The sequence below is a fragment of the Vanessa cardui genome, chromosome 4, assembly GCF_905220365.1.
Source record: "Vanessa cardui chromosome 4, ilVanCard2.1, whole genome shotgun sequence".
In the NCBI taxonomy this organism is placed as follows: domain Eukaryota; kingdom Metazoa; phylum Arthropoda; class Insecta; order Lepidoptera; family Nymphalidae; genus Vanessa; species Vanessa cardui.
Window position 1 is genome coordinate 3,652,778 of NC_061126.1, and position 288,358 is coordinate 3,941,135.

A 288,358-nucleotide genomic window follows, 5' to 3' on the forward strand; every position below is an offset into this window, starting at 1 on the left:
TTCTTGGTAGATAGATTTATTTGAATTTCACTAATCTCTACGTCTAGTCAGGTTAAACGTATCTATTTGAAATTCAGAAGAAATTACATTGGAAATGTTAAAAATAAGATCAGTTTAAAGTTATTGCTAGGATTTAAAAAGCACTGAACTTAATGGATTCAACGATTATATTATAAAAATATTTATGGCAGTGAGATATTTAGTGACTAACTGGTACACTGGACTATGTTACCTACGAAAGTAATATATAATCTAAGTATTATAATGAATATATGTATATTATCGCCGTTTATATTACATCAACATCATTGTAGTTATTTGATTTACTTGTCAATTTGTACTAAATGAGCCGAGATGGCCCAGTGGTTAGAACGCGTGCTTCTTAACCGATGATTGCGAGATCAAACCCAGGCAAGCATAATTCATCTCGTGCTTGGTGAAGAAATACACCGTTGAAAACCTGCGAAATTGTGTCTAATTTCATAGGAAGTCTGTCACATTTGTATTCCATAAACTCGTATTGAAATAGCGTGGTGAAAAAGCCTTCTCCTCGAGGAGAGAATCCTCTTTTAGCCTTTGCCCAGCAGTGGGAAATTTACAGGCTTTTGTTGTTGTTGTACTAAATGACACAATTCTTACTTTAATAGCGTATAACACTTCCCTCTTGTAATTTTTATTATTATTTTCATATAAAGGCGTCGAAACGTAAAAAGTTATTCAACGGAATTACTGATAACGTTGTCGCTGGAAGTAAAATATCATATAATGTACATTACATTTATCTTGACGAATTTTTTGAAAGTAATTTACAGTTGAGAATGTTGTACAAAATTAAATTGTTAATTTAATATTTGAATGAAATATGATGCCGTGTTCGTATATTTTATTCATACGAAAAGACTCTTAACATAACAGCTTCAATATAATTTATTCGAAAAATCTTAATGTTGACGAACGGATTTATTCCGTTTCAAAAATAAATTCATTTTATCACAAACCTGGGGATGTTTCTCTGAATCATCTCGCGGGTACCGTCTTACCTTTTTCGTCTTAGAAACTGGTTTGGTATACCATTAAGATTTTATATTACCTTTGTTATATTTAACGAGATCAAGATTTCGTTCGGTGAAAAAAAAATACAAGAACAAAGATGTTCTTTTACTATAAACGTCACATTTTTTTGACTTATTTTATATATTTTCAACATTGAAATTGTACAAATACAAACTAAAATACGTAGTAGTTTTTTTCGATGATACCGTCTAAGAATTTTCAGAATTCACATCAAATATCGTGAAAAGACATCTTTGCTAGGTACCGTCTCATCAAGAAAAGTGTATTTGTCAAAACCACAAAGCGCAAAGCATATCTTTTCGTTGGTTGCGAAAATATCTTTTTTTTTTTACGAAAAGAAAATTCCGAAAAAGGTCTGCATTCAATTTATATAAACCAAGTCATTATATTAACCATTCCATCAAATCGTTGATTAATAACGGTCAAACTGATCACTCAGTTCCCGACAACCGTGAAATGACTTATTAACAAAACCAAAGAGAAAAGCGATGAAATTAAAAGAATCCCATTCACTCACTGTAATCCCACACATCGAACGAGACACTAATTAATTTTTCCAGTCCTCCCATTCACCGTTCAAATTGCAAGTGACAATTATTGAAAACACAAAGCCATTAATCCAAATGAAAACTGGATATTGATTCAAAGGCAACGAATTTGGCATCGTTAATTCTTATTGAGCAGAATTTGACCGCGTCTTGCTTCATTACTGAAATAAAGCTTTATGATTATCTCCCGTATATTTATACTCTTCATTCGAGTTTCGGGAATTAACATTATCTATGCGAAGGTATAAGGTTATAATCCTATTTCGCCGTTCACTAGGTTTTAACTTTTTCCTGGAAAAGTACTTATCATGTATTTTTTATATGATATCCAGATAGTTCAAGCGAACGAAAACGGTAATTGGGAAGAACAAAAAAGGAGTAATTCTAAGTTTTTCGTTGGTTTTCTTAATAAAAATTTTATTTCAAAAAAAAAAAAAACATTGAAAGCTTTACATTTTATTTAATACTGTAAAGTGACAAAGTGAAGATACTTTTATGATCCTACTTGGAATATTTATCATGTGTAAAGAGAAATGGCTAGAATTGCTGTCATATTAAAACACCATATTTAGGCTATCTTGATATTAATTAGTCATAATTTTTTATATAAGCATAAAATAATTCTTTATCTTGATCGGTGGATGGATTGTGTGAAAGACGATATGATTAGAAAGAATGTTGCTTGTGAGATGACGTAGACTGACAACAAGGATCGCTGAGGTAAAGGCATAGGCTGTTTTTTTTTTGGTATTTAACAGGGAACTGGTAAGATAATCGATCAGCTTGTTGGTGGGGTTGAGGCAAGAGTTATTTATAATTCTATGGTAAGAAATAGGGCAATTTCACTCATTAAAAACTGTTTCTATCTCACATAGTTTGTTACACCAACCCATCTAACAATTTAATAAAGCGAGTTTCTTGGCGTTATAACAAACTATAGTGCTTGAGGATGACAACAATATATTTATTAGCCGATTGCAAAAAAACGAAATGTAAATTGTTACTTTATTTTACTAATACCTTAATTGAACTGACTTACTTTACTGACTTCAATTTAGCACTGGTTGGACAGATTTTAAAATTCAGCAATTATAAATTTTATTACACGTATAGTTTAATTTTGTTTACTTTATTTGTATATAATATAATAGAAGAATATTATAACGCGCCCTCGCTATAAAGACGACCACCGAGCTCTCAGCTAATTGCGGAATAAAATTAAACCGGCACGTAACAGACTTCATTACGTCATCCGATAGCCCGGACGATGTTAATGCGATGCAGCCAGCAAACTTGAATAGATGGTGCAATTAATGTGAGTACCCCACACCTAGAATGTTACGCAAATGGCACTCAAATACATTGGAAATTGGATATGCTCTTGTTGCTAGCAATCGCTGTTGCCAGCAAGCAATCCCTTGACGTTAGACGACAATTCGACATCGATAACTATCTTCCAGTACTAGTCTCGAGATGTGTTACAGAATGTCAATATATTATTGTACAGTCAGAGTAAGAAAACATCCGTCAGTTTTCAAATAATTTCTTTATCGAGTCTTAAGCTCTTAGTACCTTTTGAATCTAAACATAAAATTATTTCGATGCAATATGACATTCTCAATTGGTAAAGCAGAATATCGCTCATATTGAGCACACGAAAGTAGATCTTAAGGTGACGAAACTTTTCTTATCCCGACTATACTTGTAGTTTTTCATGGAATTGAATTGAATTTTAATATTTTGCCACACACTCAATTTAACTTTGAGTACAATCAATGTCAAATACTTATTTTTTAAACATAGAATGTATAAATGTGTCTCGAACGATTTTTGCCTTCGTCTAGCCGAGAGTACTCAGTGAAATTATATTAAGTGCGTTAAATTGGCTTAGTTCATGACCTTTGACCTTTGCTTATGAATTCTTCAAACATATTTGTATTTATTTCTTTCCAAATATCTGTTAAAACAGAACTTGAAGATTTAATCTATATAATATTTCAATTACTATTTACTTGATTTTTCATTTCGGCAGACTTTGATTTCAACCTAATTATACTTATAAACATCGGTTGATAGCAATTAGATGACAATTTACGACCAAATTAGTTGAAAAAGTCTTTACATATATAACAACTCACTTGATTTAATGTGAGCTACTCATTTCGGTGTAAGACAGCTTGGCGAGACTTTTATTATTTTGTATTTTTAATGGGATCACTTTTTCATACAGCGCCAAAAAAAGAATATCTTATTACCCAAGTGTTAACATACGCTGGTTTGCTTTTGAAATATTTAACATTATACATTACTGTATTGAATTGCATTGTTAGAATACACGATTGCACTAATATCAGTAAATTTGCGATCTGACAAATATCATACAATCTATTGTTTCAGTAAATTGTAGACATCAAGTCCCAAATCCGCATATAACTACATACATTTATATAAACTTGCAATTCAGCAGTCTGGTCGATCCGGTTTGCGGTCGGTACTGCCGTAAGCAGAAACTGATTGAAGGCGACATGCTGACGGCGGCCAGTTTGCGTAGAGCAACACATGTTTGCGCCGGACGGGTCAAGGTCATGCGTCACCATGTTTTCCTTCTCTAGCCTCCAATACACTTAGGACAAAAGCTATGATAAAGGATGGGATGTGACTTCAACGTGATTGAATTATGAGTTCTATTCATATGTGAATAATATTTATAATTGAAGATTGTATAAAATGGTATAGTGTTAGTTGAATAGTGAAATCAATAAATAATAAAATATTAATGAGTAATGACTTTAATATTTCTTAATTTTTTTAATTTTCGAAGCAAATGTCGTATGGATGATGAACTGAATTTTAAGCTAGTTTCAAGAAACGGATTGGCTGAAATCTCACACATAATTTCGTTGCTGGCAACGATAAAATATAGACTGTCACATATTTCCATTTTAAATTATTATATAATGATTAAAGTTAAAGTGGCATCAATATTTTTTATTTATTTATTTTTTATTTTGCTATTAATTAATAATGATTAATTAAATTAACAAAATCACTAACTATATAAAGGAACTATATAAAAAAATATGTATAACACTTACACTAAAATGAATATATTACACTATATTCCTCACATTTCCTCAACAAATAAGGAGCATAGAATAATATTTTTCCTGCTTATTCACACTCTTGCTCGTACAATCACGGACTGCTTTGTTAAGTATGAATACACATTATTTACCTTCCGCTTGTTAAATGAACCTTTCTGTGCAAAACCTATGCGCTGTAATAAAATAAACGTTGGATAATAAATTTAAGATAAAATTTGAATCATGGATTCTGATCGTTGAATTAACATAAAAATAACTTCGAGAAAAGGTTGATGACCCGATGCCTAAAGACTGAAATTAGAACATTTTTTATTTTCATTTCTCATTATTTAACATTTACATACGTAGTATAATTTCTCATATATTATAAGAGCAACTGAAATTTTTGACTTAAATTTTTTGCTTTTATTTAATCAAATCATCTAAAACGGCACAAAGTAGCAGATTTTCATTCGACCGTGATTTTTTTCCTTTGCAGGCAAGCAGGATGACTTATAAAGAAAAACAGAGGTTAATAACTTGCGTTGAAGCAAAGTTGCTTTCAATATATATTATGTATTAAATCACAGACACAATGAAATCAATAACAATTTTTGAGAATAATTAAATGTCATTGAAAAATTTGTGTGAATTAAAAGTAAGTTTTAATAATATTATACGAAACCGTATACAATAGAAAATAAAATGAAAGGCAAAGGTCGCTTTTTTCCTTATGTGATAAATTTACGACAGATCGATATTTATTTTGTAGATACTATATGGATATGTATGTATTTAGTTTTATATAAGTATGTTTTATATAATAACCGCCTTCATGATTTGATTGCTGTTTGATTGGCAGAGAATTCCTTCAGGCATTAAGTCCGCCTTTTATACCATTGACTTTGTGGTGATCAATAAAGTTTAAAAAAAAATGCCACTAGGTAAGCCACATAAAAAAACTTCGTTTTATAAATTAAGAGCATAAAAATTCAGAAGTCTATCTGTACGATAGTTGATACATTATTTATAAACAACAATATTTGATTTACATTCAAATATTTAAACACTGAGCTATCCGCTAGCTATATTATTTCCATAGAACTGTATCTGTGAATCATTAATTTAAATTAAATTCACTATTGTAGTTGTAAGTTATAAATTTAAATTTATAAATTTTTTAGTTAAAATTAAACAGTAAGGTTAAATAATAATAACATTCAAAAATCGATGTCTTGATACTTGGTGGTAGGGCTTTGTGCAAGCCCGTCTGGGTAGGTACCACCCACTCATCAGTTACTCTACCGCCAAATAGCAGTACTCAGTATTGTTGTGTTCCGGTTTGAAGGGTGAGTGAGCCAGTGTAACTACAGGCACAAGGGACATAGCATCTTAGTTCCAAAGGTTGGTGGCACATTGACGATGTAAGGAATAGTTAATATTTCTTACAGCGTCATTGTCTATGGGTGATGGTGACCACTTACCATCAGGTGGCCCATATGCTCGCCCGCCAACCTATAACATAAAAAAAAAAATCTAAAGCCACTATAAAGTGTCTAAATAATTTCTGAAATAATATGTTTTTGGTTTTCTGTCGTATCGTAAGAAGTTAAAGCCTAGCCGCACTGTAAACCACACGTTCTTTTGTTTTTGTATTCCGGTAACACTTGTAATAATAAATATATATATGCACTATAGTAATATTAAAAATACCTGATATAAATAGTCTGCGATTTGATATTATTTTGACTTGTTGCAGATTTAAATCACATAAATAAAAGACGGTGTGATTTCGCAGTGAAAAATTAGCCTTTCTACGAAACTTAATTTGTCAAAATAGAGTGACGTTTTGAATTTATTCTAGAAATTCCTTTGAACAGCCATCACTCAGGCACTCAATTAAAATGTAATATGAGAATATGATTTTCATTAAAAAAACATTACTTAAATAACCCACAAAACTATGAATAGAATTATAATTGCTAGTGAAGTAACATCTGATAGAAGTCTTATAAGCAAGAGTCTTATAAGCAAGTCTTATAAGAATATTATAAGCTAGAAACGTGATTATGATATATGTAGATAGAACTAAGGTGTTGCATGTATTACTAAAGTCAATATTAACAAAAGGATATCATGAGACCGAAGAAAAAATGCCCTTTGTAAAGTGTAAGACTTTAAATCGTACCCTGGTGGTCAAATTATCATTGAACACTGATCTAGAGATGAATAATTAAAAAGCTACATTGTAAATGCGTTATAAATCAATAGGGATTAGCTGATTTTTAGCCACGATCTTTTTTACGAGTTGCCAGTTAAGGTGCCATCATCACTCATAGATATTAAAGCTATAAGAATTTTAAATCATTTCTTATATTTAAATAATAGGACCTCTGTATTAATGATAATACTGTACCAAGTATTACTGTTACACTGATAGAACATTCATTATGATGAGAACCTACATAGACGTGTTTGCATAAATTTCTAACACCGAATAAGCTTCGGTTAGTTTATATTTAAAAAATAAACCAACGGATTGTGTTATTTTTCGCTTATTTTTTTGAATGAATGCATTATTCACATAAAACTGTCAAATCGATGTTCCAATAATGTCTATTTTCAAGGATAGTGCGTAATTGAATGCAAAAGTGTTAAAGGAAATTGCATTCCGTTGCCGGGCTATACAGAAAGAAAATTACATTGCGGTATTGCATATAACCTACCGTAGTGAACAAATACTTCCTTGGTATTAAAAAAAATAGGTTTTTATGTTTCTGCCAATGAAAATCTTTATTTGGATTCTATTTAATTCTATTTAGAAAATAAATGTTTCGTAAAATGTCAAGTGGGAAGTTTTTATATTGTATAGTAGATGGACCGGCTAATCCAAAATACCTGATGATAATTACGTAGTTATCACCATCCACAGACATGTGCGTTTTAAAAATTTCTCTCCTTCAATTTTTGCCAAATTTCTACCAACCTTAGTATAATAACCTCAATATATTTTATCCGGAACACAACAATACTAATAGTAGCTCCTTGGCGGTGATATACGGTTTGCAACGCCCGTCTGTCAAATACTTTTATAAAGTAAAATATCTATCTAAATATCTATCCTATCACCAAGTAAAAGTCTAATCGTTCGGAATAAATGTTGTACCACGATATTATTTGCGTCATTAAAAACTTAAGCAATGCGATATCCAAAAATTAGCTCAAACCTTGCTGAGCCAAATTTGTAAGGTGACAAGAATCGTATTTTTGAGCGTATTTACTTTGATTCAAATATTATATCAATATTGAAAGAAGGTGCAATTACTTTCGAGGTAGACTTAGTCTAACAAAGTTCTCTTTTAATTAATGCTGCTTAAAATTGGATAAATAATAAATAAAAAATAATAAATAATAAAGGATAAATGTCTAAATCCTACCAATTAATATGCCCTTTAAATTCGTTCGCATCGACTCGTAATCACGCAGTCGAATCATGGTGTCACGTCTCTCCCTCATTGATCAACTGTGGATTATGTACTCTGCTTCGGGTCTGACTACAGAACTGGAAACTATCTTCAGAGTTAATTATTATTGTCTTTACGAAAATTACCATCTTAAACTCAGTAATATATCTGTGCAGTCCGTTTGCTAGAACATGTGAGTCTTAAGCCGATGATTGTGGATCTAAGCAATCAAGGATTACTTGGATCCGCAATCATTTATCAGTTGTCTTTTTAATAATCCATTTCATGCTGAAGAAAATGTGGTGAGAAATCATGCGTGGATCAGATAAAATTTTGCGGACTCTTGGGCTTAACAGGACATTTATCGTCTGTAACGAGCTAATGACTTACTACCTTTAGATTCGTTTTTCCTAATGGTATTTTTATAAGCCAAGAAAAGATTTTATTTTTTTTTCTCAAATTGTGATAAGCCAGATAAGTTAATTCATTAATATTTTAGGTCACATTGTTAGATATAATAAAAAATATAAAACTCGTAGACTCCGATAGAAATAAATAAATACGTCTTTGAAGCTCGAGTAAGAAGTTTCTATATGTGTTGTATTTTGTAAATATATTTTTTTGTTTATAAAAAATAGCGATTGTTTGTTACCGCTCACTTTCATACTATGTTCTCTCCATTCAGTGAACCACGTGCAAGTAACGACAACAGTTTGCCGACTCTGACCGCCGCATTGTAATTAATTTGATGGTCAAACCTAGGAGTTTCATGTCCTACCCTGAGCTTTACAAGCCTATTTTATCGTTTTGATTTCCCAACCTTTGTTAGGACGTCTCGACTGTGAAGAGGAAAATTTTCTAAATCATTCCTTCTTGACGTAGCGAAAGTAACAGAACGAACTTTTCCAATTAAATAGAACACTAAATTGTGTTTCTCGTTTCACCAAAATATTGCTATGTGTATTTCGACTCGTATTATATTTTTCGCAATATCATATATTTGACGACATATCAAACTAACGAGTGGCGAATGTAATTAGCAAGTGAGTAGCTTTTGTGATGAAATATGTAGAAGCTGAACGTAATTGCTTTTTAATTCCCTTTGTACTCGAATCTATAATAATAATTGATATTATAAATTATCACGAATTGGTAATATCACCTATAATTTACGTTTATATCTAATAAGACAAATTTTCAAATGTCAAAATTCTGTTCTGGAAACAAATTTATTTTATTCACACATTTTCCATGCATTTAAATAAACAAATAAACTAAATGATCAATATTCCAAGTCTACCATCTCAGTCACTTAGGCCATATCTTCATAAAATAGAACAGATTTACAAAGAACCCTGTTTTGTATATAGTGATTTTTTGAACAATTAAAGTGTAATGCGTTTCTTTAGAACAATTAAATTTTGTATATGTGTGTTCAAAGCTATCACACTCATTCAACACACACATATATACATAACAAACTACCTCGGGACGCTTGGTGCCGCGCTTCGACTGTTTCACCGACAATTTGCTGGCATTCAGTTACGAATCTACAATTCAACGCATATGCAACTCTATTTACGTCACGGCTGGGCAATAGTTTGCGTCAATGGATTTGGGCGTTTTTTAAAAAGGATTACTGGACGCGTAAATAGAAATACTAGTCAATAGCTTGGGATTTTAGAGTTTTATGTTGAAAAGATACATTTAGATTTATTGTTTCGATAATGTTTACGCTTAAACGATCGTGATGCATTAAAATTTACCTATCACAGTAACTATCTACGACTCATCGACCATATTTGAAGAGTGATAACGCAAGATATTGATCTCTGTTACGCTTTCTTGACATTCATGATGTAAGGCAAAGATATGTGGGGACGTCCATCATCAAAGAATTAGTTATTTAACTGTTTTTCATTATACTATTTTTTCTCTTATTCCTTTCAAATGAAACTCTTATTAAGGGAAAATAAATTCTGAGCACATTTCGTAATCTCAGTATATTGTCTGTATGTTTGAATGTAATTTATGAAGTCATTGTCACATCCAATAACATGAATTTTACTTTTCATAATTATATCAAGTTTTAGTACTTAATAAAACATAGGTAAAGAAACTTATCAAACATTATTTTGAAAATAAGAAATATCAAATAGTCAAGGTTTACTTAAAATTGAGTGTAAAGGTAGTTAAGATTGTATCGCGAAAATCAGCAAAAAAAAAACAAAGTAATGGCTCTATTTTTATGTATATTATGTTTTATTACATTTTTATGTCTGTAGAGGTACTACATGTATTCAAGTATTGCATTTGTATACATACATTTTTAGTGTTCCATATGTCTAAATGGTGCTTGCCTGGGTTTGAACCCGCAATCATCGGTTAAGACGCACGTGTTCTAACCACTGGGCCATCTCAGCTCTTACATGTATAGATTAAATTAATTCTTCAAATTTACCATGTAAACAAATGTTCAGTGAGAAAATTAAATGAAAACATTGAGTTTTAAATGTAACTGATGACTTTATTGTTGTTGAGACAAACAAATATACACGATGTGTGTAATATTTTTAAAATAATTAGTGACGTATCTTTATTAAATGGAACAAATTACATATAAATGTACAATTTAATGAAGTCTTGAAGGTTTCACTCGCACTGATATTTATTTTCGTGGGTTCCGTATTTATTTGAAAAGGACGATGAACCGATATAATACGACAGCGACAGTTTACATAATACTACGTGACGTAAAATACACCGTACAAATAAATCTGAAACCATATGTTTTTCTAGGAAAATTTGTTAAATACGTTGGTTCAATGTTGTTCGTTTGAAATATCAAATAATGTTTAGACATAATATGAAATAAAAACGGTTTGATTTTTTTGTAAACAGTTCAATGAAACGATTAAAAAACTTTTAATAGCAATTTAAGATAATTTTATAAGTTATGAATTGTCAATGCTAATTTCTTTGCTGTACTTTATGTGTATAATCAGTACATAGTATAAACAAGTTCGCTGTTTTCTGTCAGTCTGTCCCTATGTATACTTTGATCTTTAAAATTAGGTAAAGGCTTTTGATGCGGGTATTTTTGATACGTAAAATGATTAAATGAAAAGATTTATTTATAAAACGTGCACAATATAGTAGAGAAACACTGATCATTTTATAAGAATGTGATGTCGTTAATAAGTACATTCTTATGCAAGCGACATTGCAAATACTGGCTTAACCCTATGCGATAATATAATATGTCTATCTCTTACAATCTATATTTTTTTTCCATTTTACAGACCAAGATGGTCGTTCACAGCATGTAATTAAAATGAATATTTTCGAAGATATACAGATTTAAAATACAGGGACAACGGTTTTTATTGTCTAATTACAAACAACTGCAAACTTTGTTTATAAAGACATTTTGTAGTGTATTTAGTTCAGCATAGCTGAACCCGTGCGAAGTCGGGGCGGGTCGCTATTAAAATATACACCATCTTTTTATAAAGTTTCAAGCATTACCAGGCTTATCTTAAGATGAAGACCTTCATTATCCTCTAATAATTAGCATTAATTATAATTAAGAATGTAATCACCTAAGCTTATAAAAAATCCGAGTCTACATTCCACAGAGTCTTAAAGATATAATTAATCGAATAATCTGAATTCTAAACTAAGTCTCGTAAATGGAGGAGTAAATCCTCCCAGTAATTAAATGAGCCCGCATGACGTCACTCAGACGAGTCAGCTTTAAACGATCTGAAGGGAGAAGTTAAAATCAAAAGCGTATTTTTAATTAAATTTATTTATATGCACAATGCGTTTTGAAATTCATGTTGAATTTAGTAAAATTTTTATATTAATTACTGAAGTTATCTCAATATCAGGAATGTGGAGTTCATATGGTGTTATGGCTTTGTGCAAGCCCGGAGTAGGTACCACCTGAACATAAACAACAACAACAGCCTGTAAATTCCCACTGCTGGGCTAAAGGCCTCCTCTCCCTTTGAGGAGAAGGTTTGGAACATATTCCACCACGCTGTTCCAATGCGGGTTGGTGGAATACACATGTGGCAGAATTTCTATGAAATATGTCACATGCAGGTTTCCTCACGATGTTTTCCTTCACTGCTGAGCACGAGATGAATTATAAAGACAAATTAAGCACATGAATCAGCGGTGCTTGCCTGGGTTTGAACCCGCAACCATCGGTTAAGATGCACGCGTTCTAACCATCTCGACTCAATAAGAAGGAATATAATATGATGCCTTAATCATAGATCCCTCCACACACCAGCAACATTAACTATCTATGGGCTTACCTTCGGATGATCCATTTGTACATTGGGAAGCTGAAAAATTAACTGTCCATGTCTACGCGTTACAGACATTTCTAAACTTGTATATTATATTATAAATGTTACTTTTAATATACTATCTACAGTAACGGCTTAAATAACGACTTTTAAGTGGCTTTAGCTGTTGAGATAAGTAGAAAAGGCCTATAATGGATCAGAAGTACTGAGGCTTTAATTGCAATATTTCAAGATCGAATCTCAATTTATTAATAGTATTATATTGTTTTAATTAACAAAAGAAAATTTTAAAATAGTTTTTTTGTAACTAGTTTTAATTTATTGAAATTATTGTTTGTATTAATATTATACTACTTTTACGTTTAATATTATACTATGTTATTTTGTTGTAAAACTTAATTTTCTTGTAATAATTTATTTTAAACTTGCAGTAAACCCATATATTTTGAGCTATTATATTCAAGCCTATGACAGTGTTGTAACTATAATGGATGTTTTTAAAATGTGTATGCATTTTTGATAAATTAAAATTTAAATATTTAAAAACTCGCTTTAAATTGTTCTTAAAATCTCTCAAGATGAGTTATAAAGTATCGCAAAGGCCGTTTCAACTTAATAAAACATTTTCACTCGTTCTGTGTAAGGGTAGATATAATGTAATTTATAACCAAATTTACAATTCAAGTAAATAATACCCGACAAAGAGCAGTGAATAGAATCATCCAATTTCGAGATTCGTTATAGTTAACAATAAAACCCGTCTAAGCTGTAAAATTTATTGCTTCCCCCAAATTCTCCTTGAAATAGCTTATATTGCATATCGCGTTCATCATGTTTATCGCCCTGATACATTTTATTTTATGTCCTCTACTATGGCGGCTGTCGAGATCTTGATTACACACATATGCGAACGAAATGCATAGCATTTGAAGCTTTTTGCAAACTAAATACGATGCAAGTGTTGTTCTAAATATAAAACTTGAAACTCACGTTGAAAGAGGTTTTAATGCTAAAATATTTTTTGTATACTTAAGTTTTTACTGTCAATTATTTTAACTTTATTCGAATTTCAAACATAAATTTTGTTCTTATGGACTGAGGACTTCTTCATCTTCGAATAGAAGATTTGGTGGATCGGTGCAAATTTTTATCCGAGACATTCAGGTTCACTCGCAATGTTTTCCTTCAAAACCGAGTACGAGATGAATAAAAATTAATATAAACATAAAGTACGTGGCGCCTGAAAATATCAGATAAGATGCATATTGATTTAACCACTGATATTATTCATTTTTATATATAAAGATTTTTCCTAAAAAACTTACTTAGTGGTTAGTGATGGAGTCGTGTAACTCTAAGTGGCTCAGTGTAATGCTTTAGGAAAATGGACGGATTAGGCAGTTTAGCCAAAACTACAAGAGATTCAACGGAGGTCTGTAAATGTCTAAAGAAAAGTTAGCGACCATTAAACATATAATATTACTCACATATAGTAAAAGCGATAGCTTTTACTATATGTGATTAATATTTTTCTTAACAGTAAAAATCGTTACTAATAAGTAACGATTTTTACTGTTAAAGAAGGGGACAAAATAACAACAACTGTAGTTGAGTTTTGCAATGACATAGAGTATTCATCCTTAAATTAATAATGGTAGTAGTAACAAAGCCTACAAATTTCGCAGCGCTGGGCTAAGGCCTACCCTTCCTTCGAGGTGAAGGTTCGAGCATATTCCACCACGCTGCTACAATGCTGGTTGGTGGATTGACATACGACAATATTTCGTTAAAATTAGACACATGCAGTTTTCCTCACAAAGTGTCACCGCTGAGCTAGAGATGAATAAACACAAATTAAGCACATGAAAATTCAATAGTTTGCCTGGGTTTAAACCCCCAATCATCGGTTAAGATGATCTCGGATCCAAAATAAATAGTACTATATAATATTAGATGATTTATGTCAAAATAAATATTACCCTTTATACTTTGTGACCGATATTTTTAGAAACGTATCGGGATATTAAAATAAACGTGTGTAAAAATACACGCGACGCGTTGTATAAGCATTCGTATTAATACAGGCGAATAAATCGGGGCGAATGTTTATATCTCATTGGTTACAAAATGGAATAGCAAAATTATTTTTTTAACCGTACGAGGTAGGGAAGGTCAGCAATATAATTATCGTTAATACGGATAAATTAGGTAATGTGTAATCAGACAATATTTATAGTGATTCTTGTTAATCTATCATCTTGTCTTTATTTTAATCTCTGTAATTTCCCAAATAATATTATAAAAGCAAAATTCAGTGTGTATATATATTTGTATGCCTATCACTATCTTCTGTACATGTATTTACGGGGCATTGAAAAATATTCGTGGTACCTAAAAGCATGTGCAAATTCAAGGGCGGTAACTCTAAACTTTGTAAACATATTTCGATTCTCTAGACAAATAATAATAAAGTAAAAAGGTAAAGTAATAGTCTGTAAATTTCCCACTGCTGGGATAAGGCCTCTTTTTCCATTAAGGCGAGGGAATTTCAACAAGCTGTTCCGATGCGCGTTGGTGGAATACACCTGTGGCAGAATTTCGATGATTTCCTCACGATGTTTTCACCGCCGAGCACGAGATGAATTATAAAGACAAATTTAGCACATATATATAGTGGTGCTTGCCTGGGTTTGAACCCGCAATCATCGGTTAAGATGTACGTGTTCTAACCACTCATTCAGGCCATATCATGTCAGACATGTCACCAGTAGAGGCAATATGGCTAGTTTCTATAATGAAGGCTTGCCATACAAAAATGCAGATTACGTATTTAGCAGGTATATAACATTTGTGTATCACAAATGAAACAAATACTTTCTTTGGAATAAGAAATGAATATTTACATTTCACGCTTCAGCTTTTTGACGGTTGCTTTGGCTCTTAACATGGTTACCCTGGTATGAGACGGGGCCAGACATAAAATAACACAATTGGCATAATTTATTTTATCAAAAATCTAAAATGTGCACGAATTAATTTTTCTTTTGATCATTAAAAATATTAATTTACAAGTCTTCTGAAGAAAAGATATTGTTCATTATTTTATTTTGAATTAAAAATTAAAGTAGAATATCACTCTTTCAAAGGAATTGGTTTTGGTTACCAAGTGGCCATACAAAAACGTTCAAAGAAATCGTTTATTCAGATAGTAAACATTGCTGACGTAGATACTATGCCTTAGGGTAATTTGCTTATTTTACCTTTAGTGTCGGAGAGTATTCGGTCCGACAGAACAATAGAACGTATAAAAAAATCTTTTGTGTATAATATTATCCTTACCTTACGATGAAAATACCTTAATCAGTATTTGTTACCATTGGTGTTTTCAGGTGTTATCAAGCAATTGAATGGATGATCATCAGATTAAAGGTAATTTACTGAATTTGGATAATCAGCGTCTTAGAAAATGGAAGTTAGTGGTTAAAGGAGAGGAGGAGGAAAAATGCAATAAAACACCAGTAGGTGTGGGTATTTGCCAACACAATAATTTCATTAAAATTTTGGTTACTTACTCTACACTTAACTTACTTACTCTTATAGGCTAACGCCTTTGCCCGTCAGCAGTAACTAACATAAAAAGTAACTAAAACATAACTCTGGATATAGACATACATTTTTCTACATTTTGTGTTATTTCGAAAAAAAAAACTTTATAAACAAAAATAGATTTTGAAATTTCGTTTTATTATGTATTATGTACATAATAGAGATGTAACAAGAACGCTAAAGAAATAAATCGTGCTTGTTACAAGAATACAGAGCTGACCGAGCATAATATCACTTGGTACCATGTAAAAGCATAAAAGTTTTATTTGAAAATGTATCCAGTCGTTATCGTTTGAAACCTTAATTAAACGTGTATCAAATAATATACAGCTAAAGGCATAATATTTGATTAGTTATCTGTTTCATTAAATATTCGCAGTTCACCTGCAGGTAAAACAACACGTAAGGGTAGCGGTTGATTTATTTTGGCAATAAGTGTCGTGTTAAGCTACGCCATTATCGGCGTGGGCCGACAGGCAATCTCCAAGAGCGATTCGAGTTAAAAGCGATGGCGTAATACATTATTGTAATAATCTTTTGTAATTTTTTAAAACTGTTTTAATTTGTATACTTATTAACTTGATATATCTTATCTGTTAATATATTTATAAATGTTATTTTTATCTTTGAATATATGTCATTAAATAAATAGCTTACAACCTCGCTGGTCGAAGAAGAAGCCCCAGCAAGCATTAAAGCCACAGCACAGTACTACGATATTTTTAGTGTATTTAGTTATAATTATTTAGAACTAGATCATTTTAATTTTATTTTCAAAATCTATGGACTGAAGAGATTTGGAATACGTTTACATTAATTTAGTAAAATGTTTGAGTAGTAAGTATTTTTCAACTTTTATGTAGGTCAGATTGGTTGGGTTGTTTCAGTTGATCAATTATTTTATCCTAAAACAGCAAAAATTTGCATGACAATATTTTGTTCGAACGTATTAAAACAGTGTAGTTTCATTGTTTCAGTTTATTTATCACTCTTTAACTAGGAAATGTATCTTAATTCAAAAGAGATTATTTTGACGACAGTACTTGTGTTAACTGCGTTACTGTCGACAGCGCCTTCCGACCTACGTAATTTGCATGCATATCGCTATTAACATTGTGATTATCAATGAAGTAGTTGATGGGAGCTCATGAATCAAATTACAATATCAATAAAAAAATAGAATGTTTTTATAGCCATGTTATTTTCACCATTGCTCAAACGTATTGCTTTAAAATAAATCATCTTTTACATCGTCAATGCATCACTAAGAAACTGAGGTGCTATGTTTTTTGTGACAGTAGTTGCATTGGGTTGACCTTCCAATAATAGGTCGACCTAAAAACATTACTAAGTATTAGTAACGGCGGCACCACTAGCACCCAGACCCAAGACAACATAGAAAACTAATGATAATCTACATCGACTTGGCCGGGATTCGAACCCGGGACATCGGAGTGGCGTACCATTGAAAACCGGTGTACACACTACACTACCACGGAGGTCGTCATATTATTCAATGCGTCAACAAAACGCTCATCCTAATAATTACACCGTTGCCTAGCGGAAAGACGGGAGAAACAATGTTTATAGCGTTTATTAAACAAGCGACCGTGATTGACGTCGCTTAATAAACGGCAAAAATTGTCTTGCTTCTAGTTGTTTTTGTTTACGACTTACCGCAGCGACGTGTCCGCATCCAGGCTATTTACTTGGCTCGCTACGACGAACTTCGTTCTATTTAAATGTTTATGTGGCGAAAACATTTAAATTTATCAGCATTTTCGACTGTTTCATTAAACTTTATCTCATTGTTACATACAAGTTATTCAAACTGTATACGAACTGTAATTTTTTTTTTAATTTGTTTCCATACAAGCGTAGTTAAAGATTTAAAGGTCAGATATGCATGTAGTTAGATATGAAATGAGTTTCTTTTTTTTCGTTCTCAAAGAATTTCGTATAATAATTTATTGTCTGTAATACTTTAATGCGTCATTCTCAATCCATTATAGGTTTGAGAATTGCTAAGTTAAGTAATAAATATGATAACGATTAATTTATGTTGAGTCTGAGATAAATTACGAATTTTTATTGCATATAAATTTTACATTACTATGGATAAGTTTTTAATGACGTACTATAGTCAAAATGAGATTCATTTTATGTAACAAATGTTCTATAATTACTTTATTATTTTATGTTATAATTTTTCGTTTCAATGAAATAACTAGAATGTTTTGTAAATTATAGATGAAAGGTTTGTGAAAAACATAAAACCTAAAGAATAGAAAATATTTAATTTTCTATATAAACAGCTGTTCCATAATAGTCTTACTGAGAAAATCATACTTCATCAACTAAATAAATTTTATGAAATTCAAAAGTATAGACAAAGAATATACTTAAAACTTAAATTGAACGAACGAAATTACGATCCTTGATACCCTAACGTTTTCGTATTCCATTTCCCATCCAATCATTTTCGGCATATTTTTAACATGTGCTAATTTATATGAATGCTCACGTTCTCGAAAAATGGAATGTGTGCTTAGGGGGGAATTTAGGTGCTCAGAACAAAAATAAAACCACAAGTACTCCCAGTTTTGTACGAGGACAAAAGCGGATGGAACTACGTCATTATTATTTTTTTCTTATTTTTTATATAATTCTAAAATATCTAGAGAATACGTATATAAAATGATGAATGTACTTTTACTGCGGCCGTATTAAAATTGAAGGTTTTATGATGTTGAGACGTAGACTTGTAAATAGACCGCCTGCTGACACGTTGTGACTGATGAATAAAATTCAAAGCAACGAGACAATAGCTTATAGTCACGCTATTTAAAATTTAATACAAATTATAATATACAAACGATTGTAGACAAAGAAATAGTACTCATTAATATCGGGTCACTAAATTCAACAAACGAAACATTTCGTTTTGTTAGCGTACAATATAATTGCCTACGAAATGTACTACTTAATAAATCTCTGTCTTCTCTCTTTTACTGTTCGTTACACGTAACTCTCAAACGATTGGTTATAGGTGTACAATTACAAAACTCCAACTCAAAAAATATTTAAATTAATATGGAAGCGTCGAGATGGCCCAGTGGTTAGAACGCGTGCATCTTAACCGATGATTGCGGGTTCAAACCCAGGCAAGCACCGCTGATTCATGTGCTTTATTTCTCTTTATAATTCATCTCGTGCTCAGCGGTGAAGGAAAACATCTTGAGGAAACCTGCATGTGACAAATTTCATAGAAATTCTGCCACATGAGTATTCCACCAACCCGCATTGGAACAGCGTGGTGGAATATGTTCCAAACCTTCTCCTCAAAAAAAAGGAGAGGTGGCCTTTAGCCCAGCAGTGGGAATTTACAGGCTGTTGTTGTTGTTGTTGTTGTAATATGGAAGCATTACACTTTCTTATTGCTAGTCAAACAAAACAATTGCACCGGTTTGAAAAAGAAAACACCCTGACCTGAGAAGAACCGCTAAAAGAAACATAGCAGGTCTTTTTTTGTCAAATTTAAAATTCTTCATATATCGGATATAATAAGTGATTACCGCTACCAATAGATGTTGGTATTGGAAGATACCGTTACGTAGAATTAGCCAATGCTAATGTTACTAATGTTATACGACCTAACTTGAGTTTCTGTTTATGTGATTGCAATTATTGACATATGTGTAATATTACGTTACCAAAATTCTGCTAAGCATCGACTGCTACTCCAATTAGAACAAATATAATTAATGTCAACTCAGATTCAGCACTGGACTTAATACAAACAAAACATAACGATTATAACATATCATCAGAGTTTTGTTGTGATTTAACTGTTGAGTAATACGTGTTTTGCTTTATTTCATTGTGATTTTATTTTGGTATAAAAATGAAGCTGAAACGAAGAATCAAGTATACTCAGCGCACTACATTCTTCAATTTCAAAAGTATTTTTCAGTTATAATTGGTCGACCTATAAACTATACCTGGCGTATATGAATCTGTCAAAAAGTTTGTATTGAATTCACTCCAATAATTTTATCCAGATATATTTTTAATTATAATTGCGGTATTACTGATGTCATTTACCGAGGCTCTCGATGGCTTTCCCGTCCTAGCGTGCTTTTATAACGAGCTGGAATTAATTAAATCGTCCTGCCTCGTCGATTGTGTGAAGGAAATATTGAGTAAATATTTAATTTTCACAAATGAAATGGAATTTATTTTTATGGAACAATGAAATATTGTGTTTATTTTTTTTTTTAAAGAAAATTATATTTCATGTATAAATTATATTATGGCAATTTTGAAATTATGTTTGTGAAGGTTCTCTGCGTATGTATTAATATTCCAATTACTTTTAACCAAAGCTATGTGTGTTTTTCATTTAAATAACAGCTTATCTATATTCTATTGCTGGATTAGCAATTCCTTCTAAATGCGACGATTGGAGCATAATCCAAAACATTTTCCCAATCTGTGTTGGATATATGTAGATACATACATGCTATCGAATATCATCCGACATATGGACTTTTTTTATGTTTCACCGCCGAGCACGAAATTAAGTATAAACACAAATGATGTACAGCTCATATTAGTTTTGTAAGATAAACGATTATGCACTAAGAAAGAATAAACTAAAGAATTAACTAACACGACTGTATTTTTGAATGTCGAAAAAGGATAACTTTTATGTTTCTTGCCGGTTCTTCTCGGTACATTCATTGTACATTCCGACGCAGTTGTAGCTTCACTTAATATAGTTGTTAAATGATGATTCAAAAGTGCTTGTAAAAGCCTACTTGCCTTTATGCTCCAAGCATTAGGTATTAAATGTTTTCTGTGAAAAACATATTTTTTAATAAAATTTCATTATTGGTCCCTATTCGTAGTGGGTTCCAATCCCATGTGAGTAGCCATCCAATCATTCTATATTCTAAAGCAGCAGTACTCGGTACTATCAGTTTCCAGTTATAATACACTTATAAAAACAATATTATATACATATTATGTCGTAAATATATCATAATAAAGTATAGTAACACTGATTGTTCGTTAACACGAAAAATAATTCAAAAACTCAGGTAAGTGAATCATGTACATAAAAGTTTAGTTCTGTATTTAAAATTATTTCGAGTTAAAATCTCTCAACTCAATATTACACACGGGGCGGGCTGTCTCGACTTTTTCCAGCTAACTAAATAATTTAAACGGCAAACTTTTGAACTCGATTTGCACTCACGCTTCCAGAATATTCCATATTAAAAAGTACCTATATGTTTTTACGTCATTAACATTACTACGAAAACTCATACAAAACATAAATTAAATGAGGTACCTTCGAGTTGGTTGTGAAAGCCAATCATCATTTTATCGTTAAGCATTATTCCATTGTATTGTGGCCTATTTATGATATTGGTAGCCAACTACCAATACATCATAATACATCCAAATGTAAATTGGCCAACTGATGGTCAGTGGTCACCAACTCTCATAGACATTGGCGCTGGAAGAAATATAAGCCCTTCGTCGTTGCCAATATTTTACTAAAGAAACGAATAAAAACCGGCTAACGAACATTTATTTATATTGACTCTTATCGTTTTATTCGTATGAACGTCGCGAGCTATGATTATTTATATGTATGTCTATAAATTATCGAAGATACCAGCCACCAATACCAAATACCAGTAGAAGAAACAGTGACCATCACTTGACTGCTACGTAAACGCACACTAGTAAAAAAGTATGACGTTTGGCGTGTGTTAATAGCTGTCACGCACACCAACACAGTAAAGTTGTCTCATTTATATTCAACAACAACAGCCTGTAAATTTTCCTCTGCTGGGCTAAGCCCTCCTCTCCTGTTGAGGAAAAGGTTTCGAGCATATTCCACCACTCCATTCCAACGCGAGTAGATGGATACATATGTGGCTGATCCTGGTGTTTTCCTTCAACACCGAGCACGAGACGAATTACAAACACAAATTAAGCAAATGAAAATTCAGTGGTGCTTGCTTAGGTTGAAACCCGCAATCTTCGGTAAATCACGCGTTGTAACCACTGAGGCATCTCGACTTTGAGGTGGAATGTAATATAATTTAATACTTTGTATAAAATTTATGTGATGAAAAATAAATAAGCGTAGGTGTTATGGAGTCCAATTTTGGAGTCAGAAGCGATCTCATTTGTGAAATATTCAGTGAGATTCTATCGAAAGGAAATGGAATAAATTTCATACGTGCATTCTGCTCCGAAGGATTTTTAGACATTGATTTACAGTACCAATTTCATGGTATAAAAGTATGTTTGTTATATTTATAACTAGTTTCTACTCGAGATTTTGCTATTGCTTTGACGAAGGGCTTGATGTAATTTATTCTATGCCCTAGTCTGTAGCCCTGTGTATCTGTAAACAAAATTTCGTCACGATCCGCGTTATAAAGAAACAAAAACAATAACCTCATTTTTAATATTCGATAAAATGTTTCAAATATATTTTTGATAATATGTAACAAAACTCCAACATAGATAATGAGTATAAAATTATAATAATGAAGCTAATTTATAGGAGGAAATTCGACAAATTATAATTGAGATGGATCAAATATCAACTATGTTTCTCTGTCTTAATTAATACGTGAACGGTACGCTTTTTAATATAAAAAAAGTGAACGAGGCTTCTGTTTCTTAAGGTTGGTATCCATAGAGAAAATTTTGATATTGTAATTAAACTATGGATGAGAAGCTAAGCTTGGGTCACATACAATAGTACTATTAATTTTAATGTTGGTACACTTAAATAAATAAACAATAAATATTGAACAATTTCACACACATTACTCTGATCCCAATGTAAGCAGTTTAAGCACTTGTGTTATGGAAAATCAGAAGTAACGATGGTACCAAAAAACAATAAACTTTTTCCTCCATCGACTCGAATCGAACCCGAGACCTCGGAGTGGCGTACCACCATGAAAACCGGCGTACACACAACTTTACCATGGAGGTCGTCGAAGTTTTTAAATATAATATTAAAATATGACACAACATCACATACATACATTACTCTGATCCCAATGTAAGTACCTAAAGCACTGGTGTTATGGAAAATCAGAAGTAACGACGGTACCACAAACACCCAGACCCAAGACAACATAGAAAAATAATGATAACATTGACTCGGCCGGGAATCGAACCCGGGACCTCGGAGTGGCGTACCCATGAAAACCGGTGTACTCATCACTCGACCACGGAGGTCGTCGTTTAGGTTATAGTATTCGTGTTTTTGTTCATAGCTTACGTAGCTACATCACAACGACTTTGCTTGTCTCGTGTTTCATGTTTGGTTCATGTATGCGAAGCCACTTGTGCTATCCACTGATCTAGTATAATAACGTTTTTCTACTCTACTAGTTTATATATGGCAAATAGCGTATTTTTGTTTATTATCAGTAGAACTAAGAAAGGACTCAGTAATGTTCTCATAAAATAATGATAAAGTAAATTGCCTACATACTTTTATGAGTATAAAACAAAGTCAAGTAAAAAAATAGTAGAGAGCTGAGATGGCCCAGTGGTTAGAACGCGTGCATCTTAACTGATGATTGCGGGTTCAAACCCAGGCAAGCACCACTATATATATATATAATTCATCTCGTGCTCGGTGGTGAAGGAAAACATCGTGATCCAAACCCTCTCCTTAATGGAAGAGGAGGCCTTATCCTAGCAGTGGGAAATTTACAGGCTGTTACTTTACTTTACTTTTACTTTTACAATATAGTAACGAAACACTGGTAATTTTAGAGGTTTCTAAAATGATATCATAAATAAACACATTTTTTTGCAAATCCAGGTCTTAAAAAAGTCAGTCAAACATTGTGTAGTATATTTTGTATCAGCATTGCACACGTGCGAACCCGGGCGGATCGCTAGTAAAAAAATAAAATTATGCTATTAATTTACGATAACACCCAAAATTGGGTAAACATAACATCACACGGCTATTCAAACTTTGGCAGTATTATTTATGAATTTTATTTAATACTTTTGGAATATAAATTATACGGAAACAGTCAATAAATATTAGATAATGCATTTTTGTAACGAGTTTCCCCAAAATTTACAAAACGAGTTCAGTGTTCACCGACTTCATTAAGAAACTTTTACGACATCCGCAACCCTACTTAGTTGGTGTAACGCAATTACAACATGCCCTTATTGGAAAATGTCCAAAGATAAACGTCTGGACCAGTGATACTCAAACTTTTTTGTTTTAATTTTATTTTTATTTAAATTTATTTATTTGAAATTTGCAATCCATACTACTATTATATAGCCTAGAGTATGAGGCTATATTTTAGGAAACAAAGGTGTAAGATCTCTTGTATCTTGAAATATCAGGTGTAAAGTTATTCATGTACAATCGTCAACGTTAGTTAATTTGTAAATATATTAATATTCTACCCGAGCAGATACGCTGGTAATAGCGAACTACCATACAACGAAAAAAAATATTGAGTTAAATTGACACGCAAAAAAAAATTATTCAACTTTTTATTACCACCACAGTCTTTAAACGATTGCTGTCTGGTGGTAGAATATGTGATATGGAGTACGTGACCAGACTGGTTTACAGAGCTATACTATCAAGTAAATTTATAATCGGACCTTTGCATTATGTTTCCGATATTACATTTTTTTAGATTAATAAATAATATCAGGTGTGCATTAAAGTTATTCATTATTAGTAGTAGTTATTCATTAAACGCCTTATAAATTTCTAAACTCTTCACTTCGCATACAAATACAATACAATTTAAAATTGCAAATGCAAATTCAGTCTGGATCTAATACCTCTGTCGATAACAGCCGGTGTGCCGAGATTGCCATCTATTACTTCAAACAGTCACGTTACGTGACTTAGTAGACTGTCCATGAATTCTTATGTGGCTCGTGTAGCGATACAGATTCCATTTGTGTCCTCAATAATGTTGATACATGGAAGGCTTGACCGAAATGAATTGAGATGATTATGATTACGAACTAACAAACTGTCGACTGTACGTTTTTATCATTTGAAACTTAGTATATGTCTATTTTATGTATACTCTCAATTCCTAAATTACCCAAAGTATGACCTACAATATATAATCATTATCATCATCATATCAGCCGTAAGACGTCCACTGAATATAGGCCTCCCCCTCGAATGTTAAGAAGCGGCTTGAATCCAGCGATACCCTGCGAACTTGACTAGATCGTCCGTCCATCTCGCGAGGGGACGCTCAACTCGCTTGCCCGTACGTGGTCTCCACTCGAGAACTTTTTTCTCCATCGGCCATCAGTCCTTAGAGCAATGTGCAATGTAATATAATTCATGTGTTATATAATCATATAACACATGAATACTGAGAACCTCAAAATTATTAACGCCCGCTTCCACCAATGGATCTTAATTTCATATCGCAATTATTTGATGCTATAGTAATGAAGCTATGTAATCATAATTATAGCTAATTATATATGATACGTTGCATTGTAAAGCTTGCTCCACATTTACGCCATGAACGCCCTTTCAACAACGCAAACATGAATGTTTACGTATTTCACACGTATTCACACGCTGTTTTCTATTCGAAGAATTATTGTTCTCGAGAAAGGGTTGCGAGAAACAAACGTAGTATCAATAAAACGCACCTTTACTTATTCCCTGTAAAATTAAACCAGTGTATATTTTTATTAATACATAATGTTAGCTAATACGTGCACTATCAATGCTAAGGATCACATGATACGACTGGATATATGGAGCGACATATTAGTCACGCTGACTTCGTACAAAACTTGTCGCGTTTCACACTGTGATGCATGCAAGATCCTGCTTAACATATTATCTGAATGAAGCAGTTATGTGGTGAGTAGGTACAAGATACCTCAAGATAATAACGAAGCTTAAAATATGTTTGAGAATATCACAATGAATGTGCGTCTGGCCAAATTAAGTTGTAAAAAAAAATGGAAGTAGTAATTTTTTTGTTTTTATTTTCACAAAAAAATTACACTGTATGAGCAGCAAGGTTTGACTGTCACTGGTGTCGGACGAGTTCCAATTAGCTGCAGTCGGATTTCTATCGTATGTCCAACCACAGAAGGGCGGAGATTGCTTTTCTAATTGCCAAGCACGCTCGGAGGTAATCGAGCAAGTGCTATGTAATTTGTCTCGATGATAACCAGCCTGTCAGTTACAGCCTTGAACTGATAAATTCACCAACTTATTCCGCTCGTCCAGCTAAAGAGCCTTTTAGTTTCATTATTGCTAATAGGTAATCCTTCACCGTCGAAAATCTTCAAAATATTGCAAAAAATGCGATAAAAAAATATTTGTTGAAAACTTGTTTGCTGAATCCCATACTAGTAAATAGATATAATTGCGGTTCCTAATAGCAATTTTAAGGTGATCGAACCATCCATACTTACTTGGAATACAAAATTCCACTACCACAAGGGAGACAAATGCCGCATAGTCATTATCATTACATTGTATAAAGCTAAGACGCATACCGCTGTCTGTCCCTATGTATGCTTAGATCTTTAAAACTATACAACGAAATTTGAAACGGTTTCAATTCAAGAGGAAGGTTCATATGTAAGATATAGTAGAGAACCTAGATACATGCTGTCAGTTATCACATGTGTAAGATACATGCACAATATAGTAGAGAATGACTGATAATTTCAGAGGTTTCAAATGTGATGTCATAAATAAACACTTTATCTTTAAAAATTAAGCATAAAAATAGATAGTTATTATCTGTTAGCCCTAAAAGGTAGAGTTTAATGTGTACAATACTGCAGTATATTGTGAGCGCAAAAAAAAGTGTTTATTTACAACATTTCAATAGAAACCTCTAAAATTATCAGTGTTTCTCTATTATATTATGACTATATCAAACATAAAAACATTCCTCTACAATTACTCACTTTTATTAAGTAAACCATGTCAAAATTCGTAGCGTAATTTTAAAGATCTAAGCACACACGAACAGACAGACAGCGGGTGTAACTTTATTTTATATTATGCTGTGAAGATCCTTTTTGTAATGAAGGAAGAGAAAGGCACCAAAAAAATATCCTTGAGGGAGTCCCACAAGAACTCGGCCCCCCGGGGAGACCAGTTTCCATTTACCTGAGTTAAATATTGGGATAACGTTAAAATGTTACATAAGGTCTGGAAACACTCCATTAAAAATAAAATATAGTAACAAGGTATAAGAAAAGACTACTTTATCAAAGATCCTTCACAAGTAAGTTTTCTTAGTAGCTAATGATTTGAATGAACTTATATATAGCTAATAGCATCAAATTAAAAAAAAATCCGTAAGCTTTGACCAATCAATCAGTAAATGAATGAAATGAAATGGGGATGGCAACAAAAAAAATTCAAAACCAGTTGCAATCTATCTTTTCCGCTTTGAAGTAATTAGCTTATTAACAGATAGATAAATTGGAGATGTTGTTTTTGATTATTACATTTAACACAAATATGTACATATATCCATTTATGTATATGTATGTGTATAGATGATAAAAAAGCGTGGAGTTAATACCTGTTAACTTCCAAGCAGAATATATTAATTTAAATAATTGTATTTGTATTTTTTAAATGTTAAAAAAGGATAACTACTGAGTTTCTTGTTGGGTCTTCTCGGTAGAATCTACTTTCCGAACCGGTAGTAGCTTCACTTAATTGTAAAATGATGATTCAAGAGATTGTAAAACTTGAGTTATGTTTAATTTGATTTGATTTATAAAACACTTTATTTAGAAGCAAACTATTGCATTTTTACATCAGTATTCAATTTATAACAAATATAAACATTTTATGATCTCGTTATATATACTTATTTATACTTTTATAATTAAGGAAAGAAACTTTCTATGTATTCTATGTAACATAATCAAACAATATTTTGTTTATCGATAATGAGAAATTTTATAATGCTTCTTAGTCGCTTGCCTTTCTGACATAAGCTCAGTAAGAATATATTTAACTGGTTGTATACATTTATCTGTATGATTGGTGAATAGTACTTGCCTTATTCATTCTTATCGATTCTTCAATAACTTTTTAATTAAATATCAAAAACTTTATCAAATATAAAGTATTTATCAAACATTTATTGCTCTCACAGAGCATTGATTGGGATATTATTTGTACCAAAATATACTTGGGATTTAATTCTCGCTTTGAGAGAATAGAGCTTACCCTTTCAACCCTCTTACGTACTGGTTTTAATTTGTTTTAACCTAACAAATTTATTTATACTCCATTCCATTGAAAACTCCAAAACTCTCTCTATTTAGACAATTTTATTTCTTGTTATATTTTGTCAAATTAATCGTCTATATTAAGTTCTCACTTAATTAAACTCTCAAAAATAATACACATTTAATGAACAGTATAATCTGTTTTGTTAATATTTGAATCAAACATTATACCTATACATGTATTATTATTGGATTTGAAAATATTTATAACCATTTAGTCCAAATTGAACTATAAACGTGAAACAAGAATTGTGATCCAAGAGCTGGCAGCTACGTCGGCCAACATTTGAGGTTTGCCATACATGGGCTTAATGTTGCCAGTGTTTTTGGCATTAGATCTTAATTTATAGCGTCGATAAAACATTAGTTTTGGTTAATACTATTCAAAATCGGATTGAAATATTCTTAGTAACCTTTCGTACAATTGAGTCGTCATATAAAATGGCTCAAAATGTTGATGCTGATGGAAGAAATATAATCAAATATATGTGCAGTTATATTAATTAGGGATTACTAATATTCCTATTTATATAAGATTTTAAATTAACATGGTTATTTTTAATATTAAAGTTGTTAATTGCGGGACATATACCATGTTTTTTTATTGTTGTCCGGTTTAAACACTTGTCATTTTGTGATAAGAGTAGTGGTAACCGGTGTTTACACAGCAAACGTACGAGAAGGTAGTCCGATATGGACACTTCTAACATTATCAACACCGCAAACTTAAGTCTCGTGAACAAGACATTCGTAGATAATGCCGAACAAAAATAAAAAACATGGTATATATCCCGAAATTAATAACTTTAATAATTCCTTTTTATACCTGCTTTCAAGCTTGACACTTGTCAGTGGGCCAGGATAGATCCTGGAACTTTTTATATCGCTAGACGACTCGTAAACTATCTCGCTGTTGACGCCTCATGTATCTATATTAAATTTATGTTTGCTTCTGAACGTGTAATTGGTCCTGTTATTATAAGCTTCTAATATATTTCTTTTTAATTTATTCAAAATTAAATTTATATTATTGTGAAGATAAATATTAGTTTTATAAACAAATTGTGAAATAAAATTGAATTTTCTTATTTAGTTAATATATTCCTAAGCGACTGTTTAGCTTATATATTATATGTAGATAGTAGATCACGTTTATGTTTTTATTTCTTAAGTATTTCCTCATATTAGTATGCTGTATGGCTAAATTCTATGAAAATAACAACAACATACTAAACCAGTACTATCAACATCAGTTGCTCTAACTTTACTAACTACACATGCTACAGATTGTGGAACTAATTAGAAACGATAAATGAAGAAAATAATATCCTTTTACATCTCAAATTATACTTGAAAATATAGTATCTGTTTCATTATGTTTACTACTGTTTAAATCAAATATATTTTTCTCACGTGCATTAAAAAAAATCAATTATTACCTATGTTATTTATTAGAGATTGAAAACTAAGATAAATACGTAATGGTATTTTTTTCCTACTTATATTGAAGTTTCAGAAACTGGTTGGGTAAAGTTATCAAAGTTTCGTAAGCGAAATTAAATTGTGCAAAATTATTTGTAAACAGAAAAATCATTTACATGAAAAAAAGCACAAATCCGACTTACATGTCGAACAATTTTCCTCATAAAACTTTTGTAACTGAGGAATCATTGAAACACCTCGCCTGTATACTAGTTACGTAATGTGAAATTAAAATGAAATTTTTGAATCTTGGTGGAATTCCTGCATCAAAATAATTTTAATCCAACAGTGATAATGCGAATCTACGAATGAGAAACTGGGTACTTAAACAAAACAAAAAAAGAAATCAAAATATACTTTATTCAAGTAGGCTTCAACATCATCTTTGAATCTTCATTTAACAAACTATATCAAGTGAAACTACTACCGGTTCGGAATGCAGATTCTACCGAGAAGAACCAGCAAGAAATTCAGTAGTTACTCCATTCAAGATTGAAAATAAAATCAACAATAAAATTGTTACATATGACATTTAAAGTAAAAAATCTAAGATAAGATATTAACTCCTTGATTCCGAAACGCTCATCAATATCAAATAACCTAATTTGGCCTTAATCTGAATGGTCGTTGGTCGTCAGGCCAATGACGTAATATAGGCAGCCAACGAGTGTTCCTACTAAACTAGTAATAGTTTATCTGGCTGTGGCTAACATTTCAAAAATTGAAAGTAAAAGCTCAGTGTCAAATAATATCATTACATTTAATTAAATCAATCAAACCAAAACAATAGTTTATTTATGGTACAATATAATAAAATAACAATAAAACATAAAACTAACCGAAATGTACAATCTCTATAAACGGATTACGAAATGAACAATAAATGTTTTTTATTTTTTTTAATATTGTTTTTTGTTTCAAAGATTATATCGCAAACGTCACTTAAAATTAAATAAATGTATAAATAATAGTATAGTATGATACAATAGTATTGTCTATTTATGAGATATTTAAGGTCAAACAGAAAATAGTTAACAGATCATATAATATAGATAATGAACTAAGAAATCAATAATATAATTAGGTTCGAGTTTTGTTTTGGAGTATTTGGATTATGCTACAAAATTTTCATAGAAGAACAAGTAGGTCGGACTGTTTTTACCTCCAATGCAATTTGCCGGATTCACGTGTGACATAATTTCGTCGAAACTGGACACATGCCGGTTTCGTCACAAAGTCTTTCGTCATCGCCGAGCTTGCGATATATTATAAACACATATAAAGCACTTGAAAATTCAGTAGTGCTTGATTAGGTTTGAACCCGCAATCATCATTTAAGATGTATGCGGTTTAACTACTGGGCCATCTCGCGCTCTCTTTTTAATACCACTTCAGAATCAAATTACGAAATTTTCTCACTCACATACATGTGTTCCCAAAATCACGGAACGAAGAAAATAATTATAAAATTGGTTTTGTTCCAATATCTCAATTCAAATAAACTTTGCTACTGTTTTGATATCAGATAGCTTCCCAATGTTAATTCTATTTGTTTTCATAGGAATACTGTCGTTTAACTTCCGTCTTTGAACGAGTTTTATCAGATCACCCGAACCAGATGAGGGTATATTCTCTACGATCTTGTAAATAGCCCTTAAAAATTTTATTAGCTTAGTTAACGAGTTCTGGGGTATGAATAGCTGTATTTGTATTTTGTTACATAATTTTAACAAACTGAATAGGATTATTGTATTGAAAATGTTTCTAAAAAAATACGTTTTAAGATACGTATAAAGATGAGTCCTACTCATGTGTTATATTAAACGTTTTTTTTAATAATATGAATAGGCTGAGAGGGTGTCCCCACCTTATGATGAATGATCACTGTTGTCTATAGATATTGGCACTGTAAGATATAATAATGCTTCCTTACATTGCCACGCGCCTCAACTAAAAATGTTCTATAGGCATATTCTCCTTACGTTTGCGTTCGTGATTATGTTAGTTACAATTACTCTTAAGTTAGAAAAAAATAAACATCTCGTATACGTTGTGTTCTGTGTTTGATTTAAATATAAGATATATTTCTATATAGAATTAGTAAAAATTGCTTCTTTTATTAGATCTAGAAGGTTTTAAAATGTAACAGTAACAACTAGTAAGTTGTGTGTGTGTGTTGTCTAGAGGTCACCACATATACAATGTGTATTCGTGTAACATTATACCGAAACCCAGAAATTAAATCTTAAATGTAGAATTACTAATACACTTTTGCTGTTTAGGTAGTAGAGGAGCAGATATACCGACATAATTATATATGATTCTACCATCAATTAAATTAACAGATTTAACATTTAGTACGATGTTGATCTTGGCGTGACATTATGTGTCGTATATGTACATATTTTCTGTTAATTCCAAAAAAACAGCAGGAGCTAAAGGAGCAGTGTAATTTGGTTATATGTATCATGGGGGGTCGGCAAGATTTTTTCAAGTTTCAAGGGTCATCATTTTCGACATACATATTCACGAAATAATTCAACAAATCTACAGCTGGATTTGTATATTGATTTGTTACAATATTTTATAAGTCCCGACACCATCCGTCATATTCGTCTTTTTCTGACAACCAACATTTCTTATTTTTCTAACATGATTCTCACTGGCCCGAAACAAATCTCTAACCTAAGTGATTTCAATCAAAGCATTTAACTATCTCAAGCTGCGACATATATTATAAAATACTGTTTTTAATTTTACTATCATTGCTTTTTTAAGTATAGTATGAGTTATGTGTAGAAACATTTGCTTCTAAAATAAGCTAGACACTTTAAATATCATCAAAACATTATCACAACAAAATATGAAGGACAAGAGTCGCCATTTTGCGAAACCTTTTAAAAGCGTTCATGAGTTTAACGTTAACAATATTAATTAAGCAAATGCCTTCACGTATACGTTCACTTTGAATACACTTGTGTACTCATTACTCATTAATATTATTCGCCGTTTTTATGAATTCATTCAAAGTATTACGAGCGTGAAATTAAATAAACTTACGAACATTTACGATAAAGACGAGATATACACATAAATTTCATTCTATTCAAATATTTATCGAAGTAATACAGGGATTATATTCGTGGATACATTTTAAATACTTCATTACGCGTTGAATATAATTAACCAGTAAAAGTTCCGAGTTTATTCGAAGCCTCCTATTGTTTTAGAAACATTCAGAGGTACATTATTAACAATTTCGAAATAACTTGAATCTATTGTAACAACTTTTCAGTAGTTAATTAACGCAAACCGCAACGCCCTGTGTTGTCTAGGTTAGAACGCGGGGCCCAAACCATAGCAGGTAGCGGATTTATAAGTTAGTACTTCAACAAGGGTACATATACCTTTAACCGTGTTTCGCGATAGGCGTTTCAGCGTTTTAATACTTTTCACATAGGATCCCTATCTTTACCTTATGTCATAAGCCTATGGTACTGAAGTCGTAATAAGCGGTGGGGCCGATTTCGATGCATTTTTGTATGCTTGAGTCCCTGGATGGTTTCTATTCGGACAAAAATTTCACATTGACAAACATAGCTATATTTATATTTTTTTTATTAAATTTAGGAACGACATCATTAAATTTCGAAATGACTGATCATACAACTTACTTGGCTTTACTTTGATAGGATGAAGTGCAAAAGAATTCTTTTCCTCGTGAAACGTAGGTGAGCATTAAGGCATTTTTCTCTAAATTCATCTCATAAGGTGTTAAGTAAAGTATGGCACCTTCCCACCTATACATGCCTCTGGGACTATCGGTTAGGGATCTCAGTAACGCTGGAATCCCTCCTCCGCCCAGGAATTGCTCGCATAGGTAACCCACTGTCATGGTGTCATGATAGCAAGCAAAAGTGATGTCATGGCGTCCGCTGAAGAGTCGGAAAGGGTTTGTAGGCGTCATTAGATGTACGAAATCTGCAAACTATTAAAAAGACGTATATTACAGCGCTTTTTAAATTTTATTGTTGTTGGTTTTCTAACAAAATTTTTACAATTAGATGCCTCAGAGATCGCTGTGCTACTATATCTTACACTACAATGAAGCAATGAGCATCCGCCTGGGAGGACACTACAGCTCACAAACAACTCGCCAAGCAAAGGGGATACGAATAAGCAATTTTAATACAACAAACAATTTGATATTTATTGCCTTCGTTTTAAGATCTATTATTCTTTAACACTAATCCCTTATAGATAACAAGAAAAGCAGTAATATGTCGTGATCAAGATAGCCTGATTGTGGCAAACTTGAGAATTATGTTTGCGTAACATGAGAAGTATTATTTAGCTTCCCTTCCTTGGTTTGTTTCGGATAAACTTCCCGTGGACTCTTAAATGCTTTGAATCTTGCCCGTGTCCGATTACAAAGATATTGTTCGAGTTAGAACAATTAACGCGCACGAAAAGATTTTAGATAGTTAAATTATGACATTTATTTTTTCAAAAAAAGAACTCAACATTTAGTGTAAATGTAAATTGTAAATTGGTTAATATTTCTTACAGTGCTTATTGTCTATGGGCCGTGGTTACCATTTACCATTGTCCATTTGTACGTCCACTAACCTATATCATAAAAAAGGTATATTTGAATATTACAGGTATATTATTTGCAAATGTTGTAATAAATTATGGAGTATATAATTTTCAGGTTTATCATCGATGAAGTTATACGTGGTATTGTTCTAAATGGTAGTCTTTTCAATTGTAGATACTTTTGTATAGTGATAATAATTATTGATTTATAAAATGTTGGCTATGTCTGGCAATCTCAAGGTTAGATATAGGATATACTACGCAAGCCTCGGAATAAGCACATGTTTATTGAACAAAGAATATATTACCTCGATCTCACGTTCTAATAAAGGAAAATCTTTTTTAAGTATAATTTTCATATCATTTTGAAACATCGGGTTTCAAGGACATCTGCAATGCAAATATAATGTTTTGTATTATGGGTATCTATCCGACTTATTTCATTTTCGAAAAGTGATTACAGGATTAGTCAAAAAAGTACATTTCCCGTTCAAAGTCCAGCGAATGAAATCGTAAATACAGCTTGAAATTTGAAAAAGGTTCGCGCTGCGATGTCAATTTATGCAAGCTGAGCAGTGGTCCTCCCTGCAGTTCAGTGAACTCTTTCCACTATTTGAACTTATATCATACGATGGAAATCGAGTCTCTAATCTAAGAATAATGATTATAAGTGAACTTTTAAATATTATGTTGCTGATCCTACCAGTAGACGTTTGTTCTGAAAGAGAAACTTTGCTATATAATATTACTAATTGTCGCTTGCAGCTCGCGTTTTAGGGGATTGGTTATCATGTGATATTCAAAAAAGTAGCATATGTTCTTTGGACTTTAAGTTTGCTTCGTACCAAATTTCATCAAATACGGTTCATTGGTTTGGTTGTAAAAGAGCGATAATCAGACAGACAGAGTTAATTTCATATTTATAATATTAAGTATAGATAATAAATTTAAACGTCAACAGCTCAATGTGTTATGCATAGCTATATGAAAAGTCGTGGGATCGATGCCGCCGTCATCCCCACTAGGAATATTTGTAACCTGATAACGTTGCCATCGTTCATTTTTTTAATTATATTATGTATTTGCTTATTTTATTTAGACAAAAGTTTATGTTCCATATTTATTGATTGGTATTTGGCAAGTTCTTCTAAAAATCACTGATCCTTCACATTTGCTAGGCGACGCGTGACGTCAACACTTTTTAATTGACTCGGTACTGACGTATAAACTTATAAGGGAAACTTCGTAACTTGTGCGAGAGTATGATTACAGTTCGAAGCATTAGTCTATTGACGGCACTCAGCTTTGAAAGTTATTTCTGTTACCAATATAGATGGGATGGGACCATTTTCAATCATCCCTTTGTCCCGATTGTGAATACGAACGACTGTTATTGTCAGTTTCTGTGAAAGCCTTCACTCAATTTTCCATACAAGAAAACTCCATCCATGCCACAAGTTTACTCAATTTTATATATCGATACACAAACTTAATTACATACATCAAATTTTTTTTAGACTACCGGCGTTGGGGATTATTAATGATCATTGTTATAAACCCGCTGAGTAATTTTATTGAACTAAGCCAAAAATTTACTTAACAGTAAAAAAATAATATTTGATAGTGTTTAGGCTAATGAATTAAATAATCGATTACTGATTGTTTGATATTATTATTTTTAAAAGTAACAGCCTGTACATTTCCCACTACTGAAATAAGGCCTCCTCTTCCATTAAGGAGAGGGTTAGGAACATATTCCACCACGCTGTTCCAATGCGGGTTGATGGAATTAACACGTCGCAGACTTGCGATGATGACATTAGACACATGCAGGTTTCCTTCACCGCCGAGCACGAGATGAATTATAAACACAAATTAAGCACATACATATATATAGTGGTGCTCTTCTGGGTTTGAACCCGTAATCATCGGTTCTAAGCACTGGGCCATCTCAGCTCTATTTATAATAATTAGTCCGTAAAGAAGGTCTTTTTCCAATCTTATAACAACACGCTGGTTAGTATTTTGATACAAGCAAGGTTTCTTCACCCTCGGGCTTGAGATAAATTGTAATTATAAACTAAATACATGTAAGACCAGTGACGTTAGCCTGAGTTTGAACCTGCAATCATCGGTTAATATCTGCATTAGAGATAACCACTGGGAAATATTTACTATCCGAATAACTTTACGTAAAATATAAAATAGTTTCGGTGATTTTATTAGCTTTATTAAATAAGACTACACTATTGTATGACCAATAATATGTTTCTATAAATAGGTGACTACACATCGCCCATCTCGATACAAAGGAAAAGGTTTCTAATTCAAATCAACATATACGGGGTCCGATAGGATGGGATTTTGAAGGTACAATTCCAATAAAGTTAGTGACTGTATAAGAATAGGTATCGAACTGGGCTGCCTTTCTAGTGGAATTTGGGTAAATTTCTATTATGTGACAGGACAAAATTTGTAATAGATCCTTTGAATAACCGTAAAACAAATTGACGGCGAGTCGGTACGAAATCTCGATATAATACTCGATGTTAGGGATTTGTGCATGCCTCTCCGGTTAACAATACTTAGAATTACTGTACAAAATCACAAACCCAAGAGGCATGACGACTTAGTTCCCAGTGTTGATTTGGTTTAACTAAGGTTACGGCGATGGAAACTCCTTCAGGTAGGCATTGCCTCGTCCGCCTACCTATTTGGAAATAATAACTGTGATTCAGTTTTATGTGATTTTTTTTTCAAAGTGACTGTATATATATCCGTATATCATGCAGTAACTATTAGGCATATTTATGCCTATTAGAACTTCCTCTTTTTATAAACAAGGCATTATAAAAAAAAATAATTTAGAGACATACGTATACATATAATAAAATTGGATTGTCTGTTTGTAATATTAAAATAGCCCTTTTTAACTCAATGCATATGTATGTACTTATACACAGTACATATACCAAAATAACATTTTTTACAACTTTTGTCTGTCCGTCAGTTTGTTCCGGCTAATCTAATGGCTGGTTTTGACGGGACTTTCACTGGCAGATAATTGATAAAATAAGGAGTAACTTAGGCTATTTTTTGTTAAACCCAAACGCGTACGTAAGTTCGCGGGCACAGCTAGTTATTAAATATCAAGTAAATAAATTTCAAGGCTTTGCAATCGTTATGACATAATTTTGTGGAACACGTGCCGATATTTATTCATCACCTAGAACACAAACTGAGTAGTTCTTACATGTATTTCAATCGCCTTTAATCCGGTTGATTTATCCATTCGACCATCGCGCTTTTATGAGTAATGGGGCCTTTAATAATGTACAAAAAAAAATCAAAGTGTTTTTTTTATACATTATTAAAGTCCTATTCTATATCAAATTCTTACAGACATCTGCTTCATTTCCTCTGTAGTATTGTAATGTAACACATTTATCAACACATAAACTAAACAAATGACTCTAAAAGAACAATTACAGACATATTGGCGATAGATTCTCACTTAAATGGTTACACGTCCGTTAATATTCTTAAAATGTAAAGTTCGGATTTGGCTATCGGTGAAACTAAAAACACATTTATTCACGTACATGCGCAATCAACGAAGGTACGCTCAATAAATTCGAGTCTTACTTATAGCGATGTATCGAGGCTTCTAGAATCCTAACTTTGGTAACGGCCTACAAATTGCCTGTAGTTTACTGTTATTTACGTGATGTGGTTGCAGAGTTCAAATGTATGATGAATATAGTTAAACTGATAAGATGGTATTCGTCAAAACATGTAGTTCGTTTTAATGACGGATTTTATCAAATATACAGTTTGAGTTGAAGTTTATTGAAATAAATAAGTCATTATTTTTTTGTACGTTAGCTACCCCAAGTTAAGCGAAAATTTACTTCTGTATAGTAAAGAATAACAGCGGTCATACCTCACATCTTCAATGTACTAGCATCCTTGGGAACTAAGATATTAATTAATAATAGGCTGCAGTATTACTGGCTCACAATCTATGTATTGATGCCTGACGTACTAGACTCGCAAAAAACTTACCAAGGAACTATCTGATGAATAACATATCTATGTTAGTTTTTTTAAAACATATTTTGTGGTTTGTTTATAATTAATTAGTGCTTTAGTTGCAAATATGGAAACCATCTAAGAAATGTTTTGTTATTGCGTTATACGCTACAATAAATTAATATACCTACAATAAGTGTTCATCTTATCCGCACTATTTGTACCTATTACAAGAAAAGAACGCGTAGGGTGACGTTAGTCTGATGTCCATATTATTTTTTGTTTATGTATACAAGATACAGGACATTCACATATGTACAAAACACTCACGTCACAGATATACTAAGAACATAATAAGGTGATACCTCAAACACAAATTTCAATATGTCAAAAACTATAAGAAGTACGTCTAAGTAGGTTTTACAATAAATTTATATTTGCTATAATAATCTGAACAATACAAAGTTCTAAATTATATAAAAATCGACTTTAAATATACACGATAACATTCATAAAAGACGGAAATCTGAAGTAAGAAGTATTTTAAAAAAGTTTCCTATTTGTTAACCTCCTTCATTCTTTGTAATCGGTTAAAAAGAAGGTAGTTAATAATGTAAAACGATTATCTGCCGCTGCGTTGTTGTTAATAAAAGTATACGAGCCTTAAAATGTTTTTAATTAAAACGATTAATTATTGTCATAAAGTTTTATATCTTCACTTACAAATAATGGACTCTCGGGGGTATTTACCGACGATTTAACGAGAGCGGTGGTTTCATCTTTTAAATAGGTTATATTTCACACAATTGCTCAATTTGAAGATTGTTGAGACAGTATCTATTGAGAGAAAAACATATCCATTTGTAAACGTGCCTTAAATATTTAAAAGGACTGAAAAACTGGGGCTACATGGTGAAATCTAAGCTTCATTATGCACGAGATGCCACATGTAAATATTATACAACTTTAGCTTTTTTTTTGTATTTGCACATTTTTACGATAATACAGAGTACATTGACATATAAGAGGCCTTTAATTTTTCACAATTTGATGTTTAAAATACAATGATAATTCTGATTTCTATCATAGCTCACACAATATTAGTGTATGTAAGTTATTGTTAGCAAAATCACCATGGAGCTAAGATAATTTGACATAATATATAATTATATAATAATAATTTCGTTGCAAGCCTACGATAGACCCAGACCCAACGGCTGGCCATGATTGACGTTTACCTGTGCACTTTGTGTGTTCCAAATAATAATTTCGTGCATAAACTCAATAGAAACTTCACCATAATAAAAAAAATTGATTACAGTTTTTTTTAAAAAAAATACGTTTTCGTCTTGCATTTTTTAGTTTGGACCGTTAATTATAAGTTGATATACGACCACGTTTCAATTTTTTTATAAATCACAACAAAAATGAGATTTAAATTGTTCCTTTTTTAGGTACTCTTTGAAGTTGCATTTTTGACTTACATTGAAAAAACGTGATAACTCAAAAATGGTTCACTTATTCATACTGCGTATGGGGTTTAAAATTTTCACCAACAGTCACCTTTATCTTATATATAACGGGAATATGTCGAATAAAGGTAATATAAAAGATATACACATAAACATAGTCATAGATAGAAGTACTGGAAAAATAAATTTAAAAACTTTCAAAACAAAAAATGCTTTATAACATGTCGATATATTTAAATACCAAGTATACACTTCGTGGCTTGTCAGAACGATATACAGCGCGGGGAAGGGGCTTCAGCCCGGGGGCCTACGCAGTAGAGATTTTTCCTCGAAATTGCTCGCAAGTTTCGATTCGTTGACACTATATTTGAATTTCGCATATCCTTGTATTTTTATACATACGTTTGATGAAACAGTTTACTTTGTTCGAATTTCGAAATTCGAATAAATTTACTGGAAAAATAATATAGCCACTCCTTTGTTTGTCCAGGACTTCAACCCATAAATTCTGCGTTGTAATCTTACAAAAATACTTTAATACTACGTCACTCGTCATCTCCTTAAATTAAATGAACGCTATTCTAAATACACAAGTGATTTAAAAGCGTTATTACGTTTTCTATGAACCTTGGAAGCGAAAAAATGCATAGCGCATTAAACACTGTATTGCGTGACCCGACGCTGGTTCTATTTATTAAACTTGTAATAACATTTTGTCGAGTTTGAAAACAAAATGATACTAATGATACTTTTTATTTGAAGTCTTAATACTGAATCGGATATTGTATTATTAATCGGTTTTTAAATAATAAAATTATAATATGTTTATAATTATATAGGCTTTGTGCAAGCCCGCCACCGCTTGACAGCAGTACTTAAGCAGTTACTTGTTATGTTCCAGTTTAGAGTGAGTGAGTTAGTGTAATTACAGGCTCGAGGTACATCCTACTTCCTACGGTTGGTGGCATTGCGATGAAAAAAATGGTAAGAATTTCTCACAGCGTCTATGTGTGACACACAAGCAATTGTGTGAAATGATCGAAAACTGAGCCCTATCTATGTAAAAAATATATACATAGAGGTTTTACTTTTGAAGGTTATTCATCTACCAACATAATATGATTGAATAGCTTGTTACAAGTTCTCCAATTTTTTTTTTATTTAAAATATAAAAAATTGTGTTTTGTATTGATATGGTCTGATAATATAAAATCAAATCGTTGCTTTTTAAATAAGATAACAAGTTTCTTGTTGTCGTTGTTTGGGCACGTCGTTGTTAAACTATCTTTTTTCGATAGTTTACACTACTCCGTCCGGCCCTTTGAGAAATAAACACAAAAATACATAAAAGCTTTCATATTTTGAACAATACTAGAATATTTGATTTCATATATTATATTTAATACTTATAATTTGAAATATAAATTCAAAGCGTGAAAATAATTATTTATTGTTTTTTTTTTACGTAACAGAATGTGATTATCGACAATCATCGAAGACAATCAACAGTAAGTAACTAAAAACCAAATTTTCATTGACCACGCGTAAGTCACGCGAGGTATCGTTTAAGATTTTTTTCACCGTCGCTTAGTTTCCCAAGAAAGGCATTTTCACGGAAGGTACCTATTTTATGGAATTCTTTTGACATGGCATCCGACCATTAAATCAGATGATTGCTACGTATTCAGCTAGCGGTAGCGACGACGTCCACCAATGACGAATTTAAGTGTACAAGATTACAGTCCTAAATCTAATAGAATTAAGAACCATAATCGTATAAAATTGATCGCGATCGTACGTGCGTATTCGTAGTTACTTTTGTTTTACGTGTGAAAGCAATGATTAAAGGCATTTGATTTATGGAGCAAAACAGTGTAAGGCTACGGAACGGTTGTAGAAACGTGTAAGTTTTAAACAGTTGTGTTTAATATTATTTACACATATTTTTTTGTATACAAACATCGAACTCAAATTAAAAACCTCAAGGATAGTTTTTGAATGTTTGTTTTATAAATGTATTTGCCTTAATCAATCGATTAATTTAAAGTTCATGTGATACAATATTAAAAGTTGTTTTAGGTAGATACTATTCACATATTTTCTACCGCCAAACAGTAATACTTTATTGGTAGTGGCCTGGTGATCCATTAGAACATTGATTACCACGATAGATGTCGCATTTGTTCATTCGCAAACATATTTAATATAGGTACTCTATGAGTAAAAAAAACAGCTATATTGAAATATAAAATGAATGCTACGATACTATGAAAAGCTGTTTTATCGCTGAGAGAGTGATCTGTTCGAGACAACGTGATCTGTGATCTGTTCGGTAAAGGACATGAGATTAATAAAACAGTAAAGAGGTGTACGAGTGACATTTCGTTAAAGCTATAAAATATATTTAATTTATAGGGAATAATTTTAAATTTACAACAATATCCTGTAAATTTCCCACTGGGCTAAGGCCTCCTCTTCCTTTTGAGAAGAAGGTCCGGAACATATTCCACCACGCTGTTTCATACGGGTTGGTGGAATGTACATGTGGCAGAATTTATATGAAATTTGGCACATGCAGGTTTCCTCACGATGTTTTCCTTTACCGCCGTGAACAAGACGAATTATAAACACAAATTAAGTACATCAATATTCAGTGGTGCTTGCCTGAGTTTGTACCCGCAATCATCGGTTAAGATGCACGCGGTCTAACCACTGGGTCATCTCGGCTCTTTTAAATTTAAATTCGAATTTAATTAATCGAAGGTAATTCGTAGTCGGACTCTTATCGCGAAAGCTTTAGGTACACACGTAGCTGTCTTCCATACTGATGTTTAATCAACTCTCTGATTGTAAATACGAAATAAATTTACCAAATATTTACGTCGTTTATTCGAATTCGTATATCAGTGAAAATGAACACGTGTTTTAACCGCATCACAATGAGCTACCGGCTGTAAAATAAATTAACAGGCTCGCATACTTGGGACGATCATAATGAGCTTGTATAATAATTATTGTCTCAAAGAAAAAATATTAACTTCAATCGTAAATACATTGGTTTAAATAAAATAGTGGAAATAATCTTATCTTGTTGAATGTAGCTCATTTGCTGACACACGAGTTTAATGGAGACGTACGAATGAAGCAAGTTTATTTTACTCTCTCACGTCTTACGTTTCTTTTACTAATATTAAATGAATTATAAACACACATTACAATAATAAGAACAAAGCCCATGGCCTAGTGGTTAAAACGCGTGCATCTTAACCAATGATTGTAGAAGTTCTGCCTTATGTGTATACGGCCAACCTACATTAGAACAGCGGTCCCAACCAACCAACCTTCTTCTCAAAGGAGAGGAGGCCTTAGCCCAGCCCAGTGGGAAATTTACAGGCTGTTAACAGACATAAACCAAAAAAATCAGCAATTATTGTCCGGGCTTGAACCAGTCAATTTTGGTTAGCATTTACTTGTTAATAACTGAGCCCACTCCGCTCCCGATACACCAATATTAACATATTTCTTTCCATGTGAAGGTCCACTCATATGAAATATTGGTGTTAAAAATGTGTGTTCATATATCAGGAAATTAGTCATAAGATTTATTCAAAAATTCTATCATTCATCAAAAATAATAAGAATTTGTTTTATTTCTCGTAATCTGTACTTACATAATATCGTATCTGTTGTAATATACGAAGATTCGAAATCATCAATCAGAATGAACATTAAACATTGTTCTAGGATTACATGACAAATTTGGGCTCAGTCAATTTGTTAACTCGGTCTATTTCTAACTAAACTTGAAGGTTTTCTAAAATTTCCAATGAATCTCGAACGGGTCGCCGGCTCGAAGCATAAAACAAAATCCATGATTGAATTTAATCTCATACAAGCTGAGCCTAGTGCATTTGCGTAAAACAAATCTTCTGAAAAAGGCAACATTTTTTTACCCTCTTTCCTTCCTTAATGTAGGATTACCATCTCCGGTTTATTTCGACGAAGATAATTCAAGTTACGTTGTATATATTATATGTATTCATTATGTTTTTATTTGAGTTTTATGATATGAAGAAGCTTCTAGAATACTTTATTACTTTGTTTCATGCTCAGTGGCGAAGGAAAATACTTTTAAGAAGTTTGTATGTGTTGGATAAAATTCTGTAATTATATGTATGCATATCTATCATCTTAATCAATGAAGAAGTGGCACCTTATCCAGCAAATGGATTGTGGTGGAATACGCTAAATTAAGTGGAGTGTAGGCAGCAGTACTGTTTTTATAGACAGTTGACGAAATAACGATACTGCAAGAGTAATCTCACTTATTTATTACTCGAGGGGAACATGTTGTCTTACGCTTTGTAGGGTCAGAAATCCAGTTTAATTACACGCACAAGGAACATAAAATCTTAGTTTCCAATATAGGTGGCACATTATAATTTAAATACGAGCATATTTTTTATATAATTAGACGGATGAGTAAATGCCATCTGATAAGTGGTCACCAAAGTCCATAGATAATACTGTAAAAAGTATGAATTTATTACAACGGCAATGCACCACCAACCAATGAAACTGAACTGGCTTAAAACGCGGCATGCAGTTACACTGACTCACTCACCCTTCAAACACAGGAACACGACAATAATGACTACTACTAATTCATTAGAATATGTGATTAGTGGGTGGTACCTTCCCGACTAGCACGAAACCCTATCACCAAGTAAGGATATATACCGCGACAATATTCAGTTTTTCTGAGTCGCTTCACTAATAGTCACAAATATTGTATACTTTTAAAAGTACTTCCAGTCGAGCGTAATTGATTATTAACTAAGAATTAAATTCTTGAAGTGTTCATTCAATATTATTCGTTCTTTCTCTTTATAATTTTACTTCCAGCTAATTCTTTCATTTGAAATCGCTAAGTCGAGTTTCACAAAGCGATAACTAGTGTAATAAATCCTGAATTTCAGCTGAGCTATTCGATTGATAAATTGAGCGGATTGAGCTAATTCCCTAACTTTTGGACTAAGTTAAATCATTTCATTGTCAGGCGAACAATACTATTAAGGTGTTTGTATGAAATTGCTTAAAATTATTTTAGGAGTTATTAATTTGTTTTGTAATTGTATTTGAATACAATATTCAATTATTAATTTTAAAATTGTGGTAGAGTATTGTATTGTAATTCTAAAACTCTAAAACCCGATTTATAATATTTATTATTATATTTCTTTATCAAATATTTGAATAAATTTGAATTGATTTCAACCGATACCAAAAATATTTCCATTTAATTTCTAAATTGTTATATGATTTATAGATATTTCTATATTTAACATGGCATTTATGTAAAAATATCGAACGTAGAAATAAAGAAAATATAAAAAATAATAAATGTGGATAAACCGTTATTGAAAGATTTTTTGCGGATATACTAAAGAGTGAAATAAATAATAATAATAAATATATCTGACAAACAGTATTTCCATTCAGTAATAGGATTAGACAAATCAGTACAAAAAGTATGTGTGCTAGAAAGAGGGAGAAATAAAACCTATTTACTTATTTTTCATAATGATACTTAAGAGAAACTAAGAATACACCTTCATTTACACTTTTAGAGTTATTTGGACGATTGTGCCCATGTATTCCCTACATAAAACATAATAAGGAATATTCTACAATACGACCGAAGATGGAAGAAGACAGTCGAAGTGGAGAGATTGTACGAATTTATCCCAAACCATTTTTATCTCCAGTAGGAAAATAAAAAACAACCTTAAGTCTCACTTAATGTGGAGCACTCGAGGAAATGTGAAATCCGTCCTGTTTAGCGAGATGGCCCACTAACGAAATGAGTTCACAAACGTTCGCCTTGAATGAAATGTCCGCCTCCCAATCGGCCCGTATAATTTTTGCAGAATTAGCCTGTTTGCGGACACCTGAAATGGCTGACTTTACGACTGTTCACAGATTTATTTTTTATTTATTTCGATATTCGTGAATGTCTAGTAATTTGTTCGTGTAATAACTTACTCGAATAAATTACTAGAAATTTATGGATTTAATTTAATGTATTTATCATATTGTTTGTTTTTTTCTTTTTTTTGTGTATTTTGTATAAATTATATCGTAGCGTTATTTAAACCAAAACAGATATATTAACTATCGCCAAACGTTACGGCCAAAAACGGTCAGGTCAAAGTATAACGGTATAATTTATTTTGCTCTATTCCTTTTAAAATGATATGTAACACCCCTGATTTCACGATTTTTTTTTAAATAAATCTTTATTTTACCAGGAAGACAAATAATCCAAGAAAATTACAAAAATATACTCCAAGCTTGACCTATCAATCAAATTGTTTATTGGTTTAAAAATATATATAATTACTAACTTACTTTACCCTAGCGCCAACTAGCGATTCAAAACAAAGCCAATTGAGAAACTCAAACAGACAAAAAAAAACATCGCAATTGGTTCAGGCATATACGAGCACTGTTTAAAAATAATTAGATTATAAAAAGTTCACTGCAAGCTTCAGCAAAGGATCATATTATTTTTCTACATGCATGTATATAAAATTAAGTCGTTGATCTTTTAAGTAATTCCAGATAAAATGTAAAGATAGATTTTCTCTTCTACCTATTTATCTACCTTGACATAAGTCACATTCTTCCACAATTAATGTTTTGTATTCATAGGATACTTGACAAACTTTATTTCTTAAACGCCCCAATGCTATTGATTTCTTTACCCTTACCACGTTTCCTACATTTACGCTTTACTTAAACCAATAAAGTTAGTTTATAGGTATCACAGTTTCCTAGATTTCGTGTCAAGACAACAACATTTGACGTTAATATAATTTTCCGTCCATAAATTCAATTTTTTATTTAGACATTCCTTAAGACAATTGCTAACAGTACGAATAAAATAGGTCGTCATACGTTTAGAACCAATAAACACGCAAAAATGAATGCTCTTCTAAGTCCTATAAAATGATATCAACCGATATTGAGAGCATGAATCTAAAGCGAAATGGGCTTTTCAGCCTAACTTATAATATTAACATAGTATTTATTCTTTATCACAAGCTATTGATTCGAATTATTCAGGGCCTTGCGTGTTTTACCACAGTCATGGCTTGCTCTGAATATTTAAGCTTAGACGTAGCTGTAATAATACTTCTAGTCGAATAGTTCATGTAATTACTACGCGATTGTTATTACTATGCTCCCATTCAAAGATTACATAAAATGATTCTGTATACTACATATTATTATATGCAGCCATATATAGCAATACTTATGCTGTTGTGTTACGGTTTTGAAGGGTGTGTGAGCCACTGTAACTAGGACAAGGAACATAATGTCTTAGTTCCCAAGGTTGATGGCGCATTGGCGATGTAAGGAATGGTCAATGTTTTTAAGAGCACCGCCCATCAAGGCCATCTACCTATCGATATCATAAAAAAGCAAATATAAAAAACCTACTAAGCTGTGTCTATTATAATTATTGTATACGTTGGAGTATCGTGAACATTTTCTTCTGAAGTTGTTAAGTAAACTTTGAACGATAGATATTGAAGTTCTAAAAGTCATTAGTTATAACTTACGTCGCTAATGAACAGCCAAGCATCACTTTCTCTACCTCCTGGCATGACGTGCCTGTTTATTTTGCAACACAGCAATATAAAGTAATAGTGCTTAGCGAGGGAATACGCTAGCTGGCTTGGAAAACGCACGCCATACGATCATTTAAATATTCATTAATATTTTCCTAATTCGTATTTTCGTTCACAAATCATTGCATAATGTGGTCTGTCTTTATTAAAATTATTTGCGATCCAGCGCCATACTTTAAAATAAATAAAACCACAATCAGTTTGTCCCCTCGATGGGTTTAATCTTTTCATGTACCATTGCGAACAATAATAGGCTTTGCTGTAATGGATTAAGGGCTACGAATTCCAACACTGGGTCGGCTTAATCAAATTATTCAAATAAAGCAGATTTCCTCGCCTCGCAGGCGCCCGTCGAGTATTCGACAAATACTTGTGTTTACTCGAGACGACTTGTTAGAGATTGCAGTCCGTTACGTTTGCTTAAAAGATATAGGTACCTTTGTAAAACGTAGTTTTTGAATCGTAATAGTGGACGTGACTGATTCCTGTGTTTTGGACTAACATATAGTCCGCTCTGGTATGTTTAAATTATCATATATTTACTATTTTCATTTAGAATATCATATAAAAATGACAACATGACAAGCTTTCTTATTTATCTAATAATTTTAAGTAAATATAATGATTAGCGTGGAATAAAATAGTTCATTGTTGCGCAAGAAAATAATTTAAAATTGTATCTTAAATGGTTTATTTCTCTATAAATGAATTACATCAATCTTTTTTTCGAAATGTCAAAGGGAAAACTATGAATCTGTTGTAATTGAAATGTATTTGGTCGTTTGGTCGCGATAGATTTCAGACGATTTCCCTTGGGTTAACAGAAATTCGTTGCTCAGAATGAATTGAAGTTTACTGTTACGTTAACTGTACGAAGAGGAACATAATATTCTTTAGTTTCGTAGCTGTAAACATTAATAACTTCCTGTAATGAGCTGTGGTGATTCAGTCAGAATCTATGATTTTTTATGATTTAAATAAATAATAATAAATATAAACATTGGACAACATCACATACGTTACTCTCACCCCAATGTAAGTAGCTAAAGCACCTGTTTTATGGATAATCAGAAGTAACAACGGTAACACAAACACCCAGATCCAAGACAAAAAAGAAAACTTATGAGATTATCCCACATCGACTCGGCCCGGAATCGAACCCGGGACCTCAGAGTGGCGTACCTATGAAAAATGGAGCACACACTATTAATTTAGTGTGTGCCCCGTAGTATTTATAATTATTATCTCACGCTTTGGATGGAAACTAGTAACTTTTGTGTTCACCAAGCTGCATTGGGGTACCGTGACGGAATAGGTCCCATAAAATCAGTAGGTTAGATCGGAGAGAACGTTAACAGACTGTTACTATACCTTACTCTATTTAAGAAATTTTATATTTATGTGCAAATTTAGAAGTATAAACACAAATTAAGCACATATATATAGTGGAGCTTGACTGGGTTTGAACCCCAAAACCATCGATTAAGATGCACGAGTTCTAACCACTCGGCCATCTCAGAAGGCCATATTAATGTGATTTATAACTAATACACATATTCTTAATGTGATTTATAAATAATTTTGATGGATCGTGACAGCGATATAGAACACATCTTGAAAATTTATGCATGTCAATTGCATGTTTCTACTTATGTCCTTATTTCCTTATAAGCTAATTTATTCGCGTTATAACAACATTAACTTGCTATCGCTCAACTACTAAGTACCGAAAATGTTAAGCGTTTGTAGTCTAATTGAAAATATATATTTTAAATGGTAATCGAATATTAATGCACACGTCGATGCAAAAGCGTTGAAATGCACTTTACTGACGTTTCATGACTCTCGAATATTACACCGACTTTAAATTCTCACATTTATACTATACGAAATATTTTAAAAAAAGATTCAAATTAAGATAATGAAAAATAAATAATTATTTATATGTATCGATATCGATATCGATTTCATAATAGCTACGCTTGCAATACTTTTATTTTCATTGTTAAAAAAGTTTGAATTTATTTATCAGGCCAGTAGTTTTAATTTTTAAATTCGAAAAAAAAAATAGATTCGTTTGAATTTTGAATGTTGTTTTTTTTATAATTAAAACTAAACACGATCCCTCTAAAGCTTGGTCTAGATAACTTTATTGTATATACATTTGGATTTAATTAGATTAGAAATAACCCCAACTACAGTAACGACGTTAACCGTTTGAATACTCAAGCTAAGTTGCTTTCTGAAAATGTAATGAGGCAAGACTATTATCAGTATGGCTCATTTGATTTTACGCTTCCCAATCCAGGCGACCTTATTTGGTTACGCGCCAAGCGATTTTGAGCTTTATTGGCCCGTAATTATGACTATTTAACCGGCCATTGTCAGTGAGTCAACTGAGGTAATCTATTTAGTCGTCTGAGTGCAAAATCTTTCAGCAAGAACGGTGTTTATTGAATGTTAAATGGGTTCAATGAAATTAAAATAGGTTATAACGCTATACGCGCCTCGGGGTTATTAGTACCGCTTAATTAAATATTAACATTGTTCTGTATACTTATTACAAAACAATAGTTATTATTAAAACAATTCATTATGATTAGATTCAGACGATCTCAGAAAATTAAATTTTATATGTATTTCGTATCAACTCTGACTAGTATGGTACCATTAAATTTTTATATACGTAATTTGTGTTTAAATCCAACTCATGCTTGGCGGTGAAAGAAAACATCGTGAGGAAATCTGCATGTGTCTAATTTCAATGAAAATCTGCCAGTTGTGAATCCACCAACCCGCATTGAAGCGTGGTGGAATATGATCCAAACCTCCTCAAAGGGAGAGGAGCCTTAGCCAAGCAGTGTTTAGTTTTGTTGACTACGATTCATATTCTGTTCAAATTGAATAATCTTGATTTCGTGTATAAATCTGATATCCGACTTAACTCGATAGTATTTAGACGCTATTCATAATAAATTAATGAAATCGAAGATCAGCTTTATCGTTACATTATTGTCTTCTATTGAATATTTAATAAGTTTTCTTAATTTATACCAAATTCTTCTTGTCTAAAGGTATAATAGCTTGCATTTCAAAAAAAGTCAAAATCAAATAATACTTTATTCAAGTAAGCTATTACAAGCACTTGGTGGCAGGGCCTTGTGGAAGCCCGACTGGGTAGGTACCACCCACTCATCAGTTATTTTACCGCCATATAACAGTACTCAGTACTTTTATGTTCCGGTTTGAAGGCATTCTAGTTCCCAAGGTTGGTAGCACATTGACGACGTAAGGAAAAGTTAATATTTCTTACAGCGTCATTGTCTATGGGTAACGATGACCACATACAATCTGGTGGCCACATACCGTATACTATGAAAAAATGAATTACTACAGTCAGGAGATCTTCATCTAGAATAATAAAAAATATAATTAAACATCACCATCGCAATATACACGTTTATTCACCGCGATTCCTTTGAGACGTGTTTGGGAATTGTTTTAGTGACTCTACATCGATCCCCTTTTTTTTAACAACTTTTTTATATTAAATGAAGCTAGTAGTAGATTCTACCGAGAAGAAACGGCAAGAAAATCAGTAGTTAGTCTTTTTAACATTGAAAAAAAAAACAGTCATATTCATGTCGGTAGATATCAACCACACATTTAATAACGAACTACGTCAAAAACATATATGAGAATTTATTTATATACGATTTTGAACCTTCAAATTCAGCGATCTATTTTTGTACACCACCTGTCTAAAGAACCGCTAACTCACATATAACTTCCTTAATTAATATCGACGGCAGTAATTAAAAGTTAATTATATAATAATAAATACGATACACTCGTATGTAACACGTGTACTGTTAGGTATTGATATTATGACTAAAGATTTTTTATCTGAAGTATGCCATTATACTTAATAATCTACATACATCTAATATACACTACATTTATGATATCTTAATTTAAAACACTATTTTTCTAACCTTATTGGAATATCTCAGCTCCCACTGAGATTGTCCAAAACAATGGGAGCTGAGATGGCCCAGTGGTTCGAACGCGTGCATCTTAATCGATGGTTTTGGGGTTCAAACCCAGTCAAGCTCCACTATATATATATATATATATATAGTGGAGCTTGCACTATATATATATATATATATATATATATATATATATATATATATATATATATATATATAGTGGAGGTTTTGGGGTTCAAACCCAGTCAAGCTCCACTATATATATGCTAATGGGCTTGGACATATTTCACATTTCTACGCTGTTCCAATGCGGGTTGGTGGAATGCACATGTGGTAGAATTTCAATGAAATTAGACACATGCATCCTCACGATTTTTTCGTTCACCGCCGAGCACGAGATGAATTGTAAACACAAATAACTACAAGAGCATATTTTTTTTATATATTTTTTGTATATCTTAAGACTTACAAGGGGTTGTCTCGTATATGATGTAAAGTACGAAGAAACTTAATAAACATACATACGCCGACATTGTTATAGATGCATATTCACAGAAACAGATTGATATTTTTTATGTTTATCTCTGCAATATACTAAATTGAAACATAACGTTACAAACAAAATGTGACTCGGACAAAACATACAAAAATAAAAGGAGAAATCTTTCTGCGTCCAAAAAGTTAAATAAAACTTGCCCTTGAAACAGTCTCATTGAAGTTTATAGAAATCAAAATAATATAATCATCACATAACGTATTGTGAAAAGGGCCTAAATAAACATCAGTCGGTATTATGCTAATAAGGTAACAGAAACCCACCGGAACTGTGTTTAATCAAGTTACACTTATACGCTATGACGGATAACATTCTAAATTGATATTAAGAATATTTAACTCTGTCGACCTTACTTGTTAACGACCAATTCTATATTTTAAGGGTGATTATATATGCACATAGTATGTAGATTTCAGTAACATTTTATCACCAAGGATTTTATTTAAAGTATCCTTACTGTCTCTAACACTAATATACACTCTTATTAGATATCGGGAGTTCAATTGGATTAGCCACACGCTACACTAGGATCCTGAATATATCCCCAGATTAACTCTGGATTAGAACTCCCAAGGTAAGCGAAAACGTGGCTAGTTCATGAAAGCCTTGAGAAGATAAATTCTGACAATGTCACATTGAAAGTGAAAAAGAAACTTGGAATGTAATTGAACTGGAATCTCTCTTAGAATAATTATGTAAGTTGGTAATAAAGTCTTTGCTTTAATAGCTGCCCGAGTATTATATATACATATAAATAGCAGCTTAAGGAGATACGGCAATGAAAATCTGAAGCCATAGCCAATGGGTTGGCGTGGTCTAAGTGCTTACCGACAAAATTATTATGCAATTTTGTATTACACTTGATCGATTTCTATTGGACGAAACCAGATGGCGAAAAACGCGTGCATTTTAAACGATAATTGCGGTTCAAACCTAGGCAAGCTGTTATTATTAATAACTATTATTAATATGGATTTATACAATTAACCAAACGAAAATAATAACTTGGCATTACGCTACCAAATTAATAATTAATTCATTATATTATTTCTCAAAGTATTACTACCTACTGTTATTACTTTGTTCAGCTTATGCAACGTGTATCAAGTCCATTCTCTGGATTATATTGTAAGTACTTGTAAAGAATCGTAAAAACTTTGATTTTATACATGAAGCTCGTTAGTCAGCTCGAGAGCCACGAGAGACTCTTTCAAAGAGATCTTAAAATTAATAAACAAAAATGTAAGTGCAGTTGAAATCAGAGTTTGATATATGACGGATTAAATGCATCGCGGAAGATGTACGTATACGAATTTTATAATTTTTTGATTTCATAATTCGAATCAAAGCAAAGAAATTATACTCTCAGTTTCTCATACTCATAGTTCATTGGGGAGGCATTCAATAGTCATGTTTATAGAGTTGAAATTCACAGATAATAAATAAGCAATTCAGTAGTTAAATAAGTAGCTTTTTGTACCAAGCACAAAGAAGGTGGATTATGTCGTTCAAAGTGTATTTAAGAAGAATAATATTCAATAATGAGGAACAACCTTTTAAGTCTTCACCGATTCTGATCGGTAAGAAATATTTAAAAGATTACTTGCGCTAAACAAACTTACACAGTCCAATATACTTTCAACAATACGTACGTTATGTAATACGTACAAAGACGTTTATAAATAAAAAGAAACAATAAAATATTATGAACGAAAAATATTTTTATAAAACAACATTGCGGAAAATTTGCTCGAACTGCTGAAGAAACTGCGGAAATGCGAGTTATCGAAAGATTTCGCTTTTGGCAAGTGGCTAGGAAAGTTTTTAACGATGCATCCTCATAAATAAAAGTGCATTTCCTTATTCCTATGGCCCACTACCTCGAATTTGGGTAACGACTTTCAGTCGCTCGAGAAAAAAAATCTACTTAAATTAATAACACATTTATATTTGAATAGCCACGCCTATGTTTTTAAGTAAAAAGTAAGATATTACCCTTTAAATTATTATGAGAGTAATCTTGTTAAATATTCGATATGAGTTTATGCTTAATACTTTCATTTCAACTTACATACTACTTTACTATTTATTTTCAAGGTTACAAAGAGACCGTACGAAACACGTTGTTATTCTTTTTTAAAAATGAAAGAATTCTCGTGTTTTTTGATAGTATAGGCTTTTCTTGGCAGACATCGGCTTCAAATATAACAATAACTATAAATACGTTATATAATCGTAAATCGACTTTTAAGTAGTTTAATATTTTTTATTTAATTTTCCCTAGGAGGACTCTCAAAATATGTTGAATATGCAATTGTTTTTATTACTTTTTAGTGCATTTTAAAAATAGTTTTTGTTTGAAGTCGGTTTTTCTTTTTGTTATTTTTTTTTTAAATGTTATGTACAGAAAGAAGTAAAACCGTCATGAAAGATTTGTTGATTGAGTTCTCCACATTATAATATCTTATATCAATTTATAAGGCAATTAATTAATCACTTTTTTATATGAATTTTGCTGTATATAACTAAGTACACAATAGTTACAAAGTTATCCAAGTTTTTGTATATACAATAATTATGAAGAATATTAATAAATACGGTGCCTTAGGTTGAAACCAACTAGGTATATTTTGACATGACGCTATGTTATGTCTTCATACCCCCTCTTCGCTGCCTTTCTCTACTCCCTAATGTGTATATTGCGTTCTCACTATATACTTCGTTTCTTTATGTATTTACTGCAGAGTTCACTCGTAGAAAAAATATATTTATTTTAGTACAGAATTTTGTATTTACATAATTTCTTTTACTATGTGACCATACTTTATTACCAGCTATCAAACGATTTAATGGACGTCTATTATCTCATTCATAAATTATTCCACCGACATTTCATACGACGAGGAAGAAAATATATAATAATAGTTATTAGAGATTCTTATCACAGTTATACAAATTATATATACTATTTTTACTTTTAGCCATCTCTGACAGTATATTGTTCAATTTAATTCAGACTCTATAACATTTCATTTTAACGTAAGAGGCACCATATAACGCGTGTGTTAAAAAATATATGACGTTTCACCTCGACATTATAATTACAACGTTTTCTGTGTATCTGCGAATATTTGTTAAGAGTCATACGTCAGTTTTATTACTCCAACTTGCGCGTTTTCATGGGGTGAGCCGTTCCGACGAAAACATGTTTATCATTTGGATTTAATTCGAAATTCGAAATAGGAAAAGAAATAAATGCTCCTTGGTAATCTACACTACACTTTCTCAGCCAAACCAGGGAACCGAAATCGATAATTTTTTATATTTAGCAAGCTTGAAGTCTAAGGAAGGATATCATTTTCTTTATGTCTAGCAACAGATGACCAACCTGTAAAATACAAGCGAATTTGAAGGCAACAATTATAAAATGAAATTAATCGATTAATATAAATCTGCAATTTTTTTTATTCATAGTGAAATTAGACACACGCCGATTTCCTCACGATGTTTTCTTTCTTTACTTCACCGCCGAGCACGTATTATGTGTATAAAGTAGATATAATTTTAAATTATATAAATTTCATAACATTAATATATTTTTTAGTAATTACTTAACTACATTTATTTTTCCTAGAAAGCTATTTCATTTTAAAAATAGCTTTCAAGATAGAAAATGCTAATTGCAAAATGTTTAATATTATAATTTAAATTAAAACTCTTATATTCATCAAAAAGAATTATTGAAACAATCCATACCCTCTAGGGACAGAGCGACCTAATGAAACTCGGTAAATATAAAAACTGCTGCCTATTCCTTTTTCATTTACGGTTACTTGACTGTATATATTTTTTTAGTCCAACAAGTCCAGCTAATTAAAGAAAAAAGCGAAAACAATATAAAGGCTTACCAACCATGACGGTCGAACCCGCTTGGAACGTGCTCCGAGTCTCAAAGCTCCTGAGTAAATAATAAAGGAACTCGAGCCAGTAAGACCCAACTTACGTGCCATTTGTAGCTCCTATCGCACTGGTAATAGGGGACGAAATTCATTAGCACTGTAATTTTGTGTGGGCTGTATGCCTGAAATATTAATTGCCTGAGAGGTTATGGAATGAAGCACCATTGGGCATGATTGCAAATTAGCTTTAACGTGCGATTTCATATTTGTATGGTCTCGGCGTACACAATGAGCTGAAAGATATATCAATTCTCAAAACTCGAGCAACAATAGAACTACCTACAAAAATAGTTCACGGTTACGCGATTAATTATTAAAAGAGAGGTCAAGTGGGTATCAAGTATGAAGGGTTTTTGAATTCATGCCAATTATCTGAAACAATATGGTCTATGTCGTCAGATTGTGAAGACTTTGAATGTATACGGCGGTATCGTAACTTGGTTAATGTTATATTAGTGGAAATGGTTATCGTTACAGTCATTATTTATTGGGAATTCAGAAGGTTGAACCTGGTATTCAGATACAGTACATAGATATAATATAAGCCGTGATGGCCCAGTGGTTAGAACGCGTGCATCTTAACCGATGATTACGGGTTCAAACCCAGGCAAGCACCACTATATATATGTTCTTAATTTGGGTTTATAATTCATCCCGTGCTCGACGGTGAAGAAAAACATAGTGAGGAAACCTGCATGTATCTAATTTCATTGAAATTCTGCCACACTGCCACATATGCATTCCACCAACCCGCATTGAAACAGCGTGCTGGAATATGTTCTAAACCCTCTCCTTAATGGAAGAGGAGGTCACAAGCCCAGCAATGGTAAATGTACAGGCTGTTACTTTACCTTTTTACTTCTTACATCGATATTGTTACTCTAATATGAGAAAGCGATTCTTTACAAAATCAAAATCAAAATATTAATATCAAAATATAATATTATTCAGGTAGGCTTTTACAAGCACTTTTGAATTGTCATTCAACAATTATATTAAGTGAAGCTACCACCGGTTCAAAAAGTAGATTCTACCGAGAAGAACCGGTAAAAAACTTAGTAGTTACTCTTTTTAAGCATTTAAAAACACACTCGTGTTAATTAATACAATTATATATGTAGGTGATATATCCTGATTGAGAGTCAAATTGTGTCCAAATACCACGAGCCACATGTAGTTCTATAATTTATTTATGTATTGTTGCGCTAACTTATAAGAATTCATATTTAGAAATTCTTGGCTTCAAACCTCGTGTTAAGACATTCAAAAAATATTTTAAGAAAATATTCAATAGATGCATTTAGTGTAGAACTTGATGTTACGTTAAGTAGGTTGTCCTGCCCCAGCCATATTTTAACATCTATCACAATAGTAGAGTATAGCAAGACACATCTTAGATTTGAAATCTGAAATTTGCCGATGCGACATCGGCAAATTTCGTAAAACCGCTCACATCCGAATTAAGTACGCTATCCCAAATTATCAACATTTATTTCTTATGTGAATATGATCTTTAAACAAATGTAATAACGTGTAACATCATATAACCTGATATATTCGTCAATTTAACACGTCGATTTACATGTACTTGCTTTCTCGGGTCGAACTGACGCGAGAATTTATAGCGGCGGATAGCGTAGAATCGCGCGGTAGGGAGCTATTCCTATTGGTTGTGTAAATCGGCAGTAATCGGTTTTCTTGAATTTGCCGATGCGACATCTAAGTTGTGTCGTACTATACATTTTTTATAAAACATACGCTATTATATCTTCTGCGGCTATTATGTCCAAAATAGATCAGAACATCACATATAATTACTATATAATAGCTGACTGAATCTATAAACAAGTGTACTGCAATTCGGACTATTACCTACACTGGACAAAACAAACCACAGGCGAATATACGCAGCCGACCATAAAACTCGCCGTAATAAATATTATTTATGAAAATAGTATTACTAAAAATCTTCTGTCATAAATATAATGAAAATCCTCTCAAGCGTTTATTATATTACGCGTCTGATGAAATTTGTTTGAAGTCGATTTAATCTATTTTTCTCAATATACAAGCAGACGAAAGGAAAAGTCAATCTGACGAACTTATATCACATACCTAAATATTTACGTAATTACATTGTAATAAAATGTTGTTCTTATTACTATCTAATGTCCTGTTAGACAGATTCTGGACCTTTTGAAAAAAAATAAAGACCAATAATATCCGAAGTCAAAATGATGGGACATTCTCTACAACAATATACAGGTCAATTCACTAGATCAAAAACAACAACAACATCCTCTAAATTTTCCACTGCTGGGCCAAGGCCTCCTCTCCCTTACACACATGTGGCAGAATTTCTATGAAATTAAACACATACAGGTATTCTCACGATGTTTTCCTTCACCGCCGAGAACTAGTTGAATTTTTACACATAAATTAAAAAAATGAATATTCATTGGTGCTTTCCTGGGTTCGAACCCGCAGTCATGGATTAAAATGCACGCGTTCTAACCACTGGACCATCTCGGCTCTGATAGAACAAATCAAATATTAATATATTCAAAAATAAATATAACACAATTCACTGTGACCCTTCGAACCTCATTACTCGCATTGATTTTTTATTTCAGTCCGTAATAATCCTCTGACTTCCAAACATATGAAAGATTATTCCAGACTTATTGAAAGTAAATCTCGAGACTTGCTTAAGATATTTCGTCTTGAATTTTTTTAACGAATACTTATATTGGAGTAGCAGACTCATCGATGTCGTTGTCAATATTATAAAATTGATTACTTAGGACTTCAAATATATTTTACTTTAAGAATAAAACAAAAGTTGTATCAATGTTAACCTTAGCAATACAATTGCAAAGAAGTACGATGATAGGGTTGTCCAATTCAACAAGAGAGCTTCAAAGGGTAAAAGGCAAAGAAGTCTGGAGATAGCTCCCCTCTGTTAGGCGTCGGACATCCGAGGTCGATTGACGCGCCCTATCCGATTACAAGGGGTGCCAAGTAATGGCTGATAAGAAGCGACAGGGACCTCAGACTAGACGGGGTTGAAGCTATAGCATTTAAATATTTCTACCAACAAAAAGAAGTTCATAAAATTTAAACACAATATTTGAAAAATAATTGTGATATGTTTTATGAAAACAGATTTCAAAACCATTCAAACGTGGAACGAAAAAACATCCATAGAAAATTTTAAACAAGTTTCGGGCACTATTTTCAGAAGCCTTTTGTAAGTGAAATATTCGACATTGTGTTTTCTGGTCTGAGAATGTAAAGATAAAACCTAAACAAATATTGATATAAGACTAGATAAACATTTATAAGATACAAAGAATAAACTATTTTTAGATTTTAACAATGTTATTGAAAGCATCCACGAAATCGCGAACGCTACATTGTTCGTTCGCCGCTTGAAGCCAAAATTTAGCAATTTTGAATATCTTCATCAAAATTCACCATTTTAACATAACAATTTACAACTTCAACAGCCGCAGCTCGAGTTAAACTTAGTAACAAATGCAAAACAACGAATACGTAACTAATTAAATAAGGATGACTTAAGCGTTGACTACACTTGATAGAGGAAAAATATATTTCAATAACATGATACAAGTAACTAGGTAAGAATAATACCTTGGATATTTGCTATTTATTACTAAATTAAAAAAAAAAAAAAACAAATCCTGGGACATTCGGTTTCTTCGAATTTTAAAAATCTCGATTATTCCCCTGTTACAGGAATATAAGACGCTTTGAAGAGTGTACAATTTCGTAAGCTTTTTACACACATACAAAGGCTGACGTACTATAAATAAAAATATCAATTAGATACTCTTGAGACGTCTAGACACTTCAGGAATGTTTATGAAACGAAAATAGTGTCTTAAAAAATATGAAAGACTTTGAATCTAGAAATTCAACCGTGTTCAACGATCTGCCTTTTTTAAACGTCCTAAAAGTTGAGATAAATATCTTAACTATTATATTATTACAACATTAGTCTTGGACTTAAATAATCTTCGTCCTCGTGACTGTTAAATCATTTCATTAAATATGATAAACATGGAAAACGAAATTATAATTATATGCAATCTTTCTTAGAAATATAACCTCGTTTTGCTGTCTCTACTGGTCAGGAAATATCTAGTTAACTCTTCCCCAGAGAATTAGAACTTTTTTCTTAATTCAATGTGGTTATGATTTGTATATTACCTTTTTTTTTTAATTTTGACTTGTGCATACGAAAAGCTCTAATTCAATTAATCTTATGCCAAAAAAACCGCAAATGTACTTTCATCTTAACATCAACATTTTAATAAAGAAAAAAAGAATGTTTTTATTTTTTAAATATAATAATAAACTCGTAATTTTATTAATTTACACACAAAATGTTATCATAATTATTTAAACAATTACATTATGAATGAAATAGTGTTGACATATCAGACAATAACGTAAAACATATGGAGATATGATTAGTTAAGTGAGCAAAAATATATAAATCTTATGTAATAGATCGTCCAGATTCCCATTTTTTTCAAATCGATTCAGATTTCGAATCGATTCTTTTATAATTTTAATAACGCTGGCAGAATATTTTCGAAAAAGTGGTACAAATAGGTATAAAATATATAACAATAGAAAACTATTGTCTTCGAAGCAGTACGTAGCTATAACACAATGAGATTGTTAATCTCCTCTCCTTTCAGATAAAATAGTTTGTTGAAAATAGAACCTTTTATACGAACTAAAGATGATCAAGTACTACCGATAATAGGTGAAACTAATGGCTTAACGTGCTCTTTTAGGCACGATATAGGGCACGTCTATATAAATTTATGATAAGGATTAGTGGCTTAAAATAGCTTCACCAAGTATTAGATTTTATACGGAACATTACACACATTATTAGATACTGAATAAAAAATTACATTCTAGCAATTTTATGTATCGTTAATTGAATTTTATTAAAAGGGATTTTAGATATTATATAAAAACTAGTTGTTGCTTGCGTCTTGCGAATGAAACAAACGTATAGCAATGTACACGCTTCGCCGTTCGCACCGCGCGAATATTCGCGTCCGCGAATTTCTCGTGGCCAGGCGGATAGACGGACAGACAGAGTTACTTTCTCGTTTGTAGTATTAGTATAGATTGTTAAAACATAAATTAGTTAAGTTGTTAAGTCTTGTCGCAACATTTATTTTTGTAGGTGGAAATTAAATTTATAATATATTTATAAACTGTCATTGCCAACAAAACATTAATAAAGATGCCAGTATCCTTTAATAAACAAGGTATTGTTAAACCTGTTTTAGTCGCTGGACTGACAGTTATAAGTTCATTGTACACTAAAACCTATTTGCTCGGCTCTTTGAGAAGTTGTCTATTATAAGGCCGAGCTCGAGGCTCTACGAGGTATTCTACCTACAGCATGTGATGTAGTATTCTATTAGTTTGGTTTAGTTACGTCAAATTCTCATGATATTGCAAATTATCAACATGCAACAGCTGATAGCCGCGTACTGAAGAAAATAAATTATCTATAAAAAATAATGCAGTTACTTTAAGGAATGATTGAATAAGATTACACGACATTAAATATTGAATATTTAAATGCACAGCACCACATGTGTATATGTACCTAAATTTAATAATCTTAATATAATTTCATTTAAACATAAATAGGTATTCAATGAAACATATAAATAATTGAATTAAATATATACTTTGGATAGGTCATTAAACTTTTTGGTACGTTCATCTTTTTAAGTATTTATACCGATAAAATTTTCTTGTAAAAACTTTTAATAATTTTTCTAGGTATATTTCTGTTTCATTATTAAAATGTAATTTATTTATTTTATCATTATTAAATTCATAATATATACATTATACATACTTAATAATTATTTCATTTGATTTCCCGATAAAACTTAACATTACGCTCAACTTCGTTCGACCTTGAAATTTAACTTTCAAAGAAAACGAATTAAAATAAATAACATTTTAATACAGTCGAATATATAAAACTTTACGTATAATGATATTTAATGTATTCATAATTCTAACAGAATAGGCGATGGGCCTGCGCCCTCTCATTAAAAACGTTTCTTTACTTCGGACCTTCTCATTATAGAAAAGGTCCTTTATAGCAGACAAAAGGTTGCTTGCTATAAAACATTTACAAGAGTGTACTATATTATTCTGAGTTTTAACTTTCTATAAATAAAACTCACTATTTTAATTTCTTTTTTTTTGTATGTGTTATTATAAAAACAATTTTCGAAAATCGAATTCTTCCAAATATATACTCATTGTAAATACTTCGAAATTTTATTATGCCTTTTAAGCTTAAATAAATATATTTTTATTCGAAATAAAAAATAAAATAAAAGACAATTTAATGTAAACATGATCAAAGAATTACGATTTCTAGAGAAAGAAATGGTTTAATCTATCTATGTAGATGAATGCATGAAATTTGAAATTATCTCAAAGATAAAAACAGTTTAAGAAAAGGGTACAAGGCAAGCATTTATTATAAAAGACGAGACGTTATCGTACTGTAAATGATGCCGATTTCCAAATCTTATGACATCCGATGTTGTCATAAAATCCTTGAATGCTACTGTTCCGTTAGTATCAAGCATATTACAATGGTAGATCGGGAACGATAAATATTCATAGCTATGAAAATATATGTAAAAGATGATTTGATTTCAATGTTCCATTTACATTGAATTTGCTTATTGATTTTAACAATCTACATACTTCTATAGTAACATTATAAATATGAAAGTAAATCAGTCTGTCTGCCTGTCTGTATAAATCAACGAACCGATTTTGATGAAATTTGGTATGCAAAAAAACTTCGACTCCAAGAAACGACATAGGTTACGTTTTTGCCTAACACATGACAATTAAGCCTTGAAACGCAAGAGAAGCTGCGGCTGTTAACTATATGTAATCTTTATGTTCTATTGAATTTTCTATAAAATAATTAGACGAAATTTGATTTGACTCTTTGTCTGTGTTTGACCTGTACGATTGAGAAGTAAATACTATTCTCATTTCACCCTTACGCAGTCGGAACAGCCACCTAGTAACATTATTAATTACTAGGGTCATTTGATGTCAAATTAACCAATGGTTGTAATCGATCTCATACGATTCCGAACAAATTTGTAGGGAAGTATTCTTTGGTTCAACGTCTATTCAACAATGAAACAAACTCATTTCCTATAAAAGTACCGCTATATGATATACTAATGTTGTATTTATCTTAAATCTTACTTACTGGGTGTAAAAACAGGAATTGTAAAGAGTTCCTACTCTCACTTTAGTAAGTACTATGAAAGTATTAAAAATATATATATATATTTTAAGGGAAAAGTTAGAGATAGTAAAAAAACTGCAGGTTTTAATAAAATATGTTAGTTTTGTAGAAACTTCAGTGGAAGGGCTGTATGCTGTATGGTAGCTAATCCTGACCTAACAGCATACATGTTTTACATTTTCAGTGAATTAATTACAAATGCAAAAAATTAAATTGTTACTCTTTTACACTTAAACTGATAAGTGTTTAGTAAGTCGAAAAATGTGTAATATGTACTAATATTTTTTTATAATTATATTATAAAGAGGTAAAATTAATTTGTTAATAATAGTTGTTGTAAATAAATCCGAACAAATACTACTGTAACTAGGGATTCAATCCCAAAAAAAAAATAGTCTGTTAAAACCTTAATGCTGTAAAGCTCAAATTTATATGATATAACTGTCACCAGTAATAACTTTTAATAACATTGTCTGTTGTGTTATTGCTATTGTGTTTCGGTACGATTATATTATATTGAATCGATGGAAGACAATGTGGAGGTCATAGGTCAATAGGTCAATTCACATACTTTTATTTACATTATGTTACAATTCTATTACTATTAATACACGTGACTTTTTTATTGGTACGAGCATACGTTGGATAGACATATTATCACACAGGATATGCACTTCTTAACCTGAGCACAGTTGAAGGAAGTGGGTAATACACAATAAAGGCAATACAATAATAAGTAGTTGATAAAACGATCCGTTATACATATTATATAGATTTAATAGTAAACCACAGCTACAGTATTATTTAACAATAAATGAGGGTCGCGTCCCCCACGCATATACACTTTCGATTTGATTTATTCATACAAGATAAATGTGTTTATTTATTCCTTGACATTTATGACTTAACACAAAAATTGTATTAGGAATTTGTAAATAATTTAAGAACGTTTTTATTTGATTATCATATATGTCACCAAATATACAGGGTTATTGATAATTTGACGTATATCCGTCAGGAGGTGATAGGGGTGACTATTTGCAATAATTTTATATGAATAATCCAAAAGTGAGTTTTCCCCAAAAATGTCTTAAAAACTGAAAAAAATCTAAATATTGAAATAATTTCGTTTTCCGTCTCGCATTTTTAAATTTAGACCGATAATTATTGTTCAAATATTAAAAAAATATCCAGTGTTTAATCATTTTTAAAAAACAAAAGTAAAAACGTGATTTTATTTTATACTTTTTTTAAATACGTTTTTGAAACGGGATAAATCAAAATCGGCTCACTTTTGGATTATGCATATGGGGGTTAAAATTATTGCAAATAGTTACCTCTATCACCTGCTAACGGCTATACGTCAAATTACCAATAACCTTGTAAATAGTTCGCGATGTTAGCACTGCATCACGTCACTGAAAGACGCCGATAAAATTAAATAGATATGGTTATTTCTTTCGGTACTCAGAACTTACGAGTTTTTTTCTTTCATTAAACGCCTTTTTCTTGCAACTTAATTTTATTTTTTTGTTATATTTCCCAAGAGTAGTTTACTAAAAATAATCAAATTATATTTTTAAATCTATCAAAGCATATGTATGTAATCCATAAAGTCATTATTACATTGTCTACATTTGTAATTTGAAATTATATTTATTTTTACTTTCGTAGATAATGTTGAAATATCGAGCTCCACCGAACAAAAATAAAAAACATGGTAAATATCCCGAAATTTAATTAACAATTAAGCGAAGCTTCCTCCGGTTCGGAAAGTAGATTCTACCGAGAAGAACCGGCAAGAAACTCAGTATTTACTCTTTTTCAACATTTAAAAAATACAAAGTCACGTTAGTTAATACAATTATTAAAATTAATTAATATATTTACTATATTACATTAAACAATAAAATAATTCTGGGATGCAAAATTTATTTTGTGATAGTAAAAATCGACAGCCGATTGGATGGACCGTATTTAAGTCGAAAGTTTAAACGTTTTTAAGTAAAAGTTAGGAAGTTTGGTCGTCGAATAAAATCTTTGCACACTCAATTTACCACAAACGTTTGTTGAAACTTAAAACTGACCGCGATCGAACCCAAGAACAGACAGAATATGGAAGTGACAACATCTATAAATGCGATAATATTTTTTATGTAGGAATAGTCAAAACAAGTATTAGATATATTCGTTTAATTTACTTAGACAGTTTTAAGTGTAACAAGACAGAGCGCCACACAGCGGCAAAAATAGGAACTAATTTAATGGTTGCGTACCATTCTTAAGAATTTTTAATAAGAAACGCTACACATAAGAAAGTAATCAATAGGCCACGTGAGCTCTCTCGTAAGTGGTCATCAAAGCTCAGTAATACATTGTATTGATCAGTGTACTTATATATAAATGGATGGTACAAACGCTGACAGGCTTTCATGATACTGATAAAAACATCGTTGTATTGAGATTACGAACTATTGTCAGGTATCAATGTAGAAGACTGTAAATACTTCATTCCAAAACCATCGGGGTACCTCAAGTACTTCATCTAGCTCCTTTATTATTCAAGGTTTATATAAGTGACATTAATTTATAACATAATGTTATTTGTGCCTTATTTATTTTCCTTTCACTTAGAAAAACTAATGTTAGAAAATGAACAGAATATGAATTCCTACAAGATACTTTGTGTTGTATTTAATACAAAGTATCTTAAAGAAATTCATCATAGTATTCATTCATCACTGTATCACTATACTATACTTATTAAGTATATATCAAGAAGTATACTATATTGGAACATAGAATATAAATTAACTAACGTATTAGACTAATACAGTCTGAAACTAAGCAAGTTGCAATCAATGACGTAATCCCCATAGTGAGATACGAGTGGCCGATAGAAACTTATAATCCGGGCGACGTGAGAGGAGAATTGATAGCAACTTCCAAGCGATTTGGTTAATCACTGCGCGGCAATCAAACATGAGGGTTACGGGACTTCCCTTAACTAAAACGTATAAAATCTAATTAAACTAACTAACATAACTTTAAACTTGGCAAATTAAATGTCAGTCTACTTTCTTATTATTATCTTTGTTCGGTGTGATCTGTACAAATATTATAAATGCGAAAGCAATAATGTCTGTTACGTTTAATGCTGAGGCCTCTAAATCGATTTAGATAGAATTCCGTATGAAAGTAGTTTGAATCCTTTGTATACTCTTCAAAGGGGGTAAAATGGCGGTTAATGTGCTATAAGCAAAGATACAATATAAAGTAAAGTAAAAAGTAACAGCCTGTAAATTTCCCACTGCTGGGATAAGACCTTCTCTTCCATTAAGGAGAGGGTTTGAAAGATATTCCACCACGCCGTTCCAATGCGGGTTGGTGCAATGCACATGTGGCAGAATTTCGATGAAATTAGACACATGCAGGATTCCTCAAAATGTTTTCCTTTATAAATACAATACAAAAGAATTATAAATACAAATTAAGCACATATATATAGTAGTGCTTGCCTGGGTTTGAACCCGCAATCATCAGTTAAAATGCACGCGTTCTAACTTTCTGGGCCATCTCAGCTCTAGAAGATACAATATGTGTAAAATCACAGTTTCAGCTAAATAGAAATATTCTCAAATAATATTTGCAATTGTTGTATAGACAGGGAGCTTAATAATTGAGATACAATTTATACAGAAGCATTAATTCTACAGAATAATGGATAATTACATTCTAAGCCCTCTTCTAAGGAAGAGAATATATAAATAGCAATATACCTCATATTGCTTAGCAGTCGATAGGATTCCACAGTATCGTAAATGGCATTTCATATGGTATAAAATAATATGACGGAATTGATTCCAGTTCTCTCGATTTTTTGAAATTCGTCGATTAAATCTTCAATAACTTAGGTAATGAATTTGATGACGAAAATTTTTCATACATGTTTTTAACATTTTTTTAAGTTAAAATTTTATAAGCAAATAAACTTTTCTGTGTATTTCGGATTACAAATGTTGTAATATAAATTGGTTCTCCTTGAATTAGATTACGTTTAGTTTTCGTTTACACGAAATTCCAATACGAATTAAATTGTGATTGTCACAACGAATACTGAACGTAATCCAATTATTTCAACAATAGTTTTGATATTTTGGACTAAATAAAAAACTAGAAACAAAAACTGTTTTGACCCTTTGTTTCGATCTATTTTTATTTTTTAACATATCACTGAATTTATTAAAGAATTACCTAAACTACTCCAATACAGAAAAAAGCTGAAAGCTACAAACGCTGTTCAAATTTCTGGACATTTGTGTCGATTGACGAGGTGGAGATCGGAGCTATTTGTTATCATTGGACTGTAATAGAAAAGCATCATCATCATCATCATCATCAACCCGTACCCGTCCACTGTTGGACATAGGCCTCTTCAAGTGCACGCCACTGTGGTAGTGCACGCCACTGTATAGAAAAGCAATAGAGTGTGTAAACCTATGTCTTTATACAGTTGTGCTCTATTACATCTCCAGTTTTGTTGAGTAGTCTAGCCGACATGGCTGAAATTAGCCGCTGAGGACTTTTATTTTAAATGGACGTATATATGTATCTAACAAATATTTCTTAATTACAAAAAGTCATATGTAAAGTCAAACAACAAATGCAATCAATTTTTATGTTCTCCTTTAAAGTAAACAATTTCCAACCAACGACCTTTTGCACTAACAGAAGCGATATTCGGTTAGAAGCAGTGAGGTAATTAAACGTACCGAGTGTGTATAAACCTTATATGTAGTAAAACGTAATCGTTAAAGAAACTCTCTCAGGGATTAAACGGAGACTAATAAAACTGTTTTAAAGCGTATAAAGCAATATACATAAACAAGTGACCTCTATTCTATTGTAATGTTTAATTACGAAAACAAATGACGTACGGAGATGATTTAATCGATGACGTCATTATCGCCATGACTATGAGATGCAACGGTACTGTCTGATCCTTGTCTTCCATGCGATTCATGTGTAAATACCTAAGGGCTCGTTTATACAGTTATGTATTCGCACCGCGTTGCAACCGCATGAACTATGTGTTTACACCTCGAACAATTAGCGACCGCAAAATACGTAGGTTGGGGAACTTTGAGCGAAATTTATCTCACTTTAGTATTTAGGGAATAAAAGTGGTTTCAACTATATCGACAGCGTCGTACTTGGGTACCATCCACTTATCATATTATGTGTACCTTCAAACAGCAATACTTGATAATGTCGCATTCCAGGTTGAAAGGTTAGTTAGTTAGTGTAACTACACGCACAAGGAACATAATATTTTAGTTCTCAAGATTGAATTTAGAATTGAAAATTAAATAGTAAATATTTCAAACAGCGCTTTGCTTTTAATGTTTATGACAGTAGTAATCATTTACCATCAGATAGTAAATAGTTACCGCTTGACTTATTTTAATCATAATTACAGTTCGCCTAGTTACTTCATATGAAAAAAAAACAACGTATTCTGATCGAAAATCGTTTCGGTCCGTACGAAGCCTTACGTCTTCGTAAGCCATGGTCTTTATGCGCACTCTCGCAGGGAGTTCCGACTAATCAAAACAGTTCCCTAACACGTATCAAAGGCTTCATTTTGAATACACAAATGAGAACTTCTGTTTATGGTTTTTAGTGTTCCCTTCAGGAACAAAGATCTTCATCCTGATACTTTGTGAACTATAATTTGTCTGTCGGCTTTATAATAGCTTAAGAACACCTTTGTATATTAAGATTGTGTACAGACTTTTTGAAATGTATTCAGGCTTAGGGATCTGATATTTTACATGATGGTTCGATTTGATGACAAGGTATTTTTCCTAACCCAATTATAGAATTGTCGAGTCGAATTATAGATATATCGAGTCAACCCCGGCCCTATGGACGAAGGAACTCTTCAACTGTAAATTTTGAATAAATTTTAATCTTGCATATTATTTTCAAGTGGATACTTGGACCCCTGGGAAATAGCCCTGGTAATATGGTTTGTAATTTTTTTCTTACTGACTACATGGCTCTCTTCGGTAGAGAACCCAAGGCCCATCTCGCGCTGTGCACCGCTCGTGGCTCAGAAGAGCTGTCCTCTGGGAGTGAAGGTGACTTCGACCCCGCACTCCTAACTAATACGCACGAGGCTTTTTTTAGATAATTTGAATAAAAGCTTGTAATGCTGTACTCTCCGTATCCCTCATCATAATGGAATTAAAAAAGGAAAAGGAAATGAAACCTTAATGAGGATTTATATTTCAATTAGTACTGAGAATATGTATTACTATATAGAGAGTAGTAATATTGAGAGCTCAATTCCTCTCTATTAGACGAAAGAAGATAATAACGGAAAGATTATAAATTTTATTGATAAAACAATTTTTCTTAACTAATATCACGATAATCTTAATATTCGCGTTTATCATTATGTTCTACATATCCCAGAGAGAAGGTCCAATAAAATCAATCCGATACAAACAATTAATAGGTGGACGGAAACTTCCAAGCAATTTGGTTAATCTCTATAAGGTAACCGGCGAAAGGTTGCGTGTGAGATCGCTTTATATGCAATAAATCTTAATCTTTAAACAAGCTTATTAGGGGATCGATGTTGAGTCACTAAAACAAATCCCAAACGCGTGCCTAAGAAATCGTGATGAATATACGTGTATATTTATCACGATGGTGATGTTCAATTATCTATTTAAATTTTTTTATAAATAAATAAATATGAGATAAAATCGAATACATTACTCTTATCCCAATGTAAGTAGCCAAAGCACTTGTGTTATGGGAAATCAGAAGTAACGACGGTACCACAAACACCCAGATCATCAAGACAACATAGAAAACTAATGATAATCGACATAAACTCGGCCAGGAATCGAACCCGGGACCTCGGAATGGGGTACCCATGAAAACCGGTGTACACGCCACTCGACCACGGAAGTCGTCGTTTTATTATTCTAAATGAAGATCTCCTGAATATAATAGTTCAAGTGATCTCCGCAAAACTTTATTATGTCATATAACTCTATTTAGTAACGAACGACTCAAGAGTAAATGTCGTATAATATTTTAAATATCTTTTAAATTGATGTGTCTCACATTGATTAGATTTTTTGGTGGCTACAGACTAATTGTCACTTTTTTAAGTTGAATTGCACTTCCAGTGGTGAAAATGGGTGGCGTACCAAAAGATTAGTCCACCGTGTTCATCAAATGGCAAATTGTATAATAATTTATCGATAAAAAGATTTTAGTATTATTCACAAGAAATAAATATATTACTACGAATCAAAAATCAATTATTATGCACTCAAAATAAGAAATCTTTGAAAAACCCCATGTACTTATCACTATTTAAAAAAGTAAACTTTTTAATTCATTGAAGAAATTTAGTTTTCATTCAACCAGATAGTCAGGCCGACCATGAAGGTTGAACTGTCTCAAAACTATTTTACTCTTACATAATTTACGATTCATACAAAATTTTATGAGACTCATAAAAATTTTACTAATAAAACTTTATAATTCGTAATTCATTAGCCACATTGCGTTATTTTAATCAACACGAAATCGTGTGTCAACGTGTATTCAAAACGTAATTGCTATTACAATAACAAAATGAAGCTCGGCTTTTAACTAATTGTTGTTTAACTGCCCTCATGACAATAATGCTCCACGCTATTTTAATTATGTACCCCCAGTTTGTCACGGGGCTTATAAGACAATCCTCCCGTGTAGAACGAAATTTATATCATCCATTGGAATAATGACACTATTAATAACAACGTAAATGAACAAAATGACAAACGTGTAAATTATGTATAAATACTTTTTCGAAATTAATAAAATTACGTGGGACGAAATTATTAGAGTCAGGTTTGGTTCGAAGCGTATCATTCATTCAATAGCACATCTCTACTTTAGTATGACGTCACTAACGCAATCTTATCGAACTTCACAAACTTTCGTGCCTCTATAAGCCTAAAGCCATTAGACTGAGTCCGGTACGAATTGCCTTCGTGGCCAAAATCAATCAAGAAAGCATTATTACTTATCCAAATACGAAGATAATTGCATCCACAATTGCTTCAAAGAAATTATTAAACAAGGAAATAATAAAAAAGGACATTAAATTTATTTTCAAATCGTACTTCTTTGAACATAATTAGAGTTGTGAAGTTAATTTAAATGCTTTGAAGGTGGAATCAAGTATACCGTTTCCATAATGTTTCATAACTGTTAACTTATACAATCAATAAATCATATTATTGTACGAAATATCGTTAAAGTAGTTGACAAAATGATCTGATGAGATTACATACTTTATATTGAATGCAATAGGAATTCGAGATATTATCATGAACTAGCTCAAGCACCTCTAACTGCTGATTCATACGCATCTATGCAGTCTAAACAATATCGAACATTCAATGACGCCATTTGTATACGTCATCAACGAAACGAAAAGTTAGTCTTCTAATAAAAAATCGATAAACGACGTGACGTAAGTAGAAATTATGTAATAAGTTTATACCAATACGAGCGGAGACGGCCCAGTGGAGAGACATGAGCATCTTAATCGACGACTGCGCGTTCAAACCTAGGCAAGCACCACTGAATTTTCATGTTCTTAATTTGAATTTATAATTTATTTGAAGCTTAGCGTTGAAGGAAATCATCGCGAGAAAGATAGGACGTCTTAACCCAGCACTGAAATGTGTACGGGTTTTTAATATATAAGTACAGTATTTAATTGCTATGATATATGTACGTGCTAAAATCTGATGCCGTATAATATTATCCCATCAAAAACATAAATGTAAAATGAGAGCCAATTACAATATTAATATATAAGCCTTGGTTGTTAACTCTAACGACAAAAGAAATGAGACCTAAATGGGTGCCAAGTACAATGGCCAGTCCTGAATGTATTTATAACTACATAAAACATCATTTATTTCCATAACTTAGGATAATATATTGTAGTCTAAGGGCTGACTTGGATAGTTCTCATATACGAATTATATTATATCCTTCGCAAGTTGTAATCATTTAACTTGTCGGTTCTCATTTTATTATTTCCAAAATTTGGGTTGCCGGTAGAAACTAGCCATCGAAAATAATAATTCGTATATAAGGACTAGCCAAGTCAACCCTTAGACTCTTGCAAATCTCAATAACTGAGCCAAATTTGACACGTTTAAGTCAAATCGTTTTGGAGTTATGAGGGGGTCAAAAGTGGTTACAAATGGTTCGTGTAAAATTACATACGGTGCTGCTCGCCAGTTCTCTTACTAGTCCTTGGCTTGATACGCTACCGCGTGTCTAGATTAACAGCTTCAGCTCAGTAATAATAAATTGTAATCTTTCTTTTGTTTTATTTAATTTTATTACAGTGTGTACGTATAATTATATAAATGTTTGTATAAATGTGGTATTTCTGATTCTGAGAGGTAGTTGGTATGCTTAATATTATGAAGATTTAATTAACGGTTAGCTACTTAAGCCGTATGTTAAGTATGTACATATTATTAGACAAAGAATAAAAAGCAACAGAGACTTCGTATCCGAATATAAACTATCTATTTATATCGAATAAAAACTATTTTGAAATAAATAATAGTATTTTAATACATTCATATTCATTAGTTTACGCAGCTTTGGTATATCCCGTATACGGATTTAATTTTATTAAAATTACTCAATAAAACTTTGGGTGAGTTTGATGAAATATTACTAGGGTAACTTCGGAGGGTAACGCGTAATGTATTCGTTTGCTTTGATGGGCTGTGACTGAATATTATGTTGTAATCCAATCCTTAATAGGAAGATTAAATAAACAATGAAACATATATATATTTTTCTTAATCGCAGAAAGACAGACTATAAATAGTCCATCATCTAAAATTCATATCAATTTTTGAAATGGTGCTAAGGACTCTTTAAATTTTATGAAAATAATCACTTATTTTAGATTATAAATGCAATAAAATAAAGAACTATATCAAACTAATTTTGCTAATAAATAAGACTATTTGGCCGGACCAGTCATTACTGGCAGACATCGTTCTCTTTTTCCAGGTTCTTCATTACTCGTAGAGGTTATTAACCTCATCGTCTTTGTCAGTTTTTTATTTTCATTGTTTAGTTGCTAATAGTTCCTGGGTGTTAGTTAAGAAGCTAATTATATTGCAGTAATTTGACTTATTCGAAATTCAAACTTGTGAGCTAAAATTTAGATTCGATATTCATATTTTTTTGTTTTTTTTTTTTACTACTTTCTTGATTGCATGTCACGTTGAATGAATGTTACAAATAATGGCGGAGTTCCTGCGCTATAGTCGTAACTACCCAACAACAGCAAGTCACGCGGGGCAATTTTGTAAAATACTAGCTATGCGTCTCCGCGCTGTTGCGTCAATATAATGTTTATACATTTACCACGAAATAAATCAATATTGATCAAACCCAATCTAAGTTGTAATCCGTAATGGACATTTTCTTCCTCCCGTGTCATGTGAATTAGTGCTTTACGTTAAATCTGTTTCCATTATCGTAGAGAAGGTACATATTTTTTATTAAAATTGTTACTTTTTAAAGCATTAATAAATGTATCCCTTGAAATTAATACGTGGATCTTGACTGAAAGATCTGGGTTCAATACTAGGTAATGAATTGGTAATCAAAGCCTTATATAGAAATGTTTGTATTGTATTATAATAGTCTACTTGATATGTATATATCAACTTACCTTTAAAAGAGCAGCATGTTGGCATAAGCACCAAACCTTTGCTCCAAGAGTGGCCCAGCGCTGGGATGTATACAGGATGTTACGTAACGTTGTTAGCAACGAGAACAGTGTCCCGAAAGTAACATTGCGTGTTCTCTACGACTAGATTTTATGATGATAAGCTTAACTAAAAGTTTGCTTTCGCGTAATGCTTCTTAACTTCGACCATTTGTAATAATTAACATTGGTTCCAACATTCTGCCTACTCACTGCTTAACTGAGTAAGAGTTTTAGATAAATTGGTATGTCTTAAATACATTATTTAAGTTTAGACTACATTAATCCGATCCTTATTAATAGATTTATGATTTGACAATTAAAGTTTTAATTTATTTATAAGTATTTATCGAATAAATATTGGTAGAATAGGGTTGAAGATTAAGTATGAATCAACTTTTGTGAGGTTTGCGTCAATAATTAATTATAATAGTTCACCAAGCAATGTTTTTTTAATTAAGCATAGCTAATACTTTCTTGACGCTTTAGTAGTTATTTTTACATTCGGCACCAAGGGTAACTTTTTGCTTGTAACTTATTTTTTTTAATTGAGTACAAAATGTTTTTGAAGAAATATATAAAAAAAGTTCACGCCAACGTTTTTGGTATCAACTAAAAATGTAATTTACAGAATTATTCTATAGGAAAATACACAAAACGAAATGAAGAATGTTATCTTTATGTGACATCGACAGAAATAATTATAATAATATTTAAGTGATACATAGATCTCAAAAGTAATCGTAAAAATATCATAGCCGAGGCACTTGTTCAATTGCTAGTAAGTAAGTTAAAAAAATCAACCGCCCCGTAGGTCTTTTATATGATATGCGTAGCAGTAGGTACAGTATATTTGTCATAAATCTGGATACATCTAAAACCATAACCAATCTGTTCGTACCTTTACAAAATGTTTCTAGTAACATTTCTTTCATATATATCTGGACGCTAGATAACTTAAATAATAAGAAAAGTTTAAAACACAATCTCGAAGGAAAATTATATGGAGACTTACAATCTCTACATCTTCGAATTACTAAGAACGTGCAAAAATCTTCCCAAACAAAACACGATTCATGTAGCATGTAAATAAGTCTTTATGAATTAGGGAAGACATCTTTCATCTCTTTTCAGTACGATTAGATATTCATAAGGCGCCGTCGCCCCACCCGTGTCTGTTTACCCCCCAAACGGATTTGTGTTTTCCTTGGAAGTAAACAAAAAGTTTTAGAAGTAATATGAATCTATAATATACATTCTAATATTTTCGACGCTACAGTTTTCTCTCGTCTTTAACTCAAATGACATGGCTTCGTGGAACATGAACAAGAGACAATATAAAAAAAATCATATGTAACTCATTAAAAGATTTAAATTAAGAAAAAAAAGACACGGTAGGTGCCAGTATGTAGAGGAAGAAAACAATATAAATTAACAATAGATGTTTGTATTAACATAATAATAATGCCACACATCTAATACATTGATAACGTATACAAGTAATATAAATAGAATATCTGCGGATATTTACTGTTTTTTTTAATCATTATAAAACACTTTAAGTAACGAGAAGGCTATTCCTATATGTAAGAAATAATAAAGAAAAATAAATCCTTTATATGAAAATTCTATACGATCTTCTTTTATCTCCTTATGCTCTTAAAATTATTTCTTGATCAATATATCAAAATTTATAATACAACAATGTTCCATATTCCAATACTTGTTTTCTTTTACTTCAAAATTATAATAACCAACAATATTATATTATTGTCTTCACTCCCCTTATGCTTAGTACCATACCATATCATAAGATATAATTAAAAAAAAAAAATTATTGTATGTACCTTTTTTCTATGGTATAGATGGAAAACGAGCAGGAGACTTAACTGATGGAAACTGAACACCCTTGGAGTGTGTCCATTGTATGAAAGTTGCCGATCTGACAAATACTTACGCTCTTTTCTTGATGATTCAAGTTATCTCATTGCTTTTTTCACAGAGTGGTTGTGCGAGGCGTTAAATCCCTTAAAAATGAGCTGACCACATCAGCTCATTTTCGTCAACCTAAGTGGTGCGGATGAAACATCGAATTTGACGCGAAGTCCGGAGGTAAAATTCGTCAGCCAGAATTAATCCAAACAATTCCTCGATAGAACATTTTCAATTAAAATTGCGGTGGAAGGTGCAGAGTGATTCAAAATGTCAACGTAAAACCAAAGGATCAAGCTGGTCGCAAATGGCTTGATCGTCAATAATTCGAGCTAGTCTACGTTGAACACGGTCAAATAGAAGGTGGTACTAATGTGAAAGCTGTTTTCGATGACAGGCTGACTTGAGGTAACGTCTTGTGTTGCTGAGTACACAAATCTTTTTCGATGCCAATTTGCCTTTACCTGATTTGCCTAATAGCAAAACCAAATCTTCTAACATCAACGACAAGTATTCTGACACTATCTGTTTTCAAATCATGGAGATCTCAGAAATGGTGATCTTCTGTGGTGGCTTTCTGTCGGTTAACGCGTCAAACTTGCGTCTTTTTGGAATTGGATTTAAAAAAGCGGTTTAGCCGTCACTAGTTTTGTTTAACAAAGTCTCGAACTACTCGATTTCAGACGTAATTTTGTTACGATTTTTGTCAACGTATTCCGAAGAAAAGTTTCCGATACTCGATGTAGCCCATAAGGAAGGCCTTTTCTATACCAAATTGGCTACCAATACCTTCCCCTCGGTCCCAACTGCGTCGATTAATTTATATATGAGGTAACCAAGAAGATCACTAGCTGAGAAAATCCGACGAAAGCCTTATGGCGGTTGCTAATCATTTGGTGCTCTTCTAGGTACCGCAGAGGGTGGCAGTTTATAATGGATGATAATGGAACTCCTGTCTACCGTACAATAAACGAGGCTCCTTACTTTAATTTTTAATTGAATTTATTCAACTTAAATTTCTCATTTCAAATAATAAAGAACATTCACGTCTGTTTTCTTAGTACTCTTAATTAATTGTCAAAAAGTTAAGACTCTGAAAATGAACTTGAAATTACAGCTATAATATTTTATATATAAAATTATTAAGAACTTTCTCAGAAAATAATAAACGTTCTTTGATTGATCTTGCAAAGTTATTATTTTGCCATAATTTTACCATAAGTATATAATTTTCTTAAATGTGAAATCATAAAAATATCAAATATTTATGAGAGTATAATAATTTGAGTACATAAAATATTTAAAAAGAATCTCTAATCTAAATCTTAAGGTAAAACATTTTTGGCAAAGTTATATATATGTATATTACTAGCTATTAATTTATTTGACCTGAATAATATTGTTTCCACTGGTGATAAGATTTGAAGTTTATTTTAACACGTGCTCCGATACTCGCTAGATACATACATATATGCTTCCTCACGATAAATTATAAATTCCAATTATGCATAATGAAAACTCGGTGGGATTGAGCCTGAAGCCCTCAGTTAAAATTGACTCTTCCCCTGCCCGTGTATCACATATAATTCATGCTTATTGTTTAACTCAAGTTTAAGTACTGATTCATCTATTTGGCCAGAGAACCTGTCAACATTTTCAAGCCACACCTGAGCTCAAATCGTGACACATGTGTCCTTTTATATGAAATTTACACAGACGGAAGAGTTTTAAATTTGATACATTTAGTTTGTTTAGAGGAATGATGACCATTTTTTATCATATGCATAAATTATTAAAACAAGTTTTACAGAAACTAACACTCACACAAAATAAACATAAAATTAGAAATATAGAAAATATTTTAAATTCATAGATTAATCTAACAATGCCAACAGTTAAAAAAAATTAACGCTATTTTTGATAAATGGTTTTTATTTCTAGCAGTAACAAGGTATGATCTTGCTGGGCCTAATATTTCTATTTTTCGAATCAACCTATTTTATATTTATGTTAGCAATTAATGACGATCGAATATCGCCAATCGAAAGTAATACAGTGCAACCTTAATAAACGTACCTGAATATAACGAATTTCTTGATTTAACAAATTCTTCATAATCCCCTTGAATTGTCCATATGTTGATATGTCCATTTTTTGCAAACAATATCTTTAAAACGAATTTTCAACTATCAAGTAAAAGTATAAATACCTCTAATTAACGAATATTATCAATCCAAAACCTTTATATAAAGTTCCCACCAAGATATGAACTTACTTTTACGGATTTTACTGTACTTAATTATGATATAACATGAATGCAAGAAAAAATGATGTATTAATCACCTAATTGTTTTTAAATAGAAAATACATACAGTAATATGATACGTAATGTTGAGGTGTATAAAACTATTTTTTTACCTCTTTATAACAAATTTTGGACCAACCTAACGCCAACATAACAAACCTCAATTCAACGAATTACTTGATAAAACGAATATTTACTTGTTCCGTTCCGATTTGTTATATCGATGTTGCACTGTATTAAGAATGTCACATGTCATTTAATAATTTATGACTTTTGATTATCCACATATATAATGCTATATAATGCTAATATCGCACAACTATTTTCATACAAAGACGTCAAAATTTTCCACCGACAGGATTATTTCATATAAGTTACTGTGACTCCATACAAGTGTAGACCATTTAATATCAGCAAATTCTTCACGACTCCTAGCTACATTAAGTTTTGTTTACAAAATGTTAATGAACCTTGTTATGATTCATAGACGGAGTGTAATTTCAAAAGTTTTTATGAACGTTTCAAATCAAGCCTTAAAAAAACACGATTCTTTTTTTTTTAACTTTTTTATTTCTTTATAATGTTTATTATAGATGTAATTTATTCTGTGCACATTGCACAATCAAGTATCATAATACATACAACGAATATTTATACTATTGTTATTTGTATACAATAATAAACTTTTCACGTAATAACTTGTTTTAGTTATCGAGATCTGTCACATAACCTACTGAGAATAAATATTTCAATGAAACATTACCCTCGGAATTTATACACAAAGATGACTCATCAAAATCTATCGGACAACATGTAAATGATTATATACAATTATAATTATTTCGACTTTAAATAAATATAATATTTTAGTATTAATTTAATGACAGCATCTGTCTTGAAAGCACTTCGAAACCTCAAACTAGAAATGAGGATGTTTTTTAAAACGTGTTAGGACGGGGACTTGTGCTCTGAAGTTAAAGTTACAAAGAATAGGTTTTCGTTTTTTTTTTAGTCCAGATTGAAGGAAATAATTATATCAGTCAGAACGTTTTTACAATATTTGATTCGATATTGTACGCTGTAACGAAGTCAGATGAAAAATAATGTATTAAATACGTGCTATTACTTTACATCCGGCCTTTTGACACCATCATGTTTTATTTTACATAGTTTTATTTGACTTCTCTCACTATATGTATCTTAATTGGTTATTGTTTAGGTCTTTTAACAATACCTTATCAGCTAATGTAAAAACGCTCCCCTAAACAAAGGATAGATCACGATTATATATGAATTTACAGATTGCTTTAAACAAAATATTATAATATTTATTTAAACTGTAAAATTTATATTTTTTTCCTATATTATTACTAAAAAATTAACCTAGTTAATATCTAATAATATGTTTAATTACACAGACTATACACAGGTCAATATTTCGAACGAAAATACAGTTCTAATTAATAGAAAGTTCTAAATTCAAAAGTTTGGTCAGGATTATAATTGGCCAAATAAAATAAACGAAAACTCAAAAATTATTTTATTAAATTGTTCCATTCAGAATGAAAATAAAAAATATATTTATTTATATTAAAAGAAATGTAAGTCCTGATTTTAAGTTTGTAGTTTTATAAAGTTCATTGTATATAGTTTTTATAAATATACAAATACTACAAAAATTCTGCTCGAAATAAATAAAAATTTAAGTTAGCTTAAAAATATAATTGGACCTGTATAAAGTCTTTTTTTATACATAGTATTTACAACATTATTTTAATCCACAGAATAACAGCTAAAATATAAGATACTTACAATTTTACACTTCTTATTTCAGAGTAAAGCTAGATAGAATGATTCGTATATCTTTACTCATTATATATACAGTCCTTGTATGTCCTAAACATTTGTTTTAATATAGTATTGTCAGCTGTTTTTATCATTCCTGTTTTAAATCTTTTGCATCTCACATATTTATTTCATCTTTTATCGGTTATCGTCACTTCGCATTTCTCAATTTAAATGAAAACTAGAAATATTTTAAAAAGAAAAACCAGATTAAAGCAATATTTTTAATTACTTAAACAACCTATCTACATTAGAATCGTAAGCTGAGACATATAAACATTAGAAAAAAACATAGCTGTCTCATACTTTATTATTTAAAATAAATACGTTAATCTTAAAATACATATATACAGCTCTATAAGAAACAAGCGTCGTCTACTTGCTCAGGGATTAATTAAATTTTATATAGTATATAACACAACCCACACTATAAAATAGCACAACTATTCTGCTGCTTATATTGATATTTATTTTTAAAATGATCACGCAAGAATTACCACAAGATACAACTATAAGAATATCATTGACATTACGACTAATGCCTTCAGTGTCATTCTGTAAGAACTTACTTCGTATTTCAGTCGTGAAATATCACGATTCATGATACGCAATTTTGATGCGTGTGTCTTATGAATTAAGTGTTATAATATTTATGACCAATAGCGCTTATTACTTTTTGCGTTCACGGTCTTATATTGCGTAAATTTCGAGTTAGTTCTTACAAAATAACTCTACTCGTCTATAGAATTAAACTTTTGTTTTATTTTAACCAGATTATGATTTTGCGTGGTCATATTACCAAAGTGTTAAAAAGTTAAAGATTTTTTTAAATATAAAATCATGGTAATCGTCTATTTATCACAAGCATCATTATAAACAGCGAAATAGATCGGAATTCTATTTACACGGATACGTATGTTTGTATGTGTCAAGATAATGCTAGGAAAATACTCGTTGCCAGTACGACGCAATGGGTTGAAGTCGGTGCAAAAGCTTGACCTCCTCGCTGCATCGCCGCTGGGTACTCACCTGACAAAGGGAAAATCGAATTTGCTTCTTTGGCAAAAATTAAAACTGTTCTCAACAATAGCATTGCCGATTGAACATCGAATTAATTCGTATTCGTTTCTATATTTAACCAATCACGAATAAGATAAATTTGCTAATTATACTGTGTGTTTTCATTATGAGTTTATGACATATATTAATGACAAGGGGCGATATTACGATGTTTTATAAAAATATGACGAGTATTGAAAGTATTTATTTATATAATATCATTCAATTGCTATTAAGTGGCTTTACTTGACAATATATTTTTGAATATATGGTTTCTGTGAATTTAATTTGATTAACTTATACACAATTTTGGAATCAAACTGTAATAGCCTTAAACAAAAAACAAAATAGCACGGCCCATATACTGTTAAAATAAAAAAAAACCTCCTTATTGCAAAATCTCAAAATAAAACGAAAAAAATAGATAATTATTATAGAAGTCTTTTGTTTTTTTTTTTTTTTATATAATTACAATTAAACGAAACTGAGTAAAATAGCAATTCGTGATAGGATAACAAAAACTATTTATTCGAATTTAACAGAAATTGACTTAATTAGGGTTTTTGTCAAGTATTTTAAATTTTCACGCTTGATGGTGATAAAAGTTTTTCGACTAAATTTATGTTTTTTTTTTACGTTTCTATAACATTGACATCAATTTTGAAAGTAAGAAATTTATCTTAATCATATTATATTTACAACTAACAAAAGTATAATAATAAAAAGTTACTGTAATGAGGTGAAATTTATTTTTCGATCGTTAAGCACTCTGATGCTTCGTATCATAGTTGTTCAATATAAATCAATTGTTAAAAGGATCATCAATTGAAATAAAAATTTTGCAAACAAAACTGTACTATATATGTACAAATGTCAAAATAACCTTCTAGAAAGTCTGTTCCTTTAATATCTTTGAAAGGATCACAATATAATGTTTATAGAATTTTAGCTCAATTAATTTTGAATGTTCAATGAGTATTGCGAAGAAAAATAAATTATAGAACAGTTGTTTATAAAAATCAATCAGTTGCTGTTTGATCAACTTATCTCACAATTTATTTCTCTGATTCATGGATGTCGTTGTTTTAATGGTAACAGCAGGATGGATTTTATTCCTCCCCGGGATTTAAAATTTCTTCTCCGTTATCTTTGGGAGGTCGTTTATCAAGGAAATTGGGTTCCACCTAATAGATAGCATTGTCATGAGCTTTAGATATTATAATATTTTTCACAAATGATTAGTCTTGTGAATTATATTATTGAATTCTGCTGAGTATGATTGTAAGAAAGAGATACAGATATTATTGCTATCTCTTTTACTCACATTTATAGTTTTTGGGAATTATTATTTGTTATATTTGCTTATGCATGTAAATAATATATCAATACAATATCATATTTAATAATAAATAAATGATAGTTAAAAAAAATAGGCAAAGTTAAAATATGAACATTATTTAAATGAAAAAAATACTACCCATAAAGAAATAGCGATATATTCAAATATTATCTTAAACTATTTTTTTACTAGCAACACTTCTACAAACGTTATATAAGACGCCAACTACTTGCATTTGATTCTAGATTCGAAATTATTCATGAAGATCGAAATTAAATAATATTTTGTCTTAATTGTATTCAGTAATAAGAGATTGAACTCACCATTCAGTACGTGTACCACGACGCTCTTCGACTGAGCGTTGCTCGGATTACACTGATAGTTCCCTGAGTCTGATGGCCTCGCTTGCTGGATTAGCAGGAACGAGGTAGTCGTTTCACCTTTCTCTGTCACTACAGAGACACCACCCCTTGGCGAATCATAGCTTATTATCTGGGTAAGAAATACAAGAGATTTACAATTGATCTCCTTCCAACTTGTTTCGACATATTATTGTTTGCAAGTGTTTGCATAACCAAACCTATGCTTTCTTTATCTTAAGAGTCAGTATCATTTGAAAGGGGAAACTCGGTTCGATTGAATATTCGCGTCATTGTCTAAGTGTGATGGTGACCAGTTACCATCAGGTGGCCCATATGCTCGTCCGCCAACCTATTCCATAAAAAAAAAGAATTTTTATGACATAGGCTGTAGTTGTTTTGCTTCAAGCTTAAATTGAGCTGACCCGGGGCTTGAAGCAAAGATATTGAGATCAACTACTTCATAAACTAGCTACAAGACAAAAATGTTATCAGTGTAATGAAAAAGTCACATACATTTAAAATTATTTATTACGCTTCGAATATTAAAAACTAAGATAAGTACAATATGGACCAAGTTTTCATAATATAATGTATACTATATAAAATTTATTTCGAAAGATCATGATATCTTTGTAAAAACGTTTATAAAGATAGCGACTAATATTATTATATAAAAAAGATAACTGTGGCTATAAATAAGTTTTATCTATTTCATTATTTTTATGGTTCAATTTAGATAGTAATGTTATTAAACTAATAGCATTTTCTTAATCATTGGTGCAGTGATGAATACAGCTGCTTTCTCAACTAAACTATATTTAAACTATTCAGGTTTATTTTATGTTTGGTATATTTGTATAGCCTTTTGAATAGATAATCCAATGTTCGTATTTAGAAAACAATTTGAGCTTCAGATTATGAAATAAAGGCAGATGACGATGAACATTGTAGTGATGCAACAACAGCAAATACAAAATGAAAAGTGAATACAAATTCTCGCTAGTGTGAAACGACACGTCAATAATAAATAAAATTAAAATGCCAGCGCTCGTGACGTGTTACCGTAACGGTAAGCGGGAACGCGCTACCGTGAATTTACATTCGCTTTTGTATTCGCATTTGTTGCTTCACTTTTAGGCTCCGCACGCGCCATCTACCTTTTGTTTATAAGCTGAGTGTCGAGCTTTCGTATCAAAGAAATTGCGTCATTGAAAGAGAAAAACACTGATATCTTATATAACTATTTTTAATCTTAATGTGTGTGTTGTTTTAGGGTAAGTATTAACAAGGAATTTACTACTTCTATACTTGGATTTAAAATTTAATTGAGTTTATTATCTCAACCGTACCGATCAATCTCATTCGTGTCTTCTCCATCCTACGTGACATTGGCGAAATAATCTGCGCCCTGTGCGCACTACTAAAAGCCATTAAACTATGAATTGAATTAGCTCATATATCTATCTATATCTGATCCCTTCGCTGCTAATAATATTAATATCTTCGATTAATATATTTTAGTCGAGTAGCTCGAAAACGCTTGAACACGAATGAGCTCATTCTCGCCTTGGCTCGTCACCTGCCGTGTGTCGACATTCTACATCCAAGTTTATTCATTGTGCGCTATCAGGCTACTCTCAATCGGCCTTCGTCTATTATATTTATCACACATTGATGAAGCTATATATGGAACGCTATATTTAAACACAACTTGTAAAATCAATATGCATTAAAAAAAGGTTGACTGTATTTTTTAACTTTAGATTCGAATGATGTTCTTATTTTTAAAAAAAAAAAAATTATATTCGAATTTAGAATGTTTCGTGGTATAAAATATAAATACATAATTAGACTATAACTTACCGCATCGTTATGGTTCCAGAATATGTAGGCGGGCGGTTCGGGAGAGTAGAGCACCACGCATGTTAAGTTGATAGTGCTGCCCCGATCAATATACAGGTCTGGACCGCCTATTATTTCCGTTGTTGGTTCTGAAATTTTAAGACAGGTCAGATACATGTAAAATTATGACTTATCTATTAAAAAATAATCTTACAATATTTATATGATTTTTATTTTCATTTGTAGAGTTTTTTCTTTTCGAATGATACACAGATATTGACAGATAATATTAATTGGAAAAATAAATCTTTTTCCATACCAAATAGAGTAGGTTTTGGCTTGCATTAAAAGTATATCTAGTATCCACCTTAAAAATACACTAAAAAATTATCATTCCGCATTAAATATACATACAAACAGTACAACATCCCCTGCTAATAATTCTCGACTACCCAGTTACTTCTATATTCCGCAAGATAATGAAAATATAAAAAGCTGTGCCGTTGTAAGAAATTAATTTCAACGGAGACGTTTTTTACAATACTCTCGGGCGGTCGCCTCCGCGGACTTTTATTACTTAATAATAAACGCCTAGCGATAAACATCGTTAATGTCAGCAATGTTTTACATCAAGATATTAATTTATAAATTTGAATAGCGTTGAAGTTTTTAAATGGTCACGTTTTTAATTCTTAATTCAAAATTAAACTAGCCTCAATTGTTTTTAGCTTAGTATTTTTATCGAATAACAAATGTTAAAAATCGTTTCTCATTAAAAATAGATAAGCTTTATCTTTTTTATTTTTCTTTTATAATTTTACTGGTCAAATCTATCCTGGCATCTCATGGGTAAAATTTTGCTCGTAGTTCATTCACCCCTAAAAATACTTAAATCACGAGGTATTATATTATTATCTAAGTACTACTTTCTGCCCACAGCTTTACTATTATTATCCGAGGTGGTTTGTGATTGTGCTACACCAGACTGCATCTATCTTTGTGCCAAGTTTCATTCGGATCTGTTCAGTCGTTCTGGCTTGATTGAACAAACCCCCGCATTCGTATAATAATAATAAAAATAAAACGTAATGTAATGTATCAGGAAGATAAAACGGAAAACACTTCTTTTAAGTAATTAAAAATTCTGGATGGCGACAACTTTAATACCTGGGTACAATTATATAACTTGTACAAAAATCTATTTCATCACACATACAGACCGGTATTTTAATACAGTGATAACAATTTACAGAGTAAGGAATCAGATATAAAAGCAAATAACGAAAAAGGCTATTGATGAAGATGCTAAGAGTTTGTTCATTCCACGATTGCAACGTTAGGGATATTAGATGTGCCATGAATTTCAAATGCGTTACCCGTAAGACATTAATTGTTATGTCCCTTGTGCCTGTAATTACGCTAGCTTACTCAATGCTCCTCTAATTACCTCGACATCGAAACACAATAACGAATAGCTCAGTGAATCGGCTCAGTGAATATACGTAGCCGAGATTCATAATGAGTTTATGAAGAATACATATTATTATTGTGAAAATGAGTTAGCTTCTTTTATATGTGTGTATGTGTCTGCCTCGGTGAGTGTGTGAAATAACTAGGCTTTTATTATGGAATCCATTGTTTCAAAATGAAAAATATTATATATTAACTAGCCAATACCCTATATGTATTGCAACATATTAATATTATTTGTGAACAAATATCCAACAGACCTTACACGCTACCATTGTACTTTAATGTTGCTGAAGGCTATTAACCGTTATTTAAGTATCAAAGTCAATTGTTATAAAGTTTGACTGCCTTTGACCATATCATAATTTATAGAATTAAATCTGATTTACATTTAATAGGCTTATTAAATATTAATATAATAGTTAAATTATATTCTTTTGTAAGTCCATTCGTACCTCAGACAAATTACAAAATCGTGAGATGGCTCATTATATAGCTCTTAGCAGAAACTTATGGGTTTTTATTGAAACAACCACAATTGAATTGAATATACATATACAAGTTGTATTTATAATTCATCCCAAGCTGATATATATGGGACAAAATCTATCACAAGTATGCCCGCTGTAAGCAAGCGTGACTGTCACAGTTGCAAGCTTCCTTAACGGAGGAGCTGGTCTTTGCAGAGCATGGTATTACTAGAGTTTCTAACATAACAAAATTAGTAAAAAGATTCGATATTCGTTTAGCAAAACTGAAATAAATTTGTGATAATATCAATTGTTTTATGAAAAAAAAAACAATCTGTCAACAAAGTGTCAAATTAAATTTGATTCTTTAAGCGTGTCAATAAAAAAATGAAGTTTGGAAACGATGTTTTTCTTTGAACCGTGCGTGTCTTTAATATGCCGCACATAATTAAACTTGTTCAAACGTAAACATTTTAGTACCCACTAACTCGAGGAGGCTCGTGACGGGGCTTACTTTGGAATAACTTTTTAACGAAATTCAGCTTTGAATGTTGGTTTATGATACTTCAGTTTTCTTCTGTGAAAAGTTGCGAAACAGTTAATTACATTATGAGGTATTTTATTTCTATCGTTATTTTTTGATGGACCTTTATATTATTCCGATCAGGCTTATCGGCTTGAATCATGCTGCTATTCAACATTTTCATTCGTTTTTTACCGCTTTATGAGAAATTGTTATACGCCGAGATGGTCCAGTGGTTAGAACGCGTACATCTTAACCAATGCTTGGGCTTGATTTCCATGTGCTTCATTTGTTTATGATATATGTTTATTCGGCGGTGAAGGAAAACATCCGAAGTAAATCTTTACACGTCTAATTTCAACGAAATACTGCCCAATATATTATATTATGCTCCTAGCTTTTTCCCCAAATACCTTAGTTAATCATGTTGGTTATTTTGTACCACGATTTGATTTTAAATCCTCAGATATCCATTAGAGATTTTTCCCGTCCAGTATCATTTTGTAAATCATCAATATTTTAAACGACAAACCAGATAAAACTCACATGGTATTCAATATGGATGTAAATTTTATCCATATATTTTTTATCACAACATTTTCCTTTTAAAAAATAATATGTCCATTCTAAAGGCTTGCTTTTCGTTCCTACAGTTTCCAATAGATCGTCCCACATAAAATAATTTAATTCAGATAAAATTTACAGAAAAAGTTGCATAACGAAAATGACTGTCCAATTAAAATTTACATTTTGCAAAACGCTGCAATTTTAAAATGCCACCACGAATAAATCTTTAACGCTGGGTCATAATTTATGTTCCACTATCATACTTTTGATGCAGATTTAAAAATATATACCTATTATAAGAAATTGTTGCTTTTGAATATCTTGTCGTAATTTTGATCATGAGCCTGTTCAAAAGCTAAATGATAGAATGGAAAAAATGAGATATTTTCGCGTAACTTTTTTTCATAATTTACCTTGAAAATTGAATCGCAATTTTTTGTGACGTTTGAAAAATTTAATTGCCTCAAGCAGAGTTGACCTAAAATGAAGAGCTTCATAATTGGACTTCCAAGTTATCTTGAAAATTAAAACGTTTATATTTAGAATTATATACTTTTTAAAATATCATTTATTAAAAGTACTGTGAAAATATGTGTAGTGCTATATCTTAAGGAAGTAAGCTGTATCGTAAATCCACTTGATAGGACATTGAGCATATCCTTCTGGGTAGATTTGGTTTGGCTCATCGTATATTCGATCACCGAGCGGCAATACTCAGTACTGTTATGAATCCACTTGAAGAATTAGGGAACCAGTTAAACTACAAACACAACAGACATAATATCAAGACTGTAAAACGGGCGCATTGGCCACGTAGAGAATACTGAAACTTTTGACGGTGCCAATGCCAAACGTTTTGTAAGCGTCGATGACCATTTACCATAAATTGACCTATCTGTTCGTCAATCCTCACATGTCAAATTTACGTAATTTACTTCTTAAAGGATAAATACTAATTTAAAGTTACAAGCTTTGATGAAATATAAAGTATTATCAACGCAGTTTGAATTGATGTTATTAACATTGTTTTAATTTAAACCAATCAACTAAACATAGCATATTCTAATGCTGGAAGAAGAACATGTCAATTTACTAATGGCTCTGCAAGTGCTGTGCGTTATAACACTATCCAGTACAAACAGATTATGATTAACATATATTAAAAAAATCTATTCAACATAACTACTTATATACTATAATTTTTAGTAAAATTAAAGTTAATAGTCTGAGATAACAACTGCGCCAGCATTTAAAACGCAATTGTGCCCAAGAATCTACAATAAATATCACAGATATTTTTAGGTTTGAGCCAAACGATAGCAAATCATGGACTTTATTATTCTTCTTATCAACGGAATTGGCTACAATGTTCTCATTTAATGTTTAAAAACAAAAGTATAATATTAGAAACTAGAATTGTATTATATTAAGGTCTGTAAAAAGTAACAGAATGTGGGATACTCCTGCTGCTGGGCTAATGGTTCTATTCGATTTGAGGAGACGGTTTAGCCAATAACACTGCTGCTCGTGGAATTTCATTAACATTATACACATGCAGGTTTCCTCACGATAGTTTCCTTCACTGAGTGGTTATAAACATAAAACCTACCGAATATTCAGGCGTTGTCTGATATCATAGTCGGTTCACGATCACAGATTTAGGCTCAGCCTAAATCTGTGATCGTCGGGTAAGAAACTCGCCTTCTAACCAATCAACGCTTTTTAATATCTAAAATAAGATTTGTAATCAATAATATAAAGCTAACTCACCAACGACATTTAGGTGTATAAAATGGCTCATATGTGGGGTCGTTGATATTTGACACTCGTAGATACCAGAATCCCTGTGTTGTGGGTATTTTATCTGAAACAAAAACAAATGTTTCAACATAAAAATATTCTATTTTGTATTAAATTGCATAAAACAAATGAATATATTGTTATTATTATGAGATATAGATTCTATTTCAGTTGATAAGGATACATTTCACGAGGTTTTCTCATCTTCTTTATAATTGAGTGTATCACCATGTACGTTTACATAAAGAGATAATGACAGAAAATAACACACACGTATGTGACAAGTATTATTTCGTCTGTGAAATTATTCTCAATAATGATAATTTAAAATTGAGAAATTCTTTATAAAATAAATAATAATAACATCATTTATATCATGTATGTACGAAATTTTATCAAATACATTGTTGACAACACGAAAGTTACTCATTTGTATGAGGGCACGCACCGACTTTTTTTACTCATTAATTTGTAAGAAAATATTAAAAAATATTTGTAATCGTTTTTGTAATATTAAAAAATAATAATTCACTTCACTATAATTCACTGGTATCTCTTACAGATCATGTAAAATACTAATGTTTTAAATAAAGTGGTGTTAAAAGACCGATCTTTTTCATGTCTGCAAAGCATTAACTTTATGGAACTGTTGATGTGAAAAAATAAAGTTTTGCTATTTTAAAGTTATAAAAACAACAATAATAATAAAAGGCATTTTACTATTGTAATTCATCATAATCAGCATTATTTTTCCTCTCTTTTATTATTTGAGCAATGCAGCATGCAAGCTATATGAAAAATGGATTTGGAAGACTTTTACGACCGACAGCTTGCCTGACTACTCATTTGAAATTCTTAAGATATACCCTGACTGTCTAATTTAATATTATATCTACAATTAAAGGTAGAAATAATGTATTAAAAAAAGATAATTTAGCTTTAAAGTTGGAATTTAAAAAATAATAAAAATAAATTGTGCACATAATATTTATTTTTTGTTGTAATCGAGCAAAAGAAAAACTTACACCTAATATCTATTTTAGGATCTTATCAAATGTTATCATTATTTACAAAAAAAAATGCGAGATATGACGAATCTAGCGCTTAGAGCGCTTCTAAAATTTTGGATATACATTCATTGGTAATTTCTACAGACTTTAAAGTGCTTCATGTTTGTGCTTTATTTATACAAAGATTGAATACAGAATTTATTCTATTCCATACTCAACTTTTATAATACACTGTAAATATAACTTATGATAAAATGCTAATTTATGATAAAATGATTCGAACCAGCTACATACATAGATACATTGGAACGTTCAAATTTTAATATAGAAGCAACACGCTTGGTTATTGATTGTCAAAAATCTAGCAGACAGGCTCACATACCGATGTCTCTATTTTTAGACACACTTAGCCTCGATAATTAGGTCACAGAGTTGTCGGGGATTAAGGTTAAGCCAACGAACATAAACTTTCTGTCTTCACAAAAATGTAATACAACGTCTATTTTATTACTTGAAAAATATCTCACTGTTAAGAAACTCTAAACAAATTAGGCTTTTAAAAATTAAAGTTATATTTTTATTCGTTTGTTTGTTCTGAGCACTAAAATGAAACTTAATAATTTCCATGAAAGAAAAACCGTTTTGATTCAAAATTTTATTTTCACAGCACACAAAGAACATTATTTATATGTTAAGCTTTTGTATTGCGGAAAATTTAAAAGCAGTTTTAAAATTTCAAATGAAATGGTAAAGAAGAATAATCGTATCATATATTTTTGAAAGTTAAATGTTGTTCAAATAATATAAAAATATAAACAATAAAGAATAAAATATTGCTATATTTTTATATTTATGCGTAAAAAATATTGTTTGCTGCAAGATTATTTTTGGATAGTACTTGATAAATTATTAGCAGTTTCGTTTGACTGAAGATTAATTCTCGAAACCTTTAAAATTAAGAGAAATTTCATTCCTATATACGAACTAAAATTTTGTAAATATTAGCTTTGAAATATTATTTGTGCATATCAATTCCATATTTGTAAAAATATACGTTAGTTCTACACAAAAAAGTTTTTAACTTTGACGTGAAACGGAAATAAGTAATCGCAGTTAGTTACCATAAACATAGAAAACATAAAATTTAAGCCCCAAACAGTTTCAGCTCAATTAGAGTGAGTATTAAATTTAACTGTAATATTTCAATCACATTAGTTATATAGACCTAAGATGACAAATAATTCATTTAATATTTAACCTTAAAGCCCAATGAATTAAAGTTGACAATCCCAGGCATATTTTTATAGATATACCTTTTGATAAACCTACCTGTAAAGTCCAATCTTCGGAATGAGGCAGGTGTATCGCGCGAAACCTCTGATCGCTCGTGTAAGTATAGCGTCCTACCGTTAGAAGGTGGATATCCCGATGTCTCACCCAAGACACCTGCATGTTGAGCTGTTACAAATAATAAAACATTAAAAACATTAAATTGTTCAAACATTAATATAAAATGTTACCAAGAAGTAATATAACTTGGTAGGATTATATCACGAACGTTTTCAATTTTCTTTTCTACTTTATTTCACATTTAGAAAGAAACGCTTAAAATTGTTTTATTTCTTTTGAGACTTATACACTTCTTTTGTGTTTTTCTTTTAAAATATTAATATGACAACGTTCTAAGTTGAAGCAATAACAATTTTATAAGCTTGATATATAATATGATATCGCTATTATTAATTAAACTTTACAGGCTGTAAATGTCAATTGCTGACTGAAGGGCCCGTATTCCTTTAGAAGCAGTTATCTTTTTAGAACTTGTTCTACTTAGCTCTAGTATTGATTATGGTATTATTTATATAAATAAATTTCTTACGATACTCTATATATATATCAACTATGATTCTTCTTATATAAGGAAAGATTAAGAACCTATCTAACATTTTAAAACAAAATGAATGTTATAAATAAATAAGTAACCGAGTCGATGTAGATTATCATTAGTTTTCTACATTGTCTTGGGTCTGGGTGTTTGTGGTACCGTCGTTACTTCTGATTTTCCATAACACAAGTGCTTCAGCTACTTACATTGGGATCAGAGTATTGTATGTGATGTTGTCTCATATTTATTTATTTATATAATAAATACGACAACATCACATACATTACTCTGATCCAAATGTAGAAGTAACAACGCTACCACAAATACCCAAAACAACATAGAAAACTATTGCACTTTTTCTACATCAACTCGGTCGAGAATTAAACTCGGGACCTCGGAGTGACGTATGAGAACCAGTGTACACACTACTCTCTCAGGGAAGTCATCAAAATTGATAAAATTCACTTCACTTTGTGGTGAAGCTTTCTATAAGCCCGTCTGTTATAACGAATAAGATATGGTATGTATGGTAGAAATAGGTTACTGCTGTAAAATGTGATTTCTTCATTTTTTTAATAATTTCCAATGATATGATCAGCGTCGCTAACCAAGTCTTAAATTGACCGTCAGAAGACCCAATTAAAACATTAAAAATTCATCATAATGGGTCGAGTTGTAATGACACTGGGTGGCTATTATCTAGTTATTATATTCTACCACCAAATATCAAGAAATATTTTTAGTGTTAATACCTTTAGTGACCACTTACTATCAGCCATTGCAAAGCTGTTGTTTAAAACAAACTGTTGGAAAAACACTTTAGCTGAAACACTCTAAATTAATCTTCAAAGAACTCAATCGAAGACGAGCATTAATCAGAATTTAATTTTGAACTTTATCGCTTTTGAAATACTCTAGAAGATTATCCCAGAACGTAAAATTTCATCAAGATTTACGTAGGTTGGAATACATTTATGCCGTTTTGAGTTTAAAACACGCTCCTAAGCGTCGGGGATTAACAATGGATTATTTATAACAATGAACGCATTTATTTTAATTAGAACAGTTGATTAAAGGCTTTAATTATCATTGGAAATCTAAAATATTGAATGTGACTTTTTAGTATCAAAGCAGAGCGGTTTCCCACTAAGAAAACGTTTCGAATAAAGATTTTGTGGTTAAAATATTATTGACCTAAGTATAAATAATAACTATAAAACACTTATTTGCATTTTTAATACATATTAATAATAAATATGAGACAACATCACATACATTATTCTGATCCCAATGTAAGTAGCTATAGCTCTTGTGTTTTGGAAAATTAGAAGTAACGACTCTACCACAAACACCCAGACCCAAGACAACATAGAAAACTAATGATAATCTACATTGATTCGGCTGGGAATCGAACTCGGGACCTTGGAGTGGCGTACCCGTGAAAACCGGTGTACACACCACTCGACCACGGAGGTTGCATTAATTTGCCAATAATCGTGGAAACAACGCTAATGAGCGGAAATGAAAAGAGACCGGGCCATATTGAAAAAAAAAAAAAGAAAGCTTATTTCTCCATTGAATAAATATTGCTAGTTCCATTCATTCGTATAAATATTCTTAGCAGAGCAATTAATTATTATATAATCTATGTCAATACGGCAATTTGAATGAAAGATATGTTGTTGGAAATTTCAAGACATCCATGATAAAAGACAATAAAACCCAAATGTTATTTGTATGTATCAAAAAAAATCGTCTTATGTGGCTGCAAGAGAGGCTGCGTGAGACTCCTGGTATGCACTAAATGATACCACAAACATTTACCAGGTGGCCTAGAAGCCGTCGCTGCTTAATTAAATTAGCTTTCGAAGTAGGTTACGGCCCCTTCGAACGTGTTGGCTGGGTATTGAATAAAAATCTGAACTTATGCCACCGTTAGGGAAACCTGTCGGAACATTAAATGACGCTTCAAATCGTGCAGTGTGCAATTGCACGGCACTGCTAGACGCGCCATCGCACCCTGATCTCTTCAATTACATAACCATAGCGAATCGTATTGCCCGTAGCTTATCTTGTATATTAAGATATTATAATAGAAAGCTAACAATAGCAATCAGATTGTCATAATGCGATTACCCTATTATATAATTATTGCTAATTAAAGTCAATAATGCTTTCAATTTATTCATTACGTTTTAAGATAATTATTTAAGTTACGTAATTAGTGAAAGCTGCGAGTTTCGAAATTTGATAATTTATTCTAATGTATTGTTAACGAATATACTTTCCTTCTGCTTTTGCTAATGAGCTGAAAGGATCAGAATATTAAAAACGAGATATTGCTCGTATTTTTATTATACTTATTTAATTTTATATAACTCAGTTCAATTTTTGTTACTATTTAATGAATATACAACTCCTTAGTCTGTATTAAATACACCAAATGGTTTCAGAGTCATTCTTAAAATCAGAATCTTCTATATCATTAAGAAGTATTCATTTTGCGAATATTAAGCTCCATATTACACATTCATTCTTGAATCGCGAAGTCGCTGATTGTATAATAATTTCATTATGATAACATAATAAGGGTGAGCTTCCATCATTGTGAATGGTTTTAAAACTCTCGTGTGGACGTCAGCTATCTCGTTAGCCTGACTTGTTATTTATATGGAAGATGCGGCATCATGCCCTAATGAGACTTTTATTTATAAAATTGCTTCTACAATAGGGACTTTAAACTTGCATTGTGCTATTGTTACGTTTCATTTTAAACGAGGATTTTGTGGTACGCCGCTATGTAAATTGGACGTTGGTTTCGGAATAAGAGGGACTCGTTAGTGTGAACGTGTGCACTTGGCTTTTCCATTTTAATAATGGTATGCGATACGTATTTTTAACTTGATTCATAATACAACCAGTTGGAATGTTTTCATAGCAATTTTAAATAGTTCTTGCAAGTTCCGAGCAACGAAGATTGGTTTTGTAGTTGACTACAAAATGCAATGTAAACTTCTTTTGTAAGAGCGTGGGTGTGTTTAATTTTGAATAAGACAATTTCATTGGTGATTGAACATTTCTTAATATTAAAATTATTGTGATCTTCATATTTTTTAAATGTTGCAATTGGCTATATATATAAAAAAAATTTTAATCTATTAAGAATCAAAGTATTTGAATATGGAACATTTACATAAAATTTTAAAAGCGATCATGCGTTTTTTTTTTATGTAGACTTCAGAAATATTTGATTAGATTAGATCTTTATTTATTTTTTTCTTTGCAAAGTGTAAAAGATACGAAAGAGTTAATTTTCAAACGTTGTCATATATATTTTAAATATAATTATTTCACAAATATCCAATATGAAGTCGAAAATATGTTTATATAAATACCATTTAACTAAAAGAACAGTTTTCATTTTAAAAGTACATAAAATAAAGCGAGAATAACTTTTATAGATGTACAAACAAAAAAGTAAGATAGAGATTCTATCTCCAAGCAACTACAAATACAGTCTTGACATACAAAGCTGACTCCCTCAGAAGATCTAAAATGAAATCTAAGTTTACGCGAGACTATTCTTTGAATCGTGAACTTCCTTAGAACGCAAACTGCAATCCTATTAGCGACATGGTAAAGAAACAGTACTTACAGTTTTATTTCCCAAGTTTTTCACCCGACAGTTCAAGTAAGCGGTCTTGCCAAGTAATGCGGTGACATTCTTTGAAGCCGCTAAATCGAAGTATGGTCCTGTGCGAGGGGTCGGTCTTGGTGTGTCTACCACGACCCCCGATCTAATCACGTTATCTGCAGCTGGTGGTGACGTCGCTGACGTGTTCGTCGGCGACCCTTTGCCGAGCTCCCTTTGTGCTGACGATACTGAGGACAAGAATAGTTACATTTAATGACGTACACTAAATTGTTCGTAAAATACACCTATCACACCAGACAAAGACATGGTTCATATGCAATTATTACTATTTAATAGTTGTACAATAATATTATAGTTGAAATGAATATTTTAACGATCACTAAGCCTGAAAATTACGTGGCCTTGTTTTACTCTTGATTTAATAATTGATTGTAAACAATGTACTGTTGATAACATTATGAATTCAAATATATAAATGAATCTACATCACTTTATAAAAAAAATAAATGATGGTTCTTTTATTATGATACACGATTTATCATTAATCTATGTATATTTAAAAAAAAATGAAATTTATTTAACAGTGATCAATGAACATTTAAGTCTATATCGACTCCTATAAATTATAACACAAATATATTCTCATGGAAAACATTGGGTTAAATATTATATTGACAATATCTTAACACTTTAAAAAACTAGACAAGACTTTAAAGTGTGTTACTCCATACGCGAAACGGAAGTGAAAACGATAGTAGATCAAGTTCGAATATGACGTCAAAAGTTTTTATTTTTGCTGTCATAGCTCCAAAAAAAGTCTCGCTTCTAAAAAGTTCTTAACGATCAGTCTCTTGAAAACAGTTTGACAAAGTTTCACATAAATAGAACAAAAAATAATAATCTTGAGCAATTACTTATCCAGTCGTTTTTTTTAAAATAAAGTATCAATTTACTTTCTGATATATTACATAATAACTTTCAGTTTTTGGCCCGAGAAATAAAAATGATTCTTCAATTTTTTTTAATTAGTTGAATACATAAAATTGTAATTACTATGAAACCTTTAAGACGAAAATGCTATACTAATAATAGTTGCTGTTGAATAAAGAAAATTCTTAAGCAATAAAAGTACTCTTTTATACGAATATCTGAACTCGAATAATTGCGAGGGCTGGGTACTGTAAAAAATAATGAGCTTAACAACAATACAATATGAATTCCACTACAGTTCTATGAAAATGTCAACAGTCGTTTGATATAGAGGAATAAGCTACAGCTAGAATACAATAATTTATTTTTTCTCTGCCTTTATTCCTTTTGAATCTTCCAGTATAGATTAATTAACTATTCTTTTTAATATTATTTTTCTATAGAGGATACTTAGTTTTTAATTGAAATGTACATATAATATAGTAATATTCATCATATCTTTCCTAAAAAATAAGAAGATATTTTTATTGGGTAAGCCAATCTACAAAACTTGTAACAGAAGATGCGGTATTCATTACTAAATATTTTATTTAGGTAGTTGGGCTTCAGTAATTTCGTTTCCTTACATGTAGACGATTTAATAGACAAAACTATATATTATTTAATGTAAAAATTGTTTGTGCGATGGTTTACAAAAATTTAGCGTGGAAAGCAGCACCCTCTTTTTGTCAGATAATCGTGTTTCAGAAGGAGTTCAGAAGGAAGAAAAGGGTCGATCGAGCTTGGCTGAGACGACGAAGACATCGTCACGGCCATCTTTTAGCCCCGACGCCCGGGTTTAAAAGATAGGGCGTGACCTTGGGGCGGTGGACTCTTAAGTTGGGGGCCTCGCGTATCCTATTTCAGACGGCCCTTAAAGGGACAACTGCCTAGCTTTAGCGAGGGGTGCAGTGAGGCGAGATCATCTTCGTTTTGTTTAAGTGTTGTGGAATATGTAGCAGATTTTTTTTTAATTCGATTAATTCAATAAAATTAAATATATGTTTTTTTCATTTTTATACGATGTATCCTTTTGCCGGGTAAGAGATGAATTTATAATCTTAAATTAATCACAAAGTAATTCAGTGATAAGTATCACTAGTTATCACATCTTAGATATGAAGCTGAAGTCATATGTAAATGCATTGTAATATTTAATTTCAGATCACTCGCAAAACATTACTCCGAGCAATAAGGGTGGAAAAAGAAAAATAATTGCTTTCTCATAGCCATAATAACTCGAATGAGGCATTTATTTTGAAATCACAGGCAGACACTCCAATTTTATTTATTTATATATATTTGTTGTTGTTGATGTGTGTTAGAGCGTAAAACTAATCAGGAGTGAGAGGACGGCACTTCACCCGCAGTCAAACCCTCGAGAGGACATGACGTGTCATGACTCAGGACTCGTTCGTTTTGGCAGACAAGTATGGAGTTTGGAATAATTTGAAATTTAGCAGTATGTCATAATTTCTGGGAAAATACATGACAAATAATTCACTTGATGTGAATTATTTGTCATGTATTTTGAGGTACCGTGACTGGAATATGCGTTTATTGTTGGACAAATCATTGTGCAATCTATCTCTGAATGCCTGAAATATGCACGCAACTTTATTGCTTAAAATATTAACATGTTCTGATTGGCGTTATAATTATAATCGAGGTTGAAATAAGCTTGTTTCTTGAAGTACTACGACTATAAATAAAGTAATTTATTTTGATGTTTACGTGACAAATTATAAATGGCATGGAGGTATGAAGCTGGACGAAGCACCACGTTCAGAAAATCACATAAAAAACCTGAATGACTTGAATTAATTCTGTGCTAACCAGTTATCATTAGATCATGACAGCGAAATAAGCTGCAAGTCTTCTGATTCAAAATATAAGTAGCCTTAATTCATTCATTACACGTTATTATTGTGATAAGACTGGACATTTTAATACACCGGTCGGAATCGAATGTGCAACTTTCGCAACTCTAGTCGACTGCTGAGCCGTTGCGATATTGAAATGTTCACATCATAAACAATTATTTATCAATCAAAGGAAACAATATAATTATGTAATTCCTGGTCATAGTTATCTAGATAATTATAATTCGTTATTTTACACCGTATTGCGTCACACTTAAGGCTATATTGGCGTATCTAATTCTTTACCCATGAGTTTGTATGTCAACGTATAAAATTGAAGGCCTCGATATGTTTTAGGCACGCCCAAACATAATATTTGCTTTACCAATGCCTTTCCACCAAGTGCTTTTAGTCCACGCACTTAGACGATAAAATTAGGCTGGAGACAAAGTGATGTTAAATAATGAAATGTAAGCAAGGCTTATAGGTAAGTAATTCCTTTTAAAGACCAAAACATAAAACCGTCAAAATATCGTAGCGTAAAATGTATATTGTTTTTGTTTTCATATAATTTTACCCACCGTATTGTATCAATTAGAATAAATAATGGGTCTTCCGCGAAACTTCCCGTTTTTTCTAAATAATTGGAGTTTGTTGATAGCATTTTTATGCGTTTATATATATTTTTTCTAATACAGCTTTCCATTCTCTAACCGGCCAGTGACTTTTTTCCGCTTTGTGATATTAAATCTTTGTTAAATCGCAACAGTTATTAAGTGCCTTGTTTTCTGCACATCTAAGGCTAGAGGTATTCAATATTAGACCACAACAAATTTTCTATGTGCACCTGTCGACCCATAATCACTAGAACAAAAATCGAATTACAGTATTGTTATATAAGATACAAAGAGAAAAAACAAATAATAATTTTAGTATGTTATTACTTACCTTAATTAATTTTAGGAAAAAATAATCTTACTTAGCACCTTTAATTGTATTCAAGCTATTTTATGACATGATACATCCCATTTAATAAATTATGAATACATTCAATTATACGTTATTATTGTGATAAGACTGGACATTTTAATACACCGGTCCGAATCGAATGTGCAACTTTCGCAACTCTAGTCGACAGCTGAGCCGTTGCGATATTGAAATGTTTAAATTCCTTCTGCACAAGTTATAAAAAATGAAAGCCCATTATTAAGCAATGTTGTTGATACAATCTCTCTACAGTTTTAAATAAGCCTAATTAATTTGATTAACTTAAAATAATATATTTAAAAGAGTTAACAATATTGTATACCGTCATTAATTTTCAAAAATAAATGTGAACGCGAATTATTACACTTAATATTTTAGTCATGTTAAAGTGACTTCAAAAATAACGACATTTGTTTATTTGAACTTAGCTATAGTAGTATATGTACGTATAGCAGAGGTATACTTATGTTTTTCACGCCGTCGACTTATGACTAAGCTCTTAACTTAATAAATAAAACCAAAGCGAGAAGATACTGTTCACAGACGTAAACAACATTTACATTAAGAAATTGTATTTTTATGTAGTTTTTAAGTAAATGGTGATTACATTTTTATTTATTTTCTCGTAAAATGAGAATAGTTTCCTTAAGAATTTGCGACATTATTTAAAGCATAACGTATATTTTCATTTACTTAATATTGCCATAGCTTTGGCTAGCATGATTTATTATTATTAAAAAATAATTACTTACACTCCATAATAATTAGTTATTTACTGACTACTTTAAAGTCTGTCTGAGATGGCCCAGTGGTTAGAGCGCGTGCATATTAACCCATGATTTGATGGGCGGGTTCAAGCCCAGGCAAGCACCACTATATATATGTGCCTAATTTGTGTTTATAATTCATCTCGTGCTCGGCGGTGAAGGAAAACATCGTGAGGAAACCTGCATGTGTCTAATTTCTTCGAAATTCTGCCACATATGCATTCCACCAACCCGCATTGCAACAGCGTGGTGGAATATGTTCCAAACCCTCTCCTTAATGAAAGAGGAGGTCTTATCCCAGCACTGGGAAATTTACAATGTTACTTTTACAATATGTCTGTATTATAGTCAAACCTTCTGCTTCTAAATCTTTAAACATAATCATCTAAGTTTTGATTACGTTTTATGAAACTGCAGATCTCGAGCTTGTCAGTTTAAATTTCGAATCCGACTAAAAATAGGAGTAAGGAAGATAGCGGTATTGTACTCATGTGCGTCGGAAAGTATGTAAAACCATCGGTCCGGCTAACCTAATCTCTTCACGGTCGTAATAGAGTTATTGTGAGGTAATAGAGAGTGCACGTATGCTTTCACACACACTTGCACTAAAATACTAAAATATCTCCTGTACGGTTGGCCAGGCCTGTAAGTTCACCACGGCTGAAATTAGGTCACGAGAATTTTACTAAATAAGACAGATTTATTTACTTCTAAAATAATATATCACATGGTATAAATATTTTATTTAAAAAGTAAATAAATAGTAAAATGTGTATATGTCACTGTAAGATTATATAATTCGTTAGATAATAATCTAACGAGACAGATTGATATCTGTCGAATTTTGTCAACTGTGAAGTATGATTGCAATTTAAAGTATTATTTTGTTAAATGTAATATTGCAATCTGTCCCGCGTCATATTGCCAACTGTCAAAAGCTCTTCCTAATTGGCCGATCTTATTGTAAAAGCGACCAAGCAACAAATCATATCTCACCGTTATTATTCGGTAGCTTACATTCTATCGAAGTAAATTTCAGTTAAATTATAAAAACTCTAACCTAACCGAAACATTATGATCAATCGAAATTGTTTATATTTTATTGCAAATTGAATAAACGTTTACAATCTATCGACAGTTTACAATTGCGCGAAATGATGGCGGATTCCGGGGTGACAGGGAGCACATAACATTCAACCAATCAGCGCTCGACGTACATCCGTTAGATTACAATATAACGAAAAATAATACTTTAAATTGCAATCACATTTCACAGTTCACAATATTTCGACAGCTTACAATCTATCTCGTCAGATTTTAAAAAAACGAATTTTGTAATCTTACGGTGACATATATATTCATTTAAATCTATTTAAATAAATGTTTGGCCATTGAAAAGTAAACTCGTTAAAATTTCTCTGCACTGAAAAATATATTTACAGACTGATCACTGAAATATTTTTACGTCTGTGATACCTCTAACACGGCGCTCGTTACCAAGTTTCTTTGATGTCTTTGTTTCTTTGATTACGGTAGCGCTGACGATATATTTTCGTGAATCTAACGTAAATATTATAACAAATAATATTTCCTGTATAGAAATATATAACTGGTATTCAGTTATAAATTTCTACGTAATATGAACGAACTTCTATTAACTGTGGGAATTTAATGGCTATTAATATACTTCTATGTTTGGTTGTAATAAATTTATTACAAAAATATATTGTGAAACAAGTAACAAACTCTGTTAGTTCTAATATCGAACACAGCGTTCGAACTTTTTCTCATTCATTTGCCAAAATTATATGAAATTAAGAATGTTTTCGTTTATGTAATACGTAAATACTTATATTTGAACTCTTACATAATATTTTTGATTAATAATTTTATTATTAATATTAATTACATGAATGATTTTATATACTTCATATTATTAGCTATGAAATTACATTAAAACGATTGATCTAGTGAAAATAAAAATAAAAACATACTTAAATCAAGTTAGCTCATAAAATAACTTTTGAATTTACATGTTACAGTGTTGAATTGAATGTGAGCAGATTGGTGTATAGCACCATTTCAATTACAGATTACGTCAGTAAAGTACAATTAAATTTATGTATCCTACCAAGGACTCGACAAATATTAAGTCTACACTTTTTTATCTATAATATAATCTTATATTGATTATCTACTCAATAATGGCGTATCCACCCACTCATTATTATATTGTCCAGTTTGAAGGCTCATTAGCGTACAATGCTTAATTCATTTACAGTACCAATGTATGTGTATGGCAGTACATATAGGCAGTGGTTGCTTGCCCATGTGCCAATTTGCCAGTCCACCTACCTATGCCAAAAATAATTACCTGTATCATAGAAATATATGACACTTTTGATGATGTTGATGGGTATTACAATGTGTACTTTAATAAACTAGTATGTTGCTGGTATAGAGCTATTTAATCAAAGGCGCTATGCCCCGCTAATGTAATATGTATATGCTATTAAGATAAGTCAGAACATTATGCGAATTTATCGTGTCGGCTTTTTGACTTTTATGACATACGATACAGTTTTATTTAATGAATGCAATAGATTAATTGCTAACGCTGTGTTTGACAATATAATTAATTGTCTTTGCATAGCTTCAAACGCTAAGTCTGCGTTTGAACTCTGGGCAACAGTAAGAACGAGTTCAAAGTTTATCTCGCTTCGTTTTGTTTTGATCTCGAAGATTGTTATTTTTTTTGATAAATATGGTATTCGGCGTTTAGGGTTCCGTTTATAAGTAAAAAACAGATTCTAGAGTATTTTTAAAAATATAATCATCTATAAGAGTGGAATTATAAATTGAAGACAATATTATTATTGTTTAAAAATAATCCATTTATGACAAGAAATATAACTATGTAAGTTAACTTTTAATGTATAATTTTAATTAAATTCTGAAGAAATTTTTGTAAGTTACACTGAAAATATTCCGTATAATTATAATTAAAGTTAATTTATTCTAGACAATTATTTGTCATCCGAAATAAATTCAACAGTACTTCGAATGAGATATCAAATCGAGTAAAAATAAACGCTAGCTATAAATAACTTTTAAAACAAAAAAATCTTTAACAAAGACACACAATTTAGGACACTTATAAACAACATACCCTAATTACTCGTAATAAAACTTATTTAATTGCTTAATATATCATCTTGACCTTTATTATGATTCATGGTTACAATAAAATAAACGACAAAAATGCGCAATAATAAAACTGACCATTACCGAAGTAAACAATATTAGTGAAAGAGTCGTGGTCATAAATCCCAGGGAAAATGTCCCGACAGCGACAGTTGGCGAAATTGCGGCGAAAGTAACATTATATCTATAAGATACGATCCGCGAAAAGGCTGTTATGATTTATATGTTCATAAGCAGTCGCTTTAAAACCAAACGTAAATGTTAATCACCGATTTATACGTCATTACAACATCAATAACAGCCTGTAAATTACCCGCTGTTGAGTTAAGACCACCTCTCTCTTTGAGGAGAAGGTTTGGAACATATTACACCACGATGTTCCAATGCGGCTTGGAGGAATACACATTTGGCAGATTTTCGAAGAAATTAGACACATGCAGGTTTCCTTACGACGTTTTCCTTCACCGTCGAGATTAAGATGAATTATAAACACAAATTAAGCACATGATTATTCAACGGTGCTTGCCTGGGTTTGAGCCCCCAATCATCGGTTGATGATCGTGTTCTAGCCACTGAGCCTATTCTGGGAGAATCACCATTACTCTTAGACTACTGGAACATATCGTTTATAATATATTATAGCATAATAAATATGTTTGAGACAACTCAGTTACTTAATAATGTTACAAAAGAGTGCGGTATGAAGGCGAGCGAAGTATTTCTATAGGCTGCGTCGTCTGCGCTATGCCGGCTCAAGTTCCGTCGCAATCGTTTACGTGCCAGTATAGAGCACCATTTTTTTATGTTACATTTTTGCTGTCGAGCAAATGACAACCTTAGAAACTAAGATGTCCCTTGTTACACTGGCTTACGCGCCCTTAAAACCGAAACACAATAATACCGAGTGTTACTGTGTTGTATTTATTGAATATTTGATAGATACATGTAACGCATGTTAAAAAATATAAAAAATACAACTACCTATTTTTGATGCGATTTTAGATAGTAATGCAAATTTTAAGTGTTTCTCTTACTTAAATAAGTAAAATATACACCCATTATTTTGTCAACATTATACACTGCGACAAAGCAGATGACTCACGATTAGTATTTATTAGACTATCTATCATACTTAGACTTAATAGTTATTTAAGTCACTCCTCAGCGATATTGTATGTAAAATCTATATTAAGGAGTGCTTTAATGGAGCGTTAACTGTCAGCTTTATTGGCATCAGAACGAGTTAAGGTCATTAGCCTTTAGTTTTTGATCTTCTGCAATCTATGGTGAAGGCAACCATCGCTGGGATACCTTCATGAGTCAAGTGAGAATCTGTCACAAATATACATACTTGTGTATAAATCTGCTTAAGAAAATCATGTAATTAACCTTCTCTTAAAAATACGAGGTCTTTGTTCAGCATGGGGATATTTAATGATACTTTATATTTTGATATTTTTCTGTGTGTTTGTATCTATCTATGTGTGTAATGTAAATGTGATTTTCACAGAATAAAAAAAAAATTGGATTCAATTGAAACTTAGCATATTTACTACAGTCCGTACATTTACATTTACGACTGTATAATAATTATAGAACTGATTATGAAAGGTGGTCGATAAAACTCTGTAATACTTACTTGTAAACCCACCGACTTTGGACAGTGAATTGATTTCTATGTTAAAATTCCATATTTATAATATGTATATCTATTATTGAGAAAGCGCGTAGCAGCGCTTGAGAGAATAATACTATTGGAGTATACACAAATTTAAGAAACGGTCTTATTGGTGGATTAGATGCCTTATGATAATGATTAATAAATTTTGAGATTAGTGGAACGTAGAGCTAAAATAATTTCGTTATAATTATTATTGATTGATGTTCGACCAGCTATTTGAGTTTCCACGAGTGTTATTAAGACTCGATCCTGAGTTCTATTATATGGAGTAATAATATTATAAGAGATCACTTCATATTATGGCTTTAAATATGTAGTGCGTTCCGTTATAAAGATTTTGACGTAATTATTTGACATGACATTTAATTTTTATTAAAAATATTTTGAAAATGGAATAGAGTGAGAATGTGTTCTATTTTTAATTTAAATATTATTGCGCTCACGAGTCATTTTGATATTATAAAGTTAATTATATTTTCGAGATCCACACATAACTAGCTATTAAATTTAATTAAAAATTTTGCTTCCTATAAATACATAGTAATATTTCCTTTAAAATATCTTAACGGCATCACTAAGTAATGAACTTCTTTTTTTTAATATTAAACGTTTTTGGGTCGAAATAAGACTTTAAAAGTGTAAATATGAGCGCTGCGTACGTACACTTTTCATATGGACGACTCGTATGACTCTGTGTACATTTTTTACAATTGTAATAATGAGGTCACGTTACGGCGTTACATGTCATTAGTGTTTTGTTTTTTTTTTTTTAGTACAGATAGGAGAACGTGCCAACGATCTACCTGATGGTATGTAACAACTTAATGTTGCTAAATAATAAGTTTGTAAAGAAAATTGTAACTCAAAACAACGTTAGTGAATTCCAATTGAAATCAAAAATCGAATATTTGGAGCATTGAATAAACAGACTTAGAACTTCCGTACAGATATATTAAGGTTTGATTAAGTTTTAATCTTTGTGACTAGGAACCTGATAACCGTTAACAATAATTATTTTAGAAGATAACTATTAATATGAGAGATAAATTACTAATATTTATAGTTATTATACGTTTATCTACGCTTACATTAATATGAAGTCACACAGCGCCTTCAAACATTAAGTTCTGTCTCCAAACATTAGCTGGAGCTCAAAGTTTTCTAATCTGAAAATAACTAAAGTTTTGGCTTCTACAAATATTTGACTGTGTCCTATTATACTTGATATCAAAGAGCTCTGCATACGAGCAGTTTAAGCCGTTAGGAGTACATCGCTCAAGAATCTTATATTCATTCTGCAATTTATAAGGATGCTTCTCTGTTCTAGGCAACTTATAACTATACGAGATTAGTCTTTAATATATTACTCAATCTATAATGTTATTTGAAAATTAATGAAGAATGCTTCGTTCAAATTTAAATAATTAAATATTTTTAAAGGCCTTAACGTATTACATCTGAAAATGAAATAGAAGAAACTAAACGAGTATCATAAATGTATAATAATATATTCATTCAAATTATTTACTTGATAACAAATATTTTATAGCAAATGAGACAACCAATTACTATCTCTCTCATATCCATGACTTGACTTTATTAATAGTTTAACTCTATGCCGAATATTTATTCCAAATATAAACATAGTTTAACTTCGAAGTTTGAGTGAAATCAACCCTCGAAATGTATCGATATCGCAGCCAGCTATCGTAAACAACCAACTTACATCTGTTCCCCGCAGTGATCTGCAAAACTTTTCCACTTTTCAATACAAAAACGGTTTTATCTCACCCTTTATCTTAGTATAGCCGCAGGTTCGGTTTACGTAATGATGAATCGCCCAACAAAAACTTGGTCCACGAAACAATAATTTTATGTAAGATGACCTCATTCTCTCGAAACCTTTTATTTTAGTACTTTTTAATATAGTCCCGGGTATGCTTCAAGGTCGATTTTGTATTAGAAGATAAATATATTTAAAGTATATAAATAAATTTATTTTTATTATAGAGCCGAGATGGCCCTGTGGTTGGAACGTGTGCATCTTAACCGATGATTTCGGGTTTAAATATATATATTTGCTTAATGAAACGGTAAAGGAAAACATCGTGAGGAACCCTGCATGTGTCTAATTTCATCGAAATTCTGCCAAATGTGCATTCCAGCAACCTGTATTGGAACAGCTTGGTGGAATATGTTCCAAGCCTCCTCCTTAATGGGAGACGAGGTCTTAGCCCAGCAGTGGCAAATTACCAGGTTGTTACTTTACTACTTTATATGTTTAATGTCTTAATATATGAGGATTGTAACTATGTAATGATACTAATGTCATTATCGTCTCGTCACTAATGATTGATAACAGTAGATCTATTAATCCTTGACAGATTGTATAGTCTACTCGATACACGATGAATATTTCTTTATACATAACCAGAGTACAATGTCTAATTATTTACTTATCATTACATAGTATAAAACAAAGTCCCTTACCGCTCTCTGTTCCTATGTATTCTTAGATCTTTAAAATAACCCAATCGATTTTGAGGCGTTTTTAATAGATAGATTGATTGAACAGAAAGCTATATATGTATAATACATGTACAATATAGTAGAGAATGTCTGAAAAACTGTGAATATTGTAAGACAATCTGCAGTATATTTAGTGTTAGCTTTGCAAACGTGCGAAGCCGGGGTTGGACGCTAGTACTTGATAATAACAATATATAACATAAGGGTTATTGTTACATTACTGGGTATTACTTGGCATTGAAAGTATCTGCAATGAAAAACGCACCACCTCACTGTTTAAATTTGTAGAATTAATCACTTTGAAAGCAAATCTCAATGTTTGCAAATTAAGTAACATACTCAGAGTAATTTGTTAACAGAGCAGCACAAGAAAAACAATTTAAATTTTGAAGACTGTCAAAAGTAGATTCAATCAGTGTGTCCTCTAGACGATCCGTTTCTATAATAAAATTCCGCAGAAATTTTTAACTTTGCCGTTTCGTAAATTCAATTTGTTTATAAAAAATACATTGGTAAAAAAGGCGTATTACTCAATACAATATTTTGTAGATGATAAAAAAGCGTGGAATTAATATCTGTTGACTTCCACGCAGGATATATTAATTTAAATAATTGTATTAACTAACATGACTTTGTATTTTTTAATTGTTTAAAAAGAGCAACTACTGATTTTCTTGCCGGTTCTTCTCGGTAGAATCTACTTTCCGAACCGGTGCTTCACTTAATTGTAAATTGACGATTCAATAGTGCTTGTAAAAGCCTACTCGAATAAAGTTTATTTTGATATTGATTTTACAAATAATCAATCTACACGCAAATATGTCTATATCGACGCAAGTGAGCTTGACAACAATGATAATAAAACTTTTCAGATGACAATTATAACTTAAAATTATTTAAGATATCAAGTTTTCAACAGTGACATTAACGTTAGTCTCAATGGATCTCTTAAAGTTGATGAAAGAAACTCTGGTGGTGAATGGTTTGAGCTCAAGTTTATAATTCAAAATTACAGGCAGATTGGAAAATACGAGTGTTAAATACTCCATTTGACCTCGATTAGCAGATGCTATGTTCGTCGTTGAATGTTTTCATAAGAATTAATAGTATAATTACTTTAAATAAATATTAAATGATGCTCTACAATAATTCTACTTTAAAATTCTTAGTAGAGATACGCACCAGCTTCACACGAGTTTTTTTATGCTAGAGGTGGCAAACGAGCATGGGACTCACCTAACGGAAAATGACTACCACCGGCCATTTATATCTGCAACACCCGAGGGCTTGCAGGTGCGTTGCCGGCATGAGTTATTATTGGCCGTTTACACGAGTGAGATTTTGTTGTAATATTTGATAATATTTATTTATTTATTAGATTATAAGTATGTTATAAAAACAGCATGGATTTAAATTTGAATGATTTAGATGTTCAAGGATACTCTTATATATATCTGAATAAAGATATTTTACGTTTTAGTTTTTTATAATTCATAAATTGTAACATGTAAATTGTATAATATAGAAAACGCAAAAAGAAATACTCATATTAATAATTATGTCAAGCCATAATTTTAATCACGGCGAGAGTCTCAAGAGAGACCAGACAACTGCGCAAGCAAAACACACAACATATTATAGTGCACAAATATATGTACTAATAGTGCACAAACGCACGAACACAGGTGATCCTATTCCCTCGATCTCACTAGGACGAGTTCACGCACAGGACCACAGACTTTTAAGGTTTCTGAAGCACAGATTTCCAACCTCCAGACTTCAGGCAGTCACTACTAATTAATGAAGTTTGTTTTAAACTAGGATATATAAGTCATCATAGTCTAGATATGAGGCCTACATTTGATACTTTTTTAACATATCGTAAGCTCGAACGAATCTCGATCTAAGTAAAAAACTCATCGACAGCAAAATGTCGATCAAATAGTGGTTTTATTGATTATCTCGATGTAATTCAAATCGTAACACAGACTTACGTAGCCTTGGTTCGAATGGGAGATGGCATCCAAATAAGATTTACGATTTACTTTAACCGTTGAAGTGTATAATGATTGTTTGAATACTGGATTAATTAATAATGAAATTCTGTGGTAGGCTTCGTAATCAATTTTGTCTCGCGTTAGTTGAACGGAATATTCATGAAAGAGTTTTGTTTTTAGGCAATGTTTTACAAACGAACAGATACCACGGTTTAGGTTAAGGGTAAAATGGAAGAACCAACAATAACACGTTTGATAACTACACTCCCATATAGCTATGTTACAAATTGGATAATCACTGTGCTGGTAATACTTAGTAGTGGGGCTTTGTGCAAATCCGTATGTATCGACCACCCATCATATACTTTACCTCCAAAAAGCAGTACTCAGTAGGTATATTGTCGTGTTCCGGTTTGAAGGAATATTGAGACAGTGTAACCACAGGCACAGGGGATATCTTATTTCCCAATGGTTTTGGCGTGATATTTCTTATTCTATTAAAATACATGTCTTAAGAATCCTTTACCCTATTCCTATATTCAGAAATGTGTTACATTTGTACCAAAGTGATCTAGAGATGATAAAATTTTACCACAAAATACATTCACTAACAGTATACGGCTATAAAACTAAAAGATAAGTACATTATTTAGCTTAATATACTTCTGAATATTCTTGTTCAGCTTGTTAAATATACCATCGTTAGGATGACGACGCCAGTTTATTTCAGTAAAATATATTAAACTTGTATAAAAAATGTTATTTGTTATAAAAGCTCAGACGAATACATTATATTACAACAAGTTAAATTAGGTAACGAAAATGATAATATTTATATCATGACCCTATAAAGGTTTTCCTCCTACGTAGCAAAGTTTTCATTCAAGGGAAATCGAGTTTTCCCGCTGATATATTATTCACATTAGTCTTATGTTCATTATTTATATAAGGATAAGTCCATAAAGTATAATAGTAACGAAAGATGTATTACTGACTACCAGGCCTCGCACGGGTAGTATATTTACTTGGTGGTAGGGCTTTGTGCTAGTCCATTTTGGGTAATTACCTGGGTGGTAATCATTTTCTATCTCCAAACAGTAGAAACCAGTATTATTGTGCTCGGTTTAAAGAATGAGTGAGACAGTGTAACTACAGACATAAAGGACAAAGTATCTTAATGTTAAATCATCGGTGTTTATTAATAAATATAATCTAACTTGTATTTTGCTTAGCTGTCTTCACACACACGAAGATATATTGTGAGCACAGGCTTCACTCATACTAATACACGTCAATAATTAAATGTGGAAAGGCCTTCGTTAATGAATAGATCTATACGCATTAGTCAGACGAAATTTACTATCGCGTTACTAAGTTTGTGTAAAATAAATTTTATAAAAATATTACTTCTTTAAACCTACTTTTCTGGTTTTATGTGCCGATATGACCCAATGGTTAGAACGCGTTTATCGTAACCAGTGATTGCGGGTTCAAACCCAGGCAAGCACCACTGAATATTCATTTGCTTAATTTGTGTTTATAATTCATCTCGTGCTCGGCGGTGAAAGACATCGCGAGGAAACCTGCATGTGTCTAATTTCATAGAAATTCTGCCACATGTTTATTTCACCAGCCCGTATTGGAAAAGCGTGTATGTTCCAAAACTTCTCCTCAAAGGGAGATAAATTTACAGACTGTTGTATTCGTTGTTGTTTTTCTTGTTTACCCATTTTCTTGTTGTTATTTCTTATCAAAAATAAAGATCAATATGTTAGCTAATTTCTAATTAGAAGTCGATGACTTGGAAACGAATTTTGATTTAATTAGCGATTGATTGATCGGTTCATTTTGATTTAGGTTGAACGGACTTTTAGTAACCAAGCATTTAATTGGTAATTAGAAGTTTTACTTAAGGAATCCATTATTGGTATTTTAACAAAACTTTAAGACGTTAAAGTGAAATTAGTTTGGATTTTAGAAGCTTATATTTCTTCCCGCACAATACAATACTGATGCCTTTATTATCCAAACATTGTCAACCATAAGATCTAAGTTGTCACAGCCTGAAATACCATTTAATACTTTCGTAGCGAAATCTAAAGCATTTTTATTTGACGGCACAATAACTGTAGAGTAAACGATAGCAAACCAGACGAGCTTGCATCGAGCCTTTTGGGAAATATCAAGCCAATATAACTTGTCTTATTTCATATATTTCTATACCTTTTTCATAATAATACATATTTCTTATTCTTTTCAATTTTTATATATAAGGAACCACGAGATGTAATAGTGCACAATATGTTTTTGCGCAAATACACGAGCATTCTCTTTTTTTAGAGACGAGAGGTTAGGTTAGACATTTTTTCTTATTTTCCAAGACATATCACCTCAATATTTTGGAATTTTTATCTGGAGAATAAAGATCAGCGGTCTCATATGCTTCAATTCGTAATGTAAACCAAAGGGCTTAAGAGTGTTATGAATAATAATTAAACGAGGTTTCATAATTATTTGTCAAAATAAAAACGCAACATAACGTGACATACGCCCTGTAAATGTACTGTAATATGTGCAAGCAAACATGTTAACAGTTTTGATGGCTTAAACCCAAAGGCCGTTTTGGGTACTTGTCAAAAATATTTGACGACTTTAACAAGTGTAGTGTTTCAATAATTTTTTGTACCTAATTAAAATTTTGAATGAATTTTCATCAGGTTTAAAAGTTTACATATTTTTTTTAATTGCATTCAAAATTAGGAGCACTAGGTATTATATACGAAAACTAAATTTCTTGATACTTTATTGTAAAATATATAAAAACGACGATGCTCTCAAAGTATTTGGTATAATAGTTAATTAATAGTTGAAAAATGTATGATATGATATTGTACTTATTATTGTACATTTTTCAACTTTCATGATTTATATTGTGTGCTGTTGTAGGAATGATGATGTTCTCCTGACCCATTTCAACCACATCAGCCAATCGTAGCCAACTACGTAGGACATCTTTTTGCGATCGTTTCGGATTTGTTTGGACGACCAAACGCAAGAGAGTGTTTGTGAACACACTGATTCCGTATATTAAGTCCGCTGTAGTTGACTAGTCTTCTTAGAAATTGGTTTAACGTTCAATCCGAGGCACAACTTGGAGACTCCAGGCTATCACTTGGAATTTTTTTGGTACAAAAAAACATCATAATATTTTATCGAACCTGGGCTAAGGATTTTAGGACCTGCGGCCTTATTTGTTTTTTGAGTATTACCCACAATCATCTATTTTTAACTTTATTACATTACTATTTTATTCAAGATATAGTAAGTACCTTGAGATGAAACAATCAATATCATTAAGCTGGTAACATAATAAGGGCTGTACTAATTAGAAGCGCTTCGTGTAATCGATCCCAACACTTGATAGGGCTTCACTTGTTTACGCTATCAATAATTTACTTCGAGAACTTTTAATGTTTTATAAAGGATGACCTTTTTATAAAATTATTTTTAATCAATACCTTACTGGCCGCTTGTACCGTGGCTGTTTAAAAATATCTTTGACATAATTGGAAAAGAACAGGGGACTCTTTTGATGGTAAGTAAATATTAACGATACACACAATACCGAAAGGCTTGTAGGTGCGTTTCAAATGATGAATTGTCTTTTTTCTTGAAGATTTTAAGACACATGAATTCAGTAGCCGAAACTGGTTCAAAAGAGTTGTTTTATGAGGTAGGAAAAATTATGTTGCTGTTTATTTTGAATGTTAAAAATCTCTTTAGCTTATGAATACACTTACTCAAGTTTTAAATTTTCGAGTTTATATAATAATTTGATTCAGTACAAAATAGGTTCGTACCGTTACATACAATTTATTATACTTTAATAAGTTAAGACTGTTCTATGAAATTAGAAAGAGGGCAATAGGCCCAGAACTTATATTACCTACGCTCTCTAAATGCCTTAATCCGGCCCTGAATGTACGTATTAATGAATATATTTAGCTCGTAATACATTTCACTATTTTTCCCAACATATGCTTTTTTAACCCTTCGGGTGCCTGGTGGGTAAAACTTACATGGCGTGCCTGGTGGGTCTGTGGTCCCGGTAACAAAATGCTTGTTTTTTACTTATTTCATTTGTCAGAACGCCAAATAATGTGTTTATATTTATTTTAGAGCTGTTAAGTTATATGAATTAAAAATAAAATGAAACTAAAGTTCTTCTACAAAGTCACATTAAAAAAATTAAAAAGACACTAATTTTACGTAATAAAAATAAACACTTATGTTTAAATCAACAATATTAAACTTTTTAATTGATCAACAATGAGATTTCACATTAATTTAAGGCACTAATTAATCAACTTATAAACTATAATATTTTGATCTAAAAGTAACAAAGGTATTGCTTATAACTAATCAGTATTTTTGTGACAATTTTCGCAAACGAAAATTGCGTGTTCCAAACAAATATGACTTGTGCAAGAGTTACTGATGTATTTAGACTTGAGATCTTTTTGGCTAGGACATACATAACAACACATTTTTCTACCAGCACCATGTCTTTTGGGTGGTGGCTCTGAGGGTTCCCCTAATTGAGAGCTGATTCTCTTACGTAAAGTATTTGTAATATTTTGTTTCTTTCAACTATTACGTCGTTTAGTCTGATGTGGAGCAGTCAATAGCATGCCCATTTTTTTATAAAGTTCCTTCTAGTTGTAATATATCATGTATCAGAATTGTTTAACATATTACTAACTTTTGCGTTTATGCCAGTAGTGTTGAGAATCCAGAAATAATAATGAAGACCTTTATATATTGATCTGTGACCAAAATTACATAATGGCTGGGACATAGAAATCACTTTCATTTGGTTGTGTATGTGATATCATCACTGTTATTTGGTTCGTTATAGACTTTTACTTCTTCCTTGTCATCATCAGAATCATGTGTCTGACTCACATTCACTTTCATCAAAAATTACATCCTCATCTTCATTTTCTTCAAAATTTCTCTCTAAAGCTTGGCGAATTTCATCATTTATTAATCGCCCAGCCATTATAACTGTATTCATTTTTTTCCACAAATAATTTACCATCCAATATAAATTAAACAGCCAAAACAAAAATAATAGCTTAAAGATTAAAAGTTACGCCGCGTGCCTGGTCGGGTCCCTGAGATCCAAGCGCACACAAAATGCGTGTTGTTCGGATGGGTGTACATTGCGGACAGCGGGAGAGTAGTCAAAATAGTCGTTAGTTTGTATCGCGAAGCTACTCAGGATTGCAGCGGGTTTGCTCCAAAAATTTAAAAGTTAAGGTTAATGACATTTGTTGGTGGATCAGCATCACAGTCTACAAATAATGCACTGTAAGAAATAATTGTCATTCCTTACATCGCAGCAACTAAGAAGTTATGTCCCATGTCCCTGTAGTTACACTGGCTTACTCACTCTTCAAACTGGAATACAAAAATTCTGAGTAAAATACAAGTACTTGGCGGTGAAATATCTAATCTGTAGGTGGTGGTGGTCTTGCACCTTTAACGATCCTATCAAATAAACCTTTAAAGGTAAGTCATCTAACATTATAAATTAAGTATACTTATTCATTTAATACGATTTCATATCTTACTTACTCAAATGATCATGGCTGCAGAAAAGAACAAAATAATAAACGCACTTTATTTAAATAAAATTTTGAAGTAATATCTTACCATCTCAAGCGACAAAATTACTAAAAAGAATAATATAATTACATGTTATTCCAATCCTTAAGATTTGTGTGAAGGCTACCAAGAATTTACCTTCAATAAAATTAAATATAGTATGTCTTCATAAAAAAATATGCTATACGTACAATCATAATTAATTATACCTGGTAATATAAGGATGAATCCCAACTATTATTTAATGACCTCAAACGAATCTCTTCCTGACGCACTATTTTTCCATGAATTGGGAAGAATCAAGGAAACAATTATCTGTATGTAATGTTAATGTAATAAAATAATAATATATATTTCCGGCCTCAAATCTCAACGCTTGTGGATGAAAGAATAGATGGAAGACGACTCATCTTTTCTTCAGACATAAGCAGGTCATCACTTTTTCTTGTTACCACCGAGACCAAAAATTGTTCTTTTTAATCGGCGTAATTTTAATCCATTATCTTCCCTTGTATATCTGCACTTTTTATGACGAGTACCTATTAAATATTCTTCGCAAACATTCGAATATATTCATTGCTTATATTATTAAATTATAATCGTAAATTATAGTCGGATAAACTTATTCCTTACAATAGCGTGAACATAGCTTATTACTTACACGTTCAGAATATAGGTCGCAAAATACAGACGACAACGTAATTAGTTATACAGTTTTACTTGAACATTTCTTTATCTTCACTACATTCCGGTGTTATTAACATAATAATGCAATACGATGTATTAATTACAAAATAATTAGGTTATGTATTACACGGCTCAACTTGATATATTAGGTTGTCAGCAGAGAATAAAAGTAAAGCCACAATCCGCAAATATGATATTGGTAAATTAAGGCCTTTTTAGAAAGACCTATTTTGACACAGTTTTTGACACAAAATTTGTCCCAAATGGTGGAAAAGCGTCACATCAGGTGCAATATACCTATACAAACTGAGAACATGAATGATTTAACGTTGCCTGTCTGGCTTGAACCCGTAAATTTATATTAAGTATCCATGCAAACATCTCGGCTTATATGAAAAAAAAAATATTACTTGATTTATTTTACATAATATTAAGACGATTTTGTTTCTTATTTTAATTTGTTCGATATAAACTGCTAAAATGATATACATATATTTTTGAAATCTGACGAGCAAATTAGTCCATTATCTTTGCATATAGACATTTGCACTGATGAGCCACTCATACTGTAACCGATGCTCTGTCAATTATGATATCAAAGTACTGTGTTAGTTTAACTTATTGTATGTTTACATTTATATTAATATTCAAACACCCACACAAAAACGTCAATGAACATTTAACGTCGGTTAACAATATATGAGACAACATCATCACATACATTACTCTGATCCCAATGTAAGTAGCTAAAGCACTTGTGTTATGGAAAATCAGAAGTAACGACGGTACCACAAACACTCAGACCCAAGACAACATAGAAAACCAATGATAATCTACATTGACTCGGCCGGGAATCGAACCCGAGTAGCGTACCCGTGAAAACCGGTGTACATACCACTCGACCACGGAGGTCGTCAAATATACATAAAAATAAATATTTACAAAACACATATTAGTGGCACTTGTGTCCAATAAAACTATCGTTCATTCTGCGTCATCAGTTTTCAATATTCGATTTGAGATTATAATCAACCCTGTTAGGTCACGCAACGGCCTTTTGTCCCCGGTTCACCCTTTCACTCCATAGCTGTGCGATTAACGAAATTGTTCGGAACAGTGCGGCACTGCGCCATTCTAAAATCGCCTATTAGTTGTTTAGCTGCACGCACTGTTTTGATTTATTCAGCAACTTAATATTTTAAAATAAACCTTAGCATCTATTTTGACAAGCGTGACGGGTTTTATGAATTATTAGTTATTTTGTGGTATCGGATTCCATTAATTGGTTTAAACATCAAATTAAAACACCATAATCATTAAACCATTTTTTTTTATATATTTGTATTTTTTGTGTGTACGGTTTACCTATCTAAACTATTATCGTATTATTATGTATTGATAAAATGTCAAATTAAAAAGTTATGATAGGTAAATATTAAATTATAGAAATATTGTATGTATGTACAAATACATTTACATGTTATGTGTTTGTAAAAAAAATAAATAATTAACTTCGTTGGATTAGCTACCTAAAAAGCTGCAATCCTGCCCCTGTTTTTCAGAAATGAATCGCAATCAAAAGTAAAAAAAAAAAACAAATGTAAAAGGTAATAATTTGCCATCTTTGACATTTTATCGATTAAAAATAAAAAAATTGAAAGAAATGATCATTAAATCAAACCTTACTACGGTCATCCACCTACGCGCTATCGTACTCACCACCCACGCGCTCTAACAATATAAAATAAAGAAAATGCTTTAAATTGAGCCTTTGTTTTGTTAATAATATAAACTAATATTATGTATAACTTTTGGACATATATCATAAACGTATTCGTTAATTAAATTACATAATTCCAACAGACTTACAACAAAAGCACATAAGTTTATTTAATGTTCTATAAACCAATTCCAACATTATTCGCCGTAGCTTGCGACTACAACGTAACAAAGTAATATGGCCGAAATGCTCTTTGTATTTTTAGCTTTATGAATTTGCAATCTCATTTTATAATACATAAATTCACAATGTAATAATGCAGACGACATAAACACGATAGTACGGTATATTATTAGGTACCTGGTACATTATGACTCGTAAGCTTGAAACCTTAATTATAACCGTTAATTCTACAAACATAAAATTAAATAAAAACTAAAAAGACAGTCACTACATTTCCTTAAAGTTAGTTTTTAAAACAGGCTTCTAGATATAGATAGTTTAAACTGCTTCATATTTGACAAAACTAGATATGAAAAAAGCATTATTGATTGAGCTGTCTATATGATGTTGTTTGGAATCCTTTTGATTACAGCAAACATTCCCAAGCGAGACTAGAATCTGAAGTCATAGTACAATTACAGCACTCTCTATTCACTTACTTTAATACATCATTCAGTAAGAAAATCAAACTACGAGACGAAGAAAGTAGGTACAGAATTAAAGGTTATGTGTCGACCCACGAATATCTACTGATTCACATATCCATAAATATGTCAGAATATGTACTGAAAAGTTATGAATACTCAATTTAAAAAACGATTTTGATATAAACAGCGACTAGCCTTGCATAAATAACATAAAGTCGAGGAGTAAAGATAAACTTGAAAACCGAGTTTTCAACTTGGCAAAGTCAATACATTCTTCTTGGGGCAAGGCACTCAATTCTTTAATAAAATCTCACAAATCATTTTACATTCACCAATAAATAAATGTGTTTAATTTATTAAAAAATCACTAAAAAATTCTGTAAAAGACTCTGAAGAATGTAATGTAAATTAGTTTGCAATTAGTATCGGTTTGTTTTTATACAGAATACGATTGAATTGTATAACATTGTTTTCAGTAGCCATCTAGTTATATGCATAGCTTTAAAATTTACTAATCTTTTAAAATAATGATTTTCAATTGTTTGTGAGTGACTATTTCAATAAAGTTTCCTTTTTCGTAAGGTTAAATATAATTTTATTCCAAGTAAAATGTCAATTAATATTGAATTTATAAAAATTATATCATCAGATGTCGAAATCGTCGTCGGTGTCATAAGAATGATACTTGAGCATTGATTTCAGTGTAACAAAGAACGCAATAGACCACAGAAACGGTTCTTTAGTATTTTATCATCACCATCAAAATCATACAATAACGGACAGATTCGTAAATAAAAAAGACAAGAAAAAAATATATTTTGGACACAATGAAACATTATTATTTTTGGATGGTCAATATTATTGTTCACTTAAGTATTACACGTTCGACTTAGCAGGATAATCGTCCAATTGCGTGACACCGTTTATATGACCTCAATCAAATTTATTGGACGGCACAACTGCTACGTTCACTAATAAACCTCGACTTGTATCGGTCACATGAAGTTTGAAACTAAAACAATTTCTTAAAGTCGAGAGGCATTATTATGAATTCCCAAACCAAATTTTTGTTTACAGTACCGCTACGTGGCAATTAATTTCATGGTATAAGAATTTTCACGGAATCGAAAACGATCATTCTTAATTAATATTCCATCATTCGAACAGTTCTTTTGTATATTTGCAGTGGATTAGAACGAGTTTTTGTTTTATGATATATTTTTATTGAAGACCAAAGATTAAAAATATTCAGTTATACTTAAAGGCCCTTACTCGTACATTTTAACTATATTAAGAGACGTTTTTGCTGATAGAAGCGAATCGAATTCAATATAAATGGAATGAAATAAAACCCCTTTGGAATATTTCGCTTGAGCGTTCAGATCTCTTTTAATTCTTCGAGTAGAGCTAAGAAACTGATCCCCGCGCTTACGGGAGCGCACGTGCCCCGCCTCTATGAGCGTGCCATCCCCCGGGATCGGTAATCCCGGATAGTTCGGGGTAATGGAGGGAATTTTATCGAAAGAACTTTGTAGGCGGCGCTTTGTAAAAACCTGCTGAGTTGGGATGTTGATTACTAATACTTAATACTTTTCCTTATCGTGATATTTTTTCGTTCTAAAAAGAGGCAAACTTTACCAATAACAATTATTGAAAATTAAAACGACGTAAGTTTTGCTCGTGTTTTTTTTTTCTACGTAAAAAATATCGAAATATTTGTTGTATTGTCCCAGTAAATTGAATTGAAAGTCTCGAGCGGAATGCAATAGTATCCCTCTGAAAGTCGGGTTCAACCTACGATAACAAGGTTTTCAAACAATTCCAAAGCCTAACCCGCCTTTGTGAATGTGAAACTTTACACAGCCTTCATTCGTTTTTCAACAGTAAATATTTAAAGTTTTGACAAGGCACCAAAACAAAAGCTAAAATGTATTTTAGTTTGTATACTTATAATAAGAGTTAGGAACTGCTTGTGTTTAATAAATATACCCAGAAATAAATATGATATAATTCTAAATGTGAATATCAACATTCAATATTAAATTGAATAAATAATGTAGCCAAATATAGATGCATTATTATTAATGTATATTGGGTTATCAAAAAAACCAAGATCGTACTTATTTTTTATATGTAATAAATAGTAAGTGGGCAATCAAAACTAATTCATTCCTAATTTTCTTATTACATCAATACTTTCGTTAAGGCATTTATATACTTTATTTTATTTTATGTTTTTCTTTTAATATAACATGACGTCAATAATTTTGCATACTCTTTAGAAAGAATAATAAGCTCCACTCATATACGCTTAGATCGTTTTTATAAACATGTTTTTTTATATAATTATGCGTATATATAAAGTTTCAATAATGATTGTGTTATCTTTAACAAGTACATAGCAAAAAACGTAAGAGAAAACATCTTATTAAAATAATTCCCATACAAATATACACCAACATTTTATCGTAAATATTATATATTTATTAAACCAAGAGTCAATTCAAACATAAAAGACAAACAATGGAAACTGAAGAAGTTATTGTTAAAGAATGCCTCGTTGATTTAGTGGCTAGATCGAACGCCGAAGATCCCGAGGTCCTGAGTTCGAAGCGCAGATCGGCCCGAAAAAGTTATTGGGTTTTTCCATCGAAAAATTCTCAGTAACAATCCGGAGTCTGGAATATGTATATAATCCTACGTGCCTTGGAAAGTATGTAACGCTATTGGTCATATGCCTGCGTGTCTGATTTGTCAGTCCATCAAATTATGAGAGGCAGGGAATATAGATTGCATGTATGTTGGCACACAACAACAACAACAACAACAACAGCCTGTAAATTCCCACTGCTGGGCTAAAGGCCTCCTCTCCCTTTGAGAAGAAAGTTACATATTCCATCACGCTGTTCCAATGCGGGTTGGTGGAATACACATGTGGCAGAATTTCTATGAAATTTGTCACGTGCAAGTTTCCTCACGATATTTTCCTTCACCGCTGAGCACGAGATGAATTATAAATACAAATTAAACACATGAAATAGCGGTGCTTGCCTGGGTTTGAACCCGCAATCATCGTTTAAGATGCACGCGTTCTTATATGGCACAGTGGTTACACTGTGCCATATCGACTCTTGTTGGCACACACATCTGATATATTATGGCTCTAGTTGCCTGGACTTCTTTGAGGTTCGCTGGCATGGCTGAAATCGGTCAGGATGACGTGTTTATTAATGTTCAACATTATTTTAATCGTGATTATGATTTAATGATGTAGTTGTCTAAATAAAAGTGACATATCGGGCTGTAAGGAAAAAAACATACTCAAAGGTCAATGTAGAACTGTGACGTCATATATGAAAATGTTTAATGTACATTAACTTTAATGGATGGAACTTCAAAATTTCCAACAATATCATGATCATTATTATTACATAGTATAAAACAAAATCACTTAAGGCTTTAAAATTACGCAAAGGATTTTGATGCGTTTTTTTAGATAGAGTGATTCAAGAGAAACGTTTCTGTATATAATACATAGACAATTTAGTAAAGAAACACTGAAAAATTTAGAAGTTACTACTGCGATGTCATAGCATTTCATTCGTGTGAAGCCGGGACTCTTTTTTAATGTTTTACTTTTAATTTGTTTACAGAGTTTCCATTTAGGCTTCAGTGAATAAACATGTAAATGTTTGAAGAAATTATGATATCAATTAATACGAGGTGTTTACATAAAAATACTTTATAGCGAAGATTGCAAAAGTTACTTCACGCGACAAATAAAGTTTAATTAATCGAGTGATTAATTTAGTCTCATGAGAGAGACGACATAAGAGACTGATACTAGAAAATCGATCATTCAATTTACCCAAAACTTTAATAGGTAATTATATTATAAAGTATTTGTTTGTTATTTTTAAAAAAATATTTTTTGAGTATAATTTTTAAAGATAACTAGAAACTCAATAGATAGGTATATTAAAAATACAATTCAATGTATGTTGAATTGTATTGCTGTTTTATGTTGAATTGCTGTTTTAGCGATAAGGCCGCCTATTGTACATTTTTCTTTTCTTTGTTTTTGTAAAATTGTTCCTATTATTTTTGTCTATATTGGTGTGCATTAAAGATTATATAAATAAATATGTTTAGTAACAATATCTATTTTTGGCAAATCAATAATAGTACCGTCTACGTAATAAAACTAACATGTTTACTTAAACACGAGGCTTCGGGACACTTATGAGACTTCAATTCAATACTCAAAAAAAAAATGCTTATCCTTATAATCTTATATAAATAAGACCAAGGAGTTTTTAATTAATACCTGTATTAGTTATGTATTAGTTATCCTTATTATTCCTATTAGTGCCTCAATTATCAGTACTAGATATCTAATTCCTAGTATTAAGCTATAAATTATTCAAATTATGTGTTTGTTCTATAAATACAGAAATTAGTAACTGTACTACTTCGTCATCGATTACATAATTATAATGTTGATCCAAAAGTTTCACGATCACAAATAGATAAGTAGTAATAGATAGATAAGTACTTTTTTCACGTAAAACAAATTAAACAAGGGACAACAGTAGGGCTGAAAGTGACAATGGTATGGTAATCAGTGTTTGTAAGCAACAAACGTACGAGAAAGGAGGTAGTCCGATTTGGACACTTCTAAAGCCGTCCTCATCTACCTGCAAACTTCAGTCTCTTGAACTAGACATTCGTAGAAAATGTCGATATATCGAGCTCCACCAAATAAAAAAAAAATATGGTAAATAACTCGTTTTGTACACTTGCTGTCACTAATAATAAATTTAATTTTATTATTAAGATTTTTGACAACAGCATGCAATTAATTACCTTTGTCAAAGTCCAAACGGAAAATTAAGTACGGCTACATTTTTAACGAAATTTTACAAATAAAAGAAAATGAAAGATTACGTATAATTGCATCATTTAAGTAGTGAATATATACGAATTTCAACGATGGTCTCGTGCTTAAATTACTTATGTGACCCAAATAACTAGAAATTTCTACACGCATAGCCGAATAGAAATGATTCAATTAATTATGTTATATTAAAAGAAAGAGAACGTTTATAATTTTCAATTATTTACACTTTTTTTATGAATGTTACTATATACTAATATATATTTTCTATGTATCACAGTTATACTGTGATTCATAAAGATACATCCTCTGTTTAAAATATATGTATAATTAATACAAAAATACATAATACGACGACGAAACGACGACAGACGAAAACTAATGACTCAAGAAAACGACTTGATACAAATCTTTTTACGATAAATTAAATGATCTTCAAATAGATTTAAACACCGAAAGATAATCAAAAATTACGTACCTTAAATATAATACTAGTAAAGCTACTTTAGAGGGTAGTATTAATTACTTGCTCAATTAGCTGAACTGATACGTTCAGGTTTCCTTCACCACTTACAAGATAAATTATATAGATAGACAATGATGCTGTAAGAAATATTAACTATTCCTTACATCCTCAATGCGCCACCAACCTTGGGAACTAAGATGCTATCTCCCTTTAGTTACACTGGCTCACTCACCCTTAAGACCGGAACACAAGGTCTTAGATCATATTTTAAAATATTTACATGATTATATACTCAAATATAGAGCCGTTATATATTTCTATCAAACTATTCGAAGTAAATTAGCGTAGACTATCGAGATTGTTAATTCAAGCACTCATTGCATAAATTAGGCTAAAACTCGGTGGAAACTGTAAAACTATGCTAATTTAGAGCGGGATAGAAATAGCTTTGGGTAAACGATTAACTGAGACGCATTGCTCGGAATGGCAATGCGTTGGGACAATTTTATGTATATGATAGTATTTTGGCTATTCGTGGCATATTATAACTTAATTTGAGACACGTAGAGGTAGCATTTTGTTATACGAGGTTGTTATTATTACCTCAATTTACGGTGATTAAATACATAAACACATACATAGTTTCGTAATATTTAAGTTATTCAAAAAGAGAAATGTATATTGTTTTTTTTTTTTTTTTTGTAGAATTGATATTTCAAGTCATATATCATACTGCCGAGAAAAATTGAACTGAATTACAAAGAGACGTGTATTTATAATATTTATGAAGAACTTCGATAACTCGTTACCGTTTCGCGTAATTAATTTCTGTTAAAGGCTCAAACGGTTCGTTTAAACATTTCACAGCGAAAGGTCAAAGGTAGCTCTTTTAAAGTATATCGAGTTAATTAATTTATTTTGCGCCGACGTGCTCGTATGGATATTGGAATAAGATTACTGCGTCGAATCGATCTTTTGGAAAATTTTAAATATTGATTACCTATTTACTTTTACTGTATTAACGCAAACGTTATTGGTTGGAATTTGTACTTTAATATATTTAAATAGGATTTCGTGTTGACATTTGAAGTTTAATGTCTTCGTTCGTTTTTATTGCTTATTAGGTACATTAAGTTATACGATATATGCGTGTAATTTATACAGATATTATACATTCTTTCGGTATAGTAATTTAGGAGTAACATGTGTAGGTACTATTGCAGACTATATGTATTATATACATACATATAGCCTGCAATAGTACCTTAGTACTAGTAGATTTTAAATTAACATGGTTATTTTTATTATTACAGTTATTAAATACTGAATATTTACCATGTTATTCATCTTTGTTTGCTCGATATTTCGACATTATTTACGAATGTCTTGTTCACGAGACATTCGTAGATGATGTCGAAATATCCCGTATTTAATAACTGTATGTATATCTAACTCACTGCATAATTTTATTCAGCTGTTCTGGCGTGATTGAATTACAAACATCCGACCATCCAAACTTTTGTAGTTATAGTATTAGTGAGAAGATAAGTATAGAGCGGGAAGTATTTTCTTCTTATGGGCGTCACAGGCAAGGTTGTACTTTACTTTGTTTAGTTACAAGCAAAGATAGATTTTATGTGATCTGTCGCTAATTAGTGCATTGGAGAGATAACGTAGTTTGCCATGTGTATATAATTAAACCTTTTCCAAAACACATCAGCATATTCTGATTTAAGTTTTATGTACATAAGCGTTGAAATTTCTGTTAAAGCACACAAAAAATACAGCTCCAAATTTTTAACATATTAAACATCTCTTGTACCAACAATGCGTCACCGACTTTGTGAACTGAGGCAGGATACATCCTTTGTCCAAACAAAGTGATCTTTCCTCACTCACCATTCGAAATACAAATTATTGATGTTTGACAGTAGTTATTATATTAAATGTTACCTACCCAGAAAAAATTGAACGAGACTACACTTGATAAATGTATTTATTAGTGTATCAATACTTACAATATAAGGACTTAAACGCCACATTAACATAGGTTATTTGTTATTTTAAACATGGCGTTTAAGTAAGATTATAAATAAAATTTTCAATAACGTTTAGTTAGCAAATATGTTCTTTATATTTTAAAATCGCCGATTGCTTAAGAATTCGATTGACGTTTCGATAACAAGTGTTCAAAGGCCTTGGATTATCTGTAGATAAAAGATGCCTTTATTGTAAGCAAATAGAGTTCTTTGAAATCACGATTTCAAATAAGGAATAGGTTGGACGGAACAAGACGGTAATTCTTTGATCTCTAGATTTGAATTGGAATCTTGACGTTGCTTTATGAAAAGTACTCCGTGGTATTCCGGGACGTTTTAGTGGATGTATATTTCTGTCCCTTTTTGCAAATGGTGTGTATGGGTAGAAAAAAATGATAAAGAATTTTTGATTCGTAGATTTAAATGGGGGTCAATTACTGTAATTATATATAAAATTTTTGTGTCTCTTTCGAGTGGATTCTATAGGTAGTGGGAATAACTCCATTGGTCAAACATTGAATCTATGGCATTCAACGATACGCATTTCACATATATTAGCGATTTGAAGATTTAATTTGAAGAAGCGATTTGAAGACAGTAGAACAAGAGTTTTGGTATTTCGTTCGAACTATAACAATAACTAAACCGTTGATTTTTTATATAAAATTTAATCATCTCTTAAGCAACGTAATGGATTTATACTCATTTATTTAATAAATAGAATAATTGAAAAGGTTAATAAGTATATTTATTAGTAGTAAAGAAAAGCCGATAATTCAAACAGTTTAGCTATAAGTTGTTGTTTCCCGTATAATTAACCCAGATAGACGGCCCAGTGTTTAAAATGCGAGCATCTTAACCGATGATTGCGGGTTCAAATCCAGCACCACTATATATATGTGCTTCATTTGTGGTTAAAATCCATCTCGTGCTTTTTGGTGAAGGTAAACATCGTGAGGAAACCTGCATGTGTCTAATTTCATCGAAATTCTGCCACATGTGCATTCCACCAACCTGCATTGGAAAAGCGTGGTGAAATATGTTCCAAACCCTCTCCTCAATGGAAGAGAGGCCTTATCTCAGCAGTGGGAAATATACAGGCTGTTAGTTTTTTACTAACTTTATAATTGTAAACATATGAAGTCGGGACGGGTACATATTTCTAGAACGTTTAATTTACTAGTAAAAATATAATATGCACCCAAAGTACCTAACGCAAGTTAAGTATTTCATTAGGTATAATCAGCGCTTAGATTTAAAACGCGATATTCGTGGTGAACATAATTCTTACATAAAATCACGAGACGGCCTATTTTCAAAATAAATAAATATGATATATTGTAAAATAAATAAATCTAAATGTATGTAAACATTGAAATCATTAGAGGAGTCACTGAGTTAACTAGTCAAAGAGAACATATTCCGCATAAGGGCTTAATGTGACGCAATTAAATGAACTGTCTCGTGTAAAGGCTTACAGTACATTCTATTTTATACTAGCTCTACTCATGAAACCATACACGTTAAAATTAATTTACCGTAAATTTGGATATACATAAATTAAATTAAAAGTAACACTCTGTATATGTTCACTTATTCACCAATGCGGATAGATATACATGTGGATATTTTTTTTCATCTAACAGATTAAGTTCAGTTCTTACCATTTCTACGCCGATGATCTGCAACTCTATATTCATACTAAGTTGGAGGATATCGATTCAGCTGTAAATAAAATTAATCGAAACCTTACTTATATATATAACTGGTCTAATAAATATGGTATCATGGTAAATCCAGCTAAGTGTCAGGCGATCATTGTTGGTAGTTCGCGTATCATTTCCAAGTGCGATATTTCTTCTTTGCCAAATATCATGTTTAATAACAATATCATACCTTACTCTCAAAATGTTAAAGATCTCGGACTGCACATTAATGAAGTTAGTCGCTCGGTCATCGCCACCTTAAGGTGTTTCAATAGATTTAGAAATTTTCTCCCTATTAAAACCAAAGTTTTGCTTGTGCAAGCCCTTATATATCCGATCATCGATTACGCTGATGTGTGTTATGTCGATCTCAATGAAATTTTTCTAAACAAACCCGATCGCCTCATAAACAATTCCCTGCGTTTCATCTTCTGCCTTCGCAAATTCGACCACATTTCCCATTGTCGAGCCGAACTCAAATGGCTCCCTATCCGCCAACGCAGGGATTTACGGCTACTGTGTTCTCTTTTTTCTATTCTTTTTGACCCTCTTTCTCCTGATTACTTAAAGGATAAATTCAAATTTCTCTCTGACAATCACGATCGATAGCTACGCTCTATTGATTCTCTCCTTCTCTCTTTTCCCTGTCACTTCTCTGGTTTCGTAACCAACGCTTTCTCTGTCCAAGCTGTCAGATTATGGAATAAACTTCCGGTAGAAATTAGAAAGGCTCCTACTAAGGCATTTTTCAAGCGTCGTTTACAGGATCATCTTATTAAAAACCTCTCTTAAGTTTCTCTTTTTTTTTTCTCACTACGCTGTGTTTTTATAATTTCTATTACCACTCTGTTATTTTATATCATATATGTATATATAATAATAAATGTGTATTCTTATGCATATATATAATATTTTATCTATGTTCTTGTTTTATTATTATTACTATCGTATTTATTGTAAAATTGATTGTTACCGCCTTCATGACTTTCTGTTTGGCCTAAAGGTTGACTGGTAGAGAATGCCTTCAGGCATTAAGTCCGCCTTTTGTCACAACATATTATGTTGTTGGTCAATAAAGTATTTAAATAAATTAAATAAATAAATAAATTAAGGTTTTCTTTACCGCTGTGTATGAATTAATGAATTAATAACACAAACTATTAACATATGAAAAGTCAAGTATTTCAGCTTATTCTTACTTATTGGTACTGAATAGTAATAGTCGTAGTTATTTAATCAATATGAGTAAACAATTAGATAAACGTAATTTAAAATACAATTTCGATTTAAGCATATACGAATAAAATTACGATTTTTTTGGGAATATCGTACTCATTTCAAATTGCATGTATAATACGAACGATTTCATATAAATGCACGAAATACGATACATTTCACGCAAACCACACTAATTGGTCAACGTTCAAAAACAAATGAAAAACAACTGCACTCACCATATTCCGGGCACGTAATGCAGAACGCCACAGCCAGGAAAAGGCCGATCACCTCGCCGAAACCTTTGTTGGCCATTTTCTCTTTTAGCTTAACCCACGCTGGCTTTTATTGACATTTTTATTTTTCTTATTAAGCCTTCACTTAAGTCCTCGATGCATACCCGGCTTCGTTTTTCTTAACGAGCTCTTTGACGACATTTTAAGTTCTGGTCGATGGTCGATGATGACGACTTAGTTTTGCTTTAAGGTTACATCTGGAAAAATAGAAAGAAAATGTAAGTATGTTTATAAATATGTACAAGTTACTAGTACTTAAGTTATTATTATTTAATATTTTATATTAAATCTCATATTAATGTAACACTAGCTGAAACTGCATTTTGTTACACCAACATTACATGTTTATCATATCAATATACCATTCTAGAAATAGATAAGTGTACAAAATTGTTACAAGCAATATTAATGTGAAAGTAACTGTATCTTTGTTTGTTTGTCTCTCGATCTTTTAGGACACTGAACTGAAGTTTATGGAATTTGATGTAGAATATAACAATAGATTGACTTGACTTGCTCCAAGGAAGGACAAAGGACACTTCTCATGTCAACCCCTGAAGATTAACTTCTTAAACGCGAGCTAAGCTGAGACGACCACTAGCATTTAATTTAGTATAAAATATATACTACATCCATTCCAATAGATGAGGTTAAATTACTTAACGAACAAATACAGCGTATCACCTAAGACCGAATAGCAGTCTGGAAAATGATAAATAACTTAATTAAGAGAGCATACTTATTCTAAATACGAACGAAGCACGAAATCTAGTTTGTCACAATTTTTAACTGAACTCGCTGAGAGTCAGGTCAGCTCGTGAACACGGCAGACAAAACTGTGTCAAAATGTCACGCAAAATAAAAAGGTACTAAAGCAAATAAAACCCGAATTATGTAATATACACGATAGCACTTTTCAACACTGATGCGTCTACGGAATGATGGAGAAAACGGAAGAGTAGGAGGAAGTCACTAATCCCACAAACGCTTTATGTGTATATTTATTTGCTTTTGTGTCTTATAAGAATTACAGTCTTAGCGGATATATTAGATTAATGTAACGATTGAATGTTCTGAGAAAGAAGATTATGTTTTGTACGGTCCATTTTTATGTCTCGAAAAAATCGTAAAGATACCACCTACATAAGTGTGTCGAATTTCACTGAATTTTTGTCACGTGTATTGGAATGATTTTCAAATATTTACACTAAAATTCTTGTTTAAAATTGACGTTTTGAAACAACGGTCAATTCGAAATTTGAATTTCATAAGTATAACGTGTAAACCGAGCATTTATAAAATCAGTTTGGACTCAATTTTTATACATAAAAATATATATGTAATAGTTCGCGAACTTCTATATTTGATAACGGTTTCGTTACTATTATCGGGTATTTCTGATGAAGGACATCATACATAAAAATATATTTACCGATATTTTCACGTTTATATCACCCGGACCCCGAAATTGCTCAATCGTTACTGTAACATATCTGTTATCAAATTGAGCGTGTATAAAGCCTGTGAATGTGATGTATATTTATTCCCTCTATATATTTCGCCGTGGAAATAAATTATAGTTACAGCGTTTATCGAATCTTTATACAATTATTTTGAATATTTATTTTACTTTACAAATACAACAACAAACTATACAAAACGACCCGAGATGGACTAGTGGTTAGAGCGCGTACATTTTAACCAATGAATGCGTGTTCAAACCCAAGCAATCACCACTGAATTTTCATGTGCTTAATTTGTGCTTTAAAGTTCATCTCGAGCTCGGCGAGGAGACATCGAGAGGAATCCTCTCGATAAGATATCTTTCGGACCTCTCTAGAAAGGAGACTGGGCTACTGGTTTGAGCTCCTACACGATAATGTACTTATTATTATTATGTTATAATAATAATAAGTAAAAGAATAAAAAATTAAAATAAAAGAATAAATAAATTTATTTATATATTATTATGACAACATAGTATAAAGCAAAGTTCTTCCCGCTGTCTGTTTGTCGTTATGTATGATTCAATCTTTAAAATTACCAAACGGATACTGATGCAGTTTTTTTAATAAATGGCGTAATTCAAAAGAATAATAGTTTATATCCTTAATTCATGCATAATATAGTACAGAAACGCTGATAATTTAAGAGGTTTCTAATGTGATGTCGTAAATAAGAACATTTTTGGCGCTTACATTGTAAACGTTGTTCGAACCCTACGAAATAAATCAAAATAATGTACTACTGCACCTTAAAAAGTTCTAAAAAATATGTATTTTATCTCTTAGGCTAACCTAACCCATAACAACCATTATTTATCCTTTACGTTTTACTAGAAATGATGGCTTATTAACGACGTAATTTTAAGCAATACATCATTAATCTTTACCCCATAAATTACTTTAAATACATTGTGCATTTAATATAGATTAATACGGCTTTACAGCGTGTTATTAAAATAAACAGTTCCAATCATAAGCAGATAAAGCGGAGGGTGAAAAGTAGTATATTTAATAATGAGCATAAAAAGTAAAAAAAAAAAATTAAAGAAAAGTAAATGAAAAATTAAAATAGGAGAAAAGTAAATGAACATTTTAAATTTGTTGTTGCTTAACGGGGGTATTTAAATAATTGATTACAGGAATGGCATTAACACAATCATCCCTTAGCAATCTTGTTTGCATGAAAAAACCATTTACAAGTACGCTTTCGTAATATTATCAACGTGACTAATAAACTTTACTACTAAATAATAGTATATTAATAAACATATCTAAGAAGTACTTAATTAAGAATATAATATAGGAGTGAAATAGGCTTGTACTGTATTCTTACGTTTGAATAATACAAAAAGTAGAAATAAAAAAAAAATCATACTGCCTTTAGTTGGTACCTTGGGCCTCATCGACCCGGCATTGTTACAAGTAATATTTAAGCCGTATCACAGCAATGTGGTACGGCTTAAACGTTGAGAGCGGCATAAGGATATTCTGGATCTCGTATTTGATCGTTCAAGATGTTAGGATGTATCGTACAGTCAATTGTATAACCGATGTTCCATAAAACCGATTATTTCCTATAAGCAATTCTCGACTTCACGTTACATCTCGGTTTCCAGTTACGTCCAACAATGTTTTGACACTATTCCTCAAACATATGTCAATTGGTTCGATTTTCGGCATAGGGCAATTCACTTGTCGCAAGGTCAATGTCATAGCAAGAAGAAAAAAACGAAGTAATCCAATATGGCTCAACTTACGTCGTTTCGATTTACGTCGCGTATTTCGAAACCTAACGTGAAAAAAAAATCATTGCAATGAAAAGAGCATGATTCTTCCAACGAGATTAGATTTGAGCTGAATAAATACTATTAAAAATGCACAAGACAAAGATAAGCATGGAGAAATTTACGAACGATGTCTGCGTAAGTAAATTTTCTCTTACAAATTATGGTGTATATTCATGGACGGCTCGGAGAAAATTTAATATTTTCAAAGTGTTCATAAACCGAAATAAGTTGAAATAACGATGTTGGAGCTCCATTTTATTATGTAAACACTCTCCTAAGAGAATGTGAGACTTTGTAAGGCAGGCGAGCGTTATATCCAGATCTAGTTAGTGTCTATCGGTATGGCATACTCGTTTACTGAGCTACATACCTGGATACTTTTATAAATCGAACTTATATTTTCTGTATCAAACAATCTTGTATTACAGGATATTGTACCGTTAGGAAAAAATGCAACTCTGAATAAAAGACTATACACTTGGTTATGAAGAATAAAAATATATGAAAATGTTTTATAATTTATTCAAATATATTATACGTTAGTGGTTCTGTTATCATTTCTCATATAAAGTGCCTTATTTAAAACAACTTCTAAAGGAAAACTTGCCATGTAATGTCTGGTTAAAATATACTTTAATTTTTCGCATTTTTTTTTATGATAATTTTAGGCGATATTCGTGCTGATTAAAACCTGGAGAAGCACCACGGGACTATCATTTATTTAATAGTATACTTATTAATGTAAAATCTATAAAGTTTACCATCCATAATAATCGGAACAGACTGGTAATTTGTATTTAAATTCAACTCATAGTCAACGAGGTTAAACACTAAGGAAACCTACATTTGTTGGACGAAAATCTTCCACATTTGTATCCACTAACCCGCTCCGGAGAATCGTGACGTAACAGGGTTTAAGTCTACTAAAAAGGGGAGGAGGCCTTAGTCCAGCAGGAATATATTTACAGGCTGTCACTTTAACTTTATCGAGTTGTTTTATTTATTTATATGTTGGTACTGGTTACGGTCGAAGTGTATGATTCGAGTTATTTTTTTTCAGAAAAGATCGGACATACATAAGGTACTCCAAAAAGGTATCAAAGATTAAAAGACATGGTACTATATATTTCATATTCAAGCATAAACATTGTAGTATTCTTCTTCATATATTTTTTTTCATCTTTGTTTATGGTCGAATACCTTGTTGGATACCTTGTCTGATATAAGATTGAAGATCCTGGTTCTTACCTTAGGTCATGCTTACATAATTTTCTATTCCAACGAAAAATAAACAGTCCGGCCGCATTTGCCATCTCATCGGATTATAAGAGAGAGAAAGAGAGAGGGATTGATTAAGACCATCTCGATTAAAGTGCTCAGTTACTTATTAACTAAACAAATACTAGCAGCATAGTGTGAATGTGGTCTTAATGTATCCTTTTAAAGTAAACAAATACTTAATAACTATCCCAAGCGACTTCATTCTATCTGAGCATCCTTTCTAAAGTTCCTCATCATGTAAATTGCATGTTAAAGTTTGATCACTCAGTTTTAGCTCTTCATTAACCTTTGTTTAATATAACATATATAAAGAAATATGTTTTATATAATCTATACATATAATAAAATTGGAGTGTCTGTTTGTGAAATTAAAATAGCCCTCAATGCAAATGTATTACATTACATATACTAAAACAGATTTTTTTACAATTTTTGTCTCTCTGTATATCTGTCTGTTTGTTCCGGCTAATCACGTGTATCAATGGAACGGCTGGACTGATTTTGATGGGACTTTCACTGGCAGATAACTGATATAATATAGTAACTTAGGCTACAATATTTTTTTTGTTAAATTCAAACGCGTATAAAGTCGCGGGCACAGATAGTTTTTACATAAAACTCGCGTACTATTATCATTCGTTTTTGACTAAGTATCTGTCAATACATTTTAATTAGTCTCAGTTTCCATTTGAATATTCATTTGTGATATCATCTCGACTACACCAATTAATCTTCTAAGTAACATCTTAGCGTTCTTATACTAATGAAACTAAAATCCATTAAACGACAGAATAATAATAATTTGACAATTAATTAAACAATTTCAGAGTTGATACTTCTCATTATTAGTATTATTTTTAAACAGTACAGATAACACGTGAAATGAATTATAATTATATTAATACAAGACTATATTTTTATTTGTTTTAGAACAAACTGTCAACCAATTACGCCCTTTAAATATAAGCCATAACTTCAAGAAGTATAATTTAACTTTTTTTATGTTATAGCGGGCAAACGAGCAGGAGGCTCACCTGATGGAAAGTGATCATCACCGCCCATGGACATCTGCAACAGGGGGGGTCTTGTCTTGCCGGCCTTTTGAGGAAGGAGTACGCTCTTTTTTGAAGGTTCCCAAATCGTATCGGTTCGGAAAAACCGCCGGAGAAAGTTGGTTCCACAGAGTGGTTATGCGAGGTAGAAAATTTCTTAAAAATCGCGCTGTTGTGGATTTTCGGAATCAAGGTGGTGGGGGTGGAATTTCGAATAAAATTTACTCAGTCAATCCTTCGATAAACATGGGACCAAAAACTAAATATATATTTTTTGATTAATCACTATACCTACAGATATTAAGTAGTAATTGCTTTCGTGGGCTTACTTTCATTTAACAGTTTCATTGAATTTTATATTGAAGAAAAACAATACTTATTAAAATTATGTGAACAGCGAACTATTATAAAAAATCCTAAAGTTTTAGATATTTGTGACACAATTTTATACGATCTTGTAATCTTGTTAAAATTCACCAACCGGCTGATGTGTCATTTGTATGATATATCCACTGTGCCTGTGGTTACACTGACTTAGTCACCCTTTAAATCTTAAATATTATTGTTTAGCAGTATAATGTATATTGGGTACTAGTATACTTACCCAAACGGGTTTGCACAAAGCCCTACCACCAAGTGAACAGTCAAAAAAACACAAACATGTCACTCATTTAAAAGTGTTCCGCAGGATATAAGAACATTTAAATTGGATTCAACAAATCTATTTCAACGCCTCTGATTTTTTTTCAAAGAGCATAATTATTTGTAGAACCACTGGAAGTGACTTGAAAAGACCATGTATTATACAAAGGCGTCCGAGGCAGAAATTGTATTGTGTGCGCCCTCTTTACGTTCGCCGCGAGTACCGAGTGTCACTTCTATTTACCGGTACCTAAGAGAATTCTTTGTCGTGTCACCCACTTAATACTGTTTCTTGTGTTGTACATGTTTTCTAATATAATGTTTTATTCACTTGTATACTACGTAAGAAAAGTTTGTATTCAGAACTGTTTGTTCTTTGGAATTGAATTGAAATCCGAGAAGCGTCGCTGTCTGGATAAATAAGTGCAATGTTTGTGTCAATACATTTAATCAGACTATTAACACACCATTACTACACGATACGCACTGTATAGTATTTTATCTGACAGATGCAGACGTCTTCGCGATGTCTTCGCCACTGAGGGCGTGATGAACATATTTCAAAATTAAGCAGTGTTATTATCATATGATAATTCGTCTAATAAAATGAAATATGAAAATTTTAATAAAAATATATGCGCATTAATAAACTAACAAATACAACATGCTAGACGACATTTCGCGTACAGCTACGTCAATATTGGTGGTCTACCAAAGCGTAAAAAGCGTTGGTAAAAAATTAAACATTAACTAACATACTTATGAAATGTTATAATATTTAATTACATGAGCCGAGATGGTCCAGCAAGCCAAGATGGTCCAGTGGTTAGAACACGTGCATCTTAACCGATGATTTCGGTTTCAAACCCAGGCAACCACTACTATATATATCTGTGCTTCATTTGTGTTTGTGTATGGAAAACATCGTGAGGAAACCTGCATGTGTCTAATTTCATTGAAATTCTGTCACATGTGCATTCAACCAACCCTGCAGCGTGGTGAAATATGTTCCAAACTCTTTCCTTAATGGAAGAGGAGGCCATTAGCCCAGCAGTGGGAAATTTACAGACCGCTACATGTATATATCATGATAATATAAATATGGGCTACTTCACGTAGTATTATATCACTCACAAATGAGAACAACTACATTAATTAAAACTCGACGTAAGCGTCGACGAACAAAAATAAATGAATTAAAAAAATATTAATCAAAAACGCGATAATCTCAAGATTAATTACATGGTATTTCATTCGTGATAATGCAACATTAGCATTTCACATTCATGGGTTTATTTAAACGTGGTCTCAATTTAACTAATCTTAATGATGTAATCAAAATAAGACTGGGGAAAGGGAATAAAATGAGAAGATTGTGATTACTCAAAGGGACAGGAATCTGTCTTTCGTTTTTCTGCCTTTTCAAGTTTTTCCAATTTGTCTCTGATGTTAATGCAGAGGAAATGAGATTTGACACTTCGCTCGATGACTTTGCTTTATAACGCTGGTATAATTACTGATAAGGAAAACTGGATAGTAAAAACAAGCAATATATATGTTTATGACTTTCATGTTTTAAATACATTATTTTAAATACATTAAATAAAAACAATTTAACGAGAGCTCACTTCGGATCGAGATAGTTGAAACGCGTGCATCTTAACCAATGATCGCGGGTTCAAACCCAGGTAAGCACCGCTGATTCATGTGCTTAATTTGTCTTCATAATTCATCTCGTGCTCAGCGGTGAAAGAAAACATCGTGAGGAATCCTGCATGTGACAAATTTCATAGATATTCTGCCACATGTGTATTCCACCAACCCGCTTTGAAACAGCGTGGTTCCAAACCTTCTCCTCAAAAGGAGAGGAGGCCTTTATCCCAGCAGTGGGAATTTACAGGCTGTTACTTTTACTATACTGTCACTTCGGATATTACGATAAGGTCTCGGAAGGTAGCGCTTTGGAATGTTTAAATTTTCTTATTATGCCAATAGTGGTGACCACTTACCATCAAATACTTGATTAAATAATAACACGGAAAGCGATGTTAAACACAATTATAATTACATACCATATTAAAAAGAAAAGACAATGAGAGGAAAATTTAAATGTATTAATATTGTATTTTATTTGCCATATTGTGGATAGACCTTTAGTATTTATTTGAAGTATAATATTAATAAATTAAGCCAAAAGTTGCTTTTGAAATACGTGTGAAGTCAGACGGAACACAACACACAATTCGATAACATTTTATGAATATGCATAATTATTATAAATATTTTGTAGTATACATTACATTAAAAATAGCCTGGCAATTATGCGTTGCGAGGCTAAGGCCCTTTCTGGTTCGAAGTAATTTTGACACTTATTGTATGGGGTTAGTGAGTACTATAGTAGACTTTTAGCTGACGTATGAAAGTTTCCTCACGATGTTTTCTTTTATCTTGTGCTCTGCGCGCGACGTAAATTTGGATACAATTTAAGCACATGTTCCAAGTACTTTTTATTTTGACGCTGTGAAAACCTTCCGTAATTAGTTAGATCCCTGCCTTCAAAAATCACTGCGATGGCCGCCCTCGGCGATAAGAGGTAGCGTCGACAGTTTGTGTTAGTCTCTCCTAATTTGCGCCGCTCTATGTGAGTTGAAGTTCTCCTTAGGGGACGAGAGAGATCTGCTACTTCTTGGTAGTTCGTATGGCAAAGCAAGGATGTTCTAACGAGACTATCTAGGCTTTAATATTATTAATTTACTGTGCATTTTCATAGATATGCATTTTTGGAGACTAAAACGGCCGAGGGTATATTGCCAGAAATTTGTGATACGAGCAATTTATTATCAACATGTGATATATTATTGCTAGGATGAACATAATGTGTTCAGTGATCGGTAGTAAATTAATTTATAAGCCAAATAAATTATGTATATGGAGCAACTGATGGCGTAGTATTATTTTTTTTAAATATGGTACATAATTATGTAATATTATGAGTTTTTATATGTGGCATCCGTGTGTTAGGAGGATTCTAAGGTATCCTATGTCGTTTTCTGTATCCTAATTTATAATATTACTTAGGATACATAAGCTACGTAAAAGGTATATTTCAGTAACATGTTTGATTCATTTAAATACGCTTTAGTATAATTTGAAAAAGAAAATTGAGGTAGAGACTTATCCTAGTGATATATCTAGTAAATGATTTCAGTTGAATATAATTATAACTAAGTGAAATGTAAAATATTATTCGATATTAAATACGTTTAGTGTATCTTAATTGTAATTATGAATATAGGTACTTGATATACGATTCAATATTATCGTCTATTTAAAAAAAAAAAAAAGAAAAAACAACTATTGTTATTGATTTAAAGTACAATCTTATAGTTAACGTTTTGCGTAATGCACAAATGTTACGATATACCTTCTATTCGTTTCGTTTTGTCCTTCATAATCTACCCTTGAACCAAATATTAATTATTTATTAATATTACGTTATATTATTTTCATAATGCCATGAGATAAGCGATTATAATCATTTTTTATTTATATAGAATAACTTACAAAGGGTAAGTCGTAGGATAAATAGGTTAACGTCTTCGAGCAACTTATGTATACTTAACCTGCATTTTAATCCAATAAAGACATGTAAATCGTGCAAAGCATTTCTAACACATTGTAATTCAATTAAAATGGCGTACATAATACTTTTCATATTTAGATAATTTTAACGTAATTTATTAAATATTCATTCATACAAAGTCACACGATTCACTTTTCTGTAAATTTGAAATCGTCGTAATTCATGTTTTAGTGGATACTTACATTATAAAACTAAACTATATTTATGATTTTAGCTTTCTAAATTCAGTAGTTTCGGGTGTGCGTTGATATAGTCTGTAACCATAATCGATGTCATAGGTAAACTAATTATATCCGGCTGATTCACCCTTGTATGCAATTTGTAATGAATATAGTTCATTAACTTTGTTTATACCACCTACTTAGCTATCAAAAAATACTTTATTCAAGTAGGCTTTTACAAGCAATTTTGAATCGTCATTAAACTACTATATAAAGTGAAGCTACCACCGGTTTGGAAAGTAGATTCTACCGAGAAGAACCGGCATCAACAACCGGTAAGGAACTTAGTAGTTACCCGTTTTTAACACTAACAATACAGTCATGTTAAATACAATTAGGTATGCCATATATCCTGCGTGGAAGTCAACAAGTTCGAAACGAAAGAATATATTTTATCGACCTAATTATCCAACCTAGTATATTGGTTTCATTGTTTGATGGTGGAAAAATTGTTAAAAATATGGCGGTCAGATTTGAATGGGCTTTTGTTAAATTAGACTCCTAGAAAATTTACACATAATCTCATATGCTATGAGAGCAGAGATGGGTCCCTATACGCAGAATTTCTTGAGAAGACTTCATATACATAGATTCCTATTAAGAACATATAATATTATCTTAGAACAAATCTGTACCCACGACATTAAATCTATAAACAATACGAAAGAAAAAACACATTAATATCACAAGCTTAATGTAACCGCTGTATTCTACGGTCGGAGTCATATAAACAGGCCGTAAAAACAAGTTTGTACTACACATAAAAGATTTTATGACAACGTTGTTTTCAAACTAAGGAATGCGTTAGTGACATGGACTGGGGAGCCAAGACGGGCTGAGATAAAAGATGATTATAAATATGTTTTAAAGAAAATTTATGTTTGTATGTAGACGTACACACCTTACTTTCCTCTTTCGGGTTGGATAACCTTTTTGATAGAATGACCAAATAATCCTATTAATAAAAATATTATATTATTATAGATATCATTATTGGCATAGAGGTTGACTCGATTTGATGCCTCGGAGAAGTCAATTCTAAGGTCCTAGTGTTTTCTGGTCGGTTTCCTATAGCAGAAAGAAAAACATCTGGAATTTTGGTAATGGCATTGTATTATATGTCATGATAACTATCTTTAAATGAATAACTCGGATAGCGTCATATTTAAAGTATTTATTATGTTGGAGTATATTTTTTTTATTTAAGTTCAACTGTCTATGTAGTTTCGTCTATCAACTGGCTCTTCATTTTATTTATAGCATTGACAAATATAATATTATAAAATATATATTACATATTACATAATTAAAAAAAAATAAAAAATATGGTGAATTTTAATTATCAATCCCTATTCCTTCGTGTGACATTTAAAATAGATTTATGTACATGTTATATTTATATAATGACTTCGACAAGATTCCAAGTGATGCTTCTAATGGATTAACGGTCTACCAACCAAAGTGAAGATTTAAATAGACAGTTCAGAGTTATAAAACTAATTTGCATTGTAACACCGTAACTTTAGCCGATGTAAAAAGTTTACGACCTAGAGCGACTAAGTGAATTTATGGCGGCTATATCTTTCAGCTAAATGCAGTTGTGGGTAAAGAACAAAGAAAGTGTGGATGTATTCAGCGTGAACGTCTTACTGTAATGCTTGTTCTTATCGATAAATTTCGACCGTGTTTCTATAAAGCGGACGGACTTAATGTAGAAACGGTTTCGTAATTTATTGTTTACATTTTGTTGATATTGCTATGGTAGTTTACAATTGATATATTTTCTATTAATAAAAATAAAGAATAGGGAAAATCCACATTATTTTTTTTTCTCGCTGGAAAAATGCATTACACGATTTCCCCACGTGAAGTGAGGGTATGTGCTCAGGACACTGAGTGCACCCCGGTACACTGGAATACCCACGAGAAAACCATTGGTACAAACAGTGTCAACCGTATTTTTAGCGGGTACCACAGGATCGCTTATAACTCAATCCTTGAATTAACTTATTTTTGACGTCTTTCAATTAATACGAAGTTTTAATAGCTAAGATTGCCAATGATGAAATGTGATTCAAGAGACCCAACTGTAACCTTTTGGGCTTTTGTCGTCCCATAAACAGGTATTGCTTGTGTTTATTTTCAAGGAAATTGCCGGTAAAGGAAAATCGTATGCTATGCATGAAATCTTGTCATGCCACGCTTACCTTTTGTATACAATGATCAACATTGGAGCAGCGTGTTGGAATAAGCTCCAAACCCTCAAAAGAAGGCTTTACAACGGTATATGTACGGCTGTGCAAGACCAATGGGATATTTGCAAACTGATATTACTTCTACGTGTGACATAAATTATTATACTCTGTTCTCTCTCAGTTTTAGCTTGGGATAGCTACAGGAGAAGACGTAAGTGCAAATATCCTGAGCTCTTATTTTCCATCCTTCGAAAAATATTACAGGATTCTAGTCAGGTATATGACTTTTAAAGTTATTTAAACTATACATACGTGTCAAAAAACATTTCAAATTTTGTAGTTTTAGGTTTAAATATAAAAAAAATACTTCACGTGAGTTAAAACTCGTTGAAAAATATATTACAAAATTTACTACATTTTTATTATACGTCTAGATGATCGTAAAATAAAAAAATAAGCGTATTTTTATGTCGTTCGAATACCGCTACTCTATTTCCGTGTTCAATAATATTTCAGCAAACATTGCGAATGATTTCCCCCAGAGCTTTGTGTAGACTGTAGCGTGAGTAACATTGCTTCTAACATTTAAAGTTAGTTTAATCTCATTGAGTGGCTTAGATTTTATTGCTTGAAACATACAATATAGCTGCTTTGAAACAAAGAGCTTTAAGAAAGGATTTATTGTATGAACAGGACGTAGATTAATTGAACTCAACGTGAAGGAAATAGTAAGAATTTTCCTATTTTAAAAGAACGATATACACAAAATGTTTATTTATGTAAAATTAATTGTCACCCGCGGCTTCACAATTTAGGGAGTTGCTTGTCACGTGTTAGGCAAAAAAAGTATCCTATATCCTTCTTTGGAGTTCAAGTTTGCTTCGAATTACATCAAATTTGGCTCTTTAAGGGAGTCAGAAAGCTTACAGACAGACATATTTACTTTCAAATTTATAATATTAGTTTAGATTTTTATCAATCAATTATTGAAATAGATTTTTATCAATAATTAATATTTAATGTAAATTAAAATATAACGGTTACTTAAAGTGTTCAAGAGTCGAGATGGCCCAGTGGTTAGCAAGCACCGCTGATTTTTGTGCTTAATTTGTCTTTATAATTCATCTCGTGCTCAGCGGTGAAGGAAAACATCGTGAAGAAACCTGCATGTGACAAATTTCATAGAAATTCTGCCACATGTGTATTCTACCAACCCGTATTGGAACAGCGTGGTGGAATATGTCTCCAAACCGTCTCCTCAAAGGGAGAGGAGGCCTTTAGCCCAGCAGTGAGAATTTACAGGCTGTTGTTTTTGTTTAAAAGTGTTCATTAGTTTAGACTAATGGTACATGATAAATATATGCACATGCGTTGAAGCAGAGTGCTGGAGTTCGAAACCTTCTACTTAGAAGGAAGATGCCCAGGTATGTCTATTAATTGAAATAAAAATTCACACACTAAAGGGATACTAAGGAAGTGCACCGACACAAAATGTAAGTTTATATTGTGAAACACTTTTGCTGATTTTCAGTAACAGGCCGTTACACTTTATCTAAAATACACACTAAGGAGCGCATAAGTAACCGTTTATTATCTCTGAGTGTGACAGGAATGTTCGAAACCACTATTACTAATTACTTGCAATGTTTGTTTGTTATTTTGTTTAAGTGTATCTTGTAAGTTGAAAAACCTCTCTTCTTACTCTACGGAGTTGCAATTTTACATCTTGGTTCAGTTTCGATGACAATGTATTTTAACAAGCTCGACCTTATTCTATACAAAGGGTTGCTCCAGACGAAGGAACTCCTCAACACGAAATTTTGTCTAAAAATAAAATAGTTATTTTTGAAACATGATTTTTTTTTCATGATTTAAAATCGAAAATATGAATATTTAATAAATTTGTTTCAGTAATAATTGATAATTTATATGCTGTAAGGTATCAATGGTCATCCAATGAAAACAGCATTTTATACAAACAATTGCTGACAGAAGTCGTTAAAGTAAAATTACGATTAACGAAAATAATAATATTTTATACTATAATATATTGTGTCAGGCGCATATAAAAACAAAGTTTATTTACAAATAAACAGGAAGTGGGCGAAATACTCCGTATCGTAATATCAATCGTGATACCTTCTGATCTTATTACGTTACTTAAAAGATGTATCTCTGGTGACGAAACCTCAATAAAGTACGGGCGCAGGTAAATACGTCACGTAGTGTACTTTTCGCAAGGTAAAGCCAATTCCTATCTACGTCTCGATACGAACAGGCGTAGAATATCAAATAAACTTTAGGATCAGAAGGATTCGATTCGAGTATTGGGAAGTGAAATCTTATACACTAAATTATTATTATTTTTTATGATATAGTAAGCACGTGCATAAAGGCCTCCTGATAGTGTGAACTATATTTATCAATCCTTTGGAAACTGTAGTCCTAGTAGATGCAGTTATAGTGGCTCACTCGCCCTTCTAACCAATTCACAACGATACGTAAGCAAGTTTTGGCCCGAAGAACGTCTGAAGAGTACATTAATGCAGTTGGTTGCAGTAAATGTATATATATAATCTAATCTAAAAAAACTTATTTCAAGAATGTTTTTGCAATCCAAAATGCATTGGTATATTTACAGGCGTACATATATCCCAATGCCTGTCTCTCATAGCTATATATTAAGTAAAATATATGTATAAAATATTACAATTTGTGTAGAATAAAATAGTATCGATTGTTTTATTATTAAATAAAATAGAATAAATATCAAACCTGAAGTTCATAAAATATTGAAAAAAGTATAGCGACTATCATAATGAATATAACTTATTAAATAGTTTTATTTTCTTAATTTAAAAGAGTAAGAAAATGAAGAAATTGACTGCTTGAGACTAGTTCAGACCCATGAGAAGTACTAGAGACAAGAAAGAGATAGAAAAAGTCTGCGGACAAGGAATGCGGATGGTGATAATGTAATCATTATTATAAAATAATAATTCATTTTATCAATAATAAATGCATCAATGAATTCGTTTAAAATACAGACTGTATAACATTACAAAATTAATATTACATAATGTCCGGCGTATTTTTCTATAAAATAGTTGCAGTAAAACCTATTCATGAATACTGTAGCTGCTTAGCCTTTGTTTTTATTCAAAGTTCGAGCTTGAGCAATGTCCCCCACTCCCCCTATAACCCGACCTTTGGAAGCCGTCCAAATTGCGCTGCCATATTTCCCAGTGGCCGTGATTTAATACACGTAAAATATTTCCCCTGTTAAGATGATGAGCCAATATGCGAGCAGTCCGTTTAGCCATTTGTTATCTTTAGCTTTGATAGTTATTGGTTGCTGTTTTTGTTTAAATAAATAAGTCTAAAGTTAGTTGGATTGAGAAGAAACTACTCACTCAAAGTTATAAACTTTATTTTTTATGTCAGGTGACAAACGACCAAGAGGCTTACCCGATGGAAAATGATTACCACCGCTCATGGAAATCTTCAACACCGGGGGACTTGCAGATGCGTTGGCAGAATTTATTTATTTTATCTTCAATAAGCAATGCTTAGTATTATGAGTAAGCCAGTATACGTACAATATATTAAGTTTTTATTTCACTTGTACTTGTGCACGGTGATATAAAAACTCAGTTCCCAAGATTAATGGCGCGTTGGCGATCATTCCTTATAGAATGATTAACATCTTTAACGATCTACATCTACAAGCAGTGGCTTACCATCATATTTACTCATACACCTAACTACCATAAAAAAAAAAGAAAATGAAAGATTAAAATTATAATGATTTATGATTTAAAAAATAGACTTCAAAATGAGCAATCCTCATAATTAATGATAGTTATTTAATGTGAAGTTTATCTCAATTTTGTTTTTAAAATCCAAAGGCGAAAAGATCGTTACTTTAATACCAGCTACTCCAATTACAAAGGCAATTACGAGAGATATTTATAAGCTTATAAGTATGAACGGGATTACTAAAAGGCTACGAAAAGACTTTTTTAAGTTTTATTCTTCGTAAGCTTTTGTGCCTCTTTCATCTTAGGATTATGAAATCTTGAGTACATTACTCTAACTGTTCGGTGTAATTCGACCTACTAACATTTTTTTTAAATTTATTATTTATAGACTTAAGTTAGACTATTAAGTATTATGTGATATAATATCACTCATGTCATCTACGAAGGTGTTATACAAGAAGTATTTAAGTTACTCGTAAAAAAAATATTAACGTCGAAGATCGACTTAAATAAGTATTTATAAAGAACTAAATAGAAAACAGCTATTTTACTGAACATATCCATATGGAATGGAGGCAGGAATGTTAGGAGCATTTCCATGTTGGATCGCAATTCCGATCCTCTGGGCGAAAAATGAACTAACCCCTTTTGTCACTGACGGCAATAAGAGTGTTATTTATTTTCTAACTTAACAGTGCACTTATAATATTTACAAATATTTTGTACAACTATATTATCTATTTAAAGAACATTCAAGCACATTAAGAATATCATGAAGTCATTAAAGGCAGTGCAACAACAACAGCCTGTAAATTCCCACTACTGGGCTAAAGGCCTCCTCTCTGAGGAGAAGGTTTGGAACTTATTCCACCACACTGTTTCAATGCGGGTTAGTGGAATACATATGTGACAGAATTTCTATGAAATTTGTCACATGCAGGTTTCCTCACACAATATATTCTATAATATGTAATACTTGTAATATGTAATTCTTTGTAATACGTCACAAAGGAGTTCTTTATCATCATTAGATACAATTATATTGTATAGAGTGTAGTTTTCTCGTGTAATATATCGTATGTGACTATTCCATTCGTTATATAAATTGATCAGAAAAGTATTTTTCTAGTAATATTCAATATTTTTGTTCTATATTTGTTTACAGACTATTCATCAAAAAAGGAATGATATATTTGAGAAATCATTCTCCATAAATTAATGCCTGCGGAATTGTAAAGTTTGAATTGTAATATTTCTTGTTGTTTTAGTGTGACTGATATGATAGGTTCATATTAAAGGAGATAAGATCTTTATTCTAAATATTGTTAATTTAGCTAAATTGCTATGTCCATTGTCACACACACAGTTTATATATCCTCTGTGAATAAATATAATATATGTAAGTATCATCAAAATGTGTTGCATGAAGTATAAAATTGTGTTTTATAATCGAACCTCTACATCCAAGCGCAACTAGCTTCAAGTGTCGCTTACTTATACAATTTAACGCAAATCTTACCCGTTTTATGCGTTCTTTCAAACATTTTTTTCTATGGTATAGGTTGGTCTATCATCCATAGACAATGACGCTGTAAGAAATATTTACTATTCCTTACTTCGTCAATGTGCCACCAATCTTGGGATCTAAGATGTTATGTCCCTTGTGCCTGTAGTTACACTGGCTCACTCACCCTTCAAACCGGAACACAACAATACAGAGTACTGTTATTTAGCGGTAGAGTAACTGATGAGTGGGTGGTACCTACCCAGACAGGCTTGCACAAAGCTCTACCACCAAGTTAATATTTCAATATGTATTTAACCACTATTACTAGTAATAGAGATATATGTATTTAATAATGGAAAAAATATAAAATAATAGTAAGAAATATTATAAATGTTTCAATTAATTTTAGTAATTTCCAATTTGCCTGACAATAATAATATAAACCAAAATTATTAATTATGTATTATATAAAATATTAAACTAAATAATTATACTATTATATAAAATTACTAACGTTCTCGAAGTAAAGTGCAGTAGTAAAGTGTTGTGCAGTTTGTGTGACTAACATAATAAGGGAAAGTCGTAACACTTATAGTCAATGTAATTGATTTTTCAATAACATACATTACTTACATTACATTATTACAAATTACCAAACTAATTTATATTCAACTTAAGAAAAAAAAATAAAAGGTTACATATATCACATAATTATTTATTATATTTTGTATATAATTGTGTCGTTATTTTGATAGTGATTTGATTTGATTATAACATAGTAAAGTAACAGCCTGTAAATTTCCCACTGCTAAGATATGGCCTCCTCTTCCATTAAGGAGAGGGTAATAGACACATACAGGTTTCCTCACGATGTTTTCCTTCACCGCCGAGCACAAGATGAATTATAAACACAAATTAAGCACATATACATAGTGGTGCTTGCCTGGGTTTGAACTCGCAATCATCGGTTAAGATGTACGCGTTCTAACCACTGGGCCATCTCGGCTCCAGAAGATTATAACTTACGCAGTGTAAATTCTTAAACTATTTATGAAAAACAAGACTTAATTAGCGATTGATTACCAGTTAATGTGTTTGCGTAAAATATTGCATTGAGATTTTTAAAAGAATTTTGCTCAATCAATTCACCTGCACTTTTGCATAACTTTTTATACTTTGTTATTTGGTTGTATATTTTGGTATATAAAAAACTAAATCTACTATAAACACCGCAATATAATACCTCTAAATGCACGAAGTTGTAACTTTATAAGCCTTTGTAAAAAACAGTTGTCAGAAAAAAAAATCCTTCGTACCATCGTCTAAACTCACAAAGCGGGTTCGATACCCGATGCAGGTCAAGTATATCGAGAGCTACTTAACACGAGAACTCCTATCCAACAACTGAAAAAGCTGTAACATCGCATTTTCTATTTGCAGCTAGCCTTTTCTAAGTTGAATGATATCAGTTTAATAACCGTAATTTGTATTTATAAGTTCCATTTAAAATTTTAATTTAATATTAAATTGTTTTATGAACATTATAAATTACGATAACAACAAAAATCACATTAGATTTGAAATGGATATTTGGTGTAACAATACACTACAATTAATCTTATCCATGTTATGCTAATATTCTTTAAATTATAGAAAAATAATGTCTGTTTGAATAAAGTACGTCATGAAATTCGAAATAGTCGTTTGGTGTAATAATACACTACAATTTATCAAATCCATGTCATATTAATATTCTTCAAATCATAGCAAAATTTTAATTAAATACGTGTTATCTTCACGAAGCGCCAATTAATGTTTTAAACGAAAAATTGATGTTTTATCAATTTTATTCACTCCAGTCACTAGTTCTAAAGGTGAACGACCGACTTAGCGTGTGAGTAAGATGAGAAACTGTACCGAGTGCGAGAAACGCTGAGTAGATGCTAGATAACCGAAAAACTTTGACATGCGAATTAGGTAAAAAAAAAAGAAATCGACACTTTATCCGTGGCCCGATTTTCATGAATATTAATCATTTGAGGCTTACACAGAATAAAATCTGAATGTTATTAACAAAATTCATAGTATTCGTTTAGATTTTAAGAATTATTAATTGCACACATAGACGCATAAATACATCATGACAGATAATAATATTGTTTTGTTTTTATTTTTTATTTTATATATAAGTAACGTAAAAAATTGAGTTGAAGCGGAATCAAAATTGGTTTTGGTAAAATGCTCATACCATGTTATCAATTTTCTGGTGATTTTCATTGTCGTATAAGCCAAACAGGCCAGGGGCTTGCTTGATGGAAAGTGACTCCTAATCCTATGGAAATTCGCAACGCCGAGGCTTGCATGTACGTTGCCTTCCTATAAGAAGTGTGTGGGCTATTTCTTCGAAGGTTTGCAAGATTTCGTATTGGTTTATAAAAACCGTGAGCGTAAGTTGGTGTCGTGTGAGACAAAAAATGTATTAAGAATTGCTATGCGTTCTCTAGATAGTGCGGGTAATATTTGGAATTCTGACGCGATGTCTGAAGGTGAAGATCAGACTGGTTTAATTCAAACAATTTCTCAAAACATTCGCCTCAAAAAATGCTTTTGGAAACGGCTTGATCGACAATAATTCGAGCCGCTCCACGTTGAATACAATCAAATGGAAAATTGGCGATAAAAGTACTACGACGCCGGTTCGGGTTCAAGGTGTGCAATTATTAATGTACAAATTATACAACTATGGAATAGCGCTACACGTACTAGTAATATTACTTTGCTGTAATGCAATATAATTTCTAGGCGGTGCAGTGTACGTAATAACTAGTAATCCTGTCACCGTGTAAGGCTATAGGTGATACGGATACATTACATATTCAAACTGTAAATTGCCGTCGTCCCTACAAGTCTTCACACGTCACTGGCTGGAAATCAAGTACTAAGTTTCAAGGCAGGTGTTATACGTCAATTTAAGAGCTCTGAATAGTAAATATTAATGATGCCTCGTTGCTGGAAGCCATTGTTAAATAATAATCTACACTCTTTCTTTAAATATTTATTTGTAAACTACGTTAAGCTATGGTGAGACTGCTTCATATAACTTATTGCCTAATAATCATTTATGTAATGCGATCACAAACAATAACAGATTATTCCGCTCTAAACACAATTCATTATGATTAACTGGCCATAGTCAACGCTTATATCGGTCCCCGAACAGCGACTTGGAACAAAACTAACGTAAATTTTGGGCTATTAATATAAATTACCTAGATTTAAAGGACCTTTGGGGGATCGTATTGATGTTATTTCTCCACAGAATACAGAGTATTTGAAATAGTTCAAACATTTGTCACTATGTATGATATGTATGCAAGAATGAAATAGTACCTAAAAGCTTATAAATGCCCCAGAGCTGGACTAAGGCTTCATCTCCTCGACAAGGCTTAGAGTTGTCTAGTAACCAAATGTTGATAAGGGGATCGATAGTCGTTTTTTTTATCGACAAATACAATAACGGTGGCAGCCCGTGATAATTCTAGCATTCGAAAATTATATTTGTACGTATATTTGCTCTTTTGAAATAAATATTATGTAAGATATTTTACACATAAGTTATCTAGACTTGTTTTTTAAGAATTAATTTAGATCGTCATTGCGCTGCCAATATGAGATATAAAGTAATTCCTTAGTGGATAAAACAATTGTATTACAATTTCGCACTTGATAGATCACATAGTTTCATTTCAATATAAAAAAAAAAAAACAGTAAAACCAAACGTAATCCAACACATACATACAGCGACAGCTAAACATATGCAATAATTACGATTTCATTTACGTAAATTCGTATATAAATGACTAATCTATTAAAAAAATATAACCACTAGGGACTATTGAAAATAGACGAAACATTACTAAGTAAAGACTAATATATAAATCTGAAAAATTAATTGCATCATTTTTATTATATATGAGAGAAAGCTCGTCTCGAAAAAAGGTCCCGGAATTTAATCATAGCGCCAATTATGTTTTTCCCCTATATATATATGGGCAGTCTATGTTGAATTGTCAATGTATATGTGGAGTAGCTAGTATGTAAATAATAATACTATAAATATTAAAACAGTAAAATGATGATACCTAATTAAGCGTATTGTAACAAATATACACGTGTTGATCGTAAATATACCCAGACGCTTTAGTCTAAATATCAAATTAAATTATTAATTAATATTATATTTTAACCAAGTCGTGTTTAGTTAGGGAATACTAATTATTAATTTTAATTAAATTTTGTTCAAAAATAAACAAACAATGGCTTTGTATGTTAAATTTGCTTTATATTTTTATGAGATGTGTCTGTAAAAGTCGTTCAGTTTTGTTGTTAAAGAATTTATAAATAAAGATTATTCAAGGCGATAAACATTTTTCATGTTTCAGCATTTTTAAAGCTGTCTTTTATGAAACGGGGCAGTCCGTGTATAAACGGTATTTGCGTACTACGCCTAAAGGCTTTATCGAGTTCAGTCACTCGACTAGTTCAAGAAATGATGGCTTGCTATGTTGTTAAATAAAATTACCTGTTAAATGAAATATCAAACAGAGAATAAGAATACGTTTTACTCGAATTGATAACTTGAAATATATTGGAGATCATGACCAAATACAAGCATATGAATTTTTATTTAAATGCTTAACTTAACTAACTATAACTCATATCTTACCCTTGGATAGACGACAATTACAGCGAACATTCTCACAAAAAAAAAACGCCTTATTCAGAGATATAATGATCTAAATTGTTATGAAATAAAAGAGCTCAGGGAATAGAAATATTACTTTTTTTTATAATTACAATATTCTTTGACGGAAATGATTATTATTGTAATTATTCTCTCTATATTATACCTTATAACTAAACTATACATAAATACTCGTAGTATTTACATGACATTTAAAATAAACTATCTCGTTAAGAACACTCGTATATTATATATTTTCTTAGATTTATCATACTTTCTTCAATAGCAATATCAAATTAGATTATTGAGGGTAATTGATAAAGGAGGACGAATTTAAAGGAAATATTAATAGTCTTTATTATTTCATGCAATACATGAACGTTCTCAGAATTATATCTCACAGTTGGATGTAACTGTTTGCTGGGCTACCCTTGTTATAAGTCGTAATAAGATGTTCTCTGTGGGGAGGAAACTCCTTACGTTTTGCTATGTAACAAAGAACTCGGTTACGCAATAGGAAAATAGACTTATTTCCTCGTCGAGATTTATGTATGTACAATGTATAAATTTTTTGAGCTATTCAGACTAAAAGATACAACATAAAATACGTAAGTTATTACAATATCAATAGATCTTGACAATGGCATCTTGACAACATATGTATTTAAATAAAATGTTTAACGAAACTCTTCTCTTTTTATTAGTTTTAACATATATACTATGTTACCTTTCATTAAATATACAGAATTTCCTTCTTAGTAATCATCTACATCACGGACGGGGTGACAAATGGTATTTAGTTTACATACATATGTTATATTTGGTGACTTTGCAGTTTTATCATCCCAGTATTTATAAAATTCTACCTTTAATTGACAATCCGTGACCTCCCCTTCACTCTTCGAGGAGTGAATTAAAAAAATAGCCTGTGCCGTGTCACCGGGCTCAAATTATCTCCATACCAAATTTAATCCAAATTGGTTCAGCCGTTTGTAACGTATTTAACAGTATGGATATACAGAATGGAATCTTGTGAAATAATCCTTTCACTCACGATTTTAAGAAACAAATAAACAATACGTTATTACGTTAATATTATAATCATATATTTGCTTTCTCTTCATTCATTAAGTCTTTGTAATTGAATGATACTTCGCCCAAAACATGCGTGTATCAAGTTTAAACACACAAGCCTGTTTACACGACAGTGACAAATTACACTCAGAAACACGATTACGAAGACAGAAGTATCTTAATTCGCTTTACATTAATACGTCTTTAATCTGTGGTGGTATTTAATTCAAATCAAAACCGTATACATAAAAAAAAAAACGTACAGAATATTATAAGTCAGTCAAACATTTCATTATATACATTTATGTACATTTCAATTTTTGTTGCTTCCTATTTAATCATATTACCTCAACAAGAATTTGTTATAATTCTTTTTTTTAAATTTTCTTATCAATTTCACAATTTTTCATTACGCGACAATATCTCAACGTGACGAATTGTTAATTACCCACTGCTTTAAGAAGGTAGTAAGTTATTTACTTCATTACGAGTGATACCTACGCTCTTAGACACTGCAATTGATGTCGTATACATAAACTTGATGGTAAGGCTTTGTGCGAGCATGTCTACGTTGGTACCGATTCATCCGCTATTCTAATTTCAAACAGCGAAACTTAGTACTCTTGTTATCCGGTTTCAGCCAGTGTAACTATATAAGAGACCTACGTATAATACACCTACATAAGAGACATAACGTCTCAACTCCTCAAAGTTGGTGATTGGTGACGAGGTTCATAATGTTACGACCACATAAGGGTGGCTTATATGCCCGTCCTCCTTCAAAATACATAAAAGAAAATCAATTTTCTATAGTAAAAATCCACAAACATTTTTAACTTTGCCTTTCATAAATTGAATTCATTTTTAAAGAAAACATTGGAAAAGGAGGCATATTATTCAATAAAATATTATAGAAACAATAAAAAAATTAATACTTCTTGACTTACAGGCAGGATATACCTATTACGTTTATATAATTGTATTTAACCAACATGACTGTATTTTTAAATGTCGATAAAGCTTAACTACTGATTTTCTTGCCGTTTCTTCTCGGTAGCATCTACTTTCCGAGCCGATGGTAGCTTCACTTAATTTGGTTGTTAAATGACGATTCAAAAGTGCTTCGAAGAACCGATTTGGATAAATTATATTTTGATTTTGATTAGTGGGTCGTTACATCATCGACCAACAGGATAAAAAAACAGATATTTTTTAAGAAACCATAAGATTTTTAAGCAACAGCCTCAAAAACTCCTATAGTTGGACTAAAGCTTTCTCACCCTTTGAAGTGAAGGCCTACACGCGGGTTTTAGTCTTATACAAAAATAAAGATAAATCTCATTTCCAGTTAAAAGTGTTTCACTGTTTATTAATTAAAAAGCAAAAAACACGATGATAAAATAAATAATAATAGTAAACTAAGAGTATAAAAACGTTTTACGATATGGCGAATACTGTTTAGCTCGGGGCATTTCAACGAAAGCCTTGAATATCGTATTTTTTGTAATCCGTTTATTTGTTTCCATCTAAAGAGATTTTTATGTATCGAAAACTAGCGTTAAATCGCTGTATTTTATATTATCTAAGTCTATTCAAAGCAGTAAGGAGAAAAATAAATATTGTATATAGTATAACATTATATCATAATATGATTATCAATTCTTAGGTTCATCTTAGTTGAGGCTATTTTCTTTTTCGAACCGTTACTCTTTAATTTGACAGTAAATAAGTAAGTGTGATGTTTCTATATTTAATTAGGAAATTTAAGTTTGAGTTTGAGACATGAAAGCATAACATATAAAAACTCCCTTTCGCATTAATACTTCCATTGTAAGGATTAAATACTGGCATTTATAATTTGACAATATCGTTTATTAGTGTTGCAGTTAAATAAAAAGGTTCCGCATAGACATATTCAGTATGACCCGGACTGTTATGATAAGCGTCTATCTTTGTAAGTCCTTCAGAAGTCCTCGGCTGACCTATCGCTAACTTGGGTACTCATTGTTTCGGGTTAGAATAGTACTTCGCTTATATTCCCAAAGGGTATATTGCTTGTTTGGAAAGCATTGTACATTGTATTTGCAAATATTCGCTCTGTAGATAAGAGCGTCGGTTCCGTTGATGAGAACACAGCTCGCGGTTAATAAATAGAACGATATTTTACTTTACAAACGTAGTTTGACGAGGGCTTTTATTTTATAAATCAAATTCTATGTTATGTTTTGATTTGGGTTAAAGCGAAAACATAGTCGTTTATTTTACTATGTTTTCAGTTTTGATGTATGTATTGTTGAGTTAATGAACTGTTAAAAGAATAACAAACTTCGTCTATTTTTTCTTTTTATTGATTTCTAATTGTTAGTTGTAGATATAAAAAGCATAATTCTTAGATTAAATTAGCTTCATACAATATTCAATCAAATTCGGCTCAATTCGGACATATAGTCTGTTACTTTATTATTCATCTTATATATGTAGATTTTATAATCATAAATTTTAAACGAATAAAAGTTCTTTGTGGCTCTATTTACAATAACAACAAAATTCCTTCCTTATTTCCTCGGGGTTTAATAGGATACAATCGGCAAATATTGTTTATAATGAAACTTAATTCGGTACATTTTAGCATAAGTATTAAGTAAAACATATATTTTTATCACCTTTCGAATTATTCTTCTTATGTGTGCAATAAAAAATTTATAAAGTAAATGTATCAATTAAAGCGCTTTAAAAAAATCTTGTATATTCGATGTTATATACCTATAAAGTTATTCTTCTCAGACAAGTTTTCCTAGAAAGCGCTGTATATTATCGATACTTTATAGCCACAAAGCGTCGGACGTAGTGACCCCTTTCTGTCGTATAGTTCGCAAAAGGCTCATATTAGAACTTTGCGAAACATTTTGTATCAGGAATTGTGGATGGCATAGCTTTATATATGCTTCAGTTACATTATGTATTTTATCATTACTATTATCTACGTTATCTTTACCTTTATCTCTGTTTGAATGTTTGAAAAGTCAGTTTGTTTGTTTGAACACGTTACATTAGATGGCCTAATCGTTCAGTAATGTTATAAAACTAATATGTGAAACTTAAAATTAAAATATAGGTGAAGCCGCGCTTAGTAGCTACTTAAATTCGCAAGTATACTCGTATGTGACACTTATTCTATCTTGGACAAAACAAATCACATATTAGAAGAACTAACAACAGCAACAGGGTAAATTTTTATATACTTGTATTCACGAAAAATTGATGGCTGGCGGATTTCTTATATTCAAATTATTTATTCCACGCACTGATTTGTCCTACGATAAAGGCTGTATAAATTTTAATTACATTGTATTGACTAAAATTATAATTTATGTTTACGTCTATTGAAGTTTTTACAAATGTAATTGTCAACACTTCCGATCGTATGATATTATTTTATAGCAACGTTGAAAACGATTTGTTTTTAGTCCGCTCCAAAAACTATTAATTAAAATAGCATTCAAACCACACGTCAGTCCAATGTGGTGAATTTAGTAAGAGTAATTCATTGGCACGTGTTCGGATTCAAAATATTAATTTTGTATCTAAAAACCGTCCACGAACGTTTAACCACAAATTAAATTTATTTTTCTATAATAAAATTAATTTTGAGGCACCAACGCTATCCTAAAAAAACAGGCGGAAGATGTTTTTATCCTATAATATATAACTATAACAGTTTCACTTGTAAATACCGTTCGAAGGGCAAGTCGATAAAGCTGTCTTCTTCTTGCAAATGACAAATCAATGGAGCCGGAAAGAGAGAAATCGTAGTTTGTTTAGTTTTGGTAATGTCCTCATATTAGTATGATATTAATTGCTATCGTGGTGTAATCTGTTGCAAAGACAAATGCAACCTCTCTTCTTCTCTTTCTCTTACTTACATAATAAGACCAAGCAATGGCTTCACATGATTTCAACCATCTTCCAACTCTACACAGCTATTGAGATTCTTAACAGGAAATTCAATGTTTTATGTTAAGAAATTGTTAATTTCTTAGGTATGCATAATGTTTTAACATATTTAAAACAACAATAATACTCTTCGTTTAGAGATAATTTATTACAATCAATAAGAATATATATAACAAAAGAATAATAGATATTACTCGTTTATACGTTTATATTCACTCTGATTGCTAGCAACCAAGAATTAAGTAATTCGGCTTAAAATATAATAGAAAAAAATACAACCTCAACAAATAATCTCTCAACAGTTTCACGGTTTTAGTTCTCATCTCTATTAATATAATGTTTAATTATTTAAATGAGTAAGGAGAACAATAACGTGACCATTGATTTCATTTTCATTAAAAAAACAACAATGTTTTTCAATGGAACAGCAAAATGTACATCAAAGAAAATTATTTACAAGTTGGAGACGTTACTTTAAACCGACAATCGATTACAATTGGCAAATTTATATCTTTATCTGAACTAAAACAACGCTCTTGTATCAATGCTCATTATCATAAAATAGTCACTTATGTTCTAAGAGTGCACAATTATAGTTACTTGTAAAAACCGTTCTATTTCTCGTAAATACGTATATAAAATGTTGTTATGATATAGTTTTCCTTATTTAAAAGTTATATCAATACGTGTAGCTTCGTGTTGACTTTTTCCTGTATCCCAACATGCTTCTGTGTCAACTCATCTCATAGCAAACATGTATTCAGCCGTGTAAAGGCGGCCTAGTTGAACTCATAATACCCGGCTTTTCAACCCAAATCCACTTTTAAACCCCTGAAAAGAACCCGTGAACTGAAATATATTCTTTCAATTTAACTTTGATCTTAATAATTGATATCTTAGCTCTTTGATGCCTTAATCGAATTTGAAGTCAGTTTTTAATTTTAAAATTTATAGGGAAATTTAATTCGTTTTTTTTTAAGTATATCATTAAAATATTTAACGGGCTAAATTTTTCAGTTCGATTGTTTTTTTTTAATTGTATTGTATGTGTAATAATAAGATATGAAGGAATTCCAATTTAAGACCCACCAAAATACGGGATAGCAAACACTGGCACCTTCTAAATTCGAGGCTGCTGTTGACATATCCTTGACGGAAGACCATTAAAGTTATATTAGCCTATCATTCTCTATGTCAAGAACTTCTTTTTTCTTTGATATAATAAAATTCGAAATTCTACTAAAACTCGTATGAGAGACTTTTCACAAAATTAACTCTATAGTGACGTCACGTTGCTGCTTAATGAGGCCCAGAAACAAGGGAATAATTTTGTTGACGGTACCTATTACACTTCAAATACAAAATGTAGTATGATGCTTTTATTTTTTTATTTTTTGGATAATCTCGACGACCTTCCATATTTGGTATAAGCGATCAAATTGCCTTCTAACACCTTTACGTATTCTTTTGAGGAGGCAATTTTCTTAAGGCGAGTTTGATGAGGTATTTACATTTCATATATAACATTGTTTCTAGTAGCGAAAGGGAATTTTAACTCATTTTCTGTTCCAATTCATCGCTCAGTATTGAATTATCGATCACTGTCAAATGGAATGGAAAAACGATGCTACTTTTTATCTCGAATCGCGAGTCTTAATGCATATTTTTACTTCTATGACGATGGAAAATACGTTTTATCATTTCACGTACATTGTCAATTATCTATATGACTGATCTAATAAGACCCTTATTAGAGCCAGCCATTTTAAATGATGACTTGTGAAACATTCATTCTGAAATTCCGACAGCATAATTCAAATGAAATACGCAAAATTCCGCACAATGTTTTCCGAAAAATACGAGACGAGTTTTAAACACATGTTAAGCACGTGAAAACTTAATGATGCTTGTCTGGGTTAATCGTAATCTTCGATGCGATTCACGTTTCCAACCACTCGCTCAAATCGGTTTGTTTGTTACAGAACACATACTGGACAGGTTTTGGTTATGACAAATCTATATATGAAAAAGACTGAAATGTACGTAAATCTAGTAATAAGGTATTTCTCCACTGTATTTGTAAAAATATTAACGATTTATCATACACAAAACAAAGCCCTACGAAGGTCAGCAATTTATGCAGCTTGATAAAAAAACGCTAGATGATTATTAATAAAATAAGACTTCAAAAAGGCCAATTACGGAGAAACTAGAAAATTAAATTAAATTGTAGAGTATTAAGTCGATGATATAAGTTAGGTATATAATTAAAAGTTAAAAAGCAATGAAGAAAGTAATAAAGAAATATTAATATCAAGTTATTCGACCAGTCTTTTTATGTTATGTAATGCAAACTTTTATATAAAATTACAGTAATTACAAGACATGCTTAAATCTGTTCCATGCACACAAAGAAGTTTTTATATTTTCCTCATGCGAAAGCATTTTCATTTTTAACATATTCTCTTTACTTATAAAATATTAAACAACAAAAGTTTTAAAAAGTGCACAGTTTTGCATGTCTTGTAAACCACAGGAGATTCGCGTTGAAATTAGGTAAGTAAGCCATATTCAAACTTCACGACAACAAAGAAGGCACGGGGGAATAGCGACGAGGTTTACTCTGTAATATTAATTTATATCAACTATACCATAGTTGATTTCACTAGCAACGATATCATTCTGGCAAAAGTCCAATACACGACTAATGTAGAACACCATTATGTAGAAACGAAAACTCTGTACATTGTAAACATTTAATGTATAAAATAAAAAGGTAATTATGACATGGTTTTGTTGCATTAGTTACCTAAGCAGTAGTTGTGTGACGTGTTTTCGTAAATTAAATTTGATGAATTGATAAACGAGTTATGTTATATTTTTTACATTTAATATCGAAACTGTTTTAACTTTCGTCTAAATATGATGATATAAACTGTATATGGGTGATTTTCCTTCAAAAAATTCTCAAAAGCAACTGTGTAGCGAACGATTTAAAGTATAACAGATAGTGCAGCGCATTTTGAAGGTTATAATATACTATTATTATATAAGTAGAATACCTTGCTATTTCACCCGTTTAATATTGTCGGTCAATATTGGCGACCGGACCATTGACGTGACAAGTGAATATCATATTATTGTATAATACTAATATAATTATTACTACGGTAATATTCAAACGATTACTAGGTAAATATACAGTATATTCAGGTAATTTTATAGTTAAAGTAATTATACATAATCCATTATTATTATTATAACCACAATGAAAAAAATATTAATTGCTTCTAATAGATACAACAAAGTCACTGAATTTAAATTACATCAATTTGAAATATATAGTTCAATATTCTCGTTTAATGCAATGTAATCTAATTCGTCATAATATTATATCGAATTAAAATGAAATTATAAAGTTTTTGTATGAAAAGTTGAAGTAATTTATGAGAGGGTAATTATACAACTTGCATAAGTAATATTAAAAGAAGTAGCGCTATCTTTTGATAAAAGAGAAATTGTGCCAACGCGCCCAGTGTTATAAATTCGTTTGAATTATGTACCTGCAGAGCCATAAAGGGGTGGAATCACCTTATAATTATGATTAACTTTTATAGATATTATAATTAATTTTATAACTATTTTTCATACGTAGAAGTTAAAATTGATATCATAGTATTGCTGGGTTTACCTTTACTTGGTGGTAGGGCTTTGTGCAGGCCCGCCTGGTTAGGTACCACCCACCACTCAGGTGAAGGGTGAGTGAAATTCGAAATTCTGCCACATGTGCATTCCACCAACCCGCATTGGAACAGCGTGGTAGAATATGATCCAAACCCTATCCGTAATGGAAGAGGAGGCCTTCTCTGTTACTTTACTTTACTAAAAAAACCATTGCATTCCCTGAGCATGGGATATGCAGCGAGGTAGCCATTTTTTCACAAAAGACATATTCTGTTGCATGTTACGGTCACTTCAAATATATCATGCCTGTTTCTTAAAAGAGTCGCTATCACTCCATTGGTATGATTTAAACGGGATTATATTTTTCTTACCCCTTTTAGAAGGAAGGTATAATTTATTTAAGCTAAAAATAATTAATTAAATTGTATACTTAGTGTAATTGAGACTAGACTATCTATATCAAAATGTTATACTTGCAAAAGATGCAATTAATTTTAATACATGAATTAATTGCGTTGGGAAAAGTTGGTGTTAAATTATTATTCTCCTCTGATGTGAAGTAGTATTCTTAATGTATTAAATGTTCAGAGTCGAGATGGCCCAGTGGATAGAACGCGTGCATCTTAACCGATGATTGCAGGTTCAGACCTAGGCAAGCACCGCTGATTCATGTGCTTAATTTATCTTTATAATTCGTCTCTTGCTTAGCGGTGGAGGAAAATATCGTGAGGAAACCTGCATGTGACAAATTTCATAGAAATTCTGCCACATGCATGCATGAATTCCTCCAATCCGTATTGTAAAAACGTATTTTAACGGAATTTGCAGGCTGTTGTTGTTGTTGTTGTAAATGTTCTCTATAAATACTACGTTATAAAAATCTACGGAATTCTACTTTATTAATTTAAATAAATGAAAGCATTCTTGTTTAAAACTGGTATAGGTATGTAATTATAAAAAAACAATCATTACCTTCTCTAGCTACGCCGTAATTGAGTAAAAACTTTGTGTTTTGAGCTTAATAAATTCAGTCAAGTTACACTTCAAGTGGTACGAGAACAAAACTTATAATTACACAGAAATCTTTGTCTCCTTAGCACTTAGTATATTGTTAAGGGGGTACAGTCAGCAGAAAAAGTATTATGAAAACTTAAAAAATAAGTTATTAAAAGAAAACCAATACAAATACGAAACAGTTTGATAAGCTCAGATAATATACTAGTATGGTTCAAGTATCAATACTAGTGATATTCATAATAATTATATAAATATACATGAAATTGATATAACTTTACATATTATTCAAATATTATATTACAAAGGAATGTTTTTTATTGACCTGAATATATTATGAAGGTATACTGTAAGGTTTATTGAGTCAAGGTAAATTGATATAAAAGTCATTAGTTTTAAGTGTTTATATTATTATACTGATTTTATATAATGTTGTCCATGTAATGTATCGTTTATTGTTTTTTAAGCATGAACAAATATGAAAAAGGAGCTGAGATGACCCAGTGCACACGTGAATCTTAACTGAAGAAAGTAGGATCGAGTTTGGGTGAGCACTAAATTTATAATTAATTTCTTGATTTGCGATGAAGGGATACATCGTGATCAAATCTGCATGTATTAAGAAACAACAAAAACGTATTATCGAAGAATTAAGGTTCTTCTCATTAGGACTATATATATATGACGACCTCCATGGTCGAGTGGCATGTAAACCGGTTTTCATGGGTACGCCACTCTGAGGTCCCGGGTTCGATTCCCGGCCGAGTCGATGTAGATTACCATTAGTTTTCTATGTTATCTTGGGTCTCGGTGTTTGTGGTACCGTCGTTACTTCTGATTTCCATAACACAAGTGCCTCAGCTACTTACATTGGAATCAGAGTAATGTATGTATGTATATGTCTCCTATTTATTTATTTATATAGTTCTAAAATTTTGAGCTTGAGACATTTTAGGATTGATACCTTGCTTTCACTTTATGACTACAGACTAGTTATTACCCGCCGCTTCGGTGACGTTTTAGAGGAAAACCGTTAGGTTTTAGCCATAAAAAGTTAATCATAAACATCATAAATTTATCCTTAAAGTTCAATCTTGCTTCATAGCAAGTGTCATCATATTCGGTTTGGTGGATTGAAAGGGCAACACACAGACACACCGACACCAAGGTATTTTTGCATTGATAATATTCTCGTAGATCAGTATAGATATGACATACGCCCAATTTTATATAATCTAATCTAACCACAAGTTCTTCATCTCGTTGGAAAGTAATTTTCGAAACAGCTTTACGTTTAATTCAACATTGCAAAGTAAAGTAACAACATTAGTACATTTCCCACAGCTGAGACAAGGCCTCCTCCTCCATTAGGGAGAGGGTTTGGAACATATACCACCACGCTGGTCCAATGCGGGTTGGTGGAATGCACATGTGGCAGAATTTCGATGAAATTAGACACATGCAGGTTTCCTCACGATGTTTTCCTTCACCGCAAAACACGAGGTGAATTATAAACACAAATTAAGAACATATATAGTGGTGCTTGTCTGGGTTTGAACCCGAAATGATCGGTTAAGATGCACGCGTTCTAACCACTGGGCCATCTCGGCTTATTCTACATTATATTTATGATTAATTTATATTATTGCTCCTTCGATTAGAATAGGCTATGAATGAATTAGTTCCTGATTTCTGTCCACACAGTCGCACCTGTCGTGTTTCCGCAACAAAGCCTATGTCACTCTCCGGCCCATAAACTATTATTATGCAAAAATAACGTCGGTTCGCTATTCCGTTCCTGCGTGAACGAATGACAAACATACACGTTCGCATGTATAATATTAGTAGGGACTTCACATGTATAATTAGTATAATAGAGATAGCCTATTTCGTATTGTTAAGTATTATTGCTATAGTGTTCAAAATAAGATATTTGTCTGTAAAGTCAGTAATTTTAGCGTATATTAACTTAATTTGTATATTTAAAGCGTGGATAAGAAAATTGTATGTAAAAATTGTCTCGGTTTTTGAGGAGTTAATCTGTAACATCTTGATGCGTAAAATAGTATAATAAAAACGATTTTTTTTGTGAGAATCAAATTCAATCGGTTTAATTTTTCTAAAAATTATACTTTATATACAAAAAAGTGATCAATTTTCACAAAAGACAACATATTACTCTGTTGCATATCACGGTAACTTAAAATATATCATGCCTGTTTTTTTTAACAGTCGCTATCACTTTATTGGTATAATTTAAACCGGAATACTACAATCAGTATTGCTGTTTGTCTGTAGTAATTATGATAAGTGTACCCGATCGGATGCGCTTGCAAAACGCAAATATAATACTTGAAAAAATATTAGGGATATAATTAAATAAGCATTGGAATATGATAAAGGTATATTAGTGTTTATTAAATAATAGGTATACATTAGTCATATTAATTCATTAATTTTCTATTTGCTCATTTTTGATGAACTTCGGGGAAAATCCTAATACAATGGACGTAATACAATTAATTTAATTATATAAAGGTTTAGAGTTTTCCAACTAATGTAGCTTTAAATTTTATGACGTCACTGGAAATTGAAAATGTAGGTACGCGGTAACGATGGCTACTACATTGAAAAGGAACTTTTTGCTTTGTACAGTTCGCTAGCCGAGATTCGTTACTTTTTGGTCGGAAATACCTCTAAAATTTCAAGCAAGATACTAACTTATTATATGTGTCTATTTTCAAAACTAAATTTTTCAATAAACTAAACCGTAGCAGAGATTTTTTTCTTCTAAGTTTCTTTAGTGATTTCTTTCTTTACTCGGCTAAACTAATAAACTGGTAATATTACTGGTTACCCTATCGTTTTATAAGTACTTCATACATTTATTAAATAATAAACGAAATAGGTACCTTACAAATATATACAATGGAAAATAAAGTATTGTTGTTTCAAATAAACACGTTTGTATGTGTGCGTGCGTATTTGTACGTACATGTTTATTGTGTCTGGATTGTGGTGTGAGTAAAAAAACATTAAATATTTCGTAACCTCTCTCCGTTACAATCATCACATTATATATTGGATATTAAATATAAATTGTAAATTTTCTTTCGAGAGTAATACACATATTGTTCCGCACGTACCAAGATTTAAATCATTTCTGTGATCTAAAGAAGCAATGAGCCATGTGGGCGTTATATCTTCCAAGCTCGGAAACATACGCTCTCATGTAGAAATAATATCGTTTCGGTGTTTGAAACACATTTCTCAAATGTAAAGTATAACACAACCCAGCTGTACTAAGCCTTTTGTATATTCGAATGATGCGACGATTTTTAAGAGCATAAAGTTAAGACGTACTCGTATCATAACTTAAGTAAACAGAATAATTTGTGCTTAATATTTTTTTTTATATCAAATGCAAGAGTGGGCCAGAAGTTAAAATATACAAGTAAATTTAAGATAATAGATTCAAATATAACAGTGCACTTACTTTCCGTACATTTATTTGGTCTTATAATTTATTTCCTATTTTGTGGTACAAACCTAAGAAACGCAAATTATTTTCCACGTTGTGAGAAATCTAGCAAGAATGGAATTTCTGTTCTACACAACTCTGTTGATACAACTGTATCATTAATAGCAATATAGTTATCAAGGTCATAAAATCAAGTAATATTGCCTGTATTAATGAAATAAGATTTCAATATGTCAATTGACTTCTGAGTCATTTCTTATGGTTAACGATAGGAACTACTGTAATAACAAGTTTAAGGTTATACTTGTTTTTTTTTAATATCAATTAAATCCAAAATAAAAATATGCTTTATGCAAAAAGGCTCATAACAGCGCTTTTGAATAGTCATGTTACATTGTCGAATTAAACCTAAAGCTACCATTGTTTCGGAAAGTATATTCTATTAAGAAGAACCGGGCAAGAATGCAAGTTTTTTTTTCCAAGATTGTATTTACAGAGTATGTCAATAAAGTACTAAATTTATAAATATCCTACCAAGAAATCAATTAATCCTAAGTCCATGCTTTATTTGTTATCGAGTAATACCTTATTCAGAAATGTGGTTTTGACATGACTTTTAATTTTTAACAGTCCGAATTAAATGGTCAGTCTTTAAAATAGACATTGAGATACTAAATAAAAACCTGCTTAATTAAAATGTTCTTAAATAAAATATAAATTTGAAATAAAGATCTAATAAGGTTAAAAATTTGGATCAAATATCTATAAAACGCTGACAAAACCTTGAGCTGTCAATTTAAAGAGGATTTTAGTCACAAATTGTCATCTCATCCATTTTAACCCTGTCATAATAATTAGAATCTTGGACGTTTAATTTTTTTTTCTTCGCTCAAATTTTATCCTGAATATTTTTATGGTACTGCCTGTTATTCTATTAATTAATATTTCGCTACTGTTTTAATTCGATAGCTAAAAGCTTTTTATTTGTTGAAACATCGACACTGTGTACATAGTTATTGTAAGTTATCAATTCTGTATTTGTTCTTTACATATTTGATTCGTCATTCAAGTGGACAAAGCTAACAAACTTACGAGTTACGGTACACAATTATAAATAGTTAAATATCCTTATAAATAGTTCTAATGTGACAATGTCAGTCTGGAATAATATTTAGATTACGTTTATCATTAGATTCACTAGATAACGTACCTTTCCTATTTTAACATACCCGTAACTCATACCGTATTTGGTTAGAATGACAAGTTTTCACAATGAGGTGCCACTAGTCAAAATGCGAATGAAAAATGCATTCAAAATACTACTACATTCAAAATACTTCTAGTTTAACTAATAGTTTAACTTATCAATTCAAACTTTCTTTTACTAGCTCTATCGAATCGAATTTTTATACACCATAATATGTCACATCTGTGTTAAGTTATCACTGGTTCGGGATATCGACTATTCTAGAAGATATAGCAAACAAATTAGTAGGTACTTTTCGTCCTTAAAATTTATTACTTGCAACAAAGAATGTTCAACCAGCTTGTGAATTCGTGTAGCTGAAACTATAAAATGTATTTTATGAGAAAAATTGTTTCAATATTCAATCGAATACAGATTAATATTTATTTTTCTCTCAAAGAGGTGCACGTTATTTTTTTATAACAAATACAGATATAAAATAAATTATAAGATTTTTAAGAAGGTTCTACCAAGCGCTTTGAATTGTGATTTAAATAAAACGTTGAGCTACCGCCCGCTCGTAATTTACATACATTTTACCAAAAGAATGCCAGCTGTTACTTTTATATACTTACTAAGTATTGTCAACTAAGTTGTTGACCTGGCCTAAGTTAATCCTGAAAATCTCTCGTGAGAAAATTACAGTGTTATGTTAGAAATTGTAAGTAACAGTACGTAGTTAGGTAACGAATAGTATTGTAATGTTGTACCTCGGGAAGCAAGTAAAACCGATAGTCTTGGAATATTGAATATATTCAGCAATATGAGATTAAAACCTCATTTGATTATTAAACTGAGAAAAAAATGTATTAATGTACACACATACAAATACACTACAGGAAACATTTCCTATGCAAAAGGTTATCTCTGAGATTTGTCCCCGTCAGCTGATGTACGGTTGTTAAGACTATTTGTTTTTAATAATAGACTCTCTTGACCGGTTCCTACCTAGCCGACTATTGGTAGCCAATCGTGTTGGAAAATATATATGAATATAGTAAAGTGTGTAGACACACGGTGCTGCTCGCCAGTTCTAGTACTAGAACTTGATTTAACACGCTACCGGGTGTACTGATACTGTTATTAGATACTGCTTTCTATAAAAACTCAGGTTAGCCTGCTTAAGTATGATAATTGTATGCAACGTAGCTGTTATTATTATTACAATCATAACGAATCTACAAAACAACAACCGAATGTTACATTCTTATATTAAAGAGGCGTCAGAATTAATATCTTCCCAAAACTTAAGGTTCTATCCTTCCATTAGCGCAAATTATTCCTGCATTGAACTCCTTTCATTAAAACATTCGCACGTCGAGTGCTTTTAAACAATTAATTTATTTCCTCACAAAAGTCAGAGGTTCGGAATTCGTAATGAAGTTCTGTTCCTGAAAATGTCATCGACATGAAATAAACTATATATTATCTCGTTCATGTTTGTATGGTTGTTTAATATTTATTAATTGAACAATGGTATTTGTGTTGTGAGAATTTCAAAGTAAGTTTAATAGAAATAACCTAAAAAATTTTTCAGGTATTTTTCAACTCGATTTTTGATGCTTCATTCGAGTTATAAAATAGCTCTACGCAGAATAAACATACAGCAACTTTTCATCTATTTTCTACTTTCACGATTTCCAGCAAATCATATTTGATATAAAGAGATAATCTTGTTATTCTTTGATGAGACGTTATGTTATAATTTTAATAAACATATTGAGTGTAATATTACACTCAATGTTCGTATCTTATAATATATTTTTAATAACGGCAAAGATACGCGTTATTAGACACTAAATTGTTAAAGGATATTGCTTTTCTTAAACAAAGTTGATGAGAAAATATTGTATATAAAGCTTTAACTATCCTTTATGTTATTATATTGGTATCATATTCCTTATTTATTTTTAAAGCATGTACCTCACCTGCGTATTTCAAGAAAATAAATTAATTTATTGATAACGATCGATCAATAAAAAGAAATAATAAAAATATAACTAAGCAATTTATATTAGCCACTGGTGACAACGGTGCATTAAAGTAGAAAATGCTGCTAGCATTATTTGTACCATAAGATCGATACTTTCGCACAGAAGATAATATTTACTTATTTGAGTACTATTAACGTAAACGCACGTATTATGATGACGTATTCATTTTAAACATTACAATTAATAATTATTAGTTTACAACCCCAACGCGGAAGGGTAAAGAGTTGTGATTACTTGTTTCGAAATTGGAATTTTATGTATGGTACTCCTGACATTTTTTGTGCAAAATGCCATAATGATCAGTTCAGTAGTTAAGATATGATATGTAGTAAATATTTTATATTTAATTACGTACAACGGCAGCTTAGGTTCCACAAAATGCATTAAATTATTTTATTAAAAACTAACTTATTCTGAATTGTACCTAAAGTTGACAATTTATAAATAAAATTTTAACAAAAAGAAAAACCGACTTCAATCAAAACACTATTTTAAAACAAATGAATATGCACGAAAAAGTAATAAAAATAATTGCGTATTCAACATATTTTTTAGAGTCTTCCTAAGTTAAATGAAATGAAAAATATTAGACTACTTAAAAGTCGATTAACGATTATATCATGTAGTTATAATTATTGTTATATTTGGAGCCGGTGTCAGCCACGGTGCCCTTGCCCCAACAATCAAAAGAAAGAAGCGATACGAGCCCCTTGATTGATCCAGTATATTATTGTGTAAAAGGTAATTTGTAAAAAACATATTTGTTAAAGTATTCTCGTATTGTTTTTTGATAGATATACTGTAGGGTTTTATTGGTTACTGTTCCTATATCTTTAAATCTACGCAACGGATTTTGATGCGGTTTTTTTTAAAAGATAGTGTGATTCAAGGGAAAGGTTTGTGTATATAATACATGAACAATATAGTAAAGAAACACTGATAATTTCAGAAGTTTGCGATGTGATGTCGTATATAAACAAATTCTGTAGTATATTTAGTATCAGTATTGCACCCGTGCGAAGCCGGGGTGGGTAGCTAGTTGATTATAATATTCGACTATGATAATTACATAAACATAACCACATTACGGAAGGTGACTCAAATATCCAAATAACCTATAAATAAAAGATTCGACCGAGTATCGCTAACGTGCTCCTCAGAATTGTTCCGTTCCCTTCCGTTCCGTTACTTTGTCATGGATCCTGTGCTCAGAACCTTACCAAACTTTCACCAAATTACCCTTGAAGTATATATTTTATAATAAAAAAAGAATCATCAAAATTGGTTAACGTAATTTTCAGTTATTCACCTATTTGTCGCGCATATACATAATGCAAATTTAAGACTTATGTCGTTTTCACATGGATACCATCATCGGAAAAAAAAATAAAAAAAATGGGACCCCACGGGAAGCACTACCTTTCAAACAAAAACAGACGAATTGATAACCTCCTCCTTTTGGAAGTCGGTTGAAAACATAGTTTTTACTTACTAAATTCACACAGAATAACCAAAACTTAGTGCCATCAACTTAATTGTTAATATTGCTGAACACATTTCATGATTTGAATTTCTCCACTGCACAAATATCTGCAGATCTTAGGAAGCGTGAAATTTTAACAGTCTAAAATTCAAAACATTAATTTAGAATTTCATTAAGGTTCCATTGAAGAAACCTTCTAGATCGTATACCGTATATTAATCCCATTCTATTAACTTCATATTGAAACCATATGGTTATATAAAAGCATGCACAAAAGGTTAATGAATTCGTGGTCAAATGAGTCGTGAGCGTTGAATGCTTTCCGACTCGCATAAACTAATTTATTCATCAAGATCTTATCGCGTTTGTCGCAGTGTTTAATGTAAAGTTACGTAACTAATATACCCTCTAATGAGCGGTTGAGACATTGTGTTTTATAATATATAATTAAGAGATAAATATTTATGTACTCTATTGTTTTAATTATATTTAAAATAATACATTTAGGTGAAATATTGTTGATTTCAATAAATACATTTAAAGCGTTTAGTGATAATAGAGCAATGATGGCGAAGTTTTTTTTAGTATTTTTTGGAGTGCAGATTATTAGAAAAACCTTGATAGTATTTAAATAGCGATGAATTAAGCGTTTTATATAATATTACTAACAACAAGTTTTGTATACGCTCATCAAAGTTAAAACTAAACTCAATTTATCAGTAATATTAATAACATTATAAAGGCGACCGTAGCTACGTTTGTCTTTAACCACAAAACCAAGTTAGATGAAATTCGGTATGAAGAAAGAACTCCAAGGCAGGGCTAAAAGCGATAAAGAATACTCTTTACACTCAATTATAGGGGACTAAAATAAGCGAAGCTGCAGGAAACTACAGACATCGTAAAAACATGTGTTTTGGACATGACAAAAACGTATCCACATTGATGAAATGGGCTTTAAGTCTCATCAAGAAAAAAGGAGGTCTGCCCAGAAGTGAAACATTTCACTTTTACTTTGATATCCTAATATTCCGTCTGAATAATGTGATCCAGCTCAATAACAGACACAGAACATGACATTTAAAACAGCAAGAAAAACGCTTTGCATTTAATATTACATCTCACTCATACGTACAACTATGAAAAGTTTGAATACATTGACATCTTGAAAAGTCATCAAAATACGTTAAAGTTAAGTAACACATTACGCTCGAAAGAAAGCTAAGTCCATTAGACCTCGAATAATTCCTTTAACATTTGAAATTCGTTGAAACGTTAAATATTTCGAACGCGTATTTTGTTTGTTGGAGAGTTGTAACTACATAAATATGTAAACCGGCTATTAGGGATTTAGTAAACTGAAATGAGGTTGGAGGGTAGGATATTACGTAAATTATGAACCTCGCCACACCCGACGCCGAAATATGAAGGTGAACTGTAATCTATTTAAACTACGCATTTTGTTTTACAATAATACCTTCATGAAAGGGGATGAGATAGAGGGATTTAATCAAAGTAGCATCCACCTGAATCATCTATATAATATAATGGATTTTGGTTAATCTGTTTACGATTAATTAGTTTTGGCAACACAAATGTTGACACTTATTTAAGTTACTAGTAGTACTAGCGGATTCGCTCACGTTTTAGATGGTTGTTTGTTGTCTTAGGCAAAAAGCCGCCTATGTTCTTTTTTGGAGTACATGTTTGCTTCATACCACTTCATATGATTTCATGAAATTCGGTTCAGCGGTTTCGTTGTGAAAGAGCGACAGAGTTACTTTTATTTATAATATTAAGATAGATTAAATTTATGAACTTTTTGAAACTGTCTATTAAGATGTCTATTATATGTCTATATATCTGTCCATATGCCAAGAATGTATGTAGGTGAATGATATGTAGTTTATAATTATGTATATATTTTGATATATAATATATATTATATTATTACATGTGTATTATTTGGATGTAATTGTGTGTAGTTTATTATTATTTTAATATTATATTAGTATACCTAAATTGTAGTTATTACCTCCTCTTTCTATCTGCACTTACCTGTTCTCGTCTTAACCTCCTATCACCAAAGGTTGTCTCTGAGAGATCGCTATAAGCGATACGACCGCCTTTTGGCACCATTTGTTGTTTTTTTTTTCTTTCTGTTTCTTTATAACGATTAACTGTCGTGTAATGTGTTGTGCAATAAAGTATTTTAAATAAATAAAAATAAAGCCTCATATAAACATTTGGACCATGTAACCGGACGCCATGACTATTAAAACATATAGCAGTACATATATAACTTTGTCTTTTAATTTTATTTCGGTAGAATCTACTTTCCGAACTGGTGGATAGTTTCGCAAATTGACGATTCCAAAGTGCTTGTAAGAGTCTACTTGAACAAAGTATATTTTAATTTTAATTCTGATATAGCTAGTTCAGATAAAACAACATTAGGTTTAACTTTTTTCAATTTACTCAATCAGCACAATGAAGATTTTAATTTAATCTGGTTATTTTTAAGTTATTAATTTCGGTATTCACGAGTCTCGTGGATAAGACATTCGTAGATAATGTCGAAATATTGAGCTCTACCGAACAAAAATAAAAAAAACATGGTAAATATTCCGAAATTAATAACTTTAATAACACAATGAAATTGTAAAACAACTGTTAAAAGCTTACTAAGATCCTTTAGAGGTCTAATTTAAGAAAGGCACTTAGTATTTTTATTTGTTAATATGGAAACAAACCCGAACAAAGTAGCTTAGATATCATTTCAGATTATAAGTCACAGGCACGGAATGTAAATGTCAAGCTAGACGAAAACTTGAGAGAAGGGTTTCCACCACGCTCCCACAAAACTTCACCTGACACATGTAGGTTTATCAACGATCCTTTCCCACCGAGCACGAGATGAAATATAAACACAAATCTACCAATAAATGTCAATGTTGCTCACTCGGATTGGTACCTTAGGTTAATATTTAATTTTTCTAACCGGAAATAATTTTTTAGAATTTGATACCTGAATTTGATTCTTTGATAAAAAAAAATGTACCTATAAACATAATCAGAATGAGTTACATAAATAATGTCATTAATATTAAAACCTTAATAAGATATTAATGAAAATTTTTATTTATTTGTTATTTTATATTCACACATTTGTACGTTGTATTCTTACATTGTTTTGCACTATCGTGAACAAAAGACGTCGTACTTTTAGATAATTCATAAAATATGTAAACAGTTAATGTGGTCACTTTTTTAACGCTAGCTTACTGGCTATTTTAGACTATAAACTATTTCTTAGCGACATTTTATTCAAATCTAGTAAGCCAATGAAACTCTCAAATGTATTATTTTATTAAGTTATAAAATAATTTTAAACACTTACTTGTATCTATAAAATAGTCGACGATACATTGTCTATGATATAGATATAAAATATAAACCAATCCAATGGTTTATGTTCTGATATAAATGTTGTGTTTAATGCTCACGTAGGTACTAGGAATGTGCGAAACAACACGCTATAAATAAAGTTTTATTTGATATATGCTCGAAGACGAGCGATGTACGAGCGTAATCGGACCCAACGGTCATGTAAGGAGCCGGTTACATTTTATTTATCTTTACTTATTTTTGATTTGTTTCAAATTATATGATGCGACACGCCCCGGCTTTGCACGGCAATACTGATGCTAAATATACTACAGAATTTGTTTATCAAAAATTATCAGTGTTTCTATACTATATTGTCCACGTATACAAAAACCTTCTCGAATCACTCTATCTTTTAAACAAAATTCACATCACGGATTTTGATGCAGATCCGTTGCATAGTTTTAAAGATTTGAGCATGCATAGGGATATAAGGACAGTGAAAGCGACATTGTTTTATACTATGTAGTGATGTAGTGATTACGATTTATCGATTTTGAATCGTTTATTGCTAAGCCTTGGGATAAGATTGCTTGTAACAGAAACGACATGATGTTTTCATTGACGTCATGCCTACATATAATGAAACATATACATGTATTTTCATAGAGAAACTCAATGATTTTTTTGCATACTAATCCGGGGACTATAAACGCATAAATCTATAAAACTTTATAACACACAAACCTTTCTTATAGTCACACAACTCCTTCATTTATGTCCCTCACAAACGTTGATTGATTTCCCATACACCCTTAAAGGATTATTTTCGTGATAATAATTTAACTATGTACTTCCTGGACTCAAAACTAGAAACCTCGAACTTGATTTAAGCATGACAAGGTAACAGACAGACTTACTGTCATCTTGTAACATTTGTTCATTGGTTACCTTTGATTAGTTTTAAGTTATTCAATAAGTATAAATTTCTTTGAATAAAATATTTTCGTAGCGGAGGTTTCTACTTTAAAATATCATACATGAAGTCCTATATTGTGCACTAATAACAGTTCGGGCTTAAATATTATTTCTTATTTCTATTTATTTCACAAAACCATGCTGAATACCATAGATTGTTCAAGTTTTCGACCAATGATATCGCGTCAAAAGTTGTTTATTCGGGTTTTGTCCTCGTGACATTGTAATAGACTAAACATAAGTCATTTCTTAATTAAATAAGTAAACCAAACTATTAAATAGCTAGTAATTCAGATTATTTATTTAATTGTGAAGTATGTAGTTAGTTCGTAATAGTACAATTTATATAAGAAAATCGATACTTTATGATATAAGTGACTTCACTACTACAGAATAAATTAATTTAATCAATATTCATTTCCCTAAAGGGTTTATTTTGATTAAAGTCTAAAAATGAACAGTTTCGTATTATTTGCAGCTCCATTCCCTACGCGGTGCCGAAAACCATTCCAATTTCGTTCTTTATTAGAATCGTTCCATGTTTGAATCGTTAGGCAGTTTGTCAACCACGGAGCAATATCGATTTTTTTTTTGTTTTATTCACTTTACGTATATTGTAGTCTGAACCAATAAATCTTGTGCACAATGGTTGTCTTCCCCGTTCATCAGGGTTTTTATACGCTTCAGGATTCCAAGCTTAAGCTACTTTACGATGTATTTCTTCCTCAATGACGTTTGATAAATGACTCACTGGTCTTATTACTGAAGGTATATTGGATTCGAAACCATAAAATGTTACTTATCCATTCCTAATACATACTAATTCTTTTTTTGGTATTGCTTTTCAAAATATATGCCGATTTCCTTTTTGGAAGAAATATAACGTTTTATGGTATCATATAAAACGGGTGAGTCAAATGGCTTCGTGCCAGTTGAAGAATTATTTATTATGGAAATATCATAGCGGTGATACGCGTAGTAAAATTATTCATTACAATAACAGTTTTAATACAAAATAATCATATCAATTTGGAGTACGATACAAAACCCATTTTTTGCTCAAGACAGAAAGCTATGTCATTCAATCATAAATACTAACTCAAATCAGTAACAGTATTTGTTTCAGTTCATTATAATAATTGACATGGCTAATCAATTATAGTTTAGAATCTATGCCAAATGTCATAGTTGTTTTTGGATATCTGTAGTAAAGCTATGATAAATTAAACTACTGACAAAACGTTTGTCAGATATCATAGGTGATTGATGTAAGATTACGAATTAAAAGATAAATAATATTGTTCGTTTGTATAAGTTGAGTTTTTCGTTACATTTGTACATGAATCCTTTCATGTTTAAAGCAGGTTTATGAATGTTATACTCAAATACAAAGCATAAAATTTGTAAAAAGCTTTTTAATTACAGATATGCATCTAAATAAATCGAGAAGTTCCGTGACAATTTTTTGTTAAATTGTTAAGAAAAATAATATATTTTATGTAATTTTTTAAATAAATATTATAGATAATAGAATTCTGGTCCGAATAATTTTTTGTTATTATAGTATATAGGTTGGCGGACGAGCATATGGGCCACCTGATGGTAAGTGGTCACCATTACCCATAGACAATGACGCTGTAAGAAATATTACAACAACAGCCTGTAAATTCCTACTGCTGGGCTAAAGGCCTCCCCTCCCTTTAAGGAGAAGGTTTGGAACATATTCCACCACGCTGTTCCAATGCGGGTTGGTGGAATACACATGTGGCAGAATTTCTATGAAATTTGTCACATGCAGGTTTCCTTACGATGTTTTCCTTCACCGCTGAGCACGAGATGAATTATAAAGACAAATTACGCACATGAATCAGCGGTGCTTGCCTGGGTTTGAACCCGCAATCATCGGTTAAGATGCACGCGTTCTAACAACTGGGCCATCTCTACTCTTAACGGAAAGAAAAGGAAAAGAAAAAGAAAAAAAGAAATATTAACTATTTCTTAAATCGTTTATGCGCCACTATCCTTGGGAACTAAGATATTATGTCCCCTATGCCTATAGTTACACTGGCTCACTCACCCTTTAAACTGGAATACAACAATACTGAGTACTGTCGTTTGGCGCTAGAATAACTGTTGAGTAGGTAGGTATCTACTCAGACGGGCTTGCACAAAGCCCTACCACCAAGTAAAGTTAAGTAGGTAAGGTTAGGTTAGGTTAGTTATATGAAATGAATTGTTAAATTGAAACATAAATAAACAATGCTTTTAATATACAAGCATTAAAACTCAAATACTTATCTGTATAATCAAAGGATTTTATTTTTTACGAAATAAATTCATTTGTATCGAATAAGCTTCAGTGAAATGACTTCTACAGCTATTGACGATCGTTAACTGATCAATACAGCTGTGAATAATTAATTCACAATCATCTAACTCATTAAAGTAATTTACTTCTGCAACTGCTAGGCACATAGTCTGTTGAGTTCAGTGATAACAGTAACTTTCTTAAGCTGTATCGCATTGCTAACCTTGAGAACTAGGATATTAGGTCCTTCATTTACCCTTCAAACTGAACTACATTAACGTTATACTAGAATGGATAGTACTTACATAAACGAGCTCAAGCCCTACTTACGTGCTCGTAATGAAGAATAAATCAACATAGTGTTTTTGTCCCGAAATATTCTTGAACCTTTTTTTAATGAAATTTAAATTTCACATACAGGTTTATTTTTTAAACAGATATTTAGGAGGTGTGTGATAATGTATAAAACTAAAATGGTAGTTCTTAGTGAAACAGAATCCACATTAGGATTGAAGTATTTAAAGCCTTCGTGTATGCTACAAGTAGTATAAGAAGTAAATAACTTGACAGCTACAATTACATAACCAGTTTATAAAGCTGCAGAAATAAAAATTATCGAACCTGTATAAGGCCCTGCATCGATGCTGTAAAATATCTATATCTATAAAATATATGTCTTAACTGATTACTATCTCAACAGATTATGAGATTGAGCGTACACTGAGTGCCCTTGTGCTTTCACACATACTTGAGAACTATATTATATTCTGCATAATTGGCTATATTGGAATTCCAATACTGCTATCATTTTAATCGTCATTATATAATATATTTATTTATTGAATATTAGTCATTTTACAAGTTTATCTGTGTATATTTAATTAATTCAATGAGTTAGATCGATTTAAAAAAAAGAATTTGTAAATATGTAAGATAACCGTTTTGAAAGAAAGTGAAAATAAGGCAGAACAGAACGATACCTGGTCATTGTTATAAAAGAAAAAATAACTGTTAAAAAAGACGTGTGTTTTTATGTGTGTGTGGCAATATGAATATTTAATATTAAATATTTATACGAGAGTGTGTGTTTCAAACGAATGGTAGTGTGTATATATACCTTATACGAGTTATATAAAAATATTAGATTTTTGCATTCCTTCTCCCTGAAAACTTTAACATACTTTTTTATTTACGTTTTTTCGCAAAAAGAGGTATAAAGTTGCTTTACTTATTAACATGTAGATTATACATTGCCATTTATATAAAGAGATTTTTCATCGTGTACTTTAAAATTAAAAAAAAAAACATATTATTGATATATGTATTCTTGGAAGACGATGTTTACTAAAATGTGTCTTTCAGAATTAAATCAGCGAAATTATTCATGTAAACACTAATCTTAAAAAAAAATCAATCTGAGCATGTAGTTATTCAAATTGAACAAATATTCGTCCGTTCTTGTTACGCAAATACGTTACTTTATCAAGTTATTAATATTTCAATAACGTTTCATAATTTTTTTGAATATTCAATATGATATTCAAATATCACGGTTCGTGAGTCGAGACGTAAAAATAAACCCTTATAAAGTATACAAAATTCGATAGACAAGTTTGTTTTTAATTCATAATTGAATTTTTTTTTTTTCATATAATATATTTCTTTTATTTTATTGGCTTTGAAATTGAAATAATAGATGAATTGAAATAAATGTTAAGACGATTGTCTGAGAGAATATAAAGTTACTTTAAATATTATATTTCAATATAATTTAATTTGTCTTTAATAAAACGTTCAAATTAAAATGGTGTTCGGTATTCATATCTAACCGGATTTTTCTGGTTTGCTCTGGATATTAGTAATGGTTTTTGTTTAATCTGATACAAAAGCATATTCCAACTACTATTACAAGTGACATCCGCAAATAGTCTGCGTAGACATTGTATCGAAGTGATATCATTGGCGGAGATTCAGAACTATGATATTTAGGATACACGAAAAACAAACTTCAGACGGAAAATAATTTCAGAAAGTTGTTATTGCAACTTTGGACGTAAAATTAAATGAATGCGGTATTAGGTAACTGGCAGTCTACAGCAACTGATTTAAAACTTAAGAACATATAGAAGTGAAATTTATTATTTAATTAATAGTATTAATTATTTAAACAGTAACTCAATTAGCACTATGTACTTGCGCTGTCTGCACACGCATTATATTTTAACTTGACTTAGCTCTCTATTTTTTTATTACAATTTATAACAGATACTTCTGTCAAATATATTTTGCTAACGACGTTAGCGTTATACCATATATCCATAAAAACAACTATTTATATATTTGATATCAATCTCATCTCAAATGTTAAGGCAGTATATCACTACAAATTAGGCAACTAGACTGCATACTCGTAATTGGCATAAGCCCAACCAAATCAAACCCATTTTACTTGGATTGCATAATATCTTTATTTATACTGTGTGGCTACTGTGTGGTAGAATATCTGATGACAGGTATCTAACCATTCCTTAAAAAGTCCCTACCAGCAACTAAAAACAAATTATAATTTTATTTATTTAAGAATCATTGTACGAATATCAGTACGAAAGCTTGAAGTCACCAATCACATAGAGTTATATTATATTATTTTTGATTTAAAGCAAGCACGATGTTATATAGTATATATTGCTTTACAAATATGATGATTTATATTAATAATCTTAGTATATATCTATGAACCATCTAATAATCATTTATAAGTTATTATAGATAGAGTCAAAATACATAAATGAATATTGGACAACATCACATATATATATATAGCTAAAGTTATGGAAAATCAGAAGTAACGACGGTACTACAAACACCCAGACCCAAAACACCTTAGAAAACTAATGAATTTTCTAAATCGACGCGACCAGGAATCGAACCCGGGGCCTCAGAGCGACGTACCTATGAAAAGCGGTGTACAAACTACTCGATCACGGAGGTCGTCGTCATCAAAAACAATGAATCTAATTACACGAAAAAAGTCACAAGTCACGGGCTACAAATAAATACACTTCCCGACTTCACACGAGTAAAATGAGGGTTCATACATAACTTTTAGGTTGAAGAACAAATATAAAAGAAGAAATCATGTTTTTTTAGGGGAGAAAAGTTTGAAAACTCGTCGTTTCTCTGTTATAATATGCATGTACTCATATTTTACACATACATTTTCTCACGAATTTTTCTGTTTATTAATGATTGCATTAAAATCCGTTACATACTGGAAGGACCTAAGCGTAGAGCGATTTGTTCTTTATAAAGACAGAAAATATTGTGATTAATAAAATTTGCAAGTTGATAAACTAAGTTATTTAAAATTTGCGACAACAAAATTAGTTATATAGTCATTTCGTATGAGAGTCTTATTATATATATATATATATATATAAATATAATACTAGCTGAATCTGCGGCTTCACTAACAAAACCTCTAACTTCCAAACCTCGTTTTACCCTCTTAGGGGTACAATTCGGTAAAATTCTTAGCAGATGTCTAGACCCTATAAGGAATCTACCAACCAAATTTCAAGTTCGTAGGTGTTATAGTTTCTGAGATTTCGTAATTAATCCGTTAGTGGTATTTCGCTTTATATGAAGATGACATCGTCTAGACCAATTTCAGTAACAACTGATTCTCGTTGCAGAATACCCAATTACGTAGAAGATATTATTATGCTCAAACACAAGTACACTTTGTTCTATTATTTTATAATCAAAGTGGCAACAATCTTTTATTATTGATGCCGGTGATAGCGGACGTCGTAACTTTTGGGTGTTTTGTGAATTATTTGTCACACTCAATAACATTTTAGTGGCTCAACCCGGGAGCCAGAACCTAAAGATCATTAGCGTTACGAGCTATCCATTACACCATTGAGACAGTTTATCATAATACAGAGATTACCATAATTTAAAAATGGAACAATAGACTATATTTGATATACATTTCAAAGATTAATGTTGAATTTTAAAAGAACGCTTTCCTGGAAAATATATTACTTTTTTAATTTAACTTCCATATTTCTATATAGAATTACGTTAAGGAAAAGATTTTAATTTAATTAGATTAACTTGCGTCAGAAAACTTGAAATCGCTTTTTTTACAGATTTAATTACTTGGTATTAGGGGTTTGTTCAAGACCGATTCTATCGTACACTGGAATTCTTAGAATTCTCTAGTTCCGGTTTAAAGGTTGAGTAATCTCGTGACAGCTAGTTCCTAAGATTGGTGATGCATTGGTGATATGCGGAATAATTCTAATTTCTTACACCAACAGACATTGGTGACCATCTATTGAAACACTTATCAGTCCATCTTTATATCGTGATGTGGAACTGAATTTTAAAACAATACTAACAAATAAGTGCCAATGTTTGTACAAACCTTTTTCAATTAGCTCAGCTTAATACCATTATTATTATTTTTCACATTTAAAACTTTAAGTTCATTCGTTAACAAGTCCAAATAATTCCAAATCTGGATAGAAAATGAAAAAAAAAGTAAAATCAGCCACAATGCAGTACTTCAGACGCAATTATGCAATCACGAGAAACTTGTTAGCGTCGCTTGTTGTTGCACAAGTGCCGCGTAACCCACATTTGTAGTCAGCTATTCTCGTACAAAGGATCTTTTAAAACGGCAATACTGGATGTCACGGGTTCCTATACGATTATCAATAAGCAATAGCCATAAACGCATCAAATGAATTCAAACCCAAGTTGAGATGTTAACTATTGATATTAAAGATTATTTAACGTGTCCCACACCGATGCATTACATTTACGAAGGTTTTTATCTTAGTCACTTTATATTAGACCAGAGAATCTCTTAAGTAACGATGCTGCATCCAAACAGGCATTTATTTTGTTTTTTTTGCATTGATTGCAATTCTTTTAGTGATAACGTTTACGATGAAAAACAAATTAAAAAAAAAAAACTTATTTCATATAAATATGTTTGGTGGATTATTGATGCTTTAAAAGAATTGCCCAATGCCGTCTCATTTGACCTGCCATGACCCTATTGCCGTGGTGAAAAGTAAAAAGGTCACTTTTTATTTTATTTTTTGTATAAAACTGGTATTATACCAAGAAAAGGAGAAAATGCGCTTTGCTCCTTAGCAAAGCGATGATGGAATAATTTCTACTGATTGGATCAAAACTGCGTTACTAAAGTTTCATGAACAGTCTATACTAGTTATAACAAAATTTACTGAAAAAGATAATAGCTTCAGGATTTAAAAAAATAACATCTGAAGGTATTTTCTGGTAGGAAGGTATTTTATAGATGATAAAAAAAGCGTGGAGTTAATACCTGTTGACTTCCAAGCAGGATACATTAATTGAAATAATTGTATTTAATTAACATGACGTTGTATTTTTTAAATGTTAAAAAAGAGTAACTACTGAGTTTCTTGCCGGTTCTTCTCGGTAGAATCTACTTTCCGAACCGGTGGTAGCTTCACTTAATTGTAAAATGACGATTCAAAAGTGCTTATAAAAGCCTACTTGAATAAAGTTTATTTTGATTTTGATTTTTGATTTTGTAAATGGGTCACAGTTGAAACATGAAATTAAAAAATGTGATTCATGACGTATTAATGTAGAAACTTTAGCTTTACCAAAAAGCAAAAAAATAATGATGATTTTTCTTTGATTGCGTTCTAGTTGTAGCGAAAAATGTAAATAACTTATATGAATAAATATAATTTTAATTTGTGCTTTTATCGTGCTATCAATGAAATAACAAGAATAATTCTCGGACAAATATAATTAAGAAATCGATATACTGTAACCATCATATGCAAAAATTACCATATGTTGTTTTTTAATAAAAAATGGGAGACATTGCTTATAAATTTACATGTATATATAATTTTGAGGAGAAGGGTCAGTTACACGTGTTAGATTCTCATCCTTCACATGCAAGGCGTGTTTTTCCCTCGTTTCGTTTTATTTCGTATATTTCAGGGCACGAGATGAATTATAAAAACTAACTAAGCTCAATAAAATTGAGTGGTGCTTGTTCTGGCTTGAACTCTGAATCATCGGTCGTTTGAAGTATATACCAAGGTAATCGTAAGTATCATTACGTCTGATTTTCTGTTTTATCAGTTGATCTTTATAGGCTATTGGTATACCTACTCCTAAGTAAAATAATCTCGCTTTAACTGACGACAGAAACTTGTAAAACTAATGAATGGGTGATTATAGGTATTGCTGATATATATATTTATTAAACATAAAGTATTGTCTATTATTATTTCGAATCTAATTTACCACATCCAATTCTTTAATATTTTTAATATATTCTGTTATAAAAAATATAATGTAATAAAAAAAGTTACACGATTCACAGGTTTTTTTATAAATAAAAAAATAAAGTTTTAAATAAATTTAATATGTTAATTTATTCCTAATGAAAGTTTCATGGCTTTGTTTATACAACTACGGACGTGAGTTGAAAAATGGATTAATGATCATTAGCGCGGCCATTATGCTAATACGCATTTCGAATCGTTTATATTCCACGATCCTTTTTATAAATGGTATGTAATTTTCATAATATTTTTATTTAAGATTTCGAAATAAGATCGAGGGTCAAGTGATTATTTGAAATATATTAATATCAATTCAATTAATTTATTTTCGTGTTTCAAATTATGTTTAGATATTTTTAAACTGCGTTACGTTAACGATTATTTATATTGTCAGAATAAGAATTGATGGCATTATTTAAATAAATGGAATGCAAAATTTAATGGATTTTTGTACATACAGCATTACTTTAGCTATATATAACTATCAGTTGACGCCATACGGTTATTATTCCCGAAGGTCTTTTGCGATTGATAATTTATTTCAACCACCTTGACAAAAGCGTCCTCTCTAAATCGAGATGTAGATTACTTATATATTTGTATGTATAATACTAATTTGTACTGTAAACTGTATTAGCAATCCCTCTGTAACTCTTGCATAATTTTATCAAAACAGCCTGCTAATGGTTTTTGTTAATTTCGCGTCTCAGCAGTTCTGGAGATCCGGTCACAGGTCTCGTAAACAATCGAATAAGATCGACTCACTTCACAAACTTGCTGCATTTAATAATATTCCATATAAGACAAGATTATATTTCTCAAAATATAATTATATATGCCTAACTAGAAATTTATATACAAATCACTACACCCTGGAGGTAACAACTCAAAGAATTTGTATTACTATTTTTTATATATACGAGACGGGTTGTTTGAAAAGTTACCTAAAACAAACAAAGGACTGTATTTATTCTAGCGATGCTCAAAGTAATACCTAAGAAAAAGATTTTTCGTGAATAGCAAATATGTAGGCTAACTAGTCAAATAGATGATGATAGTTTTTTTGAGCACATCGATAGTACACATTTGTGCAGGCTACACAAACCCAGACAAATACTCGTGACCCGAATAAATATTTGTTTTGAACAGAACACGAACCCATTCAAAGTTATAGTACACATATAGAAGACACAAGTTAAGTTACAAAAAAATATACCAAAAAATATTCACATTTATTATTCGTAAAGACCCCGAGGGCCTTCATTCGAACTCTAGATTGGGCCAATAATTTTTTTATTGAGTTTTTTCGTCGAGAAAATCTGTCACAGCCAGTTTCGTAACGTAACATGAGCCAGTCGACGTATATTACTTAAAAACTACCCGCGCCTCTGATCATGTCAGAATAATTGTTCCTTTGAAGTATCTGAGTAATTATTTTCAGAGAAAGAATAACACAGATGGAATAACATCCCCCTAGAAAATCTCGACTCTAGATGAAATCGGTCACAATATTATTATTTTTAAAATAAATGTAATTAAATATGTCCATATGTAGTCGCTATAGAAATTAATGATTCTTTATGTATGTTATTATATTATCATAATATTGGTTGATATAATTTGTATACACTTGATTTGGATAGAAGCTGATTAAGGTAGGTGACATAATATTTATATAGAAACCAGTAATATTTTATGGAAAATATGTATGTAATATGTACTATCATAACTAGAAGATTTACACATTTCTCTAAGGACATAAGATTTCTGTAGAACTATTCCTATGTTCATTATAATTTGCTACGATTTCAATGAATCAATCAACCCATCTAAATTCTTGAAATATGCTTTAACAAACTTCCTCGTTGAATTAATTTGTCGTAAATGCTTATATATATCTTAATAATATATTACATGTTATTTAATTGATTAAGAAAAAAATATATAAGTACCATATAGGTATTTTTAATATAATAAGCAAGTAGTAAAATAATAAATAAAATTTTAACAAAAAGAAAAACCGACTTCAAACAAAACACTATTTTAAAACAAATGAATATGCACGAAAAAGTAATAAAAATAATTGCGTATTCAACATATTTTTTAGAGTCTTCCTAAGTTAAATGAAATGAAAAATATTAGACTACTTAAAAGTCGATTAACGATTATATCATGTAGTTATAGTTATTGGTATATTTGGAGCCGGTGTCAGCCACGGTGCCCTTGCCCCAACAATCAAAAGAAAGAAGCGATACGAGCCCCTTGATTGATCCAGTATATTATTGTGTAAAAGGTAATTTGTAAAAAACATATTTGTCAAAGTATTCTCGTATTGTTTTTTGATAGATATACTGTAGGGTTTTATTGGCTGACACCGACTCCAAATATAACAATAATTATAACTACATGATATAATCGTTAATCGACTTTTAAGTAGTCTAATATTTTTCATTTCATTTAACTTAGGAAGACTCTAAAAAATATGTTGAATACGCAATTATTTTTATTACTTTTTCGTGCATATTCATTTGTTTTAAAATAGTGTTTTGTTTGAAGTCGGTTTTTCTTTTTGTTAAAATTTTATTTATTTTTTGATTTTAAGTGAAGCTGATGTTGACTAACTAATTTTTTTTTAATATGGATAGATTAAACGTTTCGTTTATATGAGTCAGAAACTACTTCGAGGACAATTTCAAAGGAAACTTGCGAATAAAGCAAAAATAGACTTTCGAAAATGCGGATTTAATACGTCACGCGGCGTAAACAACAAGGATCCCTCGAAAGAGCTGTAATCGAACTCAGCAAAAAAGCTTTGAAAAAGACCAACTATATTTCGTACATCATATGACATCACATCACATACACAAAATTTGATTAAAGATAGTAAGAAATTCTGCCCCATATCGCACCCTAACTGCGAGCCGTATAGGAGTTCCATCACTACATAGTATAAAACAAAGTCGCTTTCTCTGTCCCTATATCTTTAAATCTACGCAACGGATTTTGATGCGGTTTTTTTTAAAAGATAGTGTGATTCAAGGGAAAGGTTTGTGTATATAAAACATGAACAATATAGTAAAGAAACACTGATAACTTTAGAAGTTTGCGATGTGATGTCGTATATAAACAATTTCTGTAGTATATTTAGTATCAGTATTGCACCCGTGCGAAGCCGGGGTGGGTAGCTAGTTGATTATAATATTCGACTATGATAATTACATAAACATAACCACATTACGGAAGGTGACTCAAATATCCAAATAACCTATAAATAAAAGATTCGACCGAGTATCGCTAACGTGCTCCTCAGAATTGTTCCGTTCCCTTCCGTTCCGTTACTTTGTCATGGATCCTGTGCTCAGAACCTTACCAAACTTTCACCAAATTACCCTTGAAGTATATATTTTATAATAAAAAAAGAATCATCAAAATTGGTTAACGTGATTTTCAGTTATTCACCTATTTGTCGCGCATATACATAATGCAAATATAAGACTTATGTCGTTTTCACATGGATACCATCATCGGAAAAAAAAATAAAAAATGGGACCCCACGGGAAGCACTACCTTTCAAACAAAAAAAAAATTATCAAAATCGGTCCACCCAGTGAAAAGTTATGAGGTAACAAACATAAAAAAAAAAAAAAAAAAAAAAAAAAAAATACAGACGAATTGATAACCTCCTCCTTTTGGAAGTCGGTTGAAAATATATATTAGACGTCCAAGTTTAACGAAAACAGACTATCTGCAATTCGATATTTCTAGATTAGACGTTACAGTCGGTAACTATAGATAAACTTTGGACTGCAATTGTAAGTGCTTCCCCATTAACGCTCAACTGCGCTTAATGTCACAAACTGTAACTTGAACACGTATAACCTTCTGTTTTCGAATGAGTTTTAAAAAGTTTTCGTAGTTTCAATGTACTTTACGAGTACAGCGCTTCTGCCTATATTTATTCTTCTCGTTTTAACGATATGCTAATTTCAGAGCAACACAAATAGCTATTAACGTTGTTATATTTCAATTAACCAAATGAATAGCTATTTATTTAACTAAATAACTATTACGTATACATTTCATTAATTAGCGCTCAGTATCTGTTCCACAGATACTGAACGCTGATGATTGAGTAAAAAAATCAATTTAAACATTTTTTACACTAATAATATAATACGTATATAGTCATTTATGAATTAGTTTTAAATTCTAATCTTAAGTTGTAACTCATAATAGATAGAACTCTATTACAATACATAGAAAATCATCATGAACAAAAAGAGAAAAAAGAAGTCATCGCAGAAATTTTCGCAGGTTTTTTTTAGTATAGTCTATATTTTGAATGAGCCTTTACATTTAATATAATGGTGTAAATTTCAAAAGGCATGCACTTCTTAGCAACACACATAATTCAATTAGACTTTTTAAAATACATGCTTAAATAAATTACATGAAATTTAAATCTAAAATATATGTGAAAGACAAGATTCCAAAGTTCAAGGAACATATTAAATTATACATTTCATCTGTATAGTGATTAATGATACTGGATTATTATGTCACAACAATTTATCATAATTTGAATAATCCAAGCCAATGAAGCTCGTTAAAGACTTGCGGTTGGTGTTCAGAAAACTTATAATTAACTTGAGGCTAGTTTGAAATTCTGAAATTCAATCGCAACGCTTTGAGAAGTTAATCGATGAAATTTTAGTTTAGTTTTGTAATTATTAAACATAATATTAGTTTCTAAGTGGTCTTTAGGTATTATTGTTTTTTGATATAAATGGACTTGTTCAATTTAAAATTTAAATTCATTTAAATAGAAAATTATTATTGAGCTGAGATGACCTAGTGGTAAGAACGCGTGCATTTTAACCAATGATTTCGCGTTTAAACCCAGGCAAGCACCACTATATATATGTGTTTAATTTGTATTTATAATTCATCTCGTGCCCGCGCGGTGATTAATATCGTGAGAAAATCTACATGTGTCTAATTTCATCGAAATTCAGCCACATGTGCATGCCACCAACCCGCATTGAAACAGCGTGGTGTTCCATGTTCCAAACCCTCTCCTTAATGGGAGAGGTGGCCTTAGCCCAGCAGTGGGAAATTTACAGGCTGCTGCTGTTACTGTATTGAGTTAAATTTTTTAGGGCTATTGTTTATCGCTTCTTGTCTATTCTCTATCGCTCTCTCTTTCTGTCTCACTTCTGATCAATAGCCTTGATCGTGGGTTACTTAGATAATAAGCTCTACATTATAATTAAATACAATATTTATGTCGATATTCACGAAAGTTAACCAAGGCCACACGCAGGGCGAGAACAAGGTTTGTAGTTAACCATAATAACGACTTAAATTAATATTACTACACTATGTTTACGAGAATTAAAATAGTGTAACTTTTCTACCCTTTTATTGCGATAAATAAGTTATTATAATTACTAAACCTTAGCTTACACTTTACAATATTACGTTGTGTAGTGAAAGGTAATGTTAACACTAATATGATCAATTCGTTTTATAATTTAATACAAGAATTTCATTAAATTTATTTATTTATATTAATTCATATTATTAGACATTGTCACTCTTTTAAGTTGAAGATTTGCTTTCTCTATGGGCATAAGATTCTTGTGGAACTATTTCTATCTTCGTTGAATTTGTTACGATTTCAATGAATTAACATTCAGGTTAACTCCTTGCAAATTGCTTCAACAAACTTCCTCGTTCAATTAGTTTTTCGTAAACGCTTATGTATCTTAGTAAATATACCAAAGTTAAAGTTGTTAGGTTATGTAGTTTCAATGAGAAAGTTACTTAACTTACTAACCTACCCCCACCTTCTCCTTTGCGAGTCGATTTCAGGAAAATTCGTGTTTAGTTGCTGTTTATTTTGAAAGCTTAAAAAACACCGGTTTTAAAATATTTTATCATATCTATTCCTATATAGGCAGGAGCTAGATGCGAGTAGCTGAAAATCGATCACAGTGGCGTGCTATTGAAGAGGCCTCTGTCCAGCAGTGGACGAAAAAAGGCTGTCGATGATTCCATTATAGAGTATGACACTTTGCCTCTCATTATTATATTAACACATGAATATACACCGCAAACAAGATGGCGAACTAAACAACGTCAGTTCAGTTTGTCAAAAGACATAAAATTATGTACACATTCATATAATTTTCATAAAAACTCTAATAAACAACGTTTATGCTCGGATAAAAATGTATGCTGTATTATGTTAAGTCAAATAATTTTATTCGTTTGACGATTTTACTTGTTTCTGGATTTTATTTTATGTCTTAACCTAACGTAAAAACTTCCTGTCATAAATAGTTAGTTACCAAAACATATATCGACATGTTAGCGAAACAGTAATTAAAATTCAGAAAAAGCAATCCATTGTTATAACATATTTCAATAGTCCAAACATCTATAATCTTCAACATATAAGACGCAATTTCTCATTCGAAAATAATGTTATTTCTCATATAATAAACCATAAAATATTTTGAAAATCAATAGTAACTTATTTTTATCACAATATGTTGTGAAGGTTGTTTTGTAGCGCCTTTAAGAGTTTCCATTCAGCGACGCGTGCAATAACTTACGTTGGAGCATTTATTTTGTATTGAGTTTTGATATTTTATTATTGCTGTAATAACACGTTAAATATTATCAATAACTTATTTTGAAAGTAATGCTATAATTTAATATCTAAATACGTAATTTTAATATATAATAGGCAAAGAAATTTAATCGCTGGTTAGTATTGATCCAAATATGTCGCGCTAGTATTAATCAAGTTCTTGAAATCCACATGCACTGGAGTTGAAATGAAGTTTTTCTTAAAATTACATGAAGATATTTTCTAAATTTAGTAGATATATAAAACAAGAATATAATCAATTAAAAATAACATCCGTATATTTTATTTTTAAACTATTTAAAATATTCATTTATCATTGCATTTATATGTAATTGTACCTCCAGAGATATATGCCTACGTTATTATTAATTTCATGGATTTTCTAAACTCAACAGTATAATATTTTAAAAAACTCTATCGATTTTAATGCCTTGCCTAAAATTTGTATTAATCAATAATTCCTTTATGAATTATATTGATATTAAATAATACCCAATCTCTTATAAGATATAAAAATTTATAAAACGTATAAATTATTATACTTTTAAGTTGAAAATACAATGAGTATATTTTTTAATCAAAGAGTATTTCTGAATACATTAAAAGCAACATCCAATTAATTAAATAAATGAATGTATTATATATATAATTTGAAGAAATAAAAATGAATATCCCATGATAATGAAATATTTTTTTATAATAAAATTAATGTATAATTATTAAGGTTCGTGTTTTATTTTTCAAACTGGTTTAAGCATTTCTTGAGTACGAAGTGTGACTAAAGGGCTTGTATCTTTCTCTTTGAACCCAGAGATTGATTTTTACTCAGATATAGTGCATATCAAAGTCCAGTAATTACGATTCATTTAAATATTGAAAGAAATGCCGTAATTTCCTTATGTCATTATAATATGCTGTTGTGACGTCATCAAATTTAATAGAGTCGGTATATTAAAAGCTCTATAATTTATATTTCATCAAAATTGTTCATATCAATGTTCTCTAACCAAGGACCTTTTCACGTAACGATTTGTATAAATACTATAATCTCATTATATTTTATTAATAATCTCATTTAAAATTAAATCATATTAGTTTAATGTATTAAAGTACTAACGCAAGTAAAAAGTCAAAATAAAAACCATATTCATATATGTAAGTTTTTATAATTCTATCGTATAATAAAATAAAAACTGTCCAGGTAGCTTGCTAAAACAGATTCAAGCGTGCGGTTCGTATGTGCCCGCCCGTTAATTATAAAATGGCTGAACCACGTCAATAGTTGGTTCTACATTTATATCCGCAAAACATACTAATTAAATACAAATCACTTATTATACTACCGTTTAGTCAAACGTGTGTTTAGCCATGTGCAACACACACAAATAATAATGATTATCCTCAGTTACTTATTCTACTTCAATAGATTAAAATACTACGGAAATTATTTAAATTGTCATCAAGGATTCGATGTTTTATTCAAATTTGGCTTAATTTATTTGAATTTTATTCTAGCGCGTTTAAAATATAAACATAACCCCTACAATTAATCTGTATCGTTACCATGCCTTAGAAGACTAAGCCTTTACTTAGAGGTAATAATTCCACGTTAACGCAACCTTAAGCTCTATAAGCCGTCGGTAACACGACAATGCGACTTTATATTTACAATTTACAATTCTTTTATGCTAATTTTATTAACCACAACTTACCGGGGGTAGTGTATGATGCACAAACGTAATACACATGCACGCAAGCACAACACAAGTCACAAACCTCGATCGGTCACAAGCCAATGGGGGTCAATTCCGAACGCATGCGGGCACTATCACGTCACATACACTATGATAGGTCACAGTTTTTATTCAGTTACGTAGTAACGACAAGCGTGCGCCCGTTCGTCGCAGCCTCAACTGGCTGGGGCGACGCTACCGCGCGTGTCCTTCTCCCCTCCCCCCGCGCCACTCACCTCGCACCACGGCCAAATAGAAATAAAGTATGCGCTGTAAGGACAGAACGTAAAAGAAGAATATCTAGATACCTATGAACTAAATTAATCGGATGTAAAGCGTTGGAAAATTCGAACTTGGTACTGTTTTAGTTATAGCTGAAATCTATGGAGTATATTAGAGATTTAACATTCGTTTTCGATTAATTCGTTGGGAGTTTTTAGGGGCTGTATTGTCTACTAAACTAAAAATAGTGGGAAAACGAATTTCGGTTAAGACGAATTGATGTAATTAGTTTAAATGTGATCTTAACTTGCATTGCTCATTACGTTAAAGTTAATTTTAAACAAGATTTATAAGAACGCTACGCTTCTCAGATAGTTAGCTGCAAATACCGAGTCTCTTTATATTTTTCTCAGACTGCATAAACGTTATGTTGAATTTCTAATAAAACTTCTGCGAAAGTTGAATTGACTTTAAAGTAACTATTTAGACCCTTGTATTATTGTAATGAAAGTTACTTACACGTATTGTGTGTAGACGATCTTAGAAACGTTCGTAGACTTTAACGGCGTAACTATAAATTATTATAGGCTTAATGGGAATACCATTACACACAATTAAAACCCATTTCAATATGACATTTAAATTTTTATATTTTTAACTTATTTTTGTAATCATTAAAAAATGTCTAAATCTAATTTTCTATTTATATGTAATAATAGACGTGTAATGATAATATTTAATCGATTTTTCGTTATATTTTCGCATATTATTTTATTATATTGATTAAAACACAAATATCATAAATCGATTTTGTAATATATACATGTATATACAACAATATATGTATATTTAAAACTAGGCTTAATACGGTACTCGGAAGACCGTCCAAGTTTGTCACAAAGGAATATTTATCATTTCCACCGTCTTCAAATAGACAAGCTGTTTTCATTTTGGTTTGTGTTTCAATAAACCGAATGAATACTAAACGATTTTAATATTTATTTCATTTTAGATAATCGACAGATTATAAACATGTACATGTAATTAAATGTATATTTGTATACATAATAATGTATATATCGTTCTGATACATTTAATATGAATTATTTGAATAATTATTTAAATTATACACTGTTCAGAAACATAAATAAAATAACATGCACAATTAAAAATAATCATTGAATTCGATATTTGTATTATTTAATTATCTTAGAATAAAATCGCTTTAAAATTTATAAACAAATTTATTATTAAGAAAAGATTTTATCCATATATAAAAGGCGACCATTAAAGTACTTTTAAAGGATTAGGCAAAAAGCGTCCATACCGTTTTACATCAGAGCTGTGCCACGGCTGTTTCTGTAGATTTATTTTCTTTTGAAAGTGTTTCTTTTTTAATAACGTTTTACGTTTGGTATTTCAAAACATACTTAACATAATATCCGTTCCTTTATGATAATAAATATAAATAATGCATTGTGAATTAAATGTTATAATGCCTTAAAAATATTCAAACATGTGACTGAAAAAGCAATAATCATTAAAAATTTAAAAAAGACATTTGTTACACAACCGTAGTGATGACGTAGCTTCTGCGTAGCTATAGCGTAGCTCTATGCTCTTAGTGTTGTAGTGCTACGATACTCACAATAGTGCGAGAAAGGTAGGAAATTTATATTTGCCTTCATTGGAATTTATAGAAAACAGGTTTCAATCTACCGAATAAGTATTTTTTTAATTAATTAATGCTTTTATAACCATTTATTGTTGATAAAAACAAATTTAATGTAAATGAATAAATACTTTATGTAACTAGGGCGTTAAATATAAATAATATGGAACTTATTTAAAAATAAAACCGTAGGATAATCGTTGTATTGTTAAACAAATTCGTAGGTTTCTATAAATAAGAAAATATATAAATGAATAATTACAATATATAAAGTCTTAACACCAGCGCTAAGCAAAAATATATATTAAAAATACTTTTTGTACATATTATGTACGAAAATGTCAATCAAAGTTATACGAGTATATTTTCTGTAAATAGTTTTATACATATATTTATTGGATTCAAATTAACACTAACAATATATTAATAATAATTTACTTGATTAAAAATACTGCTACGACGTAGACTTTTATTCCGTTCGCTGCTTACTTCTAAAACAATAGACACGCCTTCATAGAGACGCCTGAGATTAATTAAAATGAGTGATATTTTATAATAAACTGGCGGCCAATGAACAGAATACGTAGACGATAAGCGCAATTCACAGATTAAAATCTGGTCACGCACCACTGAGACTTGGTTGTAATCATAACTCACATCATGGCCGGTGGTAAAGTAATGAATTGTGTTGAAACTACAATGTCTAAAGAAGTTTTAAAGATAGATTCAGCTGATTTTGTTTATAGTAAAATGGTGCAGTAAGCTCCAATTTCGTTCACAAAACAGAAACAATGATGAAATAGACAAAAGAAATGCTCAAGATCTTAATTAAATTTTTTCGTGTCAGTCTTATATATTAGTATTCTTTCGAATTAGTCCTTATGAAATGCAATCTGTGTGAGCCAAATCCGGTAAAGTAGTCTTGTCTGAATATACCAATTATCATAAAATCGGTTCGACGGTAATGAAGTTGATCTTCTACAGCTTTTAGAAGCGACGAGTTGTAACGATTCGGACGGTACGAAAACATTATCCAAGAAAAAATAACGTTTGTGCTTATAGGATCAAACAGTGTCGTCAAGACAAAATATTAAAAATAGTTTATGATTATAAATTATTATATAATTCTCGATAGTTATATATAGATAGAAATAACTTCTTAACTCAATATTGAATAATAAAATTAATCGGTATTAAAATTATTATAATTAGGGTAGTAGGGTAGGGTATATAAAATAATAAATTATCCTATTTTCAACCGACTTCAAAAAGGAGGAGGTTATCAATTCGTCTGTATTTTTTTTATTACTCACTCTAGTGAGTAATAAAAATGTTGTTATAACAACAGTTCATTCTTCAACAGAGCAAATAAAAGTCTGTTAATATCCAACAGCTGGACTGAGACATATCCTGCTATTAAAAAGATTGATTGGAACTTATTCCACGCAACCCTACGAGTTGAATCCACATGTGGCAGAATTTCATCAAGTCAGTTTCCTTCACAATCGAACACTGAATTATCATATGACTTTATTTATTTAAGTAGCGCATGACATGACAGCATTCACGATGCATGACTTCTGAATTAATCGACATATAACATAGTAAAATAAGCTTATTTTCAGAGAACATTCACATAATGTATATAATAAAAAAAATACCAAAATGAGAAACGGGTAAATGTCTAATTGGAATGATTTTAAATGAAATATGGGTTTATTATAATATATTAAAATAAAATAATTTATTAAAAGTATAACACCTCTTATAGCCATCGCAGAAATTGCGATTCAACGGGAAATGCTGCTAGCATTCTTCTCACCATTTCAAGCGGTCATTTTTACATACAGTAACTACTTTTAATTTTTATTTGTACATAATTGAGGCCTAACGAAATAATTCTAAATAATTCTATTCTTATTTTCTCTACACGTTTTTAGTTTAATAAATAGTTATAGCTGTGTAGAATACTGTTTGAGAAATTAATTCGAACAAATTAGCAGTTATACTCGTAGATATATGTTTTGGTATAACGTGCATCTTAACCGATGATTGCGAGTTCAAACCCAGGCAAGCACCACTATGTATATGTGCTTAATTGGTGTTTATAATTCATCTCGTTCTCGGCGGTGGAGGAAACCTGCATGTGTCTAATTTGTTCTAAATTCTACCACTAGTGCACTCCACCAACCATTGGAACAGCTTGGTGGAATATATTCCAAACCCTCTCCTCAATGAAAGAAGAGGTCTTAACCCAGCAGTGGGAAATGTACAGGCTGTTACAGTACTATATTTTTTTCTAGGAATGGTTTAGAATTTGTTCTAGAAACTCTTATCGTTTTGTTACAGTTATGTTTTTTCTTTAATTTTGGTCTATATAACATGCTTTTATGAGTTTTTTGTTATGTTTAATTTAGCCTTAAAAAAACTATTGTTTTTAATTTGTTTCACAACTTAATAGATTAAAAAACAAGCACAACAATAACTGTGCCTTTAGTATTTTTTTCTTATGGTTTCCATTCTTAATGATTTTATTTTTAGTTTTTACCTTGTTTTTATATTTCTATTTTTGGTTTTAAATTTATTTAAACAGTATAATAAGTCATAATAATAATAATTCCATCACTTTATTTCTCTCTTAATATTTTTTTATAAATTAAATATATTGAGTACACGTTCGCATTATCTAGGCTTGTAAGGGCAGGATTTATTCTTTGTCCGCATTTTCATCTTTTCTTATATCAAGCAATTAATTTATGAAACGGAAATTGTCCCTTCGGCTGTAACAATTGTGTTATTACATAATGATATCATTGCATTCCATTTCAGTCAACTTTTATTATGTAAATGACGTCACGTAATTAATACATTAATTACATAAAAGTAAGTACCTCGTATTTAGCGCAATGCCCCATAGGTAATTTGGGGGTATCATGATGTTTATTAATGATCCACATATAATCTTTAGATTATACACTGTGGACTAATCATTAAAATCCATATACTTCTATACAAAAACACATTTAATTATACTGCCCTTCCGAGGTATAACTTACGAGGATTGGTGTGCTTTAATTCAAAACTCTATGCAGTAATTTCTGAGTTACGTGAGCATGTAGAGCAAGTTACAAACTCTACATAATATACAAGACATATTGTCAGCCTCATTGGGCTAATGGCTAGCTTAAAAGCTGCAGATCACAATAACTAGATTTTTAAACAGACTGAGGTGATCAAATTTATTACGTTTTTATGTATAGATATCTAAAAAGGAGATTCGTTAAAAAATATGTGTTGACAGTTCCGAAATTTGAAAAACACGTTAAGACGTTCTTGCACTTGAACTCTCCCTAGTCTTATCGAATGTTCGTTAACTGTCTTTTGTATAATATCTTCTGAATAGTTGATAATTCTTCAACGTGACTAAAATCAACAAAAAGAATATTATTATCTTCATCTATAAAGATAATGTTAATAATTTGATAGATGCTCTGATTTCTAACAGATAAAATAACAATATGATAAAAATACTCATTGTGTATTCTTAATGTATTAGATTAGTACATGGCACGATTCTATCATAGTATAATATATCCGAGCACATTTAAACTTATCTCATACTATCTCTAAAACTACTATTTGGAATAACAAAATGTACTCATTTTTTATTTACATAAAATGTTACGCTATTTATTTTGGACAAGCAGTCTATGATGTATTAGGGTATGGGATAACCCTCTATACTGTATTTTAAATATCATATGCATGTATAATTCTTTGTTGTATTTTTACTGCTATAACGTATAAAAAAAAAAAGTAAAGTAACAGCCTGTAAATTCCCACTGCTGGGCTCCTCTCCCTTTAAGGAGAAGGTTTGGAACATATTCCACCACGCTGTTCCAATGCGGGTTGGTGGAATACACATGCGGCAGAATTTGTATGAAATTTGTCACATGCAGGTTTCCTCACGATGTTTTCCTTCACTGCTGAGCACGAGATGAATTATAAAGACAAATTAAGCACATGAATCAGCGGTGCTTGCCTGGGTTTGAACCCGCAATCATCGGTTAAGATGCACGCGTTCTAACCACTGGGCCATCTCTGCTCTTAATGCTATAACGTATGTAAGATATTAAATAGTTCTAAAATAAACTCTGAATTTCCTCCTCATATCCAAACTCCTGACTTCAAGTCAGTCAGGATAACTGTTTGAAGGACACCCTACTACTACCTACCCTATACTGACATGTAACATGCTTGTCACTCACAATTCGCTAATTTTGCTACAAGCTAAGCTTCACTTGCTTAATAGCACGCTGAATAGCTTTGAAGTTATGTATTATCATATATATCGCCGTTTGTCTTTGGATGACATAGTAAATCTTGTTATATTGAGTATCGTTACGTCCTTAAAATTTAAATCACTCAAACTTCACAAAATTTTTCTTTTTACACTACACAGCTTATTATTCGATATTAAGATTTTAGTTATAGTAAAAAAAACACTTTGATAATATAGGTATTTATTAATCAACACTCCTTTCTTGTTCGTGTCTAGCCGAACGAATGGCTGGTTTCCGACTTTTATTATAAGCTTAATTTCTACTCAAAATAAAAACTATGTTATTAGTCAAAATAAATATTAAAATCTAAACGGAGAGAATCAATTGAAATACTACAATATTTTAGGATATAGTTTATGCTTTTTTTAAGTATTCTATTTTACCGTAATATATTTAAATGTAAATATATAAAGTCGGTAACAGTATGTAGTCGTAAGTACTTGACGAAGATTCATTAATATAATGTATTTTTTTAAATTGTCACCTATTTTGTCGCATAATCTCTTCTTCATAGTGGTTTCTGAGATACGCCAATTTACATAAAAAGGATTTTGTATATGTGTGACTTTATCACTATTCGCTTAATAGGCATCCAGATCCGACAAATTGCAAGCAAATATATACATATATAATCTCATAACGCAGTCAATATTGATTCATTAAAAACTTCGAATAATAACTGCTTTTTTAAAATCATCATTCAATAATAATCCTATGTTGTACGAATATATTAATATTACTGAGTAAGTCACACCATATTTTATAAAATAAAATATATGAAAATTGTAATTGAAAACATGCCTTATAACTTTATCTATATGTAAGAGTCTCAGAAAAAATTACCTTCAGACGGATTTTGACCTAATTTTTACCTCCTTCGAGATTTACACTCTAACCCAATGCTAATAGAATCCCTTAAAACTACATAAATTTATACTTTATGACTCATATATTACCCTTAAAATGTACTAGTTTCTTTTAATAACTGAACGTTAGTCGGTCAAATAGGACGTGCGAGAGCCAGTGACTGTTATCGTCTTAAATATATTATAAATACAGTTCTCCCTTCTTTTAGATAGTCTTCCGCCAAACGATTGCCTTTAAGGGACTTAAGGCTTATTACTGCTTTGACGATAAGGCTGCTTATTGCACCTTTGTGAAACTTGTGTTAGTACATATGTATGTTTTAGTTTTATAAATAAACAAGTACAGAAATATGTGTGCCTTGTACCTGTTGCTAAGTTGGAGATTAAGATATTACCTATTCGCAATTGTGTCGCTCATGTCTGTAATTACACTAGCTAATTTGTGTTTGAAACTAGAATATGAAACAAATCAATAATGTTTACAGAATAATGGCTGGTATTAGACTTGTATGAAGATCAGACTAGTAACGATTTAAACTTCTTAATCTATTTTACGATTAAGTGTTCTAATAAAATATAGTAATAATATTTAAAGCCAACATCTTACAAATAGTGCCATGGGAGCACTAAAAACTCTTTTACGAGGGCCAAGTTCCTAACTCCAATTAACAATTTCATATACCAATAAATCTTTTGCCTGTTGCTTTGAATTATAATGTTTGAATTAAAAACTATTACAAATTTAAATCACTCACAAAAAATCGGGATTTCGCAGAATGGGAAAAATCCTTTATTTTTTAATAAATATTTAATTAAAACGGTAAAAAAGATTAGTAGATTAGTATAACATTTTATTCATAAATTTTTTTCTCTATTTCTACTAAAGAATAACATACCAAACGCTTGCTATACTTACGATTGTAAGTGTCATCAAATCTATAATTATAATTTATTTCGAGAATTATTATAAATTTCTAAATGAATTAATTAAAGCCACTAAAACACTCTATCGCCTAAAGTATTTTGAAAAATAAAAAAAAAAATTAAAACGAATTCTATGAATACTATATTTATTTGAAACAAAATACATTTTTATTCAAGTAGGCTCATAAAAGCACTTTTAAAACGTTATGTTAACGTAATGATTTAATTGTATAGCTAAAAAAAGTTATAAAATCGCTGATTGAATTACACGAAGAATTATTTTTCTATATTAGATTATCAAAAAGGTTAATTATGATTCGATTCCACATTGATTCTCAAATAAATACATTAAAACAAGTTTGCATAGCTATATCTACGTTTACGACCAACTGATTATTAAAACGAGCAGCCCTATAATTGTATATTCCCCTGGGCGTCTTCACAGTAATCAATTGCGTGCGTCGTTCATCCATATTTTTATAGCAGTTGTGGAAAAACTAGTTAGCTCTGTAATAACTGTAATAGGATTTTTTATTAACTTTGACTATATTGCTGTCTCGGGGCAAATTGCTTGATTGTTTTATGGTAACCGAACAATGGAAATTATGCTAAGAACGTTAAGTTTTCTATACGTATCGAAAGTCATGACTGTATATTATGAAGTTTTAATGAAATTCTAAATCAAGTTTTAATGAAAGATTAGTCATGCGAGACTTTATTACAGACAGGTCTATGTCCCGTTCGTTACTTGATTTTTTAGTTACTATGGTAAACTCCTTTTGATGATTTCTTATAATTACATAATATAAAACAAAGTCGCTTACTGTCTGTCCCTATGTATGCGTAGAACTTTAAAATTACGTAACGGATTTTGTTGCGGTATTTTAAATAGATAGAGTGATTCGAGAGGAAGGTTTTTGTATATAATACGTGGACAATATAGTAAAGAAACACTTATAATTTTAGATATTGCTAATGTAATGTCATAAATAAACAAATCATGTATTGTACCCGTGCGAAGCCGGGGCGGGTCGCTAGTTAAATAATATAAAAGAGTACCTACCGTTCATTTAATATATCCATTGAAATTTAATGAATGTAGTTTACATTCATAGGATAAATGTTTAAGCATATTATGTTTAAACAAATAACGATATCTGAACTTTTGTGGATATTTTCAAAAGTTGCGTCTGTCATGGTTACGAGCTAAGCAGTTAACACGCCCTCTGACGTCAGCTTTATGTTTTTTCTGCATTTAAACTTCACCGTTCGCATGTCGAACTGTCGATTATAATATAAAAATTCACATCCGCTTAAAACGTTGTTCAACTTTGCAGTATCGTTATTCTATTTATATTGAGTTTAACTTGAATAAAGTAATACAGTGCATTTTGATACTAAAGATGAAAAAGAAACTAAACGTCACTTGACGCAGTCCTAAATAGATAAGTACATCGAACGGGCGGCGTTTCTTAACGGAATGTAAAGCAAGATTGATGTTTCCACAAAAGGATTTTAAACTTCTCGATCACAACATTGCGTTGGACTGTCCAAGTCACAAGAAATTTCACTGACTAAATAATAATTATTATATTCAATCGATGCTATTCGGGGCAACTGTAAGAAAATATTTTGTCATACTTACCTTATGTGGGTAAATTTACGATATTTTTTTGTATATCTAAAAAGCATGGCACTACGAACAACATCCATCCAACAACCAACAAACCAACTGTATTTTCTTAGTGTGTGACAGCTACACTTGTGAATCGCTAAACGTCGTACTACTTTACTAGTGTGCGTATTTAAAATGCCCAACTGATAACAAAATCTTCGATGTTTCTCTCGTCTTTGGTAGTCTAGACATAAAACTAAGCACAGATATAAATCTTCTTAACTTGTGTATGTAAGTTTATATATCATTTTACCGGCCGTCAACGAATTACTTCTAAATTCAAATATTATAATAATTGCTGGAATTATATTTACTTGTTATACAGTTAGACGTTATTCGATTTTTTATTTTACATATAAATTATAAACCGTACAGCAATATTTCTGAAGCACGACGTAATATTCATTGCGAATGTATTATTAGACTTATTCACATAAAAAATAATACTTATGAACAAATTTCTATATCAATTTGATAAAATAAATTTAAACGGAAACAAAATAAGGCTTTTACTTAAGACACACCAAAGTTGTGTGGATAGGAAATAGAATTGGAAAGAAAGATGGACGGCCTCGTCGAAACAGAGTTAATGGTTGAGTGAGAGCCGGCTGTTTGATTTATTAAGAATCGATTGTCATTCAGCATTAAGCGGACAAATTAAATCGGCTTAATTAATAGCCCTTAATAAATAATCCAATTCTCAACTTCATATTATCATTTGAGTATGATTAATCGTTTGTTGGATCGATTATTTTCGCACTGAGCGTGTGAGATATTTCTCTAATTGAAATGATCGTGATAAATTAATAACTTTTGATACAAATTTTAGCCATTAATTTGGGTAGACTTATAAATTAAACAGAACTCAAACTAATTTAATATTTATTATGATGATGCATTGTACGTTTCAAGTGTAATCTAAGAAATTATAAATATACAGAATGATTTATTGAACTGAGCGTGAAGGCTAAATACAATATAATTATTGCTACGCCTTGTCAAAAGTTACGTCCAAGATGTAATTTGAAATATATATTCCAGACTCCATCCGTTATGTTTTTCATTTCATATGTTATATATTTATATCGAACTTATACAAACGATGATGCTGATATTCAACCAATCAAAAAGATTTTATGACAATGATGACGTCACCGTAGATGGTGATGTCATAAAATTGTATGATATTCAGATCGATGAAATGTTCGTGCACATTTAGATGACAAAATAATGTAGGTATTATTAAAACATCGTCTAAATTAGTTAAAATTAAGTCAAAATGTTTCACAGATTTAGGATCATCAGGAGGGAAAATAAAAAGGTATTCTTGCAATATATTCTTGTCGAATAAAATTGTTTCACACATGATATAAAGCCAACCAACGCTAGAACAATGTGGTAGAACAAAACTTTTTCCGAAGCATTAAACTATTTCATAAATTAGTCATTTACATAAATATATATAAAGGTGCAATTAATGCGTTATTTTTCTAATAATATTTGAAAAAAGAAAAAAAATCATGGAAATACAATATTACCGATTATATTGAAATCAGATTCCGTAAAAGCAATTACGAGGGCGCCGTGTCAGAGTTCGCGGGTGAAATTTGAACTGGTAACGGAGTTATGCACGCTCATAATTAAACTACGATTATAAAACAAAATAAAAAAAAAAAAAAAAAAAAAAAATTTGTTTATTAATCATCAATTCACCGCCAATAATTGAGTCTTAGATGTATGTCAATTACGCATTTATTAATTTAATTGTAACAAAAAATTCATGAACGAATAGCATCCTATAAAATAAATCTCTGAATTTGAAGGAAAATTGTTGAGTACCTAATTGTAACTACATAGTTTCGTACTGGATTATCTATAATCTATGTTCTGAATCAGTAAAGCTTTTTTTTATATAATCTATAACATTCAATGCTTGCCTACTTGAATTAAGTTTTAGTTTTTATATATTTTATGTCAATGGCTCAAACTATTACTGGCCCTTCAAACTGTTATACAAGTACAAATACTATAACAGATAAGTGGGATTCAGACATACTTGAACAAAAAACAAATAATGTTTTCATACCAGTTTAACTCAACTCAATTGAATACAATTAATAGCCCACAGTTGGGCTAATTTTATATATCATAACAATATAACATGCCATGTTTCGTACACAACATACAACCTATTTTTATGATGTTGCTACTTACTATTTAACCTTATATCATAATTGTTGTTTATGTTTAGTTCTTTTTTTTGGTTGCTTTAAGTCTTAATACCTTAGCTAGTAAAATGATCATCATTAAATTTGAATACATATTGTGGGATAAATAAAAGGTCATAGAGTAAGAGTACTACATGATACCTAGACCCCCCTCGTCCTCGGCACCTTGATGCCGCTAGGTTGACACTTTTTATGAAGAAATACTTTTAATTTAACTTTATTTTTCTACACAAAATTTCAAGTTACAAAAGCTTAACGTTCAAGAAATTTTCTTCCAATATCAGAATGTACACTTAGACTATTGTGTTAAAATAAATAATAAAACTGAGGAACTAAATTGTAGATAGTGCACCTAAAATTACCTACATCTGATCCAAAACATGTGTGTCATTTCCTCAATATCCAACTAGAGCGGCCTATGAAAGTTAGAGACTGCTACCTTAGCGTTCAACGAGAAGCGGATGGATATAATATAGATATTTCGACACAACATACTAATAAATATTTTGAATTATAGTCATACTATGTAATTGAAAAGCGAGACTTAAATTGAGAATAACACAAAAGTAATATTTTATTATAAGCTTATTATTTAAAAAAAGAAGTACTTATGAAAAAGAAATTAAAATTTACAGTTATATAATTAATTTTACTAACTCTCATTTTATCGACTGTAACATTCCATTATAATTCTCTTTTTGAGAGAGTTAGACCTAATATTAATACAGTACCAAACCATGAACCACCTATTACTAAGTGCTAATTATTGATGCCATACGAAACCTCGAAATCGAACAAATTCAATACCAATTAAATACGTCTAAGTTCAAACCATCTTCCCTATTTTTTTAATATTTATAATGGTTACAAACTCCATAGTGTTACATTATTATTAAAATATATTTTATACTTTTAGTATCATAGCATCATAAAACAATAACAAATAATGATTGTCGTACAGTCTTACACAAAAGGTCTTACATTGAGGCAGAGATATTGGAAAGGCATTTAATCCGCTACCGCCTATATATATGTCACATCCCTAAAACCCGTTATATAACAACTCGCGAACTACTGGAAGACGTAATAATACAGCTGCTTTGCTATACCGCTACAAGCTAGCGGAAATTAACAGCGTTTAGTTCGCAGTGGTGCCGAACGGAGGCACCAGCGGAACTACCACGAGATAAATCTCTTATATCCAGTTTCAATATGTGGCAAACTAGACCGGTCAAGGTCTAATATGACGACATTGATATAACTATCTATATCATTAACGTTTTAATGTATTAGTGTACCTAAAACATACATACTTTACTGTTTCAATAAGTATATAAAAGTTTTGTAAATTGGAGAGTGACAGACAAATCGTTACAGGATGTGAATCTGAATCTGCTGATAACTGCGGGCTCAAATCAAGCTGGTTTATTTTGTAGGAAAATATTTTTTTGAAGCTGTCTAATCATATGAAAATCTGCTATGTATGAATCCACCAATTCTTATTAGAGCTGTATGCCCCAATAAGCAACAAGTCATTATAAAGAGCGGAGTCCTTCTCACTGTAGTGGAACTTTCAGAACATATTATAGATACAAAATATACGAAGATTTGTCTCAAGACCAACTTTGATTCCTCAGCTATTTACGACTCAAGAATATATCTTCTCTTAACAACATCCTACATTTACATCCTAGTCAAGATTATTATACAAACCTCATACATAAATAATCATTCGCACAATTATTCATCGTAACATTCTAGCACGCGATAATCTATAATCAACTTACTATTTAAAGTTCGTCGTTTAAAAGACTAACGGCTAAACAACAAAGCAAAAGTATGCAACGAGCATGATTTGTAAACTAATACAACTTGCAATATTATCATACTTAAAACTTCGAGAAGTTTATTAAATCAGACAATTCATATATTATTCACTGATTTTTTTTCGTGCTTTTTTTAGGAGCTCAGGATGAGTATGAGTCTAGATGGGCCATTGGTTAGAACGCTTATATTTAGTCGGTCATTGTGGGTTCAAATCCAGCTAATCACTACTTAATCTGCGATTGTGTAATTTGTGTTTATAATTCATCTTTGTATTAAATGTAAAGATAACTGTCTGGTAATATTATATAGCTAGGTTATTCACACCTGTTATTCCAATTACCCCTATCTGTTTGGTGCCCAGGCAAAACTAATTTTGAGTTTTAGATTTAAAATCTCAACAATTGGTTAAGATTTCTTGTCTCAAATATATTCAGACATTCTTAGTTATTTACCAATTGTAAAAGAACCTCAATCTTTAATATCGTTACTAAACAGTAAAAACATATCTTTATTGGTATTTTTTTTTGCATTAGGATCAAAAGGACGTATTGACATCTCTCAATAGTAATATAACAATGTTACATATAATAATTTCTATAAAATTGTCAATAACGTTGTACGTTTTGGTTATTAAAATAGACGTTCGAAGATTACATTTTAATCTCGTACACTTAAGTATATTCCTAATATAATATGAAATTTAAACGAATTGCACTACATTAAGCAAACTCTCCACTCGTAAAATTACCTATAAGCTAACCTTGTAATACATCGATGCCGAGTTTCGCTTAACTTCATTATCGCGAAGCAATTACTGGAGCCAGCGAGTGTTAACAGTCGACCGTGCAGTAGGCAAATGAGCATTTGTATATCACTTGCTCTAAATCATAGTTTAATGCAGCGTTTCTCTGCCTATTAGTGAAGCGAAGCGTACGAATTTCGTGAAATTTTACAAATATATATTAATGTTATAATCGATACAAATGACAACCGTTTAAATTTGTTTTATGTATAAAATAAACTTTGCAGACAACTAAATCATTACATACGAGTTATTTGGAAAACGAAAACGAACTTTATTATCATTATCTTATATTACTACAGAAATTTCTATGAAACGAATGTTTTTTGTAATATAAGATTTTTTTATAGGTAATGTTAAGAATCCATATTCAATATTATGATGTGTAATATCATAATAAGTTCAGTGGTCCACTTTGCTAGACAAAATGCCGCAGGTCTTAGGTAAAAGTAACACATTTTAGAAAGCATGTATAGCTGCTGATTCTGCCGTCTCATCGGATCATAAAAGTGAGACTATAGAAAATGCTCATCTGAGTTTGCCCAAACACTTGTGTTATATATACTGGCTGGTCACCCTCGAGATCGACCACTGTGATTTGAGTGAGTGAGTGAGTGAGGTTGTCAATCTCGAGGCTCGGGCTTGGCGTTATAAATTTATTATTCCTTCTTATAAGTATACAATACCGATAATTCCATTAATATTTTTGCCTTTATAAATATTAAAAATAATAATTGATTCTTGATTCAAAATTCTTTAAAAAAAACCACAAAGAGCTGAAAATTATCAGTAGAACCCATTGTCATAAGTTTCATTGTAAATATTTGAAGTAAATGTTTTATTTACTTAACCCTTGAAAGCTGCTTTAAAATTCAATGTTTGTTTGTCTTAACGTTTCGTAACAATTACATTAATCGTGAATTCAATTTAATTATTCTTAGCGTTTATTTTCTGAAGACATGAGTTTGGTTTTGTTGTAATGAAAAAGTACAGGCTGTAAATTCCTCCCTCTTGAAAAAGTAAGTCTGGTTCATTATATCATGCTGCTATAATACGAATTAATGAATACACGCAGATGAAAGATTTCCATCCAAATCTGATTTCCTTATGTTGTTTTCCTTCACATGAGGAGGAATGAACACAAACTAAGGACAGGAAAATTGATATCATCATCATATTTTGTTTCACTCAGGTCAGACAATTCTTTAGTAGTAGCTAATTATATCCATTTTTTACGGTTACATTTTTATACCGCTAAAAAGCATTAATTTGCTCTGTTGTGTTCTGATTTGGAAAGCTACTGTAGGTACAGTTATAAAGGGATAACTGCTTAGTTCTCCGGGTACGTACCATATACAAGACATGTGGTCGATCCAAAGAAAACACACTTATTGAAATAATTGCGGTTAGTATCTAGTCCATTATTTAAATTCCAAATAATTAGAGCAATGATTCAAAGAGGTGTTTATTATTTGTTTTCTATTGATTGAAATAGAATTTTGAGGCATTTAGCTGCGGAGGCAATAAAGCAGCGACGTTAACTGTATTTCGAGTACTCTTGTACTAAGAATAGCCCTTGCCTTGTAAAACTTCATCTGACTCTGCTAGTAGGCTCCACGGTGCATTTTACAAAAATAATGGGAACAAATAAATCTTTTAGGTCAAAAAATGTAACAAAAAACACATTTACAATTTATAACAATAAAGTATTCTGCACAAATAGGTGAAGTAAAATTGCTTAAAAGAGTAATCACGTAAATCATAAAGATAAAATATTATACTCACTCATAATTACAGTAGCTGAAGTTAATACTTCCTTAATTAATTAACCTATGAGAGTTCATAGTCCAAGTGTTTCCAAGTCAAACGTTACAAAAACGAAACCTTCACCGATCCCTTATCCACTTTTGCATTGGGTTCCGTGACCTCCGTCCCTGACCCAATCAACTGAATGTGGAACGAAATAAGTGTATCTAACTCAGTGTCATCTTACAATAAATTAACTGAAAAGTAGCTCATTCATTTGTATGGACACAACCATCTTATAATGTCATATGGGATATCTTACATACAAACATTGATAATTGTATTTAACTAACATGACTTTGTATTTTTAAATTATAAAAAGAGTGACTACTGAGTTTCTTGCTGGTGTTTGGTAGAATATGCATTCGTAACCGATGGTACCGTGGTTCAGTTAATATAATAAAAACGTGTTAAATGACGATTAAAAAGTGCTTGTAAAAGCCCGCTTGAATAAAGTATATTTTGATTTGATTTGTTTGTTCCAAGTATAGAACTTGCAGCAAGATGTATTAGCACTGAAATCGCTGAAAACAATAGTAATTTTGCATTGAGAAATATGGCATTTAATTGACTTGTTGGACTATCGGCTATATTATAACATCGACGATATTTGTCTGAAAAACCCGAAATATATGAGGAAGTTTGCTATATAAATCATATTATAGAGCAGAAAACGAAGACCGGATTATTATTGTAAATTTTTTTTTATATTTTAAAAGAGAAGTACGTTAATCTAATTGAGGGTGGTGGCAATATTTATTTATTCTCCACCAATTACAATAATGAATATCATAATTGGAGGTATTAAAAGAAGAATAAAACTTGCATTTCGATATTCGATTGATGATATAAAATAATTTAAGAAACAAAAGAGGATCGTTATAGTTATACTTATTATAGTGTATTTATGAAATATCTAAAATTTAAAGTGACCTTAATTGGTACACTTCAATGCCTGCGCTGAATTATATGCGAATAAGAATTCTTGCTAACAACATCTTTGGCTGGGAAAATTCTGCTTCACTTTAAATAAATGCTCGCATAAGACGATTTGCTTTCGCTTCTCTAATCCGATTATAAAATCGGTAAATCGTATTGGAAAACCAACGTTTTTCGTCAGACTTCACTTGAAATTCGGAAATTCGAATGTTTTCCATGGCGTCTTAAGATATACGTGTGATTCGATAAGCGTATGAAAATCGGATGATGATCGAAAAATATTGTAACTCGTTAGCAGAAATAAATAATTTCTGTTTACTTTCGTGACATACATTCTTGAATAATTTAGTTCAAAGTGATAACTAAAAAGTAATAAAATATTTTTTCTAAAAAATATTTTATTACTTTTTAGTTATCACTTTGAAGTCGGTGTTATTTTTTAGAAAAAAAATATTTTATTTTACTCTTTTTATTGTTATTTTCTCAAAATAGAAACTAAAAGTCCTTATGTAACAAATGGTTATTTGTTGATTTTTTCCAAAAGCGCTAAACCTATTTCAATGAAACTTATACGGGACCACTTCTGGGGCATGATATACCAAACAATATCATAACGAAAGAAATGTTTAGTGAACCTGTACTTCTCTTCATAAAAGCTACGAAGAGGAGTATAAATCCATATATTAATGTTGAAAGAACTATTTCCTAACTCCATCATCATCTCAGCAGTATAATATTAAAATTGCCAAAAGCAAAATATGACACTATAACTTCAGAAAATATGTAAAACACGGTACATTTGCCTATAAAATTTACGGGTTCCCCTCGATTTCTCTAGGATCACATCATCAGACTCTGATATTCTCATCATGGTACCATTTCAGGAGTATCTTCTTTCTAACAACAAAAATCATCAAAATCGGTTCATAAATGGCGAAGTAATCGGCGAACAAACATAAAAAAAAATTTACTGGTCGAATTGAGAACACTCCTTTTTTTGAAGTCGCTTAAAAATAAAATTGGTTTTTTTTACAAATATTTTGAATAAGCTGAATTACCAATGACTTGGAGACGTATAACAAAATATATAATGGATTCTATTAAAAAAACAGATGTATTAAACTTATTTTTTGAAGAAGAGTATCAATAGAAGTTTTCTGAGTTAGCATATAAACTCTCACTAATTATTGAATAAAGTGGCATAAACTATTACTACTTGTTAGTTAATTGTGCAAGTGGGTTTGCACAAGATTTTTACTCAGGTAACAATGAAATTTGACTTGAACATTATTTTTACAAGTAATAATTGAGAATCCTTAAATTAAATATTCCTAAGTATCCAAAATTTTGTAGTCATTACGTCAATGTATTTAAATTATAAATCTTTGATGTATTCAAACAAAATTGGACTTTAATTCTTCTCAAAAAGTTTCAATTTACTTTAAAATTTCGCTATCTCTCTGTAACATCTTAGCATGCGACTCTCATCTGTAAATACATTATGTAAATGTAATACTGGAGGCAGGTCCAGATAGTGCTGCTGAGAACCACACCCATGTTGTTAGTTGAATGCATAAACTGATTCTTTAAATACTCGATACTGTAAATGAAGCTACGGTCTACATCTTATTTTTTTTATTTATTTTTTTATTGAAGCCACAAACAAACACTCTATTATTAAAATAAAACATCACGTTGATCGAAGAGAAATAATCACGTAACAAACATCATATAAATAATCGGTACACTATAAGACTCAATATAAAGTTGACCTTAGTTGCTTAAAATATATTTTCATTTAAAAAATAATTCAGTAAATTTTATATTTTGGACTACTAATATACCAAAAAAATATTTATAAACACTTTTATCAGTCTACAAATTTGTAAAGCCTCTCTTTTAGTACCGGAAAAATAACTGAAGAAAACACAGATAAACCAGGCGTTTCGAATAATTCTGACATAATTAAATCAAATAAGTTATTACATAATAGGCAGTAGAGTATTTTTTAAATTGTAAAAAAGAGTAAATACCTAGTTTTTTGTCAGTTCGTCTTGACAGAATAATAGAATCCTATAAATATGAAACTACAAACTAGAAACATTTATGTAGCAAAATAAATGCTTATACAAGGCTCTTTAATGAATGTATAAGAAATGATAAATAATATTAATAATGAGAAAATAATTACCGAATCAAGAAACGGAAATCATTTTTCAATTTTATTTCTAAATCATTGCGTATTCTTCGAAAACCCGCAACATATTCAAAGTCGACGTTAAAGTTTTATTATAACTTCAAACGAGTTCGTGCAAACTGTTGACAGCTAAACTATCAGCTTAGGATGCATTTTAATCCTTAGGTTCCATTTCGATTTCCTTTCAACCGATTCTATTTTATTTCCAGACTTGTTTTGAGAGAGATCGAAGTGAATCCACATTCCGTACGTGTCAAGACTATTTTTAATTTAGAAGGATTTTAGACGATTCGTTTCGCGCTTCGAGATTAAAGTCGTATTGCATATAGCTTTAGTTGAGTTTATTTATTAGTTTGAGATACTTAATAGTAGCATGGTAGAAATATTAAGTGAACCATTACACTTGCAAAACATATACCTATATAAAAAATGTACCTATGATACATACACTATCATTCATGCACACATAGATACTTTTCACTGTTGATTTCGTAGGTAAATTATTGTATACATTATTATATATTATATTTATATAGATGTATGCGTTTGTGTATATTGGATGTATGTATTTATTATTGTAGTCGACATTTACTTATTATTATTTTGACATAAACTTTCTATGCACTTAACGTATTACTAATATAATAGCTTTTTATTCCTGAGGTTGTCTGTAAGAGATCACTAATAGTGATAAGACCGCCTTTGCATACTAATGTTTTCTCTTGTCAATTTCTTTTAATTGTTGTCAACTTTACGTGTGTGCAATAAAGAAGTTTATCTATCTATCTATCTAAATTGTTTGTCTAAATATTCTGAAGTCTTGGATTTGAATTCCGGGTTGAAAACAATTGAGTTTTTGTGTTGATAAATTCTCAATAACAGACCGAATTAATAAAGATAGCAGTGATAAATTACTGACTCGGAGAGTACGTAAATTATTCTGTTCTGTGATCTCTCTCCAGGCAGATTGGATTTATAAGTATTTTTATGTCTTAATTGTTTTAAAGAATAGTTTCTATCGGCTGTTATTTTCATATCCTAAACGAGCTTAAAATTTCAGTAATATCTGAGGCCGAATAGTTACGTCAAATTTACAACTTTAACTAACCTATTACCGTATTTGGCTATCCAAATACGGTAATAGGTTAGTTGAAGTATAGTAGTAAGTAAGTAAGTATAGGTTAGTGAATATTTCTATAAATATACGTAATCGGTATATTGAATAAACACAATACTCATATTTAATGATGACCGCGAAAATATATGGACAATGAAATTTATTACTTATTCAAGCGTGGATATCGTAATCATAAATCATTTTCTGGGTAAAATTAATATAATGCATAGATATCATCTCACCGTAGAAAACAATATATCTATCAGACGTACCAACGTTCGTATAAATTATGTATGAACATATGAGTCTCTTACCAAAAATTAATTCAATGGCTGTGTTTCTATTTATTTGAAGTCAGCTTTGATTAATACGTATCAAAGGTTAACTGTTTGTAACTATACCAGCAGAATAATTAGGGATACAACTGTAAAAACTAAAGTAGAGTAAAGTAAGAGCCTGTAAATTTCCAACTGCTGGGCTAAGGCCTCCTCTCCCGTTAAGGACCTCTCCTTAATGATAATGAATATGTTCCAAACACTCGTTTGGAACATATTCCATCGCGCTTTTCCAATGCGGGTTGGTGGAATGCACATGTGGCTGAATTTCAATGAAATTAGGTTTCCTCACTATGTTTTCCTTCACCGCCGAGCACGAAATGAATTATAAACACAAATTAATCACATATATGTAGTGGTGCTTGCCTGGGTTTTAACCCGAACTCATCGGTTAAAATGCACGCGTTCTAACCACTGGGCCATCTCAGCTCAGCTCATCTCAGCTCAACAAACTAAAATAATTATTTAACTTAGGTTCGTTTGAACATTTGATTATAGATACAAAACTATATTATATGAATGTTCCTCAATAATTGTCTTTTCTCGCGATTTATAAACACAAATATTGTAAATAAAATAAAATTGAAGAATAAGAATAGCATCTCGTTGAAAGTTTTGAAGATAGTCTCATATTAGTTTTATTATGTATAGAGTTATATAATGTATAGGCATTAGTACATTCTTCTATACTCATGTCAATCATATTTCTGGCCTCACACACGTATAACTAAAAATTGATTATTAAAATCACATTGATTGTTATGATGATGTGAAACGAGTTTAATAACTGTGTTGACAAAAAAAAAAATCCAAAATAAATGTTGAAAAGCACCGACGATTTTTCAACCCAGCCTAAGTATGTGAGTATCGATAGAGTTGATACATAAAATGGAGCAAGTTTTAATTCTTTGCTCAAGGCAGTGAAGCGATAAGTCGCTTTAAATTAAAAACTTGTTGACAATTTCAAAGTACATGGATTACAGAAACTTAAAGTTGTGAAGGACCCTTTTCTTATACATAGAAATAATCTGAGTTACTTCTCATACTATTCTATAGTAGAAAATTAAATTAAATTCTTGTAATTTTTCTACATTACAACATAAATTTTAGCTCGTTCAGTTCGTTAAGACAGTTTTTTTATCTGCAATTTGATCAACATAAAATCGTACTTCTTTTATTGGTGATAGGGTATTGTGCAAACCTGTTTAGGTACCGACAACTCATAAGATGTTCTACCGCCTATTAGCAATACCTAACTTTATTATTATGTTGTTCAGTATTATGAAGGTGAGTGAAAAGATGTAACTACAGCTACAAGGATTATAACACATTAGTTCCCAACATTGGTCATTGGTGATGTAAAGTTAGTTAAAGTAAATTCCTACCGGTTTATCTCAGTACAATATGCATTCCGAATCAATGGCAACTTAAAATTTTATTTGTTATTGTAGAGCGATAATTCAAAAGCACTCGCTGGAATCTACTTGAATATTTATAGGAATAAATAATATGTGTTAATTTTGATTCTTTCATTACCATGCACGTGATGAACAATTTACCACCAGTTTGGCGTATTTTATGTTTTAAAGGGTACTTACAGTCATTTTTTGCGTATTAGGGGTTGTAAGGTTATGTGAGACCTACCAGACTGTATGAAGAATTCACAGATAAAAATAAATCAATTAAAATGCTTGCAGATAAATTAAAAAAATATATTAAAATCGTTTAACTATTCCGTGAAATATTTCAAGCGGTAAGTTTGAGGTAATTTTCGTAGAAAGAAATTAGAAGAAATTGTATGTAACAGAGATGAGCATAGTGATCCCAGATTAACAAAAATGGATAGTAATAATAAAAAAATAATGTATTGTCAATAAAAGAAAAAGTAAAAGGGAACTGTTTGATATTCATGTAATTAAAATAATGATGAACTTGAATATAGAATGGTGGAAGAGAATAGGACGACCTAAGAAGAAATGGATGGAGTGTGTGAGAGAGATGGATGTGAACGATCAGATGAGGAATAATAGAGGAGAATGGAAGGAAAAAATATACTGTGCTGACTCCAAATGTGTTTGAGTTATCTTAAGAACAGGAAAAAAATGAAGATTTATATTTAAAAGTATTTATTTTCAATTATTTTAATTTCTCTTGTAATTTATATTAGTAATATTGTAAACCCATACAATAATATAACTGCATTTTAATCTATATATAAAATCGAAATACTACTTACTGTTTAATCATAAATCTTAGAAACCTTATACTCAACCGCGAAGGGGGCATAACGGTTGGAAGTTTTGACAGCCGCAGATTCCACTAGTGGTATATAATGGTAAGCGACATTAGTACAATTATTTAAAAACAAAACTATTGAATTTATGACTTATTTATAGAACACAGGATTGATAATTTAAATTAACGTTTAGATACACAGATTAAATAATAATGCTGATTAATGAAAGTGATTAGTGTTTACGTAAACATGTGGAAGGAAGTTACAGGGTTGAATTTGAAATTTCGGGTCGACCACATCCCGGTGTTCGCTAATCTTGCGGTTTCATAACGTCATAAGCTTACTATCACAGTGACAGATCAGACAAAGGTACGTATCTTAAGACGCCTCTATTATTAAAGCTGTTTCATTAAAGTTAAACACAAGTATATTAAGCCATGGTTTTTTTTTTCAACGGCATGCACAATAAATAAATTTAGCATTGATTATGTCCTTCACGATAATTTATTAAGAGATAATATATATTGGACAACATCACATACATTGCTTTGATCCGGCTGTAAGTAGTTAAAGCTCTTGTGTTATGGAAAATCAGAAGTAACGACGGTATCAAAAACACCCAGACCCAAGACAATATAGAAAACTAATGAACCTTTTTACATCGACTCGGCTGAGAATCGAACCTTGTTCTTCGGGGTGGCGTACCCATGGAAACCGGTGTACACACTACTCGACTATGGAGGTCGTCAAATTTATTCTTATCTATTTATCATGTAAATTATTTATTAAGAGAGCAAAACATGATAGGTTTGATAATGGTTGCTTAATTCTTAATTATACTGTAATTTATATTTATCAATTGTACAAAACATATATACTAATTGTGAAATACAACACTATTTAATTCAATGTAAATATAATGGTAAAGATTTGAAATTTACTTAGGGAAAGTCATGTTAGCCAAGGTTAAGAACTTAACCGAGTTCAATGTAGGTGTGACGCGGTTTCTCCGCCACATCAGTTATGTTCGCCAATCTTGCGGTTTCTTACCGTTCAAACTTTGTGTTTGTGATCACGCCTCTGACACCTTTGTTTCAGATTGTTTACTTATTAAGTTCATTATGAGTGACATTGTTTTAGATTAACACGGATTGGAATTATATCTTCCAAAACAAAGTCATTTTTTAAGAGTTTCTGGTATGTCGTTTTAAAGGTCTAAAATACAATGATTAATAAAACTGTTGACTGATGTACTACAACAGTTCTCTGGATTTTACGTATAATGAAAATTAACATATAAATATATTTTTTTCTGAAACATAAGTAGTTAATAATTTTCAAGATTCATTGTTCCTACTTACAATGGAAATCAAACAGAAATCTGTGTTTCAAATTACAACTGTCTAGTGTTGTTTAGGCTGCAGGTTTTTTAGTTAGTTATGGCAAAAGTATTTATAATATATAGATGTTTTACCAAATAAGTGGCATTAATTTCAATAGACAATCGTAAATAAAAGATGTAGTTAGTTGCTTCCATGTTTTCACATATATCTCATATTTATAAAAGTAAGTATCATTTCCGAGCAACAGTATTTTTACCACCGAATCCCAATTAGTAGTTAGTGACGTAACGCCTACGATTACTAGACTTACGCTATGCATCCAATTCACTTTTTAACCTTTATACGCCTCGCATTTAGTGGTGTAGCTTATCTCATTTAACATCCTGACGCTCATTAACGTGTAGAACTGTTTCATTTAGTTATACCACTAGAATTATAAGCGTGCGAAGTATGTTTGTACACTTCAACGAGATTTAATTGCCTGAAATATTTGTGTGAAATGAAATATGTATGTTCTAAATACGTAAATGTCTAACAAATATATTTTTGACCAACTTAAAAAAAGAGATAGTTTAATCTGTGCTAAATTTGTGTTGAATATTTTGAATATTATTAAATACATTAAGAGAAAAATGTGCCTTAAGAATTATTATAAAAGGTAAATTTTGAGTCTTTCGGTTTTCCTGAAATGAAAATAACTTTTCATTTTACAGGGTATGCTGATTGCCACATTGATCTAGTGACTAGCTTATAAGACTCTAATTAATGATTTCCTGTTTTTTTTTTTTTTTTTTTGTCGCTGGAAAGACGCTTTACGCGCTTCCCCCACGTGATGGAAAGTGGGGGGGTGTGTGGGACTCCCCGGAGCCCTGGACGCCGAGTGCGCCCAAGTACGCCGGGTTTACCCACTAAAAAACCAGCGGTACCCTCTGCGTCTTTCGATGGACGCCACGGGATCGCTTACGCATGCTACCGTGACGCCCTGACGGTCGGCCCACCTATGCGGGCCTCTTACACCTAGGGGTGATTCCCGGGGTACTGGGACCCCCCTAGTCCCTGCGGCGCCTATTGAGGCGGTGGGAGAAGGTGCGCGTAGCGCCTTTTCCTCCTCCCCGGTCGTCTTCTGCGGAGCGAGTCAGCGGCGGCACTCTCTTCCCGCTCCCGCTCCGCGGCTTCCTTCTGCGACATGACACTTTCGCAGAAGGAGCGCATCTCCGACCAGCACATCTCGCTACCGAGCATGGCGTTGATGATGTTCGGCAGCGAAAGGTCTCCGCCTATAGTCGCCGCAAGGGTGTGCCTCTGGGGCCCCCACGCAGCACACTCGTACAGGGTGTGGTACGCCGTATCCACTGGCGCACCACACTCGTGGCAGGAGGGTGTCTCCTCCCGCCGCGCTGTCCCGTGCAGGTACTTACCGAAGCATCCGTGTCCAGTAAGTACCTGCGTCATTCTGTACGACAGTGTGCCGTGCTTCCTCTCGACCCAGCGACTCAAGTGGGGACGGATCGCCTCCACTGTCGCTAGGCCCGCCGTGGGTGACCCCAGATCTTCCTGCCATCGGACGATCAGGGCTTGCTGGGCTAGAGCCCTGATCCGCCCGATCTCCGCCGACCCTGGACGTTCGCCGCGGTCCCTCGCCTCGACCCGGAACCGGTACACTTCCGCGAGCACCTCAGCCTGGAGCTCCCAGGGCGGATCGCCCGCGAGAAGTGTCGCCGCAGTCCACGACACCGTACGGTACCCTCTGATGCCTCTCACCGCTATGACCCTCTGCGGCTTGCGCAGCAGGGCCCGATTTTTAGTGGTGAGGGCATCTATCCAGATCGGGGCACCGTACAGCGCCATCGACCTCACTACGCCGGAATAGAGACGCCGGCATAGTGACCCCGGCCCCCCCACATTCGGAAGGAGGCGACCAAGAGCGGCGGCGGCGTTGATGAGCCTCGGGCCGAGATGGATAAAATGCTGCCCGAAGCTCCATCGACCGTCCAGGATCAGACCCAGATACTTCATCTGGGCCTGCACCTTGATCACCGTCCCCTGGACGGTGATACTCGCACCTCGTGGGGGTCCTTTCCGTGGACCGTGGAAGAGGAGGGCCTCCGTTTTGGATATGGAGACCCTCAAGCCCAGCATTTCCATGCGGTCCACGGTGAGAGCCGTTCCGACTTCGGCGAGGCGAGCCGCCTCCCAGAAGTCCCGCCCAATCGCCGTGACGAGGGTGTCGTCAGCGTAACACAACACCCCCATCCCGAGAAGGACGGGAGCCCGCAGGAGCCAGTCGAAACCGACATTCCACAGAATTGGGCCGAGAACCGACCCCTGTGGAACGCCGCAGCTCACTCGATGCCGGATGAGCCTCCCATCGACCCCCGCCCAGAGGATCTCCCTGTCCTGGAGGTACGCCTCCAACAGCCTCCTGAGATAGGACGGCACCTCATGATATCGAAGTGCTTCTCGTATAGTCTCAAAGGGGAGACTGTTGAAGGCGTTAGCCACGTCGAGCGAAACCGCCAAGACGACTTGCCCCTGGGCCACCGCTTCCGTCGTCCGAGTCTTCAGGGCGTCCAAGGCGTCGACCATCGACCGGCCTGCCCTGAACCCGTACTGAGCCTGCGAGAGACCCGGACCGACCTCCTCGAGGCGCTGAACGAGACGGGCTGCGAGGATCTTCTCGAAGAGTTTTCCAGTCTCGTTCAGCAGCACGATTGGCCTGTATGCCGAAGGGGAATCTAACGGCCGACCTTCCTTCGGCAACAGGACCAATTTTTCTTCTTTCCAAGGCTTCGGAAACTGCCCATTGCACAGACACTCGTCGAACAGCTCCCGAAGCCTTGCACCTAGGTATTCCAGGGCGACGCATAGAACACGCCCAGGAACCCCGTCCGGACCCGGCGCCGTCTTCTTGGCCTTCAAGCGACCGAGGGCCATCTCCATTTCCCGCTCCGTGGTCAATGGTGAAGCCACTGCGTCTTCGGTCACGGAGCTGGGGGCCATCTGTGGAGGGACATACTCGCCTGGGTGGGGAAAGAGTTCCCCGACCAGGCGCAGAAGGAGTTCCGGCGGCAGCGTCTCGGTGAGAGGGGCGCCTTGGGTGCGAAACTTCCCGCGCACACCGCGGTACGGACGCCCCCACGGGTCTCGATTGAGACCCGCCAGAAGCTCCTCCCTGGCCTCCTCTTTAGCCTTCCTTATCGCCAGCTGCAGATCTTTTTTCAACTGGCGATAAATGTCTAGCAACTGTGTCTCCAGATCCGTGTCGAGGCCGTTGCGCCTTCGACAGCGGGCATAGGCCCTCCGCGCCCGGCAGCACGTCGCCCGAAGGTCGGCGATTTCGGGCGACCACCAATAGACGTGCCGGCGCTTTACTCTGCGCCGGGTCCGAGGCATGGCCGCATCACAGATCTTTTTGAGTGAACTGCGCATGCGGCCCGCCAGCTCCTCTGCGTTTGCGCCCTCCCTCCTCCCTGCGGAACCCCACCACTGCACGATGGCGGCCTCCTTGACCAGCTCTCGATCCACCTGGCCGAGAGACCATCTCGGCAGCGTGGTCGGCACCCTCTGGGGTTCCGCCGGCCTGCGAGAGGTGGAGATCTCGAATCGGATGTAGCGGTGATCCGATAGAGTTTCCGCCTCCTCCTCTACTCTCCAGTTCCGCACTATGCGAGCCACCACAGGGGTGGCGAACGATACGTCCACCACGGAACCCCCCTGTTGGCGAACGCAGGTGTGAACCTGCCCCCTGTTGAGAAGGGACAGGTTGGAGAGCAGGGCCCACACTTGAACGGCCCTCCCTCGCGGATTCGTAGCGGGGTTGCCCCAGGCACGCGACTTCGCGTTTAAGTCACCGAGAACCAGTGTCGGTTTCGGCGACTGCCTGGCCATCGCAGCTCTGACAAAGCCGAGATATGTCTCGAACTCAGCCAGGCTGCGGTTAGGGGAGAAGTACGTACCGACGATGGCGTACTTCCCCCACCCCACCACTACGTAGCCCGAGCCCCTCTCGATGAGTGAGAGGGGGGGGCCCCGTTCCACTCCTCGCGAGGACCGCCACGGTGCCGTCCACGTCCCCTACCCAATGAGTTAAGGGAGGAACGTAATAGGGCTCGCAGGCCACAGCCAGGTCAATCCCCCACTCCGCCATGGACTGCAGCAGTAGATCCTGAGCCCCGGCGCAGTGGTTGAGATTAGTCTGAAGGAAGCTGAAGTCGGCACTCATGTTGACATTGCAGCTTCCTCCTCGGCCTGGCGCCGTCCGACGTTGTTGGTGGTCTGGGTAGCGAGGACCACCTTACCTTTCGTGATGGGGGGGTTACATTCTTTCGACCCCATCACGTGCCCGGAGGGCTTTCCGGCTTCTGCGCACACCGCGCAGCGCAGCTTCCCGGTGCATTCAGCCGATTTATGACCTTCAACGCCGCACCGGAAGCAAAGGTTCCCTCGATCCGCATTGAATGGGCATAATATCCTAGTATGGCCAAGGCCCATGCACTTGTAGCAGCGCAAAGGGCGCTGCTCTAGCACGCATACCCTGGCCGAGCTCCACCCAACCAAGAGACGACCGGCGTCAGACAGTTTCTTTGCCGCAGCTATTGGACATGCCACGCGGACCATACCCATGTAACCGGGCCCACGTGCAATCTCTCCACATCTTAGGTCTTCAGGGGCACAATTGCCCTCGCGGGCGACTGCGGCGATAATCTTATCTTTGGTGACGGAGTCATCTAGCCCCGTCACCTTAATGTCCACTTTTTTTACGGGATGAACGACGCTGGCCACCCCATCCAACACTGTGCGGAGCTTATCGGCTAGTTTTTCGGCCTGGTCCGACTGTGCTCTCGGCAGCTCCAGCACCCTGGCTCCCGTCGCGGAGCGTCGGATTTTTAACCCTCCATTGATGCCGAGTTCTTGCAGTTTAATGCCTTGCTCAGCGCGCTCCAAGATCTGAGCATATGTGACACCTTTCTGCTCCGCTTCAGGCTGCAGCGTAACCACTACTGCAGCTGTACGAGGAGCAGTCAGCTTAGGCTTGGCCGCTTGAGGTGTCTTAAGCACCGTGTTCGCCACCGTGGCATTTGTTCCAGCCGGAGAGTGAGCCTGTTTCCCCTTCTTCGCCTTTTTTACTACAGTGGACCAGGACATTTCCTGGACCACCTGAGGCGGAATTGTCTCCGACACGAGCGAGGCGCTTGAACAGCCAGCAACAGGTGCCGGTGGGGCAGCTGATGGAACCCGCTTAGGTAGGGGTGCAGAAGTCAACGGTGGAGCCGAATTGACTGCCTGCGCTCGGGACACAGCAATTTGCTGTGCTGATTCCCGCCTCTTATCAGCAGCTAATGGTGGGCGCTGTATTTTAGCCGGAGGAAGGCGTTCCTCCAATTCGGCAAATCGGGCGTTTATCATAAGGCCTATCGACGATATAATTGAGGCTTTTATATTATCCACCGCCCGAGCATCGTGTGCAGAGCTGGTGGATGCCTCATTGACCACAGCGACCTTGGACCGCATCTCCGCAAAATCGCGACGGTGAGCCTTCACCTCGGCCTTGAGGCTGTCCACCTCTTTGCGCAGGCGTCCGTTATCAGCGCGGAGCTTTCGAGTCTCCTCGGCTTCCGTCCGAGACGCTAAGGCATCTACAATGGCCTGTAGTGCAGCCGCCGACTCCCTCAGCTTTTTGCCAAATCCTCCTTTTAAATTGGAGGACTTTTGTGCCACCTCCAAAATGAGGGCTGCGCTTCGACCAGCCTGTGCGCGAAGTTCCTCGGCGCCCATTTTTGTGGGATCCTTGGTGTGGACATCCGAGGAAGAAGATTCCTCGGAGTCCAAAACAGCCTGAGGAGGTTCCTTACGAAACGCTCGACTACGAAGCTATCGTTCGAAGGCCTCCTCTCTAGCCTCATTGGCCTTGGCCTTCAGCTCAGCCTTAGCCCGAGCAAGACCACTTCCACGACCTTTAGCAGTTTTGCCGCGAATAGCAGGCTTGCTTTTTGCAGCCATCCTCATCTCTGTCTCCGTATCGGAATCGGAGTTAAAAATAACGAGGCCCTCATATGGCCTTTTTCGGCGAATTAGTGCATCGGACGATAATTCAGTATCGACTTCCATCGCCAAGAACAAACAACATAAAAAACAACGAAACAAACAATATATGTATTTATATCAATATAAACCTGTAACAATAAATATGGTCTAAAAAGACCACTTAACAACAACAAATCCAATCCGTAAGCAAAACAAGTGTCCGATAAACAAAGCAAATAGTCGAGATGTGACGTCAGAGATAACGAAAACCAGTTCTCAAGCCAGATGTCGTTTAAATTCCTCAAGTCGTAATATTTAATCGCAATATTCAACACAACCTCCGTCTAAGACGTCCGAACGTTGAATGAATTAATGATTTCCTGGACTATGGACCATTCTTATGTAAAAACGATATCGAAGATCCCGATCTGTGCCAACGTTGCGTGGGATTTAGGTACTAAGAGTGGTATAAATCCCACGCAACTTGTAATCAACTGCGACGTCATAGTCCAGAGTCTATTAAAAGCTATTGGGATTTTTTTGATTATATTGGTTAGTCTTTCTTCTTCTTTCTTCTTCGTAGCGCACATATTATATTGTTTGAAACTCAATCTGAAATTAATAAATAGGTAGATTATTACAGTGAAAAAATACACAAAGTAAAAAAGCCATAAGGATAGCTCTTTGTAAACAAATTTAAAGTAACGAAGATTTATGAGATCGTTTGTTTATAGTTTAAACATAATTACGATCGTACAAACAAATACATCTTAAAAGCATGTCTAAGATAGCCGAAGGTAAAACAGGAAAATAATGTCGTGAAACTTAAGATGGGCGTAAGGAAATATTTACACTGAGCCGAGTCCGGCGTCTTGTAATTAGTTGTCTGTTTACATTCACCCCAGTAACAACCTGCGGAATAGGCTGGATCATAGACCAAAGCAATGTACCTAGAAATGGCATTACATTTATTTAAAATTTCTATCTACTACATATGAAATTGCAACCGTTACCAAACAAGCCCTACGCCATGGCTTATCACTTTAAAATCTAATATCGAAGATTTTTTTATAATATTAAAATTATAAATACATATCTGATATGTTTTCTTAGGAATGTCAGTAGCACTTCTACAATAAGTGTTGCTCTATGGCCGTTATAGTTTGCACAGGCGGCGTGATTTAAAGATGCATCATTATATTTCATCTCGGACCCCAAGTTTTAATAGACTGGAGTTGTTTGCATTCGTTAATTTATATGATAAAATACTGAAACGTTCAGAAATATATGATTTGGTGTTTCCATAATTTTCCAACAACTATTAATTATTTGGGTTGGTTCGTTTTCTGCCCAACAGCAACAACAAGTTGTATGTTCGAATCGCATGTTCCAATATCAACTTACATTGTTTGTCAATAAAATATATCTAAGATTTTTAACATCACAGCCTTTACTTTGATTGATAACGGAGTTGACGAATGTTTTTGATTTGAAACAAGTCATAATTGTTCCGATATGCCAAAAAGCAGTACTTAACTGCTTCCGCCGACCGATATTTTAGGCAATCTAGAAGATCGCCAATCTGCTGATCTATAGTGCCACACTTGGTGGCTGCCGAGAAAGCGAGGCCGTGAGAAGCGCGAAATTGGCACTGTACTCCAAACAAGATAGAAAGATATCGTCAGATTGCGATATCAAAGAGGAACGATAATCTGGTAGTCTTCTAGATAAGAAGTCAGCGAAAGTCCACCATTTTAATTACAGAGTATATCAATAATCATCCATTATTATTATAAATCCTACCAAGAAATCATAATATTCTAAATTTATGCTTTTTTATCTTTAATATAATCGTGTATTGAGTAATGTGCCTTTATCAATTTATTTACATTTTACTGATATGCTTTAATTATTTAATAGGATGTGTTGAAAATAGCTGTGGAATCTTAATATGAAAACGAATACCGTGCTCCAGGATGGGTATATTAATATTTTGAGGCAAGTGTAAGTATATTCATTCCATTAAAAAACATCCCGAAGGGTCCCGATCTCCAAGCTTATAAATCGACCTAACGGCTCTTTTTTGCAGTATGAATACAGTCTTAATATTCGCAGCGTTACTCCTAAGCAAAATACCGTAACAAAGAATGTTATGAATTACCTAATTAAGTAAATACTAATGTCTAACTTTTTTCCCCGCCTATACTGAGGAGCTGACTCAGGGTAGATACATGAGGATCTCCTTTTTCGTATTTGAAATTATTGATGATAGAAATATATAATATGTGTTCAATCGTGACATCGTTTATTCGTAAGTAAAAACCATCTCCTTAGTCCAATAAAAGGATCTCGAAATTCAAATCAAAAATATTCGTATATAGATGTATATAGTTATATTATTTAATTGTATTATAGGAAGCTACTTCCGACGAGTCTTTTGAAAGTACATTTTACAAGATAAATGACATATTGATATATATTATGATAAATACCAGTTGGTACCGATTGAAAATGTTACGGAGAAGAACCGTAACAGAAATTATTTGTTTATGTTACTGAAATAATAAAATGAAGGTAATTAAGTAAAATTTAATAAAAAAAACTAATATTCAAAATCAAAATCAAAATAAACGTTATTCAAGTAGGCGTTTAAAAGCACTTTTGAATCGTCATTTTACAATTAAGTGAAGCTACCACCGGTTCGAAAAGTAGATTCTACTGAGAAGAACCGGCAAGAAACTCAGTAGTTACTCTTTTTCAACATTTAAAAAATACAGTCTTGTTATAAATTATTCAATTATTTAAATTAATATTTATATATTAATAATTATATTTATCGTAGAACTCACCTGATATATCATTTAAAATTGCTTAGTTACTGTACCGAACTTTATAGGGAAACTGGAACTTGTACAAATTATTGACAAAGCAAAGCCCGAAACATATCGTATTGTGACAGATCGAAGCCATAAATTCTGCAAATGGCTTCGGATTTAGCGGCGTAAATTTAGGAATGTGATTAAAACAAATTCTGTATCTGTGACTGATAGTATCAGCGTATTAGTTACGACCGATTGAGGTAACGTCCACATAAACTGGCTTCCGACCTGGTCACGAGGTCATCGTTTCCTGACAACGTTTTTTAAAGAATTAAATAAAATATATATTACGGGTGTTATTCCAACGGAATGTAAAATGTCATTATAACACTACATAGAGGTGGTCTGTTTGTGAATAATTACGAGTATTTTTAAGATATTATTTGGCAGATAACGAGAATTTATTGTATGTGAATTTATTTTGTCGCCTTTAAACAATCGTAATATATTATAAATGTTATATATGTTCGTTTTCATATCCGAGTTTTAGTAATCAGTTCAATACCAAGAATTGCATAACATTGTTGAAATAATACGCAAAATATAATTATGATTCGAACTAAAACTCATATATACATATGTAGTATTTAGAAAATTATACATGCTGTTTTTTTCCATACAGCCCGGCACTAACTGAAGATATTCAATTATATATTTTTATACTTAGTTTAATTATATACTTACTGAAGTCCTTGATGTAAATATATTTTATGTAAATTTCAACATAAATATTCCACATCACTTCAATTACTTAATTAGAAGAAAAAATCAGGTGCATTTAACGATTAATTCGTATTAAAACTTAACCTATATTTTTTTTAATAAAATGGTAATGTTTAATAAATATTTATACCAAACATTGAGTCATAAACTCGTGTAGTCTGATTTCTCACAAGAGGATTGGTATGTTATGTCTTTTAAATTATTAACTATTAGAGCATGGAAAATGATCGCTCTTCCGTCGTGAAAAATTGATCCAATCCTTTTTAAAGCTTCCCAGCTCTTTTGAATAAACAATTGCTTTACGTTAGTCTATTTCGTGATGACTTCGTATACCTAAAGAATATAAGTTTTTGAACGAAATATAAATTCTAAGGGTTTAAATTTAATTTTTCATAAACATTCCAATTTCAAGTTTTTAATAGCTTATTATTATATTTGTTATAGTCTCTTTATTATATTTCTTATAGTCTGTTTTTCTTATCCATGAGTTATACGCACGTGGAAGATTTTCATCCGAAAAATGAAGTTTTCTTCATAATTAGTTACATGCCTATGGTCACAAAGAAAAATTAGATGTATAATAATTCAATTATTCTCGACCTGATTTGAACCTGCAACATTCGCTTAAAACACGTTGATTCTAACCATCTTGGCTCATTTCACATGTCATAAAAAATTTCCTTGCCAGTAGTCTTCACTTATTAGGGATGTTTTTAATTTCATAACTAACAGCGAATAAAAGGCAGGCAAAGTTATTCTTATCATTTACCCGTTAAAATATATATTATGTATGTGAGTTACAAAAGTTGTCGAGGGTCGACCCAGTGTCGTTGTGCAATGACACAAGCTTTTAGGCGCTTTTAGCCGTCCCCTTTCCCTCGCAAACTGTAGTTAAAATGTTACTAAATAGGACAATATTTAATTTTATGTATTTAGAAGTAATTTAGCATAACATTTAATTTAACATTTTATTATATAAAAAATATTGCTTCTCAGTTCCGAATTTGAATATATGATGCGTACAATATATTATATACAGTCGAATACGATAAGTGAGCGAAATAAAATTAATTATTTAGTAGTAAGCTACAAAAACTAGTAACATACTTTTCACTAACACTGAGTTATATATATTTTATTCATAAAAATATCAAATCTATATGAACATCGCAAGCCGACATACATACTAACATAGAGTTTTTCAATTTATTCTAGTCCACTCTAAGGCATAAATAGACGATCTTGAAATATCTAGGAGTAAAACAGTAAAGTAACGGCCTGTAAATTTCCCACTCTAAATATCCCAGATAAGGCCTCCTCTTCCATTAAAGAGAGGGTTTGGAACATATTCCACCACGTTGTTCCAATGCGGGTTGGAGGAATGCACATGCACATTAGCAGAATTTCAATGAAATTAGACACATACAGGTTTTTTCACGATGTTTTCCTTCACCGCCGAGCTCGAGATGAATTATAACACAAATTAAGCACATATATATAGTGGTGCTTGCCTGGGTTTGAAACCGCAATCATCACGCACGCGTTCTAACCACTAGGCCATCTACGTATATAACTATAAATATTATTAGAATCTTAAGCTCTCAGGAAGAAATAAAATAGATCTATTCTCTTATATTACAGAATTTTATACAAATGTAATTGTAGGTAATAAAGCAAAATTAATAGGGGTATTTAAATAGTTCGTAATGTTAAATGTAAAATTAAAAACGGTTCCTGTAATATCTGCTAAAGTTTTGCTGATTATAAAAAAAAGTTATATATACATATATCCATTTTACATAAAAATGATATAAATTAAGATGAAATTTAAGATAAATTTAGAAATGAAAAGTTAAATCCAACAAGTCGAGTAATTAAGTCTTATTATCTCCATTCAGAAAACTAAAATTGAGCGAAAAGTTTCATTCAGAGCAGGTACAATGCAGATTCCATTCATTTTGAAATACATACAATCGTTGAAGTTCAAGACGCTATTTTAACTTGAAGGAGAAATTGCTTCTCAGTTAATCGTTGTCATTTTGTAAAGCACCTCAGTGATTTGGCTTGATGGTGTTTAAGCAAACTTCTCATTCTTAAACACTTGGGCAGATCCAAAACTGCCAATGAGTATTCTTCCAGCATTTAACGCATTTAACGACGAAACTTCTGGAACAAATTAGATTTGATAGACTTTTGTGATATCAATTATTATAACAGATCTTTTAAGCAACGTTTTTGCGTTTACCTATTAATAAAGAATTTAATCGTATTAAATTCTTTATATTTATCGAATACTAGTTCGTTTTTTATAGTGATACCCATGTAAAATAATAGAGACATTTCACAAAAAGCGAACAATATAGCATAAACTGGCTATTTTTTTACTAATATAATAAAATTAGGGTGTCTTTTTTGTAATATACCACTATTTACTAAACATATATAAAGGAACACACAGTACATATATATCAATTGTATTTTTTTACAATTTTAGTCCATCTGTCAGGCTATTTGTTCCGGCTACTCTCTTAAACGACTGGACCCGTTTTAGTGGAATTTTCACTAGCAGCTGATGAAATAAGGAGTAATTCACTTTTATTATAGAATTACGTATAAATAAAATTATAATAAAGTTATGCTGCAATATCTACATACTGGCGTACGTAATACAAATCAGGTAGATGATTTTTTTTTTGTCTGTATAAAGCATACACACATACGAGCAAAAATTTATTTTTAAAGAATTTTAAATTCAAAACATTACAGAATCTCATTTCATAACAGCCTACCATATTTGTTGTAAAATACAATCGCCGAACTTCATTGCGTTTAAACTTTGAGAAATGGTATCCCATTTAATGGCTGTCGTTTAGGAAAGAACCTCAGAAAGTTCGGCTCATGGTCGTTAAATTAAGTTGCCATCAATTGTTTGAACGTTTGAGCGGTTAATGATAACTTTTTTCGAGGATCTCACGTCAAGTTAATTTTATTTTAGGCAAAAATTACTGACGTTAAAACTTTTCAACATTTTTTTTATGGTTTCGAGTAAATACTCGTACCTAAACATATTTACGAAATCGAAGTCGACTTGTAAGGTGGAATCAATTCTGAGACTATTCTTTATGTTTAGATTTATTTAACTGGCTTTAAGAAATAAGGTTTGTTACTAAGAGCTGTGAAGAAGACATTTTAAAAACATTAAAATAAATATATTTCTGATGGAATCAATGGAATAGGTTGAAGGTTTTGTTTTATTTCAAAGAAAATATTTGAATTCATTTATAAAAATATGTGTTTAATATTAATTAATAATATATGCCCCGTCACCTGTTACAACTTCTTGCCTTCTATCAGGTAAAAATCCCAGCAATTCACGAGACAGTTTTTATTTTTTCTTTAAAAGTAAAATTATCTGCTTATTTAAAATATGACTTTACAAACTTAAAAAAATCTTAATTGACTAGAACTAAAAAAAAATTAAACACTATGTTGCTATGAAATTCGGAGCAGCGAACATAAATATAATCATAGTACAAAAAGCAAGGGTATTTTGATTGACATAAAATTCATTTCTGCTCGTAAAACTACACTAACGAGTCAAATGCAAAAAAATTCTAGACCTTTCAAACAAACTAAACTAAAAGCGCTTGACCACATTTTTTTGTCTCTACCAACCAACCTTTTTGTTACCGTACTGTTCTCTTCTCTCTTTGTTTTCCTTCTGACAAAAGACGCACCTTTGAAAAGGAAATCCAGTGAGCGTGTTATGTAAATTAGAAACAGAACAGACTCCTCAACATTGGTGTGCGTTATTGTATGTAATTGTCACAATTTTATTTTATATTTTATTATTCGAAAATAAATAAAAATGGTTGCGATAACAATTTAAAAAAAAATCGGTTACAGATTTGTGTGAATTGTGAAATTTTAATAATGTAAAGAGTGTAAACGAGATTTTCTAAATTATTCGTTCGGTAGCAATAACATAATTACTTTAAATGAAGTCACATATTCTGTCATTTTATTTACGTTCATCATATATTTTTGTGTTTTAATAGGTTGGGGAAAAAGTTTCTTCGTATTTTATATGAAAATTCAAAAAGTTTTTTTTATAGTTTATTTACCTTTGACTAAAGTATGTAGGTGCCATTTTGTTCCATAACTTTTTGCCATCTTGTTGATAGTGACATGATCCCATTGCTGTAAAAATTTTGGGGCTTCTGATCGAAAAACTGCGACAAGTGGTTTTGGCAGTCCTCTCGTGATGTTAACCTGACACTGCCTAAGGAATTCTGCAGAGACCGAAACAGATGAAAATCTGAAGGTGCAAGGTCAGGACTATACGGCGGATGCATTAATACCTCCCAGCCAAACTCTCGTAATTTTTGTTGAGTGGCTAAAGATGTGTGAGGTCTAGCGTTGTCATGGTGAAAACCACACCCCTTCTGTTGATCAATTCTGGCCGCTTTCTCTCAATTTCTTGCTTCAATCTCATGAATTGTTCGCAATACAGTTCTGGATCGATTGTCCTGCCGGGCGGTAACAGCTCATAATGAATGATGCCCTTCCAATCCCACCATACACACAGCATTACCTTGTTGCGAGTTAATCCGGGTTTTGCCACAGTCTGTGAAGCTTGACTGGCCTTTGACCACGATCTTTTTCGCACGTTCTTGTCGTATGTGATCCACTTTTCATCACCAGTTATCAGCTTCTTCAAAAATGGTTCGGTTTCATTACGTCGTAATAAAGAATTACAAATGAGTACACGGTTCATTAGGTTTCTTTCAGTGAGTTCATGAGGCACCCATATATCGAGCTTTTTTGTGTACCCAGCTTTATTCAAATGAGTCAAAACCGTTTTGTGGTCAATTGCCAGTTCTTCAGCTACATCGTAACTACTAATATGCCGATCATGCTCCACTTTTTCAAAAATGGCATCAATTTTATCCTAAACAGGGCGACCAGAGCGAGATGCATCTTTGATATCAAAATTTCCGGCTTGAAAACGCTTAAACCAAACTTGCGCTATTCTCACAGATACTGCATTAGGTCCATAAACATCACAATTTTTTCGCGGCTTGAGTTGCATTTTTACCTTTTTTATAGTAAAATTTTAAAATGTATCGAATTTCTTCTTGAGATTCACTCATTTTAACAACAACAAAAACAAATGAAAATCACACAAATTCCTAATTTGAATTTGGAAGTGCCTTCTTTAAAATTAAAACTTTTTACTGATACCAAAACCAGCCAGATACAAATGGTATAGCCAAAGAGATTTTATTACAAGTTCATACATACTATATGCGAAAAGACTTTTTCCCCAACCTAATATATTTGTACAATCTATTAGTATGGTATGATTCATTGATTTTATTATTGTTTTAGTTAATTTAAATTAGTTAAATAATATTCTGTGATTTCTGCCTTACCTTTGTGTTATTTGTCTTACTAAATACAGTCCTTAATACAATAATTCAAATGAAAATACTATATTTATGTCAGATATAATAAATTTAAAGCAAAATTTACCAGATAAATTAGATGGTAATTTTTTCTTTAATTCACTCAGCTACTTACCGCGACGCTTCCCGTGTGTGCATAACAAAGTATTCGGTTTTATTGCTGTAATATACGCGAGCACTCAATTCCGAGTCTCCGTACCCTGGAGGGGCTTAATGAAATTTTTCTGATTACTCTGCCTATTTGTGAGAGGACTTGTTATACCGTGCCCTTTCATAAAACTGTATACTAAAATAATGAAGAATATTGTGTTCTCAAAGAGAGAAAAATGTTATTACCTTTCATTTTCCCCTAATAAATTCTATTTATAAATAACGGTAATCTTATATGTTTAAAACATTTTAATTAATATCGGTTTTATGAAATACATTAATGGGACCAATGTCCCATTAGATGGGATAAATGCATTTTCATCAAGATCTGAATTCTCTAGAGATCTCTGGCTACGTATTGAAAGGAAACATAACTGATTTATTATGTGAAATGTTATATGTAAAACTCATATCCATCATCCATATCACAGTGGCGAAAATTAGTAGTTTTAGCTTAAAAATTTCTTTTTAACAGTTAAGAAGACCTTCGTCCAGTATTGATACATCAAACCATTACATTTTTATTTGATATCCGTGAGTATGTTTAAGGTCATCCCGCTTTCAATACAGACTATTCAAACAAAATGCGTGTATTTCACGTTATTTCGATATAAAAACACTAGCTGTTAGTCGCGACTTCTATAGAGATTAATATAAATAAAGTTATCATTTTCATAAATTGAATTCATTTCAAGCTTAAATTTCTTAGCGAATTTTTACATAACAAAAAATATGTTTTAGAGGCACAACTTTTGTCTCTTTGTTAAGCGTTTATTGAAGACTATAAAAAAAACTCCATTAATTTTTTTTTTGATATCTTGCTTGAACGAAACTGGAGTAAAACAACCGATCAAAAGAGAATAAAAAAAATATTGACAGTATAAACCTATTTAGGCTAAGTACATGAACGGCTCAAGGGTCGGGCCCAACTTTCAAAGTTCAAACATTTTATTTTAGTCACGTATTCAAATGAGAAAAATTTCGTTACTTAGAGCCTCCGTCCCTAATACTTTTTGTTCGTGTTTTTGTAAAGGGGTATGAATGGATGATTTACTAACGAGCCGATTTTTATTGAAATAAAAAAATGTATTACATCGAATCCAATACACGTTGAAAAGTTCGATGAAATGTTTGAACAAGGTTAATAAATAAATAAAAATATATCAATTTACTAGTCAAACATTTCGAATAATTCACGGGCACGGCTTAGCTTTCTGTGTATTTTTATGATTGTATGAATTGAATTTTTGTATGTAGGTGATACAGTCATTATCGGTTGCAACCACAATTGTGTACAATATATATTTGTCAATAAATGTTAACTAGTAATGTAATTATTAAATGATTATTATTATTGTTGGCTTATTCTCATGCGCCATGTTGCATTTGACGTATGACGTGATACCCTTTGGTGAGCTGCGATGATGTGTGAATCGTGTGCACCATGTAAAAAATCTCTTATCAAGCTAAGCCTCATACAATAATTTTCAAACCTCATGTTTTTTTAAGTATGTTGAAGTCTGTTTGAAGAATAGTATCTTAAAGATCAAAAGCCTGAATGTAATTCAGTCAGATAACATCACCCTCGTCATTGCTTTTATTATCTGAATACGAACAAAATTAATTTTGTGGACACGCTGTATAATAATTTATTATGCCTATATATTAAAAACATAAATTATGAAAAGCGTAAATTAAGTCTTTTCGAAAATGTGATACTTTCAAGTCGGATAAAATTAGTGCGTAGGTGGTGCCGTGCTTCTACATTAAAATTTTAACTTTAATATTTAAAGGTGACATAATATTACGTTACAAAGAAAATACACCCTTAAAACCAAAATTCAAGTTGACCTTTTTACATTTAGTAGAGTATACAGAGGCTGTTCCTCAATTTCATGCCCGTTAAATTTAGATTAAACAACATACATGCCTGCTTTTAATACGAGATAAATGCATGCAAGCAATCGTATTACGCAGTACGTTACGAACATTTACTAAACACCGTAGAATTATCCACATTGTTTGAAGTTTACGTCACTACTCAATATATATTTTTAAATGGCCATTTGATGCTACAACAGCTTCCTTTATATTTTTAGTTGGTTAGAAAAAAAATTACTAACTAATAGCCTGCATTGTAATTCATACTATAAAACAGTATTTATATAATATAGAGAGATGCTGCAGCCATCTGCGGTGAGTTATATCAAAGTGGATAAAATAAAAACCTTCTCTCGATCAAGTAATGTAACAGTATAAAATCTCATAAAGATAAACCAGCATGTTACGTATACGGTCAATCGGTGGCAATATCAGGCTGTTAGTATTTCTATGGAACTTCTCTCGCTTTTATATTTATAAGCGCACATAGATTTCCTAAGCATCGTTGTTATAACTAGCTGTTCCCGCGACCTTGTACGCGTTTTAATTTAACAAAAAATAGTAATATTGTAGCTCAAGTTACTTCTTATTATATCAGTTATCTGCCAGTGACCTTGTCAAAATCCGTCCAGCCGTTACAGAGATTGGCCGGAACAAACAGACACACAAAAATAGTAAAAAATGTTATTATGGTATATGTACCGCATATACATAAATGGGCATAGAGTAAAATAGGGTTATTTTCATATGTAGAGTCAAAACACAAAAAATTACAAAACAAATTATTTTCAACCGACTTCCAAAAGGAGGAGGTTATCAATTCGTCTGTATTTTTTTTTTTTTTTTTTTTATGTTTGTTACCTCATAACTTTTCACTGGGTGGACCGATTTTGATAATTTTTTTTTGTTTGAAAGGTAGTGCTTCCCGTGGGGTCCCATTTTTTTTATTTTTTTTTCCGATGATGGTATCCATGTGAAAACGACAAAAGTCTTAAATTTGCATTATGTATATGCGCGACAAATAGGTGAATAACTGAAATTCACGTTAACCAATTTTGATAATTCTTTTTTTATTATAAAATATATACTTCAAGGGTAATTTGGTGAAAGTTTGGTAAGGTTCTGAGCACAGGATCCATGACAAAGTAACGGAACGGAAGGGAACGGAACAATTCTGAGGAGCACGTTAGCGATACTCGGTCGAATCTTTTATTTATAGGTTATTTGGATATTTGAGTCACCTTCCGTAATGTGGTTATGTTTATGTAATTATCATAGTCGAATATTATAATCAACTAGCTACCCACCCCGGCTTCGCACGGGTGCAATACTGATACTAAATATACTACAGAATTTGTTTATATACGACATCACATCGCAAACTTCTAAAATGATCAGTGTTTCTTTACTATATTGTTCATGTTTTATATACACAAACCTTCCCCTTGAATCACACTATCTTTTAAAAAAAACCGCATCAAAATCCGTTGCGTAGATTTAAAGATATAGGAACAGAGAAAGCGACTTTGTTTTATACTATGTAGTGATGGAACTCCTATACGGCTCGCAGTTAGGGTGCGATATGGGGCAGAATTTCTTACTATCTTTAATCAAATTTTGTGTATGTGATGTGATGTCATATGATGTACGAAATATATTTGGTCTTTTTCAAAGTTTTTTTGCTGAGTTCGATTACAGCTCTTTCGAGGGATCCTTGTAGTTTACGCCGCGTGACGTATTAAATCCGCATTTTCGAAAGTCTATTTTTGCTTTATTCGCAAGTTTCCTTTGAAATTGTCCTCGAAGTAGTTTCTGACTCATATAAACGGAACGTTTAATCTATCCATATTAAAAAAAATTAGTTAGTCAACATCAGCTTCACTTAAAATCAAAAAATAAATAAAATTTTAACAAAAAGAAAAACCGACTTCAAACAAAACACTATTTTAAAACAAATGAATATGCACGAAAAAGTAATAAAAATAATTGCGTATTCAACATATTTTTTAGAGTCTTCCTAAGTTAAATGAAATGAAAAATATTAGACTACTTAAAAGTCGATTAACGATTATATTATGTAGTTATAATTATTGTTATATTTGGAGTCGGTGTCAGCCAATAAAACCCTACAGTATATCTATCAAAAATCAATACGAGAATACTTTGACAAATATGTTTTTTACAAATTACCTTTTACACAATAATATACTGGATCAATCAAGGGGCTCGTATCGCTTCTTTCTTTTGATTGTTGGGGCAAGGGCACCGTGGCTGACACCGGCTCCAAATATACCAATAACTATAACTACATGATATAATCGTTAATCGACTTTTAAGTAGTCTAATATTTTTCATTTCATTTAACTTAGGAAGACTCTAAAAAATATGTTGAATACGCAATTATTTTTATTACTTTTTCGTGCATATTCATTTGTTTTAAAATAGTGTTTTGTTTGAAGTCGGTTTTTCTTTTTGTTAAAATTTTATTTATTAACAATACAGTACAACTTGAACACAGTTTATATAGTTTTTAATAATAAAAGTTGTAAACAGACACATCCTATAAGCTACATCTTGCTACCACTGAGGCTACGGAATATACTGTCCAGGTTTCGAGCAAAACCGCCTGACAAAGGCTTTCTCCGGGCTTACAGGAAATAAGCCAACGTCTGTGTTACCGAATTCATAACTAATTCCAAAAATGTCAAACCAGTACTACAACATAGCACCTTAATTTAAACAGAAACAACAAATCGCAAATAAATCAAAACTTGGTCACTAAATCAAGCGGACATAAAAATAAACCGCAACAAAAAAAATAAGGCCCACTTACAAATTGTTTGATTTCTTTTTCTTTTTTAAATCATTGAACATCTTACATTCGACATAATCAATACATATAAGAAAATTGTAGTGTCTGTGTTTGTAATCTTAAGATATAATCGCACACACACACAGTTCGCATACCAAGAAAACATTTTTTTTATATAATATAAAATAAATTTCTAAAGTATAGATATATCATATATATGTAGATGTGATATATGTTACTAAAAGTAATAGTAATGATAATGAATGATTTCGTTCACATGTGAGAAGTAGGAGTATAGTATGAAAATTTACGTCATCAAATATCCTCAAATACAGTTAAGTAGTTTAGCAAAACAAACAAACACTTACTATTACACTTTACTTGGTGGTAGAGCATTGTGCAAGCCCATCTGGGTAGGTACCACCCACTCATCAGTTATTCTACCGCCGAATAACAGTACTTAGTATTGTCGTGTTCCGGTTTGAAGGGTGAGTGAGCCAGTGTAACTACAGGCACAAGGGACATAACATCTTGTTATTCTACATTATCAGTTAATATTTCTTACAGCTTCATTGTCTATGGGTGATGGTGACCACTTACCATCAGGTGGCCCATATGCTCAACCGCCAACCTATACCATAAAAAAACAGGCAGAGTTAGATTCAATCTCCATTCTTACATTCATCATTAGTATAAATAACATAGAATATAGTTTATAAATTATATTATGAATATATTTTCTAGTGATATAGGGGTTTTCATTTTAGGCTCATTACGAGAATTTACGTTAGGGAAGACATACGATGCAGCGTAAAATTTTAAATTTGCTTTCATTAAATAAATCTGCAGTAACTACAGCAACATTTGTTTTATTATTTCTAGTTAATTAATTTTATAAACTCATCAACTGTTTGCATTAATAATTAATTGGAAATTAATATTAAATGAAACAAGTATTTGTTTTACGTAATAGTCCAAATCTGAAATAAATCGAAAATTTTGTGAAACCTAATTGAGATATTAGTATTTGAAATTATTGTAAATTACATCACAATTATATTGTGTTCGAATTGAATTACTGACTGAGCACTAAAAAGTTATGTACCTAAGCTAGAATTCCGACACAGATTATTTTATTATATTTCAGATAAACTTTATTCCTTTTTAACTTAGTGTATAATGTAATGTAAAATTGAAGTTTATGATTCAACTGCTTATCAATAATTATATATATTAATGTAATATATTATATATAAATTGGTGGTGGTTGCTGGAACATATTAAGCGTTATTCAAAATCTTTTAAATTTGTCTGCTTACTTACTAAATCTTTTTACATAAGAAATGAAATTCTAGATTGAGATGATAAAATCTAGTTTGCTTCGGATGTAATTATGTGTACGTAAGAATATACTTGAAGTAAACCTACAAAACATTTTTTCCTTTAGTAAAATATTTTTTTATTATATATGTTAGCGAACGAGGTGGGCTACCTGGTGGTAAGAAGTTACCATCACCCATAGACAAGTAAGAAATTTTAACCTATACGCACATCGCCAATACGCCACAAACCTTGGTAACCAAGATTTTATGTTCCTTGGGTCTGTAGTTACACTGGCTCACTTATCCTTCAAAGCTAATGCAACAATAAATCAAAATCAAAATAAACTTTATTCAAGTGGGCTTTTCCAAACACTTTTGAATCGTCATTTAACAATTAAGTGAAGCTACCAATGAGCTTGCATAAAGCCATACCACCAAGAAAAAATATAACCATTTTTATTTGAAAAACAAAAGCTCTTAAAAAATAGCCACCGAAATAACTTCCCACTTGAAATCATTTACTATAAAATCCAATAAATTAATAAGAAATAATGTTCTCAAATGTAGCGTTGAATTTTTGTTTGAATGAGTTGCTTGCACTTGATATTATAAAGGTGCTTAAAAGTCTTAACATCAAAAGAACTAATCATATGGAGTCTTTCCGTGCACCTGATCAATAGGTTTACTTATGATATCTGTTATCGCTCCGTATATAGTTTTAATTTTAAACAAGGAAATAGATCGATTTACTGATTGGTTAAAATATAAAGAATTACTAATTTTTAAAAAGTAGTAAAACTACAGCGATTTGTGCTATCGGCATTTTTCTATATTTCGTATATTTGAGCAAAATATTTGAAAATAATAGTTAAATCAACTTCAGGTTTAAACACTATTTGTATATTGAACAGTTTGGCTAATCTACGGGTCGCTCAATAACTGATGCTGAAATGGCATTAATTAGACATATATGTTTGAGATGCATGGGTGAAATCACGGAAAATGATCATCGTGTTCTGTGATTTATCCAAGGCATTTGATTGTGAAGAACAAGAAGCATTTTTACACGAACGAATATATAGCCGTGTTAATAGTAAAGTCTAATAGAAAATGTCAGCGTGGGCCATGTCTCCCAAGAAGACGACAATAATGATATTCAGCGAAGATCTGCTGCTGTTTAGTTAAAAATATAAAACGCCAAAATGTTTAGTATAAAATGTAAAAAAAGGCACGGGCATCTGCGAGCCTATGGATGTCGTAAATTAAATAAAAAAAAGACTTACATACTGCATGAAAAGGAAAATATAAATATTGAGATTCTTGTTTTGAGACTTGTAGCTTTACATTTAATTCGATACTTTAACTGACGATTTAAAAGTGTTTTATGTACTTGCTTGAATAAAGAATGTTTTGATTATAAAATAAATTTAAATAATAATAAAATAAAGACGAAAAATGCACATTTTTCAACCTTAAGAGTGGTACGTAGGCATGAATTGTCACTCTCTTGGTATGATTAAAATCTGCCTCCAGACATGGATAGTGCCAGGTTTGGGGCTAACGCTTTTCCGTGATTTAAATTATCACCGGAAACCTATCGTGAAAAACTCAACGAGTAGCGAGAAGTAATACAAAGAAATGCTTTCCTTCGTCAAAACTGTTAACTCGTAATAGGAGCACCTGGGACAGGAGCGTGAGCGCCTCCGCTGCAACGCTTTGCCGAAAAAGAAGAACAATTCGGTACAATGATATATTGCCGTCAGTGTCGGTAATTCGACCATTAAATGTCGAGAAAAGACATATATGAAAAGAAAAAATAAATTGGTTTGATATAAATGTAAAAATAATTCATTTTTATTTTATTAAAAGTCGAAAGGCTTGTTATACTAGTATGGTAATGCTGTGACTTTAGAAATAATGACAGTGAAATAAATTTCTTACGGGGGAATTATGTAAGTAAATGCACATATTTTAATTTTTTGTTACAGTGCTACGTAGGATCGACTTACATATATAACATATAATAAAAATGAATATTTCCCTAGACATATTTATTTTTTAATTTATTTTGTCAGACAGGTTACTGGCTCACCTGATGGTGTAGACATCGTCATACCTTGCTAAGTGAGATGTTTTGTCCCTTGAGTTACTAGATACACTGACTTACTCACTACAGCGCAGATTATTTTCCATTTGGTCATTCATTTTAAATTTTCATATATTTTACACTTGCTTTTCGACTATGCTCGTGTTTTAAGCGTTCTTAAATAAGTCCTTGGGGTTCAAGCTGACTTCATACAAAATTTCATCAAATCCGCCATAGTAGCGCGACAATGAAAGGCAGAGTTTTTTTCGAATTCATAATTTTGGTGTTAATATATATAGTAAATGATCTGGTAACAATAAAATCACAAGTGTTTTGTTTTCATATCTGTTATACTGATTTATAAAACAAAACACTTAATTTTCAAAAAACATTTTTTGGTAGATTTCTAACCAGAGACATTGCTTTAACTCAACCAGTAAAATAAAGCTAAATTGGTTCAGTAATAAAATGCACTGTTTTATAGATATTGCGGGTCCTTCCATATTGGTGTTTATCACCTCATATCGTTAAAGTTACAAAGTTGACAGAGGTCACTTTACAGCCTTCGAAAGTTGCACTTGGTTGGCGGGCTTGGTGGCAAAATATAACTATTTGAAATAGGTCAATAATAGTATTTTTTTTTTTATATAAATGTTTATATTTTCTAATTTTATTAAATAACAATTATATTTCAGGACCTCCGTCCTAAGATCGATTAGTGTACACACCGGTTTTCATGGGTACGCCATTCCGAGTTCCCGGGTTCGAATCCCGTCCGAGTCGATGCTGATGTAGAAAATTCATTAGTTTTCCATGTTGTCTTGGGTCTGGGTGTTTGTGGTACCGTTATTACTTTTGATTTTCAATAACACTGGTGCTTTAGCTACTTACATTGGGATCCGAGTAATAATGTAGTAGTAGAGTAGTCAGTACATACAGCTCACATACACTCTGTGGTGTTGTCCAATATTTATTTAATTACCTTAATAGGCGCATTCTAAAATTTTATTTTACACAATACACACTACTCAGGGATATATAATGATACAGGATAGTATAATGAAATAATAATTTTATGAGTTTAAAAATCAATTTAAAAAACTTACAACTTACAGAGTATCAGACTGGAATAAAACCAAAAGTTTTAAAAAAAACATTAAGAAATAATCAAAAATATTGCAGAAATTCCTATAGTGTCAATTAATCAAAGTTGTTCATTAATATGTAGAATTAGTAAGCAAGGATTTAAATGCATGAGAATAAAAATAAACAAGAACTTCGCGCACGTCACATCTATACATTGTCGCTATCACTAACGAGATTGTTTGACCTAAATAAATGCTTTTAAAGTAATTTGAATTTTATGGTCTTGTATAAGGAAAAAAGATTTTTTCAACTAATTGTCCCTAATAAATATACGTATATAGAAATACAAATAGGTTAAGATAAAATGAAATTGATTCATATGGATCAAAATCAACTGACCTATATAATATATGAATTGGAAACTATTGGATATGTATGTGCCCAATATTTTATTTCGGTTTACATCGGGGCAAGACTTCCGATTTTCATTTTGAGATAAACTCTGATGACGGATAGTATTTTATGGAAGCGTTTTGTTAGAGTTACACTGTAGGAAAAATAACTAATGTAACAGATATATGTATTGAAAAAATTAGAGTCACTCATCGATTATATATTATACTCATCGGATATGATTAAAATTTTTTTTTTCTTTTTTAATGGTATAGACTGGCGGACGAGCATACGGCCCACCTGATGGTGAGTAGTCACCATTAGCCATAGATAATGACGCTGTAAGAAATATTAACTATTCCTTAAATCGTCAATGCGCCACTTACCTTGGGGACTTTATGTCCCTTGTATCTGCAGTTCCGCTGGCTCACTCACCCTTCAAACCGGAACACAACAATACCATAGTGGGGGGTATCTACCCAGACGGGCTTGCACAAAGCCCGCCACGTAAATATAATAACCTCAGTACAGTCCCTTCTGATCTCACTTCAATATTTATTTTAAAAGTAAAGGTATAAGTTCTATAAATACAAATATTGAATTATTAAAAACACATCTATGCTAATATTATATACGCGTAAGTAACTCTGCCTGTTAACAACTTCACGATTTAACTGTTGAATCAATTTAGATGAAATTTGGTAAGAAGATGGTTTGAGTTCTGCAGACACAGGCTAGGTTTGAAATGAGGGCTTTACGGCAAATACGCTAAAGGTAAAAGTTAAAGTATACATAAATCGCATAGCAGATAAGTTTTCAGCATTGTAAGTAACTGTTCTTTGCAAACTACAAAACTCGTTTTAAATTTCGAATATTACCGTGACAAGCGTGAATTTCGTGTTCTTGTATAATAACAAATGCAAACGAATCAACACTTAAGTTCGTGTGCCAGGCACAAGTCAAATAGGACAGTCTTTGAAATAACCCGGCTTTAAAAAAAAAACGAGAGATTATTCTCAAAGGAGGGCTGTTTCCAGCCAGCAATGGGACGTATCATTAACCTAGCATGTGCCGCGTTGATGTGTAAGAATGAAAATGCGTGAGGTTTCCTTCAATGTTTACCAAGGAGACACAATAGTCACTGAGCGCGTCGGATTTCCATTGAAAATGGTGTAAATGAAAACTGCGTTCGTAAGCATTCATTTTAGTGACAGAAATTAGAAATTTCTTCTTTTACCCTCTGCGAGTTGTTTCTAAAGCGATTTTAAATAATAACGTGTTTTTATAAGAGTCACTAAAAATGAATTTCAATCTGTATTAATATAAAAAATTTAAAAGTAACTCGTTTGTCTGTCTGTCGCCCTTTACGACCAAACCAATGAACCGAATTTTATGAAATTGAACTTAATGTTGTTTACCCGTGACCACGAACGCTGTAAAGTGCTCGAAACGTCGGGATGTCAAAAATAATTAATATACGCAATTCAAATCCGCTATAACTAGTTTTATTTCGAAATTGAACTTGTCTACGATTTTTGCCTAATACAGGACAAAAAGACAACAATATACATCTACAATATATTTTTTTATGGAATAGGTTGGCGGACGAGCGTATGGGTGGCCATCAGGTGGCCACCTGATGGTAAGTGGTCACCATCACCCATAGACAATGACGCTGTAAGAAATATCAACTATTCTTTACATCGTCAATGTGCCACCAACCTTGGGAACTAAAATGTTATGTCCCTTGTGCCTGTAGTTACACAGGCTCACTCATCCTTCAAACTGGAACACAACAAAACTGAGTATTGTTATTTGGCGGTAGAATATCTGATGAGTGGGTGGTACCTATTCAGACGGCCTAGCACAAAGCCCTACCACCAATTAAAAGCCCTACAGTACAGTAGCCCTACTACAATGTATAAAACTACAGTTATTTCAATAAATATGAACAAGTTCAAACGGAGCGAGATCTAATACGCCTAGAATATGTTTCCCTTGTGGTGCGGCTAAGAAAAACAGATTTTTCCGTCGTGCGGAAGCCGTAACATATATTTTATATATTGTAGGAAAGTGATAAATATATTTATATGATAACTATGGAAAACCGAGTGTTAAGGGGTCTCTTTAACCACATGAAGAAATAAAATTCGATAGCATCAAATCATCACATTACATCGAGTTTTACTTTCTTAAACGTTACGCGATCTAATAAGCCCCGTATTGTATTATAATAGTTTTCATACGAGCTATTAAACGTATTGCAGGAATTAAAAAAAAAAACATAACGCCGCTAATATGTCTTAAAATATAAAATAAAGAAATACTTGCTTTATTAACGAAAACGAAAACGAATTTTGTTAATTTCCGAAATAAGCAAAACATAAGGAAAGATCTTGTCGAAATTAGCCTTCACCGGTTTCATCTCACCGCCTTCTGTTCATTAGCTTTCGAGATAAGAACAACAAGCTCCAAACTACAATTACGTACAGTGAAGTTAATAAACTCGTTTCACACTTAGAATAGCAACATCTTGACCCACAAAAACATCACGTCCGGTAAAGTGCCGGATATAAAATCTTACTTAATAATTAACTTATTTTTGCAAATATGTAATTCGATGTTATAGTGAAACCGTATTGAATAAATGACTACTTTGTTTTATGATATAATAACGATATGTTTTCTTTTTTGCCTCAATATTTTTACGTAAAATCCTTTGGATAAAACCGTTTTTTGATAGTGTAGCAATGTAGTATATTTTGAAAGTTGAACTAAAAATTAATTAAAAAGCTCGTAAAGTAGTTAATGCGAGATGGTCCAATGGTTAAAACGCATGCATGCATAACCCATGACCGCCGGTTCAAACCCAGACAGGCACTGAATATTCATTTGCTTTATTTGTGTTTATAATTCATCTCGTGTTTGGCGGTAAGGAAAAAAATCGTCAGATATCATGCATGTCTTTCAATGAAATTCTTACACATATGTACCAACCCACATAGAGAAGTGTGGTGCTCTAAACCTTCCCCTCGAGAGGAGAGAATACCTTAGCCCAGCTGTGGGAAATTTACAGGCTATTGCTGTTGTAAGTAATTGAGTTTCTACATGATAACTCTGTAATGTATTTTGGTATATAAGACTTCAAATCACATCGAGTTCTATGCATTATTATCCATATTTGTCTGTAAGATGTTCGTTATTACATGCATCGCTTGCATTGCTTTACGATAACCAAATAACAATTCTGAATTATGATACTCATATATCAGAATCGTGAAATATCGCATGTTATATGGCTTAGTAAAAATTTATAGCTACTTAGTTTCGTGTTCAGACAATGTAAATTTGTTCTCAATCTCTAAATATTTAACAAATCAATACAAACACATTTGCCTTCTGTTGAAGATAAGTTATTTAATAGTAAGAATATATTTTTTTTATGGAATGGCTTGGCGGAGGAGCATATGGGCCACCTGATGGTAAGTGGTCACCATTGACGGTGTGTGAGAAATATTAACTATTCCTTGCATCGTCAATGCGCCACCAACCTTGGGAACAAAGACGCTATGTCCCTTGTGCCTGTAGTTACACTGGCTCACTCGCCCTTCAAACCGGAACACAACAATACCGCTAACTGTTGTTTAGTGGTAGAATATCTGATGAGTGGGTGGTACCTACCCAGGCGGGCTTAAGTTAGAAATGTATATTAAAATAACTTACTGCAACTTTTTTTTAAATTCACGTATTACCTTGGTTAACAGCTTAAAAACAAGTACCTAGTTACCGTTTTAAAACTAATCTGGTACATCAAAAAAATCGACTATTGTAAAGCAGGTGGAAAATTATAATTAGGCTTAAATTTCTATCTTAATTTTCATTTTCAGATTAAAGAGCAAATATACCGTCATTTCTGTACCTCGGAGTACGATCTACGAAGTCGTTACTTTTATAGTAATCTGTTACTTAGTGAATTAATGAACATTTTATATATTCTGTGATCTTGTTTTAACAGAGTCCATTAAGCTTTGGACTAACTTCGGGTTATTGTGTAAAGGAAAAAAAATGTTTGTTACGTACAATTATGTTCACCACGAACGTATAAAATACTAATTGTAGCCCGCGACTTCGCTCGTTTTAGGGGTTTGGTTGGCATGTGTTAGGCAAAAAAGTGGCCTTATTCCAACCTTGGAGTTCAAATTTGCTTCATACCAGATGTCATCAAAATCGGTTTAGCGAAATGGAAGTGAAAGAGCAACACACAGAGTTACTTGAAAAAAGCTTTTAAACGCTCGGTGTTCTCAGCAAGGCGAGACAGTATTTCACATCGGCCCATCGCTTACAAGGCGCAAATTCGGCCACACATAGAGTACTGCTCTCACCTCTGGGTGGGTGCTCCCCAGTACCAGCTCCTTCCATTTGACCGTATACAACGTAGAGCGGCTCGAGTTATCGACGATCAAGCCCTTTCCGATCTCCTTGATCCTTTAGCTTTGCGTAGAGATGTTTGATCACTCTGCATCTTCTACCGAATTTTTCATGGGGAATGTTCCGAGGAATTGTTCGGATTAATCCCGGCTGCTGAATTTCACCTTCGGACATCTCGTAAAATTCCAAGTTTCACCCGCACTACCTCGATGTCCGAAAATCCACAACAGCGGGATTCCTTAGACATTTTCTGCCTCGCACAACCACTTTGTGGAACCAGCTTTCGCCGGCGGTTTTTCCAAACCGATACGACATGGGAACCTTCAAGAAAAGAGCGTACTCCATTCTTAAAGGCCGGCAACGCACCTGCAAGCCCCCTGGTGCTGCAGATGTCCATGGGCGGTGGTAGTCACTTTCCATCAGGTGAGCCTCCTGCTCGTTTGCCACCTATCACATAAAAAAAAACTTTCACATTTATAATATATATTTAGTAAAACTTTTTAAAATACAATAAATTAAAAAAAATATATCTAAAATATTAACGTAATTTTTTTTTTCAATTAAACAGTGGAAACAAACAGAATTATATCAATGTCGTACAATTCTTTCGATCGATAATTTAACCGAAAAATATTACTATAGCAGTCTCCAGTCCGCCTCGGCTTTTCTACATCGGACGTAACCACAATACTTTCCTTTACCCACGAGCACGAAATGAATTATGAACACCAATTAACATTATATAAACGCAATTTATGTCAAGTTAAGATCCCTATCTCAGACGGGGTCCAGGAGGGGGTTATAGGGCCATGACCCTTAAAATCGACCAACTTTCTATAATAGACAATTATTTAAGAATATTTATTAATAACTTCCTAATAAATTGAAGAGTCTTAAAACTACGTTGAAATTAAGTTTGTAAGAAGAAAATCTGAGATTTACCTTTTCTAAATCTTCATCTTCATATATATGTGTAATCAATCGGTTTCCCCAGAGGAATAAAACACTTGCATTTGTTTTTTTATTTTATTATTCATAATATTAAACTTACTAATGCCTCATAAAGTTTTTTAAGAATATAATATAATGATATAATTATAATCTCCCCCCCCCCTCCTTCTGGGCTGCAATCGCTCCCATATCTTCTACCTACTGAACCATTTCAACTCATTGCATTATTAATTAATATTGAATCCTTATTGAAAATTTCCAAGTACATAAACCGGATCTGTGTCTGATTTCATCGCCTCCATTTATTAATGAAAAAATATTCTTGGTAATGATTCCGCAAAAGCGCAAGATGAAAATAATGAGATCCGAGAAATAATTCCATCATAAAAATCGGGGCCCTTTTGTTCATCTTAAAATGAAATATTGCAAGTTACGTTTAATTCACTTTCTTATACGGATTTTTTCATATTTTTTTTTTTATCAACGATTGTTTTTTACTTTATTTATGTTTGGAATGAAACTCTTTTGAGTAGAATGAACTGGTAGAAATTTGCACGTAAGGAAAAAGCATTCTACCCTCCAGGCAACCTGTCCTACTCTTTCTCTCTGCCTTTTTGTATTAAATCCGGGCTGAATATAGCATTTTTAATAATTTATTTATTTCTTTTCGGTGAATTATTCTCAAGCCTTACGGTGTTATTAACATTTTGTGTTGTGCTGGGGATAACAACTACTCAAATGCCGTCACGGCAATTATATTATATCAATTTTTCTTTGATGCGTAGGGTATTATGTACCTACTTACTTGCTATACATAGATACATATATACGACATATTAATTTTTACTCTATTTTCTTCTTTTTTAATTTATTGGTTTTTCATTAAAAATTGTTTTAATGAAAATATTTCGATGTCGTATCTAGTGCCCTAGTAAGTCTACGTAGTTAGATGACACGTACGTCAATCCTTTGTTTTGTTGAATTCTGACCCATTTGATCGACAAATAAAAAGTTGTGACTGCGTTCTAGTGACAAATAAAAAAGCATGTATATGAAATTCGTTTTGTATTCCGTGATTTAAAAAAATATATACACATGCATATAAAATATTAATTAAACAACACAATGCAATAACATCATCCGAAATATATAACCATTTGAAAAGAATTTTATCGTCAAATTTCGTTCGCTATCGATTAATCTATTGTCAAAAATATAAAATAAAAACCTCACTTAAGAAAATTTATTTGACATAACTTGATTATTCCTCATTATTTAATTATAATATAAATATAAAACTACTTATAATTAATGGTTTGGTTTAGATATTAATAAGAAGACTTCAGATCGTCATATTCTTTCTAGTAGTCGCCCTCAGCTGCGCTCGCGTTTCAGGTTGTTGATTGTCATGTGTTAGGCAAAAAACAGCCTACGTCGTTTCTTAGAGTTCAAGTTTGCTTCATACCAAATTTCATCAAATTTAGTTCTGCAGTTTGGTCGTGAATGAACAACAGACAAAGTACTTTCACATTTATAATATTATTATTACACTATATCTAGAATATCTAACATTCTTCATGAAGTCTTAGCTTCAAATACATTGCCTTAAGCTTTTAAATAGTACTTTCTTGTTACACAAAATTATTATTATATAAATTAACCTTCGATTAATTTTCTATGAAAGGTCGTCCAATTTAAAAAAAAATCACTTTCCTAGAAATCGTTTAGGGGACCCTCATCAAAAAAGCGGGTATTATCCAAAACAGCGACAATTTGTCGGCGAAACAATTAATTTGTCGAGCAAAGTGCGATGGGAAAATAACTTGGTTAGCATTAATGAAAATGGTGTTTCATTTCTTACACCGGTCGTATGTACGGTAGCTGGCGACGTCTCCCCTAATTAGGGAAATAAATGCGTTTCCTTGTACAATCTTGTCACGATAAACATGTATATTCGTTTTGTTTCATTATCAACATTGTATTCTGGAAATGTGTTTTGTATTATGATAAAGTTACAACTTGAGATTATATTATATCATATTTTGTCCGTACTTTCATTATAAACAGTCATATCATTAAATTATAAAAAAATACGTCACAATTTATTGTGCAAATTATTAAAATATTTTGATACCAGTTTGCTTTTATAGTTTTGAATCAGCGCTACAACCAGTTTGAATATAAATAATACTAAAAGGCCACATCATGACATTCAACTCTTTGACTAAAATTGAAAACCAGACAACACCTTGTGAAATATCAGAAAATAATAGACGGCAATATTCTATGTATGGAGTATTATTATCATTTACTACATAATCATTGTATATTTTATTTGCGTCTTAATCAATTTCAAGGAAACCCACCAAACCAATGAAGTTTATTTATTAAATTACTGAAATTTGAATAAACCTTCAAGTGTTTTGATATTTTAGCATAAATTCTATAATGTTACTTAGGTACATAAGTAGTACTCTACTTTTGTAGCATATTTTTAACCTAAAAATAAGCATTTATTATTTGCTTTTATTACACTTTTACGAAATTACGAAAAATCAATATGAATTAATAATAAAGATTTAATAATGTACCTTGTGGAACTCCTATTTTTACAATAGATTCAGAAACACAAATGGTGTCCGCGTTTGTCAAAATTTTATGAACTTACCTATACTAAGTTTTCAATACCTTGTGCATATTTTTATGTAAAAAATGGTTGTCCCAAAACTTATGTAAAAAGTAAAAAGTAAAGTAACAGCCTGTAAATTTCCCACTGCTGAGATAAGGCCTCCTCTTCCATTAAGGAGAGAGATTGGAATATATTCCACCACGCTGTTCCAATGCGGGTTGGTGGAATGCACATGTGACAGAATTTCGATGAAATTAGACACATGCAGGTTTCCTCACGATGTTTTCCTTCACCGCCGAGCACGAGATGAATTATAAACACAATTAAGCACATATATATAGTGGTGCTTGCCTGGGTTTGAACCCGCAATCATCGGTTAAGATGCACGCGTTCTAACCACTGGGCCATCTCTGCTCTTATGTATGTCCATTGAAACGATAAAGGTGAATATTAGGTAAGAAGTGTTAAGATTTCTTTAATTCCTTGGTATGATTTCAATAAAATTATGTTATATGTCATATATTGGATTTGACCTTTTTTATTATTTTGGCCTAAATATCGACAGAGTTGTACCTATTCTGATCACAAGCTCAATGTCAGCTCGTAATAATAAAAAGGCATGACCGCGGTCAAAATCAAACAACATAAAAGACAAAAGTGGTTCGGTTACCGTATACTGAAGAAAATCTACATTTATTCATTTGTTTTTATCTTACATGCTTGTTATAAAAACCTAAAAGCCTTTTAACAATTTTTGCTCGTTATAAATGTATATACTTTATGTCATAAAAAATGTAGACATTAAATATTAATAAAAATTCAAAATAGGTACTGAACAAATTATGACCACGTAAAAGGGTAGCAGTATTTCTCCGTTAAATCATAACGGGATCGCCTGGATGAAAAAAACGTACCAGCCCTCCTGGCATTAGGAGGGACGACATGTTTTATAAAAGTTTTTGCATTATTATTTTAAAGCCCACGTATTCCCAATGATAAACTGTATAGCAAACAGTTTTTATTAGTTTAAAAAAGTGAAGACTTCCGTGGTCGAATGGTGTGTACACCGGTTTTCATGGGTACGCCACTCCGAGGTCCCAGTTCGATTCCCGGGCGAGTCGATGTAGAAAAAATTCGTTATTTTTTCTAGTTATTTTTTCTAGTTATTTTTTCTAGTTAGTTTTTCTATGTTGTCTTAGGTCTGGGAGATGGTGGTGCCGTCGGTACTTCTGATATTCCATAACACAAACGTAAGTGCTTTAGCTACTTACATTGGGGTCAGAGGGGTGGGTATGTGATGTTGTCCAATATATATATTTTTAAGTTCTATGCTGTATTGTGTAATTGGTAATTCTCATATCTTTTCAGTGCATTACGTATTATTATTCTTTTTATTTGTTTTCATTCATATATAATTACATTTTTAAATATAAATACGAACATAAAATATATTTAAAAATATAAAATACAGAGGCCAACCAGTGGCGGTAACAGGGTCCAGGCCACCGGCGGTCAGGGCTCCAGAGAGAGGAACTTCCTCACAATACGCGCCGTGCCGAGGAGTACTGCCTTCTGCATCAGGCCCTTGACCCAGCTACCTAACGAGAGCCTCTTAAGGTGTTGGTCGAGGCTCTTGGCCATTAGGCCATTCGCTGAAACAACTATCGGCACAATAACTGCTGTATCCACATCCCACATGTCGACAACCTCGTGAGCTAAGTCAAGATATTTTATTTGTTTATCTTTCTCAGCCTTCACGAGATTCTCGTCATGAGGGATGGTGATGTCAACAATTATCGTGCGGCGCTCTGACCGATCTATCACCACTATATCAGGCTTGTTGGCGACAACAGTCCTGTCAGTGATTATAGATCGGTCCCAGTACAGTGTGATATGACCATTCTCGAGAACTGGGTCGGGCACATACCTGTAGTATGGTACCTCTGATACCACAAGACCGTATCGAAGTGCAAGTTGTTGATGGATAATCTTGGCCACTTGATTATGTCTGTGCAAATACTCTCCGTTAGCAAGACGAGAACAACCGGAAATAATATGTCTAAGGGATTCGCCCGGAGTGTGACACGCCCGACATATGTCCACCGTGCCATCCCTCACAATATACTTCCGATAATTGTTCGTCATGATAACTTCGTCCATAATCGCACAGACAAAACCTTCGGTTTCACCAAATAGGTTACCGAACCGTAGCCAAGATACGGACGCCATAAAGTCCACATCGGGTCCATGAAGGGCCCGATAGAAGCGTCCGTGTAACTCCTTGCTCTTCCATACCTCCTTGCGGTTCTCAGTACTTAGTACTACAGGCTTGCGCCAGTTCTCTTTGCCTAAGGAGAGCGGAGTTAGCCCCTTGTCCATTATAACTACATCTCGGTGCATATCCAAGTCAGTGTGGAGGAAATACTCCCTGAGTTTGTATACCTCACGGTTATGTGTATTATTATTATTATTACGCTTATTACGTATCCAGTATAGTAGGAACAAATTCTCTGCTCAAAATATTGAAAACAAATAATGTCGTTAATAGAGTAATGTTGGATCGGCTCCAATATTTTTTGGCCGTAAATTCAGGTTTCTCGTAAAATTGTGAGCATATATTTATTTCAATTCCCTAACAGTTTCAGCCTATCGTGAAACTTTATCACACCACATAAGGTTGGTTTCAGTTTGTTCGTACCGTATTTAATGTTTCCATCCATATATATTGAATTATTTTTTTAATTAATATAATATTCAATTGACAACAAGCCAATTGTACAAGAATTTACCTACTACTTACTACTTTACTTACCTACGTTAGTTGTACTAAAATGGGAAATGTCAATACTCGAGTTTATTCTTATAGTAGGTAGATATGAAAATCTAGATGCTCTAAGTCCCAGATCCAGCGTGAAGTCTAACACGTGAAGGCGTTAGATCTGAACCTAAATTCTTACCGAACTTATCGGATTTGTTGTCTTAAAGGAGTGCATTTGTGTTTGCGGCCAAACTTACGCACCCGCGAAGCTGGCTAACTCACTCTTCTCACACTTCTCACTTGAAAATGCACGCCGAATAATTACATCATTTCACTTAAGATTAATATGTTAATTGATTTATAAATATTAAGACTTAATTGTGAAGTAATTCCGTTCAAATCAAATTAGTCTGAAATAAATAAAATTTTAACAAAAAGAAAAACCGACTTCAAACAAAACACTATTTTAAAACAAATAAAAATGCACTAAAAAATAATAAAAATAATTGCATATTTTACATTTTTTTTAGAGTCCTCCTAGGTAAAATGAAATGAAAAATATTAGACTACTTAAAAGTCGATTTACGATTATATAACGTAGTTATAATTATTGGTATATTTGGAGCCGGTGTCAGCTACGGTGCCCTTGCCCCAACAATCAAAAGAAAGAAGCGATACGAGCCCCTTGATTGATCCAGTATATTATTGTGTAAAAGGTAATTTGTAAAAAACATATTTGTTAAAGTAATCTCGTATTGTTTTTGATAGATATACTGTAGGGTTTTATTGGCTGACACCGACTCCAAATATAACAATAATTATAACCACATTATATAATCGTAAATCGACTTTTAAGTAGTCTAATATTTTTCATTTCATTTTACCTAGGAGGACTCTAAAAAATATGTAAAATATGCAATTATTTTTATTATTTTTTAGTGCATTTTTATTTGTTTTAAAATAGTGTTTTGTTTGAAGTCGGTTTTTCTTTTTGTTAAAATTTTATTTATTTTTTGATTTTAAGTGAAACTGATGTTGACTAACTAATTTTTTTTAATATGGATAGATTAAGCGTTTCGTTTATATGAGTCAGAAACTACTTCGAGGACAATTTCAAAGGAAACTTGCGAATAAAGCAAAAATAGACTTTCGAAAATGCGGATTTAATACGTCATGCGGCGTAAACCACAAGGATCCCTCGAAAGAGCTGTAATCGACCTCAGCAAAAAAACTTTGAAAAAGACCAACTATATTTCGTACATCATATGACATCACATCACATACACAAAATTTGATTAAAGATAGTAAGAAATTCTGCCCCATATCGCACCCTAATTGCGAGCCGTATAGGAGTTCCATCACTACATAGTATAAAACAAAGTCGCTTTCTCTGTCCCTATATCTTTAAATCTACGCAACGGATTTTGATGCGGTTTTTTTTTAAAAGATAGTGTGATTCAAGGGGAAGGTTTGTGTATATAATACATGAACAATATAGTAAAGAAACACTGATAATTTTAGAAGTTTGCGATGTGATGTCGTAAATAAACAAATTCTGTAGTATATTTAGTATCAGTATTGCACCCGTGCGAAGCCGGGGTGGGTAGCTAGTTGATTATAATATTCGACTATGATAATTACATAAACATAACCACATTACGGAAGGTGACTCAAATATCCAAATAACCTATAAATAAAAGATTCGACAGAATATCGCTAACATGCTCCTCAGAATTGTTCCGCTCCCTTCCGTTCCGCTACTTTGTCATGGATCCTGTGCTCAGAACCTTATCAAACTTTCACCAAATTACCCTTGAAGTATATATTTTATAATAAAAAAAGAATTATCAAAATTGGTTAACGTGATTTTCAGTTATTCACCTATTTGTCGCGCATATACATAATGCAAATTTAAGACTTATGTCGTTTTCATACGGATACCATCATCGGAAAAAAATTAAAAAAAAATGGGACCCCACGGGAAGTACTACCTTTCAAACAAAAAAAAAATTATCAAAATCGGTCCACCCAGTAAAAAGTTATGATATAATACAGACGAATTGATAACCTCCTCCTTTTTGAAGTCGGTTGAAAAATGTTCTCTACCGTCGACGTCTACATTTTAATTGATTCATACCATCGCGCATACCTCTTAATTTTTATAATTCATTCGAGTATAGTTATAATAATATTTATTCATTATTAAATCAAATTTTTGCCACGAGTTTTAACAGAACTCAGTGCATAGAATTGCACCAAGTATGAATAACTAACGTTCCACATTTACTGGACAGAATTTGTATTGGTAGTCATGTAATATCGCTTTATAATTCAACGAAGTATTCAAGTTATATAATATAATATGCAAGCCGATTGATTGGAATATCGGAATCATTGAGAAGCTGGTTTTGATCATACACTGCATGTATTAATACGATTCAAAATATGTTCTAGCATTTCATACACCTCGTTAGTCTTGTGACTAAGAGAAGCTTGTACGGTTTTGGGTTATTAAGTTCATCAAATATATTTACATAATACCAATCACAGAAGTCTTTATGTATGTGAAAAGTTATCGATAACATCGTATTACTGTTACAATATACCAAATATTGTTAACAAAATCATTAAATTTATGTGCGTGTAATTTAAGTGTAGTTTAGCTAACCATGGATTATCTTTATTTATTTATTCGTTTTAGGGCTTTTAAATAAATAGAATGTATTCAAGAAATAAAAAAAATACTCCGCCATATTGGTTTACAGTGAGGTTTCATTTGATAACCATATAATATTGTAAGGAATTAATTAAAAAATATTTATATATATATTCACTATCTTTGGTGTTCCGCTACTCAGGATTTGGAATAACATGCATTGTCATCCAAACTGAACGTGAATACAAAATTACATCTTAATTGGTTAGGTTTCACTTGAACATACATTAATTGCAAGTCAAAAAAAAACTCGTAATAAAAAAGCTTTACTATGGAGATACGATTCATAAAAATAAATATTTTTAAATTTTATTATCTACATTATTAAAATATATTGTTTCATTGTGTATCAAAGTACACAGTTATCTATCAAATTTTAGCATTCTCATAAATTGACATGTAACTACAATACCACAAATTTACATTTCAATGTTTTCCATTATTCTATTAACATGGTTACCAATTAAAGTCCTATTTATATCTTTATTATTTAAACCTATATTCGACTTAGAAAGTCAATTAGAACGAACTTTGTAAATGGAATTCTATACGTAACTGTAGCTCACTTAAAAAAAAAAGTAAAATCAAATAAACTTCCATTCTAAAGAAATAAAACAAAATATAACTTTTAACAAAAACTCTTGTGGCAAACATCAACCTTATGTGCGCTCATAAGGATTTATTGCATTTGGTCCAACAACTCAAGTCTTCTTTCAAACAACTTCTCCTTTACTTTGCACGGACGAAAGACACGATTCTTTCTTTTTTGATACAATCGATTCTTTTCATCTTTCAATAGTCTCAATGTGAAAACAGCAGTCAAAACATTTTGTATTTGTAGGGTGCTTTATTTGTTTCAAACATTAGTTTAATGTCTGGTGTATTATCAGTATTATATAATATTTAAATATTCATAAATATCATAATTAAAAATGTGACACTACAAGCAGAGATTAGAAACAATTTTTGTGGCAAAAGTGCTCCTTTTAAATGGTTATAGTATAATATTATGGTTACGTGACTATTCGTTGTCACATATCAAGAATAAATTAATTAATAAACTAACAAAACTCAGTATAAGCTCTAGTTTTACATTTTATTTTTTTATTTTAATAGGAACATCTCATATTTTTGGCTCTTTCATATATCCCAATAACAACAACAACAACGGCAGCCTGTAAATTTGAGAAGAAGGTTCGGAACATATTCCACCACGCTGTTCCAATATGAGTTGGTGGAATGCACATGTAGCAGAATTTATATGACATAAGACACATGCAGGTTTCGTCAAGATGTTTACATTCACCACCGAGCACGAGATGAATTATAAACACAATTTAAGCACACATGCATATTCAGTGATGCTTGCCTGGGCTTGAACCCGCAAACATCGGTTACGATGCACGCGTTCTAACCACTGGACCATCACGGCTTTTCATATTTCCCAAATGCTCTTTTAATATATTTTTTAGTTACACTTGTTGTGAATCCAAGTATATTGTATAGTGACTTCTTATCGGTGGAAACCGAAAAGTTAAAAAGACAGAGTAAATTAATATTATCATTGCCAAAAAAAAATTCTATTAAAATAGTTATATTAAAGTATAATTTTAAAAACTATATTTTGTGTTAGCCTCTAAACCTGTAGAAAATATTCATTGAATACCGTTGGATTTCTAATTATATAAATAAAATATCGTATTTCATGAGTGTTTACCACAGAACATCGTGAAAATACCTATTAAGAGCTTACATTATGGTATATCCTGCTTGAAATGCGTACAAGGAATACATGCACGTGCCAAGTAAATGTGTGTTTAATTGTCGTTAAAATAATACCGAATGACCCAAATTCTAAAACAAATAACCTTACACTTTTAGCTGTAGCTTATTTTTCATACTCTTAATTCCTATCAGGCAAAGTCAATCGATGACTTCCGTGGTCGAGTAGTGTGTACACTTACTACGGTTATCATGGATATGCCACTCCGATAGCCCGGGTTTGATTCCCGGCCGAGTCGATCTAGAAAAATTTCTTTTTTTTATAATTTATTTCAAATTACAGAATGAAATTAACTTTAAAATAATTATATTTTTGCTCGCGTTAGAAAACCAAAATGTAGGTTTGTAATAAACGCTAACAATATCTATCTACAGAACATTAACATTACTTTTCTGTACTATCTTTGGTCTGAGTATTTATGGTACCGTCGTTGGTTCTGATTATTCATAACACAAGATATTTAGCTACTTACATTGGGATCAGAATAATGTATGTGATGATTTCCAATATTTATATGCTGAAATAAAACTAGTTAGACTCCGTCTACCCGTTACTCCAAGTCTACCCGTGACCACGAACTCTGTAAAGTGCTCAAAACGTCGGAAAAAATATTAATATACGCGATTCAAATCCGTTATAAGTAGTTTTATTTCAATGTGTATTCGCGAAAATTTAAGACAACATTATTTATATGCTATTTATTTATTTAAAAAAACAAATAGTCAATTGCATGATAACTGACCGACTTATATATAAACTAGCAATAACATTAAGCTGAGGATGAACATTGTCAATATAAAATAAATATAAATTGTGCATTTTATTTACAACACGTAGTACAAGTTACACCGAGCAATATTTTTCAGGTTACGTATATTCTGTCAGCAGTTGGTCTCGCTCGAAAATTGTTGTACTATTTCCAAAGTACACTATATCTTTCATATCGTAGGATTTGAACATCAGTTATGTGAAACAAAAAAGTGTATCTATGTTTCTTTTAAGCCAACAACATGGAACTAATATAATTGCTTTAACTTTTTATAGCTATAATATACTAGCAGTCGTATACTTATGGGTCAGGTGAAAAAAAGTAGCCTATAACCTTTCATGGCATTCAAGTTTGCTTCATACCAAATTTCATCGAATTTAGTTCAGCGGTTTGGTCGTGTAAGAGCGACAAACAAACAGACGGACAAAGTTAATATAATAATAATATAATATGAGACAACATCACATACATTACTCTGATCCCAATGTAAGTAGCTGAAGCACTTGTGTTATGGAAATCAGAAGTAACGACGGTACCACAAACACCCAGACCCAAGACAACATAGAAAACTAATGGTAATCTACATCGACTCGGCCGGGAATCGAACCCGGGACCTCAGAGTGGCGTACCCATGAAAACCGGTGTACACACCACTCGACCATGGAGGTCGTCAAGTTACTTTCACATTTATACTATATAATTTTTTTTCGATACAACGTAAACTATATTTTGTTGAGAAAATACCACTTACATCATTAAAAAATAATTAAACTGTTATTTTTGCTAAGTAAGTCACACATCAGCATGATTATTCTCATTAAAGGTAAATATTTATTGTATTTATCAAACTAAATCCAAACGGTCGATAAAACGAACAAAATTACGTATAAACTTACTGAATTACACCGACATGCGTGTACTCACACGCGCAAATATATTCTGATACACAGACACATGCTCGTGTACATAAACAAATATGCTCTATAATTTATCGTATTATTTGTATTCAACTTCATGTCTGTAACAATGTAACTTTGATCTTATACTTATACACAGAAGTCAAAATACCAATTTCAACTTATAACAACGGCAAACTTCCTTACAAAATTTAATCACCGAATTATCTCTAACCAATGACGAATTTTCGAAAAGACTAACAATTGATCTTTATACATAAACATTAGCTTAAATTCCGATTTTCAAATATCGAGAAAGAGCGTTCTTCAATACGAACTTTGATCCCCAGCTTCATCATGAATAACCCTTTGGAACATTTTACACTCTTATACTCATTACCCGAAGACTAAATACAGATTTACACATATATTTTTTAATTTCAACTTCTTAGGTAATGATTTCTAGAAATATATTTAAATCAATAAAAACCTAAAAATAACAACCCAACGATAAAAAAACCCTCTATTAGTGCTCAACTACATCCCGTAAGGAATCCATGTGAAAAAAAATATCCTGTTGAACTGTTCTAATTTTAAAATTTAATTAAATAGGAATAATTTAATTTGATGGTAATTTGAATAGTGTGATATCAGAATACATCTAGACCGCAGTAATGCAGCGTGGACCGGGACGCCAGCCGACCATTTTAAGTCAATGGCCCACACTGCTAATATTACCGGAAAATGCAGTTTATGTTCTCCTGCATACATGTGTTTCTTCTATGCTAAATAACACTGTGACTCGATTCACAATCTGAGCAATAGTGGTCTCATACAAAACATTTCCGCGTTCAAATTTAACTCATACTTTATTATATTTCCATTAGAAATATCATTCAAATCACAGAACTTGCTGTAACTGGAAATGAATAAGTTGCATGTTAAGCATAACTAGCTTTCACCCGCGTGTTCATTAGGTTTAGACATTCATCAGAAAGTAAGCTACTCCAAACTGCATCCAAATCCAGGCATTTTTGTGTGATTAAGTACGAATACAAACAAAATATTCTATTTATAATACTAGGGTAAGTAAAGTAGTAAAGTAACAACATGTAAATTTCCCACTGCTGGGATAAGGCCTCCTCTTCCATTAAGGAGAGAGATTGGAACATATTCCACCACGCTGTTCCAATGCGAGTTGGTGGAATGCACTTGTGGCAGAATTTCGATGAAATTAGACACATGCAGGTTTCCTCACGATTTTTCCTTCACCGCCGAGCACGAGATGAATTATAAACACAAATTAAGCACATACACGTAGTGATGCCTGCCTGGGTTTGAACCCGCAATCATCGTTTAGGATCCACGCATCTTAACCCCTGGGCCATCTCTGCTCTCATACCAGGGTAATAAGTTGTCTTTAAAATATTACTTACAATACGACGTATGTATTGTGACATATATGTAATCAGTAAAAAGAGGCTTATAAGTCATAGTCCATTTTTTTATTAAGTGTTTTGCCGTTTTGGCAGACCGGCTACCTGATGGTAAGTGAACATCATTGTCCAGCATAAAATGTTATGTCTATTCTGCCTAAATTGACACCTGTCAAATCAGAATACTTGGTGCATTACTGTTTGACGGTAGAATATGTTATGAGTAGACTGTACTCAGACAGGCTGGGACAAAGTCCTAATAAGTAAATCAATGGCCAATAATTTTGAGCGTCAAGACGAAACGTAAGCAGTGACAGTTTATTTTAAATCTGTTTGGATAGTTAACCTCTGAATCACGCTCATGTATATATATAAACTAGTATATAGTTCAATAACTTGTATTGTATATAAGGTCAATACTCCAAGAAGGTCAGATATGAAAAACTGTCTAATACAAGTTTGTATGCAAAAGCGTTGTCTAGCTTATAACCCGTCCACAGGGACTCGACCGACCAAAGAATCTGGATTATAATGATAATAAAAATGGAAAAATAGCACCTCTTCTGTAAAAAATAGTATTAATAAAAACTTTAACCTTTTTCAACACCGGTTATAGTGCAATACGCTTAGAATTTAGCATTTTATGTTATGTATAATTTACATAAACAGATGTTAATTTAAGTGTAAATAAACACAGTGACGGCTATACTAATATTCACAGATAATAGGTAAATGAATTATATATTTTATAATTAAAACAAAATTGATGCTAGCCTACAATGTTATATATTTATATATCACAAACTGCTCTAATGCGGATTGACATGAGTGTTTTTTTTTTTAATTTATTTATTATTATATTATATTATTAAGTCATCGGTTTCGGAGGAGCTTCTATTAAGTATACGAAACCTATGTCAGAAAGTCTCGCTCTCCCGGTGATGCTCTAAGAATTATTAGTTATTATTATAAAAGTGCACGATAAGGAGAATCATATGGTAAACTCTTTGTTGAACACGTGTAGGACATCTCACAATATTTTCCTTCGTCACACAAATTAAGTGTATAAAAAATCAGTAATACCGCAGCCGCTCAAGCCTATACAAAATGATGCTCCATTAAATTTTCATCACATACCATTTTTTTATAAACAAACAATTCACATATTTAATTTACTTTAAAATTAAAAAGGCAATCGTAACTACATTTTTAACATTGCTGTTTTTGTTTCGGTCGCGGTTACAAAAATAAAGGCTTGCGATCCGTTTAATAAAAACCTGTTAAAACGAAAATAAAAATGTTTTGTAATTTTTCTATCACGAACCGTTACAGCACGAACGGACAACGTGTTGCGGTCGACCACAGAGAGGCGTTATCTGATCGCTTTATGAATATATTGAACAAAAACCTGACTCTCAAAATACAATAAACATCCCTATTATTCTTACGCCTTTGTTAACTGAACGAACTTTTGTATACCTAAATTCATCCGTCACATCCGTTAGACTTTAGGATGCACTATATTTTGTTAACCATTTGAGTATGTACGTTGTATCTAATCTGTCAAATAGAAAAAACAACTCAGCTCAAAACAAGCGAGCTTAAACTTATATTTGCAAGTTGCATAATTTTCTAAAAATGTGAGTGAAAAATTATATCACAGAAAATAAAAATCTCTACATTTATCATAAATATTACTAACATGATTATAAATATCTTGTCTAACTTTATGAAGAATTAAATTTATTATATTTTTAAAGTTAACAGCTTGTAAATATAATCTGTGCTTTGTTGCGGTACATGTGACAAACGTGCAGGAGGCAAAGCTGATGGAAAGTGACTACCACCACCCATGGACAATACCAAGGAGCTAGCAGAAGCATTGCCGGCCTTTAAGGAAGGTGTAAGTTATATTTTTTGGCAAGTCGTATCGATTCGTTGCGCTGCACAAAATGCTAAAAAATCCATTGATGGTAATGACTTCTAGAAACTTAGGAGTTGATTCCATCACGCATACGGATTAAGATGAGAAGGTTTGGAACATATTCCACCACGCTGTTCCAATGCGGGTTGGTGGAATACACATGTGGCAGAATTTCTATGAAATTTGTCACATGCAGGTTTCCTCACGATGTTTTCCTTCACCGCCGAGTACGAGATGAATTATAAAGACAAATTAAGCACATGAATCAGCGGTGCTTGCCTGGGTTTGAACCCGCAATCGTCGGTTAAGATGCACGCGTTCTAACCACTGGGCTATCTCGACTCTTATTTATACGGATTATCAAAGAGAATATCATCCGACATATACTCGTATGTTATGTTCTGTATATATTCCTTTACAATATTTTCTGTATCGAAGTACGAAATGAATCTATCCCGTACAGCATAATTCCCTGATCTAACAGCTGTGCGCTTATTTGTGCTTACGCTGTAAAAGGCAAATTTAGTGTCTACAAACGCCATTTTGATGAATAATATCGATTTTAAATTACGCTGTGGCCTCATAGAATCAATGTCAGTATTTACGTAAGCTATTTGATAACATATTCTACTAGAACCCATTAACTTAAATGTAATTAAATATATAATTACTTATTTGTTTTTAGTCTTAAGCATATAAACTCCTTTATCCATAAACGCCTTTGGTCAAGATTCATGCGTTTACCACGTACCACCACATATTCCACCGTCAAACAAAGCAATCATTACTATGGTTTGTTCTGTTTTTGACTGTTTAGTCTAGATGTAATGATAGGTTAGGATGTGCGATTTATTGCTTGTAGATACATAAATAATTACAGTGACAATTACTATGGGCCACTGACCATCAAGGATCGCGCGCACGTTTACCGGACTAGCTTTTTAATTTAATATACTTATGTGAGAAGAAGAAAATTTAAATAAAAAGTACTTTAAACATATCATAAATACTTGTTTACGTTAACGAATATAAAATTATTCGAACAATTTGTAGCGTAATCGCTGATATTAATAGGCATGCACTTTAATCAATTTAAAAAGATGCTCAGAAACCTTTCCATTTAATACGTTCATATACTTGATGAAAACGTATCATCGAATTGCATTCGATTGAACATGTATATCATATTTTATTCGAGTCTGTTCCGAATGATTAACTTACAATTCATATTAATAATGATACTTACTTACTATGGCGCATATAATAGGGTCATTGTATTTGGTTATGATTTAAAAATGTTGTTTTTATTGTAAAACTAACAGTATGAAGATTTTTTTAAAACAATTTTTTTAAACAATTCTCAAAATTTAAAATTGGAATTCGAAGGAATAGATTTAAATTTATGTATCTATTTGAAAGCGTTATAAAAATTTTATTCCTTTATTCACTTACCGCACGAAATTCATCTCGTTGTCTCGGAGGCAAATTTTTGATAAATCAATGTTACTTTTAGCGTTGATGTACAAACAAAGCATGATTGATCGTTATTTGGAGCTAAGTCTGGCCATCGTGGATGTCACTGTACATCCTTTGTATAAGAGACGTGACTCAAACTTTCGTAACTTCGGAGTTGTAAAAGGAAAATTACATCAAGAAGTGTGTGAAACATTATTAACGGGATAATTTTTTATGATGTTGTGCTCGTAAAATTTCGTAAGTTGTTTATTTTTGTTGGTTCGCATTATGACTTTCCTCGCTTGATGGGAGTTGAATATACTTTTGAATTATACAATGTCATAAACTAAATTTGTAAGAATTATTTACATTTGAAAATCTACCTTGTTACTTAAGTAACAAATCTCCGAAGGTTGTTTTATATATGTGTGTGCGTGTATGTACGTAATTACTTATGAGTGTGTGCTCAAAAACAAAACGTTTGTTGTAACACAGAATCCAGTATAGACATAATATACTGAAACATTTTTACAGAATTTTATTTTAAAAAATAACACGACTAAAATAATTCGTCTCAACTATGAGATAGTAGAATTCCGTAGCAGAGCAAATTAATTAAAACTAAGTAAGACGTGCGTGGTTTCATAGCAACGTCATAACTGCAAATTAAAATAATATGTGCAATTGGATTTCAAATAAAATAAAAGAAAAGTAAAATTTTTTATTATTTATTTTAGGGACTCACTCAAAACATTTCGTTATAAGTTTTTGTTCAGCGATAAATTAAATAAATAATTTTTACATAAACAAAATATAGGTAAAGATCTAATTTTTAATATAATGAACCACCTGTAACCTAATTTTTATATATAGAGATTTTAATAACTTTTACCAATAAGTTAATACGTTTTTAATATAATGTAATAAATGATTTATAAACTTCCTAATATTTGCATGCTGTATCTGCCTTAAAAGATAATGGATTTGGAACTAAGCTACACTGTATTTCTTTTTACCCAATATTGTATTAATGTAATTATCAATGGTGGATCTTAAATAAATAGGTAAATAAATAAATAAAAAAACACGACTTCAAAAGTTTTTATGCAATTTAAGTAGTATTTTTATGCAATTAAAAAAGAAATGTTTTACAGACAAGAGTTTATTAAAGATTTAAATAATACCTTAAAACTAACTGTTCGTATGTTTGAAAAAACAAAATGAAATACGTAAAGGAAAAATTGTAAAATTAAATAAAGCCGTATTATAGTTTTGCATTAAGAACGGATAAAAAAAGAAAAAAAAGTTTTTACTATTAGAAACAGTGAAAAGTTCAGATAATATTGTAATATAATACAAAGTATTGCTGCTTGGCGGTGCAATAAATGATAAGACGGGCTAGCACAAAACCCTAACCAAACATCAACTTAGTCATTCTTGTCTCATTTCTTCTCCAATTGTAGTACAGACATATTTTTAAAAGTAATTACCATAGAGTTTATTTGCAGAAGTAAGCTTTTGTAAAGAATAATAATAATAATTATATTGTTACAAGTACAAAATTATTTACATACTTTATCACACAATTTACCATTCAGCTCTTCGCATCCCTAGTATACGGACGAACTTTCACAAATTAGCAAGGAAAAATACAACTTGGTAAATTTGACAGCGAGTCATAAACTACTCTCTAATCAGGTACCAGCCCGTTAAATTACTTCGCTTACAATCCTCATTAGGACGGGTTTACAGCAATTATCTTGAGCGCTGCACTCCGAGGTCATATTTTCTTGAATCCATTTTGCATGCATAATCTTGCACGTTTCCTAGCATCCTGCTAAGCTGAGACGAGCGTTTTTAAGCACCATCTAGAGTAGACGGTTAGTTTGTGAATTTGTTATTTTCGCGTAATAAGACTTCAGTAGAGTATGCTTTAATAAATTATGTCTAAAATTGAGATCTTTTAAAGATTTATGGGTTGAATTTAAATAATTATCTTTGTCACTGACTTTATTCGCTTAATTATTTTCTGGACAAAACGAAATACAGGATTTTGTTTTAATTTATTGGCCTTTTGTATGCTTAGATAAAGGCAATAATTCAGACTTCACTAGACGTGGGACTTCAGACTAGTCTTCAGTCAGTTCAGACTAGTCTAAAACATACAATGATTGGCTGTAAATTGATTGCAATGCAATAAGTTTACAGCTCATTTGAAAATGAGGGCTATATTTTCCTATTTTCATATTATAAAAATTAGGTCTAAGGTCTAAGGTCAAGATTGTATAAATCAATGATTATTTTTTTACTCAGTAGAAAATATACTATAACACAATTCGTATGAAGGAACAATCCTTCTTTAAAAATGATTAATAACTCCTAGATCTTAACAAAAAATACTTATGTCTTTACGGAGCTTGATATGAAGCAAGATGTTATGACCTACCATGAAATCCGCTTTTCAGAGGGTTATCTTATATACAGCTTGTTAATGGTAGTTTTCTTACCTATATCTTTTTATGACACTTCGAAATAATGTTTATCGGCGACAATAATACTTCCCTTACTTCCACCATTCACAGCTCTATATCCTAGTTGTGTTTGCACGTGACTTTATCGAGCATTCTTCGATAAATGACGTACGTGTAATAATGATTCTATATTAATTTGTACATAAAAATCAAAATGAATTAATTCGTAATATTAATTAATAAATAAAATTTGCAATGTTAGTTAGTTTTCGAATGGAAGAAACAGTACAACGTCCATTGTTATTACATGTACACAAATACATAACATCTTAGTTTAAGGATTACATTAAAAAAAATCATCATTTTATTTAAAAAAAAGGCTTATGTCGTAATAAATGAATACGAAAAGTACTATATGCACAACAGAAGCAAAAAAATGTATAATTCTTTAAATATCTCATTCATGTCAATAACATTAATATTACAAGAATTTACGATAACTTTAGTTAATAAAGTTGAAATGAAAAATCGATGTTCTAAATACGAGCCGTATCTGGTCTTCATGTGATAATTATTTATAAATCAGTAAAATATCCTTATTAAATGTAAAATTTCCTTGAAATACATATCATCCTTATAATAAAGTAATCTTCGTCCATTAAACCGTTATCAAAGCAAAGTCAGCCTGCTTTGTTATCAAACATTTTCCTTCCGTGGTCAGTTTATTCAAAGTTGATACACACGGACCAAAAAGGTTTTATATCAGTGAAATATTTATCTATGTCATTTTATACCGCTAGTTATAATATAAATAGTATTTAAATCTGACCAAAAAGAATAAGCAAGAAAATTAACAACATTTATGAAATCAATTACATACATACATAACTGAAAATATATTTTTTCAATTTTTTTTTTGACTTTATAATAATACAAGTACACCAAATACATGATATCTTAGATTAATATTGAGTGAGCCATTATTACAATTGTTTAAGCTGATCTTAATACCAGGTGAATTATTTTATAGCATGCTTTCATTCTAAAATAAGTCAAAAATAAATCGCAACAAAGAGACATTTGTTACATCCAATACCAAATTAACAATAAGACCTTCATTCAAAAACTATATATTTAAGTATATTAATATTATTAATGTGAAAGTAACTCTGTCTATCAGTTTATCTGTCACTCTTTCACGACCAAACCTCTGAACCAAATTTGATGAAATTTGGTATGAAGCAAACTTAAACTCCAAGAAAGGTCATAGGCTACTTTTCTTTGTCTAACACATAATAACCAGCACTCTAAACGCGAGCGAAGCCGAGGTCAACTATAAGTAACTAATATATTTTCTTAAAAGACTTCACCGAAGAATATGATCGTATGTGTTGAATATGACGTTGTGTAACGACACTCGCTCACCAATACCAGCCCTAAGCGTCCGCTAAAGACTTCCTAAATGCCATAAACAAGAAACGTAGCGTTATCTTCCACAATAAATAGTTTGTTAACGTCCAACTCCTTAAGTCCTTATACATTTAAATTGTAGCCGCACTAATGGTTACTGGAATATTTAAATGCTTTACAAGTGTGTAATTACCGCTTGTGTAACTTTTGAAGCGCTTTTGGGCGGCTGTTAATTTTTGGCTTAAAATACCTATTAAATTTTCTGCTGACTTTATTTTTTCGTTATATAAGAAGAAATATAGCAAAACATACTTATATTATCGCTATCTTTGTATAAGTAACGTTATTAAAGGAGCAGTTTCGTTACTATGAAATTTCTATTTTACGCTAATATATAATATTGATCAATTAAATCAAGTGTTTAATATATTATTACATAACAATTCCCTGTGAAGATATATCAAGTGAAATTTGTGCATAATATATATAATTTCAAAGTAAAATAATACTAATAATATTAGTTCATAATTTTTAAAATAAATTGAATAATGAAAGTATACAACGATGTGTTTTAATAAAAGTTAACATTATTTCGTTTGAGCGAGTATTTTATACGTGCTGCTACTAAGTAAATACGTAGAGCAAATCCTCGGGTCAGGATGACGTCATACTTGAAAGGCTAATGACCTGGTGTAATTATAGAAACAATTATGATTATTTTTTTAGGGATTACTAAATAATTACTTAATACTTCAGATTCTAATTTTGTATATAAAACATTACTTTTAGTATATGATAATTCTATCAATATTCGACTTTCTAATTTTGTATGAACTGTTGATTGATATAATCTGACAAATATTTCAAATATTTTATAAAGAAGGGTGTCAAATGTACTTATAATAATATAAGATATTCGCGATTCAACGGGGAAATGCTGCTAGTATTCTTGCCACCATATCACGCGGTCAAGATTTTTGTACACTATTTTTTACTTCATGTTGATATAATCAAATTAGGCTTACTTTAATTACTTATAATTCTTAAGCACTTAATAACATAAATTCTTACGTTACTAAAATATTTAATACTTTCAATGCTATACAAATCATAATAGTTTACGACCAACCTCAAGCCTCTATAATTTTTCCATATGTAAATTTATAATTATGTTTGTGTATAAAGCAACTATTGTAGTTGAGCTTATTGGATTTTCTTCGAAGAAATTCTCAATAGCAACCCGGATTTTAGCACTGTTTACAATCTTAGGGAAATATCGTAAGTCCTTTGATCTTGCGCCTGAACTTTCACCTTTCGAGTCAGATTGCTGACCCATTGGTCTCTGAGTGTGAGGAAATATAGAGCATGCCTATATTTATGCAAACACCCTTGAACCTTAAGTTTGCGTCAAGAAATAGCGGTGCTGAGCGCTTATTGTAGACTCTATGTTTTGAGGAATTGTTCTCTCTAATTCCAGCTTCTCCGTTACGTCAGAAGTTTATGTGTGCTGGCTCGCGATATCACCGCCTTACTACATCTCTTCTATCGAGCACAAAACAATTGAATAATTCTTTTTCTTCCGCGAAGCGCCAAAACATGGAATTCTCTATCAGCACAAGTACACTTCTTATCATCTTGCGGGGCAGCATGGCGAGAAAGATTCATGCAGATTACTCTCTGACTACACTGGCTTCAAGGACTCCAATATCACAAAACCATCAGATACAGTGGAGTTACACGCCTATCGGGTTTATGCGAATAAAAAAAAAACACTTTTACCATATATTATTTCGTGTGTATTTATCAAGTCTCTTTGCTTTTCAACCGACTTCCAAAAGGAGGAGGTTATCAATTCGTCTGTATTTTTTTTTTTTTTTTTTTTTTTTTTTTTATGTTTGTTACCTCATAACTTTTCACTGGGTGGACCGATTTTGATATTTTTTTTTTGTTTGAAAGGTAGTGCTTCCCGTGGGGTCCCATTTTTTTTATTTTTTTTTCCAATGATGGTATCCATGTGAAAACGACATAAGTCTTAAATTTGCGTTATGTATATGCGCGACAAATAGGTGAATAACTGAAAATCACGTTAACCAATTTTGATAATTCTTTTTTTATTATAAAATATATACTTCAAGGGTAATTTGGTGAAAGTTTGGTAAGGTTCTGAGCACAGGATCCATGACAAAGTGACGGAACGGAAGGGAACGGAACAATTCTGAGGAGCACGTTAGCGATACTCGGTCGAATCTTTTATTTATAGGTTATTTGGATATTTGAGTCACCTTCCGTAATGTGGTTATGTTTATGTAATTATCATAGTCGAATATTATAATCAACTAGCTACCCACCCCGGCTTCGCACGGGTGCAATACTGATACTAAATATACTACAGAATTTGTTTATATACGACATCACATCGCAAACTTCTAAAATTATCAGTGTTTCTTTACTATATTGTTCATGTATTATATACACAAACCTTCCCCTTGAATCACACTTTATCTATATAAATCTTTTAAAAAAAACCGCATCAAAATCCGTTGCGTAGATTTAAAGATATAGTGACAGAGAAAGCGACTTTGTTTTATACTATGTAGTGATGGAACTCCTATACGGCTCGCAGTTAGGGTGCGATATGGGGCAGAATTTCTTACTATCTTTAATCAAATTTTGTGTATGTGATGTGATGTCATATGATGTACGAAATATAGTTGGTCTTTTTCAAAGTTTTTTTGCTGAGTTCGATTACAGCTCTTTCGAGGGATCCTTGTAGTTCACGCCGCGTGACGTATTAAATCCGCATTTTCGAAAGTCTATTTTTGCTTTATTCGCAAGTTTCCTTTGCAATTGTCCTCGAAGTAGTTTCTGACTCATATAAACGGAACGCTTAATCTATCCATATTAAAAAAAATTAGTTAGTCAACATCAGCTTCACTTAAAATCAAAAAATAAATAAAATTTTAACAAAAAGAAAAACCGACTTCAAACAAAACACTATTTAAAAACAAATGAATATGCACGAAAAAGTAATAAAAATAATTGCGTATTCAACATATTTTTTAGAGTCTTCCTAAGTTAAATGAAATGAAAAATATTAGACTACTTAAAAGTCGATTAACGATTATATCATGTAGTTATAATTATTGTTATATTTGGAGTCGGTGTCACTGAAAGAAAAAAAAAATTTAATTCGGAAACAAACTCGCATTCGATACTGATAAATTACAAATACATTGTACCTATTTGTAAGGACGAAAATACATTAGCAATTCGACTTTTACGATATAGAGTCATTAGCTTGTCTCGTAAGCCTTTACGTAAGAACACTTGCAGATAAGAGCCCTTCTGCTTAATGACAACGCTATCCCGTTGATAGCGTGTACGTTTCCGTAGATGTCGCTGATTGGATTAAACTCGGCTCCGTACTAAATTCCGTCTTCTAAGTCGAGTATACGTAAAGCATGTATAATATATGGATAATATCATGATAGTATATAAGGTGTACGCTACATATAATGTGGAATTTAAGTCGTATTATTTTTGAGTTATTTTACTGATGAGTATATGATGATACCTACCGAATATCATTACTTATTCTGTCCCTTAATATCAAAACTTTAAATTGTTTTTTGAATAGAAATTGAAATATAAGCAACAGACTTATCGAAGATAATTTCATAGATGTGAAGTTTGCTGGCAAATCGTCCGTATAATGACAATGAGTGCAGATGACTACTTACACACACAACACACAATTTGCTAAACTATCGTGAAGATACAAGTAAACAATTTATGTCAAAAGCCACTTGATAGGTGTGAAACGTCAAAATGTTGTTTATATGTAGCGTTTTCCATTAAGGTAAAAAGTAAAGTAACAGCCTGTACATTTCCCACTGCTGAGATAAGGCGTCCTCTTCCATTAAGGAGAGGGTTTATTCATATTCACCACGCTGTTCCAATGCGCGTTGGTGGAATGCACATGTCGCAGAATTTCGATGAAATTAAACACATGCAGGTTTCCTCACGATGTTTTCCTTCACCGCGGAGCACGAGATGAATTATAAATACAAATTAAGCACATATATATAGAGGTGCTTGCTTGGGTTTGAACCGGTTAAAATGCAAGCGTTCTAACCACAGGGCCATCAAAGCTCATTAAAAAAACTTATATACAAAGATAGCAATGAAGTATGTAGTTTGAAAAAAGAAAACCGTTTGCCGTTACGGCACACGATTCAGTCATATCGTTAATGCATCAACATACATTATTAAGATAAAAAAAATATGCATATAAATAGAAGCTTAAGTAGGTACTATACCATTCTATTATTTTTATTTGATTATAATATTTATAAAATCCTTAGTCTATTTTGTTGAATTTGGGAATATATTTCTATTATCAGTATTCAAATAACTATTCTTGTTAAATTTCCTCGGTAAATTCTCTTTGTTCTCGAATAGAGTTCGCTCTAGTTTGTTTGTTATTTAAAAGGCGAAAACAATGTTTTCCCATTATTTCATCAAGCACCGAAAACTTGTACCTCGAGCGCTCGGCGAGTTTAACTTCTATCAATTCACATCTAAAGTACTATTACGTTAAGGATTTTATCAGGAACCTTTTCGCGGTCAGAACAGAAACAGAGTGGTAATACAGGAATCCGAGTAAATAAACCACTGAACAATATTTGAAAAGTTTTGTTTTGGTAAAGTTTTGGGAATTTTACGTTTCGTCCAAATTCTTCGGAAATTTTGAAATATGTCGGAAATTAACTAATAGAATTTTGAATTTATTTTGATTGGTATATTTTGGAAGTCGATTTTGAGTAACTTTTAAAGTATTCGATATGTATCTATAAAATATGAATATCACATTTTGTAATGAAACAGCCTAAACTACAATTTTGCAGATTTGCAGAAAAGAAAATTACATTAATAAACAAAATTAATAATACAGTGCTTTTATTCTTCTTTTGAATTAGAAATTAATGATAATAGAAAGAGAGAAATGAAGTTTAAGGTCATATTTATATTTAATTTTTAAATATTTATGTTTTCTCCTTATCACGTATTATGAATAGACAAAAACAAAATCATAATCAAAATCGCAAACGATCCCTCACAAAAATTGAAAAACGTTTTGCAATCAGCAATACATCAATGGCCGAGTGATATTTGTGGATTATATAAATCACATGTCGTGGGAACTGCGCCCTCATTTGAAATCGCAAATTCAAACAGCAATGACCTGAATTTACATGAAGTAATCAGTCATCTTGATATTTGGGACCGACTCTGCACGGTCCCTCAATTTAGTGCTCAAATTGACTCATATACAAAAATTACTCGATTTCCTAGTTTTTTTTAGTAAATTAATACATAACATAGGCAACCTTTAGCCATTTTTATCACAAAACAGCTGGTATGACAAAGTTATTGTCTTCAGTCACGTTCGATCTTTCAAAATATATACATTTATTTTTCTCCTCTTAAATTTTCTTCCATCTTAGATCTTTAAATCCTGGCCCAAAACTCCAATAGGTCTTGACTCGAAAAGTGTATAAAGCCAGTCCAGCACCTGAATTTTTTTTATTGGTATAGGTTGGCGGACGAGCATATGGGCCACTTGATGGTAAGTGGTCACCATCACCCATACACAATGAAGCTGTAAGAAATATTAACTATTCCTTACATGTGCCACCAACCTTGGAAACTAAGATGTTATGTCCCTTGTACCTGTGATTACACTCACTCACTCTTCAAACCGGAACACAACAATACTGAGTACTGTTATTTGGCGGTAGAATAACTGGTGAGTGGGTGGTACCTACCCAGGCGGGCTTGCACAAAGCCCTACCACCAAGTTCAATTGATTCGGTGTTACCGTCCCCAAGATTATTAGAGTACGGCTATAGAGAGTGCACCCGTGTTTGTGCACGTAGAAACAGATTTTTAGATGGCCTGCTAATTAATTAGCCTATTATGACTGCTATGTTTATATTTGGCCAGTAGAACGACATTGAAAGATTAAACCAATTGATGCCATCAAAACACTGAATGAAATGTAAAATTTATGATTTCCATTCATTGGAATGATCTAGTTAAATGAACAAAAGTCGTCTTCGTTAGTATTAATCAACGAAGATGGCTTCGTTAGTACTTTTGATTTGAGCAATATAATACTTTTTATTTTAAACAAATACGTACTTGATTGTTCTATTGTAGAACGAAATTCAAAATCAGCAAGTAAAGATAATTATATATTCTAGATTCTAAATTTAAAACAATCATTATTCTTTTTTGTAAAATGGAATTTCAGAAACACGAATATCAATATATTGAATTATACAGGATTTCAATGTCATCGTTCATTTAAACTGTAGTCATTTTCGGTCCCATTTTATTGTGATCCGTTAAGAGAACCGACGCATTCCTCACCTGTCAGACGTCAAAGCGTTCATCATTACTCTTTGCAAATGTAAGTCCGGGTAGCGCGAGGTCATTTATCATCTTAGCACCAAAAAAAAAATTCACTACTGTCTTTTTCTCTTGGTGTCCTTTTTGAGGCTTTCAGGTAACACATGCTTATATCAGAGGTAAACAAATTAGGGGGTTGCCTTTTTTTCTTTTGTAGTTGTATAGTTCAACAATGTGAAATAAATTTAACAATTGTGATGATACTTAGAACCTTATGTGAAGTAACGTTATTGATAAGGATATAAAATACTCTATGGACAAACATATTACAAAGATAGTCATAAACATGACTTTATTCGCGAATTTCGGACATAGAACAACCAATTTCGATTATCCTGAAAATCCTCTTATTTTTCGGAACAAAAATAAAAACATTATCCCCTATGATGACCCTAATATCCAACGACTATACTATGTTATATGTCTAAAGATTTCATAACATGTGTCTATAAAGGCAACAGGTATGAGAATATTTTTTCCCACGTTTTATACATGTAAAAAAATATTTTAGACCAACTAAAAATTAAAAATATTTAAACAATATTTGGAATACTAAGCCTTTAAATTCGAGATATTTTATTTGTTTATATTTGAAAACCAAACATTTCAAGATCTACGAAATGTCCCATGACACCAGGTTATATCTATAGGATATCTTGGCTAAAAAATACTTAATTGTGTACTTTGCAATGTGAACTTTATGTCTAATGCGTTAAGACTTAAACAAGTTTGGTAAGGTAAATGTTATAAAAATTCGCAGTCAAAATGGCGCATTGTCCAGCGTCATTTGTCATCACCTCACACCGTAGCGTCACAGTCAGAGGGAGACAAGCTCCTTTAGATAATGACGTCATTAAGAGACAGAGGAAATACCTAATGGAGGTTTTTGTGGCCATTCATGAGTGGTTTCCGTTATTCTTCGGGTGTTTAATTGGTACGTATTTGATACTATTGTTTAGTTATTTCATTAGATTCTTCAAAATGTTTAATACATTTTTATTTTTCTTTACCTAAAAAAAGGCTATTACGTTGTTTATAATAGGAAGGCAGATGAGCAAATCGTCCTCAATGCCAACATACATTGGCACTGTAGGAGGAATAAATCATTTCTTAGTCAATACGTTGCCAACCATGAAACCTAAGATATTATACCCGTTGTATCAGTTATTACAAAACATCACTCAACCTTCAAAATGAAATATATTGTATTAAAGTACCTAATTTTGAGTAAGTTAGGGTAAAATTATTCTACATACATTATCGTGTTGTACACACAAATAGTGTTACAGCAATTAAAAACTCCATTGAAAACTTTATTTCCATTTATAATCTTAAAATTGTTAATACGGTAGCCACAATTTGTAAACATCAGGACATTGAACAAATATTCCCAATAATATCGACGCTAGATACCGGTCAAAACTTATGGTTGTTATAGCAAAGTCGCATAAAAATAGAGTTTCACAGTAAGTCGATTTTCAACATTCCTGAAATGAGATACGACGTGAGTTCTTACAGAATAACACTGCTGTTCTGTCAGCCTTTATCATCTGCAATCCACGCGGACTATGTTTCCGTGTATCTGTGACAGTTGTGTAACTACACCGGCAGATTTATCTCCAGCTGTGAATACATACATATATTACATGCATATATTATAATCAAATAAAATTAAAAGGTAATGACGATCCATAACAGTGTCTTTTAAATTATTTATTTTAAAAACATATCTTATATACTAATTAGATTATTATTTTACTACAAAGCTTCTTCTCTTTTTAAACATCTTGTGATGATCCTTGTTGGTAAAACCATTGGTATGCCAAGACGACAAACAGCAAACGCTAATCATCAATAACGACTTTTTAATCAGCCGGGCGCAAAGGATGCTTTCCTTTTAAAAAATACAAAGTCGTGTTAGTTAATACAATTATTTAAATTAATATATCCTGCTTGGAAGTCAACAGCTATTAATTCCACGCTTTTTTATCACCTACAAAATCTTGTATCGAGTAATACGGCTTTTTTTTATTTTTTATAAACGATTTGAATTTACGAATTTTAAAAGGGATGTTTCAATATCATTATTTGCTTTAAATGTTGGTTCATATGTTACCTAAGCAATTTAACTGTGAACATTCAACGAGCTTAAAACATATAAATGGTATTTCAAGGCAATTAAGCGTTCACCGAGAAATTAACGTTTTAACATTTTACAAGGGAGGCATTGTGTCGGTAGCTAACTGTGTTTATTCAGTTCTATTCAAATAGAAACAATGGACGCGAGTCTTGAATAAAAGAGACCTAAATACACAGGTCTTTAGAGGCAATGTTTAGTTTTAAGTGGACAGTTCCGACCACTTATATTCGTCGGTCGCTTTGAAACTATCGGTTATAATTTGAATTGAATTGAAGAGTAATTAATTTATCCTCGTAAAAATATATAGGCTAGGAGGCGATAATTATATATTTATGCATGCATACTTAGAATTATTAAAAACGTAATACCCAATAATGTGATCCAGAGTTACATTGCGTACCAAATAGTTTTATGAAAAGTAATTGACAATATTTATTAAATTTACATAAAACAAGGTTAAAAGGCAAGAAAACCGTAGTACCCGTTTCCTACAGACATTTGCACTGTCATAGTGACTGAATAATGATTACGTTAACTTCCAAGACTGACTTTTATTTCAACTGTTTCGTTCGTCAATTCTACACCGCAAATGGGCGTTGAATTCACTTATCAAAAAAATCACACAAAAGCGTTTGAAGCTTCAATAGCCCAATGTTTAAAGGCCCTAACGATGTAAAATATTGTAGATTTGATACATATACATCCTCACACTTAAAGCTTAATTAGGGGAATAGTTAGAAATAGTAGTAATTTCTTACAAGGGTTTGTTTGTTAATTGTTTGTTGTTGCTTTAAAAAATATATAACGTAATAGATTGAAACATGATATTTGAAGAAAAAAATATGTATTAATAATGTTAGGTAACTTGGAGAGATTACGAGAAAGTATGTGGAAGCCGGCTGTCATGTTATGTTATAATACGGAGGAATGAAGATCATGTTGTGAAGGTCTTGAGCATGGATATTGAGGAAGGGGACGACCAAATAAACGATGGATGGATTATACAATCCATAAAAGACGATATGACTGGAAATAATTTACTGTGAGATGGCATCAGACAGAGAAGTGTCGCAGAAGACGATACGCTGCGCTTACCCCAAATAAAATTGGGGTATGGAACTATTAATTTAGCAATTACAACTCGTATTTAATAACGCGAAGCCGGTGTGTTTGTCTTTCACGTCTTCATCCATAAAATTGAATATGCCTTACGAACGTTTTTCTATTGGATACGCTGCAAAGTTTAGAAAGTGTGAAGTAAATGCTTCCCAAGTAGTCGATAAATCATTGTTCCTAAAGCTTAGATATTGTATAACGGGCGACATGAACAAAATCTTAATATACGATAACAAACCTTACGTGAATGGTAATAAGAGTCATTAGAATTTTCATCGGGTGTAAAATATTGATTCAAATAATGCCGTCAGGATATAGGCAAGTGAACAAAGGATGGTTTTTCCAAGTAAAGGCAAAAACACCATAACATAATCTGCCTTTCTCTTTTCTTGTTTGATCGATCTATTTAGGACCAATTTATAATAGGTAGTGCGAAATAAGAAAGGAAAATTATTCTTTAAATTTTTAGGGAACATTCACAGGTTTTATACAAAAATATGAAATAAAACTGACGAGTTTTAATATAAAATAATTTTGCTTGAAAAATAAACATGAGTAATTCAATCCTGAATAAAAAGAACCAACCCATTTTTATAAAAGTAAATTCGTTATTAATCTATCTTTTATTTTCAAGAGAAGAAGTCAAAATTTACCCTACAGATAAAAATAGAACACAGAATATAGATAAAAAAATACAACGCGCAAATAATAATTGATTGTATTCGTGCAAATTGCAGGTCGCATAATTAGTATATAATATTTATCCAAAGCCATAGGTGGTACAGATAATATAAGTATGATTTATTTATGTAACGAACACACGTTAAGTTTTTCGAAATTAACAAAATAAAAAAAAAATCCTCTTAAAAATACAATCGTAATATTCTCAGAAAGCAGCTAACAAAAAAAAAATTACATTAATAGATTGTTATAAAAATTCAAATAAATATATGCAAATATATCGTTATTAAATGCAAATAGCTAATTAGCATTCTATCCTATTACAGTGAACTTTAAAACCATTATAGAAATCTAAATGAATACACTACTAACAATTATGCACTTTTAGTTTCAATGCAACCGAATCGCTCTATTTAATTATTTTGATAGCAAACCTTTTAACTGATTAAAATAAATATGCAATCAGGAAATTTTGAGAGCAACGAACATTATGAGATTAAACCGAATGTTTGGTTTGTCGCATTAACATTATTTATATTAATATCACTATAAATTTCGTTTTCAATCTGATTTCTCTCTCTAATTAAATATTAACATGATATATTATTAAAGCAATATTAATCCGTGCGATTAAAATGTACAATTTGTAAACTTCTAATAAATTTGTGTTTTGAAGTTATCTTTTTAATCGGTATGTTTATTTATTTTTTTAATTTATATCTTGTGGAAGAACAATAAAGTTACGTTTACGAAAGAAGTTCACATTAGATGTTTTAAAACTCTTTTAATATGATAATTAATTTTATTGTTAATAGAAATATAAATAAAATATTAAATTAAATTTATTATTTAAACACAAAAAAATAATAAATAACAAATACTTCTCTATAAAAATTTATACCGACTTACAACAAACTATGACTATTAAAAATATCAAAATGTTATTTACTTCATAAATAAATACCCCTTGGTGGTAGGGCTTTGTCCAAGCCCGTCTGGGTAGGTACCACCTACTCATTAGTTATTCTACCGCCAAATAACAGTACTCAGTATTGTTGTGTTCCGGTTTGAAGGGTGAGTAAGTCAGTGTAACTACAGGCACAAGGGACATAACACCTCAGTTCCCAAGGTTGGTGGCACATTGACGATGTAAGGGATACTTAATATTTCTTACAGCGTTATTGTCTGTGGGTGATGGTGACCACTTACCATCAGGTGGCCTATATACTCGTTCTCCAACCTATACCATAAAAAAGAACTATTATATAATTTATTTACACGGTGATAAGTTTTATGCAAGTCCGTCTAGGTAGGTATAATTCAGCCATCGTATATTCTACTAACGAATAGAAATAATATAAGGGAAATAACAACTTAGTGCCCAAGGTTCGTGGATCATTTATAATGTAAAAAATGGTTAATCTTTAGTAACAACCTGTTTTTTTTTTGCCTTTTGATCAACCAACAAAACATTTAATATTTCGAATAATATGATTATTTTAGTTACAACATTAAAACTTTTTATAGTCACACTTGGTTATGAGAATACTTTTGACTAATTTAATTCAGTACCCTTCAAACAAACGACTATAGATACAACAGATTGGTGTTCAAAATTAAAATAAGAAAAATTTCTAGAAAACTTTTCAAAATCACTTGATTAAATTAATATGGAATCCCTTAAACACTGTAAAAGGTTTCATATGTTTGTGAGACAACTATAATAAAGTCACAGCATACTTTGTGTGTGTTTGTTTAAAAACCGTACATTGTTACCGATCGATGAACAAAACGTTTCAATTCCAATGAAAATGCTTATTTATTCTGAATCCACACATTTTTCATTTGCTTTAAGCCAGCAGTAAAATTCGATGTTGCGGATATGACTTCAAGCCTCTAAAAAAGCAGCAATTCAAACTTAAGAGGAAATCGAAGTTTTTAGGCCCGTTCATACCAGTAGAGGCGGTGAAGCAAAAAAATACAACTTGTGTATGATTTAAATGATCAGAGCATATTTAATTTACACTTTTCAGTCAGTGTCATATTATTTATACATATAGAATTTTTATTATCTATTTGTTTCATTTTCTTCGTTTTGGACGAGTTTTTAAATCATTAAGTTGCTACCGATTTGTACCGACATTTGGTCATTGTTTTTTTTAATTTTCATTAATACTATATGTCTCAATATAAAGATAATAACTACTTTTTATTGGTTTGTCTTTGAGATATTGATGAGATATATAATCTTTTGAGACATTGTTTGATATAAAATAACGAGAAAACGAATACAGGCTGTTCTAAAATCGTTGGAGATGAAAAGAGAAAATTAAAAAGATGTCGATCCTTTGAACAATTATTATTTGCCTTTCTAACTTAGAATCTCGCAGAATTATACCCCTTGATTTTAATAGTATTGAATAATCAAACTTTGAAATTTGTAATGAATATTTCCTCTACTGCAAAGACACATGCGTGGGACGGTTTCCGAATATTCAGTCCCAAGAGTACCTAACGCGTTTGATTATTAGATATTTATTTAAGGCCTCTGTAAATTATAGTAAGAAAAGGGATTCCAAAAGATAGTTCTCCCCAATGACAATATGAAGCATATGCATTAGCTTGTGTCCAGCAACAGTTAGCGTTTTTTAATTCTTTATATTAATATATTTTTAATTTGAACTAAATAAAAATATTCCTTAGTAATTTAGTTTGAGTTTTTGTATTGCAAAATTAAATTTGTATTTCGAAATCGAGTCATTGTTCGACTTAGATTCAACTTGTATCTATAGGAACTACGTCTGTTAGAAGTTCTTTGTACTTAGCCGTAAAAGAAAACACCGCATTGAACGAACATCCGCACAGTCAAGATAAGTCTTACTAGCCAATTGGTTCAAATAATAGTTTCAGGTGCTTTGTCTAAATAGAGTATATTAAGATTCTTTATAAAATATCTAATACACCTTATCATATCGTGTACTGTCCACAAAAAGCACCTATGGTAACTACAACGTTTTTTTCTTTCTTTTTTTATCATGTAGTTTAGCGGACGAGCATATGGGCCACCTGATGGTAAGTGGTGAGTGATAATTATTTCTAATTTTACAAATATCTTCTAGTAACGGAAAACATAAAGCACCTTTTCTTAATTTTATTACGAATTTATGTTCTATTATTAATAAGATATATCGTATCGTGACTTGTAAGCCAGATGTTACAACAGTGAAGTGTGAAAATTACGACCAAATGTAACAGTTTTATCACAGTTGCAACTGGAGCGCGCTCTTCCTTTAAAATTCACTTTGCATGCTTAGTATTCTTCAATAGATAATGCGATTTTACACCGATGCTTTGAGAATTTGTTAAATTTATGCAGTTTCATTCGAATTTTACATAGCAAAAATTTTTGAAAATCAATCAATTTAATTTTTTTATATACTGCAACCTCGGATATAAAAAGTTTTGAAACGTTCCTTGAAAATGTAATGTTGATTTTTTATGACATTCATTTTGTAACAATCTGACTTTATTTTTTTAACTAAATGGAACCAGCCTTTGTTAAAATTCTTACAAGATACTAAGCAATAATGTATTGACTATCTCAAAAGATCCCTAGGATCAGCATTTTCTTTTATGATCCGTGATATTCAGTAATTGACTACCAAATATCGGCTATAAAAAAATATAACGATATAACCAGACGGCTCACTTATACAATCTTTACCAAAGGTTGCAAGTTCAATGTGCCTATCGTGTATTTAATTCGCACTAATGTTATGCACAGTTGTGAAGGAAATATTGTTGGATGAAAATCTGCCACTGGAGCATCGTGGTTGAATAAGTTCCAAATCTTCTTCTCAAAAAGGGGACGAGGCATTTAATAAAATGCCATACACATTTTTAGTTTTATTTTACATTAAAAAATATTATTCAAGACAATATTATGTAGATAATACAAAAGCATGAAGCTACGAGTAATAACTGTTGACTTTCTAGCAGTATATATGTATTACATTTCAGTACAGTAACAGCCTGTAAATTTTCTACTGCTGGGCTAAGGCCTACTTTCCCTTTGAGGAGAAGGTAAGGAGCATTTTCCACCACACTGCTCCAATGCGAGTTGGTGAATTCACATGTGGCAGAAATTCTGTGAAATAAGACACATTCAGGTTTCCTTATGATGTTTATCTTCACCGCTACTACACAAATTAAGCACATGAAAACTCAGTGGTACTTGCCTGGGTTTAAATCCGTAATCATCGGTTAAAGTATACGCATTCTTACCACTGGGCTATCTCTAGCTATATTATATAAATTTAATTATATTTAACTCATATAACTTTCTATCTTAAATATCTAAAACAAGTACATAGTGAGCTTTTTGTGTTCTCGGTAAAATCGAACCTACAGTAGCTGTAATTTTAATACAATTATGTAAAATAACGTTTCACAGATATTTAAAAAAGCCTATTGGAATGAGTTTTTTTTAGCCCACAGAACACAAACAGACTTATACATTATGTTTACCAGTAACGCCTTAAAACTCGTGTACAATTAAATTTATTAGTATGTATAGTACGCGAAGTTTCAATTTTTATTACTGCAATCTCATATTTATTTACACATACTTTTTGAATTTCCTGTATGCCGTAACAGAACTTTTACGCGAAATCCGTTACGCCGTGCATAACTTAATCACAAGCGCGTTTAAAATTCCATTTACCACGAAAAGTTTAAACCAAATTTTTAATAAGAAAGTTCAGGAGTGAAACTTCGCCTGCAGTCACTCCCGTCGGTTCACTTTGCATTTTACCTAAAACTATTTACTTACAAAGTAATATTAATTTATCAATTTTAAAATCACTACTATTCAGGTGGTAGTTTTGGAGAAGAGAAATGTTTCGTACTTAAAGATTTACAAAATTTCTAAAGAAAAATGTGTATTTTATTTTATACTATTACGTTCTCGTTTTAACGTATTTTTTTTTACATCAAACAGATTACGAAATGCGATTTCGAAAGTATCACAGTACCTACAATATTTAGAGGATACCTTGATAGTTATATTGTGAAAGTACTTTATATAAATAGTAAAAATATTAATCTAACAATAAACAATAAATATTTATTTTTGTTTCAAGAAGCTAGGCGGACAAGCAAACATGGCAAATAGGCCACCTGTTAGGAAGTTTCCGCTGCCCATAACAATTTTAACGATTACATGGCAACCTTGAGAACTAAAATATTGGTAATAATATGCTGTCTCACTCACCCTCCAAACTAAAACATAACACTGAGATTAAAAATTGTAGCATAAAGTTCTACCACTATGCTATGATGTAAAAATATTATTTGTATTAAAATGGCCCTTTTTATACACGATACATATTCTAAAATAACATTTTTTACAATTTTTGTCTGTTTGTTCCGTCTTATCTCTGGAATCACTGGACCGATTTTGTCGGGACTTTCACTGGCAGATAACTGATATAATGAGTAACTTAGGCTACAATTTTTTTCTTGTAAAATTCCAACGCGTACAAGGTCGCGTGCACAGCTAGTCTATTATAATGAGAAAAAATATTTCACGTCTGAGCAGTGACGTCAAAAGTAACAAGGCGAAAATTTCTTTCTCTACCCTGTAATATGATGCTTTAATCTTCGTAGTCAATTAACTAATAATTATAAGTACCCCTTTCGCTAATTAACTGGAGAATTACATCATGTCGGAAATTACCTTTCATGAACCATGTACGAGCTTGCAACTATGGAATACCTTACAAATTAATATATCATAAATAAATACTTATCTATAGATTATTTTAAACATAATAATTATGCTTTGATATATTTCTTGTGCTGCTTCTAAGGAAAATAGAATTATAAACTCAATCTGATAATGAGAATGTTTGAACGATTACGTTACTTGCAAACACAATTATCGTCTTCGAATTGAGATCTTAATTTACGAGAAAATGTTAATGAATCAAATTTTAATGTTTGAATTTCGAATATAGCTTTACTGAATAAATGTTTAATTCGTGTTACTGTTTTGACAACGAGTGAAGCGAACTGTCACGATTCGTTGTCGCAGGTTTATTCCGATAATAGTTGTGTGCTCACATACAGCCGTCCATTCAAAGTCCATTATTAACTGTTAGTTGAAAATTTAATGTTTTTTAAATATTCACAATATATAGAACGTGAATAACGAAAAACGTTAATGAACGACGACGACGACCTCCGTGGCCGAGTAGTGTGTATACCGGTTTTCATGGTCACTCCGAGGTTCGGGTTCGATTCTCGACCGAGTCGATGTAGAAAATTCATTAGTTTCCTATGTTATCTTGGGTCTGGGAATTTGTGGTACCGCCGTTCCTTCTGATTTTCCATAACACAAGTGCTTTAGCTACTTACATTGGTCTCAGATTAATGTTTGATGTTGTCCAATGTCCAATATAAAAAAAAAAAAACGCTGAAATATAAACATTTCGATATCTATCATATTAAATGTTCTTTAAATTAATTATGTAAAAAAACTTAATACGTTAAATCTACAACCTCAATTATTACTAATCACATCCATGGGGAATAGGAGCATTAAAAAAGGTTTCTTGAGTAGAAACATCGTCTTTACTGAGCGGGATCGATTCTCGGTCCAACTCAAGTTTCTCTTTTTTTTACGGCATAGGTAGCAAACGAGCAGGAGGCTCACCTGATGGAAAGTGACTACCACCGCCCATGGACATCTGCAACACCAGGGGGCTTGCAGGTGCGTTGCCGGCCTTTAAGAAAGGAGTACGCTCTTTTCTTGAAGGTTCCCATGTCGTATCGGTTTGGAAAAACGGCCGGCAAAAGCTGATTCCACAAAGTGGTTGTGCGAGGCAGAAAATGTCTGAGAAATTGCGCTGTTGTGGATTTTCAGACATCAAGGTGGTGCGGGTGAAACATAGAATTTTGGCGAGATGTCCGAAACGTTATGGTTTCACAATTACAGCTCTCCAGGCCGGTTTCCTATGAAGCATCAATGAAACGTTAGCTCGCTGGCAAGCATCGTCGGACCTCATGGATCAAGATAAAGCAAGATTACGCGTGACACTCTGGTACGCTTCGAATGTATTCCACGCCAGTCTTCCTTAAGTCTGTCGCAACAATAGCATTCAAGAATGACTCTCTATTTTAAAAGTTCATCTTTATCTTGGTATGTTTTAAAGTTGTATCCAACAAAAAAATCATTCCAGTTGGTTATATTTGGAATATCAACAAAAAAGTGACCGCGATTGTATCAAATAAACAATATGTAAATTACAAAGTGTTTCAAAGAACACCATACAAACCCAAAAAATTAAGAGTAAACTCAAGCTTCGTAAAACTCATATAATGCTGTCGTAACTTTAGATGGATTTTCAGCGTCGAAGTAAGAGGATAAAACGCTCATAATATTTCGTAAATTATCTATTTATAGTAAAAAGTTTTGGAGCCATAATGCCGCAACTTGGTTACGACTTCACTTTAATTTACTTTACACTTTTATAAGCTTAAAATATATTATATACACTAGTTTCTTCATACTACAAGTTGCATGATTAAAGTTTAACATATAATATGTTTCATTAATAATTATAGATATATAAATTATAAAAATATCAGCTAAAAAATAATTAAATGTGAACATGACTTTGTAATTTGAAAAGATTTGATTGGTCAAAGGGGGCGGAGTCAGGCCGGTAAACAATGACAACTCACTGCATTCTTAACGCGAACAGACTATAGTAGTTGTCGTTAGTTTACCACAATATCACAAAATGTAATTTTAATCAAAATTTTAATGTTTACATTACGAATTTTTATATATTTATAAATGATACTGAAACATGAAAAACAACGCTAGTTACGTCAATAAATTAAAACGACTGAAAGCGCAAAGCACAACTATACACACAACACACATCTAATAAAAAGTTGCTAAAATATACATACTTATTATATATTGGTATACTGGTTTCGTAAGGTAAAAAGTATAGCCATTAATTGATATTTAATTAAAAAATAATGTTATACTGCATCTTTTTAATAGTAATTTCTATTCTAAATTAACTGTTTTAAAATATGTTTTGCCTATTTCGATTGTATTTTTTTATCATTTACTTTATAATAACATTTGTGTAATATAATAACCAATATTTGTATTGTGCTCGTATGTAACAGTATATTGTTTGACAAAACAAAGAATGGTATAGAATTGCAATTGTTTTGATAAATATTAAAATTTAATTGGAGTCCTACGTTTTTACAGGACAAATTTTCATGCATTTTCGTTGATTACTTTTAGGACGAAAATAATAATATATAAATAAATAAATAAATAAATAATGATATATGTATTTATAATCAAATCTCGGTAAGTATATTTTTCTATATAACTCGATTTATTATTTGGCCTTATAATAATAACCTCGTGAGAAATAACATTCCTCATCCTTAGTCTAAAATATACTTTAAAAAAAACGAGTCACCCTCTTAGTAAACGCGTATTCTGTGTCAAAATAGCATAAGCGACATAAACCCTATTTTTCCGCCAACATTAACACTGTGAGCGCCTATTGGTCGAATAAAAGCAAACGAGCAGGAGGCTCACCTGATGGAAAGTAACTACCACCGCCCATGGACATCTGCAACACCAGGGGGCTTGCAGGTGCTTTGCCGGCCTTTAGTATGTATGTATGTTGTATTTTACACGTTAAAATATGCATATCAAACTAATGATAATAATTTAATGTTAAGCTTCACAAGTAATTTTTGTTTCTAAGTATTTCTTAATTATTTATGACATGCTTTCAACTTGACATTATATTATATTATGTATGTATATATATATATATTATATTATGACATTTAATTTCACTTGCTCTTAAACCTCGCTATATGTGTTGCTGAATATTTTTGATCAACTGATCAAATTCTATAACTCCAAATAATTGAAAAAACATTCTTAATAGTACTTTTTCTTAAATTAAATTTAAACATTCATATAAGAATATTCCCTGAGTTTAATTTTAAGCCTCCGAGGATGGATAAAGATCGAAACCCTGACACTCGTGACGTCAGCTATGCTGACGTCATGTTTTTTTTTAAAACGGGCTCGGACATGCTGCTCCGTTATAAACAACTACGTACACATATACTAACAATTAAATAAAAAAAATATGCTATAAAATTAAGGCGGTAACATTTAGAAAAGAGGATTTCTGATGTACAACATAAGAACAAAGCTACAACAAATATAGAACATAATTTTTAATATTGGTAAGATGACGCGTAAATGATCATTTTAATGGTAAGTGATCACCACCACTCGTAAATACTGGCACTGTAAGAACTATGAGCGATTTCATACATTGTTACTGCACTACCAACCTAGGACGCTAAGATGTCATGTTCCTTGTTTCTGGGCTTCACTAGCTCACTCACCTTTCAAGTCGAAACACAATAATACTCTTATCGAAAGAATATCTGATGTATTGGTGTCATGTTGGGTGAGTGAGTTGCACGGAAAAAAAAGTAAAGTAACAGCCTGTAAATTACCCACTGCTGGGCTAAGGCCTCCTGTTCCATTAAGGAGAGGGTTTGGAACATATTCCATCAGCCTGTTCCAATGCGGGTTGGTGGAATGCACATGTGGTAAAATTTAGATTAAATCTGCATGTGTCTAATTTCATCGAAATCATGCCACATGTGTATTCCATCAACCGGCATTGGAACAGCGTGGTGGAATATGTTAAAACCCTCTCCGTAATCTGAGAGGAGGCCTTTGCCCAGCGGTGGAAAACTTACAGGCTGCTACTATGACAGAAAAAATAACCAATAGCTTATTAACAACCCTAAAGTATAACAAAACTAATGAATAATAGTCGGTTCACCATCCGCACTTACCTACATATTTCAATTACGCAACTAAATGTATTTGCCCCATTCAATTAAGACAAATCCTATCTATACACTTACCCTGTCTAGAAGTAATACTCTAAGCCATTAGATTCTTAAATCATGCCATTAAACTAAGAACAGAAACAAAATTAGAAGTACTATGCCCATATGTGTCGGTCACACATTATATTACAAGCTTTGAGTGTGGATTGTGTCTTTATAATTTTAGTACCGGATATAAAACAGTATTGTTACCCTTTGACTCGAATTTGCTGGTAAATCTATTCCAAAATTAAAAGTCATGTATTTCTTATTATAATTTTCAATTTATTGTAATTTAAAGGGTTGACGTGACCCCAACATTTTATGGTGAAATTGCCTTTTAAATTACTTCTTTATTGCAAAATTGTTTCATTTTAATACGGGGTTGCTGATTTTTAATTTGTATAATTATGTTTGTTCTATTTTCGTGTAGAGAAAACATTTCATATTTCGATTGAAGAATTCGAAATGTCATGTCACTGTTTAAAACAATTAGTATGTTGAAATTAAAACACATTTCCCCTTTATTTGTATTGCACAAACAAGAACGTAAATTATGCCGATTAACTCGATAGACCGATAGTCGAAATCTAAATATATTCACATTAATAATTAATGACACATTGTTTTAAATGATATATATGTGGGATATTTGGTTTGAGAATGAGACGTACAATGATAGAGTAAGTTAGTGTATTGTTAGTGTGCCAGAGACATCGTAAGAGTTAATTTTGTATGGGTAAGCGAAATATTAGATAATAATCAAAATGGCGGCATGAGAGACTTAAATTTACTATATTCTAATATAAATACAAAATAAAGAAGGCAAATTTTGTATATTAGTGGTTTATTTAAACCCCATATGCCACCTACTAAATAAAGTAAACCAATAAAGCAATCAATAATTAATCTAAATTAAAAAAATATATCGGATAAAACAGTATTCACTGTATCCTGCCTCTTCGTAAGGTCATCCCACACGATGAATTGAAATATCAAGACTTCAAAAACCTTTTTCGCTTCTTCTTCTTCACCGACCGATTGATTTCAAATAATGGTATATTTACATACATATATCTTATGTTGTACCGGTGTCTTCAGTCACCGTTACTACAGTTAAGATTTCCTTGACAGCATTTCTTTAATTTTAATGGAGTTTCCAGTTCTGAGCTATCAAGTATAGCTCTCCATTTCCATAGAATCGCGATAAAACAGCAATTAAATTTACGCACAATTTAAATCGGAGTAATGTCTATATTTTTCCATTTAATAATACTCAAATAATTACAGTCATCACACATTATTTCAAGTCTTCCCATCAGTTTTATTATTTAAGTATTTCAATTTATGTACATATGTGATATTTTTCAGTTAGATGAGAAAGCTTTGGTATTAAAATAAACTGGATCCATTTTGCTGTTTTTTGGTATTTTTACTATTACTTACAAGTAAGGCATAATA

General features: G+C 31.9%; 2 protein-coding genes across 4 annotated transcripts; both read right to left on the reverse strand.

Annotated features, from left to right (window-relative positions):
- Positions 1 to 79,254: 79,254 nt before the first annotated feature.
- On the reverse strand, positions 79,255 to 191,707 carry LOC124544507 (tyrosine-protein phosphatase Lar-like). Of its 3 annotated transcripts, none has more exons than XM_047123102.1 (8): positions 191,515 to 191,707; positions 129,775 to 130,028; positions 96,490 to 96,716; positions 92,279 to 92,407; positions 89,910 to 90,003; positions 85,131 to 85,258; positions 83,229 to 83,397; positions 79,255 to 81,536 (listed from the first exon to the last, which is right to left on the reverse strand). In XM_047123102.1, the coding sequence occupies exons 2-8, from the start codon at positions 129,848 to 129,850 to the stop codon at positions 81,436 to 81,438; spliced, it is 924 nt and encodes a 307-aa protein (XP_046979058.1). In that variant the 5' UTR covers positions 129,851 to 130,028; positions 191,515 to 191,707; the 3' UTR covers positions 79,255 to 81,435. The 3 variants fall into 3 exon arrangements, with proteins under 3 accessions (XP_046979058.1, XP_046979057.1, XP_046979056.1); XM_047123101.1 differs by having other exon boundaries at positions 79,255 to 81,560; XM_047123100.1 differs by having other exon boundaries at positions 79,255 to 81,563.
- A 28,297-nt stretch (positions 191,708 to 220,004) lies between these two features.
- Positions 220,005 to 221,842, reverse strand: LOC124544212. Its single transcript, XM_047122675.1, has 2 exons — positions 220,301 to 221,842; positions 220,005 to 220,217 (listed from the first exon to the last, which is right to left on the reverse strand). The coding sequence occupies exons 1-2, from the start codon at positions 221,840 to 221,842 to the stop codon at positions 220,005 to 220,007; spliced, it is 1,755 nt and encodes a 584-aa protein (XP_046978631.1).
- Between the last annotated feature and the right edge of the window lie 66,516 nt (positions 221,843 to 288,358).

Excerpts from the sequence above, each read along its gene's own strand:
- LOC124544507 (XM_047123100.1), bottom strand. The coding sequence starts at position 129,850 with ATGGCCAACAAAGGTTTCGGCGAGGTGATCGGCCTTTTCCTGGCTGTG. Across the intron at positions 96,717-129,774 it reads CATTACGTGCCCGGAATATG|TATCGTCAGCACAAAGGGAG; the intron begins GTGAGTGCAGTT and ends TCTTGTCCTCAG. Across the intron at positions 90,004-92,278 it reads CCGAAGATTGGACTTTACAG|ATAAAATACCCACAACACAG; the intron begins GTAGGTTTATCA and ends TTTTTGTTTCAG.
- LOC124544212 (XM_047122675.1), bottom strand. The coding sequence starts at position 221,842 with ATGGGCGCCGAGGAACTTCGCGCACAGGCTGGTCGAAGCGCAGCCCTC. Across the intron at positions 220,218-220,300 it reads GCCAGGCCGAGGAGGAAGCT|TCCATGGCGGAGTGGGGGAT; the intron begins GCAATGTCAACA and ends CTACTGCTGCAG.